This window comes from Spermophilus citellus (genome assembly GCF_964194105.1).
Source record: "Spermophilus citellus genome assembly, chromosome: 10".
In the NCBI taxonomy this organism is placed as follows: Eukaryota; Metazoa; Chordata; class Mammalia; order Rodentia; family Sciuridae; genus Spermophilus; species Spermophilus citellus.
In genome coordinates, this window is record NC_138197.1 from 95057812 (window position 1) to 95346169 (window position 288358).

The 288358-nt window shown below is 35.3% G+C and overlaps 2 protein-coding genes across 15 annotated transcripts; both read right to left on the bottom strand.

Annotated features, from left to right (window-relative positions):
• Window positions 1–25079: 25079 nt before the first annotated feature.
• Window positions 25080–29001, bottom strand: BBS10 (Bardet-Biedl syndrome 10). 2 transcript variants are annotated; one of them, XM_081311392.1, is made up of 2 exons: window positions 28720–29001; window positions 25080–28414 (listed from the first exon to the last, which is right to left on the bottom strand). In XM_081311392.1, the coding sequence occupies exons 1-2, from the start codon at window positions 28902–28904 to the stop codon at window positions 26428–26430; spliced, it is 2172 nt and encodes a 723-aa protein (XP_081167518.1). In that variant the 5' UTR covers window positions 28905–29001; the 3' UTR covers window positions 25080–26427. The 2 variants fall into 2 exon arrangements, with proteins under 2 accessions (XP_081167518.1, XP_081167519.1); XM_081311393.1 differs by having other exon boundaries at window positions 28785–28923.
• Window positions 29002–30788: 1787 nt separating this feature from the next.
• Window positions 30789–207001, bottom strand: OSBPL8 (oxysterol binding protein like 8). 13 transcript variants are annotated; one of them, XM_081309173.1, is made up of 27 exons: window positions 194623–194712; window positions 193949–194107; window positions 193660–193766; window positions 150357–150465; window positions 131040–131078; window positions 124803–124839; window positions 118957–119094; window positions 80251–80321; window positions 72643–72720; window positions 70713–70814; window positions 68135–68338; window positions 66780–66864; window positions 65159–65330; window positions 63024–63261; window positions 62179–62363; window positions 61484–61565; window positions 61095–61193; window positions 58597–58693; window positions 53585–53683; window positions 50941–51038; window positions 48818–48907; window positions 47222–47358; window positions 45184–45369; window positions 44790–44877; window positions 39062–39167; window positions 36794–36896; window positions 30789–34993 (listed from the first exon to the last, which is right to left on the bottom strand). In XM_081309173.1, the coding sequence occupies exons 4-27, from the start codon at window positions 150396–150398 to the stop codon at window positions 34858–34860; spliced, it is 2712 nt and encodes a 903-aa protein (XP_081165299.1). In that variant the 5' UTR covers window positions 150399–150465; window positions 193660–193766; window positions 193949–194107; window positions 194623–194712; the 3' UTR covers window positions 30789–34857. The 13 variants fall into 13 exon arrangements, with proteins under 13 accessions (XP_081165299.1, XP_081165294.1, XP_081165301.1 ...); XM_081309168.1 differs by lacking the exons at window positions 193660–193766; window positions 193949–194107; window positions 194623–194712 and adding exons at window positions 161690–161878; window positions 206617–207001; XM_081309175.1 differs by lacking the exons at window positions 193660–193766; window positions 193949–194107; window positions 194623–194712 and adding exons at window positions 188911–188981; window positions 206617–207001.
• Window positions 207002–288358: the final 81357 nt, after the last annotated feature.

Consider the following 288358-nt stretch of genomic DNA (forward strand, 5'->3'; position numbering starts at 1 on the left):
AGTATTTTGAACATAACTTCTTAATGCAATTTGTATATATATACACACACACAAACACACACGTATATTACATTCATTAAATTATACCATACATACTGCTTTTTAGTGCTTTGTTTTCTTTTCCTATTTGCTTATCTCCCCATTCTCTCTTCTCCCTTCATGTTGTACTCCAGCTATCACTTCAAACCAGATAATTTTGTGAGCTATCTATCAGGTGTCCTTGCACATTTTTGGTTATGCTGATTATAAGTCATATACCAACATGTACATACATAGTCATATATGTTAGGACATTTTGTCCTAACAGGATTTTTTGTCCTACCTAGATGAGATTCCTCTTGGCTCTTGACTTACTCACTACTCCTCCAGGGGAGGGAAAAAGACACATCTAGTTGGTGAGTTTGGGTAGAGAAGTTACACATGCTTAGCTCAGCACTCCTTTTCTTTGTCTTAGTTAAAAGAAAGGAAATGTGGTGGTCAGCTTCACCCCCAGGTAGGCCTATAACAGTGGTGTTGGGAAATGTGGCAAATTCATTCTGATTCAGAGGAGCATTAGCCTGCCTGGTCTAGTTACACATTATCAAGAGTAACTAAGATGCTTGCATATTCTTTAGCCTGATCACCCTGTCTGCCTCCCAGGGGGACTATAGTTATTGAATAAGGTCCCTAAAACCTCTTGATACAGACATCACCAGCTTTAAGCTGCCAGTGGCAGGTAAAGTAGCCGCAGAGATGAACTGAAACTGGACAGCATCCTCACCATCCTCCTCAGTGTGCTCACACTCACATGTCCACATGGCCGAATCTCTCCAGTCTCCACTCTTCCCCACAACCCAGAAGCAGGCCCAGAAAACAGAATAGAAGAGAGATAATATCCATATCACAACAGCTGAGAAGCCCATTAGCGGTAGAGGCTGTGAACAGTATGAGAGACCAAAATGTTAATGATCAGCTTTGATCAATTCATTAATTTAGCCAAAGAGCCCCAAGTGCAAAATTACTTGGACTTAATAAATTTTTTTCAGATCCAGAATAAACTGAGACCCTACAAAGCAACCTTATGGACAAAACCAATGTTCCATGTTCTCTGCCACTGAATAAAGACTCCATTTAACCCCACTTCACAGATATCATGATGAAAACAGAGATGAAATACAGAAAGAGAGATCTCTCCAGTTCATAGTCCCAGAACTTACCAAGGTCTAGAAATGTTCCTGCTCTTGGATCTATGAGATTAATCTACTTAAGCAACTTCAAAGAGACTACTGCTCATAAGGAAAGAAACCAATGAAAATGTTTCAGTCAAGAATATTAAAAGTATTGGAGTGATTTGATGAAAGTAATGTTTTATTAATTAGATTAGGAAAATGAAAGAAGATTAAGAAAATGGGAGAAAAAGCAAATGGGTTATTACAGGTTTATGGGGTGAAGATATTAGTAACTTTACTAAGCCTGGCTTGGCACAGAGAACATGGGCTTTACAGAATCACACAACTTGTATTTGGATCCTGGATATTCCATTTACCAGTTCTGTGGCCTTAAGCAAGCTACTTAAATTTGCTGCTCTTCCCTCATCAGTTTTTCAGTCCTCCATTATTGTGTAACAAATTATCCCTAAGCTTAATTCTCAGAAGCAGTAAACATTTATTCTCTCACATAGTTTCTATGGGTCAGGAATCTGGGAGTAGCTCAGACTCTATCACAAAATTGCAATCAAGATGTTGGCCAGGGCTGCAGTCATGTGAAGACCTGACAGAATGGAGAACCACTTCACTCACTCAATCAATCACTCACTTGGCAAGAGGCTTCAGTTCCTCACCATGTGGCTGCCTGATGTGTCCACATGCAGCTGGCTTCCCCCAGAGGGAGTGGCCTAAGAGAGAGCAAAGAGAAAGCAAAACGTCTTTTATAGTAGTGTCATTTCTGCTGCTTTCTGTTAATCAGAAATGAGCAACAGAATCAGCTAGCATTCAATAGAAGGGGAATTAGGCTCCCCTTTTGGAGGGAAGATTGTAAATAATTTTTGTAATTAGTTCAAGATAATCACACCAGTAAAACAGAAATAACAACATCAACCTATTAAACCCTTGAAAGAATCAAAGGCAAATATCTAGAACAGTGCTGGCTTAGAAGTATCTATTCATTTACCTAGTCTTTATTGAGTACCTACTGCTGTGAAGTATTTTCAGGGTACAACCATGAGCCAAACCTGGAAGAGTCCTTGCTTTCATGAAACTTTCATGAAACTCACAGTTTAATGGAGGAGATAGACATTAATCAAATGACACATAATATATGGAAGGTGCTGTTTTGATATATGTACAATGCTTTATAGAGGTCAGAAAAAGCTTCTCTAAGGAGAGAGGTGATGCCAATGGTGAGATTTCAAGGATGAGTAGGAATTGAGTAGGTGCAGAAGATTGTTCTAGATAAAATTTGTGACACAGGTAGAAGTATGGAAAGGAAAAGGTGACAAAAAGATCAGCAAGTCTGCATGTGAATGTAGGAGAGAAAACAAGGAGCCAGTCCTAGTGCTGCTCATCTGCCTCTAACAATGGAGGGGAAATTTTTTTATATATTTATATATGAAATCAGTGGTTGCCACAGAGTAGAGAAGGGTCATGAAAGAACTTTTTTGGAGGATGGACTGTTATGTATCTTGATTGTGGTGGTTACAAAACTCTACATGTTTGTCTAAACCTATAGAACTATATGCTAGAGAAGGTGAATTTTACTACTATATGTAAATTGTGTCTCAGTAAAATTACTTTTTAAAATATACTTTTGGTATTAGTCAATTTTCTGTTAATGTAACAAAACATCTGAGATAATAAACTTTAAAATAAGAAAAGGATTGTAGCTCACAGTGGTGTTGGAGGTTTCAGTCCATAGGCACTGACCCTGTTGCTTCTTGGCCTGGGGTGAGTTGTTACATCATAGCAGGTACATGTGACAGAGAAAGCTACTTACTTCATGATAGCTAGGAAACAAACAGAGGAATAGGAAAGGATTGGGGTCCCCTTTGATGAGGGTTCATCCCTAATGACCTAAGACCTTCCCATAGTCCTCACCTCTTGAAGGTCCCACCATCTCCTGATAATACCAAGCTGGGGACTAATCTATTAGCATATGGATATTTGGGGTCATTCCATATCCAAACTGTAGCACTTTGCATATAGGCATTTTAATGAAGGGGTATGGATAACAGTTAATTTTTCAATAATAAAGGCTCTTCCATTTCATCTAAACAGGATTAATTTGTTACACATCAAAAAACAAAGAGAATGCAATAATGAAATTCAACCCATCTAGTTGTTTATCTGCTGCTAAAACTCTGCAGTCAATAAACTCTGCAGTGAGGTGTGTGTGTGTGCACACGTGTGCTCATGTGTGTGTGTTGCTGGTGATGGGGAATAAGCCCAGCAAAGTAAAATAAATGTAGTATAGTTTTCCTGTATTAAAAATAACATGCTTTCACAACTGTGTAAAAGCACAAAGGGAAGGAACATTTTCAAAGTATTAAATCAAATTATTTAATGTAAAACCTGGCTTTTTGGGTTGCTCTGTTTTTATTCTGAAAAGATGCTATTCTATAGATACAGTTCTAAAATCAACAATGATGCTTAACAATTGAATTTAAGAGATCATTGTTTTGTTACAAAACCAATTACAGATGTGAAGTAAAGCAGGTTTTCCTGGCTCATAAGCTGATATAATGTCTGTGATATCCTCTTTAGGCAAGACACTGATGCTATTAAGCTTTTGTGAAATTAAAGATTTGAGAATAACAATGGTCCTTCAGCATTGGGCTTAACTTTCAACAGCTGAGCTCATGGAGTTCTCAATATAATTTGTTACTGAAAATGAAATTGATAGTCTTCCATTGTATAAATAAACTTAATAAAATTTATTCATTCATTACAAAGCAATGGGAAAGAAGACTTTACAACTGTACACAACTCTGTGAATGACTCTCACAAACAAAAGAAGCCAGGTACCAAAGTGCACAGTGTATGTTTCCATTTATGTAAAGTATAAAACTGGTTGATGTTGTTACAAGCCAATGTAATAGTCCCCTTGGAGAGAGTGTCTGGGGTTGCTGGCAGCTGGAAGGGCATGACAGGAATTTCTTGATACAGATAATGTGTTTTGTTTTATCTTGTTTTGTTTTGTTTTTTGGTGGGGTGAAGAGTATCGGGGATTGAACTCAGGGGCACTCAACCACTGAGCCACATCCCCAGCCCAATTTTGTATTTTATTTAGAAACAGAGTCTCACTGAGTTGCTTAGTGCCTCACTGTTGCTGAGGGTGGCTTTGAACTTGCAATCCTCTGCCTCAGCCTCCCAAGCTGCTAGGATTACAGGCATGTGCCACCATGCCCAGGATGTTCTATTTCTTGACCCAGGAGCTGGCTACACAAATATATTCAATTTGCATTATTTGTTGAGCTGTACGCTTATGTACACATGTTATAGTTCAATAAGTTTTTTAAAGATAAAAAAGAAACATGGAACAAGTGCCAAAGACCTGTGCCCTAAAATAGAAAATTAGGACATTTGCCCTAACTTTCACCATGATCACAGATTGATCTAATAAAAGGCTGCTACATATCTGATCCCATACTTGTCTTTCTACCTAAAAAGATACCCATTTTTTTAATTCTTTAAAAAAATTAAATTGACAGATAAAATTATACTACATATTTGTCATGTACAACATTATGTAGATACATACATACATACATACTTTTTGGCATGGTTAAATCTAGCCAATTAACATCTGCATTACTTCACATAGTCATCATTTTTGTGGTAAGGTTTTTCTTACATCTACTCCTTTAGCATTTTTCAAGAACCCAAATATTCTTAACTATAGTCACACTGTCATACAAGAGATCTCTTGAACTTATTCCCCCTATCTCACTGAGATTTTGTGTTCTCTGATCAACTTCTCCCAATATCCCTCAAATTACCTGCCCAAACTCCCATTCCAGTCCCTGGTAACCACTATTTTACTTTCCACTTCCAAAACTAGAGACAGTAGAGAAATAGATTGACACTGTAAAAGCTATCTATGCTAAACCCAAAGTCAACTTCATTCTAAATGGAGAAAAAATGGAAGCATTTCCTCTAAAAACTGGAACAAGACAGGGATGCCCTCTTTCACCACTTCTATTCAACATAGTCCTTGAAACTTTAGCCAGAGCAATTAGACAGATGAAAGAAATTAAAGGATACAAATAGGAAAAGAAGAACTCAAATTATCCCTATTTGCTCATGACATGATTCTATACTTAGAGGATTCAAGAAACTCTACCAGAAAACTTCTAGAATTCATTATTGAATTCAGCAAAGTAGCAGGATATAAAATCAATACCCATAAATCAAATGCATTTCTATACATCAGTGATGAATCCTCTGAAAGAGAAACTAGGAAAACTACCCCATTCAAAATGCCTCAAAAAGAAAAACATACTTGGGAATCAATCTAACAAAAGAGGTAAAAGACCTCTACAATGAAAACTACAGAACACTAAAGAAAGAAACTGAAGAAGACTTTAGAAGATGGAAAGATCTTCCACTTCCATTAGATCAAGTTTTTTAGATTCCACAAATGAGTGAGGTCATGTGATATTTGTCTTGATGTCCCTGGCTTATTTCACTTAACAAATGTTGTCTAAGTTCGTCCATATTGTTTCAAATGACAGAATTTCCTAATAGTATTCCAATAGTAGATAGATAATATTCTGATGTGTATTGACACTACTTGTTTTTTTTTTATTTAGCCATCCACTAATGGACACATAGGTTAATTCCATATCTAGACATTGTGAATAATGATGTAATCAACATGATAATGCTGATCTCTCTCCAACATACTGATTTTGTTTTCTTTGGATACATACCCAGCATTGGGAATGATGGATCATTCAGTAGTTCTATTTTTAATTTTTGAGGAACTTCCATACTGTTTTCCATAGTGGCTTACTAATGTACATTCTCACCAACAATGAAGAGTCTTCCCTTTCCTCCACATTCTTGTCAATAGTTTTTAACTTTTTAAAGTAATAGCCATACTAACAAGTGTGAGGTAATATCATGTTGTGGTTTTAATTTTTTTTTTAAAGATAGAGGGGGGGGAGAGAGAGAGAGAGAGAATATTTTTAATATTTATTTTTTAGTTTTCGGCGGACACAACATCTTTGTTTGTATGTGGTGCTGAGAATGGAACCCGGGCCTCTGGCATGCCAGGCGAGCGCGCTACCGCTTGAGCCACATCTCCAGCCCCTGTGGTTTTAATTTGTATTTCCCCGAAGATTAGCAATGTTGAGCATTCTTTCACATATCATTCAGTTATTTGTATGAAAGTTCCCCCTCTTGGAGCAGATGGTTCCAGAAGAGGTTAAAAAACAAGAGGACTTCAAATCAAGCCCAACAATTAGCAAGGTGACACATAGCCCAATCACCTTCATGTTCTTGCTAAGATTTGAGATTTTACTAAATCAAGCTATATGAAAACTGACCCAGACATTAATGTGTGAAAAGTTTGGGCACAGAATTTACAGGGCTTAGAAGTTGGAAGATCTGTTTCCTTGTATTTCTCCTGCTTTCAAGCAAATTAAGCACAATTTTATAAAAGTCCCTTTGCTAGAAGTTATGGGAGACATAAAGATATGTAAGACACATACTTTAACTTCAATAAGTTTGTGATTTATAGAGAGATAACCCCACAATATGAAAAGATTTTAAAATTTTCACAATGTCACATAAGTGTGGAGTGGAGAAGCAGCCATGAAAAATTTTGGTAGTCCAGTGAGAGCTAATGCGGGTGGTAAAGAATGGGATAGTTTAATCCAAAAAAAAAGTGGGGGTGGGATGGACTTGAGTTAGAATTTGAAAGAAGGAATATTAAGGTAAACAGGGAAATATGAGTAGAAATGACACACAGAGAGAGAAACAGTGTAAACAGAGATGTTAAGGATCAATACACAAAGGGGATTTAATTGGGATTGCTTGTGGCTCCAAGCCTAAAAAGAAATATTCAAAGAAACAGACCAGCAATTTAAAATAATTTCTTGGGTCTTCCAAAGGCTATCCACAGAGATCCATCCAATTGGTGTTCCCAAGCATCATTTCTTAAAATAACCCTTTCTACATTCGTTGAGGTATAATATTCCTCACATATTGCAGCTGTAACTAGACCAGAGGTTGGAAAACTTTCTGTAAAGAGTCAGAGAGTAAATATTTTAGTCTTTGCAGGCCAGATGGTCTCTGTTACAATCACTCAACTCTGCAGTTGTAGCACAAAGCATGCATTAACAATATGTAAATGATGGGCATGGCTGTATTTCAATAAAACTTTGCCAATAATAACAGGTGGCAGGGTACTTTGGTTCACAGATCATGGATTGCTTGCCCTTGAACAAGACTCATACAAACCCCACCAAGTTGACCACTCCTCACAACCTAAGTGTGTCTTTTTCTTTTATATCCTTTCCCTTGTCATTCTTCTTCTTTTCTCTCACTACTAAATTGTATTATGATGTCAATTCCTGTTTTGTGTTAAGAATCAGGGTCAATGGGTATAGAAAGACAGAACAAGGATCCCAGATATACTGGGGAGCTATTGACTATTTCTAACCAGTGAGAGTGAGTCAACCCAAGTGATATTTTAAGAAAATTAATCTGGTGGCACAGAGTAGGATGGATTGTATGCGTATCAACAAAAGGACAGAGACTGATTAAGACATCATTGCAAAGAATTTATGCAATAGATGTGAAGTCTAAACTGTAATGTCAGATAAGAATAGAAAGAAGGGATGGGTGTTGGACAAAATGACTCCAGAATTAGCTGGAAATGACAGTGATTTGATGGAGAGGAAGAAGGCAGGAAAGTGGTCAAAGATGGTAAGCAAAATTTCACTGGCACACAGAGGGTAAAACGGAAAATACTTGAATCATTTTGTCTATTTTTTTAGTTTTCCTTGGCCTTTAAAAATTGGTAATATTCATTTCCCCCTCCTTTTCCCTTCTTCTCTTCCCACTCCCCTTCCATTCCCTTCTTACTTCATAAAAATTTCCTGGTTGAGGGTTGGGGATATAGCTCAGTGGTAGAGCATTAGCTTCACATGTACTGGGTCCTGGGTCCAATCCCCAATACTAGAGGTAGGACAAGTGAATAAAAAATATTAAAAGCATAGGTTGGGTGCAGTGGTGCACACCTATAACCCCAGCAACTCTTTCCTGAGGCAGGAGTATCACAAGTTCAAGGTCAGCCTCAGCAACTTAATGAGACTGTCTTAAAATACAATAAAAAGGGCTGTGATGTAGTTTAGTAATAGAATGCCCCTGGGTTCAACCCTCATTATATAAAAAAAGAATTCCTGGGTCCAGGAGAGGTGTAATTTTACTTATAAATATGTTAGACTTGCTGTTTCATATATTTATAGATTCAGACAGAAGAAACAAGACTCCTGGTCCAGAGACAAAGGTTCATATTTCTCACAGCACAGCAAACAGCATGGATGTCAACATGTTGATATCAATTATGCTTGTACCCCAGATCCCATGAGGGTGCCATAGAGGGCCAGTGGATTGCATTATAGAAAAGGGACATACAGCTTAAGGAACATATTATTGTATAGCAAGCAGTGAGCAAGTCTGTTATTTGTCCTGGAAGGAGTCCCTCAAGGTTACTCACTGAAAAAAAAAAAAAACCTGAAAAATGGTCCAGGCAAAGAATGACCAAGGCCTTGCCTTCTTAGCATATTCAATAATAGGCATAGGAGTGTGGGTGACCCATGGAAGATTATCTATTCCAATACTCAGCATGTCCAAAGCTGAGCTCACCAACTTCTTCCTTAAATCTGCTCTTCTGTTTCCAATCTTAGTGAAGGGTACCATTTTCTACCCTAAGCCAAACCAGAAACTGGCAGCTACGTCAGGGTCCTTCCTGTTGCTTACTCCCCTCATCCAGTTACTCACTGTATTTGTGTCTTGTATCTGCCATAACAAACAATTTGATGGTTTATTTTTTTTATTGGTTGTTCACAACATTACAAAGCTCTTGACATATCATATTTCATACATTAGATTGAAGTGGGTTATGAACCCCCAATTTTACCCCAAATGCAGATTGCAGAATCACGTCGGTTACACATCCACAATTTTACATAATGCCCTATTAGTAATTGTTGTATTCTGCTACCTTTCCTATCCCCTACTATCCCCCCTCCCCTCCCCTCCCATCTTCTCTCTCTACCCCATCTACTGTAATTTATTTCTCTCCTTGTTTATTTTCCCATTCCCCTCACAACCTCTTATATGTAATTTTGTATAGCAATGAGGGTCTCCCTTCATTTCCATGCAATTTCCCTTTTCTCTCCCTTTCCCTCCCATCTCATGTCTCGGTTTAATGTTAATCTTTTCTTCCTGCTCTTCCTCCCTGCTCTGTTCATAGTTGCTCTCATTATATGAAAGAAGACATTTGGTATTTGTTTTTTAGGGATTGGCTAGCTTCACTAAGCATAATCTGTTCTAGTGCCATCCATTTCCCTGCAAATTCTATGATTTTGTCATTTTTTATTGCTGCATAGTACTCCATTGTGTATAGATGCCACATTTTTTAATCCATTCATCTATTGAAGGGCATCTGGGTTGGTTCCATAGTCTAGCTATTGTGAATTGTGCTGCTATGAACATCGATGTGGCAGTATCCCTGTAGCATGCTCTTTTAAGGTTTTCAGGGAATAGTCCGAGAAGGGCAATAGCAGGGTCAAATGGTGGTTCCATTCCCAGCTTTCCCAGGAATCTCCAAACTGCTTTCCAAATTGGCCGCACCAATTTGCAGTTCCACCAGCAATGTACAAGTGTACCCTTTTCTCCACATCCTCGCCAGCACTTGTTGTTGTTTGACTTCATAGTGGCTGCCAATCTTACTGGAGTGAGATGGTATCTTAGGGTGGTTTTGATTTGCATTTCTCTGACTGCTAGAGATGGTGAGCATTTTTTCATGTACTTGTTGATTGATTGTATATCCTCCTCTGAGAAGTGTCTGTTCAGGTCCTTGGCCCATTTGTTGATTGGGTTATTTGTTATCTTATTGTCTAATTTTTTGAGTTCTTTGTATACTCTGGATATTAGGACTCTATCTGAAGTGTGAGGAGTAAAAATTTGTTCCCAGGATGTAGGCTCCCTATTTACCTCTCTTATTGTTTCTCTTGCTGAGAAAAAAACTTTTAAGTTTAATTAAGTCCCATTTGTTGATTTTTGTTATTAACTCTTGTGCTATGGGTGTCCTATTAAGGAATTTGGAGCCCGACCCCACAATATGTAGATCGGAGCCAACTTTTTCTTCTATCAGACGCAGAGTCTCTGATTTGATATCAAGCTCCTTGATCCATTTTGAGTTAACTTTTGTGCATGGCAAGAGAAAGGGATTCAGTTTCATTTTGTTGCATATGGATTTCCAGTTTTCCCAACACCATTTGTTGAAGATGCTATCCTTCCTCCATTGCATGCTTTTAGCCCCTTTATCAAATATAAGATAGTTGTAACTTTGTGGATTAGTCTCTGTGTCCTCTATTCTATACCATTGGTCCACCCGCATGTTTTGGTACCAGTACCATGCTGTTTTTGTCACTATTGCTCTGTAATATAGTTTGAAATCTGGTATCGCTATACCGCCTGATTCACACTTCCTGCTTAAAATTGCTTTTGCTATTCTGGGTCTTTTATTTTTCCATATGAATTTCACAATTGCTTTATCTATTTCTACAAGAAATGCCGTTGGGATTTTGATTGGCATTGCGTTAAACCTATAGAGAACTTTTGGTAATATCGCCATTTTGATGATGTTAGTTCTGCCTATCCATGAATAGGGTATATTTTTCCATCTTCTAAGATCTTCTTCTACTTCTCTCTTTAGGGTTCTGTAGTTTTCATTGTATAAATCTTTCACCTCTTTTGTTAGGTTGATTCCCAAGTATTTTATTTTTTTTGAGGATATTGTGAATGGAGTGTTTTTCCTCATTTCCGTTTCAGAAGTTTTGTCGCTGATATACAGAAATGCCTTTGATTTATGCGTGTTGATTTTATATCCTGCCACTTTGCTGAATTCATTTATTAGTTCTAGTAGTTTATTTGTAGACCCTTTTGGGTCTTCTAGGTATAGAATCATGTCATCTGCAAATAGTGATAATTTAAGTTCTTCTTTTCCAATTTTTATGCCTTTAATTTCTTTCGTCTGTCTAATTGCTCTGGCCAGTGTTTCAAGAACTATATTGAATAGAAGTGGAGATAGAGGGTATCCCTGTCTTGTTCCGATTTTAGAGGGAATGCCTTTAATTTTTGTCCATTCAGAATGATGCTAGCCTGAGGCTTAGCATAGATAGCTTTTACAATGTCAAGGTAAGTTCCTGTTATCCCTAGTTTTTCTAATGTTTTGAACATAAAGGGATGCTGTACTTTGTCGAATGCTTTCTCTGCATCTATCGAGATGATCATATGGTTCTTATCTTTAAGTCTATTGATGTGGTGAATAACATTTATTGATTTCCGTATATTGAACCATCCTTGCATCCCAGGGATGAATCCTACTTGATCATGGTGCACAATTTTTTTGATGTGTTTTTGTATTCGATTCGCCAGAATTTTATTGAGGATTTTTGCATCTAGGTTCATTAGAGATATTGGTCTGTAGTTTTCTTTCTTTGAGGTGTCTTTGTCTGGTTTTGGAATCAGGGTGATGTTGGCCTCATAGAATGAATTTGGAAGAGCTCCCTCTTTTTCTATTTCCTGAAATAACTTGAAAAGTATTGGTATTAATTCTTCTTTAAAGGTTTTGTAAAACTCCGCTGTATACCCATCCGGTCCTGGGCTTTTCTTGGTTGGTAGTCTTTTGATGGCTTCTTCAATTTCATCCATTGATATTGGTCTGTTCAAATTGTGTGTATCCTCCTGACTCAGTCTGGGCAAATCATATGACTTAAGAAATTTATCGATGTCTTCACTATCTTCTATTTTATTGGAATATAGGTTTTCAAAATAATTTCTAATTGTCTTCTGTATTTCTGTAGCATCTGTTGTGATATTGCCTTTTTCATCCCGTATGTTAGTAATTTGAGTTCTCTCTCTTCTTCTCTTTGTTAGCATGGCTAAAGGTCTGTCGATCTTATTTATTTTTTCAAAGAACCAACTTTTAGTTTTGTTAATTTTTTCAATAGTTTCTTTTGTTTCAAATTCATTGATTTCCGCTCTGATTTTAATTATTTCTTGCCTTCTGCTACATTTGCTGTTGTTTTGCTCTTCCTTTTCTATGGCTTTGAGATGAAGTGTGAGCTCATTTATTTGTTGGTTTTTTCTTTTTTTGAGGAATGACCCAATTCGATGGTTTAAAGCAACAGAAATTCATTCTCTCATATTCTGAGGGCCACAAGTCTGAAATTATGCTATTGAAGGGTGGGCTCCCTAAAAATACTCTTGAGGAGAATCTGTTTTTTGCCTCTTCCATCTTCTGGTGGCTCTAGGAGTTTCTTAGTTTGTGATCACATTACTGTCATCTCTGTCTCCATGGTCACATCACCTCCTCCTCCTCCTTTTCTGTCAACTCTCCCTTGGCCTCACTCTTATAAGGGCATTTCTCATTGGATTTAGAAACCACATGGTTAATGAAAGATAAGCTCCTCCTCACAAAAGTTCACAATTTAATCACATTGTTTGTCATATAAGATAATGTTGACAGGTTCTGAGGATTAGGATATAGATGTCTTTGGGGGTCACCAGTTGACTACAGCCATCAAATTCTCTAAAAGTTCCAGCATAGTCATTTTATACAATAAATAGAAGTCAAATTTAGGAGTTATCTGCACAGAAGCAATGATTAAAGCTGTGAAAATAGATGAGTCTTAATTCAGGAAGGAGAAAAGAAGGAACTATTATTTATGGAGCTAAGTGTTCTCATACACTTTTTAAAAATAATCACACAATTCCTGTACAGGAGGTGTTTTATCCCTATTTTATACATGATGAAACTCATGTTCACAGAGGGCAAGAAGTTTTCAAAGTTATTCTGGTAATAAGTGACAGAAGGATTCAAATTCAGATTTTTATAAGAAAAAAAACACATAATTTTCTTACTGTCTTACTCACAATCCAGCAGCCTACTTTTGAGGACATGGTGGCCTCTCAATGTATTTGTTGAGTATGTGAGTGAGTGAGTGAGTGAATGAATTTGGTGTTTTTTACAGAAGGTGGGGAATACTAAGTCCTTAATGTTTGGGGCTCAGGTGGCAGGACAGATGGGAACTACCTAGGACCCAGCATATAGAAATAATTCCTGGGGTTCAGCAGCCTCATATAGGTAGACTCTTAGTAAGCTGTGAAAGGAGATTTGGACAAGCATGAAGTACATAGAGTGGGAGGTGGACAGGCAGAGGAACAAAGCAAGATTAGGATGGGGTAAGCAAGGAAACACAAGGTAGATATAAAAGACAGAACCTATGCATCATGGCTAGGACACATAAACAAAAGCACAATTTTCAGAGCTGTGGTTTCTTGGTTATGCCATGGTTATGCCCGAAAAGTAACTGATCCAAAGCTTGAAGCATGCTGCATTAATAGGCAAGTTGACTGTGGTGATTTTATGAGAGTGTAGGAACAATGATGTTCCCACTACTTGCAGGATTGAACTTGAGTACTCTCAGGAGCAATCGAATTAAAAACTGGACAGCAAAAAGTGTACCTGATGTTAAAAACAGTAATGACAATGCTGTTGCTGCTGCTCATGATGACGATGATGAATAAACAGACCATACGACAGGGTGAGAGAGTGAGAGAAACAGAGACAAAGAAAATTTACTGAGTGTCTGTAACATGCACTTATCAAACATGATCTCATTTAAGCAAGCAATAAGCCCTATGAAGGAGATATCAGTGTGACTGTAGGAACCTGGGGCTTGACAAGGTGAAGTAACGGATGTCACACTGTAGCTAGTGAACAGCTATGCCAGATTCAAATCCAGGCTATGTAACCCAAAAGTTCATGTGTTCAACCTTTATATCCTATTAAATATTAATTGTCAATGTTTTTAAAAATCAGCATCTATAGAAAGGAAGCACAGGTTTAAGTCACAAATATCCTCTAAGTCTTTGGGTTGAACCCTTTGCACCCTCACTGTCCCACAGAGATTTCCCCATGCTGAAAACCAATGTGGTACATGGATGACCTACAATCAGTAACCATAGAACTGAATTCCCTTTCTAGTTAGTTCTTTGGATTTGTAGTTCAGTGTCTAGAATTCAAGCCTGGGGAGTAAAAATGCCCATGACAATCACCTGCTTTTCCAGTCAGTTCTCTAAGAGTGGGGTTCTGCAATCTAGTGAGGATCAGCACTGATAAGGGAAATTCATAATCAGCTTCTCATTTTGCCAAAAGAAAGATGATGAAGAAAGAGGAGGCAGAACAGAGGACCTAATATCAGACAGTCCTGGGTTCCAATAACAGCTCAGTGATCTTAGGACAGCTGCACAACCTCCCTTCTTATACAGTGGTGATAGTAGTTATTACTTTTAAAAAAAATTAAAAATATTTTTAGATGTTAATGAACCTTTATTTTATCCATTTATTTTATGGGTGCTGAGAATTGAACCCAGTGCCTCACACATGCTCGGCAAACACTCTGCCACTGAGCCACAAACCCAGTTCACCACAATGAACATCCTCTTCTCACTCCCCTCCCTTCCTTCACTTACACTGCAGCTTTTTAATTTAGTAGCCAGGTGTCTGGAACTAATCTTGGTTGGTGAAACACCCTGGAAGTGCACCTGAGAAATTTGCAATGCAATATGGGCCTCTCAGTGTGATCAGTTGTTTATTGTTTGTTTTGTTGTTGTTGTTATTTATATTTTTTTCCTTTCTGTGATTTTATTTATATTTGGGCTGTTGTTCTTGGATTCTTGTAAAGTTGTATCTGTTGTTCTTCAAGTCAAAAACTTGGAGCTCCTCTGAATTACAGCCAAAATAGAACAGGTTTCCTGTTCAAGATGTCAGAGAGGGTATATGTTGACCTACCCTATTTTCCAATATCCCATTGAAATGACAGAAATAATTTAAAAATAATAAGTGAACAGCACTCGAAATTTACTGGAGACTAGGAAAAGATCTTCAGAGAACCAGTCATGAAAGAAATAGACACAGAAGACAGAGACAGACATAGAGGAGCTAGAAGAGAGAAAGTAGAGGGACTGAGTGAGAAAGCCTAGGAACCCTGAAGAAGCTTTAAGATGGGTCAATATGTATACACCCTACTTTTTACTTTTTGATCAAATCCTTTGTTTTCTTGTTGTTGAGTATCAAGAGTTCTATAAAGAACTCTTGGGTACAAGTCTTTTAATAAGATATGTTCTATAGATACTTTCAGTATGCAGCTTTCTTTGATTTTCTTATCAGTGTCTTTGGCAAAACAGAAGTTTTTAATCTTAATGGAATCTTATTTGTCCATTTAAAAAATTTATTTATTTTTATTTACATATGACAATGGAATGCATTACAATTCATATTACACATTTAGAGCACAATTGTTCATATCTCTGGTTATATACAAAGTATATTCATATCAATTCTTGTCTTCATACATGTACGTTGGATAATGATGTCCATCACATTCCACCATCATTTCTAACTCCATGACCCCTCCCTAACCCTCTCACCCCTCTGCCCTGTCTAAAATTCGTCTATTCCTCCCTTGTTCCCCCTCCCTGCCCCACTATGAATCAGCCTCTATGTATCAGAGAGAATATTCGGCATTTTTTTTTCATGGATTATTCTTTCAATATATCTAAAAACTCATCACCAAACCTAAGGACACATATTTTCTTGTTTTATTTGAGAAGTTTAATAGTATTACATTTTATGTCTATGATCCATATTGAATAATCTTTGTAAAATCTTATATTTACAGAAGAAAAACAAGGAAGAGAAACAGTGGAGAATTTTTGTCCTACAGCCTAATGAGAACATTGAATCATAAATCATTAGGACTTAGTTAAGTACTTTATGTTTCATAAACATTTACCTAAATTAATTATCTAATTAATCTCCAAGGATAACTAAATGACTTCTTTTTAAAACTATCATTATTTATTAGAAATCAGATTAGAAAACTGATGAAGAGATTTTGCATGAGATTACACAGGGGAAATTAAAGTCACTGAGGAACCAAATTCCAATACCTTCAATGTCTCTCAACTAAAAAGCAACAGAATCCAAACTCAGAGCAGCAAGTGGGAGCCACAGTGGTAGAAAAATGGAGTCTAAGTGTATCTCAGAGTGGTAGGTGTGATGGTCATAAAGCAACTAACCCCCTTCAGGCTTCTCTCTCTCTGCTGTGGCCCACAGCACTAGAATTGTGCCACTCCCTTGCTCACTAAACTAATGTAGAGGTCTTGATTGAAATGGAAATTATTTATTCTGGGAATACTGATTGAATTACATATTAAGTTAATTTAAAACAAATTATAATTAAGAATGCTTCTAAATCATGGATCCCTGAACTACTATTACTAATTGGATTTGCTGGTGATATATTAGGGTTGAGAGTACAGGATCTGGAGTCAGATTGTAGGCTTTGGACCTCATTTAATACCTGGATGAGTTTGGGCATATTACTTGTCTCAGTTTCCTTTTCCAGAAAATGGATATCATGGTAGTATCTGCAAGTTAGGATTATTTTGAAGATTAAATAAGTCAATATATGCAAAAGCACACACTGTCAATGCAACTGGTTTCTGTAACTCTGGGGAATGAGGTTCCTTCTGTGGTCTCTGAAGTAGCAGGGACTTTAAGCAATGTGTCTGTGAATAGGTGTCCATGCTGCAGGTGCCAAATACTAAACTAAAATCTAAGTAGAGCGACTAAGAACAGAGTTGATCATTCTAATCAAGACAACTTATATGAAAGTTAACTGGGTGCATATTTAATTACACACATGATTATGATTATGGTGCATGATAATTAAGCATAGTGGTAAGGGGTTCATGTAAATGCCTGTCTTAACTTTTTCATAACTAAGCCAAATTTCATTTTTCCTTTCTACATTGCTAAGTTGCCAGTTTCTGTATCAGTGTCAATATTGATAATTTCCCAATGTTACATCCTGTATAATTATCATATCCCATGAACATACACACATCCAGGTCCACAGACACATATGGATACACATTCATATATACTCACATGTGCACCCACATGGGGACACGTGTGCACACACTAAAAGACAAGAGATAACATGGGTCCAACTCTGAAACAAGGGTTCTCTGTTCCCTTGCTCTACTTACTCCTTATTCAGGGCAGAGGTTTCCTGTGCCCCAATTCCCCCTTTTTTTAGCTCTGGAGTGATGGAGACCTCTAAAGAAGTGACCACTTCACTACCAGCTGAGGTAATTGGAGCTCCCTTCTAAACTGACAATTTTATTTTAAAAATAGTAATGGGGTGGGGTGCAAAAGCATAAATATTTTTATATAACTTTATGTTAATTAGTTACCTTCATAAGTGCCATAATCTTCATAATAACAACAAAAATCCCCTGTGATTTTGGATTTAATATACCATTTTGGCACAATGGTATGTTCTTTACATGCATAATCTCTCTAAATTTTGAGGTGTGTGTTATTCATTTCCTAAATGAGATACTGGGGCATACTGAGGTTAAGTTATTTGCCCAAGGTCACAGAGCAAGTAAGTGGGAAGCTAGGATTCTAATTGTATGGATTTGATTTTAAAGTCCACAATTTAACCTCTTCATTCTTTCAGCAAAGTGTAAATGATGAGCACATATATCCCCTTTCCCTAAATCTTATTATTTTCACCAGTAACTATGTTCATAGGGCAGATATCTTTTGTTTTTTAATAAAGGGGAGATTTTTAAATAAAGGGCTAATGGGGGCTGGATTCTTAAAAAAAGATTCTGCTGCCCAAGAGCAGAAAGGAAAAAAAGAATGAAGTGGCATCAGAGCACTGCCAAGCCAATATTGGGATGAAGCCAAATTTGTAAACAGAGTGACAAAGTTGACCAGAAACTTCAGACAGAAACTCCAGACAGTAGGGCTCTTCTAGCTTTTCAGCAGTTTGTACTGGGGGCTGCTTCCAGAAAGACCTTCCTCCTCAATCGGGTTTGTTCCCTACACCTTAGCCTAAGGTTTCTGCATAGTCCTTCCCTAAGCAGCATCATCTATGGGCAAACTGGAGCCTCTGACCTAGAAAGAGGAAGCAGCAGGGAGGAGGGCCATCCTGCTCGATGATGTCCTGCTGGTCTGGGCTCCTCCCTCTGGTTAGAAGGCTGCTCCTCCTGATGCACTAGCCTTTTCATCTCACTGGGATCAGCCTCTTCTTGACTCTGCCTCTTTGACCAGTGAGCAGTTCAGGAATGGGGGTACATTTCAAATTAGATCAATCAAACCCTTCTCTAGCATTTGGCCAAGTGAATGTGGGGGAAGACTGTAAAGTGTAAGAGACACCAAGAATTTTCCACGGTGGTCTGACACAAGTCCTTGTCCATTGTGGCTGTTCCTTTTCACCTCTACTTGCACCTGGACTTAACTCCTCCTTGTTCCTTCCACTCATCTTGGTAAAATCCAAATTGTCTAAACAGTGACTGCTAGTTGATAGGAATAATTCCTCTCTTTTCTGAGAACCATTTTTGAACAAATACTCTTGAAACTAGATGAATTTCAGCTGACCTTGCCTGCTAAAAGTTATAAAAAAATTCCACACTCCTTCCCAAGTTAGAGTACTCCTTATCTTGCCCAGCATTTTTGAAAAGAGGTTTACACCAATGGTGCTCTTCATGTTTTCAACAGGGGTACGAGTAATAAGAAGTTCAGATGTTAGCAGCAGATCCACAGTCTGGGGGAAAAGTCCTTCTAGGAGAATGAAATTGACATGTGAACAGGTGAAGAGATAAGGACCTGAGATAAATATAGTGATGAGGAGAGGGGAAAGGGTGGGAGGAGAGGGAAAGGAAAGGAGAAAGGAGAAAGAGACAGAGATCCAATAGTGTTTAATTTTCCATTCTGTTTCTCCAAGACTGGCACATCGGTTCTTCCTATTTTTTTTTTGGTTATATAAGTGAACTAATTTTTAATTAATGTAAGATTTGAAAAAAAGAACTATAGCAGTCCCAAAATCTGGCTATTTTACAGCTATATAATGTTTTTAATAACTCCATACTGAAATTAATGTAGAAACTCTTATATTTTGGAATGAGTAAACACCTTGCCCTTTCAAGTGGCTCTGTCAACTTAGTCTCTTCTGGATAAATGGTCAGGATTCTCCCCTCACTAAATGCCACCCCTGATTCTGGAGAACAGAGTGCTAAAGAGTAGTAAAATTTTATAAATATAAAATGAAGATATATTGAAGATTTTTATTTTATACATTATGTAATGAAGAAACCAGTATAAGGCAGGTGTTAGTTCAAAACAGAGAATCCAAAGGAAAACCATGTATATAGGCAATCAGGGAGACTGGATTGATTTTGCTGATAGATTTGTAAAACTAGCCTCTTCCATAGAATAAAAACTGATATACCTTCATTGGACAAAATTCATCTGTACTTCTAAGAACGTGAATCATGTGCATCACTATCAGCCTTCCCCAAGTTAGCTTCAATTTCTATAAATAATGAAATGAAAATTAGTCAAGGACAATGAAAGACACAAATTCCTATAGAATCAGATGACCTTGGGAGGGTCCTTTCTCTAGAAATTCTGCCAAGAATTTAATCTTTGCAGTTTGATCTCTTACACAGGATCTAAGACTGGCTTAAAGAGACATGAGATTTAAATAACAAAATTTGAGAAACTGCCTGCCAAATATGACACTATAAATAGCTATAAAACTAAAAGTATTCTATTCTTGTAGTCCCCCAACCCAACTCATGGTCATTGTTACAATACAATGACCACATAGATTTCTAGTTTTCTCCATAAATTTTAATTATGACAGGCTAGCTAGGCACATTCAGAAATCCCATCATAAGCCCTCAATACCCACCTTGAGATGTATGTGTAGATGGACAGCTATCTCAAAAACTAAGGTTTCTGTTAGGGGGGAAAATGGACTCGCAGATTTAAAAATTAGGCAAAATAGCCAGCTATGGTGGTAGATGCCTGTAATCCCAGAGGCTCAGGAGGCTGAAGTAGGAAGAGCATTCAAAGTCAGCCTCAGTAACTTAGTGAGGTAGTAAGCAAACTAGTGTGATCCTGTTTCAAAATAAAAATAAAATAGGGCCTGGGATGTAGCTCAAGGGTTAAGTGCCCTTAAGTTCAATCCCTGGTACCAATAATAATAATAATAATAATAATAATAATAATAATAATAATAATATAAACAGAACATCCGAATGTGGACCTGTAGCCCAAATCAGGAAACCTAAAAATCATTAAAAAAAAATCTTTAAAAACCAGCATCTCTGTCATTTGGCCCCACCTACCTCTTGGCCATGATGTCACTTACATTTGGATACACCATGCTAATGTGTGTGTGTGTGTGTGTGTTGCTGAGAATTGAACCCAGGGCCTTGTGCATGTGAGGCAAGCACTTTGCCAACTGAACTATTTCCCCAGCCCTCATCCTGACTTTTTATGTCAGAAAGTGACATGCACTCAGTTTCTTAGGTAAGCATTCAAGAAATAAAATTACTCATCAGTCTGGAGGGATGGCTCCTCAAAGCTCATGGAAGATTTCCTTGCTTTTTGAAAAAACGGTCAAATAAAGCAAATTGAACACTTCACAAGCAGATGGGTAAATCATCTTCTTAGCTCCTTTTGTAGCTGTGAAAGAGGTGGAGACAGAAGCTGAATAGTATTTGTAAGACCTAAATGATGATCCAATATGAGAAAATTCTATACTAAGGGTCTATAGACTGAGAGAAATCATATAATTGTGCCCCATTTATTCTGCATGGTCTGGGTTGGTCATCTGGGATTTTCACCATGTTGGTATTGAACCAAGTTGTACAGTACTAGGCTCATTCTGTCATCTATTTCTTTATTCACATAAATACTAAGCAGGAACTATTATCTTAGTTATCCCCAAGTTTTCTAGTCTTATAAAACTATATAACTCTCTCTCTCTCTCTCTCTCTCTCATATATATATATATATATATATATATATATATATATATAGAAAGTATCACATATATATCATATATATAAGTATCACACAAACATAAATAACTACAAATACATATATATATATATATATATGGGGGTGGGTATTGGAGATTGAACCCAGGGGTACTTAACCACTGAACCATATCTCCAGTCCATTTTTTTATTTTGAGACAAGGTCTCACTAAGTTGCAGAATATGGCTTTGAACTCTTGATCCTTCTGCCTCAGCCTCTTGAGCAACTGGGATTATAGGCATGGACCACCACACCTGGTTATACATGTAATATTGAAATAAAAATGGCTCAAGTCCTTATCCAACATTCTGTGGAGTTCAGTACCTTTCCCAATATTTCTGTGAGCCCCAAAGTGCTTCCATTGTTGTAGGTGAGATGGCTTCACATGGTCATTTAGGGATCCATGCTCCTTCCATCTTCTTTCTGAGTCTCCCCACAGGATCTTGTCCTTGACTCTTTGCTATTGAAATGTGGCTGCATCACTATCATATGCTGGTTTTAAGTCCTTTGAGTGTATACTGAAGAGTGAGATAACTGGTCAAATGGTGGTTCTATTTCAAGTTTTCTTAAGAATCTCCATACTGCTTTCTATAGCTCTCTTCTTTCCATTTATTGTCATCTTAGAAGGGGAAAACAGTACCATTTTCCTCTGATTTCCTAACCAATCCAAAAAGAACACGTGTAGCAAACATTCACTGAGATTTGAAATAACATATTATTTCACCATGACAAACAGTACAGGTAATAATTTAAAATAAAACAAGTCTTTTAAAAACCCTTTGGAAAAAGTAAAGCAAATATGGTGGGAAAGGTAAAACAATTCACAATAGCTAAACTGTGGAGACAACCCAGATGCTCCCTTCAGTAGATGGATAAAAAATGTGGCATATATACACATTGGAATTCTACTCAGCAATAAAAGAGAATAAATCATGTCATTTGCAGGTAAATGAATGGCGTTGGAGAAGATAATGCTAAGTGAAGTTAGCCATTCCCCAAAAAACAAATGCCAAATGTTTTCTCTGATATAAGGAGGCTGATTCATAGTGGGATAGGGAGCAGGGGCATGGGAGGAATAGATGAACTCTAGATAGGTCAGAGGGGTGGGAGGGAAATGGAGGGGGCAGATGGTAGCAAGGATGGTAGAATGTAATGGACATCATTATCCAAAGTACATGTATGAAGACACGAATTGGTGTCAACATACTTTATATACAACCAGAGATATGAAAAATTGTGCTGTATATGTGTAATAAGAATTGTAATGCATTCTGCTATCATTTATTTTTGAAAAAAATCAATAAAAACGTGCTATTTTCACCAATAAGTAAAAACCTCCCATTCTAACAAAATATTCAACATTTGACTTTGTGAACAACAACAATAAAAAGTAAATATGGTATACAGAATTAATTATTTTACTACTTTTATTTAAGAAGTTTTATTTATAAAAAGTTTCTGCAATAATAGTTTAAAACACAACATTAAGTCATGTGGCCATATAAGAGTTTTTGTCTTTTGGAATAAAGATAGAACTGCCATAGCATAATCTCCAAAATATAGAGACTAATGACACATAAATTCCACTTTCACACAACAATCTTTAAAGCAGTAGCCTATATGGATGAGATGATTTCACAAAGTCATGTAGTGATCCAAACTCCTTCCAACTTGTTTCTTTGTCTTCCAATAGGGACCTGTCCTTAACTGCCATCAAAGCTGAGCTGCAGATATGTCCCCATTCACAGATAAAACATACTCCTTTTGGGAGAGGATATACAATTTCTGATAAAAGTTCAGGGTCAAGATGCATTATTCCTGGTGGGTGTATCAACTAGCACAGCCCATAGGAAGGCAATTTAGTAATATATATCAGAATAACAATTGCATATGTCTTCTGGCCCAACATTCCCACTTCTTGGAGCTTTCCCCACAAGTAGATACAATTGAACACACATGAAATGACATATATATTATACATTGCAGCAAAAGACTAGAAACAATTTAAATGCTCATTAATAGAGCTAAATAAATGAGGAGTCAGCAAACTACCACCAGAGGGCCAAATCTGGCCCACTGCCTGTTTTCATGGGGCTTTCAAGCTAAGAATAGTTTTGTTTTTTTTAAACATTTTTCAATGATTGAAAAAATAAAATGGAGAATTATATTTGTGACTCATGTACTTTAAAGTCTATCAGTGTCCATAAATAAATGAAGTTTTATTGGAAAAAAAAAGATGCATTATTCCACTTTCCCTTCCTTTTTAATCTGACACATAGATACCATGGCATTTTCTGTATAACATGATTAAATAGGTCTTCTGGCTAAAGCAGCTTAAGGATATTCAAGTTCAATGCCTATTGTTTTGAAGATAAGAGTGGCTCATACTGGATCAGTGAGAAAAAATAAAGTTCATAAAGGTTATTAGGGAAAATGTGTTTGAGGAAAGTGGACTGACACGTAACTTCAAAAAACTAAAAATCTCAGCTGAGAAGTTAATGCATATTTGTTCTTTTCCCTCCTATGGTATACAAGATTGTATTTTCCAAACATAGCTACCTCAATATATCTCAGCTCACATGCTCTTATGTGACATGGACACTCTTCCCATTGAGTGCTAAGGCCCACATTCTCCCTGAACCTCAGCTAACCTTTTTGACTGCTCAGCCAAGAGAATACAATGCAAGTAGTCAGGTTAAGCATGGTGGACTCAGAACTATGAGAGGTAATAGGATGACTCAAACCTACCAAGTTTGGGGGTTATTCATTATGCAGCAGTAGAAAACAGAAAATGATCCTGATTTTAATTTGTCTTCACATTTTTCTTAACCCTAATTCTTCAATTTTATTCAGATTTCACCAGTTCTATCTGTTCTTATTATAGGTCACCTCAAACCATAATTGGTAAAGGACAAAAGTTAAATGTACTCATATTTTTAAAAGTATTCTTACCTAATGCAGTGATGTAAACTTTCTGGTAATATTCTGTAAATAAAAATAACTGATGAGAGCTTTATCACCATTACAGAAGGATTTTTTAAAATGAAAAGAAAAAGGATTCCTTTGTTAGTAGTGTTAGGGTCCATAAACAAGTCAAGATGGCGCCTGGCATTTTGCCAGAGGGAGTGGTTTGAGAAGTTACACCAGCGAGCCATTAAGATGATAGAGATTCCTTAATGACTGATTGCTGTGTCTAGATTATGTCAATTAAGTTAAGCTGTGTGTAATCATTAAGATGATGATTCCTTATTGGTTGACTGCTGTATCTAGTTTATGTTAATTAAGTTAAGCTGTGTATAATCAGTTAAGTGTATATATACCTCTACTGTCCAACAATAAAGCGGCTCCCACTCCTGCTGTATCAACCTTCACAAGTTCCTTGTCACTCGCCCCCCCACCCCGTTATTTTGCCCAGCCAGACTGCAGCATAGTAGATCTCACCAACATTTTCTGTTTCTCTCCCTTTTGCCCATGGAAGTTTATAAACATAATATTATTCATCCAATAAATTGATGAATTCATCTAATAAACAGGTCCTCCTTAACAGACATTTACTGGATAGTTACTATGTGCAAAATATTAGACCAGATACCAATCATATGAAGAGCCAGTTACAGCTTACCAAAGGGCTCCTAAGCTATTGACATTTATAACTATTAAATACCTACCATATGTAAAGCACTGGGCATGTCTGGAATGGTCTTTGAATGCCTTCAATGACTTAAGAGTATTTAAAACAATAAAACAAAGCAAAATGACCTAACAGGCAATTAAAAAATATGCATGAAAAAAATCATGCAGCAGTTTTAACAGATTCATTCATCTACAAACACAATATAAGAAATAGATTATTCTCTCCATAATCACAGAAATGAAACAAATTACATAGCATAAACCTTTGAAAAACACAACTATATTTAATATGAAAGATCAGAAAGATTACAAATACCACATGGTGGGATGCTATGGTTTTTAAATGTATTATTAGTCACCCCTTACTCAACTATAAAGTCTTCTCTTCATTTTTCCTACAATTAATCCCCCCCAAAATAGTGTCACATTATCCATTAACCTTTGATGAAAACTACATGATGGCACAGTTCATTCAGTAGTTAGCATAGCATTTGGCATATAGTAAGCACTTACTAAGAATTTTCTGAATAAATACATCAGAAACATGTACTTAGGGGAACAAATTAACACTGTTCTATTTCACAAGTACTTCTGAATACTCAGAATAAACAAAGCACTGTCTTTTGGGTGTCACAAAGAACTAGTAAAAGGACACTGTATGTATACACAGCTACTTCATAGTACTGTTTTTATTCAAAAGCTTTTACAATAAAATTAAGGATTTGTATATTTGAATTAGGATAACTACAGAATTATTTGTTACTACTTACTCCATGTATACAGCAAATACAAGAAAACCCAAGTTCTTAAGAGGCAGAAGAAAACCACAGTATGGATTTCATATCTTTTTGGTATTAATTATTTTTGTGGTGATGGGGATTAAGTCTAGGGCCTCACCCATGGCAGACAAGGGCTTTACCACTGAGCTACATCTCTAGCCGTAATTTTTAATTACATAAAGAAAACCACATTTTCACTGCATGATTCTATTCCTGGTAACATGTTCAAAGGTGCATGAGTGGTGAAAACCCATGTTTCTCCAAATAAAATAGAAATTAATCAAGTGACACATGAAATTAAACCTAATTTTATTTGTATCCTTTTAAAAGGACAACTGTGACTTTTACTTACTGCTTTACAAATTATGAGTACATAAAATTATTTTAACTGCAGTAAATAACATTTACATGTTTAGTTGTTTACAAAAAATTAAAGTAAGGTAGCATTTGAAGATCCCTTCTAAATTTGAAATTGATTCTATGAAATAAATATAGGAAGGGGAAAGAGAATAGAGAAAAAATCCAGAAGTGAAAACTCTAAAGAAATACACTCATTTAAAAAGAATAATACAGAGCTGAGATACAGAGAAATGTAAGGGGAAAGAGACACATTTAGCTGGAACTCCATTTCTGCCTTAGTTTAGTTCCACAAAGTAATTTAATATTTGCATCTGAATGGTCTGATGACTTTAGTATATTTCTTTAAAAAAACTTATGAAGTTATTCTGTTTTCCTAATAGAGTGAACTGAATGAGAATGAGTAGTTACATGCCTGCTTTACTTTACGCCTTGAGCTGGATTAAAAGTTGATTAACAAAAAAGTCCAATATTAAAGTTCATCTTCTGAATCTTGATCATAAGTTTTCTGAGGCTGCCTCTTGATATTGATCACCAGATCAATGGTTAATATTTTTGTCAAACACTGAAGAACAGAAGTTAGCAACTGGTATTTACCAATTACTGATTCCAAACCCTCCTGACTGCTTACCATGAGTTGATTGGTTTGCAGTGCATGGAGAGTTCTCAAATATATATGTGGGAAGCTGTAATTTATTTTCTTAGCCTTAAAAAGGATTTTTGGAATGCCTAACAGTGCATTAGCAATTAATGTACTAACCATGGCCTCTTCTGATGGCTGGCATGTTTTAGCATAGTTGAGAAGATAGTAATGTAACAAAATCTCAAAATTACCACCCACTGGCAAAACACTACCTGCTGGCACAGATGAGGAATGGTAACTCTGGGAAGTACACAAATCCAATGACTTATATCTCACTGGTAACTTGCTCCCTGTTCTATCAATTTTTGTAACTTGTAAATTTTCATAAGAAATTTCTATTCTAGTGTTTTCAGTTGTAGGATTACCAGTTAAATTATTATCAACTAATAGTTCAGGTTCATAGTCATCAATTATTCTGTTTTTTTCTGGAGACAAACACTTTAGTGTATCATCTATTTGGAAAGTATTTGTTGGTGTCAGTTTTGGTGTTGAACATGGAATATGTGTTTCTAATCCTCTACTTGAAATTACCAAATTTGAATATACATTTAAATATGCCTGAGTTTTTTCCAATTCATCTCCATTCTTTACAACTATATCTTGATATGGCCTTTGTATGGAGTGATTACTAATTTCAGGTAACTGACTACTTTCTCTACTATTTTTGTGAATAAGAGGACTTGATGTGTCATTTTGGTCACTGGCTTGTATTACATAATTTAGATCAAGGTCTTTAAATAACTGCCGAAGCATTTTGAATGCTCCATGTAAAGCACTCTCGTGTTGTTCAACCAAACCCTGCACTGGTCCACAAAGAACTATACAGTGTGGTATAAATGTACATGTGCTAATCAAGCCAAGATGAACATACCTTTTGGATCTAAGAATAAAAGGTTTACAAAATTTCACCAAAGCAGTGTTAGAAATTTCATACCATGAAGAGGCCTCTGGTAATACAAATGGAGAGATACCAATGATCCTTTGGATAAGAGAAACTTCTTCTGATGATAAACACTCCACCACTGATATGCCACTCAGGCCTGCATAATATATAACTAAATCTGGTTGCTTCACACTAGATAGGAGCAATTTTACATTCTGACTATGCAAATGTTTCATTATTGCTTTTGTCCTTTCCATAATCCAAAACTGAGATGTCTGAAATTGTGCTTCTGAACTTAGAATAAATTCTGATCCAGAAGTTGAAAAAAGAGGCTGAATGATTTCTGTTACTATCACCATTCTTATGTCACCATCTACTGGGCAGTAAATAGAAAAATCTCTGTGAAGCAAAAGCCCATCTATGATCCTAGAATCTGAAACAGGAAGGCCAGTGACCCCAACGTTCAGCTCTATAAAACAGTCATCCACTAACTCGAATACTTCAGTCTCACTTGTACAAGTCATACACTTGAAAAAGTAGTCACACATCAACTGTGAAATAAATCTGTGGTTATTTCTTCCCACTCTTCCACAAAAATACGCTTCTAACAATAATTCTAAAGAGCTCCTACACAACGTTCTCTCTTTAGCAGATGAAGAAAAGATGGAAAGAAAGTGTCTACTTAAGTATTGGTCCATAATACAGTCTAATATTTGTGTCTGAAACATTAGCAGAGCTTGGGAAATACATTTCCACTGACAACAATTTTTCCAATGCCTTTCATGGGTCTGAATATTGTCAGAAATCAAAGAATTCTTCTCTTTTTCTGAGATTGCATGAAGTCCTCTGAGTAAATGGCAAAGAAAGATAATGAATGTTTTAGCACCATCTCCTGTTTTTTTGAGATGACTGGAGACACATGTCAATACAATCCTGCAAAAATAAAAAGAAAGAAAATCAGATTTTCAGAACACTGGCTTTGGAATCAAGTTGTAAGTTGTGTTTTCATTGTTATAGACAAAAGAATACTGTCTCTTTGATTAAAAGTTATTTTGTTCTACTCCCAACTCCAGATTCTTGGAAGTTGACAAACACTCCTCTGGGCAGCGCCCAAACCCCGAGCATACGCTGGTCTCAATCGAGTTCATTTTTCTAGGTACACAGCCTTAGGATGGGACATGAGTCAAGGAGACCCTGTGGAGGGCCTAACTTTGGGCAGCAGGGCGGGACGCCCATACCTGGCTATGGGATGCTCTATGTGCAGCGCCCCCAGGAGGCGGCCTCCATCCCGGCTGAGCATTACCTCGCCGGTGGGCTTCGTACACAAAACCTGCCGGCCCTCGGGCCCTACGCAGCGGCTCACGATGGTTTCCAGCACCTCCACCACCTGTAACGCCACCTTCACAGACCCCGCCGCAGCCATAGAGCTTAGGGTCTGAAGGGCATTCCCTGGCCAGCAGGAGGAACAGCGGGTCGGACCAAAGAGCTTGAGGCGCGGCCGGAAACGGAAAAGGCGGGAAGAAAACAGGAAACCAGGCGCTCGAGTCGGAAGCCGCGGCAGGTCGGCTTCTGGGGTGAGCGAATCGGCTGCAGTTCCTCTCGCTAGGCGGAGTTTTGCCTTCCTACTTAGTTGGGTCACCGGAAACCTTCCTTCCGAAATCTACTCGTCAGAAGGGCTGAGTGACGGAGAGAACAGGCGCTGCAAGTTCAACTCCTTTGATTCTCTCGCACTCTCCCGCCATAAACTGCCTGTGCCCTGGCAAAACCTGTGCCTGGAATTCACGCATATTCTGTCCACAGGCATTATTCGCTCTGCTTCCCATTGCGAAGGCTGCTTCGGCATGCAGGACAGATAGGGAGGGCCTGGTTTGGGCCAAGAGTTTTAGGTTTTATGACTTCCCCGGGGCTTTCCACATTTCGTGTCAGGCACAAAACCCAGCCACTAACTACAATTTAACCTTTTTTCAAGTTTTTTACATCGTTTCAACACACATTGGCCTTTTGGATACAATCCAAAGGCAGAACAGTGTACTGTTTTAGATATTAACATAGGGATTTGTTTGGGTTCAGAACTGGGTTTGCTCTGTCATTTACTCAGTTGTGACATTCAGCAAGTAACATCTTGAATCCTTGCTTTTCCCGTCATAAAATGGAGAGACATAAAAGAAAAATAAGGTTTTACGGAGGTGGAGAATGTTTAGAAAGCACTTTGCATAGTTCCTAGCGTAGAGTAAGTGCTCAACAAATACAGTATACCCACAAATTCCCATGTGGGATCACCACTTTTTCTGGCCCAGTATTCCCACAAGAAAGGGTTTGTAAGACACAGAAAATACAATTAGCATAATAGCACAACACTATTAGATTCAAAACGTCAATACTATGAGGAAAATAATCTTGTAGATGTTTCATTGAATATGGAGGAGTTGTTTCCCTCTCCCTTTCATCCTGCGCACAGAATGGAAAACTAAGCATCCTAACCCCACAGTTAATATAGACCAAGACACCAAGCAGCAATTGGATCCTAAAATAGGAGAGAATGGGGAGAGGAGTGGGAGAAAGGGCAGGAAAATCAGAGAGGAAGTCATTATTGATTCATTCTGGACTAGTAGATGATTTGAGAAAATTACTGTTATATAGGCTTAGTTCATGTGCTTAATAGTAAGATTCAAGGCTGGGGTCGTGGCTCAGCAGTAGAGAGCAAGCCTTGCACTTGGGAGGCACTGGGTTTGATCCTCAGCACCACATAAAAACAAACAAAGGGGGCTGGAGATGTGGCTCAAGCGGTAGCTGCTTGCCTGGCACGCCCCGCTGAGTTCGATCCCAAAGGTATTGTGTCCATCTACAACTAAATTTTATATATATATTAAATAGTAAAATTCATTTTTTGTCTCTTCCTGGTTCTAGTCATCAAAAAGGGGTTGGTTATATTACTCAATATAGTTTCAAATAGTGGACTATTTCAAACAAGTATTAAAACCAGAGTCCTATTTAAGTTTACACTATAGACATTGATTTGTGATTTTTTTCCTTACAGTAAGAATATGCTATCACTCAATTTATTGTGTAGTTTTTAGAGTCATTTAACTTTTCTTGAGTCTTCTGTATAAAATCTGGCTAACTTCCATGTAGGGTTGTTAAGAGGATTGAAAAAGAAGGAGTATCAAGTACCAAGTAAAGCATATATTAGGGATTCAATCTTAATTGAATCCTTCATTCATTCCCTGTTCAATTCTTTCCCCATCTCCTGCAACTACTTCCACAAAATAAATTAGAACAAATTTATTCACTACATATTAAAAGTCATTTGACCAGTTTGCTCTTTTTAAAAATTTTATTTAGAATACCTACTTGTAGAAGTTAGCATAATTTTACAGATCATTAGAAAAATTCAATTCTTTTCTCTCAGCAAACATGTATAACAGGTTAGGAATAATAGATTAGAAATGTAATACATTACAAAACGGTAGCCTATGACTATCTGTACATTTACTATGCACCTTAAGGAAAAGAATTTGACAGTGTGCTATACTTACACTGCAGATAACATACTGTTATTCTATCATACAAAACTGACCAGTGGTAGTGCTTAAATTTATAAATGGCCATAAAACAGGATTTTTAACTTAAATGTACATTTACCATGCTAAAAAGTGAAAAAAAAATTAAATTTTGTGGCCTATCAGTTCAAATGTTTCATGGCATTTTTCTTTAAATGAAGAATTTCAATATTGTAATACTAAAATAATTTTTCATGATAAATGCAGAAAGAAATTTTCCCAAATATTTTAGAAAGCATATTCACATTCATTTTTGTCATGGGTTTCTTGTGGCTTTTCTAAATATGTTAATCACATTAATAAGACACTGGTCCTATACAATTTTAACAGTCCATCTTCAGTTAAAAACTGTAACAAAATAGTATGTTAAGAGTAACAAAAAGTAAATTAAATATGTTAAACTCAGACAATAGGTAGAATAAAATGAAGACAAATTACATAATAGTGGCAGGTTATACAATTTAAAGAATCTCTTACACTTAGTCAAATACAACAGATGTTGAATTGTAAACTCACTGATTTTTGTGGGAATTCTCCCATTAGTTCAAATTGGAAAAACTGACATCAATGCTAATATTTTATTTCTATATATTTAACATAATTCAAAACAATCTGTGTCTCATGTATGGCTCATCAGTAGTGTCATCACTGTATTTCAACAAAAGAACAAAACTTCATTGCCCATTAGAAATGATAAGCATTGGAAAAAAATGGAATTTTATACATTTTCTTAAATTTAGACTAAGATATTCTTCAAAAAGTTAAAACTGCCTTCCACAAAATTCTGTGTATATGGCACAAGTTGATACCCCAAACAGTGTGAATTCCATCAAAAAGGCACTGTTTTCTACTCAGAATAATCTGACAAGTCTACTTCAATGATGTCTGAGAATAAGAATATTTTGAAATAGGTAAGTAGACAAACCCTTATAAAAGTACAGTATTACTGTTTAAATATACTTCACCTATATAAAAAGGAAATAAAATGACAGAAAATGACCCTTTTATGACAAGTAAGCCTATAAACACTTTGAATCATATAATAGTTCTGTAACACAAAAATGACAAAAAATATTTTCTTAAAGGCACAAAAGCATGAATATTAAATGAGGATTGTATTTTACAAGGCCAACTTTTCAATGGAATGCAGTTGTCAACTGAGCTGTAACAAAGATTACACTGTACCTTTATAAGTGATACAAAAAAAGTGCTGATATGAAATATAAGTAAAATATCTACTGTAACAACATTTCACATGCCCTGTTTTGTGTCTTTTCCTACCCAACAACATGTCACTAAATGGTAGATAGCTGAAGATATAGTACATTTAACAACTAAAAATGTGTATGTCAATAATTATTATTCATCTAAATTTCATTTGAGAAAATTTTTGATAATAAAACTGGTTATAAAGTCATATATCCTGGAAATCATCATGAGGCTCTCAGACAATTGCAAACTAAATCCATGAATTCATGTGTGAAGAAAGAGTACTCTTAGGTAAAAACATTCAAAGTCAATTACATATTATGGCTAAATACAGAGTAAATTATGGAGTTTAAAGAATTCACATACTAAGTCTAGTATAAGTACTGATCTAAAATTAAGCCACCAATTCCTGAGTTTTGTGTTCAGTTCATAGAAAGGAACTCACAGAACTAAAAGCATAACAGGACAGTTAGATTAGATATATGCTTTTAGTATATAAGAAACAGTCATGAATAACCCTGTTCTTTAATTTTTGACTCCTTGGGTATGAACTCACAATATCTGCCCTAAAGAGAAATTAAAAAAATAAAATAGTTACCTTTCCAGTCTTAGAAGATATACAAATAAAACACTATTTAGACCAAATGAAAATAACATGCAAGTGGATAAGACCCTAAGGCAGGTCACCAACAAAAATTTTTAAGTTTTCAGGTTTAAATGATGAAATGACTTTCATGATCAGCCAATCAATTATATATAATATAAATTAATACTAATTTAAACCTTAAAAAATCGAATTGTACAATATTTACAAAATGTTACATGTTGATGAACAGGCAGTTGAGCATAATATTGGTAATAGAATATGAATATAAAATTATCAACAAATATGAAATATAACCCAAAATCCACTTGTTCTTATAGTCATGAAAATACTGGATACAGGTGCATCTTATTTATGATGTTATCAATTTAAAAATATTTTCATGAGTACATACAGAATACAACATTGTTTTACCAACATTACATGGAAAATAGCTCTTCGCAGAAACCTAATACTTAAGATACCTGGTTATATTGATTAGGGGAAAAAAATAGATTTTATTATTTTTAATTTCCGTAATTTAGCAATCATCCCTTGACTTTATATTTATGCATAACAAAAATTGTAATTTTACTAGTGTCTTTCATCTCTTATTTGTAACCAAACAGTTGTTCGTTTTGATCTTTATTTTCATTTTAATAACCATTTAAAAGTCTACACTTTTAGGATTCTAAGATATATTTTAGGACAACAAGTTCCTAAACTGAACTGCCTTTGCAAAAATTGTTTTTGAGGACTATAAATATTTATGTGAACACACAAAGTCAAAATATTGAACTGAAGAAATATGCAAAGAAACTTAAAAAAAAATTTGCCTGAGCCTGAACAAGGAGGAATCTTAATGAACTATGGTTTTGCCACAGAATGAAGTTACTAAGAACAGGGGTGTGAGGGTAATAATAAACAATTAAACTTAGAAATTGGTATTCTTAGATGCTCAACTTATTGCACATTTTAAGGAAACCAATTTTAATGTACACATTAAAGACCACCATAACAGGCCTTCCTTATTGTCTTTCTTTTTGGCTTTTGAAATAAAATAAAAATTCTAATTTTTTCTATTCTATTTATTCATTGAACACACTAGGTTCTAAATGAAAGCTAGAATGTTTTTCATAAAGAAAAAACATGAATTATCAGCATTTCATATGCCCTATGAACATGTCTAGTATTTGTATCTAGTATTTGCCTGGTCCTATGTTATGGACCAGGTGACTTAAAAAATAAAAAGAAAAGCAATAAATTTTGATCACACTTTTTCAGCAAGTGTGCAAGGTGGTATTACAATTAATAGTAGTTTTATACCAGTGTTTTTATATTGATATACACACAAGTACTATATACCTGTATCTACAAATATTAAATTCTAGGGATTAAAAAATATTGTGTAAACTTAAAAAATTTGCCACCTGTCTCTTTCAATATGTTAATTTTGACCATTCATACTTTTTTTCTTGCTGTTTGTAAGGAGATAATTGAACTGGGTACTTTGGAAATAATTTTAACAGTATTGTGTACTGAATTACTTATGTCTATTATTCCATCATTCCCCAGTCTAATTACTTGATAAAATTTTGTGCCTGTTTAATGAAGAAAATAGATTACTATACATACATTTTTAAGCTTGATAACATTTTTGTTATGAACAATGTTAACATTATATCTCAAAACATACTATAGAACACAAAGACTACTGTCAGGTAAGAGTACATAAGAGACAGCTGTGTATACATGTGATTTAATATACTCACATGTAGACACATTCTCACAAAAGCTAGAAATGTCCTGGCACTTAACATATAGCTCACTATAATAACCAAACAGGATAGCTCTTGTTTCAGGTTAAGGATAAAAGATACGAAAGGTAGACACCTCTACATTTTTCTCCTAGATTTTTTGTCTTAGAAATATTGTGATGTTTAATTAAAGACCAAAGCAACTTGAACACTGGTCCCAGGCCAAATTTGATCTTTCTAGTTCACTGATTCAACTGTAGAGAACTTCTACTTAAACATGAAGTTTATTATGACTTGAAGCAAAATCAGGAGGAAAATGATGATGAAGTATTCTTTTTGTTGCAGAAAATAATCCGCGGCAGGTGTGCTTGAAACTAAATGATTTCGAAGAGCCATAATATTTCTACAAAAAGAAGCAACAATAAATTTTATAAGGATTTTCCAGAAATGTCAGCACAAAACTCAAATTTGGTATTATACAATGACAAAACATTTAATTACATGATCTAAAGTAATTAATTACTACAGAAGGAGGACTTGATGATGCTATGTGAAGACTTTATTAGACTCTGTCTAAATCTAAATTCCATATTGTACCAAACACATAACCTAATGATACATTAAACCTGTCAAGTTTTGATGATATGGAAACATAATCACCTTCTCTGTTTTGATAGTGATTTTAAAACAAAAATTTTGCTAACAGTTGCCTCACTAAGGTTTTTTTTTTTTTATCTTTATTTTAGGGAAACGGGGGTGAGGGCAGGAAAAAATTCCTAAATTCCACAGAAAAAAATAATACACCAGATTTCATAATACTTCCCAAATAAATAACTCTTTATATGCTTTTTGTATGCTAACAAAATAAAATGTTAATTTAGTCATGAAATGTGTTCACAATATCCTCGTACCACCTTAAATGCTTCTGGATAAAAACACCCAATTAGTGAGACACATTTTGTTTATTGGACTTCTGCTATCAAAGTGTTTTACCAGTGTAAAGAATGAAAGAATTGGGGGTAGGAGTTGTAGCCCTGTGGTAGAGTACTTGACTAGTACATGTAAGGCACTCGGTTGGATCCTCAGCACCACATAAAAATAAATAAAATTAAAGATATTGTTTCCATCTATAGCTAAAAAAGATTTTTAAAAAAAGCACAAAAGGAGGCAGAACAAATAGGCTAATTAATTTACAAATATAATTAAGTTAGGAAATGTTAACATTTCATATAAGGGTTAATACCCAAGATGCATAAGGTATGCTCCCTGCTCTAAAGGAGCTCATAGTTCAATGCATGCACTTAGATGCTCAAAAGAATATGTAGAGGGAGCTATACAAGCTGAGCTAAGCGATTTATTAACTCTACAGGGCAGGGTGAGTGATTAGAAAGGGCACAAAAAGGGTGTCATTTGAATTTAATTCTGAAGGATAAAAAGAGATTTTCTTGATGAGCAAGGTAGGAAGAAGAGCAATCTCAGATGTGGACTCAGTGAGGGCAAAGGTCCAAAGATGAGAAAGCACAGTACATTCTGGGAGATGTGAGAAGCTTTGTAGAACTAGAGCATGGGTTAAGTGCAGAGGGTGAGCTGTAGATGAAAATGCTAACTAAACACAAGCCATAAGATCTCCAAGAACAGAGAAAATGTTTTTTATCCAGAGCGTGCATCTAGCACAGAGTTCTGAATACACAAACACAGATGAGATAATTAATATTAAACATTTTAAAAACTGATATAGCATGAATGCATGTTAGCCTTACTGGATCATGGGGTAGAACGTAGAGGAGGAGTCTGCGACTACAAGAGGAACACTCAAAAGATCTCAGGGCAGTGACTGTTTACCAACTGCCACGTAAGTATTTCTATCTTGTAACAAGTGGTGCATTCCAATTAAATATTAGCCATGCACAAAGGAGACTAGAGAAGAAAGCCTTTGATAACTTTCTCAGAAACAATCTAGCATGCTACAGTAGTAAAATGAAGTGATTCCAATTTTATATTCACAGAGTGGGGGGAAAAGAGGGTCCCCTTTTCAGTATTTAATGCTGAAGGAATTTCATAGGTTCAGATACCAGGTAATTAGAGCCCAAAGTTCTATTCTAGCTTAGCAAAGTTATAAAAATATAGTTTGCATCTGATTTCCTATGTAATAGAGTTCTTTATTCTTGTGGACTCAAATGACCAGCCACTGTTCATATATTACCTTTTAATTTCTTCCTGTGTTTGTTTTATAGATTCGATGGAACTTTGAATGTCTCCCAGTTCTATCCCTTTCTTTCTTCGTGTACTTGGTTTTACAGATTGAGCTAAAAGACATTTAGAATGAAGTTGTAATCATAAGTACAATCTATAGTTAAACTTAATGATTCTGACGTAATAAACATTTTCCTAGGCATTAGTTTTGTAGTTTAGACATGAGCATAATAAAACTAATATTCTGCTTTTTGAGGTCTCAAGCACATCATTTTATTAGAGTACAACAACCAAATTTAAAGTAACCACAAATCAAATTTTTCAATAGCATCAGTTTTATTTTTTAACTCATTAAAACTGGCAAAAATAGGGCTGGGGTTGTGGCTCAGTGGTAGGGCACTTGCCTAGCATGTGTGAGGCACTGTGTTTGATTCTCAACACCACATATAAAAGTCCATCGACAACTCAAAAAATATTTAAATAAAAAACTGGCAAAAATAATTCATTCATGTGTATTAATTTTGGGAAGGTATTACTCTTGTGTCCCTTACCCATTTGCCTACATCTGAAGAGTCAGCTTTTTGAGGCCCTTTCCAATATTTTATTGTTAATGTTATCTTCATTGTCCTAGTTACACAAACTTTAACCTCTTTAGTCAGTTTTGATACCTCTTCTACACATATCTGTTGCCAATCAGCAAGCTGTATTTGGTCATTTCCAATTCCTTCTCATACCCATTCCTTCCTTTCCATTTTTGTAAAGATCTTAACCTCTATGTCTCAGCTTTCTCATTTTTCACATAGCAATAATAAGACCTAAACTTCACATGGTTTTTGCAACGTGTATTTATTCAATAAATGCCAGCTAACATATTATAGGTAATATAATGTGGATAAGAGAGCCCATTAAGAAGTCTAAATAGCTGGGTGTGGTGGAGCACGACTGTAATCCCAATGACTTCAGAGGCTGAGGAAGGAGCATTGCTAACCTCAGCAATTTAGTGAGGCCCTCAGCAACTTAAGGAGACCCTGTCTCAAAATTTAAAGAAAGGAGTGGGGATGTAGCTTGGTGGTAAACTTCCCCTGGGTTCAATCCTCAGTGCCAAAAAGGAAAAAAAAAAAAAAAAAAAAGAAGCCAAATGTCTGCAAATACCTCTCCACATGCCCCCCCCCCCACACCACTTATAGGGTAAATAATGACTTTGAGCAGGTTAACCTGTGACTCAGTTTCTTTTCTTATTAACTATGAATAACAAACACTGTAACTAATAGTACCTTTTATTTAGCACAGTGGTACCATGACTCCTGCTTATTCCTCTATTATTTCAGTATGTTGCTCCTATTCCATGCTCCAAGTTTAGTTTGCTATAATCCATTAGAAACCCTAATAGTTCATCAGGGTTTTTGAAGAACCTTCCCTCAATTGAATTAAGCTCCTTTAGACACTCTCACTTACCATCCAATTTCCTGATATGTATTGTTATTTACCTCTAATGTTATTTCTGTTAGTAAAAATAAGCTCTTCAGCTTAGTGTAAATTCATGAGAGATTATTGCTTAAAGTTTAATTTTACCATAATATCTAGGGTATTACCTTGATCCTTTCTTAATTGTATCTTAATGTCATTGAAGACAATTTACACATTGTCTGATTGGAAAAAAATATCAGACAATTTAATCTCATAGTTTATAACTTTTTATAGAGTTGTGTTTTTACTTGTATGTTACTTTTTAAACACTAACTTACTCAAGGAATGAGAAAGTTTTTTGAAGCATAGAATTGAGCTTAAAGCTCAAAAACAATGCTTTCTGAATCCAATTTAGGACACTATCAATAATTTTTAAGAAGCTAACAAGGCCTAGGAGCTACCATTATAGTGTGGTTCTTATTCATTTCCCATGCTTTTGCCTTGTGGCCTCTTCATGCAACTTAGCTATGATCTAGAATAGCTTTTAGACCCTATCCTGCATCTACCAAAACTCTTACATTATCTTCCTGAGTTAATTTTTTTTAAGACTATAAGGTTATTTTTTTAATATTTGTTTTTTAGTTGTAGTTGGACACAATGCCTTTATTTTTATCTACTTATTTTTATGTGGTGCTGAGGATCAAACCCAGGGCCCTGCACGTGCTAGGCAAGAGCTCTACCACGAGCTACAACCCCAGCCCTTCCTGAGTTAATTTGAAAAACTATTTTTGTATATCAACATTATATAATAGTATATATATTTTTTAAAATTATATACTCATAGTGAATAGTATGCAATAAATAGTTTTACCTTCACTACCAGATGAATCTTGGATATCAGGCTCTGGGGAGGAATACCCTTTTGCTACTTTCTTCTGTTGTCTGGTTGGCTTATGTTTCATTTTTGGGACACTAACCTAAAAAAAAAAAATCATGCCATTATGAGAGTTTGCACTGTAATTTGTAAGTAAAGACCATTGCTGAATAACCCTTAAATAACTGTTAAAACTGTTCTTGGGCATGACATTCAAAATAAAGACCAAGAACAGAGTCTAATGAAAATTTAACAAATTTATTTCATTTATGAAATCAAATTATCTTCTTTGCTTTTAACATGAAACAATTTGGTACAAACATTAAAATGTAAAATATACAATAATTAGTTTGAATGTCCTCTCAGAGATATTTTAAGCACACATAAAGAAAAGTGAATTTATAGCTCCCCAACTGCTATAACTAGACCAATAGTATCTGCACTCGAATATTAAATAATAGTGTTTTAAAGTAATACTTATTTTATTCCCATTGTTAGAAATATTTCCAATGGATAATGTTCGATTTTTAATAAAATTTAGATTATTTACTTTTAATAATTTCTGAGTGATACAGAAAAGAAAGCATTTTGTAATAAAAATGATACTAATATTTTCCAGAGTGTATTGAAACTTAATGAAAGTATTTAAGTGCATGCATAACATCTGAAAGTATATCAAACTGTCGACCAGGACAAAATTTTTCTTAGACTAACAAAACTTTAGATTCTCTTTCTCTCTTATTTTCTTTTTATTTTTCCTGTTACAGTGCTAGAAATCAGACCCAGGGCCTCAAGCATGATAGGCAAACAGGCAAGCACTCTAACATTGAGTTACAACCCCAGCTCTTAGACATATTAATAGGTTTATAATTCTGAATATCAGTCCTAAATTAAAAAACCCAAATGCAACAGAGGAAACTAGATTTAGAAAGGCAAGAAATGAATATGTTTAGAAATATAGGAAGCCAGTGGTCATGAGTTTTTAACTCTCTTCTTACTTGTTCATCATTCTAATAACATTATCCCTAATTTATCCAGCCATCTGTTGAAGGGCACTTAGGTTGGCTTTATAGTTTAGCTATTGTGAATTGAACTGCTATAAATATTGATGTGACTGTGTCACTGTATGCTGATTTTAAATCATTTGTATGTATTCTAAGGAGAGGGACAGCTGGATCAAATGGTGGTTCCTTTTCTATGGAATCTCCATATTGCCTTTCAGAGTGGTTATACCAATTTGCAGTCTCACTGGCAATGTATGTGTGTACCCTTTTCCCCACATCCTCACCAATACTTATTGGTACTTGTATTCTTGATAACTACCATTCTGACTGGAGTAAGATGAAATCTCAGTGTAGTTTTAATTTGCATTTCTCTAATTGCTACAGATGTTGAACATGTTTTTCATATATCTGTTGACCATTTGTATTTCCTCTTTTAAGAAATGTCTGTTTAGTTCCTTTGCCCTTTTTAATTTGATACCATCCTATTTATTGATTTTTATTTTACTTTTTGTGCTTTAGGAGTCTTGTTAAGGAAGTCAGTTCCTGAACTGATATGTTGGCGTGTTGGGCCTACATTTTCTTCTAGCAGGTGCAGGGTTTCTGGTCTAAATCCTATGTCTTTGATCCACTTTGAGTTTTGTGCAGGGTGAGAGATAGGGGTTAAATTTCATACTGCTACATTTGGATTTCCAGTTTTCCTAGCACCACTTGTTAAAGGGCTGTTTTTTTCTCCAATGTATATTTTTGGCACCTTTGTTAGAATGAGGTAATTGTATTTGTGTGGGTTTGTCTCTGTGTCTTCTATTCTATTCCACTGGTCTCAATGCCTGCTTTGGTACCAATACCATGCTGTTTGTGTTACTATCACCTGTAGTATAATTTAAGATCAGATATTGTGATACCTCCTTCTTCACTTTTCTTGATAAGGATTGCTTTGGTTATTTTGGGTCTCTTATTTTTTCAAATGAATTTTATGATTGCTTTTTCTATTTATATGAAGAACATCATTGGAATTTTGATGGGAACTGCATTGAATCTGTATACCACTTTTGGTAGTATGGCCATTTTGACAATATTAATTCTACCTATGCAAGAATATAGGAAGTCTTTCCATCTTCTAAGGTATTTATCAAATATTTTGTTTTAGAGTTCTATAATTTTCACTGCAGAATTCCTTCACATATTTTATTAAAGACTGATTCCTAAGTTTTTTTTTTTTTTTTTGAGGTTGCTGTGAATGGGATAGTTTTCCTAACTTCTTTTTCAGCAGATTCATCATTGGAGTATAGGAATGTGACTTACTTATGGTTGTTGATTTTGTGTCCTGCTACTTTGCTGAATTTGCTGTGATGGCGTATACAGGATAAATTTTGCCATTTTTAACAACTGTGTACAATTCATGGGCATTATTTATTATTATTCATTATTTATTATTTATTATTTCACAGTGTTATATAAACATCACCACTATTTCCAAAACATTTTTGTCATCTTCAAGATTCTAACAATTAAACAATAACTAATTTCCTCATTCCTGTTGCTGGTAACTTCTAATCTACTTTCTGTCTCTATGAATTTGCCTACTCAAAAGTAATATATTTGTCCATGTGAATTTGGCTTATTTCATTTAGCTAACATTTTCAAGGTTCATCCATGTTATAGCATATAGCAGAACTTAATTTTTATGTCTGAATAGTATTCCACTGTATGGCAATAGCACAGTTTCTTATACTTTCATCTGTTAATAGACACTTGGATTGTTTCCTTGTTTGGGCTATTGCACATAATCCCGCAATAAACATTACTGTCCAAGTATGTAGAATCCCTGTTTTCAGTTCTTTTGGAGTAGAACTGCTGTGTCATGTGATAATTCTATATTTAGCCTTTGAGGAGTTTTTCACAGTAGCTGCAACATTTTACATTTCCACCAGCAATGTACAAGGATTTCTCCACATCCTCATCAAAACTCACTTCCCATTTTTTGTTATGTTTCTAGTGTGAAATAGTACCTAGTGGTTTTGATTTGCATTTCCTTTATGATTGATGATACTAAATATCTTTTCATGTTTGTTGGCCATATTTATACCTTCTTTGGAAAAATGTCTGATTATGTATTTCTGTTAAGTTAGGAGTTCTTTATATATCCTGGATATTAAACCCTTGTCACAATTCTGTAGGTTGTCTCTTTACTTTCTTCATAACACCCTTCGATGCACACAACTCTTAATTTTTAGGAAATTCAATTTTTTCCTTCTTTTTCTCTTTTCTTTCCTTCTGTTCTCCTTCCTTGCTCTCCCTCATTGGCCTATATGCCATGCCTATACTTATATCAGTACACTGTTGTTTTTTTTTTCCTTCTTTGATTCATAGAGCATTTAAACATGGAGTTTAGTTTCAGCACACTCAAATACAGAAGATATAGGGTTAAGGCTTGGGGAATACATCTCCCAGGGAATAAAGCAATCTCCGAAGGACAATGGTGAATCCATGGCTAATGCAGTACAGCTCTGAATTAATGAGCATGTGGTATTCTATGTCAGTAGCGCCTATTGGCTTGTGTAAAGTGGCAGTAGTAGGAGAAAATGAGAGTAAAATTGCCCCACCAACATCTCAGGAGGACAGTTGCAGAGATGTAGGCAGAAGTTCTCTCTCTCCCCCTCTTGCTCTTTGACATGCCTTCTGCCATGGGATGATGCAATATGAAAGACTTTGCCAGATGAAATCCCCCTTGGTGTTGGACTTGCCAGAATCCAGAAGGTTTCAGGGGTTCAGTCCATGGTTGACCAATTCCAAAGCTCTGGGCCCTGAGTGAGGCAGAACATCATAGTAGAAGAGCATGGCAGAGAAAATCAGTTCAAGACAAGGCAACCAGAAAGCAGGGAACCATTACTACTGTTTTCACTACTGTGAGTTTGTAGTCAATTCTGTAATCCAGACAGTGTGAGTCCTCCAAAATTATTGTTCTTTTTCAAGATTGTTTTGGCTATGAAGGGTCCCTGGAAATTCCATATGAATTTGAGATCAATTTTTCCACTTCTACAAATAAGACTGCCAGAAGACTGATAGGGATTGTGTTGACACTGTAGAGTGCTTTGGGTAATATTGTTATCTTAACATAAACTTTTCCTACCTTAGAAAACAGGGTAACTTTCCAGTTATTCTTTGTTTTTAGCAATGTTTTATTATTTCACTGTACATTTATTCCTAGCAATTTATTCTTTTAAATTCTATTATAAATTGAGTTGCTTTCTTAATTTCCTTTTGGGATCTGTCACTGCAGATATATATAACCACAACTGATATTTGTGTATTGATCTTATACATGCAAATTTGCTCAGTTGTTCATTAGCTCTGGTTGCTTTCCTGTGCTTTATATATATATCATGTTATCTGTTAATAATTTTGTATGACAAGTTGCTTCTCTCTTGTTGCTTCCCAAGTTTCTTTATTTGGCCTGATGGTTTGTGTATAGGTCTGAGTTTGTTCTTGTTGAGTTCCTTGGATTTATAGAGTGACATATTTCATCAAATTTGGAAATTTGGGGGCCTTCTTTCCTCAAATAGCCTTCACCCCATTTTCTTTCTTCTCCTGTGGACTCCCAAAGTGCATGTGAGGACCCACCTGATAGTGTTCCACAAGTCCCTTGGACTCTGTTCACTTTTCTTCATTTTTCTTTCTCCTCCTCAGATATGATAATTTCAATTGTTTTATTTTTACGTTTGCAGATTCTGTCTTGTGCCTGCTCAAATCTGCTGCTGAATTCCTATAGTGAATTTTTCATTTGTTACTGTGCTTTTCAGCTGTAGAATGTTTGCTTCTTTTGCATAATCTCTGTTTATAAAGATGAGTGCCCCACCTGGGTCCTTTAGTATGTACCCTGACAGATTAAAAATACATCTTCACAGTTTATTTTTATGGTCTGCTGTGCTCCCTCTGGAACCAGGGACTCACTCTGGGAATGCAGGGATCCTACAACACTGCTCCTGCACCAAGGAAGGGGTGGGACAAGGGCAAGTAAAATACTATAAAGTTTTCCTGCTGCTTTGAAGTTACACTTTTCTTGATTCAGCATCCCCTTGACTGCTATAAAACTTTGACTTTTCCAGGTTTCTGGTACATTTTTCAGATAGTTTTTGCTTGTTTTTTGATGGTTCTTTGGGATGACATGAGCTTCGAGCTGCCTACTCTGCCATTTTGTTTACCCCATGCTTTACTCAGCTTTTTTGCCACCATGACCAAAAGATCTGACAAGAACAATTTTATAGAAGTAAAAGTTTATTTGGTGCTCATAGTTTCAGAAGTCTTGTCCCGAGATAGTCAACTCCATTGCTCTTGGCCAGAGGTGAGGCAGAACACCAAGGTGGAAGGGTACAGAGGAAGAAAGCAGCTCTAAATATGGCAAACAGGAATCAGAGAGAATTCCACTCATCAGGGACAAAGCACATACCCCCAAAGGCAAACCCCAGTGACCTACCTCCTCCAGCCACACTCTACCTGCCTAGAGTCACCACCCAGTAATCTATTCAAGTGGATTAATGCACTGACTGATTAGGTTAAGGCTCTTATAACCCAATCATTTCACCTCTGAACTTTCTTGCATTTTCTAACAACCTAAATTTAAAATTTTGAAACACAATTTTAAATTTTAAATCTTTAGATACTAAAGATCTCACAAATTTATAATGCTAGCAGATAGGCCTAGTTACTTTTTTATTACATACCATTGGAGTTCGATGTTTCACTTTGGTCTGGATAACACCATCTTTCTCAAATTGTATCATATCATTAAGTGGGTCCCATGGTCGGGTACTAGATAAATGTTAAAAAAAAAAAAAAAAACATTTGCTTAATAACCAAAGAACTTAAGAAAGTTTCTATTCTATGATTAGTTTTTCATTAATTATAACCATGGTTCTAATATTAAAATTTGCCCATTTCTAATCTAATCTTTGGCTTATTTTGTAGGATAACTACTACCATTGAGTTTATAAATAAATGGAATATCAAGTTTAAAATCTCATGCTCATGTATATGGTGACCAATAATAAATAACCTAGAATTAAAGGCAACAAATTATGCTAATATATTTGAAATACACTCTTTTTAATTACTTACTCTGCAAATTTGTAATGCCATTCTCCTATGAGAGGATCAAGTTCAAATAACTTGCAAGTCCATTCTTCATTTTTTGTTTTCCGATCTCTGGCAGATTGTCTTTGAGCTTCTTCCAAAACATACTTCTCTTGAGTAGCTTCTGTTTGGTCTTTGGCATTTATGGCTCGAGTTACTCGCTGCCAGAGCCTAATACAAGTGCAAAAATGATATTTAAAGAAGGCAACAAAAGCAAAATCTATACAGAACAGGTTTGAATCCTGCTGAGATAAAATAATGCTCATGAGTTCCAACTATGACAAAACTTACACTCATATGCTTAGGAATGAGTCAAGATATAAAGTCCAGTGCCCTAAGAAGAGAAACTAATGGGGATGGGGCAGAAGTTTATTAAATTTATTGTATTTGATAATACGCATATGGTAGTTAATGTCATCAACCAAAGACAATAGGAATGTAGTGAAGGTAGGAATCAAAAGAATCTATATTTTTAATAAGTTCCCCAAATGATTCTTACACATTTTGTATAAAATTCACTGGCCTCATAAAGATAACACTGGTGTAGTACAGTGCTTCTCAACTCTAGATGCAGTACTTATCAGAAAACTTAAAATCAGAATCTCTAGGAGTGGGCTGAAGTATTAATATATTTTTACACTTCCTAGATTATTTTAACATGCTGTCAGTGTTGAGAACCACTTATTTAAGAAAAAATACTTTGAAGAAAATAATTTTAGCTATTAAAATTTAGTTTTTTCATTAGTTAAGTGAAAGTGTAAGATCTCTATCCCACCCTGTGAGAAGGCAACATGTTGAAGCTGAAAGACAAAAGCCTAGGAATCAGTCAGACTTGAAGTAAATCCTACATCTGCCATTTCTCAGCTGTTGATCTTAGTTTCCTATTTGTCCAAGTTTTGTTTCTTCACCTATAGCATATGCTGAATTATATTCACACCTCACAAACTGTTATGTCTTGAAAAAACAGCTTTAGATGGAGAACATCCTATGGTTGTAGCTGAAATGGAATTTTTAAGAACTTATATATTCTCCATTTTTTACAACCCTCAATTTTGAGTATAGAAGAGAAAAGTACACATAGACATGAATACCCATGAAAGAAGATGATAAGCATGTAGAACACGTAGTGAGGACTAATATGTATAAGGTACTTGGCAAAGTCTCTTGAATACAATAGCCCTCTTAACACAAAGAAATATAAAGTGCACACATTTTTGATTCAAAAGTGTTAAGTGATCTTACAAGAATTTCATGACCTAAGAACTGGAACTATGACACTAATTTTTGCCCTCTTTTGAAAGGCAAAACAGAATGGAAGAAAAATAGAATCTGACCATTTCTAAGAGATCTACCTGTCTAAATAGATTAAAAAATCATTGGGCTGGGGATGTGGCTCAAGCGGTAGCGCGCTCGCCTGGCATGCGTGCGGCCCGGGTTCGGTCCTCAGCGCCACATACAAACAAAGATGTTGTGTCCGCCGAAAACTAAAAAAATAAATATTAAAATTTTCTCTCTCTTTGAAAAAAAATAGTTGCCAAGTAGGAACTAAGACTCACTAATGGGTTCTATAATTTTATGCAAACAAAAAAATTTTAAAGTGCTGAAGCAGATGAGAAAGGAAACAATAAGAAATTTTAGTTCTGAGCTGCAGTGAAACAAGATCATTTGTATTGTATTTGATATTCACACATATGAAATTATAAAAACTATTTCACTGAAATAAAATATGACAGCAGACAGAGTGAACAGTGACCACAGTATTAAGGGATTAAAATAAACTCTTTGAGGGGCTGTGGTTGTGGCTCAGTAATAGAGCGTTTTCCTGGCACATGTGAGGCACTGGGTTTGATCCTTAGCACCACATAAAAATAAATAAATAAATATATTGTATATACATATATGTTTATATATATATATATATATATATATATATATATATATATATATATATATGAAATAGGAGAAGATGAATAAAAAATACTCTTTGATCTTCATAAAGTTAGCTAAGAAATGGTATACTTACTTTTCTGATTCAAAATCATCCTGCTCTTCAAATTTTACAGTGTGTCTTATTAATCTCCATTGCTTAATGTCAGGTGTTGGATTCCAGAAAACCTCGGAATTATCAGTCTTTTTGTCATTAATAAAAACTTCACTATCCTATATTTAAAGAAATTAAACATTAATGTTAAGAATTTTTATTTAGAATGTTCTGGAATGTCCTCCAAAGGTATTGAAGGCTTGGTGCCTGGCTGGTGGTACTTCCCAATTGGAAGGTGGTAGAAAATTTGGAAGTAGGTAGGCCTAGCTGATAGAAGTAGGTTACTAGGGGCTGTGCCTATGAAGGGTATATTTTTCCTCAGAGCCTTCCTCGCTCTCCTTCCTTGCCTTTGGCTGCTGTGAGGTAAGCAACTTTGCTTTACCATGTCCTCTCTTCCTTTACCACAGGCCTGGAAACAATAGAGCCAAGTGACCATGACTGAAATCTCTGAAACCATGAGCCAAATCAGACCTTTCCTAAGTTGTTTATCTCAGGTATTTTGTCACAAGATGGAAAGCTGACTAACACAGAAATCTGTTAGAGAAGTAGGGTCACTGTTATGACTATTAAAGGCAGTGAACTAATTAATCTGGTGGAGGAAATTTCAAGTAGCATAGCATTCAGGTATTGCTGGATTTTGGCTAGATTAATGGTGAGAACTGGGAGCAAAAGGCCGAGAGGAAAGATTTGGAAAACTTTTACTTTTAGTTAGGCCAGAAAAAAAGTACACGTAAAGTTGCAGCCAAGGAAGGTTGGTTGCTGAAGAGATTACTGCCAATAAAAAGAAATCAAGAGCTAAGGTCATCAGGTGGGGACTGCACATGCACTTTGAAGTTCACATTATGCCACTGTGTGTCTTAGATGCTGGACATATAGCTATAGAATTTAATGTGTGCTCTGCTCTCTCTCTAAGCCCCACATTTTTCCCTTTAGGAATGTTTACCCTGTGACACTGTATTTAGCTTGTTTTTTACTGTTAGAAGGGCTCACAGCTAAGAGTTTGCCTTGACCCTTAGGAGACTTTGGACTTGGACTTGTGAACAATGCTGAAACTGTTAAGACTATGAGAACTCTCAGAGATGAACTAAATGCATTTTGCATTATGAGATAGGAATAAACCTTAGGGGGTCAGGGGCAGAATGTAATAGTTTGAATTTGGAATGTCCTCCAAAGTGTTAAAGGCGTAGTCCTCAGCTATTAGCACTATTGAAGGTAGCTGAAACTTTAGGAGGTGGAGTCTGGTTGGGGCAAGTAAGTCACAAGGTTGTGCCTTTGAAGGGTATATTTTTTCTTTAGTCCCTTTCTCATTACAGGTTGGGATTACAGGCATGTGCCACAAGGCCCAGCTCTTGAGTTACATTCTTAATGCAACACACAGTAAGTTACATATGTGTTAGTTACTTCTACTGATTTAAACATTTTGGAAAGACTAAATTTACATAAAACTAAATATCACTGATAACAGAGCCATATCAAAATATCTGCTTTTAAGCTGAAGCTTTTAATTTTAATATGATTGTTAATTTTTTTTACATGGAATAGAATTTTTTTTTAAGGTTAATATATAAAAATACTTACCCAATGGCCTTCCAAGGTAGCTAGGACTTCTTTTCCCAATTTAAGTTTCCCTGATATTTGATTAACAGAATCATTACTCCCTAGAAATGGCTTTCAAAAGATAAAATGTTGGACATTTTAATTTTAAATTATATTTACATACAATGTAGACAAACAACAAAAAAGTAATTATATATATATATATATATATATATATATATATATATATATATATATAGTTACACACTACTGAAGATTAAATAGTAAAATCCTGACTCAAATTTTAGTTACAAAATTTTAATACAATTTGAATTGTTGCTGTGGAGAATCTGGGTAAAAACAGACTGTGAAATCCATATACATTAAGAAAGATCACACTGACACAACACTGACTCATGTCCTGTGTTCTCTCCAGTGCTAAGTTCTCCCTAACTCTCAAGACTCTGCCCTATTCAACTGGCGATACATTAAGCATAATAACTCAGTAAGCCAAAGAGCTTTAATGACCTATTAAAAAGAAATAACCCCTTTTTTTTAAAAAAAAACCCATAAATACATAACCAAAAAATCCCCCCAAAACTAAAATTAGAAGAAATATACTTTGGGACTGTACTGCTTTGCTAATATCTTTCCTTACAGACAAAATCTTGATGCTCCAACACTCAAAGATGTAATGAATTGCTTAGGACTTCTTTTGTCATAATTTTCAAACATCAGTATCACACACAGGCAAAAATTTTACTAGGGTAAAAAGTCAAAGGGCATTGCATCATATAATACTTCTGAGCTCCTTTTTATTAAAGCAGAGTTGCTGATCAACAAAGGAATAATTCAGCAATAAATATGATTAATAATTTATAGAAATTTTTTATCTGAATATAATATATTGTCCTACAACTAACATTGTGAAAGCTCGTAAATTTTCCCATCACTCTGAGGCAGACCAAATTTTTGAAAGAGCTCCTCAACAATATCTACTATTCTCCCCTCTAGCCTACATGCCCTTCCTCAATGAGACCTTGCCACCCTCCCATTAAGAATCAGGGTCAACATCTCTTCCCCCTGAATTCAGGCAGTCTTATAACTCTTCAACAGAAGATGGTGTTAGTGGTATAATTTGGCTTCTGAGGCCAGGCCATGGAAGGGAAGTGCAGTTTCTGCCTTGCTCACTGGAACACTTGGAATTTGGAAATCCTAAAGTAAGAATTCTGTTTTGAAGCTATTGTGCTGTGAAGAAGCCAAGTCACATGGAAAAACTATGTATACAGGTATCTTGATTGACAGCTCTAGTCCATCAATCATCCCATCCGAAGTATCAGACACAGAAATGATAAGTGTTTAGTTCCAGTTCCCAACATTGAGTCTCACGTATTCTGAAGTATATTCCTGGGACCCCAGGAAGGGGGTTACACTATGTAAAAGAGATAAGTCATCTCTAATATGCCCTGTCCAAATTCATGACTCACTTACCCCATGAGGTTCAGAACATGATTGTTTTTAAGCTGTAGTTTATGGTAATTTGTTGTGCAAAACACTGAACAATACAACTCTGTCTTAAGTGTACAGAGCAAGAATGCAAGCTGATATATAACTTCTGGTATTTGGTAAAGCCATGCTTTACAGAGAAATTTCTATCTAATCACTTAAGTCTTGTCTCCTATATAATTAAAGTTTTACTAATTAAAGACAAAAAAATTATGGCTTTATGTTAATTCAGATCTGCTCTTTTTAATTTAGCCTTACCCTTATACCTCAGATGCACCTCTTTAACCTGACATGAAATGTGTGTGTGCGGTGTGTGTGTTTTTGATCTTTTGTTGTTTTTTTTTTGGGGGGGAGGTGTACCGGGATTGAACTCAGGGGCACTCAACCACTGAGCCACCTCCCCAGCCCTATTTTGTATTTTATTTAGAGACAGGGTTTCACTGAGTTGCTAAGCACCTCACTTTTGCTGAGGCTGGCTTTGAACTCACAATCCTCCTGTCTCAGCCTCACAAACTGCTGGGATTACAGGTATGCGCCATCACATCCAGCTTGAGAATTAATTTAGTTCTTAATTAGGAATTAAACTGTTTTCCTTTGTTCAATATTCATAGCACAGCTTCCCTTTAGTTAGATAATATTGCCTATCATTCTCTACTAACCTTTAGTTTAAATTCAAGTATTGCACTGTATCCAGTCTTTTGACATGTAATATTAACTGTTCCACCAAGCTCCAGTGTCATTGTACCATAAAGAATTCCTAAAGAAAAAAAATTGATAAAATATTGAAGAGAGAGACATACTGGCCTATAATAAGCAACATTCTATAATCTAGTTTCCTTTTAGGAGAAATTTATAATTCAGGTACATTCTGTCCTGCTTAATAGATAACTACAATACAGACAAAGTTTGTTCTGTAGAATATAAATAGATAATAGTTTTAACCACAACATGTACAGAATCTACATCTGTAACTTTGCCTACTCTCTAAAATATATTGGTGATCCCAAAATCAATATCCCCAGTGTTTTTGCAGTTATTTGTAGACATGCATGGGGCAGAAAAATTGGAGTCACCAGATGTGCACATTCTCAGAACTTGATCCAGTTCTCATACTGTTGAAGTATTCTTCTGCAGGATATTTAGTGCCATGTGTTTTAAATTTGTGTTTTTCTGCTAAGGATTTTGCAGTTTAAAGGACCCATGTACAAAGAAGGCTGTGATGTACTTTACAGAGGATATCATGTGTATTAAAGCTTCCTTCAGGCAATAGTTACTGTGCTATTGGCTGTTAGTTCAATGATAATGTTATAATTAAATTAAATATCTTTAAGCAGAAACACATGAAACAAAGTCATGTACTTATTGGCTAATTGAAATATTGTGAAAAGAGGCTTACAAGAACTTAACCTCATATTTCCCCTATAGGGCAATGATTCAGTATTTGTTAACTCAGTGTTTGTGGTGACTTTTATAGAATATTAACTCCTGCAAATATAAGAATCTACTCTGTAAGTGAGGTAAACAACAACAACAACAACAACAACAAAAACCTACAAAATAAGTTCTGTGGCTAAAAACTGGGAAAATGCTAAGTCAATGCGTTACCTATGTATCTGTTAATGCAATAAGCAGTGAAAGCAGCTTTTAAAATGCAAATGCAGAACATTTATTTGTAAGAACAAACTAAGCAATGCTTCTTATATTTATTTGTCCAAGGAACTCTTATTTTATAAAACAATTTGTGAAACTAGCAATTTGGGAAATATAGCTTACAAAAGACACATGGAAAGTCTTACAAAAGTTATCATTATTTCCTATGCTTATCTCAAGGGGTTATAATCTTTCTTTTTCCATGCAATAAAAACTTTGCCATGAAAAAAAAAAAAATTCCCTACTGCTAGTTAGGTACGTCATGGGCAGCTATATGAAATAAATGATGAAAAAATTCTAAAATAGTCATTCTTATTCACAATTGCAGATATTTCATTTCATGTTTAAGATCTATACATGGGCCTGGTGCAGTGGTGTACAATTATAATTCCAGTGCCTTGGGAGGCTGAGGAAGGAGGATCTGCAAGTTCAAGGCCAGCCTCAGTAACTTAAAGAGACACTATCTCAAAATTAAAAAGGACTGGAGATGCAGTTCAGTGGTAAAGCATCCCTGGGTTCAATCTCCAGTACCAATAAATAAATAAATAAATAAACAAACAAACAAAAAATAGAAAAGACAAAGCTCTAAGAATTATCTAAGCCTGTGTTGATCCTGAATAAGATTCTTAACTCAGAGAGTTTCTCTTCTACAAAATGAAGTAACAGTAAAGAATTTCTATGGTTTTGTGAATAAGTTCCAAAAATGAAGGATAATTAACAAAAAAGTTACTTTGAAGAAATGTGTTGGAAGGGATGGTACAGAAAATGTCCAAGCTGAGTATTTAAGCTGATACAATGTAGTAAAAAGTTAAGACCGAAAAGATAGATTGCCTGCATTCAGATCTTGATTTTGCCACATTTTGGCTAGATGATAATAGAGAAACTGACTTCTTTGCATCTCATTTTCCTTATTTATACAACAGGTATTATAATATTTCTACTTTACAGGGCTGCTGAAATGATTAAATGAGTTTATAAATGTGAAGTAACATACAACAGTTAATTGGGTAGTTTGCCTGTTATAAATGATAGTTATTAATTAATATACTATCTGCAGTCTCAATAATGTGAGGAGGGAAGCATAATACATTAACCTTTAAGAAATTACCAAATAGGATGAGAAAAACATCTTAAAGAACTTGGTGTACTGAAAATTAGCAAAATAAATTTTAAACAAGGGTGGTGATATAAGAAGTTTACTTAGAATCACTTTCTAAGGGCTGGGGTTATGGCTCAGGGGTAGAGCACTTGCTTCACATGTGTGAGGCACTGGGTTCTATTCTCAGCACCACATATCAATAAATGAATAAAATAAGGTCTATCAATAACTAAAAAATATTTTAAAAATCACTTCCTAAAAATTTTAAATAATGGGAAGTTTAATCAAATTTCAAAACCTATATATAATTCAAGTGCCCATTATTATAAACCAATATCTTACAACTAATGTATATATCACAAAAGTCCATTATGAGTGAATTTAAGTCACTACAGAAATATTCTACAAGAAACAATAATTTTAAGTATTTGTGAACCAAGGATGCTTTCAAGCAAAATCGGTATGACTCCATCAATCTCAAAACAACAAATGTGGTCACATACATTTACCTACAAAGAAGGTTTAAGAAATATCTAAGTAGGGAAAATATTTACCTTTACAATGAGCATATGGCATTGTCATTACATAATCTTCACCTCTATTCAAGAATGTTAACCGTGCTTCTCCCTCTAATATTGCAGATAATGAGTTTCCTGAAACAAATATTATTTATTAAATTTCAAACAAGTAATTCAACTAATTCAAAATGAACAAAATATATCTGGAACAACTACACATTCTAATGGAATATCTTAAAAAAACCTCTTGATCTCAATGTGTCCAAATAATGTGTATTCATTATCTTACATCTAAAACATTGATTCATATTCTTATTCTTTAAAAATGATAACTTTGAAAGGAATAGTTACTATGTTTGTTATTTTAGAAGGTCATATGAAAAATCTCAAACATGTATAATATTCAATAAAACTACTTCATGTATAGCTTACTTTGTCTCTTTTGAATAAAAATATTTCTTATTGGTAAGTCACATAAAGTCACAAGCTTTAAACACTTATAATCAATATAATAATTCTATGGACAATTTTTTAAAATATGCATAAATCACCAAAATGCAATGGATGATAAAAATGTCATGCTGATTTCTTCCAGTTTTTCTTTCCTCATATGCCCAACTTTATCAGAGTTACTACAGAAGTAAGTAAAGTATACAGTGAGTAACCCATTTGTAAATGTAAAGCTTGACATTTCTGGTGATGGCATGGAGTCATGTAATTATCACCACAATCAACATATAAAACTTACTGTCACCCCAAAAAGTCCCCCTTTGCTTCTTAGCAGTCGATCCTTTCCACCAGCCCCAGGAAATCACTTCTCTGTTTTATATCACTGTAGTTTTATCTATCCTGGAATTTTAATCTTGGAAAGTTCATTTTAATTTTGTTATTGCTTTGTGACCTGTACTTCTAGGTATAATCTTGTGCATGTTTTTTTTTTTTTTTCTCCCTAGAGCAGGGCGCTTCTAACAGTAGCACAACTGACACTGAAGGCTGAATAATTCCTTGTTGTGGAGTCTATTTAATGAACCGTAGGATGTTTAGTAAGTAGCATCCTTGGCCTATATCTACTAAGTCTTTCAATTATGTCCAAAAATGTCTTCAGACATTGTCAAATTTGCAAAATTGCTCCCAAACTGAGGGCCACTGCTTGGGTATTACAAATACTCATCGTTAAAATTTCACAGTCCAGTTATAGTTGCTATTATATCACTTTCTGCAAAGTAGAAAAGTATGCACTGTCTAGGTGCATTCTCCTCCAGATCTTTGTGCTATAATTTTATGTGTTATATCTGCATATGTTAATAAAAGTCAAAAGACAATGCTAATTTTTAGAATAGTAACATGGATCATAAAAAACTGAAATGAAAAAACAGAAATAAAAGGTATTCTTGTATTTACCCAGATATTTACCATTTTTGACAATCTTATGTTCATTCTGAGGATCTGAATTTCTATCTAGTATCTACTTTCAGCCTGAAGAACTTTATTTAGCATCTCTCTCTCTCTCTCTCCCCCTCCCTCCCTTCCTCACTCTCTCTCTCTTTCTCTCTTGTATTTCTTATAGTACAAATCTTCTGGCAACAAAGTTTTTCAGTCTCACTTTATCTAAAAGTGACTTTATTCTTTCCAGGCATGGGGGCGCATGCCTGTAAGCCCAGTGGCTCTGGAGGCTGAAACAGGAGGATTGTGAGTTCAAAGCCAGCCTCAGCAATGGCGAGGCACTTAGCAACTCAGTGAGACCCTTTCTCTAAATAAAATACAAAATAGGGCTGGGGAGGTGGCTCAGTGGGTGAGTGCCCCCGAGTTCAACCCCAGTACTCTTCACCTCTACAAGATTTGCTTTTAATCTTTGGCTTTCAATAATTTAACTATGTTGTGGTTGGCCTTCTTCGTATTTATACTAGTTGATGTTTTTGATCATGTTGAATAAATTAAAATATTTAGTTAAGTTTGGGAAACTTTTGGCCATTTGGTTTTCAACTTTTTTCTACTTTTCATAAGGGATAATTTCTATTGATCAAATTCACTTACTCTTTCCTTTGTCATCTCTATTCTAATGTACAGTTCATTCTATAGCTTTTTAATTTCAGATTTCAGCTCTTAATATTTAGTTTTTGGAATAATTTGTATTTTTCTGCTGAGCTCTCCTGTCCTATATTTCCATTTACTATGAACATGTTTTATATTACCAACTGAGAACACTTATAACTTCTTTAAAATCCTCTGGTGATGTTTCTAACACTATATAGTAGTAATATGAAACAAGTGAAAATAAATAGTATTTGGCTTTTGAGAAAGTTATAATCTTCTTCATTCCATACACATTATATACATAGGAATAAATGCCAGGTAAATTAAACAACAAAAACATAAAAGTATGAGTTTACATAAGTAAATAATTACCTAAGCTCAAGTTAAGAAAGGGTTTTCTAACCATGACATCAAAACGAGAACCATAAAAGAAAAAACTGATCATTTATTGCAAAATATCAAGAAAGATCATTGCTTTTTTCACTTCTTTCAAATTAACTAATTAAAATTATACAGATAAAAATCATTGCATATAAATGACATTTAGTAGTACATACACTGTGGAATGTTTCAGTCTATTTAACATCTATCACACACAGTTATCATTTTTGTGTAAGAACACGATATCTACTCTTGTAGTGTTTTTCAAGAATACAATATATCATCCTTAACTATGACCATACCTACAAGAAAGTTCCTGTACTACTTCTTCCTGTTTGTATTCTTTGCCTGACATCCTAACCACACAGCCCTGCCCCCATAACTATCCCAGCCTCTGGTAACCAGCATTCTATTCTCTATTTCTATATATATTTCTAGGTTAACTTTTTTATGTGTTATGCACCTAATAAAGTGACTTATCAAGTGATATTCTACAGAGGTATCTTTAAGTTTATTTTTAATTTAGACTAAGAAAATGAATTAATTCCTCAATCAATATAACTTCCACAAAAACCTCCTTACAAGGTTTTTGTATGAGCAAGCCAATAGCAAAGAAGAAATAAGGGTTATTTAAAAAAAAGTACCCAATAATGGCTACATTTCTTTCAGATTATAAAGGAACAGATAGCTCTCAAATATAAATTGTATCATAACAGGATTAAGAAAGCCAAGTGTGGAAATAATATCACAAGTGAGCTAGAATCTTGAATTAATAAAAATTGCTGAGTGGTATTTATACACAATAGAATATTACTCAGCCATAAAGAAGAGTGAAATTATGGCATTTGCCAGTATATGAATGGAACTGGAGGCAATCATGCTAAGTGAAATAAGCCAATTCAAAACACCAAAGATCAAATGCTCTCTGATATGTGGCTGCTGACTCACAATAGGAGGGTGGGGAGTATAGGTTCACCAGATTGGACAGGGAAGAATGGAGGGCAGGGAGAGAGAATGGGAATGGGAAAGACAGTAGAATGTTCATATATAAATACATGAGCAATGTAACTCCACATCATGTACAATCACAAGAATGAGAAATTATACTCCATGTTTGTGTAATATGTCAAAATACATTCTACTCTCATGTATAACTAAAAAGAACAAACAAAAAAAATGAGATTGTTTGAAAGAAAATGAAAATTTATTTTTATTTATTTTTTTTGTGAATCCAATATTTTCTCTTTTTATTTTTTAAATTTATTTTAGTTACACATAACAGTACAATGAACTTGACATATCATACATTTGAATCAGATGGGATATAATTTCTCATTTTTCTGAGTATACAGGTTGCAGAATCACATTGGTCATGCAGTCACATATATATACACAGTATAATAATATACACAGTAATAATAATAACAATTATTATTATTATTTCTGAGAGTAAAACACACACAATACTCATAAAAGTCATTTGTATTGTAGCCAGGATAGGGGGTGGGAAGATGGCAAGTGTAGTGGGAAAAGAATAATCTAAACATGAAATGTGTTTAACCTGGGCTGGGAATGTACCTCAGTGGTAGAGCACTTGCCTAGCATGTTTGAGTCCCTGGGATCAATCCCTAGCACCCCCAAAAAGAATACGTTGACTTATTTCTTTAGGAGAAAATAAGCAGTCACCTTCTGAAGTTTAAAAAAAAAAAAAAGGGCAAAAACACCAAACCAAACATTAAAGGAACAAAATATAAAGATATACACAATGTTTCTGATCAAAAATTACTCTTGGGGTGGGGGGTATAGCTCAGTGCCTCTCATGCAAAGGCCTGGGTTCAATCCTCAGCACCATTAAAAAAAAAACAAAAACAAAAACAAAACACTACCTTGAGATTTGCCTAACATGGACTTATCTCTGGTTCTCTATCCTCTTAGGAAACCAGACCTTAGATTTCTGTCTTTATGTTTTATTTATCATTTTTTATATTTATTTTCACTTAGGTTTAAAATTCTTCAGTTGAAACAGAATTCTTTGATCTTTTTCCATACAAAAATGTTTTAAAAACAGCATTTAAAGGTATATATTTCCTACTAGTATATATTATTGACAATGATTTGTCTGAATTGTCAAAATTTTTATATTAAGGTTCCCTATTATGTTCTCCCTCGTACTTGCAAAAAATTTTATTGGTATATTATTTGGCCCAAGGTTAAATATCATTACCAGGTTGACCCTGGACTAAGTAATCTGACCATACTTGAATTTTCTCTATATACTAAAAATCTAAAACAGAAAGATTGATCCCTTGGTTACACTGAAACAAAACAGAACAAAACTTGGTAGAGCTAAAGGCATAAGAAATTCATTATGCATTAGAAGGCTATAATGGGTATTCATTCTATCTTTTCCTAAGTGATGTTTGTGATGAATTTACAGACATGTGTTGAATAGTTATATGAAATGAGCCATACCTCTATTTATGAATGGTCACTATTCAAGTAAAGATGATATTTAAAATGACATATACATTCATTGCTGAAAACAAGTTTGGTTTTTTTTTTTTGTAAACAAAAATCTACCAGAAAATATTACTTCTCTGGAAAGTGTACAGATTGGGATGGGGGGAACTTACCATAAAACTTGGACTTAGCCAGGATACTGCCACTAAGGCAAAATCCATCTTTTCGGTTACTAACATAAAAGGCAGATATTGGTGGATGGTGGGACACCTATTGAAAACAGGAGAAACAAAATGTAATAAAATAAGCATATTATATTACTATTATCAAAGGTTCAAGTCTTATAATAAGTGAGAAGAAACATTTGGTTATTAAAAAAATTAAATATTGGTTGTTATAGTAACTAGCTTTCCCTGTTACCCAAGGAAATCTACCTCCTGGCATTCATACCATAAGGTAGGATTCCCTTATACTGAACCACAGATGGTTTGTATGGAAATGTTAGTATATAATTTCTGACATTAGGTTATAAGTTTCCATTTGGGAGTTTTTCTGGATCTCTCTCTCTCTTTCTCTTTTTCATTAACTCTGAGAAGCCAGTTTTCATGCTGTGAAAAACTCCATGGAGAAGTCCATGTGCTGAAGAACTGAATTCTCTTGCCCGTAGTGAAGGGAGGAACCTGGAAGTGAATCTTCCAGCTCAGTCAAGACTGCAGATGACTGCACAACTGACTAACATCTTTTTTTTTAATTATTTTTTAGTTGTAGTTGGACACAATACCTTTATTTTTTATTTTTATTTTTTTCATGTAGTACTGAGGATTGAACCCAGGGCTCTGCATGTGCTAGGCAAGCACTCTGCCACTGAGCCACAACCCCAGCCCCATGACTCGCATCTTGATTGCAAATGCATGAGAGATCCCGACCCAGAACCACTGAGTTAAGTGGATCTCAGATTCCTGAACTTCATCATATATTACATATCATTTTAACTCATTCATTTTGGACAATAATCTGTGACACTGCAGTGTCTAAATAATATTCTTAGTTATTCTTGGTTATTCTCCATATGAATTACTGACCTGGCTGTAGGAAACTAAAGTTTGACAAACATGTTAATAATTAATGTTTTCAATATACTTATATCTTCTAATTTCTGAAATGAGATAAAGCTAAAATTTAAACTCTTCTCAAACTTCTCAACTTTTGAAGGATTATAGTAAATTAAAATGCAAGGTGGTGTCACCATTATTTTTTAAAAAATTAATATAGACAAGTAGTTTCAACCTGAGGGGTTATCAGAAAGAATCTCTAAGGGAAGAGGAAGACTTCCAAAAGACACAGGGTCTCATCCTCCCTACATTCAGGGAGAGAATTATTATAAGGAGTGATTGTTACTGAGAGAGAAATCATATTACTCAGATTAGTGCAGACAAGGGACAATATGGAAAATCATGAAAACAGATGCACATAATTAAAGTTTAAAAACTAAGAAAATCTGGGACTGGTGATGTGCACCTGTAGTCCAAATTATTTGGGAGGCCAAGGCAAGAGAATCCCTTCAGTATAGGAGCTAGAATCAAGCATAGGCAGCATAGCAATACCCCATTTCAAAATAATAAACATAGACTTGGCTCTATGGCCCCTTCTCTTTGGTGAAGTCTGTCTCTTGTCATTTTTGCAATAAACCTGCTGAGTGCTTGCTAAAAATAAAATAAGAATAAATAAGTAAATAAATAAAATTAAGGTCTGAGTTCTGTCTCCAGCACCAGAAAACAAACTAAAAAACCCCCCAAACTGAAATATTTTCTTACTACTTACTATGTATATAACAAAAAGACTTGGTACCATCCCTAATCAGGGACATAAATATTCTGTAATAAGGTAAACAATACCAGTGTTAAAGTAACGAGCTTAATAACAACAAAAATCACACACACACACGCATAAACACACACAAAAAAATACAGACATTTGAGAAGGGAAAAATCACTGAGAGTTGTAGTTATTGAATAATGAGAAATGATCAGGTCAGAGTTTGTTTAGAAGAAGAATACCTAAGAAGAAATATTGGTGGGAGAAGTAAGTATAAAAATAATGAGGCAAGAAAGTATAAGATAACATTGCCTAGTTGTGAATACATAGGGTTCTAACTACTTGGAAAAGCATTTAATCTGAGATAAATTTAGGAAAAAACTGTAGGACTCTGAACACCACAAAAATTGGTATAATTCTAATTTCAGAACTTAAGAATTCTGCACACTATCAATAAAGTGTTTTGGAAATATAAACTTGGCCAAAATTAATAAATAATAAGTGTTTGTAGAAAGGTAGGGAGTAAAAAATAAAAATTTTTGGTCAAAGGATTCTATGACTGTAACAACAATGCTTAGGAGTATGGTATTTAGTAGCATATAGTACTAAAAAGTTAGATGTTTACTAAGCATTCACTTATTAGAAAGGTTAAACAACCATCATGAGTTTACTGAGATAATATTTTCTTTCTTTCTTTCTTTCTTTCTTTCTTTTTTTTTTTTTTTTTTTGGTGGTGTGTGAGAGGCAAGCACTCTACCAACTGAGCTACATCCCCAACCCTGAGATAATATTTTCTATAAAAATGTCCAAATAACTTCCAGAACAATTTTGTTTCTGTAACATGCATTTCCAATACCTGTTCAGCAATATAAAATGTTTTGCTATTTGTTCTGGGATGAATCCATAGACAACGGAAAGTCTCCCCAAGTATGGGATTGTAAGGTTTCTTCAGTCCCTAGTTTAAAAAAAAAAAAAAAAAAAAAAAAAAAAAACAGAAGTTTTAAATTACAAATAGAAAAGATTCAAAGTAGTTTAAACCAGTCAAAACAGGATTGACAATCATCTGGAAGACATTCTTATAAAATTTCATAGCAAATGAAATCTACCTGAAATAAGACAACTTCAATCAAAATAAAGGTCTAAATAATCGAGCATTTTACTAGTAGTTGCCAATAAATAATCTAAATACTGCACACGGAAAATAAGAAACTAAAAAAGCTAAACAAAGTAAAATATAAATATTACCTTTGGCTTTTTATAGAATCCTGACAAATACCATTTCACTACTTTCTTTAAACGGAAATAAGGATTTTCTTCCAGAGCAGCCCTAAAAAAAACAAGTGTTAAACAGAAAATTTTAAAGGCTAGGTCACAAATTCTCCCTCAAATATATCAGTCAATAACTAAATAAGAGATATGATTGGAAAAAACATAATTCATATTTAATAAACAGCAAGAACAACCATGTAAATTGATTCCTGAGAATCATTTTTCTTAATCTAGTCACTTCCACTACCCCACATTTCTCCCATTCTTTGATAAACTGCCCAGGGGTTCTGTGAGAAATTGGGATAAACACACACACACACACACACACACATTTTGGAATTTCTGCACTGCACAACACCTAGCATTTACAGTATTGAACAGTGGCCAAAGAGCCCCATGAACAATTTTGTTAGAGGTCCTCAGCCCCAATCAGTGAAGGCCCAATGTTCATTTGGTTATCTTTCCATTCAGCTTCCTAAATGGAAATATTAAAGCAAAGTATTAAATATGCTTGTTATTAAAGTTGACTATAGAAGTGGTAGAGAGAGAGAAAAAAGTATATCATTCATTACAGCCTAACTTTGGAAAGGTATAATTAGTGAAAGAAGCATTCTTGAGAATCTCTAAAATCATGAAGCATCTTCTATTTTAAGAAATAAGAATATACTTACTCAGACAGGAAATCTGCATGATAGTAGTAATCTGAAAGTTTATCCAGAAAAGAACGGGGTTCTAAAATAAAAGTAGGCAGAACTACCCTGGACAGGTCCATGCCAGGACGGACCTGTTTCAGCAATGTCCAGATAAGGCTCTTGTTTTCTTCAGACACAGTTTCTGTTTGAGAAGCCTCACCTGCCTTTAACAAAACATATTGAAACATTTATTTCACACACACAGATATATAGACAAGACAACTAATATTAAAAATATGATTTTTTTTCCCAGGACTACTCCAAGCACTCTTAAAAGTTGGAAACAATTCAAATAATAAATAAAGTCTACAGCTATCAAACCTTAAAAAAGGGAGCTGTGAGAGACATCAAAATGAGCAATATATATGGAAGATCCACTCTAAACACTTTATCATATTGTTTTATACTACATTTACTTCTCAGCACTTGCAATAGTTAAGAAAATTACAAACTCATGTTTCCTCGCAATTTAGTTTGCATCTGGAAATGACATCAGGCAGTATCCTACTTCAAATGCAAACCTTAAGAAAATATAATCTTTTTAAGGTACTGGGGATCAAGCCCAGGGCCTCATGTTTACTAGACAACACTACCACTCAGCTGTATATCCAACTCTTATAAACTTTAAATTTAATAGACTATATTGGTATTTGTATAAGTGTGTATGTTTGTTTATAAATCCTGGTATATTTTATATGTATATAACCATAGGCACCATGCAAATATTCTCTTTCAAGCAAATAATATCTACAATATCATTTGGAAACTGCAATGACTTTAGGAAGCCAGAATTTCTCAAAAAAAAAAAAAAAATAGACCTTTACCTCTCCAAGTTCCTCATGGCTCTGTTCTGTGTAGGTGGTCTCCTTTAAAGGCTCAACAGGCTCAGGTTCAATGTATGAGTCATCCTGCCTTTCTGATGTATCTGTGTCACTTTCTTCACTTTTCCCCATCACCTCATTGTCTGACTCATCATGCTCTTGATCATTTTCTTTATCAGATTTGTCAGAGTACATATCTTGGTCCTTAAAATGCTGTCGTTCAATTTCACTATCATTTAACCTTAAGAGAATTATTTAGAAAAAATAAAAAATAAAAATAAAAATAAAAATAAGAGAATTATTTAGGAAGAAGAATAAAAGAAGTTAGGAATACTTAATGTATAAATTAGAATAAAATGTAACACTTATTTTGAATTTACTATGTACTAGTCACTGTTGTATTTTATATAGTTTAGTTCATTTAATCCTCAAAATTACCCTAGGAGATAGGTAATATTATTATTTTACAGATGAGTATATAGAGGCACAAAGAAGTTAACTAAAAATCTAGGGAGATGTTAAAAGATGACACTCTGAGCTTTTTACCTTTCTACTCTTTGGGCTAAAATCTTCCAAAAGCAAGATCTTAGACTACCCCTTGCTAGATTTTTCCCCATAGTTTTGCAAGCATCATCACTTCAAGTAAGCTCCCTGTCACTTCTGGTCTTAAAACTGTCAGAAAAGTTCATCAGGTTATCAAGTGAACTCAAATGAATTATGACTTTTCACCTGTAAAAGTCTATAAAGCTACTCACAATGAGTCTAATAAGAAGAAAAAAATGGAAAAGATTAAGTATTGAATTCTATTTAATATTTGTCTGATAGGCTTAATCTTCCAGGAAGAATAGGAAATGTAAGCTTCAGCTTAAGGAAATCAACCTATTGGCATAAAATTGAAAAATCTGCTGTATTCATCCTATTCTCACTTAAAGTGAACAGGGGTAAATAATCTGTACCAAAGGTGAGAAATCTTCAGAAGAGGTCAACAGGCACCCATTCCTATATTATAGTGGTCCTACTTCACTCCTGTCCTATCTCATTCAGATTCCAGGTTTTGGATTAACTAAACCTCAGACTATGGGTCTGCAGAAAAGGGTGGTTAAAGGTTAGGTAATAGAAGCTTTAAAGTTTTAAAAAGTGTTAGGCAAAAGTGTAGGAAAAAAATGCTCTCCACTCCCTGTGGTCTGAGCTGAACATCAGTCTAACCTTGAGAAAAAGAACCTTAATTCTGATGGGAATGGAATAAAAGCTGCAGAGTAGAAGCTAATGTGTGGGGAGGAAAAGGGAAGAGCTAATGTTTTCCCTCCTAAGCAACAAAAGAAATCAGCACTTGAATAAAGAGTTTATACTGATGCCCAGTTTCCTTGGAGAAATATTTATTAGTATTAACTACAATGAATGGTCCAGGGGCTAAAATCACCAACTGGAAAAAGTTTCAGCTCAAAATGCTTAACAATATGAGAAAATTCCACAAATAATATGTAGAGGAAGTCTTCTGCCATTACAAAAAAAAAAAAAAAAAAAAAAAGCGCTATAGAAGAGCAACAAAACAACAAATTACATGTCATTGTTATGAGGCAGAAAAAGTTTCACAAACGATGTTATTGAAACTGATTGTTAAATAATACATAGAATTATGGCAGGAAAAAAGAGTAAGAAGTAGAATTCTTTTTTGGAGAGGTGGTAACTGGGGATTGAAATCAGGGGTACTCGACTACTGAACCACATCCCCAGCCCTATTTTGTATTTTATTTAGAGACAGGGTTTCACTGAGTTGCTAAACACTTCGATTTTGCTGAGGCTGGCTTTGAAGTCACGATCCTCCTGTCTCAGCCTCACGAACTGCTGGGATTACAGGCATGTGCCACTGAGCCTGGCTAGAATTCATGAGAGGAACCCTATGCCCAAAGTTGAATAGTTAGCATAGCTATAACTGGGGAATACAGAGTATTGGATAGAATAAAGGAAATACATTTCTATACCTGATCCTAGCAGACAAATTTTAAAGGCTTTAGGCCACATCATGAGAAGAAGATAGGCAGATTTTAATCTACATACATTACTAAAATACTAGGATTGCCAAATAATCTAGTGCACACCATGCTCTCTGAAATCAATACAAATTACTATTTACTTACTGGAAGTTGTCACCACTGTGGAGATTGTTTGCACGTAATAACCCATACAATGTCACATGTGTATTATCTGATGAAATGCTAAAGTCATGTTCCTTTCCTTCTCTGATCATTGTGCGTTTAAGAAGACTAGAACATTTCAAAGCCAACTCTAAAGCATCCATCCAGCACCTTCCTAGAAGAACACAAATTTATAAGCAGTACAATTAAATTAAAAGCATCCATCTTATAGTCTCATTACCTTTAAACATACCATAATTTCTTTGAGAAACACTGGAAAAGTTAACATGAACATAAACTTTGCTAAGATTTTCTAATGCAATATCTGTTTTACAAAAGCTTTTTACACAATAAGCATCTATAAACTACTGATAAATGAATAGGACATAACATGAATTAGCAAGAATACCTAGTAAAATGAATAAACTTTATTTTCCAAACCTTAGAACATTAAGATGTAGCATAATTTGAAGGTACCAAGCAAAGTACAAATATATATTGAAGGGGTTATGTTTCAACTAGTAAATAAGCTATCTGAAATAATGTTTTGTCATTAATAGGAGGTCTGCTCGCAGGCTTAACATCCATCATGCTTATATATATGAAAATTTGGGGGGCTGGGGATGTGGATCAAGCAGTAGCACGCTCACCTGGCATGCGCGGGGCGCTGGGTTCGATCCTCAGCACCACATAAAAAAATAAAATAAAATAAAGATGTTGTGTTCGCCGAGAACTAAAAAATAAATATTGAAAAATTCTCTCTCTCTCTCTCTTTAAAAAAAAAGAAAAATTTTAAGTCAGGAAAAAGCCTATATAATGCTATCACTAACTGCCATACTTGTTAAGAGAAAATTAATAGATTTATTTTTTAAATCAGAACTGCATTAGCAGAAAAATGTTTATATATCTTTAAGTGCTCTCCAAATTCAAATATATTTGTTTTAAAATCTGATAGCAATATCTGCTACACAAAACAGTTTCATATCAAAAGTTCAGGTCCATATTTTCATTAAAAATAATCTTCTGGTAAAAATCAGCTTTGAAAGCTTAGAAGATTCCCTATTTCAAGCTAATAAAAACTATGCAACATAAAAGCACAGAGCCATTATCAATTATTAAGCTTTTAAAGTTACCTTGCTTTCATATAAATAAGTTTTGCTCTCCCCATATTTGCTTCATGAATGAGGTATCAAGTTATAAAGTATAAAATAAAGACTATGTACTTTAATATTTTTTTACATAAAATAAAACCAACAGTATATGTGTCTCATAAATGTTACTATTTAGTGATGAAATATAAACAAATGTATCTCCAAAAATGATAAAACTTTATGATTTACCAAGAAGAACACTAAGAAGTCAAAAAGGGATTAATGGGTAAGTGGAGGATGAAGAAGGAAACTAAACTGCTAACACATGGCTCAATTATAAGATGTTTCTTTCCTGTCAGATTTCTGTCTACCAAGTTTACAACACATAAAATATTCTAAGTAACTTATGGTTCCAATATTTGTACTTCAAGTCATACTAAACACAGACTTCCTCCAGGAACAATACAAAGTGATACATAAAAAAGCTCTTAAAAATGAAAACCAAAATCCTGTCCATCAAAAATTATACTTACCATCTGACTCTGAAGTAGCTCGGATGATCAAATAACTGCTAGGTAAGGGCTGAGTTATGGACCCAACTGCTTCACCTTTTGGACCCTTAGTAATAAAATAAATTGTGTATAATAAGAATTAAAAAATCTTAACTTTGTATTATCTATCATTATTTACAATAATCTAAAGCAGGCATAGATTCTAATTTAAAAGCAAACCAGCTTTAATCTCATTCTTCCTGAGAATGCAAAGGTTAAATATTAAGGCAAAATTTTTTTCTCCAAAAAATTCACCTCCTTAACAGAAAACTAAACAAATGATAATTAGCATCGCTTAAATATTATCTCTACATATTGCCTACATATTAAAGAGACCTAAAATTTACCATAATAAACCCAGAGAATTTCCATTCCACAAATACCACTAGGTAAGAAACACTAAATTTCTAGAAGTCTAGCGAAAACAGCTGTAAATATAGTTCACAAGTAAAACAGAATTACCTAAGCCCAGAATGGAACTAACTCTATAATACTAAATTTATTGCTACAATGACTACTGAACTAAAGATTAAAAGTTCAGGTCTTTTTTTGCGTGTGTGGATATTGTCTAACTGAGCGTGCATGCACACACACACACAAACAAAGTGAAGCTACTTGAACTTAGCACTAATCTCAGGTGGTTTTCCTTAAAAGAGAACTTCCAACCCTTATTCAAGGGTAATTGACCTTCTTAGAAAATAAAGATGACTTTATAAAAATTTAAACTAGATCCTTGATTTAGTATGTATTGCATGGCAACTGCTTGTAGAATGCCTTGAAAGTTAATCACCTAAGGCACTTCTACCTCCCTGCTTACTTCTGCTTTTACAGCACATTAGTGACCTCAGTAGTGCTCTTTAGTTATAAAAATGCTGAGTTCCATCCTTAGAGCTGCCTTTCTTAACTAGGACAGCTTCTGCTTCTAGACTTCCCATCTCACATTGACATCACTACAGGAAAAAATCACAAAATAAATGGCAGTTTCCGTTTTAGGAGTTTTTACAATTCTGATGAAGAGGAAAAAGTAAATATAATGCAATGTTATAAAGAGAGTAATTAAAAATTTACCTAAACAGTATAAATTGAATCCCCAAGGACAAGAGAAATAAAATGCAATATAAATTTGGGAAATATTTTCTGGAAAAATTGTTCAAGTTAGATCTTAAAGATAAACAGTCTTTTGGTGCATGTTACATTGTGATTACAGACAGGAAATAATGCTCTCAAAAACAGGAACAACTTTGAGTTCTGGGAAGACAGAAATCAACTGATTGATTTATCATAATTCTACTCAGATTTTCATCTTTACTTTTTACCTTGAAAAGTGCTTACATTACCTTTACTGCCCAAATAGACTGCTCCAATGGATGGAAAAGTTTGAAACAAAAGCCATCTTTTTTTGATGGACGCTCAATGATTTCACAGGCATTCAGAAGGACTGTTCCAACCCACTGACCATTTTTTTGTGTTTTATATATCAGTAGCACCCCAGGTTTCAACACACACCACAACTTGGTCCAGCTCTTTAAAGTACCACGAATCTATAGAAAGATAAGTTCATTTAAGGAATAAATATTTGTTCTTCTTGTCCATAAGATACAAACTGAATAATTGCAAATAGGATTTCAAAGTATCCTTAGCATGTACATTTTTTAATATTTCTTTAAAAAGATACCACATGGCAAGCACTGAATATAGATGTGAAATAATATGGCTCCTACTTGTAAGGACTTTATGGGGAGGAGAGTGCTGGGGATCAAACCCCGGGCCTTGAACATCCTGGGCAAGTATTCTACCACTGATTTAGTGGTAGAATAAGAATTAAGAGATCTTAACTTTGTAAGATCTTTTGAGACAGGATCTTGCTAAGTTGCTAAAGCTGACCTTGAAATTGCAAGCCTCCTGCCTCAGCCTCCGGAACAGCTGGGATTGTAGGCATGTGCCACATGCCCAGCAGCAACTTAAGTTTCAGTAGAAGACTAGTCTTCTAGACAGTTAAAGAAAATGTACCAAGTAGAAGAGTTTCCAGAGTCAGGAGCCATTAAAATATACTAGTACTGGGCTGGGGATGTGGCTCAAGTGGTAGCACGCTCGCCTGGCATGCGTGTGGCCCGGGTTCGATCCTCAGCACCACATACAAAGATGTTGTGTCCGCCAAAAACTAAAAAAAATAAATATTAAAAAAAATTCTCTCTCTCTCTCTCTCTCTCTCTCTCTCTCTTTAAAAAAAAAATATACTAGTACTGCAGTTCTTTTTGTAGCATTTATAAAGCTGTAACTTTATATGAATAAATGGTTATTTTTGCCTTTTCTACCCTTTCCCCCTTATCACTGCATCAATAGTGCTGAAAACATTGCTGGCACATACCAGGAATTCTCTAGTGGATGAATGGTAGGAATGAGAAAGAACCTCTTCCTTGACCCTTAAAGTGTCTTCCAAAATTACTTTGTTTTTAGTGATTACATAAAGCATGATATGTAAATTTCTTGGAGGAAATTTTAAAACACAAATTACATGAATCTTCTCACAAAATGTTCCTTATCCTAAGATTTAATGCTATGTTAATAAGCCTATACTTATTTTCAATCATTCTCTATTTCTAAAATCTATTGAAATTGTTTCTAGGCAACTTACTGAATTCACAATATTGAAAGGAATGTTAAAATTTATAAATTTTAAAAATAGGAATTATCCTCACTTTTATTTACTTTAAAGCATCTGTTCTCTTGAGGTATTTACATAAATTATGAAATAAATGTAGATTTCCTAACCCCCAAATAGATATACTGCAGTAATTCTAAATGAGAAAAATTGAAAAGGGGTAATTTGGAGCCAGGTATAAGAAAAGTGAAAAATTTTAAGAAAAAGGTAGATATACATGTAAAAGAGATGGTAAGACAAAAGAAGCAAAAGGAAAGGAATTACCCTCAGATAAAATTCTCGATGGTAAAGACAATATGTCACAGAGGACAAATTACCAGAATGTAGGTTTTAAAAAGCCAGTAGGGGGTAGGGAGTGAGATCTGGAGTTAAAACATTTCTAAGTAGAGCCAAATTAAACCAGAAGGTGTTTTCAGTGTAAGATTGAAGACAATATTGGTGTTACTTAAATTGTCAGGGAAACTACCATTAGATTGCCAATTTAGTGAGAACTTCCATAATAGGTTTCATAAGGGTTATTAGGTTGGAGGTCTTATCAACTCTTGAGCAAACTGGAAAGCCTTCAAGGATGTGGTGAATCTTAGGTGAATGCTAGGTACTGCTAGGTATAACAAATTTCTGGGAATTAAAATCTTATAAGTTTATTCTTTTTTTTGCTTTTCTTTTGCAGTGCTGGGGATTGAACCCAGGGCCTCATGCATGCTAGATAAGCACTCTACCATTGAGATATCCCCAGCCCTACAAAGAGTAGTTTGAAAGATTCTTACCAGATATCCCTCAGATAAAAATAAGAAGATAGAGTGACTGAGATGAGAGAAAAGGAAATAAAAATAAAAATAACCAGAGGTCAAAAGAATAGCATATGGAAGTAGCAATATGTATGTCTAACTAATACTTTTCAAATGGTAACTTTTATATTAACTTTGCTTCATTTTTTCCTCAATAATGCATATGAAAAGTATACAACAATAATTTGAGTAGTAACCAAATACTTAACATCATACATAACATCACACAAAGGTCTTTTAAAAAGAAATGCTATGCATATTTGATCCTATTGTTAAGAGAGATATTAAAGTTCCTTCTCCCCATTAAGATTGGAACATAAAACCTCTGAGATACACTTAATAATTTGCTCACCAGTGAACAAGGATCACCTAGCAAGTGTCTTTGGGCTTTCAGTACACTCTGGGTTTTTCCATTCTAGTAGGTAAATATACAGCAAGCTGAACTCAAGATGCAAACTCACTGACCTTTAACCAGTCAGCCATAACAATAACAGAAGGATCTGTGATGGTACTGAGCAACTCCTTCGTGGCTCTTTTCTTTTCTTCTCGGTAATTTTTCTTTTGCACCTATTTTATATAAATAATGGAAAAATTAAAAACTCAATGGAAGCATTTTTTTTTCAATTTTTTAGGTCTAGAGAATGTAGTCTATGAACTGCTAAGCCTCATGAGCATAAAAAAGTTATCATGTATTTGGATGGCTGTTTTATATCTGGGAGAAATTTTTAGAAAACCTACATTGCTTAAAACTAGCTTTTCTGATTACTGGTTCAGTTTTCTATGGCTTTAAAAAATAATTTTATCTCTTTTTAATTAAAACATACATGAATACAATCTCATGGCAAAAATTTCAAACAGCACAAAGCTAAACTCCTTATTACATTCCATCTTCTTCCAATCCCCAGAACTAGCCCCAGTTAACCTTCTGGAAAACCATACTTTCAGACTTATTTCTATGTATACAATCTATAGAAATACATAGCCTTTGTAGTTCTTTTTTTAACACATAAAAAATTTCTCCCATTTAATATTTTTTTGGAGACTGCATGACTATCTTATTTTTTTTAATTACTCCATAGGATTCCTAGTAGGAAAAAATAATGAGATAGCTAACATTGATGACAATCTATGAACCAATCAAGGGCTTCTTCACCTGTATTCCAATTACCTCATTTAAACATCACAATAACTTTTTGAAGTAGAACTATTATTAACCTTATTGCACAAATGAAAAAACTGAGGCAGAGAGAGTACCTTGTCCAGGAACATAGGAAATTGTGGAGTCAGGATTCAAACAGAGGCAGACTGCCTCTCAAAGCTATGCTGTGTACTTTTAGGTTATATTGTACCATTTGTTTTTTAATGAATTCTCTTAAGGATAGCAATCTACTTTGCTACTGGTTTTTGTTTATTAGAAACAATGCTGCAATTATTTGCAAATGAAGCCTTGTTTTCTTTCCTAATACTAAAATGTAAGATATAAACAATTAAAAAACCATGGATGAAATTAACGCACTCAGAAGATCAAAGTTTTACCTTCATAATTAAGTTACTTACGAGATAATGTGGAAAAGCAGCAGTAAATAAATAAAGTATTATTGCTTTCTTTACATTTGGATATAGGAAGAGTAATGACAACCTATTGGTGACTACATTTTTCAAAAATTACAATATAAAATCTTCTACCAGAAAAGTTCCATTTAATGGAAAGAGACTACACATGCAGAATAAAATTTTAATAATTTTATACCCCCAAAGCATTAGACTTTTGGTCTTTTTAAATATGTGTATCTAAATTAACAGATTTAATATGAGATTGCAAATGCAAATGTATATAGGACTAGCTAGGTATGGAATACAATAGGTAAAACATACTAACTAAGGACAGGAGACAGTTAAAATCACGTATTCCTTAAACTTCAGCTTCTAAGACCATTGAGTAAGACAGGTCTAACATTACATATTTCTTAAGAGAAATAGGAAATCTGGACTTTAAATTGTTGGCTCAAAATTTTAAAATGTGATTCAGGTCAAACAAAATATCCACTCATGGGTCAAATTTAGCAAATGACCAGGCAGTTAGCAAAATGTAATTTCATGGGTACCAGTGATTCCTAACAGGTGTTTCAGAACACGGTGATATGCCCACTCACCCGTGAAGAGATACCAGGTCCTTAAAGCAGGCTGCTCTGGACAATTATCAAGCAGTCTCATCATCTGACTTCCTTGACCATACAAATAACAACATTTTCTTTGTGTGCCTGTTCAACTGTCCCTTGAGGTATTTTAAATCCTCTTTTAGGAATGCACATGAATATTTCTTAATAGCTTGCTTTCAAAAGCACATACTAAGCATAATATAAGTTATTTTCCAGAAATAATTATGGAAACTAACCTTAAGAGATTCTTTTTTTGTGAGCTTGCTTGAAGTTGAACTGTCCTTTTCTGAGCCATTATAAAGTTTAGATTCAGACTAAAATCACACAGAATTGAAAAGAAGAGAAATAATTAAAACCTTCATTTAATCTACACATGTCATATAGAACTTAAAGTTATGCTTCTCACATTCTTCCCATTTACTGCTATCATAAATAAAAGTAGATTTTCAAATACTGGTTTTCCCTATATAGTATTTGTGTTTTTTTTTTTAAAACATGTCAGGAGCTGCAGGTGGAGCTCAGTGGTAGAGTGCTTGCTTAGCATGTATAAAGAAGCACTGGGTTCGATCCTCAGCACCACATAAAAATAAATAAATAAAATAAAGATATTGTGTCCATCTACAACTAAAAACATATTTTTTAAATGTTAAACCTACAAATACTCAAAAGTAAAAACTTGTAAAAAATTAACCTGCAATGTGAAGCTAAGTAAAGAGCATTTCCAAATTTTTCCATTCTATTATTCAGAGTATTTCTAAGAATACACAAAATTGTGTAATTATTATTAGGATAAACTAAGCCAAAACAATTTTTTTAACAATTAAAGTATTCTAAATAAAAAACATACCATGAATATTTTATCATGATGCTGCATACACTACCCTATAACTAGTCTTCCTCCAATGAGAAGAAATAGTCTTCAGAAATTAGTATTAGACTACGGTAATTCAGACAGTGTTTACACACCAATATTCCTAGGGTCTACTTCTTCCTACCTATCCAGGGACCTAGTGTCTTAAATTTGCTTCCAGACTTTCAGTTGATATTTCACATTCTTATTTAATCTTCATAATAACCTTGAAAAATGAGAATAAGAGGCAGTTTTATCTCTGTTTTATAAGTTATGAAAGGGAGGTTCAGGGAGATTGTTTTTCCAAACTTATCATCATTAACATAGCAGTGATCAGAACTTGGGTCTCCTAATCCAGTACCACTAATCTTTCACCACAGTAGGAAAGCATAAACCTACAAGCTGTGTCTATTAATCATGGGACAACAAAATTAAACATACTCCTTTCATGTCCTCTAATTGTTATTTTTATCTATTGTTCAACATAGGAGAAAGTACTTGATGTTCTTAGCAATATTCATAGAGCAAGGACATTACAAGGGACTTAATCCAAATATGGTCAAATAGGGTCAAATCTGCATCATATCACTAGATAAAATCAAGGATGAAAACTGTTGGATGCAAACTCTCAATTTTAAGACCCATGAAGGCAGACATCATGTTTACTCATTAATGACATCCAGTCACCTGAAGAAATAAATTTTAATCAATAAAATGAAAACAAATGTGACACTTAAAAAATTTAATAAAAATCTGAAATATAAACTAAAAATGTGGAAGTAAATTTAAGACATTCAAACAATCTAGGTTCACTGTATAGGTAGGAAGAAACAGAGTCTAAGAATACTGGTGTTTAAACACTATATAAATTAGAATGATCTAATCTAGGTATTTCTCTCATCTGCTAAAAATGCCAGCTACTTGGTTTTCAAATGTTGAATGGTCAAATCTGCATCATATCACTAGATAAAATCAAGGATGAAAACTGTTGGGTGCAAACTCTCAATTTTAAGATCCATGAAGACAGATACCATGTTTACTGATTAATGACATCCAGTCACCTGAAGAAATAAATTTTAATCAACTAATAAAATGAAAACAAATGTGACACCAAAAATAAAAATTAAATAAAAATGTGAAATATAATATTGGTTATGATTATGGTAGGAGTAACTGATGCATCAAAAGGGAACTACAACTAATTCTAACATAAAAATGGGGGACCAACCTGGCTGAACTTTTGTTAAAATTATTGATTTAAAAACTGGGCTTGAAACATTACATTGCTTATTACCATGATAAGGATGGCATGCATTGTGATACGAAAGAATTGTACAAATTCCTTCAGTTAAGCAGGTCTCTGTCTTCTTATTGGCCTTGGGAACCCAAAGATGGTATGGCTGCTGTCAGAGGAATATGATGGTTTAAAATGTTCATGAAATTTAATTTCCCACAACTTAACAGGAAAATTATGTGTACTGTAAGGTAGTTCTTAAGTAATATTAAATGAAGATTACCTTAAAAGTTAATAAAAGTTAATAGTTGTTTACTATTTACCAAATACTATTTTAAACACTTTTCTATGCACTGTTTTAATATTCAAAAGCAACCCCATGAGATAGTAGTAATATTCCCCCCTTTACTAATAAGTAAACGAAGACCAACGATTGAATTATCTTCCCAGAGTCATCCAGCCACCAATAGACAAACACGAATGTTTACCCTGGACTAACTCCTAGTCTCATGCTCTTGTAATTACACTATATTGATTTCTCACATTTTAAAACTATTCATACAATATCTCAACCAGAATTAAATATAAGATTTATCTTTATGAATAAGAGGAAATGTTTTCCCAACAACTGCAAATGACAAGATCTGACTTGATTATTTCTAAAAGATTCTACTATAACAGGAACAGGCAGGCCAGAAGGATATCACAGGAGCAAGGTAAATCAGAGTACATAGACCTCCAGGAGTCATGCCATATGCACAGTCCACTTCTGACAAAACAATGACCCAGTGACCAAGTTCTATCACCCATACATCATTACCTCATTTTCTGAATCAACACACCTTTAAAAAACCAAAATCTTAAAAAAATCTTTTTAATTTTTTAATTTGTCCTAATTAGTTGCACATGACACTAGAATGCATTTTGACACACTGTACAGAAATGGAGCACAATTTCTCCTTCCTCTAGCTGAACATAGTGTAAAGTCACACAGGTAATGTAATCATACATGTATACAGGGTAATAATATCTGTCTCATTCCATAGTCCTTCCCATCCCCATATCCGCTCTCCTCCCCTCACTCCCTTCTGCACAATCCAAAGTTCCTTCACTGGCTCCGCCCCAGTAGATTAGTATCTACTTATCAAGAAAACATTCGGCCTTTGGTTTTTTGGGTTTGGTTTATTTCGCTCAGCATGATCTTCTCCAACTCCATCCATTTACCTGCAAATGCCACAATTTCATTCTTCTTTAAGGCTGAGTAATATTCCATTGTGTATAATGTACCATATTTTCCTTATCCATTCATTTGTGGAAGGGCATCTAGGTTGAGTCCACAGTTTAGCTATTGTGAATTGAGCTGCTATAAGCACTGTGTCACTGCAGTATGCTGATTATAAACCAAGGAGTGGAATAGCTGGGTCAAATGGTGGTTCTATTCCAGGTTTTCTGAAGAATCTTCATACTGCTTTCCTTAGTGGTTGCACCAATTTCCAGTCCTACCAGCAGTGTATATCTTCCCACATCCTCACCAAAACTTTCTTTAACTTTTTAAAATTTGTTCTAATTAGTTACATATGACAGCAGAATGTATTTCGATTCATTGTACATAAATGGAGTACAACTTTTCATTTTTCTGGTTGTATATGATGAAGAGTCACACCATATGTGCAGTCATACATGTACCTAGGGTAATGATGTCATCTCATTCAACCATCTTTCCTGTCCCCATTTCCCCTCTTCTCCCCCCAACTTTGCCCAATCAAATTTCCTCCATTCTTCCTACACACCCTGTACCATTATAGATCAGCATCCACTTACAAGAGAGAACATTTGGCCTTTGGTTTTGGGAAAATGGCTTATTTTGCTTAGCATGATATTCTCCAAATCCATCCATTTACCTGCAAATGCCATAATTTCATTTTTCTTTAAAGTTGAGTAATATTCCATTGTATATATATACACCAGTTTCTTTATCCATTCATCTATTGAAGGGCATCTAGGTTGGTTCCACAGTTTAGCTATTGTGAATTGAGCTGTTATGAACATTGATGTGGCTGAGTCACTATAATACACTGATTTTAAGTCCTTTGGGTATGGATTGAGGAGTGGGATAACTAGGTCAACTGGTGGTTCCATTTCAAGTTTTCTGAGGCATCTATATACTGCTTTCCATAGTGGTTGCACAAATTTGCAGTCTTACCAGCAAAATATGAGTGTACCTTTCTCCCACATCCTCACCAACACTTCTATTCTTGATAATTGCCATTCTGATTGGAGTGAGATGAAATCTTAAGAGTAGCTTTGATTTGCATTTCTCTAATCGCTAGAGATGAACATTTTTTCATGTTTATCGGTTGACTGTATCACAGAAGAAATACAATCAATAAACCAAAAACCATCTTTTTTGAAACTATTTTACTAAACTAAGCTTCTTTTTCATCATAACCTTTATAAGGAACAACAATGATTAATTACTGTTATTAAAAAGATATTTTAGACTGGAATGATTTTTTTTAATATTCAAGTTAAGATATTTTTTTTGAAGTAAGTAATAGATAACTTATGACACCTCCAGGCAAGTAGATAGATGTTTAGAGACTCAAGTTAAAAAGATCTAGGCTCAGAAACTCCTCATCCTTGTAACAGGATTCCTTTTATCTCACTAGACACTTTAATTATACTGGCTCTTAATTTTCATTGAGATAGACAATTAAAAATTTATTTTAAAATGATACTTTGGGATAATCTGATTAACTGAACTTTTTAAATTCACTCATTCATATGATGAAAAGACCTAGGCAAAGACACATGAGAAAAAGGAATTGCCTTCATTTTAAAAATGTTTTGGGGATGGGGAGGGTATATTTCATTGTGCTTAATGTTCTAATTATGCATTTTAAGAAATAACATTAAAACCCACGTCTTTTGACAGTTTTTATACTTTTTGCATAAGGTTCGTAAAAGCATAAAGTTAAAATTGTTTGTTGATATCAGTTATATAGATCATAGGAAAAACTGTGAAATTTTGCTACCCAAAATTACTTAAGTACAAATAAGAATCTTAAGAATGCCATGAAATAAGGCCCAGTTATGAATGTATAAATTTTACAGTTGTTGCGAAAAACAATAGAGTGAGTTACATGTTAAAATATTTAGGAACAAACTAGCTAATATAGATCTCCAGAATAAACTAAGATTAAATCCAAGTTAGAAGAGAATTAGTAAGTTTCGGCTCTTGAAAAGTGACACGATGAGTATAATTTTATTATACCAAATAGTTACCATGCTAAGAATCTCACTGATTCACTGTAATCCTTTATTCAGACTAAGAAAATGAATTCTTAAACACCAATTATTAACCAGGTACTTTGCCAGGAACTTTCCACATAACAATCTGAAAGGTAGATCCTATCTCCTTTTCATGAAGCCACTCTGGATTCTAGTTTTACCACTTAGAAGTTACTCTGACCTTTGGAGAGGTACTTAATTTCTCTGAGCTCACTTATAAAATTGGGCCAAATGAAACCTGTCTACTAGGATTGTTATGAGTTAAAATGGTATTGCAATAAACTTAACAAAAAGTAACTGTTAATATCATTGTAATGAGCACCTAAAAACTCATAGATAATGGATTAAAGACTGAAACACTCTCTTGATGTGAAAGCAGCACTATCTAGTAGAACTTCCTAAATTATAGATGTTCTATATGTGGTTATTGAGCATGAGAAATATGACCAGATTAACTGAGAAACTGAATTTTGAAATTTATTTTATTTTAATCAAATTTAAAGATCCACATATGACTAAGCTATCTTTTACACAAAGCATAATTCTCTGAGAGAATTATCCTCCTCAGATGTGATAATTTCAATTGTTTATTCTATCTTGTGCCTGCTCAAATCTGTTGCTGAATTCCTGTAGTGAATTTTCATTTGTTACTGTTTGTTTTGTTCTCATCAATACACATTGCTTTCATTAAGATATGCAATGTTCCTATTCGGGTCCCAACCCTACCCTACCCTTCAAAACCTACATATGAGTGACAAATTGGTGGCTATAGTATGTAGGTTTTTGCGTTTAAGTGTTTTAAGTTTCTGAGTAGGAATATCATTATACTTTACATTCACCAATTTAGGAATTAATTGCTTGAAAATAAAGTTTTTAAAAATACTATAAATTCCACTGTATTTCTACTTGTGGCAGTCAAAACACATGATTTCTTCTTTTATTTTCTTTAATTACACAGATCATGTAAAATGACTGAAAGGGCTCAGATGACACTACTCCAAAAAATGGCATCTTGGCATATTGTGTATTTAGCATGAAGGAAACTGAGAAAACTGTAGAAGGCAGAAAATTACTCTCTGACCTCTTTCCTTTTTCCCCTGAAGTAGGCCACAAAAACTTTCTCTAATACTCCTCTGAGACAGATGCTTTCCCTACGATCAGAAGAAAGGATCCAAAGATGTAGAGACCCCAAGAAGAATATGAATAAACAGCCTTGCTGAGTTTCCCCAGTTTGCTGCCACTAGATCATAACCCTCTTTGTCCAATTATAATATGACCATATACTTTTCATCAAAACAAAGCAGAAACACACAGATTTCCCCATTTCTATGGGTCTTTATTTCTGAAGGTTCCGGTATTAAATAGAACTGAGATTAAATAAAGTTTCTTTTCTCTTGTTCATCTGTCTTTTGTTAAAGGGGTCTCAGCCATGAACCTAGCAATGGGTAGGAAAAGAAATCTTCCGTATCTTATCATGGCATTTCTCATGAATATTATATAAACACAATGTAGCGTTAAAACTTCCATCTTAAATACTTTACACACATTGATAGATGGACTTTATGTAATGAATACTTGAAAAGTGTGAATAGTATTCATATAAAATCATACATAAAAAGATATTGTGCAATCCTCTCAATCACTCCCCAAAATAAGGGCTGAAAATATAAGGCAGTAAGTGCAAAACCTGCTGCTGAGAATAGCAGAGAATTCACTGCCTTATGAAATAGTTTCTTACAGTCACTAAGATTTAATTCCACAACATAAAAGCTGTTCCTGCTAATACTAAATTTGATCAGAAAGGGCAATCAAAAGTCAAATTTCTTGACAAATTTTAGAAAATTCAATGAACAGCAAACACACAGGGAAACCATGGCGTCCTTATAGTGTTTCTCAAATTTGAGTATGTACTCTTCAAGAAAAAACTCCCAATAGACCTAAGAATATGTATAAATATCTTAGTTTGAGAAATATTTATTTAGAAAACTATGCCATATTTTAAGAAAATATATTTTTATTGTAAGGTATTAATGTTAAGATTATTAGCCATTAACTGGGGGAAACAGTAACGTGCGTGTGTGTGTATGTGTATGTGTATGTGTGTGTGTGTTCTTTTCATGTAAATAAACTCTGAACACTAAAGAATTTTTTAAAAAAAGACAATATCCCTGATACTATCTCTGAATGGAACCCCGAGTCTCCAGTTTGAGAAGTACTGTTGTACTACACATACCAGAAAAAATATTACTCTGGAGAAAACAATGGTTACCAATCAGCTCTATTTTTCATTAACCAAGAGTGCTTAAATCAGACCCAGTAGAATATTTTTTTTCATACATACTATATGGCTTAGACATACCAAAATAAAAATATCTCATAAAAGTTTAACAGGATTTTAGTTGAAATCCCCTCATCTTAAATATTATAAAAATGTCATAATTATATATTTGGGGATAACAAGATACTTACCTTGCTCTTTGATATAGAAAGTGAAGAGTCATCTTTATTTTGAGAATTATCTTCTTTCCCTCTTTCAAAACCTTTGGGAAAAACAAAGGTCAATATCTCAGTATTACTACTTTTGAACATATATAGTCATTAATATTAAAAATTAAATATACATTTATGTCATTCAATTTCAAGTATACATTATCTTTTATAACATCAGTACAGGAGGCCTAGACTGTACATATAAATTAATTCAGGTTCAGAGAGACGATGAAATATTTCCTAAAACCCTCCAACATTAAACTAAATAGCTCTTCTGTACTCCTAGAGCACTATATATGAAATCAGCCCTCATAGAGCCTTTATTGTAGTGTGCCCATTTCCAACAAAGAATCCTAAACTGAAAGAATAAACCCAACATACTTTTCATCTCTTGTCAAACGATAAAAATATTACAAATAGGTGATAAAAGAAGATTGGAATATAAATCTGGAGTGAGAGATACATATACTTTTTAAAAAATCGAAGCTGAGTACAATAGCATGCACTCCCAGTTTCTTGAGAGTCTGAGGCAAGATGAACATTCCAGCTCAGGAGGGCTCAAATAAGAAATGTTACTACTGAAAATTATATATGACAAGCATAAAAAAAGTACACATTTTAATGAGAATCATTCTATTTTTGAGGACAGGTAATATTAATCCCTCCCTATAATTATTTATTCTAGTTCCAAAGAAGCCTTTATTAAAAAATAAATGTATAATTATAGTACCAGTACTTGAAGCATTTGAAAATTATTTCTAGTATATCAATAATACCACTTATTGTTTCTATTTGATTCATAATAGCTAAGACCATCCATTATTTTTTAATTCACATGTTTTATTAAGTTATTTCTATAGTATGAAAAAGAGCCTTTTCCCCCCTCCTCTGGAAAGAAGGATCACTCAATCCTAATACTAGGGGAAAAAACTTCCATAAATATTACATGAAATTTTAAATGAAAACTCAAAAGAAATTTGAAAATTCAGTATAAGGTAAACCAAAGAGTTACACAATTCAATTAAAATTTTTTGAAGTATTTATTCAAAGCAATAAACAGTTATAAGTATTTTTTTTTAGAGTTTAATGATATTTATTCCCTGGAATGAGTACACAACTTGGCATATACAATGTAGGTGGGGGAAATGCTTCCAGACCAGAATGTTCCTTAATTTCTCTTTAGCTCCAAAGTAATTTTTAATACTAATGACTAACCTAAGTTACTTCCAAGATCTAAACATATGTGCAAGAGAACTCATGTTTTCTTTAAATATATATTGTAAATGAAAAAGATCTCACAGAAACATACTTAATTACTCTAATGTTATTTTAGTTTTACCTGAATCTAGATCAATCCATTTATTAGATTAAGAAAAATGCCTAGTTCATTTATCTATATTCACATATTATTTCTATCATTTATTTATTTTATTTACTTACTTACTTTTTGGTAATAGGAATTGAACCGAGGGGTGCTTTACCACTGAGCTACATTTCCAGTCCTTCCTTCCTTTTCTTTCTTTTTCTTTCTTTTTTTTTTTTTTTTGTGAGGTGTGGGGGGACACAGGATCTTGCTAAATTGCTGGGGCTAACCTAGACCCTGCCCTAGCCTCCCAAATCTCTGGAATTATAGGTATGCACCGCTATGTCCAGCTCACAAATTTTTAATAAATAGGACAGCAAATGAAAACAAAGTTGGAAGTCAGAATAAACTTTTTAAAAGTACAAATATGTCTACAGAAAGTTTCAAGTGTTGGAAAAGGACATCCATAAACCTAGATTATATATTATCTGTCAAACTCAACAAATTAATCTCATTCTAAAAGTCTATATATCTTAGACTTACAAATCACGATTATCTTATAATCAGGTTCTGATGACTTCCAAGTTACTTTAATTATAGAAGAGTAAAGCAAAATGCTTCCTAAAATATCCAAGTTTGGTCAAGTGCCTTGAGTTTCAACTAAAGGTAAAAAACGTAGTTCATCAGTGTAAAATGCAAAGAACATATAAAAATGAAAGTGTTAAAATGAAAATACTGCAAAGCTGTATGTTAAATTTATTTTAGTCAAATTTGTGTTGCTGTGACAACTTAGGGGAGGAAAAATTTATTTTGGCTCATGGTTCAGAGGTTCAGTCCACGGTGGGCTGATTCCATAGCTCTGGGCCCAAGGTGAGGCAAACATGGAGGCAAAAAGGTGTGGTGGGAGAGTGGTGCTCCATTCATAGGAATCAGAGAGACAAAGAAAAGGGGCAGCAGAGAAATAACCCCTTCCAGGCCCACCCCATGCCACACCCCAGTGACTCGCCTCCTCCAGTCACTCCCCATCAGCCTAGAGTTACCACTCAATTAGTCTATTCAAACTAGGATGGACAGATTAGGTTACAGCCTTCACATTCCAACAAATTCCTTTCAATTCTTCCCCTATTAACATAGGAGCTTTCAGGAGAATACTGCCTATTCAAATCATAACAGTTCCCAAGGGAAATTCCAAGAAGCAAAGAGAAAAATATCATACTTGGGACTCTTCCATTAGGCTGAATAAAGCTGGTTTCCTATAAGTGTGTAAAATATCTTTACCTTAAGTCAGTCATGAAAATACATTTATAAGAAGCCAAAGGAGCTCTGTCAAAATATATCTTGAGCTTTTATTTATTTTCTACAATGTGTGAGAATCCAGAATTAGTTTAAAATATATTTTAAGGTATTACTTTACTCCTTTAGAGTAGTTACATTTGTGGACAAAATCCTGAAGTATGTATTATTGAACACTATCAATAATGAAGAACAGTTTAGGATTACAAGTTTTACCAAATTTACTTTTAATGACTTGGGGTGGCAAATTCTTTTCTAAGTATTCTCTCCCTTCCCACAAATGAGACAGAAACAACATTCCTATCAAAATTAAAATTAAAAGAACTAAAGCCATTCTAGTATGGATGAGAATGTGGAGTAACTGGAATCCTACTCATAAATGGCAGGAGTATAAAGTGGCATAAATCACTCTGGAAAACTACCTGACAGTATCTACTAAATGTAAGATCCTTGCTTAGCATCTGGACAGCCATCCTAAGTGAAAACCACCATTTTGAGGAAAAAGTTTTGCTTTCCTGCCCAAGGGTGTTTCTGAGAAAGGCTCCACTCCCTTATACCAACCCAACCCCTAACCGCTGGCTTAGGACCCGCCAGGATCTGATTCCTGAGCCTGCCCTGTAAAAGTCCTGGAACTCAAGCCTGTTTTGCCCCTCTCTCCACTATAGAGAGATGGCCTTTATTTGTCAGCTCTGACAAATAAATTCTCTAGTGTATCTGCCTGGTCTCCATCTCGCTTACCTGTTTCTCGTTCCTCACTTTCCCTTCACTAAAGCTGAGTGTTCATATATTTTAACACATAGAAATTCAAATCCTAGATACAGCCAACAGAAATTAGCATGTATGTCCATCAAGAGAGAAGTACAAGAAGGTTAACAGCTGCTTTTTTTATACTATTCAAAATCTGGAACTGATTCAAATGGTTATTAATAGTAGAATAAATGAATACATTACAGTATGTTCATACAATAAGATACTACACAGTAATGAAAAAGAAAAAAAGACATAACATTGAGTGAAAGAAGCCACTTATCACCATCAAAAAAAAAAAGTACCATATGATTCCATTTACAAGCCTAATTTGTGGCATAGAGAAAGAGATCCACCTTTGCTGCAGGAGCTACTGACTGGAAGGGACATGAGGAAACTTTCCGAGAATCTCTAAGTAATTATACATCTCTATGCACGACTGAAAATTTTAAAAGCACGCACTTAACCATATTTTATGTGGAAATAAAAAAATAAACATGAAATATATACCTTCCCTAATCTTCTAGTTAATTACACTTTCCCTGCTTTGACATCCATTCCCACTTAGTTTATATCCCTTTAACTTATTCTACAACTGGCTAATTTCTGATTAATGTATTATAGTGATCATTATAATAATATTATTAATATAATAATATATTAATATAATAATATCTTAACTATAGTGATCATTAATACCTGGCTAATTTCTGAATAGTTTATTAATAATAAGGACAAGTATAGTGATAATTAACACTATAATATTAATGAAAACAATAAAGTAGCCAATATCCACTTGTGGGAACTCTTATAAGATACTATGCTAGATGCCTTACTTACACTTTTTTCTTATATTCCCTGCAATCCCTTTCGTAGTGTTCGGGATTGAACTCAGAGACTCATGTATGCCAGGCAAGCAATCTACCACTAAACTATATTCCAGCCTCTTTCTTCTAATCTATACCATAACAACACATGAAAAAAAATTAACCATATTATATAGCTGGAAAAAAAAAGTTAAAAACCTAAAGCTCACAGAAATTAAGCAAGCTGACTACTGTCAACAAGTGACAGTAGCAGAGTTGGTTCAACTTAGGTCTAACTTTAAAATTCACGATGTTTCCACAATGTCATGATGCCTCTCAAAACCCAAAGTCACTCTGGAAGGTCCTGCTTATTACGTATGCACAGTCAGCTTTCTCTTCTCTGAGATACACCACACTTCCCACATATTTGTACTCCAGTATTTACTGCATTATATGCTGTATGCCAACTTAAAAAAAGAGAGAGTCTCAATATTATTTATCTTTTCAAACTCAAAAATTTTACCAATTGATAAAAAATTAATAAAAATGAACTCCAGTTTTCTTCCAAAAGTTTTTTAATTGAAAATATAGCACACCTTTAGAAAAATGAATAAGACAAAAATGTATAATTAAACAAATAGAAGGAATACTTTTATAACCACCACCCAAATCAAAAAAAAAAAAAAATACAGAACTGCTAACATCCCATAAGATCTTCCCCAGATCAATTCTTGATCACAGTCCATTCTCCTCAAAAGTATCATGGCTTTCGCAGTTATTTGCTAGCATGTCACAGCAGGTATTTAATTCATTTTCACTGCTAATTGCAAATTGTACTACATAGCTATCCTGCTATTTATCCATTCAACCATTAATAGATGCTAGGGTTGTTGCTAGTTTTTCCCTTTTATGAACAACAGGGCTGAATATTCTTGGAAATGTAACAAGTACACGTATTCATGAGTTTCTTTTTAAGGTTTAAACCTAAAAGCAGAATTTCTGAATTATATACTGGTATATCTTCAATTTTAATGATTTAAAATTATTTAAATGTATAAAAGTTCTCCTTTCTACACATTCATGATAACATCAGTATGCTACAAATTTTTAATATTTTTTGCCAATATGATGGATGTGTAATTTATCGACAATCAATTTCCATGTTCCTGATTATTAATGGTGTTGAACACTTTCTAAAATATTAACTGGCTATTTTAATTTTACAACTGAGAAGATCTATCATACTTTAAAAAAAAAAACACCTGGATGTCTGTTTGTCACTGATTACATGGAATTTTTTAAAAAATATATTATCAATACTGGTCCTTGGCTAACTTTATTTGTTGCAAAAATCTCTCTATGACTTGTCTCCCTATATGCTATATGGTTTCTTTTGCAAAGAGCTCTTAATTTTACTACTGATAAATTCAGCCATCTCTTTCTTTAATGGGTAATGCCTTGGTGTTTTAAGAAATTCTTTCCTAAGTCTGTGTTCAATAAGACATTTTCCAATAATGTAGTTTTGGTTTACATTTAGGTCTATGATTTACCTGGAACTAACCCTTGAGTATGGTGTAATACAGAGGTAAAATTTCACTTTCTTCCCATTTAGATAGCAAATTGACCCTCTCCCATTTATTAAAAACAATGTCTTTTATTCACTGGTCTGCAGTGCTATCTTTTCATGTGTTAAGTATTCTTATGTATGTAGGTTAATTTCTGGTTTCTCTATTCTGTTTCACTGAGAACCTCAAGTACAATATTAACTAGATATGGTGATCATTAGCATTCTTGTCTTGTTCCTAATCAAAAAGGAAACTGATCAGCATTTCACCATTATATTTAATCTTGTTTTCTGTATATTTTCCATATGAATATTGATATATACATGATTTAGGTATATATATTGATACAGAAATTGTAAAAAAGTTCATTCCTTCTAGTTTTCTAAGAGTTTTCAAGACTGAAATTTGAGCTAGTACAATGGTGCACACCTGTAATCCTAACTACTCATGAGGCTGAGTCTCAAAAGAAAGTAAAATAAGGACTAGGGGTATAAATCAGCACTAGATACAATTTGCTCAGCATGTACAAGGCCCTGGGTTCCATTTCCAGTACCAAAAAATAATGATAGTTATTTTTTATATTTTTAAATAAAGAAAGAGTCTTGTTGTATGCACTATAAGAAAAAAAATTCTAATACACAAGGCTTACTTTCCCTTGCTAATGTAATGTAATATTATTCCTAAATAAATTAGAATTCTGCTCTTTTAATTTAGTCACATAATACAAGTACTATGATCAGTGACAAGAGGCCACCTTTTTAAATATCTCAATTAAATCTGGTTCACTAATATTGAGATACAATAAAGCAAATTTTATCAGTCTTGTTAAAATGAGATTTTATATTAGATATCTACAAATGCAGAATGGATATCCACAAAATAAATGCAGAATTGCTACATTAATATTAACTATACTGAACACAGAAACAAGAAAATTGTACAAAAAAATGTCTCTAAGAAGTCAAGCTATACTAAAAAAAAAAAGAATTTACAGTAAAAAAATCTGCATTTGTTTATAGTTGATTTCTTTGCTCAAAGTTTATTTATTCTAATTCTTAGGTACTATTCTAGAGACTGGCACAATGAGCATATCTAGAAATAACAGCTGAGATTAATGAAGGCTAAACCAATATATTTCTTGAGGAAGAAGTAAGAGATGGAAAGAAAAATATGAAAACTAAAATACAAAAAAGCAAAAAGCGCTGTGCTCAATTTGATAAGACAAATTTATCTTTAAATTTCACTAATGTAGAAACACCCTCTTTTCTTTCTCTACTGACCTCAGATAAAAAGAAAGGCATGTAAAAACTTTCAACAACAATGAAATCTGAGAAGAATTTTTCTTTTACTTTTAACTAACTAAATGCATAACAAAAAATCACTTTTCTGAAGTACTTAATTTCAATCTGCTTACCTGATAAAGTAAAGAGCTATGTTAAAGAGCTTTCAATCACAGTTATTTTATAGATAATATGGAATCATTCCTATCAATCTTATTTTCTCTATTTTAAGAACTAGGGGGTTGGGGTCTATATAACTCAGTGATAGAGCGCTTGCCTAGCACATGTGAGGCCCTGGATTCCATCCTCAACACCACATAAAGATAAATAAATAAAACGAAGGTATTGTTCCACCTACAACTACAAAAAAAATTTTTTTAACAAAAAATGTACAAAGAATTAGGAAAAAACATTTTGCCTTCTATTAAAACAAAGTAAACCCATTAAATTGATCTTAATTATATTCTTTGACAAGAAAAACTGATAATTCTTAATTATCTAATTAAATAAACATCAAACTTTGAAAAAGCAAAGTTTTATGTTGTCTATCAATGTCATATGATTATTTCTCGATACTTAAGTAGATATGTAGCATGAAGGTCAGCAAACAAGGAGTCCTAGCAAGCTTGTTGGCTTAAAAATACAATCAAGAAGACAGGGACAAATACAGAACTGAACTAAGCCTCAGTGTAAAAAAGGCAGTATTTAACAAATTTAAGAATTTCAATACCTTAAGTTTTTAAGTCCATTTCTAAATAAAGGCGAATTCTAAATTTTACTCCATTTGAGAACATAAGAATGAAGTATGATAGTAACCATGTTACACTAAGAAGATTCAATAGGGATTATGAATGCTGCTTAAAGATTATGCTACTTACTACAGTTCAGTACTATGGTTTCTAATTCTTTTGGAAAACACTGTTAGAAAAGAAAATGAAATCAATGAATTTACAATAATTTATTTAAATGCCAGGTGAACACTGTATTAGATGTTTCACTATCTCAAAAGAATGTATACACTACCTATGGGCATAAATATTCACAAAAGGCCAAGAATAAAGACTAATGTGAAAACATGAAATTTAATTCAAATTTAAAAATGTGTATCAGAAAAAAGACATAAAATGGTTAAGAAGGCATGGTTTTAGCCAATATTTCTATGAATATTAAAAATATTTTCATTTTAAAAGAAAAATATCTTAAAAGAGTAGATATAGTTATGTAGCAGTTTAAAAATCTGAAATAAAAACATAAGATTATTTACATTTAAAATTAAATGGAAATACTATTTACAATAAATATTTTTCAAATAAAAGATTTATGTCTACATCTCACTGATCAATTATTTAATGTCTAAACATAGCCGTCATATACCTCATAAATATTACCCAAAATTAATATTACCCTAAAAATAGGAATATTTTCTTTAAAAACTAGTAAGACACAAAAACGTCTAACAACACGAATAATATATTTTGGAAATTGTACTTGGGTAAAATTTCCCTTTAATCAAGGAATTGAAATAAAAGATTAAAGTAATAAAGAAGTAAGATTAAAGCTTATCCTAAACATCAATTATAGTTACTATATTGCAAAAAAAGAATGGTCAAACGTCAATGTTAAATATCATTTAACATACGTCAGTGCAATTTGTTTATTTATAGAATTTTGCATTTATCTCAAATTCAAAAATGTTTTTATCTTATCAAAGGGTCATAATATTTGCTTCTGTAATTAAAGCAAAAAAATATGCTATAAACACTCAAGATGCCTACTTTACTGAATCATCAGTTCTCAAGTTTTAACTGAAGAGACTGACTATAGGAGAAAATATGGAAAAGCAAAGCCACATAGAAGCAATTACTGAAACCTGATCTTGTGCTATAGAATTGTTTTGTTTAAATCAAACAGCTTTAAGATATTAAAATGCCTGGTTCATTTCAATGAAAAGTCTGCAAGAAATTAAGACAAGAATGCAAGATTAAACAAACAAACCTGGCAACGAAGGAGAAAGTTCATTGTATCCTCCAAATGAAGCATTCCGGACAAGCTTTCGGCCATCAATTCGAGGAGGAAATAAAACGGGTGAAACCCCAGTACATGAAGAAAATCTACGTTGTTGTGAGTTCTCTTCTTTCATGGTTTAGAAGGTCTACTTAATGTATACGTGCTCAACCAGAAGGCTAATTAGATCAATATGGCAAAGACAGGCTTTTCTCTCACATTCAAATATAGCAAAACCCACCAGCACAAACAAAGGACACACACATTTAACAGCAAAGGAGAAGGACTAGAGACTGTCAAATCAGCAATAAACAGAGAATGAGACGACAGGAAAGGCATTAAGCCATGCTGCTGATTTTTTAAAAAATAAACCGATTTTTAAGTAGGTTATTCCACTAATGTTTTACCTTTTTATCAAAAGAGTAACGCCCTGCACTAAATTGCTGCTTTAGAAAAACAAAGCAAGATCAATACTCAGTGATTCAGGATGAAGTAATAAAGACAGTTTCTCTTCTTTTCTCAAAAAGACAAGTCTTTTATCCCTTCTATTATGTTTTTGTAGTATCCAGCCACACTTCCCTCCTCTTCAGACTCTTTCCTTTCCAGTTTTTGCTTACTTCAAAAATGGATATCAACATAACACTTTTTATTTTTCCCAAAGCCTCTAGATTTATATCTAATCCACTGTATGCCTCAGCCATGATTAAGAATTCATAAGGAAAGATATTCTTTCAAGAACAATTTTTATGAATTCCAGCAGCTTAAAGCAGAGAATAAACATGTAAGTTTTACCTCTGGCAGGGACATATGAATCACTGAGACAGTGTTAATGCAAACCAATCAACACAGAAGATTAAAAATGACACCATAATAATGCTGTATGCTCCAATACTTGCTCCCTTGAAACAGACCAGGGCTGCCTACAGTTCCTCTTTAATTAATTATATTCAAATTTTTCAAAATATACAGTCTACCAAAGAGGTTTTTTTTTTTTCCATTTAAAACGCTCAATTAAAAGAGGAACACCTTTATCATCACAGTAACAAATGGAAATACCTTTCTTTACCACAGTTAAAACTAATTAGAAAATAAACACATTTTTAAAAAATTAATTGATGTCCACTCTGGCATCATTTATTATTACCTATTTCAAAACAAACAAACAAAAACACTGATTAGTAATGACACCTCCTCGCCCAAAGTCATTAAATCTAATACTTTCCTATTTCCACGATACCCTATACTCTCTAATGATAAAGACTATATGCTGGGGCTGGGGATGTGGCCCAAGCGGTAGCGCGCTCGCCTGGCATGCGTGCGGCCTGGGTTCGATCCTCAGCACCACATACCAACAAAGATGTTGTGTCCACCGAGAACTAAAAAATAAAATATTAAAAAAAAATTATCTCTCTCTCTCTCCTCACTCTCTCTTTAAAAAAAAAAAAAAGACTATATGCTGAAGTTTCAAGTTTCACTTGATTCTAAAAATTCCAAGGAAATCTTTTCTAATTTTATTAAAATCCATTTACCTTATCCTACCTTATTTTTAATTTTAAAAGCTTCAGACAATTGTTCTCTTTATATGTTTTGAATTTATTTTTCAGATCATAATTCTTACTTTCAAACTAGAAATCCACCCACTTAGCTGGAAAACAATGTATTCAGTTACAACTTACTCATTTATTTTTGTAGGGACTTAACCAGAAAAATCTCACTTTCTTCCATACTGTGCATTTACTTCAAGTCTGGTTCTCTACTCATACTCCACTTAATATGATCTCAAATAATCTAAGACTATTTCTCTTTACTATAATGGACTAAAGTAAATAAACAACAACTACTCAATTTTTTTTGTGCTATGATACTTTTTTTCTTGACCAAAGTATTTAAAAAACAAATTGAAAATTAAATTCATGGTTAATACCCATAAATGAGAAAGGTTTGAGTTTTGTTTTTGCTTTTTCCATGTCATAAAATATAAATTACATCATAGAAATAATCATAATTAATATACACAGTGGTGTTTGCCTTTCAAGGAATAAGGTGTATAACAACATAAAAGGCCTTATTGAATAATGGCTGAATGGGATTTGAAATTAAACTGTCAATATTCAATTCTAGCTGGATGCATTATAGCTATTTATTTATTTCTCTCAATCTGTTTCCTTGTTTAAAATGCTAATAACATTACCTATAGTTTAGGAGTATTATGATGATTAAGTCAAAGAATACACATAAAGTGTATTCAGAAATGCTCCAAGTTAAAATGGCAAAATGAAGATATTCTACTAATGTGTTCTCTCCTAATGTTAATGCCATAGGAAAGGAATATAACATAATGGGTATATAGCACAAAAGTATTTACCCAGAAAAAGAATACACCAGCAACACAAATAGACACTGAAGACCTGATTAACAAATAGTCATGGTCTTGTGGTTACCAGAATACCAAATTACAAACTAGTGGTGACAAAAATTGAGAACCAATCCTATTTGTCCCAAATAATCCTTCTGCACATAATTCATAGCATCAAGTTCCTTTGGATCTTAAGTCAGATTATTGGTGTGAACAATAATACTTTAGAAGTCCAAAAATATAAGCAATGCCTTCAAAATCTGAAGAAGAATAACTTCTAACTTAGAATTCCCAACCCAATGAAGCCATCAATTACATTCCTAGGATAAAATAAAGATATTTCAGATACCTCCAAAATCAAAATTTTACTTTCCATGTATATTTTTTAAAAATTTACTAGAACACTCTTCTCACATAGGATTCTAAAGTAGGATTAAGCCTAATGTACTAAGACATTCATTGTTCAAGATGAATTAACTATCTCCCATGTATCTATGATATGTGATGTCTTCAACCATATTCACTCTTGTTGGAAGAAAAGCGAAAATATTTACTTAAACAATTTCCTATAGGGCTTACTTCTGTCACAGGACTCCAGATGAGATAGAGCCTATCAAAAAATGACAGTAAATCAAAAATGCAGGGGATATAGCAATAGGACACCCAATATAAAAAAAAAAAAAATCTGTTATCACCAAAAACTCCCTGCCACTGCACAATGTTTTTCACACAAACTGCTTGGGTCAGCTTTGCCCAGGTTCTTCTCTGACCTTGGCTTGTCTGACTGTATGCAGAGTTTCTTTTCTTCTCTTTCCCCTTGTCCTTGTGTTTGGATCAGCTGGGAATACTTCCAATACAATGAAGTGTCCTACTTTTCACCTATTCCTCATAAGACACTGAACTTAAAAGCAGAAAATACCCCTTCTAACCATATCCTTGCCATACCTACACCACAACTAATGATAAACCCTGTGTTTCCCAGAACTCATTAGTAATGATCTTGCTCAACCATTTCAACAAAGGTTTTCTTAAACTCTCAAAGAAAAAGCTACTCTAGAACTCAGAGATTACATTCTGCTTACCTTCGGGCAGTATTATTCCCTTTTCCTCACTCAACTAGGTTTGTACTTTTTACAGTTAAATTAAATAAGTATACTTTGAACTCCTACATAATGAATTACAACTTTAGTTTGTAAATGAATGGAAACCTAACCAGGAATCTAATTTTTCTAACAGCCAGATCTCAGACAAGATGATAAAAGCAGCTAAGCTTCAATCAATCACAAGTGAATGAACTGATCAGATTATGGTCAAATAAGGAAAAAATCTAGCTGTAACCAATGAAGCTATTTTGTGCTTTACTTCCAAGTTGTGTTTTTAACATTCACTGCCCTTTTTATAGTGCAGAGATCTCTGAATCTCCTGGTTCTGAGTGCTGCACAATGTATAAATTATTCTTGCTCAAATAAGCTGTTAAATTTGCTAGTTTTTCTCTGAACGCTACTCTGTTTTTCAAAATAAATACAAATAGTTTAAACATGCATATATAATAACATTATTAGAAAAAAAGGCAAGAAAATTCACACAAAAGTGAGAAATGTGGCTACACTGGGCAATCAGGAGACATAATAGAATGGGGAATAGTAGATACCTATGAGGACTTCTAAAGTACTAGCAATGATCTCTTCCTAACCTGAGGAGTGTGGGGGTATATAAGTATTGGTTTTATTATTTTATATACCACAAATATATTTTATGCACTCTTCAATATGTATAAAACATTTCACTTCACAGTATATACAGATGTAAATTTCTTTTTCTTAAAACAAAATTGTTAAATAGTTGCCTGATGCATAGAAAACACTCAACATGTACATGATATTACTATGTCTAGGTTCTTAATTCAATAGTTCAAAGAAAGAAGGCAGGCAGGAAAAACAAAATATTACTAAATAACATGACATAATAAGCAGGATTTATTTTGCCATCTCCATTAGCCACCTGTTTCCACCTCCTTTCTTCCATTCCTCATGTAAACCTAACTCAAACCAATTATCTGTACTCTTCTCTAAGATGGGATTACTGGCTTTTCGTCATCTGAAAATTCAAAGAACTTTTATCTTTCCTTCTTTGTCTGAATGATAGTTAAGTAAATGTGATTTAAGTCAAAGAGGAATCCATATTTATAAAATTTTCACAAAGCTTCCATTAATATTCGTTAGTTAAAGACTTAAAAATATTTGATAAACTCAAAATATTTGGTGAAACTACTTGGTAAACTCAAAAAGCATCACTTTCATATAACCAGTGAAAATAACATTATAAGTTAGGAAAGTTCTCGGTCCTAAGTCTTTTTCAATTATTATCTACTACCTGTCCCGCCTATATGCCATATCATTATCAGGTTAAAATTATAAGTGTGTGTATACACACACACACACACAAATCTGTTTATGTATATATACATATATATATTGTATCAAAACAATATAAAATGTCTTAAAAATGTAAAATGCAATGAAGTAGTAAATTACATTCTTGAATAGCTAATTTAATTCAAAGAAAACTATATTATGGTGATCATGATACAAAGATTCAGGATAAAGAGAGAGAAATACTGAATCTTAAAGGAAATACCCATAGGCCACTGAGATGTAAAAAGCATAGTTGTAAATCTTGAGCAACATGCCCTTGTAAAATGAGAAAAATTCATAAGCCCAGGGAAAACTGGTGTGAAATTGCTCAGTTCCACCCTTGATTCCACCTCCAGTCTGGTTCCTGATACAGTCCTCCTATGAATATTGGACCCCAAGCCCAAGTCAGGTTTTTCTCGTACTCACTCTTGAGACAGCTCTCATTCTCACTTGAATGTGTATCTGCCTTCCTAAATAAACCTCTGGCATCTGCCTTTGTCTGGGTTCTGCTGTGATTCTTTTCCTTCACCTATGCCAAGAACCCCGCTGGTCCCAAGTGGAGTTCCCCTTATCTTCTGGGAACTTTTTGAACCCTTCTCCAAAGACAGCTCTTCTCCCAAGACAATCACAAGACAGTTAACATAATTGTTGGACATTAATTCCACAAAGGAAATACATATACTATTTTCTTCAATATGAAAAAACACTATTGTTTTTAAATTTAAAAAAAATTATTTTTAAAGGTACTATTAATTCAAAAACAAAATCTAAACTTGTTACTCAAGAACCAATGATGTATCTTTTAACATTTTATTTATCTTGTGATTTCAAATTAATTTTAGAATTACTTATAATCACTACAGATTAGTATTAATTTTAATGTCAGACTAAGGGCCAAACTATGCTCAAAGCCTGACTTAAGTTTTTTGGAAACCTATAGTATAATCATATTTGGTATGCCATGCTTGCTGGATTCAACCACTGTAAAATTTATAACAAAGTTTCACAGTATACTACCTATGCATGAAAAAAGTGAAAGTTAAAAAAGAGGTGTGGTGCAAGATCATCACAGTGGGATTCAAAATTATGTATTGTACTTATGTTAGAAGCAGATTTTTTATCTGTGAATAAACATATTTGTTTAAGTATTTTTCAAAAGGTAAGTCATCCCATTAGTAAATTGAAAAATCAATTTGATAGGTCACAAATATTGTGTTTTTAAAATATAATAGAAAAGATATAGATATAAAGTAAGTTTTCATGAATTATTTCTTTTTTAGGTTTTTTAAGATAATCATGGATTTGTTAAAGGTACTAATATGAAATATAGTATAGAATAATAGTCAAGATTGGAAAATTGATGGTCAAGATTGTTTAACTCATGTTACAGTTTAGATATGCAGTATCCCCTGAAAGTACATGTGAGAGACCATGCAAGAAAGTTTAGAGGTGAAATAATTGTGTTACAAGAGCCTTAACCTAATCAGTACATTAATCCACTTGAGTGGATTAACTGGGTGTTAACTATATACAGGTAGGGTGTGACTGAAGGAGTAGATAACTAGTTGTATACCTTTGGTTTGTCCCTGGCTGCACTCACATGCATGTTCTCTGTGTGTCTGCCTGTCTCTCTCTCCCCCCACCCCCCCAACCTTCCTCCCTCCCTCCTCTTTCTCTTTCTTCCCCCCCCTCAGGGCCCAGAGCAATGAAGCTAGCCATCTATGGCCCGAGATCTCTGTAAGTATAAACACTAAATAAACTTTTCCTTCTCTAAAGTTGTTCAGCAAGTCTTTTGGTCACAGTGATGAAAAAGCTGACTCAAACAATACATGTTGAAAATGCCTACTAAACAATAAGTTTCTTTTGAATTCCCTGATATTTAAAAAAATTATAAAATTTTATTTCTACTATGCTACTGATGAGAACAACTACATATATTATCTCTGGTCTACTAGCTACTTCCATATTAAAATGGTAGACATTTGCACAGAGGAAAATACGATGAAAAGTCATATTTAAAAGATACTCTAGACTCTGCTATAGACCCAGAAAAGGCATCTATCCCTTAATTTCTCTTGCTAGATAGCTAAAGTTAGGCATCTCTTAGAGAAAAGGCATCTCTTTTAGAGTAGGTAGCATTCTTGTCCACATATCTGTATTCATTATAAGAAGTATAAGCCAGTACATTATTCTGGATGATAAGTTCATTATAATTTCATTTATCTATACATAAAGTAATTTATTCAATAAAAATGAGTATCTACTATGTGCTAGTAACATAATTAGGAACTATGTTACACAAAAATGAGAGCTATGAACATACTAGTCCTTAGTTTCTGCTCTCATTGCATTTCTAATATATGTGAGTACATGCTTATTAAAAGTTAAATGAAACTTAAGAGATTCTATTCCCATAAAGTAAACATTAAATGAGGTGCTAAAGGTTTCTAAAACTGTTCACAAAAAAATCTACTTAACTGAAAATGTGCTAAACAAATGGAACCTATAAATGTAACCAGCAAAATACTGTCTCACAATTATATAGTAAATAATATCATTTCATAAGTCTTTTCACATGTGTTCTCAGTAGATTCAAACAACAATGTGATATACAAAAGGAGTAGTATTCTGGTTAATAAGGCTGACAGACACATGGTCAAGATCATATAGTAAATGAGTAAGAGTCAAAAGTAAAACTCCAGCCATAGAAATAATCTTTACTTTCCCTCTCCTTTCTTTTTTTTAAATATTTTTTAGTGTTGATGGACCTTTATTTTATTCATTTATTTATATGTGGTGCTGAGAATTGAACCCAGTGCCTCACACATGTGAGGCAAGCACTCTACCACTGAGCCACCACCCCAGCACCTTTCCCTCTCCTTTCTAAGCCAGACAACATGATGCATTTTGTTTGGTAAGGTGAGACTTAAAGATAAAGGATTTAAAAAGAGGGTACCTGCTTGTGACTTAGTTCTAGCCTCACTAGGCAATCCTGTCTTCCCAGGAATGCAACAGGAAAGACCTGCTTGTGACCTGGTTCTAGCCTCTCCAGGCAGTTCTGTCTTCCCAAGGATACACTTGGAAGAACCTAAGCCCACTGGCACTCTTGGTAAGAGGTTCACTGATCTTAGACCCAACTGCAGATCCTGAAACTATCCTGTGAACCACCTCCAGTCCCCCTCTACCACAGTCAGTCTACCTAGTCACTCACCTGGAGATTCAGAAGGAACTAAACCCATCTTACCCCTGGCAAAATATCAACCAACTGCAGAACCAACCGAAACCCTGGAAGCAGTCCTGTGACATGCCTCCAGTCTGGCTCAATCACAGTTCCAGTGGCAGTCTTGCCTAACAGGAAATTGGTAGGAATCATGCCCACCTGTGTCCCAGGTAACAGGCCTGCCAAATGCAGACTTAACTGTGGATCCATCAGCAGCTAAATGACTTAGCTCCAAACTTGTTTGATCACATGGCAGGGACAGTCCCACAAGTCAAGGAAAATGGCAAGAGAAAGTCTTTACCTGACAAATCCAGCCTATAAATACAGCAAGATAAATTTGCTCCTTCAAATGGAGACACCAATATGAATCTACACGGGTCACAAAGAATCAGAGAAACATGACAACACAAAGGAAACAAACAAAACTATAGGAACTAATCCTGAAGAAGTGATACACATGAACTGTTTGGCAAGGAATTCAAAATGATCTTCTTAAACTCAATGAACTGCATAAAAACACAGATAGAAAACCTAACAAAATCTGAAAAATAATACATGAACAAAATGAGAATTTTTTAAAAGACAAAACATTAAAAAGACTCAGAAATTCTAGAGCTAAAGAATATAATAACTGAAATGAAAAATTCAAGAGAGCCTCAACAACAGATCCGATAATACAGTGAACTTATAAACAGGTCATCTGAAATCAGCCAGAGAGAAGAATAACAATAATAAAATAATGAAAAAGAGTGAAGAAAGCATAGAGGACTTCTGGATAATCATAAGGCTTATGAGAGGCTCAGAAAGTGCTCTGAAAGAGAAATAGGAAGAAAGGCTTTGTAAAAAGAGTAGAAAACTTTCCATTCTGAAGAATGGATATCCATAGTCCAAAGAACTCTAACTACACTAAATATAAAGAAAGCTTCATTGAGACACAATGTATTAGGTTATTAAGAGTTAAAGAAATTTTGAAAGCAGTAAGAGAAAGCAACTTGTCATACACAATGGGGCTTCTATATGAATTATAAGCAGATTTTTCAACAGAAATTTGCAGACCAGTAGAAAGTACAGTGCTATGTTCAAAATACTAAAGGAAAATCTGCCAACCAAAACTGTGCTGTAAGAATGAAGAAAAGAAAAATACTTTCACAGAAAAACAAACATGGGAGTTCATCATCATTATATCTGCCTTATAAGACTTGCTAAAAGGAGTTGTTCAAGTTAAAATAAAAATACACACCAAAACAGCATGAAAGCATATGAAAATATCAATCTGAATGGTAAAAGCAAATATTAAGACAAAAATTTATATATATCATTTTATACTATAATGATAGTATATAAATAATTTTTAAAACTAGTATGCACATTAGAAGAGAATTCAAACAATTATAATCATATAAATTTGTTAATAAAAAATATCGAAAGAAGTAAAATCAGGCATCAATTACGTACAGTATGGCAGAGAATGAAGTGCGGAATACCTGCAACCAACTTGATACAGAGACTGTTTTGTTTATGTGAACTCAACAGTAGTCACAAAAATAATGTTCAATACACATATAACAGATAAAAGAATCATGAAATTATGGCATTTGCTGCCAAATGGATAGAATTGGAGAACATCATTCTAAGTGAAATAAGCCAGTCAAAGGTTAAATGTCTTCTTTCATGTGCCAAAGCTAGAGTAAAATAAGGGGGAAAGGGGGGTGGGGGCAATTTCAATGAAAATATAAGGGAGATCAGTGGAGGAGAGGAAGGGATTGGAGTGGGAGGAAAGATGGATGGGAAAAAACAGGAAGCACAGAATGAATATGACCAAACTATGTTATATTCATATATAAATAAATATACCAAAGTGAATTCCACATTTATGTATATCACCAACAGAAAAAAACTAAAAATAAATAGAAGACCAGTAGAGTAGAAGAAGGCTAAAAGGGGGAGGGAGAAGGGAAAGAGGAAATTCCACAAACTGAAATGCGGCAAATTATATTCAATGCATGTATGATAATGTCAAAATGAACCCACTATTATGCATAACTATAATTTAGTAAAAACATTTTAAAAATAAATAAAATTAAAATTAACAATAAAAGAATCAAACCACATCACCTAAAAAAAAAAAAATCAAACCACAGAGAAATCCAAGATGAGAGGAATAACGGAAATACAAAACACATAGACATCAATCAAGAAAAATGGCAAGAACAAGTAGAATAGGTCTTTACTCACCAATAATTACTTTAAAGGTAAATGGACCAAACTCCCTAATCAAAAGAAACAGTGGCTGAATGGGTTAAAAACAAGACCCAACTATATGCTGCCTACAAGAAACTCACTTTAAACTTAAAAGCATGCATAGGCTCAAAGTGAAGGGGTGGAGAAAGATAGTCTATGCAAACAGTAACCAAAAGAGAACAACAGTGAGTACACTTGAGGCAAAGAATGTCATTATATAATTATAAAATGGTCAATTCAAAAGGAAAAGAGAAAAATTATACATATCTATGTACCCGACATCAAAGCACATAAATATACAAAGTAAAGAAAGGCAAATCAAAAGAGAGAACAGGTAGTACAATAATATTAGGAAACTTCAATTTGTTACTATCTGTAGTGGACAGGTCATCCAGACAGAACATCAAAAGGAAACAGCAAAATTAAACATTATTGACCTAAGAGACCTAACCAACATCTGCAGAATTTTCTACCCAATAGTGGAAAAAATATGCATTATTCCCAAATGTACACAGAACATTCTTCAGAATGGATCATACATTGGGTAACAAAAAGAGTTCTAAAAATTTAAGAGCAAAATCATATCAGGAATATTTTGTGACCTCAAAGGAATAAAGCCAGTAAAACCTGGAAAATCCAAAGTATGTATAAACTAAATAGCATACTCCTGAATCAATGATCAAAGAAAACTTAAAGGGGAATTTAAGAAACACAAAAACACAACCTACCAAAACTTGTGGGATTTAGTAAAAGCCAATAGTATGAGAGATGTTAGTAATTTTAAAAATCTAGATAAATGGCACATCTTTATACCTCAAGAAACTAGGAAAAAAACAAAATTCAGAATTAGCAAGAGCAAGGAAATAATAACTAAAGCACAAATAAATGAAGTACAGAATAGTAAAACAACAGACAGAAATCAAAACCATGAGTTCAGATTATTTTAAAGTAAAATTTAATAAAAGCTCAGTTTAAAGAGAAAGGACTCAAAAATCCAAAATGAATGGAGACATTTTATTTCTCATGCCTCAGAAATAAAAGGTATAAGGGATCATTATGAACAATTATAACCAAGAAACTATATAATCTAGAAGAAAAAGACAAAATCTTAGAAATATACACCTACCAAACTGAGTCAAGAAGAAATTCAAAGTCTAAACAGACCAATACATAAGGAGGCTGAATCAGTAATCAAATGCCTCCCAAGAAGAAAGGGGAGAACAGATGGCTTCCCAGATGAATTCTACCAGAAATTCCAAGAAAAATTAGTATCAATCTTTATTAAATTCTTCCAAAAATCAGAAGAAGGAATAGTTTCTAACACTTGTTATGAGGCAAGCATCACCCTAATACCAAAGCCAGACAAAGACTCTATACACTCTACAGGCCAACATCATGTTGAACGCAGATGCAAAAATCCTTAATACTTTTGAACTGAACTCAACAGCATATTAAAAGGATCATTCAACATAATCAGGTGGGTTTTTCCATGGGAAGTAAAGATGGTTCAACATATACAAATCAGCAGATATGATATACCACATTAATAAAGTTAAATATAGAAACCACATAATCATCCAAATAAGTGAAGAAGCATTGATAAAACACAACATTCATTCATGATAAACACTCAACAAAATAGGTGCTGGAAGAACTTACCTCAACAAAGACATATATAAAATTTCCACTGGTAACATCATAAATGATGAAGAAAAAACTGAAAGCATTTTCTCTAAAATTCAGTACAAGGTAACAATACCCACTCTCACCATTCCAATTCAACACAGTACCGAAGTCCTAGCAGGAACAATTGGACAAGAAAAAGAAATAAAAGGCATCCAAATTGTAAAGAAAGAAATACAATTATCTGTTTGCAGATGACAAGATCATATATGTAGAAAAATCAAGACTCAATAACTACTACCACCACAACAAAAAACTTTGTTAGAACTAAAAAATTCATAAAGTTGCAGGATATAAAAATCAGTAGTGTTTCTCTACATAAACAATGAACTATACAAAAAGAAATCAGAAAAATCACTCCATATACAACAGCAATAAAAAGAAAAAATATTTAACAATATTTTTTATTTAAATAAATTTTTATTTAAATTTAAATATTTTTTATTTAAATCCCAAAGGTGTTCTTTAAAGAAATACAAAAAGAATCAAAAAATTCATATGAAATCACAAAAAGTCAGAATAGTCACAGTAGACATTTAATAATTAAAAAATAAGAACAGTCACAGTAATTATGAACAAGAATAACAAAGAGCAAAGCTGGGGGTACCACAGTTCCTTATTTCAAAGGCACAAGAATCCCAAGTTCAAGGCCTGCCTGGGCAACTTAGCAAGACTATCTTAAATTAAAAAATAATAAAAGAGCTGAGCCTGTAGCATAATTATGGAGAGGCCCTGGGTTCAATTCCTAGTACCATCAATTTTTTTTTAAAAAAGGTACAGTAACAAAAGCAATATGGTATCAGCATAAAGACAGACATATAGACCATTGGAACAGAACAGAGAGCCCAGAAAAAAATCCACACATTTAAGGTCAACTGATCTTCAATAAGGGTGCCAATAACACATAAAGAGGATATTCTCATCAATAAATAGTGGTTGGAAAACGGACAACCAACATGCAGAAGATTAAAACTGTACCCTTACCTCATACCATCTGCAGAATTCAACTCAAAATAAAGACCTAAATGTAAGAGTCAAAACCATAAGATTACTACAAGAAGACAGGGGAAAAGCTCTTGATATTGGTCATAGACTTTTCAGATATGACATTAAAAGTACAGTCAACAAAAGAGGTAATATTATATCCAACTAAAAAGCTTCTGCATAACAAAGGAAACAATCAAAAGAGTATAAGGGCAACTGAAAGAATGGAAAAAATATTTACAAAATATGTATCTGATAAAGGAATTTAATACCCATATAATTTAATAATAATTTAATACCCATATATAATCTAATATATTATATAAGGAACTCAACAGAAAATTAATTAATAACCTGATTTTAAAATATGCAAAGGACCAAAACAGGAACTTCTCAAAAAGAAAGATATACAAATGGCCAAGAAGTACATGAAAACAATGTCCAACATCACTAATTGTCAGGGAAATGCAAATCAAAACCACTACCTGTTAGAATAGCTATAAATCTAAGCTATTTGTCTAAGTTTATATATTATCTAAGACAAGAGAGAACTTTAGGCTAGAATGTGTACAATAGAGGACCCTTGCACACAGCTGATAGGAATGCAAATTACTAAAGCCATTATTGGAAATCCCTTGAAAAATTAAAAATAGAACAACAATATGATCCAGGAATCTCACTTCTGGGTATAGATCCAAAAGAAAACAAATCCATAGTTTGAACAGATATTTTCACTCCCATGTTCACTACAACATTATTTACAATAGCCAAGACACAGAAACAACTAAAATGTCTACTGAGAGAAAGTGGATAAGAAAACTGTGGTACACGTGTATACTACATTATTATTCAGTACAAGAAAAGGATGAACATAGAGGACATCATGCAAAACAAAATAAGCCTGACAGAGAAAGACAAATACTGCCTAATCTTTCTTATATGTAGAATCTACAACAATTGAATTCAAGAAGCATAGAGTTAGAAGTGTCTAGAGGTTGATGAGTTGAGGAAACAGTCATCAAAGTGTAAAAAGTTTAAATCTTACAAAATGAATAAGTTCTGGAGATCTACATAGAGCATGACAATTGTAGTTAACAATACTACATTGTACACTTGCAATTTTCTGTGAGGAGATATCTTATATGTTCTCATCATACATAGCACACAAACCAAAAAAAAAAAAAAAAACCTAAAAGGTAACTTTCAGGTGACATAAATGTTAACTGACTTGATTTGGTGGTAATTTCACAATTGGAGATGTACATCAAAACATCAAGTTGTACAACAATATCTATATAATTTCTATTTGTCAATTATACCACAGTAAAGCCGAAAAAATATTAAAAAGTAAAGAGATTATTCCAGGCAGCAATAAGGTATGTACTGAGAAGGGAGATAATGAGCAACACCTCAAGGATAATGAAGAAAGGGGAGCCTAAAAAACCTAACCACCAATTGGCTCAAAGCATGGTTTGTAAATAAGGAACTCAAACACAAAACTTATATAAACATCTGTGTTTCAAGATGGAGTACTTGAAATCTGTGCAAATACTGTATTAGGAAAAATGAGAAAACTGCTACTCTTTCCAGGAACTATTTCTCAAAAACACAAAATAAGAAAATCCCATTCTTCATAGTACCCATTCAAATGCACCAAAGAAAACTTACAGCCTTTTTTCTCCAAGTATGGAAATAAAGTTGTAAGACAATTTTGCTTATACTAGGATTTCAAGTATCTACTGATCTCTCCATTCCCTTTCCCAGTTGATACCAATGCTTGCATCTTTTTACTTATCCACCAGAGAATCCATTCAACCTTAGGCGCTTTAGAGTTTGGAGAATACAAATTAGCAGGTGCCACACTCCAGAAATTTCCTGATAATGAGTCTAACAAAGATTTCACAGTTGTAACCACATATCCAACTAACTTCACATCATCACTTCACCTGAAGCACAACGATTTTTTTCGTCTTGACTATACCCACAATCCCCTCAAGTGGTAAATTATATAAACCTGTAGTTCCTAGATTAATCAGATAAAAAATTGTTACACTGTTATCAGAGTTTTCAGTTTGATAAAAACATAACATTTTTTTAAAAATCTGTTAACACAATCTTCTTAAGGGACATTACACCTATATACTTGCCACCAACTTAAGAAAAAGAATTTGAAGTAGCTCTGAAGCTGCCATTTACATGTGTGCATGCTTAAATCTGTTTCTAAGTCTCTGTTGTCCTTCCTTTGTCTATTTCATTAGCAATGTTTGCTGAGTTATTTACTAAAGCAGTAGAGTAAGTACTAAATAATTGATAAAAGAAAGTCTTTACCCCAACCCTTGCCTGTCTGCTTCTTCAAGTGTGTCTTAACTCTTCTTTGCCCTTTGCTTTCCCTAGAGATTTAAGGATGTTCTTATCAAATAATTTGAAACAATATCCTGTTGACATCAGGATTCAAAATACACTGAATCTAAAAAATCAATTTGAGAAGTGACATCCAAATAATATTAAATTTTCCTATTATAAAAATGATCTTTCCCTTTTTATTTAGAATACATAATCTTAGTGTTATACTTTCCTACTAAACATATTTCACATCTCGTTAGATTGATTGCTGTGTACCTCATTTTCTGTTACTTTAAGTAGTAGTTTTTAAATATATTTTTAGTGGTAGCTGGACATAATACCTTTATTTTATTTATTTTTATATGGTGCTGAGGATCGAACCCAGGGTCTCACACATGCCATATGAGCACTCTACCGTTGAGCCACAACCACAACCTCTAAATAGTAGTTTTTGAATTTCATTTTCTAGCCATCTGTCATTGGTACACACTTACATATGCACTTAACATATATATGATAACATCTTCATAATTTTGAGAATTTTTCTGACAATTGGAAAGGTCTATATAAACAATTATACTGGCTACAAAAAAGAAAAACATTTCTATTTTTACTTTTATTTTCTTACCATGTTTACTGGATAAATTTTAAGCACAATGTTGAAAAGACATGTACATACTACAAACCTTTTAAACTTTCCTGATTCTAACTTCACAAGGTTAAAAAAGTTCTTTTCTATTTTTAGTTTGCTTAGAGTTTTTATCATGAAAGGACATTAAAAGCTTCAAATACATTTTCTTTATTAGTAGGATGATGACATGGCTTCTCTTTTATTTGCTAAAGTGTTAAGTGAAAATTACAGATATTCTAATAGCAAACCCAACCCTGCATTCCTGGAATAATGCCCACATGGTACAATGTTTATCTTGCCAGATTCAGTTTGGTAACAATTTGTTAGATTTTTCTGCATCTAGGTTCATGACTAATAATGTCTTATAATTTTTCTCTCTTGCAATGCCCTTATCTGTTTTTCACATGCAAACTTCATTTGGGGAACATTTCTTTCTCTATTTCATTAATTTTAAGATGTCATCACCCACTGGCTACATTCCTGACTTCAGAGAAGTCATAAACTACAAAAAGTGTACAACAATAACCAAGAGAGATTATAAACACCATCAATTAAAGATCCAATTCAACTTCAGAGAAATAAAATGTGTGTGTGTTGGGAGGAGTTATTTTTAGAATTAAGAAAATACACCATTAATGTTAAGATTGGAATGTTTTCCTTAAATGTTTGGTAAAACTTGTTTGTAAACCTAACCAGCCCTCATATTATCTCTGTAAATGTAATTATATTACTAATTAGATAACTTTAAAGACCTAAATATCACCAGATTTTCTATTCATGAGTCAGTTTGGGGATGTAATCTCTTTTAAGACTTTGTTCATTTCATCGAACTTTTTCAAATTCATTGGCTTAAAGCAGTTTAAAATATCTTTTAAAACATCCACTTGTATTTTTTTGTTGTGTTCCCCTTTTCATTCCTGATGTTTCCTTTTTGCCCCTTAATCTTAACAAAAGTTTGATAATTTTATTAGCTTTGTAACAACAAATGTCATCCTTTCTGATAACTCTTACCTATTTTGTTTAAATAAATTATTCTCTTATATTTATTATTTCCTTCCATCTACTTTGTTATTCTATTATTCTATGTTAAGTACTTAATTCATCACTTTTTATTCTTCCTATCAAATACAAGCACCGAGACTATTAATTTTAAATCTAAAAATTAATTCTAAAAATTAATTAAATCTAAAAATTAATTCCCTACTTGGGAATTGTGGGGCTGCCTTAATCAGCGGTTTGTTGTCTTTCATAAATTCTGAAAGGGTCCTGGAACTGTCCCTTTTCATATTGTCTCTCATCAAGTCACATTCTATAACTGACAATTATAGTTTATGCAAACTTCATACATCTGGAGAGCAGGAGTTGGTGTGGGAATCTCTGATGGGGGCTTGTTACCTCATGTTTGTTATTAACTTTTCCACATACTTTTCAGCACTGAGTGTTGTCAGTGTTCTGACTCTTAGTCATTCTAATAGAGATGGTATCTTCTTGTTTTAATTGTTAACTGATTTTAATTGGGAGCTCATACTGAATTCTTTTGAGGCCCGGATTTAAAATATTCTCTTCTAAAAAAGGATTTGTGTTGATTCTTCTAATTATCTGTTCAGACTAAACGCAAGATCATCTTTAACTAAACTTGGGGTTGTTTATATACTACAATATAGTTTGAATTCTGTCCCTAAGTCCAAATTGATGTGAGCTTATGCTTATATTTCTCAAGGAGGGCCTGGGGTTATGGCTCAGAGGTAGAGTGCTTATATGAGGCAATGGGTCCAATCCCCAGCACCACATAATAAAAATATTGTGTCCACCTATAACTAAAAAAATAAGATTTCTCAAAGAAGATTTCCCTCTCCCCTCATTCTCTGCCCAGAATCAAGGCCAAGATAGGCAAGTACTTCACAGCCATCCTCAGTGGCATATTTTCTAATTAATTAAGAATGCTGTCCTTTAGGACTTCCAATTTCATGAGACAAGCCTCTTCAACTCATATTTCTATCATGAATGGACTAGTCTTTTACTCCTTTCTCTTGTTAAAACCCAAGCTATCAGACCTTTGAGAATTAGCAAACACCAGTCAGGACAACAGCTGGCTCTAGAACTCACTATCTCTAGGGACACAGTTTCTCAAAAAATTCCACTCCTTCTACTAACTCCTTTAGTTTTAAGTCACATCTGACCTGCCAGTAAGATAAAGTTTTAAAACATTTTTCATCCAGTATATTGATGTTCTTACTATGAAGCTTTTCTCTGAATATCGACTCAGCCATTTACTGGAACTGAAGATTCACTTGTAGATTTTCAGGTTTCCTTATAAAGTTTCCCAACTTCTTTTCCCTACACTACCAAATTACAAATTTAACACATGACGGCAGGGGCTAAAAATATCATTGGTTTGTTTTTGCTCTCTGGTACAAAACCTTGTATCAAGCAGGCTAAAAAAAAATCAGCTTGTTCAAGGAGATGCCTAGAAAACCCTGTCTTCCACAACAAGGGATATTTGTTCATCTGTCATGAACATTCTTCCTTCACCAGAAAAGAGATGAATTTTGCTGAAATTTCACTGTTTCATTCTGAAATTAAACTTACATATGTTCCATGTACAACCACCAAAGGAAGTAAGAACAAAAATCTATGAAGCTACTGTTTATCTTCTCTCAGAAATTATGCAAATGTTACTTGGCAAATTATATGATATTGACTTTGTTATATATTAATTAAAAATACAGAAAGTCTGCCTCTATATTCCTCAAATAAGAAAAGGAAAATTTTGGCAAACAACTCTATAGATAAAACTCTATCACTCTTGTAAGAAAGAGATCTCAATCTCTCAGACTTTCAAAACAAAAGAAGTTAAATCCCAACAGAAACAAGCTAAGAAACTAGTCCAGTTAATATCTGGTAGAAATTTTTCAGGAAAAACAAATGTACTGTATTGTTATTTATGTTCATCTTTCTGTTATGCTACAGAAGCAATTCATAAAGCCTGGCAAGAATGAGGCATACTCCCCTTATTATTGTGCAAATGCTTTTACACTTTTCAGCAAATGCTTTCAAAATATTTTAGTTTCCCCTGTAAAAGCCTAGAAACAGTTCAACACACATACTGTAACATTTTACAAGAGAGCTTTTAAAAATATTTTATTCTTATTAATTTTTGCAAACTATTACATTCTTTCATTATTTAATATGCTTTCATAGTTACAGGACCCAACTACCAAACACAAGGAATTTCAAAACAACTGTGTCTCAAGAAATAACTTCAGAAATCAAATGCTTTAAAGACTGATAATTTCAGAAGAAAATTATCCAAACCTCTATTCTACTGCTAACATAGGCTATGGCTGCAAACCAAAAGCACAGCATTTAATTTAAGGTAAAATAATAATAATAATGATGATGATGATGATGATGATGATGTTGTTGTTAGTGGGGGTTGGGTAAGAAAAAATGCAAATCCTCTTTTGGCAAAACAATTTTCTTGAAATATAATACAGAGATTAAAAAACATATTTGTTATGTGTGTACAGTCCCAAATATGTTCAGAATTGTCTTACCAAGAAAGGACGAATTGCTTCGATTCATGGAAGAAAGTGGCTTCTAGGTCTCCTTTTGTATGTGAACCACTTAAATGAAGGCATACTGGGTTAGTCATCTGAGATTATACCAGCAGTGTCTTAATGCTGTCACCCTGGGGAATCTGATACAACATCTTCATGTTAGTAAACTCAGCTTCAGAAACAATCTCCCTTTACTTTGAAGTTTTCTATTAAGTTGTGGATACAGACAGACTCGTCATTTTTAACACTGCCAGAGCACCGAAGTGAAGGGATTTTGCAGGCTTAATAGAACTTTTTAAAGGATAAGAGAAACACTACTAAAATGGTCTGAGTTAAGATAAAACTGTTGAAGCAGACAAAACATTTTGTTTTGAAAGTTTCAGAATTTATTTAAACATTTCTAATTCTTAAATGGACTTAAGTTATAGCAAAGCAACATCATATATTCTCTCATAAAGCACTACAACTGAAAGATGGTTTCATAAAAATAAAAGCATAGAAAAATGGCTTTGTACAACCACGAATGAAAGGTTTTACAAGTTATAGTATGTTATCAAGCCTGATAAGAATCTCAAACATGATACACAGGGAAGAGTATCCATTCATGAGATGAGTTATAACTTAGTCTCTAGGCCTCTTTGGCATTATCCTTATTTAAAAGTAGAAGAGGAAAGGGAGAAAACAAGCCTAATTAATCTATGACTGTCTTTCTCTCTTAATAAACAACTGAAATATACTACGCTCAAACAAGTCAGTATAAAACAATCCCATCCTATCTGAGACCATGACAGTACTTAAATTCAAACTATTATGAAGTAAAACAATACTTTGTCCTTGAACAACGACAACAACAACAACAACAAAAAATCTGGGAAACACCCAATTTGTAAAATAATCAAAGTCAGAGTCTCCCTGCTCTTCCAAAAAAAAAAAAAAAAAAAATCTAAAAATTATGGGAGGAAACTATACTGCTATACTGAAGAACACTTAAATTGTTTTTTTTTCTAAGTGATGACGGCCTACATTAAATTGGTATGAGTCAATATGCATAAAGGAGATAAAGCCAGGAAAATAAGAAAAAGGAGAATGGACAAAATTTTTGAATTAATGGTAAATAGTCACTGATTTGGGTAAGCATGTAATTTAAGGCATTTAACTCCCTTTGCAAATCTACTTGTTGGGGAGATCATGTATCCCTACTATAATAATCATAAAAAGGAGTATATCACGAAATCCCAAAAGCAATGATATGGGAATTTTGTAAATTAGGATAATAGGATCATCTAAAGAAAGAAAAGAGTCTAACAGTATATATTGGAATGAGCAGTGTCTGGATAAGCAGTATCTGAAAGGAGTAGAAGAAGACTCCACAGTGAAAGACCAGGATAAATAAAAACACAGTGTCTGAGGAACAGTGAAGGAAACCACCCAGTTGGATTCATGGGGGTGAGGGGGTAATGAAACTGGGAGAGTACAATAAAACCAGGCATATGAAGAGGCCCAACTACCAGATTATTGAAGTTGCAACTTATGATCTCAATTGCTGCTGTCCGAATGTCACTACATCTGATACACTTGGACAACTGTATAAACATACATTAGGGAGCCTCACCCTAGAGATTCTAAAAGGATGGAGTAGAGTCTGTATCTAAGCAAAGCTCCCAAGTGATTCTCAGACACAGCTAGACTGTTGCCTGAGGCAACAGTAAGCCATTACCTTAAGGGAGAGACAAATGTAGACATCTAGCTAGTTTTTCAGTTGCAAGCTTGAATAACAAAAAGTGTTATTTTTGTTTATAATTTTCTATTTCTCTTTATTCATGTTATTCCCTCAGATATCTCCTTCAGAAGATCCATGTATTCTCTGGCCATATATATCTATAAAAACTTCTCTCTCATCATAATCTCACCTTAATATTAAAAATATTTTTTGTTTAGTTTTTTTTTTTTTTTACAAGAAAGATGAACCTCGTATACTGGAGGGCAAGGTCCTCATAGAAGTTAGAAGGTTGTGATACCAAGTAATGTAGGTATAAAATGACAAAGGCCTAATCTATGACCATGATAGTAAGAATAAAAACAAAAGGAAAAAATCAGTTATGAGAGCTGGGGTTGTGGCTCAGTGGAAGAGTGCTCACATAGCATGTGGGAGGCCCTGGGTTCGATCCATAGCACCATATAAAAATAAATAAATAAAACAAAGGTATTGTGTCCAACTACAACTAAAAAATAAATATTTTTTAAAAATCAGTCTTGACACCATAAGACTTCTAGAAGAAATTACAGAAAATATTCTTTATAACTTTAGAGTAGACAAAGACAGAAGGAGGTTGAATCATAGGAGAAAATAATAAATTGGGCCTCACCTAAATTAAAAACATGTGCTCTGTGAAAAGAAAATCATTAAGACTGTGAAAAAATATACCAAGACTAGAAAAAAATGCAATACACACAGCTATCAAAAAATGACACTAAGCCAAACACAGTGGCGCATACCTATAATCCCAGCGGCTCAGGAAGCTAAGGCAGGAGGATTGTGAATTCAAAGCCAGCCTGAGCAACAGCAAGGCACTAAGCAACTCAGTGAGACCTTGTCTCTAAATAAAATACAAAATAGGGATGGGGATGTGGCTTAGTGGCCAAGTGCCCCTGAGTTCAATCCCTGGCACCCCCACCAAAAAAAAAAAAAAAAAAAAAAGACGCTAAGATATTAAAGGTGTAAAACTCAATAATACTAAAGTCAATTTTTAAATGAGCAAAACAAAGATTATTTCACAAAAGAAGATACAATGGTAGCCAATGAACGTATGAAAACATGCTCAACACCCTTAGTATTCAGAGAAATGTAAATAAAACTGTAAAGTGATACTGCTACACATCTATTAGAAGGGCTAAAATTAAAAATATCAAGGATATAGAGCAACTGGACTATTCACGCTGCTAACATGAATGTAAAAATGGTATAACTACTTTGAAATACAGTTTGGCCATTTCTTATTAAGTAAAATATATACACTTACGATATGATCTAGCAATTGCACTCCAAGGTACTACCCAAAAGAAACGAAACAGTATCTCCAAACAAAGCATTCTAAACAAGGTTATTCAGACAGATTTGAAGATGTTCAGAAGAAGCCAGGAGGTAGGAGTAGTCCACATCCACCACCCTGTCTTCTGTGACCCTAGTCTAGATCCCAAACAATACAAATGTACTTGGGGTCCAAGGCATCAACATATGTGTCTATGCAGCAGTTAGCTGAAATGTGGCTGGAGAAAAATAATCTAAGTTATAGAAAAAGCAGCAATAATAATGGCTCTGCATGGAGAGCCTGACGTCCAGCTCTGTTAGAAAAGACATTTTTAATTATCTAATTTACTTTTCAAGATATTTTTGTCTACCACGCGGCCTGCGCAGTGGTTTCATTAATGAGGTTCTGGCATTCAGTTAGTTAGAAGAGATCAAAATAAAACACACAGACAGTACCTTATTTTAATGCTAGGTCCAAGACGGCTCGCCTCCGTTTCCCTGCCTCCAGCCGCCCAGCAGGGCAGCGAGGATTACTCTGGGCTAGCAGGAGAGAGAGAGAGAGAGCGAACACGCCGGGGAGTAGCCTTTTATTTGGGGGGACAAGAGATTCAGGGGAGAATTCCATCCAATGAAGGTTGAGGGGGGGCTGCACTCCAAGGTCAGGGTCAGTGATTGGGTCTCCAGGGTCAGTGGTTACGCACACCCCCACACGGATGGGCTCTCTCATCAGGAAAGGGTCGGGATAACTCCGACACAGCCAGAGTGCCTCAGGCCCTTAACGGGAGTCACCCAATCACGTGTCAGAATGGCTCCCCACATTTTTGTATGATCTGTTTTTGAAGTCTATTCAAGGATATATTTTTCAAGTGGTTTTCTCACAGAGGACTCCTTTAAGATTGAGCTTTTTGAACAAAAATCTGATCAATCTTTGCCTCTGAACACATCTTGCTGAACATTAAGTAGCAGACCTCCTTAATTCTGACTTGAAATGTCCCTCATGAACAAAACCTTTAATTTTTTTTTAAACATCTCCTTTCCAGGCCTCTTCTCTATAGTCCTATGGCAGAAAACATGAACATTCCTATGTAGTATTATTATAACAAAACAAAACAACAACAACAACAAAAAAAAAACTTTTTTTTTCCTGTTCTGTTCTATTGTGACTGTTAATCTTGCACAGAGTCTACCTTTTGTCTTTTTCTTAACAAGTTGGTTTTTTTTTTAAGCCATCTCAAGGGCTGTGGTTGTAGCTCAGTGGTAGAGTACTTGCCTAACATGTGTGAGGCACCGGGTTTGACCCTTAACACCAAATATAAATAAGTGAAAAATAAAGATCCACTGACAACTTTAAAAAAAAAAAAGCCATCTTAAGTTCCAGTTGTAAAATAAATAAGTGTGATAATATCTGTATCATCTTTATCTTTAGCAAAGCTTTCCAAAGTTGATTATTGTTCCCACGTTGTACTCTACCCACAGGGGTCAAGGGGAATGAGGCCAGCAAAGCCAGAGCTGGGGTGGTTCCTGTCATTCCTTGACCTAAACAGACCTAGCACCACATTATAAGAAGCATTTGGTGTTTTCTCTCTTGCTGATTCTTCTCTTTGGAAGGTAAAATATTAATATTTATAATGATAAAGAAGAATTACAATAAACATTCTAATGTATGCAAGCTAAACAAACAAAAACACCCTAATGCAAACATTGGAGGAAGTGTATTTGGTTCATTCACTTCATCCTATCTGTATTGTGGAGATGATTACTTCATTCTTTAATTACTGTTTATTTTATCCTTGGCATCTGAATACTTTTAACTTATTTAATACCTATTGTTTTGAGTTCTGCCATTTCTTTGAGTACCTGTTAGTATTAGTATTATATATGTACAACAGGAGTGTGGTTAGTATGTTTTATTTGCAGTAAACCGATCTCTAAAGGTTTCCTTTTGAAGACACTTTTCCCCCTCAATTTTTACATTCCCAAGTGTTCTTGAACAATTTTGGTATTCACACGTTTTGGAGACAAAAGTAAAATGACTCTGTCATTACACCATGATCTGTTTGTTTTTAACTCACAGATCAAATGTGCTTTAATATATTTTTTTTTCATTTAGATTTCAAACAGTCGATAGGCTTGCCATTTTAATACATATCATAGGAGATCTGCTTATTTGTAAATAGCCTATGGCTCATTTGGAAAAACAAATCAGTGGACAATATTTTTCTATGGTATTTTTGAAAAGCATTTTGTCTCATTATTCTTCTTTTAGCTGAAGAATTGTATTACATTTGGAGAGTTAAAACTCTTAAACACACAAAAAAAGCATTCTATACATAATAGGATTATATCAAAACACACAGGAGACAAAGTTTGGAATAATTAAGTCTCAAAAAATATAGACTAAGTTGACTAAAACTTAGAAACAAACTCTAGTTATATCTAGGTTCAAATTCCAGCTCTGACAGGTGTATTAAGAATTGTAATACAAAAATATTAGTTAATTAATTAATTAATTAACTTTTAAAAAAAGAAAATTGGAAAAAAAAAACTCTAGCTCTGTTATATACTAATGTGTGTAAACTTGGGCAAGGAAATGACCCTTACCAATTGCTTGGTTTCCTCATTTGTAAAACAGGGAAAATAATTATTTATATACCATGAGGTTTTTATAAGAATTCCATGAACTAATATGAAAAAGCATTTAGAGACATGAGGAGCTTTATGTTAGTAATTATTAATATCAATGTATTTGGAACAATTTCTTCTAAGAAGTTGAAATATTACTCACTTGTTTATCTCCTCCAGCTGTTTATTTTCATCATTACCAAGAGTTAACAGGTATATCCTATTTTGAACAAACCTCTGACACCCAAAAAATGTTATATGGAATTTCAGTAGATAAAACGACTAGGGAAATCTGAATATGAACTGGGCATTAGGAAATAATTATACCTTACCCAGGAACATTTAGGTACAAATATAAATTAGGCATTAGGAAATTATTATTGTGAATTTTGTTACATGTAATAAAGGCTATTTGGTTACAAAAGATTATTTAAGAGGGCAGTATCATGAGGTCTGTAACTTGCTCTAAATATTCCACTTCACCCCAAATAAATGAAACAAACACAACAATAGGTTAATAAATTTTTAGAAATAGTCATGACAGATATAAATGAAGACAGGTTTAATTATTAATTAACCATTTTGTTGCTTCCCTAAGTCCCAAGTTTAAAGAATTCTTCTCAACATTCTATGATACAGATACATATATCAGATGAACCCTGTCTATTACAGTCAAAATTCTGGTTCTGGGAATGAGGAAAAACCAGGTCAGTTGCATTCTTTTAGGATTTATCTTAATAAAGCTTTTTTATATCAGAGCATGTACATATCCATTGTCATGCCTTCAAAAAAGCATTATGGCAATAGATATGCTAACTGTCCAAAACTATATTCAACAATAAATGTTAACATTGTGATTATTTTTATTTTCATCTTGTTAAATAACATTTTTATAGTTTCCAAAAGTGTTTCCATCTAACACATGATTAAACATTTTTCACTGAAATAAAGGTAACAACTACCATCTGAGTATCCCTTATCTGGAGTGCTTGAAACCTCAGAGTGTTTTGGACTTCAGATTTTTTGGATTTTGCAATATTTGCATATGATAAGATATCTTGGGGATGGATCAGAGTTCAAATACAAAATTCAATTGTTTCATATATACTTTATACACAACTTCAAACAATATTTTTACTATGCCTTTGTTTTGATTGTGACCCATTCATGAGGTCAGAAATGGGATTTTCCACTTACAGTGTCCTGACAGTGCTCAAAAAGTTTCAAATTTTAAAGCATTTTAGACTTCAGATTCTGTGGATTTAGGGGTGCTGGATCTGTACTTAATAGTCAATATTCACTTAAAAAACAGTCACACAAGCCTAATCTCAAAATATGATTTCTGAAGTTACAATGTTAAATCAGAATAATTACACATCAGTATAATATGATAGTTAACTCTAAATTTAATTTTAAAAATACATTATAATCAAGTACAAAAGTTCCTCCTCCAACCACAGTAGATACATTCTAAGATTGCCCCACTGGATGCCTCAAAAAACCATACATACTCACATCACACATAAAATGTTTTTTCCTGTATATACATATCTAATAAAGTTTAATTTATAAACTAAGTACAATAAGAGATAACAACAATAGAATAAATAGCACCATTATAACAATATGTAGTAATAAAAGCTATGTGAATGTGGTTTCTTTCCCTGCTTCTCTCTCAACTGTCATAGGGTGGGTACTATACTCAGCATGGAAATACTAGACAAAGGGATGATTCACCTTCCTGATGGGACACAGCAGGATGTCATGAGATTTCATCTTACTACTCAGAATGAAATGCAACTTAAACTTATGAATTATTCATTTCTGGAACTTTCCATTTAATAATTTCACTCTATATTTGAGAGCAGAAAGTGAAAATACAGATAAGGAAGGCACATATTAACTTTAAAACACCAAATTCAAGTTCTTAGTTTTAAAAGGAATTCTCCCACTGCAACTACCAATCACACCACAGAAGAGTTCAGAACATGTGATTAAATAAACTTTAGCTGATATCAGAATCTACACAAAACCAATCAACTATGAATAAAAAAGTCTGATCCATGAACCTATGGGAATCTCCAAGACCCTTTTAGAGGTCTGCAAGGTAAAAACTAGTTTCATAATACTTTTTCATTATGACACTAGAGATGGGAACTTTTGATCTAATGACAGTAGAAGTGAAATTGGACCAAAGAGTAGGAACATACAGGAAAGGTTTTAATTAGGAAAAGTGTATATGAGCTTCACATCAAAGGGAACAGCCCTAATTGACAGAAAATTCAGGCTGGCCCCCCAATAAAAAAAGGGTAAACTAACCTTTTATCAAGCACCTGAGGTAGGCTAGCTTCTGGTATTTTTCTACTCATCATGAGTATGGGAATTTCTTCCTTCTCAAAGATCCTTCATGGGGCGGGGGTTGTGGCTCAGTGGTAGAGCACTTGCCTTGCACATGTGAGGCACTGAGTTCAATCCTCAACATCATATAAAAAAATTTTTTTAAGTATTTAAAAAAAAAAAGATTCTGCATGACATCCAGGTGTCATCTTACACCAGGTCTCCATAGTCAATTTAATTGAGAATATGAGGGAAATCAATATGAAGATTCCTGAAAAGACTAGGAATGAAAAACCTATGACTAAACTATACCATTCCTCAGTATTCATCCTAAAGAATTAAAGTCATCATACTACACTCTAGTGATATAGCCACATCCATGTTTATAGCAGCCCAGTTCACAATAGCCAATGGGAACCAATGGAACCAATTCACATTTCTGTCAATAGATTAATGGATTAAGAAAATGATATTTATACACAATGGGGTTTTTACTCAGCCATAAAGAATGAAATGTCATTTACAGGAAAACAGAACTTGAGAATATATTAAACAAAATAAGTCAAATTCAGAAGGTCAAAGGTCATATTTTTCTATGTGGAAGCTACAGAAAAAAAGAGAAAGAAGAGGGGATCTTATGAAAATTGAAGAAAGATCAGTAGAAGGGAGCAAAGAAATGAGGGGGAGAGAAAAGGGGAGGGAAAAAGGAAATACTAGGGAATGATACTGGCCAACTTATATTGTATGGATGTACAAATGTGTCATAATAAATCCCACCATTATATACAACTATAATTTTAAAAATATGAAAAAAATAGGACGGTGGCAAAAGGCATACCCATATATTTTCAAGAGGGACAATAGGGAAAGATTTTAGGAGATACACATGTAATAACAGGTAATAAGTTATGGATAAAGGCCTGAGAGTTTATCTACCCTTTTGTTCCTATGTTAGGTATAACTATTGGCACCTTGGCACACATCAAGGCAGAGAAACTAAATGGAGTAGTAGTCACTGAATTCTTGTGGTCATGCACTCACATGGAAAGAATGTGTCTCACAAATGTCCTTGAAGCAGTAAAAATTATTGAGAAATATGCATAAAGCACTTCTTTGTGATATATCTTTAAATTTTCCAATACTGGGAAAATCTGCATAATTCAATGAATAAATGTTTTCCAAAGGATATGATGTTACAAAACCATGCATGAGTAAACAGCCATTCAATATCCAAGACAGATCAATGGATTTTCATTTTACAGAATATGGAAAGTATACTATGTTGCAACCAACATTTAAGAAACTACTATTTGTCGAGTTTTGGTGTACTATCAACGAAAAGCATTTATAATTACACATAAAAGTTACATTTATATGTGATGCCAAAATTTTTATACCTTTATCAAATAATCATATTCCTACAGATTGACTGCAGAAGCAGACAGGAATATATAGGTCTTTCATTAAGCCAGACATCAAAGAGATCCACAATAATTATCAAACCATAGAGAGCCATAATATTTTTTAAAAAATATGTTATTCATGATCCAGAAATTTCCTTACTTGTTATATATCCAAAGGAAAGGAAATTGGTAGGTGAAGCAATATTTCTACTTCTGTTTACTACAGCACTATTCATAATAGCCATGATATGGAATCAACCTGTATGTCTATGATTGGACAAAGAAAATATGATTTATGCATACACAATGTAATATTATTCAGTCATAAAAAGACTGAAATCCTGTCATTTGCAGCAAAATGAATGGAACTGGAGGATATTATATTAAATGAAGTCAGTGAGGCACAAAAAGACAAATACCACACTTTTCACTTGTATATGGAAGCTAAAAAGACTGACCTCACAGAAGTAGAGTGTAAAATAGTGGTTACCAGTGGCTGGGGGATGAGGAGATGATGGTGAATGGTTACAGAGGTCAACTGGATAGGAGGAATAACTATGATTGATAAAAACTGTAAGCTTCAAAATAGCTAGTAGTGATGATTTTGAATGTTCCAAACAAAGAAGTGTTTTAAGAAATGGGAAGCAAACTGTTATTCATATTAACATGTAATGGGTTTATTACTTAAGTGCATTAATAATAAGCATTTAAAACTTCTTAAATCTTTAAGACTATTATAAATGACTCAAACAAAACCTCTATAAAACCAAATAATTAAAAAGAAAAAATTATAATAGACCCAAAATGTGAATCTCCCTTATTCCCTCAACCAACTAAATAAAAACCCCAAACCACAACTTCTTACCCTGGCTGTGAGGACTTGCCGGACTAAGAGATGGCTGATGCAAATCTTTAGTTGGTGTTGGATAAGTTTCTTTCCCTTGGCGTTGACTCATCTTTCCTGGTGTCAGAAGTTGAGATTCGTCACTGTTTGCTACAACAGCTCAAGAAAAGAAGAGAAATATAATCAGCCCTAAAGTTACAGACTTATATATCGTTCATAACATGGAATAAGATTATGACTGAAATAGTCTTAGCAATTATATTCATTTTACCAAATTAATGCTTAACTAAATTCACAAAACCATTTTGTTTTTCTGTTGTATCAATCCAAGAGAAATTGACAGGTATGCAAGAGTCAAAAATACAAATTATAGACATTGTAAAAATGAAAATGCATATCCAACTAATAATAAGTGGCATCCCCAAATTTTTCTGTGTATCTTTCATGGTACTATTAGTTATATTTGCAATTAGAACAATAAGCAAAAGCAAAGTTATTTCACATAAGAAACACAAATGGTCAACAAGCATATGAAAATATATTCAATCTAATCAGTAACCAGAAAGAATGAAATTATTAGTATCAAATAATATTTCACAGTCACAGACTTTCTATTTTAATTTCTAATTTTTATGGAAAGTAGGCATGAGTCCTATTTTAAAGATGGGGAAACTTAATGTACAGAGACTGCCTTACATAAGACTAGTTATTAAATAATAGAGGCAAAATTCTAACTCAGGACCACTTGGTTCTGAAACTCTGTCTTTTAAAAACCTGTTGACTCAATAATCCATTTAAATAGTGTTTTGAGGGTACTCCTCACCCATCTGGCCAAGATACCATTACCAGAGAGCAATAAGAAAAGATGAAAAAGAAGAGAAGTGGAACAAAGAAAATACTCAGTGAAGGAATAGGGCAATTTTAAGTCCACAGGGCCCTAGGATCTCCACATTCTTTCATTTTATGTTTCTGTGCTTTTAGAATATTTAGTTTCATCTTAATTAGGGCCTGGTGCAGAGGTGCATGCCTGTAATCCCAGAGACTCAAAAGGCTGAAGCAGGAGGATTGCAAGTTGGAGGCCAGCAATGGCAACTTAGCAGGACTCTGTCTCAAAATAAAAAATAAAAAGGATTGGGGATATCTTTCAATGGCACAGCACCCCTGGGTTCAATCCCCAGTACCAAAAAGAAAAAGGTGGTGATTTGGTCCTCACTCTAGGTTTAAATTTTCAACTTAATCAGAATTTCACATTCATATTATCACTGATTTTTTTTTTCTTTTTTGTGTGGTTCTGGGGATTGAACCCAGGGCCTTGTGCATGCAAGGCAGGCAATCTACCAACTGAGCTATATCCCCCAGTCTTTATCACTGATATTTTAAATCAAATTGCTTTAACATACTTTCCATTATGCCAAAGTTTTCCAAATTATATTTTAGCTCCTTTCTTCAAAGTAAAAATACAAAACAATTTTCATCCCAGTACAGATATAAAACAATATTTTACCAAGTCAATAAAAAAACTGCAGACTGATGACTCCTAAGTTTATAACTCCAGCTATGCTGTCTTCCCCCTAAACAAAAACTCACATGTACAACTGCCTGTCTTATAATCATCTCTGTAATTTAAAAGGCATCTCAAATTTATCTGGAGCAAAATTCTTAATTCTCTTTATCCTCTAAACTTGCCTCTCCTCCATCTCAGGTAGTGGCATTACTACTCTTCTCCCCTCACTTTCTCTCACGCTTCATATTCAGTTATCTGTGAAATCTTCACTCTATCTTCAAAATTTATCTGGAATCCTGCTACTTCTCCCAACTTCTCACAATTACCACTCTAATCCCAGCCACCAGTACCTTCTTACTGCCCACAACAGCAGATTCCTACCAGCTTACTAATTTGCTTCTTGTTAGTAGAGTTCATTTTCTACACGAAAGCCCAAGTAATCTTTTTCATATTGTCAATTTGATTTGTATCATATGAAAATATCATTAGTTTTCATCATACTTACAATAAAATCCATGGCTTTAAGAGTCAACAGAGTCTGAGACTTGCTTATCTTTCCAATCCGACTCTCCCCTACTCTCCTCTCACTCACTAGGCTTCTGCTCTAATCGCTTTCTAGGTATTACCCAAAAATGTCATCTTGCCAGTCTTGGGACCATTATATCTTTCTTATATCTACCTGGAATACTCCCACCCCAGATCTTCACTTTATTAGTTCCTCTCATTTGCTGACTGTACTCAAGTGTTATCTCTTCAGAAAATCCCTTTAGTTTCCCCAAGGTGTTTTCACATAAAGAAATTCTTAATTTTTTCTACCACCCCACAGTTTTAGTCTATCACCTTATCTAAATGATTTTCATTGTAATTCTTATCACTGCCTGACATATCATTTGTTTATTGTCTGCATTTCTACACTAGACCCTAAATTCCATGAAAGCAGAGAGTTTTGTCTACCTTATTTTCCTGAATATTCTCGTACCCATTATTCTTCTTGGCACAATAAAAGTATTGCTTCCTGATATACTAAAAGAGTCCAATGAAACTTTATTGAATCAACAAATTAACTTTATGTTTTTATGAAACTCCATTATCATAAGGCATAGAATGGTTCTTTAAGTTACAAAAACCAAGATCTGTTTGATTTTTAAAGAAAATTACTGAAATTCCGCTGGGTTCATCCCAGTACAGATATAAAACTAATGATATTTTCACATGATACAAATCAAATTGACAATATGAAATACATAATGGTAAACAAAACATACAACTTAGTCATCACTTCTGGAGACAGAGGGAAGAAGCAGCAGAAAGAAACCTGTAAGATATTTTTAAGTTTCTAGTTCTTAGGTTGAGCTGTAGATTTACTATATGACTGTTATTTGATTATGCTTTAACCCTTATATATGACACACATATTCTTTTGAATGTATCAAATAGTACATTTAAGGATAATTAAAAATATAAGAAAAACCACTAAAGGAATTAAATATGCCTTAGTATTCCATTAGTAAGACAAGGTATCTATGTCTTAAATAACTTCACTGTACAAAAAAAGAAAGGGTTTTAGAAATGCAAATTTAGTTCTATTCACTCCTTTATAATGCATATATAATTGAGATGGTATGTGTGATTTTGATAACCTTGAAGTGAAAGAGTACATGAAAATATTAGTGTACAGAGTGTACTTTATAACAGAAAGCCCACCTTACTATTTGTTTTCTCTCAGTCCAGTTCACAAGCATTAGTAACCGAGGCTCTGCATAACATAAGTCACTAGAATATTTGCTTACATTATTTGCACAATAATAGATTATTTGAATAGAATCTTAAGAATGGCAGTGACTTTGTTTTTTGTCTGGGTCCTTGCACGTAATTGATGAATACTTGCTAACATTACTAAAAAAATATTTGTCAAATGAATCACTGCAGGATTCCATGCAGTTTCTGATGCAACTGACTCAGCTACTAAACATAACACTGCAGGGCCCTCTGCTGGTTCTACTTAGAATGGAAGTAAAGAAATCTACCTTGTATTCACATTATTTTACTCATCTTTAGTAGACAATATACTGGACTAATTAACATACAAGCTACACATTCTAGGGAAAATAACACCTTTACTTTACAAATTCAACTCATCGATATAAAAGTTTGAAGAATCTTACAAGCTTCAAAAATCTTGCTTTTGCCCATAATCTAAATGCAAGCTAAAATAAGATCATTTATTCATTTATTTATTTTTTGCCATACTGAGAACTGAACCCATGGGCACTCTCTACCACTAAACTACATATCCAGATAACCAGACCTTTTGTTTTTGTTTTAAACAGGGCCTCCCTAAAGTATCTGGGCCTCAACCTTGTGATCCTCTTGCCTCTGACTCCCAATTGCTGGGATTATAGGCATGCACCATTGCACCCAGCTAAGATAAAGTAGCTGTTTGAAATAATAAATAATCTGTATGTAAAACTTAAGACTTCCCTTGAGATGTGTTCTATCTTCTACTTGTAAAATCTCTACTATCCTCAAAATACGGTTGTAGGATAAATAGTAAAAAATTGAGTGCTGGGGTTGCGGCTCAGTGGTAGAGTGCTTACCTAGCACATGTGAAGCACTGGGTTCAAACCTCAGCACCACATAAAAATTAAATAAAGATATTATGTCCACCTACAACTAAAAATAAATATTAAAAATAATAATAAAACATTGAGAATTATTGCAATTAAGAATGAAAAAAAATTAGTATTATTATTTTAAATCACTTATTTTTAGAACAAAAATTACATACCTACACTAATCAGTATGAGGGAGAAATAGAAACTGATCTAGACCAAAGAAGTTTATAGCCAAAAGAAACCACTGCCATTACCTTACTCCCTCCCTTCTTTTGTTCAATGAAGAAAATGAGTCCAGAGCAGTGAAATAACTTGCAATAGGTAGATAACTACTTGGAGATAAAGACTAAAACTTCCTAAATCAATATAATTTTCTATATTGATCTTCAATAAAATTAAAATGTTTGTCTAAGTAATGATGTAGTAAAATTAATTATTCGATTATATATTGACTTCACCAAATTAAGAGTTTTATTCTGATATTTGAGTAACAGTAGAAGAAAGATGTGGCGCACTAGCAACTAATTCTAGCTTTTGGGATTTTTTTCCTCTTGATGCTGGGGTATGAATCCAAGGGTGCTCTACTACTGAACTACATCCCCAGCCCTTTTTATTTTTTAATTTTGAGACTCAATAACCCAAGTTGACTTCAAATTTGTGATCCTCCCGTCTTAGTCTCTTGAATAGCTGGAATTACATGTGTGCACCACCACACACAACTAGTTTCTTAGATATTTAAACTCTATTCAGGTTCTTCATCTGTAAAATAAATGTTTTTTTATATTATCTATGAAGCTCCTATATCTCAATAATTCTATGATTTTTTAATATAAAAATTGTCCCTGTCATTCTCCAGTTAGACTATAAAAATCTTTACAGGGGCAGGCAGTATGTTTTATTCATTGTATATATCCCAGAGCTAGCAGTGTCTATCCCCAGCCACTGCCCCCCACACTCCAAATCTCAGTAAAATTTGTTGAGATGAAGCTAAGCAAGGTGATGCATACCTATAATCCCAGCAGGTACACATCTATAATTTCAGTGACTGGGGAGTGTGAGTCAGGAGGATCACAAATTTGAGGCCAGTCAGGGCACCTTAGCAAGGGCCTCAACAACTTAGCAAGACCCTATCTCAAATAAAAAATAAAAAAGATCTGGGTATGTATCTCAGTGGTAAAGCACTCCTGGGTTCAATCTCCAGTACAAAAACAAACAAACAAACAAAAAACTGTTAAGATTAATTGGTTATAATCTTAAAGGGTGTACCTTCTAAATGCCTAAGGTGAAACTTGTTTCACTTGTAAAATTTTCCAAGTATAAAAAATTTCATATCCAAATTATCTAACAAAAATTCTGACAAAATAAAATAGTATTTCTCATTTTGACACAGCAATAAATTACTTGTGTCACCTCTAGCTTAAAGCAGTCTGTTATATGTCTTGTGAAAATTATAGAAAGGAATATTATAAATAAGAGGTACTAAATCATGAATTAGACAACTGTTTAAGTAAATAGTGCATCTCCAGATAATCAAGGTGCAAATATACAAACACTGTCTATCGATTTCAGATGAACAATGGGAACAGACGGGCCATGACTGACCACTTCTATTCTTCACTTTGTATTTCAATGCCTAGAAAGAAAAGCTTAAGGCTTAATAAGCCAAAATTGAAATGTCATTTGCCTTTAATAAATGCACATCAAAATATTATGTCCCCAAACATGATATTCAAACTTTAGCTACTTACTTGATGGCCCAAGGATATCTTTGCTATCACCAAGAAGCTTTTAATGCAGAGTAATTGAGCAGCAAATAAATAGAGTCCAAACCAGGAAGAAGCAAAATGCATCAGGATGGAAGCAGCAGTGAAACAAAAGGACAAGGAAAATAGCATTAGTTTATAAGTAGAAAGCACATGCACACCAAACCTAATAATTATAAGAAATTTTCTTTTCCATACCAAAAAAAAATTGGCTTAGGCATTACCAAATATTTGTTTTTAATTTTGGAAAATGAAGGTAGGAGAGAAAAACAAATCACCAAGCATTTCATTTTGAAAATCAATGACAATTCAAGATATGGATTAGATGTAGTAAAAATCACTACTTAGAAATATAACGGAGAGCCAAAAGTCTTTCGTTTCTAAAACATAAGGTGGTTCAAAAATATAACACTCATGCACTATAAAATATTAGTTCTGCATGCCATTCAATGCATTGGACACTACACAGAGTTTAGTCTGTTTCTTCTGCAAAAAAAGAAAGGAGCATTTACTGAGTACTTATATGCCAAGCAAGTTGAAAAGAACTTCTACAAAGACATTAACAAACTAGAACAAACTTTTTCTCAAATGCCAAAATAACCCAAACAGAAATATTCATTAGAAAGATAAATTTTATTAAATCAGACAAACTTTAGAACCCACTAAATATCAAGCATATTATCTCGTCTTTTAGGAAATCAGAAGCCTTAATTCTTGAATGAATTTACCAACAACTAACAGAAACAGGAAAAAGACTGCTAATCTGTCTAGTACTTTATCATGCAACATTACTCGAAACGTTGCTTACGGACAGGTGTTTGGGTCAGGCTTGGTAGAAAGAATTTTCAGTTCTCCCTCACTTCAGATACCAAATATAGTAACATTAAAACTAACTAACGTGGACTGGGGTTGTGGCTCAACGGTAGAGAGCTCGCCAAGCACATGCAAGGCCCTGGGTTTGATCCTCAGAACCACATGAAAATAAATAAATAAAATAGAGGTATTGTGTCTAACTACAACTAAAAAATAAAAAAAAAAAAAAAGAAAACTAAAGTGACAACAAAAACAAAAAATTCCCACTAATGACACTGTTCCTTGGTCTGATTTAAAGAGAGTAAGGGAAGGTTAACTGACTGTGACAAAAGAAGGTAGCTATTTACTTGGGGCTTATGTCATCTCCTTGGAGAAAATCTTATTACTTCCTTAAAGTGATGGCATAATGCTTGAAATCGTATTCTAATGCCTTAAAGACATTTGTTCTATTTGCCTTTCTGCAGCTGCCCATTTAAGCTCATTCTTCTGTGATTTATTTCACAGAAAATTCAAAGAATGCAGATTTTTTTTGAGATTTCATGTCTTTTTATTATTATTTTTGTTATTTTAGTAAGAATGCAGATTTTTTTTAAAAAATATTTTTAGTTGTAGATGGACACAATACTTTTATTTTATTTATTTTTATGTGGCAATGAGGATCAAAATCAGTGCCCCACATGTGTAAGGCAAGCACTCTACCACTGAGCTGTGCCTAGAATACAGTTTTATGGAGAATGAACTAATTGTGCTCAAGTCCTTCTGATGGCTACATTACCACAACTAGCAAGCTTGGGGAAAGAGATTAAAGTATTTGTGAGGCAATCTCTGAAACAACCCCCAGCGATCCTCATATCTTGGTACATAATTCCCTCTATTTGAGGGTGTGCTTGACCTACTAAAATCATTTCCAACACAAGGGAATATGGCAGAAGTGATGGAATAGCTCCTCCAAGATTATAGACTGGTAAAATGACTATGACTTCCATCTTGTTCACAGTCTTTTGCTCTAAGATAAATCACTCTGGGAAAGGCCAGCTACCACTTCAGGAGGTAATCTTGTAAGAGGACTACTATGCAAAGGAGCTAAGGCCTGCCAACAAACCACTACGTAAACTTAGAAGAGAATCTCCAGCTTCCACCTCTTACCACTCTAGATTGTTTTTTGTTTGTTTGTTTTGGTACTGGGGATTGTACCCAGGGGCACTTAACCACATCCCTAGCCCTTTTTGTTTAGAGACTGGATCTTCCCAAATTGCTCAGGAACTCTTTAGTTGCTGAGACTAGCTTTGAACTTGCCACATTCTTGCCTCAGCCTCCGGAGACGCTGGGATTACAGGCATGCACCAAGGCCTCCAGCTTCCAGAGTTTTCAGTAGAGATTGCAGCAGTATCTCCTTCCCCATATCTTGACTGCAACCACATGACAGACTGAGTCAGAGACATCTAGCTAATAAGCTACTCCTGACCCACAGAATTTGAGGTAATAAATGCATGATGTTTTACACCACTTAATTTTGGAATCATTTGTTTTACACCAATAAATAATATTGGAAAACTGAAAGAAGTTAGGAAGCTGACACAACTGTGGTAAACTTAAAGACTTCACAGACACCTTCTAAAAATGTCTTCATGTATTGACATGAATAAATTCCTAGAAACCAGTGCTTCTAATCATATATATACATAGTTGGGAATATTTAATCTCACAAAACCAGTCATGCTTGAAGGTTCTAAAGCTGATCTTGTATTTGGGGTAAAAGATTAATAAGCTCATTTTTGTTGTACAGTTCTGTTACATTCTCAAATTTAGTTAACAGCACTATTTCAACTTCTGTATGGCTGTATTCTTTGCCTGTTTACTCCCAAGAAAATACCCTCTAGCATATACAGCAACTTTTCAGTATTGGTTCCAAAAACCTCTAATAATACTTAATTTTCAACATTATACCTTCAAGATGGCTGTGTCATATACATATGATTTTACTGGATTACTCCTAATTTTTTCAGTTTGGGCACCAAAAAGTGATTGAAATAAACACTGTCTATTCCAATCATACTTACCATATTTACCAAGTAACTACTATAAATTTATATCATTTAGGCACTGAAGAATACAGAAGTTAACAGAATAGACAAAATCTTGTCCCTGAGGTACTTATGTTTTAGTGGGGAAGATGAACTAGAATATAATAAACAAGTAAAAAGTCATAGTATATTATATTCTATGAAAACTAAGGAGAAAAATAAAGAGAGATAGGAGGCATAAAGAAAACTAGGGGAAAGAGTTAAATTTTTAGATTGGGTAGCTTAAGAATGCTCTGCTATAGAGTGAACTTGATAAAATAAAGAAACTTGCCAAAAAGACATATGAAGGAAAAGTATTCTAGGCAAATAGAAAAGCAAGTGTCATGGATTGAGATGGAAGTCCACTGAATTCAAGGAAGATTTAAAAAGCCATTGAGGCTGGAATGCAATGAGAAAGAGTATTAGGAGATGAGGTTAGAGAGGTAAATGGATGACAAACTATGCAGGATTCTGTAGGACCTTGTTAGGGCTTGTTTTTATTTTAAATAACATTTGATAATTTTGAGGAAAGTATTGATACAGTATGATTATGTTTCAATAGGATTATACTGTGTTAAGAATAGACTACAGAAACAAGGTTAGGAGGTTACTACAATGAGCTAGGGGAGAGAGAAAGGAGATTTGAAACAAGATGGTAGCAATGACGATGATGAGAGGTTGTTGAGTTCTCAACATTTTAAAGGTACAGCAGCAGGATTTCCAAATAGGCCAAGTGTGAGTTAAGAGAAAATAAAGAATCAAGAAGATGCCAAGTGTTGGGAACTGAGCACCTAGAAGGATGGAAATGCCATTACCTGAGATGGAAAAGACAGTGAGAACAGCTAGGTTTTAGGAAGAAGTATCAGCAGCTCAGTTTGAAATGTTTGTGAGACATCAAGGTGGAAATGTCAAGTAAACAGTTGGAAAGACAGGCTTGTACTGAGAAAGATTCAGGCTGGTAAGATAAAAAGGATAAATTATGATACATGTCAGAGTTAGGTTATACATCAGAATGCATTAATCACTGGAGATTGAAAACTAGCATAGGATAAAAGAACAGGCACCAGAAAACCATATTATAATAGACAAGAAAACTAAGAATCAAGCTGAAATTCTCCAAAAGCAAAACTGAAACTACAACATCATCAACACCATCATTATCATCAAAGCATGGCTTCAGAAACCCTTCCCTGAAAGATATGAATATAGAGGTACTAAACTGGGTCCAAGTTAAATCATTCTTCCAGAGCTGTTTGAAAAGTGATGGTAGGAAGAAACAGGAAGAAACAGAATATAAGTTACCATCATGATTATATAAGCACATGATTATAAGCAAATGATTATACATAATTTTTGCCAAGTAATTTACATCACTGAAGTCTTCTACACATGACTAAACGGTACATTACTAACTTCTTATTCTTACTGTTTTCAGGATATAGTCTACTCTGTACAGTATCATTTTGTGTACCACATGAATAAAGATGATATGAAATTACTGATATGGAAACATTCTACACAAGTACCTTGTACAATATTTTTTTTTTAAATAAGAAGCTAAACATTCTTTTTGGATCTTGCTAAAGTACCAAATTATTCATAGCATCTTAAAGAATCATGAAATTTCTTTTCAATTTGTTCAGAAAAAAAACACATTAACATAGGATAAAATATTCTGTTTGAGTAACTTAATCAGATTGATCATTATTCCATAGATAATGTCCACCCAGTCATCCAGTCATCTCAATATTTTTATATACATAAATTTTCCATTTTTGCAAAAGTATGTGCTGGCTGGGAATATAGCTCAGTTGGTAGTATGCTTGCCTCACATGCACAAGGCCCTGGGTTCAATCCCCAGAACCGCACACACACACACATAAAGTATATGCTGAAAATAGTCAAATTATAGTTATATGCCTAGAACTTTTACTTATTATTAGACAACATACTACCAAAGTACTTTAATTAGAATCATAAAATATTTATAGCTATTATCTAAATCTTTATTGATTAGGCTATAAATCACAGGAAAATAGTGTTGTAGAAAAAAGAGACCTTATTTTATTGCACATCTAAGTATTTGCCAACCTTATCCATATTTAGCATAAAACATGCACTCTTTAAAAAATGCAAAGGAAGAGGCAGAAGTTAATCAAGCCCTTCATCCTGAGAAACACTTCAGTCTCAATTAAATCAGGAAATAATTCTCATGAGATCTGTAGTTTTTATTGCATTTCTTCTGGCATGGAATTTCTCTCTATTAATACACTTATTGCCTTAAATCATTTGATGTGCTTAAGGGAAAGCACAAAGCAAATCAAGCATTGATGTAACTGGTGGCACCTCTTTCCCTGATAAAATTGACAAAAGTTATTCTCTTGGTAACAATCCTGCTACAGCTGTTTCCCAGAAACCACAATTTGGAAAGATAATACAGAACATATCAAGGGCACTCACTCTATTTAGTGTCAACTTTGGTTCTTAAAATAAGAAAATTCAGTGAAGGATATATAATGCAGCTCAGATCTGCTTGTTCTTAGAACAGGAGTCATCACTCTATACTTAGCTCAAATTTTTTGTATTCTTGTAATCGTCTGCAAAATACTCAAGTGTACATTTTATCCTTCAGTTTTAAACGAGAGATTTTAAAGGAATATTTTTCTGGGTACTACAGCTTGTCACTGTTGGGAGGAGAATATGATCTGATCTGCTAAGCAGTGATTTTAAAATAACCTAATCCACACTTTTGATGAAGTAGTTCTACTTCCAGGATCACTAAGGTCATCATTCAAAATGTTCAAAAAAATGTGTCCAAACATATGTTGATCATAACACTATTTGTAGTAATCTAAAAAAGTAATCTATTTTAAACAGGTATTAAATAATAATACTTTCATACAATGAAATACTATGTAGTCATTAATTTTTTTACTGACTAAAAATATCCACTGTGTATTAGTTTTTAGAACTAAGCTATAAAGAGTGTTGTATGAGATGATTCCACTTTTATAAAATCTCATGTGTAAGACATACACAAACTCATGAAAGATACCACCAAAATATTAACAGTGGCTACATTCAGGAGGTAAGGTTTTACTTAATATATCTTTCTATATTGTTTAAATATAGTATGTTAGGATGCATTATTTTTATAATCAAAAAAAGAATAAACCTATTTACATTTTGGAAAAATAAAAATATAATCTGATATTTTCCATCTATTTGCTATTTCTCGGGATGACATAATCATCTATGATTAAGTACAGTGGAAAGTATCCAACTTGAAATACGGGAAAAATACAAAAATGTTCACATTCTAAACACAGCATCATATATTACTCACTGTCTCTTGAACTTCAGCAACTTCTGAATATGGCAAGATCTAAAAAAAAAACAAATTTTCTCAGGAGTGATTTAATCTCATATACCTGAATATGGATATAAAGAGCACCCACAGTCTATCAAATGAATTCAGTAGTGAAATGATATTTCAAGAGTTGGCATTTGAGGAGCTAGGGTTGTGGCTCAGTGATAGAGCGCTTGCCTAGCAGTGTGAGGCACTAGGTTCAATCCCCAACACCACATAAAAAAATTAAATTAAATAAAGGTATTGTGTCCATCTATAACTAAATTTAAAAAAAAAAAGAGTTGGCATTTGAAAACAGGAAGAGGTTTGCAAAAATACTTTTACACTGGAAATTGAACCCTTAATTTTTTTTTTTTTTTTCCTTCCAAGGCCTAAGCAATCTGCCAATCTGTGAAGTCCTCTCTAGAAGGTTCTGGGAGGGTTTTCACAGTTTTCATTCTCCTTGTATGCATTTAATTCTAACAGTCTTTTCACCATGCAAGCCCTCTCTTCCTTTCATTTCTAAAATAGTCCACTATTCTGGTCTCTTCTATTTTCCTGCTTCCTTTGCCCTCTCATTCAAAAAGTGAATGGCCATAGCTAGTGCTAGCCTTAACCACTTTTTCTCCTCTACATGCTCTTTTTCTGTAGGTTCCATTCACAATCAAGGTTCACTTACTATCTTTTTTCAGATAATTTTTAAATTTCTTCTTCAGACTTATCTCCAAAACATTTCTAACTCTATTACTGCAATTTAACTTCTAGTTCTAAAATTCTGTTAACAAAGTAAGTCAGGGCTTTAAACCTGTTGTAGAAAGCATTTTATGTCAAAAACAGCATTCAAAATTTGTCCATCTTCGTTTCAACCAGATCTAAACCCTAAGTCAACCAAAACAATTTTTCTCCCAACATCTGACCAAGCCATTAAGTTCTGATCATTTTTAGTTCTACAATGTCTGTCTCACTCCCAGTCATTTTATTTCCCATGACTACCAGCTAGGTCAGACCCATGCTACTTCATTTCTCAACTTTTGCTTCTTCCTTTCAGTAAGTGTATCTTTGCATATTTCAGTTTCACCCATTCATTCATTTACTGTGTTAGGAATCAGGATAAAAAAAATAACACAGACATGGTTCCTATTACCAAGAAGATCACCATAAAGTAAAGGCAGTGTATAATTTATTTGACACTGAAATAAGTTATTTCTAGTCTACTCAAAATTCTCATGCTCATTATTAGCAAGTCACTTAATTTTTGTGACATTTATTTTTGTCCTATGTGAATACATTAATTATTAAACCTTACAACTTTCTATAATTGTTGTGAGATTTGATTTTTATATGAGTGTACTTATAGATTGAAAAAAAAAAACATGAAAAAGATGAAGAAAGGCTCCAGAAAGGAGCGATTAATTTACCAAACTAATTTACTAAATGGTCACTTTGGTCACTTTGAGTTGCTTTTCTACTCAAAATCATTAGATATCTTGTTCTTTAAAAACTAAGCTTAAATGCATACAATTAAAATATTATAAAATTCAATCAAATTATTAACTTCACAGAAATATTTTGATTCCTTAAGAGATAGCCTTGCAACTTCACATAATTAAAACTCCACTTAACTAAATTCTCTGGTAAAACTAATTGTAGATAGTGACCTGCAGTTTTCTTCTTACTTTCTTTTTGGTTCTCTGTTCAGTAGTTTCACAATTTTTCTGCCAATGTACAAGCTGAAATTATCTTTTCCCCAACTCTAACATCTTTTTTTTTTTTTTTTTTTTTTGTACAAGAACTGAACCCTGGAGTGCTTAACCACCAAGCGATATCTCCAGCCATTTTTTATATTTTATTTAGAGACAAGGTCTTACTAAGTTGCTGAGGCTGGCTTTGAACTCACAACCCTCCTGCCTCAGCCTCCTGAGCTGCTGGGATCCAACTTCTTAATGTGAGTTCTCCGACAATGAATAATTAGATACCACATACTCTTTTCTCTATTGCAATCATAAATAGAAAACATAAATAAATAGAGCTTTCTGCAACCATGGGATATTATATATCTGCCATGTCCAGATCACTTCTAGCTACTAGCAACATGTGTTACTGAATTCTTAAAATGTGGCTGGTAAGATCAAGGAATTACTGGGGATATAGCTCAATTAGTAGAGAGCTTGCCTCGCATGCACAAGGCCCTGGGTTTGATCCCCAGCACCACCCCAAAAAAAAAAAAAAAAAAAACAGATTTTTTAAGGGTAGATTCCAACATGGCGGCAGGCGCAGAGAGATCAAGTCTCTGACCTCTTCAGCTGTGCGGGCATAGGGAGTCGTAAACAATCTAAATTCTGTTTGCTCAGGATCACTAGGCAATGCTGAACTGACGTGGATCTGGGGCGATCAGTCTGGGCCTCTCAGAACACACACTGAGCCCAGATCGGCTGAATTCAAGCTCCCGTTCGCTGCTTCCAGCAGACAAACAGCTGTGACTCAGCACTAATGCATCCGGCTGAAACAACTGGTCGGCCCTTCTGTTCCTATGGAGGTAAATGCCAACCGAGCCTTCATAGGTAGTGGCCATAGGTTTGAAATGGGGCTTGGGAGAGACAGTAAGGACCCACCTGTTGCATTGGTCACCCGGCAAAGGGAAACGAACTATCGCCATTTGCAAGAGATACCACCATGGCAGAGAACTGACGTCACCAGACTGCAGCGGAGGAGATAACTTCATTGAAACCTGCGGGTACAGGTGTGTAATTGCCTAGCCTTCCCTCTCCACACATTCGGGAAACCTTAAGGGCCCCTCCCAGCTCTCCCGTAAGGGCCCCTTCCAGCACTCGCGTGAGCGCGATAGCCAGACCAAGGGAATCAGACGTAGCGCGGGACCCGTGGCACAGAACTCCCGGCTACCGCTCTCACCAGTGCTGACAACTGAGGTCTCTTGCACCAGCTACTGGGCGCGTGGCTACTGGAGGGCAAGTAAAATTCGCTGAGGATTCTCAGCCCCAAGCTCTACAAACTTAGGGTCTGAGGGAATGGCAAACAGGGAGAGTGTGCCCAGTCGTCCATGAAAACAGGGCTCCCGGGAGCAGCAGACCTGGTGTGTAGCCAGTATTGTGGTGAGCGGCACCCGTGAGAGGGGCCTGGCTAGAGGAAAAGTGGGGAAGTGACTAGACACAAGAGGAGGCCCTAGGCACTCAGGATTGGAGACTCGCCCAGTCTGGGAGGAGGAGCTGCTCCACAGTGATTGGTTCCCGCGTAATGACAGGAGAAACTTGACCTGGTGGGCACAGCGCCACCTACTGGAAGAGAAGTTAATCAAACTCTAAGACTGCATTTATTAGTTTTTTTTTTCTCTTTTTTTTGATTTGGGTTTTTTCTTTCATTTTCATTTTTCTTTCTTGTTGTTTTTTAAATTTTTTTTTAAATTTTTTTCTTCTAATTTTAATGTTAATTTTTTTATTATTATTTTTTTTATTTTTTTTTCTCTTTTTAATTTCCTATTTTTTTCTTCTTTTGTCTTTTCATTTCTTTTCAATTTTCTTATTCCCCCTTCCTTGAATTGTACCTGCTTACTCTCATTCTCTTTAGTGACTTCTTCCCTTCCCTTCCAATACCTTTCCTCCCAAGCTTCAAATAAATTTATAGGAGTAAACAGTAACTCAGCAGTCAAACAGAACAAGAAGTAACATGAGAAGCTTCAAAAAGCAAGGAAGAAAAGGAGTACAAACAATGCAGGACAGCCTAAATATTCAGGAGGACCTAGAGTCATCAGAAAAATGGTCATATAAAGAACTCAAGGAACACCTTAGACAGATGGAATGGAACCTTAAAGAGGATACGAGACAGCAAATTCAAGCAGCGAAAGAACACATTGAGAATGAATTACATAAACAGATAAAAGAAGTTGTTAAGCATCTTTATCAGGAGATAGAGATTATAAAAAATAATCAAACAATAATTCTAGAAATGAAGGAAACGATAAACCAAATTAAAAACTCAATTGAGAGTATCACTAACAGAGTGGAGCAAGTAGAAGCCAGAACGTCAGATAATGAAGACAAAATATATCATCTTGAAAACAGTCTAGCCAACTCAGAAAGGCTGGTAAAAAATCACGAGAAAAACATCCAAGAGTTATGGGATAACATAAAAAAACCAAACTTACGAGTCATCGGGATAGAAGAAGGTACAGAGATTCAAACCAAGGGAATGAGTAACCTGCTGAATGAAATAATTACAGAAAACTTTCCAGAAATAAAAAAGGAAACAGATATACAAATTGAAGATGCATACAGGACACCGAGCACACAAAATCACAATAGACCAACGCCAAGACACATTGTTATGAAGATATCCAATATACAGAACAAAGAGAAAATATTAAAAGCTACAAGAGAAAGGAGGCAGATTACATTCAGGGGTAAACCAATAAGGTTAACAATGGATTTTTCATCACAGACGATGAAAGTGAGAAGATCCTGGAACAACGTATTTCAAACACTGAAAGACAATGGATGCCAACCAAGAATTCTGTATCCAGCAAAATTAAGCTTCAGGTATGACAACGAAATAAAAATCTTTCATGATAAACAAAAGTTAAAAGAATTTGCAGCCAGAAAACCAGCATTGCGAAGCATTTTGAGCAAAACACTACACGAGGAAGAAATGAAAAACAATAACCAAAACCATCAGTGGGAAGTGCCTCGGTAAAGACAGAGGGCGAAGGGAAAGATAATCATGGAGAAACAAACTAAATTTTTTAAAAAAAGGATAAATAATCAAACATGGCTGGAAGTACAAACCATATATCAATAGTAACTCTAAACATTAATGGCTTAAACTCTCCAATAAAGCGACATAGGCTGGTATCATGGACTAAAAAAACAAATCGAACAATATGCCGCCTCCAGGAGACACATCTGATTGGAAAAGACATACACAGGCTGAAGGTGAAAGGATGGGAAAAAATATACCACAAACACGGTCCTCGTAAGCAAGCAGGGGTGGCCATCCTCATATCGAATAAAATCGACTTCAAGACTAAGTTAATCAAAAGGGATAAGGAAGGACATTATATACTGGTAAAAGAAACCATTCACCAACAAGACATAACAATTATCAATATTTATGCACCAAATAATGGTGCTGCGACATTCATAAAACAAATTCTCCTCAAGTTCAAGAATCAAATAGACCACAACACAATAATTATGGGTGACTTCAACACACCTCTCTCACCATTGGACAGATCCTCCAAACAAAAGTTGAATAAAGAAACTATAGAACTCAATACCACAATCAATAACCTAGACTTAACTGACATATGTAGAATATACCAACCATCATCAAATGGTTATACTTTTTTCTCAGCAGCACATGGATCCTTCTCAAAAATAGACCATATATTATGCCATAGGGCAACCCTCAGTAAATATAAAGGGGTGGAGATAATACCATGCATTTTATCTGATCATAATGGAATGAAACTGGAAATCAATGATAAAAGAAGGAAGGAAAAATCCTACATCATATGGAAAATGAACAATATGTTACTGAATGATCAATGGGTTACAGAAGACATAAAGGAGGAAATCAAAAAATTCTTAGAGATAAATGAAAATACAGACACAACATATCGAAATCTATGGGACACAATGAAAGCAGTTTTAAGAGGGAAATTCATCGCCTGGTGGTCATTCCTCAAAAAAAGAAAAAACCAACAAATAAATGAGCTCACACTTCATCTCAAAGCCCTAGAAAAGGAAGAGCAAAATAACAGCAAATGTAGCAGAAGGCAAGAAAGAAGTAAAATCAGAGCAGAAATCAATGAAACTGAAAGAAAACAAACTACTGAAAAAATTAACAAAACTAAAAGTTGGCTCTTCGAAAAAATAAATAAGATCAACAGACCTTTAGCCACGCTAACGAAGAGAAGAAGAGAGAGAACTCAAATTACTAACATACGGGATGAAAAAGGCAATATCACAACAGATGCTACAGAAATACAGAAGACAATTAGAAATAATTTTGAAAACCTATATTCCAATAAAATAGAAGATAGTGAAGACATCGTAAATTTCTTAAGTCATATGATTTGCCCAGACTGAGTCAGGAGGATACACACAATTTGAACAGACCAATATCAATGGATGAAATAGAAGAAGCAATCAAAAGACTACCAACGAAGAAAAGCCCAGGACCGGATGGGTATACAGCGGAGTTTTACAAAACCTTTAAAGAAGAATTAATACCAATACTTTTCAAGTTATTTCAGGAAACAGAAAAAGAGGGAGCTCTTCCAAATTCATTCTATGAGGCCAACATCACCCTGATTCCGAAACCAGACAAAGACACCTCAACGAAAGAAAACTACAGACCAATATCTCTAATGAACCTAGATGCAAAAATCCTCAATAAAATTCTGGCGAATCGAATACAAAAACACATCAAAAAATTGTGCACCATGATCAAGTAGGATTCATCCCTGGGATGCAAGGATGGTTCAATATACGGAAATCAATAAATGTTATTCACCACATCAACAGACTTAAAGATAAGAACCATATGATCATCTCGATAGACGCAGAGAAAGCATTCGACAAAGTACAGCAACCCTTTATGTTCAAAACATTAGAAAAACTAGGGACAACAGGAACTTACCTTGACATTGTAAAAGCTATCTATGCTAAGCCTCAGGCTAGCATCATTCTGAATGGACAAAAGTTGAAGGCATTCTCTCTAATTTAGTCCTTGAAATACTAGCCAGAGCAAGTAGACAGACGAAAGAAATTTAAGACATAAAAATACGAAAAGAAGAACTTAAATTATCACTATTTGCGGATGACATGATTCTATACCTAGAAGACCCAAAAGGATCTACAAAGAAACTACTAGAACTAATAAATGAATTCAGCAAAGTGGCAGGATATAAAATCAACATGCATAAATCAAAGGCATTTCTGTATATCAGCGACAAAACTTCTGAAACAGAAATGAGGAAAAACACTCCATTCACAATATCCTCAAAAAAAATAAAATACTTGGGAATCAACCTAACAAAAGAGGTGAAAGATTTATACAATGAAAACTACAGAACCCTAAAGAGAGAAGTAGAAGAAGATCTTAGAAGATGGAAAAATATACCCTGTTCATGGATAGGCAGAACTAACATTATCAAAATGGCGATATTACCAAAAGTTCTCTATAGGTTTAATGCAATGCCAATCAAAATCCCAAGGGCATTTCTTATAGAAATAGATAAAGCAATCATGAAATTCATATGGAAAAATAAAAGACCCAGAATAGCAAAAGCAATCTAAGCAGGAAGTGTGAATCAGGCGGTATTGCAATACCAGACTTCAAACTATATTACAGAGCAATAGTGACAAAAACAGCATGGTACTGGTACCAAAACAGGCAGGTGGACCAATGGTATAGAATAGAGGACACAGAGACTAATCCACAAAGTTACAACTATCTTATATTTGATAAAGGGGCTAAAAGCATGCAATGGAGGAAGGATAGCATCTTCAACAAATGGTGTTGGGAAAACTGGAAATCCATATGCAACAAAATGAAACTGAATCCCTTTCTCTCGCCATGCACAAAAGTTAACTCAAAATGGATCAAGGAGCTTGATATCAAATCAGAGACTCTGCATCTGATAGAAGAAAAAGTTGGCTCCGATCTACATATTGTGGGGTCGGGCTCCAAATTCCTTAATAGGACACCCATAGCACAAGAGTTAATAACAAGAATCAACAAATGGGACTTACTTAAGCTAAAAAGTTTTTTCTCAGCAAGAGAAACAATAAGAGAGGTAAATAGGGAGCCTACATCATGGGAACAAATTTTTACTCCTCACACTTCAGATAGAACCCTAATATCCAGAGTATACAAAGAACTCAAAAAATTAGACAATAAGATAACAAATAACCCAATCAACAAATGGGCCAAGGACCTGAACAGACACTTCTCAGAGGAGGATATACAATCAATCAACAAGTACATGAAAAAATGCTCTCCATCTCTAGCAGTCAGAGAAATGCAAATCAAAACCACCCTAAGATACCATCTCACTCCAGTAAGATTGGCAGCCACTATGAAGTCAAACAACAACAAGTGCTGGCGAGGATGTGGAGAAAAGGGTATACTTGTACATTGTTGGTGGGACTGCAAATTGGTGCGGCCAATTTGGAAATCAGTATGGAGATTCCTGGGAAAGGTGGGAATGGAACCACCATTTGACCCTGCTATTGCCCTTCTCGGACTATTCCCTGAAGACCTTAAAAGAGCATGCTACAGGGATACTGCCACATCGATGTTCATAGCAGCACAATTCACAATAGCTAGACTGTGGAACCAACCCAGATGCCCTTCAATAGATGAATGGATAAAAAAAATGTGGCATCTATACACAATGGAGTACTACGCAGCAATAAAAAATGACAAAATCATAGAATTTGCAGGGAAATGGATGGCACTAGAGCAGATTATGCTTAGTGAAGCTAGGCAATCCCTAAAAAACAAATACCAAATATCTTCTTTGATATAATGAGAGCAACTATGAACAGAGTAGGGAGGAAGAGCAGGAAGAAAGATTAACTTTAAACAGAGACATGAGATGGGAGGGAAAGGGAGAGAAAAGGGAAATTGCATGGAAATGAAGGGAGACCCTCATGGCTATACAAAATTACATATAAGAGGTTGTGAGGGGAATGGGAAAATTAACAAGGAGAGAAATGAATTACAGTAGATGGGGTAGAGAGAGAAGATGTGAGGGAAGGGGAGGGGGGATAGTAGGGGATAGGAAAGGTAGCAGAATACAACAGTCACTAATATGGCAGTATGTAAAAATGTGGATGTGTAACCGACGTGATTCTGCAATCTGCATTTGGGGTAAAATTGGGAGTTCATAACCCACTTCAATCTAATGTATGAAATATGATATGTCAAGAGCTTTGTAATGTTGTGAACAACCAATAAAAAAATAAAATTAAAAAAAAATAAATAAATAAAAAGAAAGTCATTTAAAACAAATAAAAAAAAACAGGAAAGGAATTTAAATTTAATGTTATTTAACTTAGTCACATGTAGTAAGTAGCCACCTTTTGAAACAACTCAGGTCTAGCACAACCTGACCTTTCCCCAGTTCAGTCTAAATCATCATTCTCTTTGCCACTGTTGACCGTTTATTTTCTCAAGTTTCTGCCCTTCCTTTGTTTTCAAGCTATTTTCTCTCCTTTTTCCCTCTGTCTGCTTGGATCCCTTCACCTAATATTTGCTTTAGACTGTTATTCCCCAAGGATGCATCCTAGAATCTCTTCCCTATTCAACATGCTCTTCCCAGATGATTCAATTGAATAGATTTTTTGAAGTGCTCAATTCACCTCTTACTACCTAAAATTGGTTTCCCACTTCAACCTCTACTGAGCTACACCCTTCTCAGGGTCTTCCCAACTATCCTCCTGGTGAACTCATCCTTCTTATCTCAAATAAAAAGCATCACATCCTTTGTAAGGGTTTTCCTGACCTACTCCAGGAATGAAAAACAGATATTCCACCTGTGTTTTCAACACATCCTTCTCTTAGCAGGAAGGACTGAAGAAGAGAGCCCACAGAGCTCCAAGTGTTCCTAGTAAAACTGAATATGTACCTCCATCTTCCTAACTGAGGAGGTGGAAGGGCCCTTCACTCACATTTGCCCTAACCCAACACAGAAAGCCTAACCTCCCTAGTCTGTCCAACAGACAGACACGAAAGCTCTACACTTTGACTTTATCTCTGCTTAGAAAACATTCCATAGAGCCGGGCAGAATGGTGCACAACTATAATTCCAGCGGCTTGGGGAGGCAGGAGGATCACAAGTTCAAAGCCAGCATCAGCAAAAGCAAGGCACTAAGCAACTCAGGGAGACCCTGTCTGTAAATAAAATATTAAATAGGGCTGGGGATGTGCTCAGTGGTTAAGTGGCCCTGAGTTCAATTCTAGTATCCCACCCCACCTCACCCCCCAAAAAAAATTCTGTAGGACTGTGCTCAAAAGCTATAGCACCTAAAAGGGAAATTGCATGGAAATGGAGGGAGACCCTCATTGCTATACAAAATTACATATAAGAGGTTGTGAGGGGAATGGGAAAATAAACAAGGAGAGAAATGAATTACAGTAGATGGGGTAGAGAGAGAAGAAGGGAGGGGAGGGGAGGGGGGATAGTAGGGGATAGGAAAGGTAGCAGAATACAACAATTACTAATAGGGCATTATGTAAAATTGTGGATGTGTAACCGACGTGATTCTGCAATCTGCATTTGGGGTAAACTTGGGGGTTCATAACCCACTTCAATCTAATGTATGAAATATGATATGTCAAGAGCTTTGTAATGTTGTGAACAACCAATAAAAAAATAAATTAAAAAAAAAAAAGCTATAGCACCAGATGACTTTCATATTCCCAGAAAATAACACCATCCCTGTTCTGTTACTCTTTATCCTTTCTACCCTGCTTCACTTGTCATCACATCAGTAATCACCTAACACAGTATATATGTTTTTGTTTTTATCCACTCAAATATTAATTCCAATGGAGTGAGAATTTTGCCGGTTTTGTTCACTGATGAACCCCTTAAAACCAGAAGAGAACCTGGCACTTTATAGACATTCTCAACAATGTTAAATTAATAAATACATCAGTGGGGAAAAAAGACTTAATAATCCTGATACCTAATGAAGAATTTCTTATATATAGTTTGAGTTCCTCTGCTTGTTTATCATTTAAATTCTCAAAAAACAAGTCTTGCTCATCTTTGTATCTATAGACTTAATATGGTGCATCTTTACAAACCTAACATTTTGCATGACTAATATGATATACATAGAACTAATATGGATTAAAACAGTGAATCTGAGTTATTAGCTTAACTATCACCATTTACTAAGTGGCCTTGAATAAATACTGAATTTAGTTTTTTAAATTTACTTATGAGGTCCATTACGGTACCAAAATGCTGTTATTACTAACGATTCAAAATAGAAAGTTGACTCAATCCTAAGAATCTTTAGTAGTAATCCATAGCATACGCATATTTACTTCCACTATTAGTCCTTGGCCATCATACGAACTAATTACATTGCTTGTAATTCTCTCAACTTTTAAAAAATAACACAGTCCTTCATAAAATAAGAATGTTAATTTTTGGAGTCTGAGTTATATTTCCTCTGGTACTAGTGGTCTCTTGCCATGATTAAACCAGCCTCTTCCTCAAGACCTTCATACACAAGAGAAGCTCAGCTTAATCAATATGAATATGATTTTCACTTGTAACTAATGGCATTCATGTAGTGAGACTGCTGGAAACATCTGTGGCTATGAAAAAAAGAAAAAGCTGTCCAATAAAGAATTAAACCTGAACTTTGACTTCATGTCCAAAGATCAAATAAACTTTCCCTCCTCTAAAACATTTTCCTCTAAATATGACCCATAGTTGCCTGAGAAGGTTTATAAAATAACAGCACAACAAAAAAAACATATTATCACATCAGAGTCATACCAGCTAAGATCTAAAGATTAACTGTATGAGAAATTCAGGTACATGAACATTTCATGTATAATCTTTAATCTGTGACATGTTTAAATCAATTTGATTTTCAATCTGAGGAACTTATCTTCCTTGGAATTTTGTTTTCCTTGATTCCTTGCATTCTTTACACAGGTACATGAACTTATATTCTAAAATGAGTCAGGACTATGAAAAAAAGAATAAAGTTAACTGTGCACTAAAGAATTAAACCTATCTTTCTGGACTTTGACTTCATGTCCAAAGGTCAAATAAACTTTTCCTCCTCTAAAACATTTTCCTCTAAATATGACCCATAGTTGCCTGAGACGGTTTATAAAATAACAGCACAACAAAAACCATATTATCACATCAGAGTCATACCAGGTAAGGTCTAAGAACTGCCTAAAAAATACCCTCTTTTTGTAAGATCATATTCTAATAATTCACTGTTAAGTAGACCATACCGAATTCTATCAAGTCACAGGCAAGACTGCTAATAATATTAAGGAAATATTAGCCTCAATGACCCATGTTATCATTCAGATACTAGGTGTCCCCCAAAAAAATTCATGTGTGAAACAATACAAAAAAGTTTAGAGGTGAAATGATTGGGCTATGTTTTAACTCAATCAGTATGTTAATCAGTATGACTTAATCAGTATATTAATCCCCTGATAGAGATTAACTGGTGGGTATAGTATAATATAGGCAGACAGGGTATGGCTGGAGGAAGTGGGTCACTGGGGCATGCCTTTGGCTTACACATTTTGTTCTTAGAGAGAGGGGAAGTCTCTCTGCTTCCCAGTTCTATGTTCTGAGCTGCTTTCCTCTACCATGATGTTCTCCCTCACCTTGGGCCTAGAATAATGGAGCTGACTGTCTTTGAACTGAGACATTGAAAACTGTGAGCCCCAAATTAACTTTTCCTCCTCTAAAACTGGTCTTTTATCAGGTCTTTTTATCAGGTCTTTTGGTCCCAGCAGCAAAAAAGGTGACTAAAACAACCCATAAATCTACCACACATAAGAATGCAGTTTAAGTCTTCGTGTCTTGGCAACTACATGGTGCCTAAAAGCCAAAATATCATCCCCTGATAGAAAAGTCAAAATTAGTTACAGAAGAACAAAGCTTTGGATTAAATAAAATAGATCATGTATCACATATTTTCAAAGTATACATTATATTAGATAATGAATATCAAAACTTTAAAATGATGCCTAAAAGGCTAGGCATAATATAGATCAGTTTGTGACAAAAATATTAGCCTTTTCACATGGCAGTAACAAAATCAAGAGTATTTTTATTTAAACCCTACCACTGTCCACTCCCTGGGAGAACTTAATCAAATTCAGAGTCTCAGTTTATTCATTTCTAAAAAACAGAGAATATCTATGTTTCAGTATTATAGAGACATTAAATGAGAAAATGTGTGAGACACTAAGCCTAGGGCACAGCACACAGTAAATGTGCAAACTTTTCTTTTCTCTTCACATAAATACAGTAACCCAAATACAGAAAGCATAGACTGTTGCTCTACTACTCTAGATATTATCAAGTCTTGATTCTTACTTGGATCAGAACTTTTTTTAACATAGGAAATAAGTTTATTATTGATCATCTCAACCTAAAACCACTACACCTGGTCTGACCATGAAAAAAACATCAGAAAAATACGTGACGACAAGCATTGTACAAAATACCTAACCAGTACCCTTCAAAACTGTCAAGGCTGAGTTGGGGAATATAGCTCAGGCTATGCTCTAGGTTCAATCCCTATACCACAACAGAACAAAAACTATCAAGGTTTAGTAAAAACAAGTCTGACAAACTGTCATAACCAAGAATATCCTGTGGGCTGGGGTTTTGGCACTGTGGTACAGCACTTGCCTAGCATGCGTGAGGCACCATAAATTAATTAATTAATTAATTAATTAATAATAATAAATAATAAGGTCCATCAACAATTAAAAAAAACTAAAATTAAAAAAAAGAAGACCCTAACATGACCCTAACATGTATTAAAGGTAATAGAGCATCCTGGATCAAACCCTGGAATGGAGAAAGGAGATTAGGTAAAACTAAGGAAATCTGAATCAAGTTTGAATTACAGTTAATATAAAATGAGTTCATTATTGTATCAAATGTACTACAACAATATGAGCTAATAATAGGAGAAAGTGGGTATGAGGTATATGGGAACCCTTTACTATCTTTACAATTTTTCAGTAGAACTAAAACTGTTCTAAAATAAAGCTTATTTTAAAAATAAAAACACCCCTTAGGAGAAAAAATAAACTAAGAATTTAAGAATTTACAAGGACACAATCCAACCAAATCATGACATCACCACAACTCATGTATTTTCTGGAAAACTGTATTTTACACTTATAAGAGAAATTTTTGAAAGGAAATGATATAAAATACCAAGGTATTACTATGATAATACTTTCGGCCTCACAGATTTCTCTGAAAGAGTTTTTGGAAGTCTATGAGTCCCAGAAACATACTTTAAGAAGATTCCCAAGCAACTGGAAATATAAGATTTCTGGTTAGGAATTCTGCTAATACACTGTGTAAACCACTGGCCATTTCTCTTATTTTTTCAAAACTAACTTTTTCTCCAGCTAAGCTCCCCAAATTTACTGAAGAGTCCCATTATATACCTGCCAGATTTTTATATTGTATTTTTCAAGCTTCTAATAAGAACAATGGAAGTTGGAGATAGAAAAGAAAGAGGAGGAGGGAAAAGAAGAAGAAAATAGAATCTTTAGTGCCTATTTGGAAAGTTCAATTACAAATAATGCAGTACTACTAACTTTCAGAAGTTAAGGAAGATACATGCAAAATACAACATAAAGTATACCCATCAAATTGTTTTCATCTTTTTAAAATGTCACCTTTAGTAGAAGTTTCAACAAAGTTGTAAAATGGCAGAAAGAATAACAGTCTAGAAAACAAAATACTTAACAAAATGTAGGTTGGTTGGTTTGCTTTCTTGCTTAAATAGCAGTCACAGTTATTCTCTTAAGTCCTCATTTTTTCTAAGCCAGTTAGGATACTAATTTACATACCTATTGAATTAAAAGATCTAGGCAATGAATATATGTGATTGCTTTTATAACAGGAAGACAATCAACATTATATGCTACCTGATAACTATACACAATTCCATCTATAAAGTATTCTTGCCTAGAAAAATCTGAATTTGAATGTGGCCAAACCTCTACTATCCTACTCTAATTTGCAAGAAATATAGGGAACCAAGGAATATATTAAATAATAACCATAAAAGGAAAGCCAATATTATAGGAAACTCTAAAGAACAAATAACTTTGTTTCTCAATAAATTGAAAAGGAATATTTAAAACACATGAAAGGGAGACTTAAAAGGTTCATAAAGACCTAAGTGACATATCAACCAAGACAAATGACAATATACTATAAAGAGAATATTTGAGATAATCAGGGAAGTTTAATTTTTAGGGATAATGATGTATTTATGGTTGAATTTTTGAAGAAAAGTACTTGTATTTTAGAGCTATATGTCAAAATACTTTTGAATAAAATCATATCTAAGATTTGCTAAAAAAAAAAATTATGATTTGGGAGAATGAGAACATAGATGAAACAAAACTGACCTGAGTTGAAAACTGTTGAAGATGGGTGACAGGTATATGAGGTTACATTATAATAGACCACCTATTTTCTTAATTCAGTATAATTAAAATTAATTGATATTTTCCATAACAAAAAGTTCAAGAAAATTAGTCTCTATTCAATTAACTGACCATGTGATTTAATATAAAACGTTAGCAAGCAGCTATTAGTAAGATGAAGTTATTTTAATATGAGAGAATGAGTATGTAGGTAATAAATTGGTGACTAAAATTTTTGCATTTTATTATTTTACTTGAGGAAGATATCTTAAACTTAAGAATTCTCATAACTTATGACTTCAATCAAGCTGGCAACTCTCAAGACGAGATGCCATACAAAACTTTGAATTATCCAGCAATATGACCCGATTCCAATAGAGTGGGTTGCTCCAGAGGTTAGTACTGACTCTTGTAAGCAGAAAAATAGTCTCCCAAAGATATCCACATCCTAATCCTTAGAATCGTGAATGTTACCTTATCTGGAAAAAGGGACTTTGCAGATGTGATTAAATTAAGGAGCTCCAAATAGAGCGGCTGTATGATTATCTGAGTGCACTATCTCAGTGGGCCCAATGTAATTACAAGGGTCCTTATAAAAGGGAGGTCAAAGGGTCAAAGAAAGAAGTAGGAAATGTGAAAACAAAAGCCAGAAGCTAGAGTGATATATGAAGGGGCCATTAGCCAAGGAATGAAATCAACCTCTAAACACTGATAAAAGCAAGGAGACATTCTCTCTCAAAGCCTTTAGAAGGAACACAATCCTGCCAACCCCCTTCTTTTAGACTTCTGAATTCAAGTACTGTTAAGATAATAAATTTGTGTTGCTTTAAACTACAATAGCAATAGGAAACTAGTATAATGACCAATGGTAAAATTTAAAAGAGGATTAGTAATTAGCATATAGATAATTTATAATTGGACTTGAATGAATGTCTTAAAGATCAATTATTAAATAAATCAATTATTAAATAAATATATGCTAAAATAATGACGAAGCTAAACTAATAGTATTTATAAAAAGAAAACAAAAATAGCAACAGAATTCCATTAAATTACATGTACACACATACAAGCTCCACAATTTTGCCCAATGTTATAGCCAGATTCCTTAGAATATGATTTAAAGTTTTTAGTAAACACTAATAATATATCAATCTTACTTTATAATCACTAAATCTGAGTAATCATCAATAACCTAGTATATATATAAAATCAAAGTTTCAAGAGATTGGATCATCTAAGCTCATTAGTAAGATGCTCATTGATGAAGTTCTAGGAATTGCTGAACTAAATCATCTTTGCAGTTCATTACACTTTAAAAAACCTTGGATTCAAAGCACTCAGTTGCAATTAGGATCTTAAATATTCCCTCAATTCAGTCCTTTATAAAATACTACTTTCATTAAAAACTTTCATTAAAAAGTTTCATTAAAAACTTTCATTCTTTTCTGGAGTCATTTGTATAATAAATTTTTAATACAATAAAAAATTTGTCTTCTAATAGACTTTATAATATACAGCTCCCCTGTATCAAGATATTTAATTTAGTCACTTGCTAACTTTCCTCTGGTAACAACTTTTCTTAAGATAAGGAATATATTTAATACAAAGCACCATCTATATTCTTGTCAAGAAAAATCTGAATTCAAATCTGAGAAAGCTTCTAACATCCAAGTGATTCTATTCTGAAAGACAGGCATATAGTCATCATCTCAGTGGTATATTATTCAGTACAGACTGACTTCAATTTTGCCACTTAAGTTGTGATAAGATCCTTGAGCCTAGTTCTCTATCTCTGAAAGTGGGGATAAACAAATATCTGCCTTTAATGGCTATTATGAAGACAGTCTAATAAATAATACTCTTAGAAAATGCCAACTTCTTATTAATAATGACTTTTTTCTTTTTTTGAGTGCTGGGGATCAAACATAGGACCTCACACATGATAGGCAAGCACTCTATCTCTGAGCTGCACCCCCAGTCCTATTATTGACATTTTTATTATCAGTAGCAGATCAAACTATTTTAGCTAAAGAAAGTCCATCTGCTTTAAAAAAGATGATGTTTATAATAAAAAAATATACATCATGTTCTAAAGAAAAGGTTTATTCTTAACTCTTTTCTGAAATCACAGTAAAAATGAAATAACCTACCATCAGTTTTCCATTTATAGTTACTCTGAAAATAATCATCATAAGTTATCTTCACTCCCATTTTATTCTCTACTAACAAATGATTACTTTAAAGTTTAACTTTTCTTTTGATCACTTAAGCATCCAAAAAACATCTGAACCAGAAATTCCAAAAAGGTTGGGAACAATACAAGTCAGCAAACCTGCATTTTGCTATTACTCATTAAACTGTTTGTACACTGGAGCCTGAACAAAGCACATCCACTACATCAAAATCTATAAACACCTCAGTATATTAACTCTCATCTCCCTAGCAAACTGAAAGACAGAAAGTTAGCCTCTGCCTTACTCCAACAACATAGATTTATCAAAGAACCTGTCACCTAACAAATTAATAAAGCTACCAGTTGACTACTGAGAAGCACTTTACTCTAGGTAACAAAAATATTTCTAATAGTCTATAAATCAATATTTAATGGAATCACTCAAAATTCACAAGATAATTGAAAACAAAATTATTCTGTAGTCAAATCATTTTGTACAATGACCAATCGATTAATCTATCCTAATGGTATATTTTTAAAAATTTATAGGTAATATGTACTTATCCACTACCCCTGCTTATTTTAATTTCAGAATATAATTCAATCATGATCACAAATAGCAATGTTTATTAAACTTTCATCTTTTTGTAGAAAAAAAAATACACATGGTGGGCTGGGATTGTGGCTCAGTGGCAGAGCATTTGCCTTGCACATATAAGGCACTGGGTTCAATACTCAGCACTACATTAAAAAATAATAAATATTGGTCTGAAGTTTTCTTTTTTTTGATGTATCTTTGTCAGGTTTTGGAGTCAGGGTGATGTTGGCCTCATAGAAGATTTGGAAGTGCTACCTCTTTTTCTATTTCCTGAATTAAATTGAAGAGTATTGGTATTAGTTCTTTTTTAAAGGTCTTATAGAACTCGGCTGTGTATCCATCTGGTCCTGGGCTTTTCTTGGTTGGTAGACTTCTGATGGTGTCTTTTATTTCGTTGCTTGAAATTGATCTGTTTAAATTGTGTATATCCTCCTGATTCAATTTGTGCAAATCATATGAGTCTATTTGCAGGTAAATGGATGAAGTTGGAGAAGATAATGATAAGTGAAGTTAGCCAGTCCCAAAAAAACAAATGCCAAATGTTCTCTCTGATATGAAGAGGCTGATTCATGTTGGGTAGGGAGGGGGAACAAGGGAAGAACTCTAGATGAACTCTACATAGGGCAGAGGAGTGGAAGGAGAAGAGAGGGAGCACAGGGTTAGAAATTATGGTGGAATGAGATGGACACATTATCCAAAGTACATATGTTAAGACATGAATTGGTATGAATATACTTTGCATACAACCAGAGATATGAACAAATTGTGTTCTATATAATATGAATTGTAATGCGTCATATATAATGCATATGTAATGCATCACCATCATATGTAAATTAAAAATTAAATAAATGAAATAAAGGTATTGTGTCAATCTACAACTGAAAAAATATTTTGAAAAAATATATACATGGCAATTGCCTTAATTCTTATTTTAACTGTTTCATTCAATCTGCTTGCTCACAGCTCCATGTAACTTGAAATTAGAGGTATTTTATTTCCTAAACTGCTAACTTTCTCTTGATTTCACTAAAGACAAAAAATATTTTGAAGAAAATAACACAAACTATTATATCAGTATGGGCTGCATTCTGCACTACATGGCTGGGAAGGTAGGGAAAATAGGAGATGGAGCAGAAATATCAGAGAACTGAACACACTACATTCCAACAAGCTTTAAACTATCTTTAATTCTCATATCAACAGAGGGATTAAACCATTACTTTTAAAATACTTTTTAAAAGTTTTTTTTAAATACATTTTAAGAACAAAATCAAGGCTTACATGAAATGCTTTACAGCCGCAGGTATACTTATGCTATATTTGAACTACTCACCGAAGTTCGGTCAGGTTCTCCATCTGTCAAACCTGCCTCCATAATGGAAGAAGATAGATTTATGCTTCTCTTTCCATTAATCTTTAGCCATTCTATAAGTCTGGAAATCCTAGAAGAAAATCACATGGATTAGGAGAGATATGAAACTATTAAGTAGAATATAAACTATTAAGTACACAAAATGGGAGAAATTATTTAAGGCTGCTAATGGGAAATTTCTTGACAACAACAACAACAAAAAAGGATATGTACTTGAAGAATGGTAAAGGTTCAGAGAAAAATGACAGAAAAAAAAGCAGTCCAAGTGAACAGGAAAAACTAAGAAGAATGTCAAACCAATGAAACTGTCTAAAACTTGAAAAGATACTTAAATCATTTCATTTGACTCTACTTGTAATCAAATAAAATTAATTTTTCACGATTACATTGGTGAAAACTAAAAAGTATGCTAAAATCCAACATGGAAGATATTCTCATACACTATTGTGATGAGAATATGAATCAGAATGACGTTTTTGGAGGATAACTGTTTGAGTTTGATTTTGATTTTGGAGGAAAGAATGAAGAAACTCATGTTTATTAAGCATACATGCTGTGCCAGGTACCACATTCAATGCTCCCACTCATCCCATTAATAAAATTTCCCTGGGAAGTAGGTATTTTTATAATGTTTTATTATGTGTTATAATTACACATAATAGTGGGGTTCTCTGTGACTTATCTATATATGCACATAATAATTTGCTCCATTTCATTCCCAACACTTCCCCTTTTCTTCTGCTCTCTCCCCTTGATTCCTCCTCTTCTTTTCTACTGGTCCTCTGTATATTTTTGGAGGAAAATTTAAAATACCTATGCTTTCCTCCAGTAATTTCAATAGAAATTTTCCCTCAGATAAATAAATGTACAGAGATTTCTAAACACATTCAACAAAGTAATAGATGAGAAAAAGATAGAAACAATCTTATTGTCGATTGTTAGGAACTTCCTTAAGTTATATTACAGAAATAAAATGGAATAGCGGTTTAAAAAAAAAAAAGGTAGATGTGTATATACCAAACTATAAAGAAGACTATGACATGTTAGGTGGAAAAAGCAAATAACAACATAACATATAAAAGACTTTTTGTTTTCACATTTTTCTGTGTTTACCATGCATACATATTCCTTTTATACTTATTTTTATTTCCAAAAGTCTTAGAAGTCTCTCTTTCCAAGTCTTTTTTTTCTTTTCAACTTTTTAACAAAATTCCTAGCTTGAATACCTGTAGTAACTATATGGATGCAAACACCTCCAATAACCTCTCCATAATTACTCCTTTAAAACACCTAACAAAAGCCATGCCATCTAATCAGTAGACTTTCAGTCATTTGTCAAGAGTTCCAAGAGCAGTTTCTGCAAATGTGAAAAGCTGCAGCCCTTTGGAGGGATGGCACTAGGTTGCTTTGATAGAACCAGTAAGATTGGGCTGGGGTTGTAGCTCAGTGGTAGAGCACTTGCCTAGCATATGTGAGGCACTAGGTTCAATTCTCAGCACCACGTACAAATAAATAAATTAAATAAAGGTCCATTGACAACTAAAAGAAAAAATTAAAAAACAAAGATTAGCCCAAGAGACTACTCTTTCAGTTTCAGAAATTTTAAGGAGGGCTTTCCTCATTGTATCTATTCCAATACATTGTAATTATTTGTTCTCATGAACCAATTCTCTTAAGGAGAGAGACTGCATTTTATTAATTTATCCAATTTTAATTCCAGGTAGATGTTTAATAACTTTTATTGCACTGAGCCAATACTATCAACTCAATTATCTAGATGAGCAAATAAAATACGAAACAGCAGATAATCGAACTTTATGTTTATGGGATACACACTGAAATTAGCATTGAATAGTGAGAGACACATTATAGAAATTTGCAGTATTAAAAACAAAAAGAAAACCTCCTCAGGAAGTTTCTACTTCAAAAACTGTTACCAATTTTCTCATCCTATTTCCTTTTAGCAATTCATTCATCTCTAGGTATTATACTTAGAATACATCAATGAGCAAAATGAACAAAAAACAAAATACTACTCTCATAGAAATTATATTCTAGGAGAGGAAGACAAAGAATATACAAATTAGTAAATTATATAATATATGAGAAAATAGTAAGTGCAGTCAGGTGCTGTAGTGCACAGCTGTAATTCCAGCTACTCAGGAGACAGAGACAGGAGGATCAAGTTTGGGGCCAGCCTAGACATGTTATTGAAATCTCTCAAAATAAAATAAGCTGGGCACTGTGGCACACACCTATAATCCTAGTAGCTTGGGAGGTTGAGACAGGAGAATTGCAAGTTCAAAGCCAGCCTCAGGAAAAATAAGGCGCTAACAACTCAGTTGAAACTCTGTCTCTAAATAAAATACAAAATAGGGCTGGGGATGTGGCTCAGTGATCAAGTGCCCCTTAGTTCAATCCCCAGTACTCCAAAACAAACAAACAAACATACACACACACACACACACACACACACACACACACACACACATAAATACCAAAAGTGGCTGGTAGTGTAGCTCAGTAACAGAGCACTTGTCTATGCCTAATATATGTAAGGTCCTGGGTTAAATCTAGCATGACAAAAAAAGAAGGAAGAAAGAGGTGGAGGAAGAAAAGTAAAGAAGGGGTGTGGGGAGCAGGCTAAAACAAACCAGAGATTAAAGGATTATAATTTTAAATAGAAATAATGGTCATGGTGGATCATTGAAAAGGTGACCTCTGATCAAAGACTTGAAATAAGGGAATTTTTTTCAGAGGGAATAAAAATAATCAGAGGGAATTGCCAGTGCAGAAGCACTAAGGTGCGAGTATAACTTGTAAGTTTGAGGAATATCAAGGGAGAAATGTAACCAGAACATTGTAAGCTAAGAGAAGAGCAGAAGATGTGTTGACAGTAACTACAATGGGAGAAGAGTAGAAATTGGAAGTTCAGCTGAAACGCTATTGCACTACTCCAAAAAAAACACAATGTATTAACAGCATGAAGATGAGTGCAATAAAGATACTGAAGAGTAGTAGAATTCTTCATGTATTTTGAAGATTTTATGAAAGATAGACTCAGAGTATGAAAGAAAAAGGAATTGAGAATGAACATGAATTTTGGTTTCAATGACTAGAAGGACTAACTGTCATAAAATGGCATAGGGAAGGCTGCTTTTTCTTTAAAGGGCTAAGGCTGAGGACATGGATTAGAAATTTAGTTTAGGGAGTAAGTTTGAAACATCTATTCCACATTCAACTGGATATTTTGAGCAAACAGTTGGATATAAGGGTTGGGAGCTCAGGAAAAAAGTGTCTAAACTAGAGATAAAAATTTGGGAGTTGTTATATTGAGATAAAAATTTGGGAGTTGGCATTTAAAGCCATAGACTAGATTAGATCATGTGGAGAATGGATAGCAAAGGATGGATTTCAGAACTTCTTAGGTTTATGTATCTCACCTTAACATTTAACCCATTTTTGAATTTATCAAAAAAAAATTCAGTTAAACAGATTAGATATAAATGGAAATAAATTAGTATACAAATACTAAAAAAGACATTTGAAGAAAGTACTATGGGAGCTCAGAGAAAAGCAAAATGCTTAGGGGAAATGCACTGTATGGAAGTTCACCACTACCAAGGAACTGATATTTTAGAATACAGAACTGTAACCAACATTTAATACCAAAACATAAGTCTGGCAATGTATCTCTATTCTCGAGTGCTTTGTGGAATCATTCATAAAAAGCAAAGTGCACCTATCCTACTGTATTAAACAAGAAAAAAATGGTTATTACTCTTTCATACACACTGTGGTATTTATTACTTTTCCATCCACACTGCAGCATTTAGAATAGGGAGAATTTTAAGTATCAAACTACAGAGATTTTATCAATGGGTGTTTCATCTTGATTAATCCTATTGGTTCTCAAAGATTTCTTTTCAATTCAAAGTTCTCTCTCCACTTCGGGGAAGTTTTCTTCAGTTTCTTTGGTCACTTATTTCTTCCTTTCCATGTTCTCTTCTTTCTTGCTGGAATTTTTATTAAGCATATGTTGGGCCTCCATGTTTCTGGGTTTCAGTTTGATATTTCCCGATCTCATTTATTTGTATTTTTGTGTACTACATCCTAAAGCAACTTTATTTCCTAGATCACCAACTTGTCCAATTACCAACTTGAGACCATTCCATTTCTCAGTCCACCCACTGACTTTTAACTTTTTTCTTAAACTAAAACTCTGAATTCCCTGTTTAAACATTAGTCTGTCTATTCTTGTTTCATGTTTGCAGTATTCTTTTGAGACTTAGTACATAGTCAGATTTTCTTTTAAGTAGCTACTGCTCAGTGCTCTTCTGTCCAGGAAATCCCATTTCCTCTGAAGTCATTTTCCTTCCCTTGTCTTGACTCTTCCCCTTTATGCTGTTTTCCACAAGTGTCTAGTGATCCTTAGTGTCCATTCATATTTACAAATGAATAATCTGCAGATAAGCCTACCAGGTGTTTCTCTAGCAAGATTGTACCCTTTTATTTTTAGGTATCAATGGGAAAGGACTGTTGGATTATTATAAATGAATTAATTTCTCCTTGGTCATCTTTCATTTTAATGTTTTTTTAATAAATATTCAGGCTTTGATACTTTTAAGCGTGTGTACCTGATGTAAAGACAGTCAGCTGGGTGCAGTGCCACACACTTGTAATCACAGAGGCTCAGGAGGTTGAGGCAGAAGGATCTCAAGTTCAAAGTAGTCTCAACAACTTATTGAAGCCCTAAGCAACTTGATGAGACTCTGTCTCAAAATAAACAATAAAAAGGGGTAGGGATGTGTCTCAGTGGTTAAGCACCCCTGGGTTCAATTCCTGGTACCCAAAAAAGACTTTTAGTCATGTACATTTCAGTGGTATGCTCCCCATGTTCCACAATACATGACTAAGCAGGAAATATTTTTGTTAGGTATTTTTCATTTATTAAGGGGAAACAGATATAGTACATCCATGTAGCACATAGGTGAGCAAACTGTTTTTATAAAGGGCCAGATAGTAAACAGGTTTTACTTTAGACTGCAGGCCTCAGGATCTCTACTGCAACTACTTACCTCTGCTGTTGTAGCATGAAAGTAGCCATAGCTAACATGTAAACAAATGAGCCTGAGAAACTATATTTATTAAAACAGTAGTAAAGCACATTTTGGTCATCCTGTTGTAATGTTTCAGATTAGAATTGTAGGTGTAAGCTATATCTGCTGGCATTTTAAAGGAATCTTTTGGTGAGTCTAACACTTGCCATCACACTTTTTCTCCTATTTAGTTCCGTTATGTATATGCCTGAACCCTAAAGTAAGCTTCTTCTTTTACTCACAATATGTCTATTTTCTTTATTGTTTTCCTGAAGCAGCATGTCCCTGTACTTTTTGATCTTAGCTTCTGAATTCTTCTCCATAGGACTATCTTCTTATTATTATTGCCTTTGAACGATTTTTTCCCCCGAATTTTTTGTTCTCTTAAAGTCTAGCCAGGCTACATAAGGAATTGGGCACACAAAATCACTTTTATTGTACCTTTGTGACTCAGGATATAAGAAGTACAGTTAGGACAAGATCATATTTTGATTCTCCAGTAACAGGAGAGAATCTCATACAATATCACTCCCCATAACTTGCAGAAATGGTAGCATATATTAAGAATGATTTATTTTTATATGAAAAATATATGATGTTGACAGAATACAAATAATATAGCAGAGTAAAGTCTCAGAATGAAGAGGGAAGTGTTGAGAGCACATTTAATTTTTAAAGACATGAATGTATTATATTCTTAGTGGTGGACATGTGATAAAAGTCCAATAAAATGTTAGGCACCGAATGCCAGACAGATGTTTCTCAAATGATTTTTTTAAGCAAGGGTTTGATTTTACAGTAAAATCATAAGAGGAGATACGATTTGCTGTAATTATAAGCACATTATATTTTAAACAGATCATTCTCAAAAGTTTTACATGAAGAAAATAGTATTGAAACCACATATATAAGGAATTCAGTATATAAAGCAAAAGTCACAAAATATGAGGCAATTGGCTCTGATTTGGATTTTTAAAAAAAGGTTTAGGGCTGGAAAGTTAGCATTATGGTAGAGTATTTGCCTAGCAAGAGCAAGGTCAGGATCTGATTCCAAATAGTTGGGAAGGAAAACGACTTTTTTAAGTATTTAATTTTTTTTTAACTTGACTTTTTTATTATTTGTAAAATTCAAATATATTTGTTGATCATGTATATCTATTTTATGGATTGTGTTTTAATAACTATTTTATTATATTTTATACACATATACACATTCAAGTTTATATAAAGTATAAACACAACCATATCACACACGGCTGAAGCTTTTTTTTTTTTATTGGTTGTTCAAAACATTACAAAACTCTTGACATATCATATTTCATACATTAGATTCAAGTTGGTTATGAACTCCCAATTTTACCCCATATACAGATTGCAGAATCACATCGGTTACACATCCACATTTTTACATAATGCCCTATTAGTAACTGTTGTATTCTGCTACCTTTCCTATACTCTACTATCCCCCCTCCCCTCCCCTCCCATCTTCTCTCTCTACCCCATCTACTGTAATTCATTTCTCTCCTTGTTTAATTTTCCCGATCCCCTCACAACCTCTTATGTGTAATTTTGTATAACAGTGAGGGTCTCCCTCCATTACCTTGCAATTTCCCTTTTCTCTCCCTTTCCCTCCCACCTCATGTCTCTGTTTAATGTTGATCTTTTCTTCCTGCTATTCCTCCCTGCTCTGTTCTTAGTTGTTCTCATTATATCAAGGAAGACATTTGGTATTAGTTTTTTAGGGATTGGCTAGCCTCACTAAGCATAATCTGCTCTAGTGCCATCCATTTCCCTGCAAATTCCATGATTTTGTCATTTTTTACTGCTGCGTAGTACTCCATTGTGTATAGATGCCACATTTTTTTTATCCATTCATCTATTGAAGGGCATCTGGGTTGGTTCCACAGTCTAGCAATTGTGAATTGTGCTGCTATGAACATCGATATGGCAGTATCCCTGTAGTACGCTCTTTTAAGATCTTCAGGGAATAGTCCAAGAAGGGCAATAGCAGGGTCAAATGGTGGTTCCATTCCCACCTTTCCCAGGAATCTCCATACTGATTTCCAAATTGGCAACACCAATTTGCAGTCCCACCAGCAATGTACAAGAGTACCCTTTTCCCCACATCCTGGCCAGCACTTGTTGTTGTTTGACTTCATAATGGCTGCCAATCTTACTGGAGTGAGATGGTATCTTAGGGTGGTTTTGATTTGCATTTCTCTGACTGCTAGAGATGGTGAGCATTTTTTCATGTACTTGTTGATTGATTGTATGTCCTCCTCTGAGAAATGTCTGTTCAGGTCTTTGGCCCATTTATTGATTGGGTTATTTGTTTTCTTATTGTTTAATTTTTTGAGTTCTTTGTATACTCTGGATATTAGGGCTCTATCTGAAGTGTGAGGAGTAAAAATTTGTTCCCATGATGTAGGCTACCTATTTACCTCTCTTATTTTTTCTCTTGCTGAGAAAAAACTTTTCAGTTTAAGTAAGTCCCATTTGTTGATTCTTGTTATTAACTCTTGTGCTATGGGTGTCCTATTAAGGAATTTGGAGCCCGACCCCACAATATGTAGATCGGAGCCAACTTTTTCTTCTATCAGATGCAGAGTCTCTGATTTGATATCTAGCTCCTTGATCCACTTTGAGTTAACTTTTGTGCATGGCGAGAGGAGGGGATTCAGTTTCATTTTGTTGCATATGGATTTCCAGTTTTCCCAGCACCATTTGTTGAAGATGCTATCCTTCCTCCATTGCATGCTTTTAGCTCCTTTATCAAATATAAGATAGTTGTAGCTTTGTGGATTAGTCTCTGTGTCCTCTATTCTGTACCATTGGTCCACCCGCCTGTTTTGGTACCAGTACCATGCTGTCTTTGTTCCTATTGCTCTGTAATATAGTTTGAAATCTGGTATCGCTATACCGCCTGATTCACGCTTCCTGCTTAGAATTGCTTTTGCTATTCTGGGTGTGCGTGGTTTATTTTTCCCCAACCTTTCACCTTCAGCCTGTGTATGTCTTTTCCAATCAGATTTGTCTCCTGAAGACAGCATATTGTTGGATTTGTTTTTTTAATACATGTTACCAGCCTATGTCGCTTTATTGGAGAGTTTAAGCCATAAACGTTTAGAGTTACTATTGATATATGGTTTGTACTTCCAGCCATGTTTGATTATTTATCTTCTTTTAGTTTGTTTCTCCAAGGTTATCTTTCCCCCCACCCTCTGACTTTATAGAGGCACTTCCCACTGATGGATTTGGTTATTGTTTTTCATTTCTTCCTCGTGTAGTGTTTTGCTCAAGATGCTTTGCAATGCTGGTTTTCTGGCTGCAAATTCTTTTAGCTTTTGTTTATCATGAAAGATTTTTATTTCGTTGCCGTACCTGAAGCTTAATTTTGCTGGATACAGAATTCTTGGTTGGCATCCATTGTCTTTCATTGTTTAAAATACGTTGTTCCAGGATCTTCTCGCTTTCAGTGTCTGTTATGAAAAATCCGTTGTTAACCTTATTGGTTTACCCCTGAATGTGATCTGCCTCCTTTCTCTTGTAGCTTTTAATATTTTCTCTTTGTTCTGTATATTGGATATCTTCATAACAATGTGTCTTGGCGTTGGTCTGCTGTGATTTTGTGTGCTCGGTGTCCTGTATGCATCTACAATTTGTATATCTGTTTCCTTTTTTATTTCTGGAAAGGTTTCTATAATTATTTCATTCAGCGGGTTACTCATTCCCCTGGTTTGAATCTCTGTACCTTCCTCTATCCCGATGACTCGTAGATTTGGCTTTTTTATGTTATCCCATATCTCTTGGATGTTTTTCTCGTGATTTTTAACCAGCCTTTCTGAGTTGGCTAGGCTCTTTTCAAGATGATATATTTTGTCTTCATTATCTGACGTTCTGTCTTCTACTTGCTCCATTCTGTTAGTGATACTCTCAATTGAGTTTTTAATTTGGTTTATCGTTTCCTTCATTTCTAGAATTATTGTTTGATTTTTTTTCTATATTCTCTATCTCCTGATAAAGATGCTTTACTTCTTCTTTTATCTGTTTATGTAATTCATTTTCAATGTGTTCTTTCACTGTTTGGATTTGCTGTCTCGTATCTAAGGTTCCATTCCATCTGTCTAAGGTATTCCTTGAGTTCTTTATGTGACCATTTTTCTGCTGACTCTAGGTCCTCCTGAATATTCAGGCTGTCCTTCATTGTTTGTAGTCCTTTTCTTCCTTGCTTTTTTATGCTGGTCATGTTACTTCTTGTTCTGTTTGACTGCTGAGTTACTGTTTACTCTTATAAATTTATTTGATGCTTGGGAGGAAAGGTATTAGAAGGGCAGGGAAGAAGTCACTAAAGAGAATGAGAGGAGGCAGGTAGAATTCAAGGAAGGGGGAATAAGAAAATTGAAAAGAAATTAAAAGACAAAAGAAACACAAACAAACAAACAAACAAAAATTAGAAAATAAAGAAGGAAAAGAAAAAAAATTTTTACCAAAATAATAATGATAATAAAAAAATGAAAATTAAAATTAAAAAAATAATAATAAAATAAAAAAAATTTAAAACAAAAAATTGAAAATATTAAAAAAGTTAAAGAACAACAACAAAAATTGAAAAAGAAAGAAAAAGGGGAAAAAAAAGGAAAAGAGAAAAAAATGACAATAAAAATAATAATAAATGTAGTCCTAGAGTTCGATTAACCTCTCTTCCAGTAGGTGGAGCTGTGCCCACTGGGTCAAGCTTCTCCTCTCAATAGGTGGAAACCAATCACTGTGCAGCAGCTCCTCCTCCCAGACTGGGCGGGTCTCCAATCCTGAGTGCCTAGGGCCTTCTCTTGTGGTTCCTCAAGCCAGGCCGTGCTCACCTGTGAAGCTCACCACAATACTGGCTACACGCCAGGTCTGCTGTTCCTGGGAGCCCTGTTTTCATGAACGCCTGGGCTCCCTCTCCCTGTTTGCCTCCCTCAGACCCTAAGTTTGTAGAGCTTGGGGCTGAGAACCCCCAGCAAATTTGCTTGCCCTCCGGTAGCCACGCCCCCGGTAGCTGGTGCAAGAGACCTCAGCTGTCAGCACTGGTGGGATAGCCGGGAGTTCCGCGCCGCGAGTCCTGCACCACTCCTGATTCCCTCGGTCTGGCTATCGCGCTCACAGGAGAGCTGGGAGGGGCCCTTAAGGTTACCCCCGCTGTGTGGAGATGACTAGGGGATTACACACCTGTCTCGCTGGTTTCAATGCAGTTATCTCCTCCTCCCGTGACGTCAGTTCTCTGCCAAGGTGGTATCCCATGCAAATGGTGACCCTTCGTTCCCTATGCCGGGTGACCAATGCAACGGGTGGGTCCTGACTGTCTCTCCCAATCCCCATTTCAGTCCTGTGGCCACTGCCTATGAAGGCTCAGTTGGCTTTTACCTCTAAGTTCAGGGCCGACAAGTTATTTCAGCGGGATCGTTAGTGCTGAGTCACGAGAAGCAGGCGAACCGGAACTTGAATGCAGCTGATCTGTGCTCAGTGTGTTTTCTGAGGGGCCCAGACTATACGTCCCAGATCCACCTTAGCTCAGCATTGCCTAGTGATCCTGAGCAAACAGCCTTTAGATAATTTACAGCTCCCTGTGCCCGCGCAGTTCAAGAGGTCAGAGACTTGATGTCTCCGTGCCTGCCATCTTGTTAGACCTCCTCAATGATATTCATGTTACCCTTACAGTTTCGTGGCATAAGCAAGATCTTGGGGTTATACAAACTGCTGCTTCTGTTTCCAGTCCAGATTTCTAGAAATGAAACCCTGCTGCCGTCGCCTCCACCTCTGGGCCGCGCTCACGGGCGCCGCGCTTGTCCGTGACCTTAGCAGCGCCGCCGCGGCCTCCGCCGCTCCTCGGCCCGGTGCCCGGCTCCCAGAGCAGGCTCTGCCCAAAGGTGCAGCAGCGAACAGGCAACCGAGGCGCTCAAAGCCGTGGTCCAGCCTTTGGAGGACAGGGCTCGGCACGTAGCCCAGTTCCAGCCTCTAGATGCGGCTGCTGTACAATGTAGACAGAGCCATCAAGACAGCAAGCAGAAAGCAAATGGCAGCTCCCGTGGAGTGGATTTTCGGCCCCGAAACTACAGCCCAGCCAACAATCCCAATCCACTAACTCTCTCTGTATAGAAAATATTCAAAAAAAAAAAAAGGCGGGCACACTGAGCTTTCTTTGCCTCAGGTACTTACAATCCATTGCTGATTACACATTCAGCTTCTCTGCCGGGAGCGAAGTCGTTTTTTTTAAGTATTTTAAAAATGAAAAACTGTATGGGCTGGGGATGTGGCTCAAGCGGTAGCACGCTCGCCTGGCATGCGTGTGGCCCAGGTTCGATCCTCAGCACCATATACAAACAAAGATGTTGTGTCCTCTGAAAACTAAAAAAATAAATAAATATTTAAACTCTCACTCTCTTTCTCTCTCTCTCTAAAAAAAAATGAAAAATGAAAAACTGTATATAATAATATGGATTTAGGACTTGTCTTGAAATTATGGAAGACCTGGCAACATTGAGCAGTAACTAGAGATTAGCAGAAACCTTCCACTTTACAAGGGGCAGGTATTCTCCAGTTTGCACCCACCTCTCACAATGTATTTGTATCTGTACCTTCATTGCTGCACTCATTTTTGCTACTTGTGTGAATCCTGTAAGTAGATTCTGATTACTGACTTAAAGTACCTGTAACAGAATCCTTTTTAAAAGAAATGTTCAATAGTATACACAAATGCTTTGAATTTAGCAACTCTATATGATCCCATTTTAATTTATTCTGTTACCATCCTTTCTGTGGCTATGTTTTCTACCTATGCTTCTGAGCTCATCTAATAAGTCTTTACTCTTATAGTAAGGATTTATGCTGTCAGTTCTTCCATTTCCATATGCTTGAACTTTCCTAGTAATAGGCCCTTTCTCACTTCATATGGTCTTTGTCATATATTCTCCTCTCCCACCCTGCCACCTTCTTCTTTTTGTACCTTACAAATTTAAAAATATAAAAAATCATTTCTAGATTTTAAGTTATAGTTTGCTGACCTTCCCATCCTCTGACATGTCTTAAAGCTACCCTCTTATGACTTTTTGCTTGCACTGGAAGATTTCTCAACAGTGTTCGTGCATTCATGTACTTCCCCTGCCTTCACACCTACATGTTATACTGGTTCTCTCTCCAAATTAAAAGCATAGATCTGATCATGTCAATTTAATGTCAGGAAACTTAAGTTGTTCTCATTAAAGAATTTAAAATCTTCCCTTGGTGTTTGACGGTAATGATGATTTTGCTTATACTTGCCTTTCTCAGTTATTTCTTGCTTTTCCCGACCCTTTGTCTCAGCCAGTTCATTATTCTACATACATGCTAGTGCTTTCATATTCTGATATTTCTCCCACTTTCTTCCTTCTTGAGAATTGAGAATGTTTCCTTTCCATAACAAAATCTAACCCACCCTATGAAGGCCAGGTCACATATTACCTTCTTCATAAAGCCTTCCTTTACTTCCCCTAACTGGAAGTATTTTCTTTTCTTGAACTGCTTAAGTTCATAAGTCACATGTTATTATCTACTTTAAATTATTTAAATTTGTCTATATAACAGTTTATGTACCTATCTTCCCTATAAGTTTATTAATTGTAACATCCGTTTTATGCTTTTTATAATACTTTTATAACCTCTTGCCCTGAATGATTAACACCCACGGACTTGAAAGCACAAGTCTTTTTTCAAGGACTATATAGCTAGAGATTTTAAAAATTACCTAAAAGGATGGATGTTAGGAACAGAAGCCTGCACTTTAAATGGTGATCATCAAAGATCAGATACAATCAGAAGACATGTTTTATTTAATCTTCACAAAGTTTGGCTAATGTTTGGACTTACTAACCAGTTCACCAACTATTGTTTACTTAGTCACTTCAAAAGTGGTTCTTTATTGGTCAGGTCCCTATAGATTTTTGAGTTTTTTACCTCAACTTTGGTAATTAACTTGCTGTAAAACAGATGATTTGTGACTACAAATGCTTCTTGATTTAAAATGGGATAAGGTACCAATAAACCCTTAAGTTGCAAATACCCTAATCTGAAAATGCATTTAATACCCCTTACCTACTGAACATTACAGCTTAACCTAGCCTACCTTAAACAAGCTTGGAACACTTCTATTAGCATACAAGTGGGCAAAGCCTATTTCATAATAAATTACTGAATAGCTTGTATAATTTATTGAATACTTACTGAAAGTGAAAAACAGAATTGTTATTTTACTATAACTTCACATTACCGTAAAGTAAAAAAAAAAAAAATAATCATTAAGTAGAACTATCATTAAATTGGGGACTGTCTATTTCTGGAATAATTATGTGTTGGACACATATACATAAGCATGAGTTTTGTATGCCTTATTAATATTCTCTTGGGTTCATTCCAATTTATGATTAAAATAAATGCAGTACCCTGCCTAACCTTCATTGTCTGGAAATATATATTCCTTTCCAATAAAATTTTCACTTAAGGAACCTTTTTTTATTTTTACTTTTTAGGTTGGGCATGTCAGCAAACTACAGCACATAATTTAAGAATGATTTTTATTTTTGTAAAAGACTATAAAGAAGGAAAAGGAGAAGGGGGGCTATGGGAGAAAAAAGCACGTTATGACAGAGACTATGTGGTCCACAAAGCCTGAAATACTTTCTAACTGGTCATAGATAAGGAGGATATCTATGTCCCATGGGAATGCTCACCAAAGGGTGATCCTGGTAGCATAAGATTTTAATGATAAAATGGATAAAATGGCTCATTCTATGATACCAGGCAGCCTTTCTCCAGTCACTATTGCTATTACCCAATGAGTTCATAAACAGAGTAGCCACGGTGGTAGGACTGGAGCTTGGGCTCAGCAACATGGCTTTCCATTCAACAAGGCTGACCTGGTTATAGCCACTGCTAAGGACCCAATTGGCCAACAGCAGAAACCACCAACAAGTACCCAATATGGCACCATTGACCAGGGTAATTATAAAATTACCTGTTTGTAACAGATAAAATTGAACTGTTTCCATCAGGGAAGGAGCAGCATTTTGTTCCCACTATAATAGATATTGTGGATACAGATCTGCCATCCCTGCATTCAATGTTTCTGTCAAAACTACCATCTGGGGACTTAGAAACTCCTACCCACTATCATGGTATTCCACATAGCATTGCTTCTGAATAAGGAACTCCTTTCACAGCAAATGAAGCACAACAATGAGTCCATGCTTATGGAATTCACTGGTCTTACAGCATTCTCTACTGTCTTGAAGCAACTGACTTGATAAAAGAGAGGACTGGCCCTTTGAAGATTCAATTATAGAACCAGCTAGATAGCAATATCTTGCTGGGACATGGTTCTCCAGGAAGCCATATATGCTCTGAACAAACATCTAATAAAAGGTATTGTTTCTTTCATAGTCAGAATCTATAGCTCTAGGAATCAGAGGGAAAAAATGGGAGTGACAAGCATCACCATTACCCCTACTACTAGAAAAATTTTTGCTTCTTATCTCAACAACTTAATGCTCAGCTATTCTACAGGTCTTAGTTTCAAGGAAAGGCATGCTTCCACCAAGAGACACAACGATCCCACTGAACTGTAGTTTGAAACTATCACCGAGCCACTTTAGGGTCCCTATGCCTCCAAATCAACAAGGAGAAAAAGAGTTACTGTGGTGGCTAAAGTGACTGGTCCCAATTACTCAGGGAAATTAGACTGCTACTCCACAATGGAGGTAAGGAAGGATATTCTAAATTTAGGAGATTCCTTAGGGATCTCTGAGTACTACCACACACTGTGATTAAAATCAATGGAAAACTACACCAACCCAATCCAGGTAAGACTACTAATCACCCAAATTCTTCCAAAATGGTGGTTTATGTCTCTGCATCAGATCTAAAACCAGTCAGAAGTCAGAAGAGGTAACTGTTGAGGATGAAGGGAATACAGTATGTACTAGAAGAAGGTAGTTACAAACACCTGATACAACTACATGAATAGTTACAGAAATGAGACCTGTAATTTCTAATTTTGTTATGAATGTTTGTATATGAATGTATCAATTATATTTTATTTCTTCCCTCTCCTATTCCCTTATAAGATGTACTGACTTTATATCTTAGTATTTTTGAGGTACTATTAACTCTATATCATAGTAGATTTACACAAAGAATGAATATGACCCAAAAATTTTACATCTGCTTTTGCAAAAAGGTTTAGTACATTATTGACAGAATAGTTGTATCATATTATGTAGAAGTATGACCTTGTTATTGTCTTTATTTGGATATTAAGTAGTATATTAATTTATTAGGGCTTCCTTAACAAAGTGCCACCAATGGGATGCTTCAACAATGCAATATATCTGTATATAGATAAGATACAGAGAGTTAAGATAACTTCCTCATTTGTCTGGAGGCTAGAAGTTCAAGATCAATGCACTGGCAGGTTTGATTTCTTCTGAGGCCTCTCTCTGGTTTGTTGGTGGCCTTCTTTTCTCTATGTCTTCACATGGTCTTTCCTCTGGACACAGCTATACAAATTACTCTGCTTATAAGGACATCAGAAATATTGAATTAGAGAATACCCTAAAGATCTCATTTTAACTTTAACTCTTCAAAAGGCCCTGTGTCCAAAAACAGTCACATTCTGAGGTACAGCAGATTATAACATCACTATGAATTTGGAGAGAGAGGGAAGGATAGCGTGGTTTAAGGAGATATATACAGATGCCAAGTTGGCAAGGGATGAACCATGATGGTTAGTTTTATATGTCAACTTGGTTAAGCTGGATTACCAAATGTTTGGTCAAACACCAGTCTAGATATTGTCGTGAAGGTATTTTTTAGACATGACTAACACTTAAATCAGCACAGAGTAAAACAAGTTAACTTCATAATGTCAAGGGACTCATCCAATCAGCCAAAGACTTTTTTAAAAAGAAAATTTAGGTCCTCTAAAGAAGGAATTCTATCCCCAGAGTGCCTTTGGACTCAAAACTCCAATACCAATTCTTCCCTGGGCTTACAGCCTGACAGCCTGTCCTATAAATTCCATACTTGCCAATCCCCCTAACTACATAAGTAAATCCCTTAATATCAGGCAATTGATCAATCTCTTCCCCTGCAGGCACATGCACACAGACTGTCTGACTGTGTTTTCTAGAGAACCCTGAGTAGTTTCATGCAAGTATGTATTCATATCTTATATATATACAGACACATTTGTTTCATCATTCATTCTCAGTACCTTCTGTGCTCTCCTTTATATCACAGAAGATAAAAAGCACTAGATGAGAATTATATTTGTCATATATTTGCCTCTGGCTAATGCAATGTACTACACAATATTTAGAAGGTGAGAGAGGGAAAAAAAACAACAACAACAAACTTTTCTTCTGATGGCAGTGAACAGACACATGGATTTTGATAGACATGAGGTTTTCACAGTGATCAACAAATGTTCTCCTGTCAGGTAGCCAGGTGAAACAACCAAGCAGCTATAACATTCAGCAGAGATAAACCTGAAGGAATAGTCTATTTCCATATCTCCAACTTTGTCAATAAATTACTAATTTCTTTTTGCTTGAAGTATCTGCAATAGTTTGTTTTCCTCCACTAACTGGATCTGATCATTTTTTAACAATTAAAGTATATTGTTAATATATATATACACATATATATGGTATACTTGGACAGCAATCAGTGCCAATTATAAAAATTAGGCAGGGAGGAATTACATTACATGGGCAGGAATAAGGGAGAATTTTAGATGATAGCATTGCCTAGAAAGGCCTTTAGGTCTCATTGAAAGGATGCTGAAACAAGAACTCAGAACATGAAGAGGTGAACCACACAAATGTCCAGGCAGAACTCTAATCAGCAAACACAAAGACATGGGGTAGAAGAATATGGAGTGTTTGAAAAATAGTCAAGAGACTGCCTTGGTAACTAGAACAAGGAAGAGAATGATGAGCAAAAGAGGACAGAAAGATAACTTAAGTTCCAAATCACAGAAAGTTTGGTAAGACAAGGACTTGGACTTTTACTCTGAATGAGATGGGAAGCTACTGCTGAAAGGGAAAATTAAGAAATGAAAGGATCTTATTTATGCAGGTTCTCTCTGGATGCTAGTTGAGAATAGATTATAAATTAGAAGGCTACTGCCATAATCCAGGAAAGAAAGAGACAATGGTAGCTTGCAGCAGAATAGTAGCAGATGTGGTAAACAATGTCAAATTCTTTATAAACTTTGACTATAGAGTCAAATTGATTTATTGGTGAGCCAGAAAGGAACTCAGCAAGATTTTTGCCCTAAAAAGGAGTAAGGAAAAATATTAAAGATCTTCCCTTTCATGTACCTGCAGTGACCTTTGAATGTTCCTGACAGAACATCTAAAGAATAATGACTTCTCTGTTGATTTGGCTCACTTAGGGGAACTCAGTTATTTTACTTATCTCAAGGTGAACATCCTCCCTTCTGCAATGTGGCCAGTCCTCTGGGGAATGAAGTGCAGCACTAAGTCATTCAGGCTGCTATAACAGTACATTGTTTGTTCCAATTTGTATTTAAGGAGTCCCACTGGAAGAAAGACTTTGGGTTCTCACCCATGGAGAGTGCTCTGCCCAGGATTTCCCATGGAGACTCTGAAAAGTTGCCCCAGGACTCCCAAGCTATAAGACTTCAGGAGTTGGTGTTTCCCTGATCTGGTGATGTATTCTCTTTATGTCCAGATTCCCTCTCTCTCCCTCCCTCCCGACCCTCTCCCCTTTTTCTCTCCACTCCCCTTCCTCCTTCCTTCTCCCTCATCCTCCTTTGCCCCACCCTTCTCTTTCCCTCTCCTATCTCTTCTTTCACTTTTGCTTTCACAATATTGCAAAAATAAACATTACTGTGTCTAAAGAGAGTGTCTTCATTGCCTATCAGATCCAGCCTGCCAAATTCAGCAGCTGCACCTGGGCAACTGAAAAAAATGAAGTTGCCATTAACAGATACGCAGTATATCATGATATACTATGTAAAGACAGAATTACTATTTTAAAAGCAAAGACGACATACAGGAAATAAAATTTATAACATGACTCACCAAAGAAAGGCAGCAAGAAGAGGAAAGGGAGTAAGACAAGTACCTTAAATTCCTCACCTTTGATAAAAGGGAATTAAGAAACACTGCTAACAAGGAGGAAGAGGGTGGTTGGGAGCTTAAAGTTTGAGTGCACTAATCACTCCATATTTCAGAGGTGAAAAGTCAAAATGATAATGATAAAAGTTTAAATGATAATAAATCTGGAAAAATGAAATGTGTTTTTTAAAGTTAAAATAGTAATTAAAAATAAATTTGATGGCAGTAGGGTTTAAGGAATAGGCTTAAGAAAAACCAAAGTAGTCTCCTCTGCCATTTTAAGCTTTTTAAGGAGTATATTGCTACTATAACCACAAAAAAAAAAATAAAGGTGCAATAACTTTTCTGTAAAACAGTACTGTATACAACAACCCTGAAGACTCATTTTTCAAAATTGCCAAGCTAAAGCTAGGCTTGTATCTTAATTTAAACATTAATTAGTAGCTGAATTCAAAGTTTAAGAAACGCTATGTTCTCTCTTTTGTTATCAGTGTTCTAGACACTATGTGAAGAATTGGTGCCTCATTGTCTACACTTTCCCCAGCAAAGTTCCTACAGAAAGTAATTTTTATAAAAAGACTTTTCTAGTTTGGGAATAAACTGTATGTCAGTTACAGAAAAAAAGAAAAAGGAGCACCTAATAAGCAAGGCTGATAGTTTTACCACATAGCCATTTAATCATAACCACATTATGAGGCCATTTGGAATGATGGTTGACTCTGAAGGCAGCAAACTATATTGTGGATTCCTATTTACAGGATAGCCCTCAGTTTTGTGTTAAGTACATACATAGCAAAAATGAAGATTCTCAAAAGCAAAAGTGCTGATCATGGAATACAACATACTTTATTTAAAAGCATATTATCGTTTTATCACTAAAAAATTATACCATTATCTTCTTACTTATTAGTGAGACAGACTACAAATATGAACTTGGTTTAGCTAGCTTGAACTAATCCACTATATCTAAATCCTAAAAGAAAGCTTAATGAGAAATTAATCACATAAATTTGACAGTTTGCAAATATTAAGCTAGCACCAACATCCTGTTCATAAGCATTATGATGGGGGAAAAAGTAAGTGAATTATTTGATTAACCTACTCAAAGAACTTCATCACAATTACTGTGAAATAGTATAGCACATATGCTTTGGGGAGTATAATATTCTGACATCTATAAATTATGTTACTCTATTCTATTAATATTGATAATAAGGGAAATAAAAATAGAAAAACAATAATAATGTAGATGATAATGCAGGAAGCAGGCAAAAAGCTGGGCAATGATAGACAAGGAAGAAGCTGGCTTAGAAGTGTGCAGTGCAGGGCTGGGGTTCTAGATCAGCAGTAGAGCACTTGCCTAGCATGTGGGAGGCATTGGGCTTGATCCTCAATACCACATAAAAATAAACAAATAAAATAAAGGTAAGTGTCCATTTACTGCTAAAAATACTTAAAGAAGAAGCAGCAGCAGCAGCAGCATGCAGTGCAAGTTATCCGAAAACACTGTGTACAACTTTTCCAAGATGGATGAGGAAAACATGCAACCAGGGACATGCAACCAGGGAGACAAGATATAGAGTGAACTAGTCACAGCTCTCAGAGAGAAAGGGAAACAGTGTAGCAAATTACCTGATGATATAAGATGCAAGGAGATAAGGGGAGGCAAATATATTTTTTTCCCTATCTTGATTACGACTGAGTATGTACTTTGCTAGTTTTACTCCCCAAATATACTGTTTCCTCAAAAACAATAAAATAAAAACGCATCTTATTTCGAAACCACTAAATACATACACATTACTGTGCATCCAGGTACATTTACTTCATAAGTTCATTATAATCTGGTTTCCATTCCTATAATGACACATTAAAAAGCCCTAGAAGTTACTTAAATTCTGAACTAGAAAGATGTCCAAATACTTTTTATAACTCCAGATTTCACAAACACATTAAATACTTAAAATAGATGTAGTGTTTTATACACACACACTCTCACAAAACATTCATTCAAGTGACAATGGCTATTTTAAAAAAGCACAAAGGAAAATGTACTCTAGAATTTCTTGATCTGTTGCTTTATAAATACACACTCCTCATACAGAGCCTAGTCAAAACTATGTTGTCAGCACTTTGCCCAGAGGAAAACAGACGTCAGCTTAAGTTCGATGAAAAATAAGAAATCACTATGGCCAAAATTCTCACAAAATACAAATGACTTAACATTAACTCTGAACCAATGGCTTGTATACACAATTCATAAAATGTGTGGGTCACGAATCTCAATACCTATTGTTGCTTCACTGTCATTTATACATTCCTTTATAGGACTCAAAACACATTCAGTAAGTATTACTTAACTCTGGTGATATAGGAGATACTGTCTCAAATCTGGACATACAGAAAACCATTAAACATCAATCCTGTCCTCAGGCAACTTGGAGAATAGCTAAGACAACGGCACATAGGGATTTTAAATCCACAATTCTAAGTGAGTATAGTGAGGGTTAAAAAAAAATACTCTTGCAAAGCCCCTCTATATTGACTAAAAACAAATTATCAAAAGTAGAATATAGAAATAACCTTAGTAGGATTAATTAATGGTGAACCTTTCATAAATCTTTATAGGCTTAACTCATGTAATCTATTTTAACCTTTGGACTTTTCTTTTCCTTCTCCCCGGCACTGCCCCCCACCCCCACACCCCCCCCCCCCCGGTGGTGGTAAGGTGAGGAAGGAGGTAATATTGTTTGATATCTGTTTATTTGGTTTTAGACTTAGCACAAGCAAAATTAGTTCACATCATTGCCCAGTAGATACATACTGCCCTGAAAAGATAACGTAATCTCAGATAAATTACTACAGAGTATATAACTTCAAAAAATCCAAAATATTTGTAGAAAGGGTGTAGATTAGAGAGGTAATTTCCAAGTTTGAAAATAAATATATTTTGGTTAGATACAGAGAAGAAAGTATTTATGAATGGTAGAACATAACTTGAAGTAATATCTACCTGAAGTCAAGGAAACCTGCACCACCAAGACCCTCTTACTACACATTCACACTTCCCTTCTTAAAACCTCAAAAAAAAAAAAGAAAGAAAGAAAGAAAGAAAAGAATCATTCCAAGTAAAACACAGAGCTCACTTATTTTAAAAGGAAATGTCAAAAGAGTACTTGAAATGATGACCAATCCAGTAACAGCAGAACTCCGGCATACAGACTGTGATCTTTTAAATGCAGTTTTTCATTAAAAGACACCAGAGAATCTTAGAGAAATAGCACATTTCAGGTCCAAGACAACAAAGGAATAAAACAGGCTAGGTTATCTTGGATAACTCAGGTGCCAGACTGAAGGGGCTCCCACTAGCCAAGGATTGGGGGAAGGGGTGTAAAGCAAGGTATAAAGCAGCTGATCAACTAACCTATAAATTTCACTACACTCAACAACTACAGAATACATGTTGCTTTCAAATACACAGATTTCCAAATCTGATCATATGCTGGACCAAAAAGAAAGTCTCAGATAAATTTCAATTTTTTCTTTAAGGAGAATGGATGGTCTCAAAATTAAGATGGGATGCAAGAGGGTTTCTGAATACTATCAGTGTTTCATTTCTTGACCCGGTGGTTGATTATACAAGGTCAACTGCCAGGCTCTTCAACAGTATACTGAACTCTACACTAATGTATCATACATAAATCTAAAAGTCTCATCTTCACAATAAAAAATGTAATCATTCTAAGGAAAAAATTTAAAGAATTAGTGCTGAAAGTGTAGCTCTATGGTAGAGTACTTGTCTGACATAAACAAGGTCCTGGGTTCAATGGTGGGTTCAATTTTGAGTTCAGTTAGAACTCAAAATCTAAATTTATAATAAAAATCACTTTTTAGGAAGAACATTGATTGGCCTACTAAATCTAACACAATATACTATAATATGCAAGATGATAGCTGAAGCTGGCCTCAAATTTGCAATCCTCCTGCCTCCGTCTCCTGAGTTGCTGGGATGACACCACACCCAGCTAGATCTTAACATTCTTCTATTACAGTAAATTGATATTGTGATTTCATCTTTTGGATACATGTAGAACCACTTTTTTAACTATGATCACTTCATAATACAGCTATTTAGCAATTTTGTTTGAGTAGAAGATAACTTGAGTCTTTCATGTTCAATCATACTATATAATTGAAAGTGAGATGACAAAATAAAAACAGACAACAGAAAAGAATTAAAGCCTAAAGGACGATAGAAGAATAATTTTTAATATTCTTTTTAGCATGTTTATAGATAATTATAATTTTTTTATCTTGCAGTACTAGGAACTAAATGCAGAACCTTGCATACATTAGGCAAGTACTTCAGCACTGAATATACACCAGGCCCACAAATAAATATAATTTTAGAATTTCAAATAGTAGCACCCCCTTTATCCATGGTTTCAATTTCCAAGGTTTCAGGTACCCTCAATCAACTGTGGTCTAAAAACATAAATGGAAAAATAGAAATAAACAATTCTTAAATTTTATATTGTGTGGTACTCTGAATAGTGTGATGAAATCTCACACTGCTCACCCAGGACATAAATCATTCCTTTACCCAGAATCCCCACAGTATATAAGCTACCTATCCAATAGTCTCTTAGATATCTCAGTTATCAGATTCACTATCATGATATCAAAGTGCTTTATGTTCAAGCAACCATTTTTTACATTATTCAAAATTTGTTTTGTTTTATAATTAGATGATGTTATTCATCTCTTACTGTGCCTAATTTAGAAATTAAATTTTATCATAGGTATGTATTTATAGGAAAAAACATAGTATATGTTGGGTTTGGTATTATCCACGATTTCAGGAATCCCCTGGGGGTCTTGGAATATATCCCCCAAGGATGAGGGTGGATATTATATATATACAATAAACAGCCTATATTTGCTAAACTATGACAAATTACAAATATTTGGCTCTAAGAATCTAAATAATCCAGTTGATATATAAGCAACCTATTTAATAAAAACCACACAAGAAATAAGACTTGTAGTTTCCCCTCTCACCTGCCTCCCACATCTCCTCCTATAAAATATCGCTAAGACCAGGCCCTGTCAAAACTTTGAACAAAAGACTACAAGAAGTCAGGTACAGTGGCACATGCCTGTACTCCCAGGGGCTTTGGAGGCTGAGACAGAAGGATCAAGAGTTCAAAGCCAGCCTCAGCAAAAGCATGGCGCTAAGCAACTCAGCGAGGTCCTGTCTCTAAATGAATACAAAATAGGGTTGGGGATGTGGCTCAGTCTTTGAATGCCCCTGAATTCAATCCCTGGTGCACACACACACACACACATACAAAAAAAAAAAAAAGACAATGAGGCTCAAAATATGGATGATTTGTTATAAACTTATCTGGCATAGATACTTTAAATGTTTTTAAACAAATGAATAAACTTGAAAATATATACTAATTAGCAGACTAGTTCTAAAAAAGGAAAAGAGAAAGTAGACTCCATTTCCCCTCTAGTGCAATGCTGTTTCTTCTTCAGTGTACCCAAAATGCTTCTAGTACAGAACTGATCACACAGTATTTCTAAACACTGGTTTATAAATCTGCCTCCTCTGTTAGATCCAAAGCCCCATGATGACAGTTTACAATAACTGAGTGCCTGACAGGCATCAAGCACTATCCTAGCTCTAGAGAATCAAAGTGCATAAAAACACATGATCTCATTAACTTTACATGAGGTCATAGGCAGCTTCTCACAGGACGTGATGTTTAAGTTGAGATCAAAACAATATGAGTGGCAGTTAGCTAAGCAAAGACTGGTAAGAAATGTAGCCTAAGCAGAAAATACAAATGAACCATAGGCAGGTCACTCATATATTCTTCTGTATTTCTAGTAGTGTTTCACACTGCATGGCAGATATATTCCATCAGTGACAATGGGATGACAGGGGACAAAGTGTGAGAAGAGGGAAATATACAAAAAAATTAAGTCAATATAAGAGCAGCTCTATTTTATTCAAGTTTGTTTATTTGGGGTTTGACAACTCACTTTTAAATTTACCACTTAGAGCTTTTTTAAAAAGTGAAAAATAATCCCAATGGGGGTCCATTCAGTAGCTACTTCCATTGGTCACTATCAACTAGTATAGAAGAGAAGCAATTACAACAGGTAAAATGTTGATGTTCCTCTGCTCTCGAACAAGAAAGCTCTCAAAAGAATAATGGCTGGGCATAGTGCCGCACACCTGAAAACTCAGCTCAGGAGGCTGAGGCTGGAGGATCACAAGTTCAAAGCCAGCCTCAGGAATTTAGCAAGGCCCTAAGCAACTTAGCAAGAATGTCTCATAATCAAAAAATAAAAAGGGTTAGAGATGTGGCTTAGTGGTTAAGCACCCATGGGTTGAGTCTGATACCAAAAAAAAAAAAATTAATATATTGGATAAAAGAGTAAAACATGTCTGTCAATTGCCTTACTTCTCTGCCATTTTCTTCCTAAAACCATTTCTTGTACAACAGAATCCAAATGTTCATTAAAGCCACTAAATCAGCACTTAGCATAGTGTGAAAGATAATATCCTTAACATTCCCAACAAAAACCTTGGGTTTTCACAGTAGTCAAAACTCAATTTCTAATTATGCAAACATGTTGTAACTATAAAGGGATGTAAATAACAAGACTAATATTTCTCCCTACAAAAAGAAGTGCATTTAAAAATGTGGTAGGAAGGAAGAGAAATTGAAAACCTTGTGCACTATATAAGTGGAATGTAAATATAAATGTACATAGCCACTGTGGAAAACAGTACAGCAGTTCCTCAAAATATTAAAAATAGAATTACCATATTCTACCTCTTGGGTAAAAACCCAAAAGACTTGAAAGCAGAGTCTCAAAGAGAGATTTGTACACTCAGATTCACAGCAGCATGATTCACAGTAAGTAAAATGTGAAAGCAACCCATCATCAGGTGAATGGATAAGCAAAGTATACCTACAATAGAATATTATTGTGTTAAAAAGGAAGGAAATTCTGACATGCTATAACCTATCTACATATGAACCTTGTGGACAAAATAAGCTTGTCATTAAAAAACGAGTACTATGGGGAGGTGGGGAGGCATGAGAAAACTGGAGGAACTTTGATTGGGCAAAGGAGAGGGAGGATAGGGAAGGTGCATGGGGGCAAGAAATATGGTGGACTTTCCTGATGGACAACATTACCTTAGGTACATGTATGACTGCACATATGATGTGACACTAAATTGTGTACAACCATAGAAATGTAAAGTTGTGCTGCAATTGTGTACAATGAATCAAAATGCATTCTGCTGCCATATATACCTAATTAAAATAAATTAATTAATTTAAAAGAAAACAAGTACTAGATGATTCCACCTACAAAAAGATAAAAAGTATAATAGTGGTTGCCAGGAATTTGAGGGAGAGGTGAGTAGGAAGTTATTGCTTAGTGGGTACAGAGTTTCAGTTTTGCAAGATAAGAAGAGTTTTGAAGAAGGAAGGTGCTAATTATTGTTCAACAACATGGGTGTGTAGTTGGCCCTCCATATCTACAGGTCCCACATCCACAGTTTCAACCAAATGTAGATTGAAATTTTGGGGGGGAAAGCAAGTATAGACATTTTCTCTTATTCTTTGAACAACAGAGTACAATAATTATTTATATAGCATGTACATTATGTTAGGTTTTTCAGGTCATCTAGAGATGATTTAAATCATATAGGAGGATGTGCATTAGTCATATGTAAATACCATGCCATTTTATATAAAGGACTTGAGCATCTGGGGGTTCTACAACCAATCTCCTGGAGATACCAATGGACAACTGGTCTTAATACCACAGAACTGCACAATTAAAAACTATTATGATGGTAAATTTTATGTTATACGCATTTTGCCAATATTAAAAACCTAAAAATAAAGTGTAAATTTTTCCTATTTAGAAATACTATAATTAAAGATCAGATTCAACACACACCAATTTGTCTCAAAGAAAACAAATTAGTCTGGTTCCATTTTAAAAGAAATTAATTATAGCAATAATTAATTTAATATAATAACATGACCCCTTTCCATGAAGTAGTTATTCATAATGCATCATTTAATTTTTTAAAATATTTTTTAGTTGTAGATGGACACAATATCTTTGTTGTATTTATTTATTTATTTTTAATGTGGTGCTGAGGATCAAATCCAGTGCCTCACACATGTTAGGCAAGCGCTCTACTATTGAACTCTGTATCATTTAATCTTAATGATCTTTTCTCTCACTTGTGAGAAAATAAATCTGTCCTTCCTGTTAATAGGGTTAAATCTCAAGTCTTTCAGGTAAATTTGACTACAACTTTGCTACTTAAGGACTGCCTATTAATTAAGTAGTTCTAGAATTCAAAATTTTAATGAAAAAAGGATGTTTACATAAAATCCAACAATAAAATGTGATATGGTGAAAGTACACAGACAAGGTCCTAAGTCAATAGTATATTTAGGACCTTAAATAATATGCATTATATAAACAATTGATTCCCCCATGCTATGACTGAATAGTTGTGTCCTCCCCAAAGTTCGTATGTTAAAACCTTAATCCTTGATGTGATATCTCAAGATGGGGCCTTTGAGACATAATTGGATTTTAAAGACCAAGCACTCTGATAGGATTAATGCTCTTAAAAAAGAAGATACACAGGGAGCTTGATGCTTCTCTAAGTTTCTACCATGTGAAGAAACAGCTAGAAGACCACTGTCTTAAAACCAGGAAGTAGGCCCTCACAGGAGCTTGACATGCTAGTGTCCTAATCTTAGATTTTCTAGCCTCCAGAACTGTAAGAAACAAATTCCTATGTTTAACTACCCGATCTATGGCGCTGTGTGCAGCAGCCCAAAGAGACCAAGATATTCCCACACTCATTCACTCTCAAGAAAAAGAAAGTTTGAAATAGTGTGTTTTAAAGACCAATATATTATACCTCTTTGTTCAATTCAAAAACAAAGTAACATTTACAAATATTGTAAATCATCTTACTGGAAAAACATGACAATTCGACTTAAAAAGGTTATGATGAATATAAAGCAATATGGAAGAGAGACTATGCTAGGATATTATCTTTTTTTAAGAAAACAAAATAAAATATCTAGATATTATGGTGAATTACAACCATTTAAAATATACATATAAACAACAAGGACAGATGAAATGGGGAAAAATGGCATTGGGGAGAAATAAAATTAGGGAAGAATGAAAATGTCCATAAACATCAAGTCATAACCTGAAATTAAAAACTGGCTATGAACCCAGACAACATCGAATAAAGTAGGCACAAAATAATATAAATAATCTTTCAAAGATTATAAATATTTGTTAAAAGTTATTAATTCAACTCTGCTGATCTTTTAGCATCCTATAACTACTGATGTCACAACTACAAATTTAATGTGGAAAACCAAATAAGCACATTTAAATACAAAAAAATATAAAAGGTCAGGGCTTCGCTAACTGCCTTCTATGTATCTTTGCTAACTGCTTTCTATACATCATACTAATCTTTACATACATCCTGAAAAGTGGGTGTAATATTTGGAAAGTGGTGTTTAAAAAAAAAAAAAAACAGAGAACAACCAGATAGTATAGGCCTCCTTATAGAAGTATATATCACTGTGAAATATTCTCAGTAAAAGTAAATAAAAAATAAAACACATTTATATCAATCCTCTAGAACTGATTACAATTTTAAATGATACCATGGGGATACAATCTGAAAACCGACAAGGTAAACTACAAAGCAATCAGACTTCAATAAATAAAACTTCAAAGGAATATGATGTAGGAGAAATATCTGGATTAAAAGATACTCATAAGAAATAGTGAAACCATTGTAGTAGATGGACCTTATTTGAATCCTGATAGAAATAAACTGTATTAAAAAAAATCTCAATTAGTATTATTTGAACACTGGATGGATATGTGATGTTAAGAATTTTTTCTGAATATTTTACAAGTGTGATATCTTTTCAGGTTTATGACAACATCCTATGCTCTTAACAACTGAGAGCTGATTTACTTGAACTTTAAAATGTTTTAAAATGAAAAACTTATGAGCACAACAAAATTAACTGCAGTTCAATTAAGACAAATATTTTACTTCAAAATTTTGGCAAGGGTGGGGAGAATGAAAATGAAATATTTGTTTAGTGCATGAAGAAATACCTGTCTTTGAAGAAGCATAAGAAATAAAAGAAAAATTGGCCAGATATAACACATTTTAAACATTTATAAAAATAAAAATAAAGAGAAAACAACTATAAGGGCAAAAATTGTAATGTAGAAAGAATCTATGACAGCATATAAGATCTGAAGACCACATTCATTCATTTAACATTTCTGAACACCTACTATGTGCTAACCACTGTTCTAGAAACTTAAGAACAATTAGAATAGTGGTTATTATTGTACCACTGACCAGAGGTGGGATGGCAGAGACCACCGTGGAGCTTGAAATCATCTGTATCTTGCCCTGAGCAGTAGTTTTTTGTGTATACACATGTAAAAATTCATTGACCTATAAGAGTTATGCACTTTAGAGTATACAAATTGTACAACTATTTTTTTAAATACCACTGTGTTGACACTGTTGTAAACTGTTTTTATATATACTGTTTCATTTTAATTCAAAAATCTTTGAAAAAAATTGCTGGCATAACTGAAGAGTAGTATTACATGTCTCTTTATGATGACCAATATTTTAAATAGTCCAAGAGGAGAAAATGTATTAAGAACATTCCCGGGGGGATGGGGGAGGTGAGGTTGTGGCTCAGTGGTAGAGTGCCTGCCTAGCACATGTGAGACACTGGGTTCAATCCACAGCACCACATAAAAAAAATAAATTTACATATTATAAAAAAAAAAAGAACACTCCCATTAACACACAAATACTCAACTAAATCAGTAGGATCTACTCATCAATATACAACACAAAAGAAATAACTGAACTTTTTTCAAGTGTTTATTGTTCCATCAGTCACATAATTATTCTGCAAGATATCAACTATTTCCCCCCTTCTTGTGTGTGTGTGTGTACATCACGGTTTGAACCCAGGGGCACTGAGCCACATCTCCAGCCCTTTTTACTTTTTATTTTGAAACTGGGTCTAGATAAATTGCTGAGGCTGTCTTTGCACTTGGGATTCTCCTGCCTCAGCCTCACAAGCCGCTAGGATTACAGACATGTACTACTGTGCCCAGCAACTGTTTCTCCCTCTATCAGTGTTTCTCTGTAGTACCAATTTCAAAATGTTTTCCATGTACCACTAGTATATAGTTACTTGTTTTTACTCCTTCTCTATTTTAACTTTAGCTTAATTAATAAAATACACACATTTCCTTGTTTAAGTCAAAAGTTTCATTTTTTACCACCCCCACCCCCAAGTTTCATTTTTCTAATATAATAATTCTAAAAAATAAAAAATGTTCATCAACGTACACCACCATACCAAATATTAGAAGATCCTGCCACAAAACTGTACCATGCCATGAAATGTCCATTCCCAAGGCATTTTACTTTCCCCTATCCTGATGTAGCATGATAAGATATAAATGATATTACACACTTGCTATCATTTAGTCAGGTCCACACCTCTATACTATTTTATATTTCTGAATCTAAATTTCCTAAGTAAAATTATGAGACTAAGATGACAGTTACTGAGATTTCCCTAAAACTCTAATATTCTACAATCTAAGAGCCTGTTTTAACTCTTGTCTAAATATTGCTGGCATCAATTACCACAATGCAAAAGAAAATAAGTTGTAAAATATCACCTCAACTTTAAAGTCCATACTAGGACCTGTCTTTTGAGTAATATATTATCCAGGGGGTTAGGGGAATGTAAGGTAACTTAACAATAACACAGCAAATCAATAAAGTATATTGCAGCTTCTTTCAAATTCAGTGCAAATGTTTATATCTTGCATGATCAGCATAAATACCTCCTAAAGAAAAACTGCTTCTTATATGGAATCAAAATAGTATTTATATATAATATTTATATCTTAAATATTTTATCACAACTAGAATGCAAACATATTTTCAATCTTTTGATGGAAAGGCATTTTCATTGAGTATGGATCTGCTGATTAGAGTTTCACATCATTTTCCTTGCTTAAACCACATGGTCTGAGATCTCTGCTATTATTTCCTTAGAGTGAAACAAAACTTCTAAAACACTTGCAAAGTCAGCAGTTTAGAAAATCCTAAATTTCCACCATTACTTTTCCTGTCTTTTCTAGTTATCTATCTTATTCATACTGAATTCCAAGAAGTAATATAAACAGACTTAAGTGAATGCTTGAAGACAGCAGGGGATTGCAGTAAAATAGAAAACATTTTACAATGGAAAACAAGCATGCTTTCTCTTTCCTCCACAGGAAGATACTGTCTCTCTCTATCAGACTATTTACTATACAAACATCCTTGAAAATAAAGTCTAGAACAAGTAGACAATTCTTTACTTGCAAGATAAGCAGAAATACAAGAGATTAATAGAGAATTGTCTTCTAAAAGTCTATTCATCCTGTTCTGTTTCACTCCTACCCAATAGTACACCCTGTAACATTTCACCTGGTACTATTTAAGTGTTGTTAAAAACAGATCAAATCACCAGTGATTCACAGGACATTCCTAAGGAGACTTCACTTTTACAAATGTCTGAGAATTATGATAAGCAGAATCTCTTCTACCTGGTTTTAAACAATTTGAAGAAACTCTTTGTACATAAACCATACATCATAAAGTCTCATTTTTATTCCTGAATGCTTTTTGCACTGTAGTTAACCATCAAACAAAAGCTTCAGAATTATGAAATGAATCAAGAGGCTGCTTTAGAAAGGTACATCCTAAAGTAATAGATACTTGTCAAATCAACCTGGAAAGCCACAATAGAGAGTGTAAGAGAAACATCCCCCACATGCTATTCTTTAAGTCACCTCAGCCAATAAAAGTCCCATATAGGCCTAAAAATTGATAGTAACTTTAAATTTCACTACATATTCTCTTCTCTCCAACCTTCTTGAGTTATGCCACAATCTTATACCAGAACCACAAAAAAGGCCAAGTCTAAAAAGTTAATAATGTGGTCTTCTCTCTGAAAAAGCAGTATGAAGTTATTATATCACTACTTCATTTCAATCTTAGTTGTTTTTTGTAAATAATGCCAGGCAAGGCATGGTGGCATATCCTTGTAATCCCAGCAATGTAGAAGGCTGAGACAGAAGGATCACTAACTTGAGGCAAGCCTCGGAAAAACTCAGCAATTCAGCAAAACCCTGCCTCAAAATAAAAAATAAATAAAAGGACAGAGGAACATAGTTCATTGAATAAGCACCCCTGGATTCAATCCTCAGTACCAAAAAAATAAATAAAAATCAATAATGCCTGAGCTCAAATATCATCAGGAAATTCATATTTAATAAATATCTTAAAAGATTCCAAGTTGTTTCTTGTTTCCACCTAGGACAAAAATTTTTTTAAGCATTTACAAACTACAATCAAAAACTAGATATTAAGGAGCATACCATAAGAAACACTAAAAATAATGGTAAATCTTCGACAAGTGAAAATTAAAAATTTTAAATTTGAATACCTAATTTTACCCTCTTAAGGATCTACTTCTAAAACAAATCAATTTGTAGCAGATATGTAGAAATCTAATAAACTCAGAGTATATGTGAAATTGGAAAAACCAGCTCAAACTGTCTGATGCCGTTTGTTCTTGCCTTAGAATAGCAGTGTCATTCCAGCTCTTTATTACTTACCTACCACTACATTAAAAAGGAAATATAATCTGTTAAAAAAATTTAAGACATCATGCATTTGGTTCTGTTAAAATAGCAGTTCCACATCTAAACTTTGTACATCACATAAAGAATCTCTGTGAAGATAAGAAATGAAGAAGCTGGTGGGGGAAAGGCATAACTGAGGCTCAGGGTGAAAACAGGCTCTTTACTCAGAGGCTACTATGTATGTCTAAAGCATAGCAGTGAAGAAGAATGGTCCTAGATGAGGCTGTGGAGACTGTCAAATAATGAGTTTGAGTTTTACTCAGTGTGAAAGAGAAAGCCAACAAAGGTTCTACTCAAGGCAGGAACATGATAAATTTACATTCTAAGAGACGATAAGATCTTCAAAAGCATCACCTCATGTAGTCATTAGGATAGCACTATAAGGCAAGTAATTTTTCATTGTAGCCTCATTTTCAAAATGAGGACACTGAGGTTCTAAGAAGTAAAGTAACTTGCTGGCCCAATTCACAATAGCTAAACTGTGGAACCAATCTAGATGCCCTCAATAGATGAATGCATAAAGAAACTATGGTATATCTACACAATGGAATATAACTCAGCATTAAAAGAAAATAAAATTGTGACATTTGCAGGTAAATGGATGGAGTTGGAGAATATCATGCTAAGAGAAGTAAGCCAGTCCCCAAAAAACCAAAGGCTGAATGTTTTCTCTGATGAGTGGATACTGATCCATAATGGGTGCAGGATGGGGGATAGGATGAGTGGAGGAACTCTGGATTGGGCAAAGGGGAGGTAGGGGAGGGAAAGGTGAAGCCAGTAGGAAAGATGGTGGAATGAGACAGACATCATTACCTCACACTGTGTACAACAAGAGATATGAAGAGTTGTGCTCCATTTGTGTACAATGAATTGAAATGCAGTAAATTGAGGTAACATTCTAATTTATCTGATATTTGCTCCAATTAAGCAAGGTACTATCAGTAAAGGAAGAAAAATGTATTTAAGAAAACACAAGGCTGGGTGGGAAAGTTACTATAAATTACCTATTTTAAGCAGAACTATTCAATGTTGTTAAAAACAATTATAGCAATTAGATACTCTCACTTTTACTTGTTAATAGGTAACTCCCTTCATCACACAATAATAAATCTAGAACAGAAGATAAATTATCTATAAAATATGTAAGGGGCTGAACTGAGAAACCTCTCTCCCTAACCAGTCCCTTTATGTTAAAGCTGTCCAAATTGAGCAAAAAGGATAAAAGATAATCTACCTATATCCAATAGATACAAACAATGTACGTATTTCTGACAATATTTACACCCTATCCTATAAAAAATATACCTGAGAAATAGTGTAGGATTCAACAAAATCATTTTTATATTGAAAAATAAAATCAGGAGATTGTGGTAAAGCAGACATCAAATTTTCCATACATCCTTTATTCATTTGCAAGTTTATAATTTATTTCTTTAATGGTACATGCAATCCTCTACTTGATTCCAAATCTTAAGCATCACCAGGTCTTTAGCATATGGATATATTTAGATATAAAATAGCTTTCTCATTTTTAAAGGTCACAATTAAAATAGTAAAATAAACAAAAAAATAGAATCACTGTACTAGAAATATAACAAGATTGGGTCAATATTCTCTTGTATTACAATGTTCTGTTTTCTTCCCTTCATTAAATTATTACTTGTTTTTAAAAATCAGAAAACTAAAATGTTTCACTTCTTAGAGGGTTTTTTTAACCTTTAAAATTATCAATTTTTTATAAAATTCACAAAGGGAAAGCTTTTAGTTTATATTCCAGTCACTTCCAGTTATTCTGACTAATTAGATTCCTGTAAGTCATATTATAGGATAGTAACATGGGTATAAACAATAAATTGTTATACTGAATGTTTTAAAGGATGTATTTAATTTTTTTAAGTCATTAAATTAACAGTGACACGGATCTTCATTAGTAATTTCATCATCCATCAGATCTCAAGGGCTAGGCCTGGGGCTGTAGCTCAGCACTTTCCTAGCATGCACTGGATTGGATCCTCAGCACCACATAAAAATAAACAAATAAAATAAAGGCATTCTATCCATTGAAAAAAATCTCAAGGGCTAGAAAATTCTGAATTGACAGTATTAAATAAATCCTTCTGTAATATTCTTTTCCCTAGATTTCTAAAATAGATATTCCAGTTTTTTCTTCCACTTTTCTGGTCAGTGCTTTACAGCCTCCTATCCCCTCTGTGCCATCCAAAGATGTTTCCCCATAGGTCATCTTCTCCTCTCTTCTCACTGGACATCAATGGCTACAACTGCCATCACAGGTTGATTATTCCTAGTCCTATGTCTGTTTAGCCTCATAAACCCAACAGCCTCCTGAGCAGTTCTACATTGGAAGTCCTTCTCAAACATACCACTTGTCCCAAAAGAAACTTTCATTTTCTTTATCCTAAATGGTGCTTCTTCATCTATATTCTCCACAGCCCAATTAGCCTTCTGGACTCTTAACACTTTTCTTACTGCTACTCTTTACTTCAAGCCCCACCATTTAAAACTTGGCAAAAAAACAAAAAAAGTAAATAGCTTTCTTGTTTTGTACCATCTCTTATCTTTCAGAAATATATATAAATCTTTTTTTAAAAAGAGAGCGTGAGAGAGGAGAGAGAGAGAGAGAGTGAGAGAGAATGAGAGAATTTTTAATATTTATTTTTCAATTATCGGCGGACACAACATCTTTGTTTGTATGTGGTGCTGAGGCTCGAACCCCGGTCGCACGCATGCCAGGCGAGCGCGCTACCACTTGAGCCACATCCCCAGCCCATATATATAAATCTTATGTGGCTCCCTTCTCAAAATTATTCAAAGGCTCCTCCTCATACCATAGTTATTCCATTAAGCCTTTCCATGATCTGACACATCCAGCCACTTTGTGCTCTTATCCCCAGACATGATAAACTATTTGAAGCCCTCTCTTACTTCTAGTACTCAGCTCCTATTCCACTGTCTATGCCATAAAAATATTCTCCACTCTTCGTTTTCCTTATATCTACTTCTTATTCAAGATTTTGCTCAAGTATTCCCCATTCTGGTAAAAAGATGACTTCTCCAGAATGAGACAGATTCTCCTTCCCTAGGTTCCAATAAGTACTTGATCCTAAAGTTTTTCACAAATCACAATTGTCTGGAGTTTTTACTATTCAGGAGGGTGGGGAGGAAGTCTAGATTCTCCTTTATATTTTTAGCATATGTCCTTCAATAAACTTTTTGTAACAGCCCTGTAATTTCCATAAACAACAAAGCCTATTAGTTCTTACTGGATTTTGAAACGTTGGCATCTTATGTAATACCTGGCCAAAGCAGGCACTGAAAAAAGAATTCATTAAATGGATAAAGGAAAAAGGAAAAATTTTCCTTAAAAGTAATTAAGTCTATATATTCAAATAATTTATTCAATTAAGAATATTAGTGAAAGACTGATAGAAAGCAACTATAGTGTAAAGCAGAATAGGCTTCATGGACACTTAATAAATGCCATATCATATCAGGCCAAATGTATAAAGGCTGCAAGATCTGAGTTCAACCAAAAAGAAAAAAATAGTTAATATTGTGTTATGAGATTAAAGAAATATCACATGCACTTAAAAACTACAGCAGTCACAGATTTCTGTTTTAACCTATCCAAATCTACCTCCCCTTTCTCTGATAACATGCACCTTGAACTTTGAGGAAAGCATCCCTCTTCCAACTTATGCAATCTTGATACCACAATCTCGCCTATCCAAAAAAAAAAAAAAAAAAAAATCAAAAAACCCAAGTTGGCCAACCATTCCCTTTCTATCTTACCCTGAGAAATCTGATTAATGAGCAGAGTGATCACTTAAATCAAAAATAATCAGAAAAGAATTTTCTTAATAGAGTCTCCTTTATGGAGGCTGTCTATTCTTTCTGCTCTCTAGATCCTGGAGCTGCTCAAATATCTCTTCTTTCTAAAATTCACTTTTTCAGGGCTGGGGTTATGGCACAGTGGCAGAGCGCTTGCCTGGTACATGTGAGGCACTGGGTTTGATCCTTGGCACCACATAAAAAAAAAGGTATGTGTCTATCTACAACTAAAAAAAAAACTTTTTTAAATTCACTTTTTCAAGTTTGAAGAGTTGTAAATTATTTTGTTAGTCAAAGCTTCCTATTGCTTTTTCTAAAGAACTCTAAATAAATATAGATACTATTTCAGTCATTTTAAATCAAAATAGGCTATCTTTGAATAAGGAAACAAAATGAAAGTTAGTTTCAAAGTATTTTAAAATGAACTTATAAAAGCAAAATCATTGTCAAACCTAGAACATAAAATACCCTAAATGCTATCACAAGAAAAAATACAATACCATAATATTCACTTATGTTTGCTAATGGGGTGTTTTAGCCATTAAATAAAATCTATCATATAAATGTCACATGCATTTTTTAAGATCAGGTTTTCATTAGAATCATAAGGAGAGAAAAAAAATCATCCTTAATAAGCAATGTAATCTCTACCTCAGTTTTATTTTGGATCCTATAGTACAAGGTATTTTCTTCTTCTGGAGCTCCCACTTCAGTTCTTCTTACCCACTATCAAATGAAGAATTTGTGGTCAACTACACAATTAGTACGAAGAGGAAAGACATTTCTAAAAATATCTATTTGAGCAGCTGACTGACATTTCCATTTGTCTGACCAGTATTACAATCTACTCAGTTCTTATGAAGCAAATACAGGAGTGGACACAAATAAGTGATGACACACCCTCCAAAGATACTTGACCACAATCAACCAACATCAACAACTTTAAAAGGGTAGACTCAGGTGTTCAGAAATGACACAATTAACTTCATCTCTACCTCATCACCTATGTGTTGTCTAAAGTTCTAAGTTGTATCAAGTGCAAAGCTTAGAAATGTTTTTCAAAGGGTAATGTAATTTCAGTAGGAATAAAAAATATATCAAATTTTTATTATAGACCAGACCTTATTATTCACCAGAGCAAATTATTTAAAATGCACATACAAGATTCATCAACATTTCCAATACATGGGAAGTAAAGAATTAGGACAAAAAAATAAGCAGAAGAAAAGTTCCTAGCTTCTCCTTAGGAAAACACACAATATAACTAGGAGGATCAAAAATACACAGGAAAAAACAGCCATAATATGCATCGCTTTTCTCCTATTATTTTTACTATAAATTAAAGTGGTTTAAGAAAAGAAGAAAGAGAAGAGCATCCAGGTGCTATTTGGAAATCAAGAATTCTATTAATCCAAGATGGGTTGTTTTGTTTTAACTTTCACTTATACTTAGTCAGCAACTTAATTAAATGCAATTTGTATCTAACATTTTTCTTCCATTAAACATATTCCCACTAAGTACACACTATAGCAATAGCCATTAGGGTTCCTCAAACGTTTATGCAAGGCTTGGATGTTTCTGTCAAAGACAGGAAATGGAGTGGGGGAAAGGTGACTTTAAAGTAAATAAAAAGGTTACAGTTTCATTTCCTGTCAAATATCAGGTTTCTACTTCTGGTACACAATTTCATTGTTGCAGCTCCAGTTGAGGATCTGCTAAAAAATAATCAGTTAACTATGCCATAATAAAAATTGCATACTACCAATGATGGTGCAGCGAAAGAATACCAACTGCTGACAATCCCTTCTGACCAGCTAAAAGTATTTTGTTTCTTCCTTAATACAAACAATAGCTGCCCTGGAAAATAACAAGCAAAGTCCCTGTTGGTGGTAATGCCTACGTAAGCAGAAACTAAAAAAATACTAATAAACCTAAATAGTAAACCTAAATCCAGAAAATAAAAATCAATAACATAAACACAATATAAATAAAAAAGCAATGTGGCCAACTAGGTAAATACAAAGACTTTTTTTTTTCTATTTTTAAAATACTATTAGGTTGGAAGGATTTACTCCATCTCCAAAACTTATAAAAATAATCAAAAAGGTGTAGTATTGACATATCACATACATCCATACCAATGGAACAGAAAAGAAAGTTCAGAAATGGACCCATACACATGTGATCAATTCACATCCAACAAAAGTGCAAAGATACCAAAATGGCAAAGAAAAATATTTCAATAAAAACTAGATATTTTGTGGGGCTGGGTATATAGCTCAGTTGGTAGAGTGCTTGCCTCATATGCACAAGGTCCTGGGTTCAATCCCCAGCACAACAACAACAACAACAACAAAAACCTAGACATAAAAACTTGGCTCTTGCATTAAACTCAAAAATTAACTCAAAATGAACCACAGACCCAAATACAAAAGCCAACACTATAAAACTTCTAGAAAAGAGATCCACCGAGATACCAGCACACTAGCTTCATACAAGAGGTTCGAAGCATAGAAGTTAACTAGTGAGATCAAAATAAACACACAAAACTCAATTTACCTTTTTCTTTGACCAGGTCTGAGATGGCCCTCCCTCTGGCTCCTGGGTGGGGCAGCGAGGCTTACTCAGGACTAGCAGGAGAGAGAGAGAGAACAAGCCAGGGAGTGGCCTTTTATTGGGGAACAAGAAATTCAGGGGAAAATTCCATTCAATGAAGGTCGAGGGGGACAGCATTCCAAGGTCAGGGTCAGTCACACCCCCACACTGATGGGCTCTCGCACCTAGAGAGGGTGGGGATTAGTTCCAACATAGTTTAGCCAGAACACCTCACACCCAATCAGGGAGGTGCCCAATCACGTGCGAGAATGGCTTCCCACAAAGAGACAAAAATCAAGACAGAAAAAGGACCAATCTTGAAAATAATACTGAGCAAAGGTAAGACAACAATACGTACTCTATGATTTCACCTGTACAACTTCTTAAACAAACAAAAATGATTTTCAGTGCCAGAACCCAGACCAGTTATTATCTAGGGGAGGGGTGAGAGAGGAACAGATTAAGTACAAAGAGGCATTTAGGAATTTAGGGGACAATGGAAATGTTCTACATCTAAATTGTAGTAGGTGCATGAGAGTGTACATTTGTCAAAATGCAACTGAATACTTTAAATGGGTACATTTTATTTTATGTAAATTATACCTGAATAAAGTAGTTTGGGTTGATTGTGTGTGCACATATATGTCATAAGAAATATTAGTGGGTTGAAGGGTGGAAAGCATGAATGACTGCAGAATAGAGAAAGACAGAATGATATACCATAAGAAGGTATTTTAAAATTGGAAGAAAGTTCAAATTTTAATAGCTAAACCTAAAATTATAACTGAGGAAATTTATTAATTTCATTTATACAATTGAAATAACTCATAGGACATCTATGAAAATTAGATGAGACAGTTAATCTTTTTTTAATATTTATTTTTTTAGGTATAGATGGACACAACACAATGCCTTTATTTTTTTTTATGTGGTGCTGAGAATGCCTTTATTTTTTTTTTATGTGGTGCTGAGGATCGAACTCAGGTCCTGCCTGTGTTAGGTGAGCACTCTACTGCTGAGCCACAATACCAGCCCCTGAGACAGTTAATCTTAACACTATATGGATGTTTGTACATGACAGCCATATATCTCACGTTAGTTGAATCTGTATCTATCAGTGTTAAATCTTAAGGTAAAGCAAAGAATATAAGTAACAGTTACATGGAGTAAATTATGAAAGAATTTCTATAGGAAATCATATAGATGCAAATTTTGAAGCAAAAAAAAAAAAAGGAAAGAAAGGAGAATGCTGCAGGTGGAGGGAATGGCAATATACAGAAGAATGGAGGCAGAGAGGAGCAAGTCCTGTGTAGGAGACAGCAAAATTAGCCTGTGGCAACTAATCCATATGTGGCAGTAACAAAAAAAAAAATCCGGGTAATCTTTCCATCTGATGCAAGTATTTGTTTAAGTTTTACAGTAGGATCCAGAATTGTAACTTTATCCAGAAGATATCTTAATACTAAGCTAAAGATATATTAAACTGTTTAAAATGGGGCAGGGGGGAGTTCTTTCTGTTGGAAAAAAAAAATGTGAATGCTTAGAATCACCAGCTTCAGTCTCTTGGAGGTTGATCAGAAAACACATTAAAATATAATAAGTAAACAACATATGGACTGGCTGTGCAACTGTCACTGTACTCCTAAATTAAGAAAGCCTTTACATTTTTCAAAATCTAAATTCTGTGATAGTTATTTCTGAAAACAAGATACAAAAAAATCTCCCCAGATAACTATTCAGCTACAAGAATTATCTCAGAGCTTACTTAAAAGGCATCAGAATGCTAAATTTTTGTTTCAAGAGACCTAATGTGACCCAAATCAGAATTCTTGGGCTTTTCCAATTTTGAAATGTTTTTACATTTATAAATTTAAAAATATTTGATGAATGAATACAAGATTAGCATGCTCAAGGTACTTAACTAAATCTTTATTAAGATTTTTACATATGTGACAGGATAATTCCTTTCCGTATTTTATATATAGAACAGAAAAATGTTCTTTTCAATGTCTTACTGTGGCGAAAAGATAGCTAGAAATAACTTAGCTAATTTAGTTCTCAGGGTGAGAGTGATGTATAGAAATGTATGGGTATGAGATACATGACAAATGAAATAGTAAAGGTAATTAATACTGACCTTTAAACAGTAGCAGCAATGGAACTATGCTGAGAACAACAAACTATAAGATTGCTTTTTTTTTGAGAAAGGATATCATGTAGTGATAGCCAGCTAACAAATGAGGTTTTAACTGATCCATCTACATCAGTTAGAGACCTTGACTTTGCAGAGCTCATAAAAGCTAAAGCATTACCTTATCGACTTTTTCTTTCTTGGGCCCATCTATTACACACGTAGTTGGTGAAATATTTATAAACACACACAGAAAAAAATTATTGATGTGCTACATTGTTTAGAACCATTAATGATTTTTTAAAATTTTTCTTCTCATAGTAATGGTTTAAGCAGCTTTTCTTTTTTTTAATATTTATTTTTTGGTGTAGATGGGCACAACACGATGCATTTTATTTTTATGTGGTGCTGAGGATTGAACCCAGGTCCCGTCCGTGCTAGGCGAGCGCTCTACAGCTGAGCCACAATCCCAGCCCCTATAATATTTTTCAAAGCATTTATTATTCTAAGAAACAAAAATAGTTCTTAAATAAGTTCAGTAAGATCTGCCAATGTTATGGTTTAGACATGAGATGTCTCCAAAAGCTCATGCATGAGACAATGCAAGTAGTTTAGAGGTAAAATGATTGGGTTATGAACCTTAACCCAATTGTGCACTAATCCCCTGACAGAGATTAACTGGGTGGCAACTTCAGGCAGGTAGAGTGTGGCTAGAGGAAGAGGGTCATTGGAGGCATGCCTTTGGGGTTTATATTTTGTCCGTGGTGAGGAGAGTAGGCTTTCTTTCTGCTTTCTGATTCCATGTCCTGAGCCAATCCATTCCAAAATGGCTCTGAATGAACTACTTTGTACCTGGGATTGACCCTGAAATCACATTAAATGTAGTTTTCCTGAGACCAGCTGTGGTGATATACACTTGCAATCCTAGTAAGCCAGGAGGCTGAGACAGGAGGATCAACAGTTAGAAGCCAGCCTAAGGAACTTCGCAAGACTTTGTCTCAAAATTTTTTTCTTTTTTTTTTTAATACTTATTTTTTAGGTGTAGATGGACACAACACAATGCCTTCATGGGAGTGCAGCTCTTTCTTTGATTAAAAAAAAAAAAAAAAAAAAAAAAAAAAAAAAAGCCTTCATTTTTATGTGGTACTGAGGATCGAACCTGGGTCCCCCCCTTGCTAGGCAAGTGCTAGTCCAGTGCTCTACGGCTGAGCCACAATCCCAGCATTCAAAATTTTTTAAATTTTTTTTTTAATTTTTTAAAATTTTAAAAAAGGAGTGGGGATGTAGCTCAATGGTACAATGCTCCCGGAATTCAATCCTCAGTACCACAAGGAAGAAAAAAAAAAGTCTTCCCATAAGAATAGTATAATCTTAATTTGTTAAGAGTTATAAATGAATTTGAAGGCATTTTCCTTTATATACATAATAGTACCAGTGAATAAATGTATTTGAATTGAATAAGAATATTTGTAATGTTAAGACCCTTGGAAGCCATTAGAGAATTTCAGTCCTTTGTTAAAATTTCTCTAATGGCTTCCAAGGGTCTTAACATTAAAATCAAAACTCTTAACATGGTCTCAGGCCTCAGGTGATCTAGTTCCTATTTCCTGTACCACACTGCTAACTCTCAATTTTTTTTTTTATTTTACACATTTTTTTCCCCAGTCACAGTGAACTCTTTCAGTTGCTAGCAAAGGCCAAGTTCCTTGCTGTTCTAGAATCTTTAAACAAGATGTTCTGCCAGAAATATTCTTTTTCCCCCTCAGCTTTGTCACCTTCTTTGACTTTCCTCCTCTCTGGGTCAGCAAATTTTTATATCATCCTATGTTTCTTCCTCTTAGCACTTTCTACAATAGGTTACACAATAAGTTGTGCAATTAGTAGTTTATTGTCTGTTCCCTCCCCCTCCCCACATACAAACTAAGTCAGAGAACATATCTATTTCGTTCTTACTGAATTGCCAGCCCCTTGCACAGTAACCTGCACTCAAATCTGTTAAATTAGTGGTCTTACAATATTAAATTGTTTTGAAACTTCAAAGGGAAAGTAGTATTTTTAAAAAGAACTAGGAGCATTTTTTGGTATCCTTTAACTATTACTAATAAGGATACTTCATTAAACTTTATCTTCTGGAAGTTCAAAAAAAACAGAAAACTAATGCCTTCAAAAGACACAATGAAATCTTCACATCACAAGTTCATCTGCAATAGGATAAATAGGTATATTATTGTTTGTTATCTATACCAAGTACAGCATTCATATCCAAAAGCTATTCAGTTACATAAAATACAAAAAAGATAAATTTTAGAAACAATTTAACTTAGATCTAAGCATGAATTAAAGAATACACTCCAATGGGATAGCTTCCTGGAATTAAACCTAGCCACAGATAATCACAAACTATATAAATACTAATTTAACCAATAATTAAATAAGTTAAAGTAATTTTTGCAAAAAGTTTATACATAAGCCTGCATCAAAGAGTACAATTACATGGGGTAGCTGATGGCCATTAAACTGAGCCATAGAGAACCAGAAATTAATGAATATTAATAAAATCAATAATTACATATCAGGCAAACCTCTGCAAATACTGTTCTATAGATTCTGATCTTCTTCAAAATGGAAAGAAAACTCATTCACCAACTTCTTTCTCCAAAGTGCAATGCTAAATCAGCACACCACCAACCTAAATGGGAAACAGAACTAATAAAAATAACAATCCTAGGATGTAACTTTAACTAATATAGCAGAATTTATATCCAAATAAAGGTCACTGCTATTCAAAGTATCTGCTTTTAGAGACTACTTTAAGTTGTCATTGCACAAAACAATTTTGGAATGCCTCTTTTTAATCACTTCCTTACCTACCTTATAAACGATACAAGAATAGGTTTCATCCCTCTGATCACTGCTTATTTTTAAAATGACACTCTTCCTTTTGTTCTCTAATTGAGGTATGAGACTTGGTTCAGAATGACTTCTTGCTTTTCCAAATATCAAATCCATTCTCAAAAGACAGAATTTGCACTACAGTATGTAGGTTAAGAGAATACAGTTAAAGGCACTAAAGAAATGCCAAAGAATAGTTCTGAAAATATATTTTGAATAATGACATTACTGAAATAAATTCAAGATAACTTTGAACACACTAATCATCTTTTAGACACATAAGTTTTGGTATATCTATTTAAAAACTGGTTATATTTCTATTCAAGGCAAAATTCATAGCAGACCTGATATCTGACTTCTAGTCTTCCTGACTTATTATAAGCTACAGGTGAAAAATGGAATAAGTTTTAATAAAATTTGGTGGTCAACTATTAACAATATGTCTGGGGAAACAGTATGGTATATTAAAAAGAACATATCTATAGAATGAATTAGGGCAAGGTTCAACTTCTCACTTAGCTCCTTAGTAGCTACATGACTGAGCATGTTACTTAAAAATGAAGTTTGTCAAACTGGTATAACTTCATCTGTAGAATATAATAATACCATCTATTTCAGAGCTATTATAAGGATTATATTGTATAATATATTACCTGATTAGAATTCTAGACTCTCAAATCATCCAGGACTTCTCAAAAGAATCTTAAAGACTTATCTGTTCCAAACTCTCCATCTTACTAAGACCCAGAGAGACAGAGTGGTTTGCCAAGGTCATACATTTACTTAGTAGGAAAGATAATACTTCTGGCAGGTTTCTTATTTTCCCATTGCATCTGTTTACTCAATCAGCTGGTGTTTTTAATGCTCGGTTCCACAGCCTTATGACAGAGGTCTCGAAGAGTAACTCAAGTCCTCTTTTAATTTTTTATTGGTGCATTATAATTATACATAATAGCAGGATTATGCCAGATTCATAATTTGATCAATCTCATTCCCAAGAAAGTTCCCTTTTTCTCCCTTCCTCCTTTCCCTGCTCGTCTTAGTCTACTCTACTGATCTCCCTTCTACTGTTATTATTATCATTATTATTATTATTTTCAATTAGTGCATAATTATATGTATGGAGAGAAAGCATGCACATGCAGGATTCATTGCAGCATATTCATACATGGACTTAGTGTAATTTGGTAGATTTTGTTTTCCAGTACTTCCCCCATCCCTCTCCTACTACCTGCTCCCTCTTGAATCCCTTCTTCTACTATTTTGGTCTCCCTTCTATTTTTATGAGATCCCTTATAACTCAAGTCCTTATAGGGAGAGTGTTTACAATTATGATATTGGCAAATATATATTAATAATTTAGTCCTACGTATTGTCTGTTTTTAAAGTTCTATATTTTAAATTATGCCTAAAATTCACCGGATTCTACATAAATTTTTGGTTTTTTCCTGGAAGATTATTTCTTTTTATTTTTCCCCCAGTATTAGGACTGAACTAGGGGTCCTTTGCCACTGAGCTACATCCCCAGCCCTATTTGTTTACTTATTTATTTATTTAGAAACAAGGTCTCACTAAATTGCTAATGCTGGACTTGAACTTGGGACCCTATTGTCGCAGCCTCCTCAGTAGCTGAGATTATAGGCCTATGCCACCATGCCTGGCTGAAAGGTTATTTCTTTTGTTTCTTCCCCACATTTTTTATTGGTGCATTATAGTTGTACATAATGGTGAAACTTGTTATATATTCTTACATGTACACAATATAACAATATAAGTTGGCCAATATCATTCTCCAGTATTTCTATTTTCCCTCCCTCTACCCTTATCCCCTTCTTCTTTTCTGCTGATCTCCCTTAGATTTTCATGAGATTTCCTCTCCCTGAAAGGTTATTTCTAAAGAAAATATGAACCTTGTTTTTAATTATTGTGCTAGAAAAATAAATGTGTTTCTCATTTATTAAGTATGACAACTGGTTATAATAAACCAGAAGAGTTATCCAGTTTCTCACAAGTAAAAATTAATACTCATACTTTGGCTGAGAGTTCATTATTAAGGATCAAAAAGTTTGAAACACAAGATCTAAAGTTAATTCAAGGGCTGGGGATTAAGCTCAGTGACAGAAAGCCCTGGGGGTTCAATCTCTAGCACTCTCCCACCCCTCCAAAAAAAAGTCTTTAAAGTTAATCCAAGACAGTCTTATGAAGTTTTATTACTGATATTCAATCCCAAAAGCAATTTCTTCATATCTAGTAAAGACTAAGAATGGCTTTCTAATTTGGGCATGAAAGAAAAATGAGTATCTGAGAACCTAATTCTGCCCTAAATGTTCTTGGGTTTTAAATTCTAGGTATAAATTACTACAACCAAAGTACTCACCATTTTTAATTTATAATATAAGTAATTACACTTCTGTGTGCCAATTCAAAAAGGATCTATGAGGACACAATTTTTAATACTTAAGAATAATTATCAAATGAGAAACAATGAAGATAACTCTTATATTAAAAGTCTACTTCTAACAGAAAACTCTAATCAACATAACAGAGGAAATTCTTAGTGAATATTTTAGAAGGCATTTTTTTCTGCATTTAATTAAAATCACATTTGTTTTATAGTCACAAAATGCATCACTGATTAATTTCAGACAAAGAGTTTGAAGAGGCTAATTACTACCATCATGAATTATGAAAACCCTCAAAATAACCAAACAAAAAATACCTTGCTAGTTAACATGCTAAATATGTTAAGCAATCAACCTCTTAAATTAATCTCTGTTTTTATAGAGTAATATTTCCTCAGTAATGACAGGTTTGTGGGGGGTTTTTTTAATTCAGATATCCTAATCATAAATTCTTGGGAAAATAAATAGCCACAATTTCCCAAATAAGCCTTTGAAAATATTTGAAATATTATCTATATAATGCTAAAAAGATTCCATTTTTAATAGCATCATTGAGATATCACTGACACATAAAAAGTAGATATATTTAAAATATACAAGTTTATATTTGAAAAGGTACCAAAATTATAAAAATAGAAACAATAAAGGATTCAGTCAATAGAGAAGAAAATTAATCATGACAACAGACATTTGAAATGGTAAATGATCAGAACACATGAAAAAGTAAAGCAAGAGACATATAACCCACATTTAATCCAATCTCTGGATTCTAAAATCAAGAGTTTGACAGAACATATTATAGAGAAAGTTCATAAAAATCATCAGAAATCAGTCCATGGCATTAGGGAATATTTACAGCTTTGACTTCCTTTACACAATGAGCAAATAAATGGCAAAAGAGCTGCCTTATATTCTAAGCTACTTTAAGTTTGGAAGGAGTATTTACTATGTAGGTTCTATAATACCTTACATAATCAGACCAAATCTTGGGGTTTAAGCCTTCTAATCGCAAACTGATTAGAATTTCAACTTCAGTGAAATCAACATTTTTAAAAATCTGGATTGTAAAAAACTCTGATTGCAGGAGAAATTCTAACTCCAATCATAAAAGACACACATTCCAATGGTCAAAACCACAACTGTAGAAAAAAGAACTTCAAAGTCTCACAATCAAAAAATTGAACAGGACTGAGGGGCAAATGCAGCAATATCATAGAAGATGAGAAAATTCTTTTTCATTTACTTCTCTGCCTCCCATGTGAAAAAATAATAATAATACCTCAACTGACTGGATATTTGAGAAACAGAAGTTCTAAATAATCAAAATGTCACCAGGGTCAATCATTTAAAGCTCTAATGCCAATCTCTGGAGCAAAGTTACTATTTCACACATAATTCTAAATGGTCTGAATTTTCAAATAGTAAATGAGAAACAGCAAGAGAATCATAGTGACATGTTCAAGTTAGATGATAAGAGGAAACAGAAAAACTAAGCAAACAAAAATTCAAAGAAGTTCAAGTTTTAGGACCAATTGTCTCAGACACAAACAGCGATATAAAACAACAATGAAAGGACATCACTTATTTTAATACTGTATCTTGACCAAAACTTCTACGGATAAATCTGCATTCAAAATAGGTTTTGTATCTCCTGTTTAAGAAGCAGAAATGGACTTCTAAAAAAAAAATGGTGGACTAAATATAAATTTTCCCCAGTTACTCCAGATACTAGACTTGAGATAAAAACAATTCATAAAAACAGAAATAAAACCATAAGATCAAAGAAATTAAAATTGGGGATAGGTGTAGACAGGGAATTCACTTCTGAAAAATGAAAGTATATATGAAAGTTGACATATCTAACAAGCAGAAAAAGCCACAGCCTTGCTATATCCTTTAAGAGTGATACAGAAATGATGGAAATCAATGTATCTAACAAGATCCCAAAGAAGCATGATTGCTGAGTAAAGCATATAGCAGAGGGTAAAAATAAATACTAGAGCTAAAAATAGAAGAACTGTTACTTGATTGTATAAAGGACAACTGTTATCTTCCATCCCTATCTCCAAGCAGAACCTAAATAACTGACATTTACCCTCCACACACATACCCCAGGCAAATCCTTTCTAAGTGAGTGACTGTCTAGGGACTAAGTGGGAATGCTGGCACGAAGTAAACCCTTCTCATCTGGCATTTAAAGAACCCATATCCTGGCAGCAAGCTCACCTCCCTCTTCCCCTAAAATAAGGCCTGCCAAGGGATGGACCCTATTCTGTACTGCCCTGCCCCCTAAGTACTCTAGCCAGAATTCCTACTCAAAGGAAAAATCTAGTACAGAAAGCAGTCCAAGGAAAAGCGTAGGAGGGAGGGAGACCCAGAACAGGAACCCAATCCTATTGAATGGTGAAGCAAGAATCACCAAGCATTATCAAGAAAAGTAAACTTGAAAAAAAAAAAAAATGGTTACAAAAACAAACAAGAAAACTGACCAGAGGAGAAAGGAGGGTAATTAAGGAGACAAAAGATGTATTTTAAAAATCTACTTTACACATTCTGAGACTCAAGATGGTATTACAACATTGTATAAGAATGCAGAAAAAGAGAACAAGAAAATTTGTTGACTGCCCTCCAAAAAATCAGCCAAAAGAAAACAGAGGGGAAAAAAAAATTCCCAGAACACAGAGCAAAAAGAACCACAAAATGTAAAGACAAGTAGGCTCAATCTAAGAGAAAAAAATATTTATCTAATGAAGAACCAACAAGCAAACAAGAAAATGAAGAAAGGACAATACCAAGGACATTACAGAGGAGAAACTTCGTAGAGTTTGAAAAAGAATTTAATTCAGGGGAACTGAATGTCCATAACAAATAAAACAAAAATAATCTCTACACCTAATTACAATTTAAAGAAAAAAAGATGATACTAAGAATTTATAGACAGAATAAAGAACCAATCACCTTAAAAGGATAGTAAACCAGATTGACATATATGATTTCTATCAGCGTCTGGATACTCAAGAGCAATCTTTTGGAGTTCTAAAGGTAAATTATTTGTAACCAACAATATTGTATCCAGCCTAACTATCAATCAAATATAAGAATAAAAATAAAGACATTTTTGCACAGAAGAGCATTGTAAAGTCTGTCTTTCATACACACCTTTTTCAGAAGTTACTTATGCATGTACTCCGTGGAATAGAAAAAGGAAAAAGAAAAGATATATAATAGAATGTTATATATAAAAGAATATAATGAAAGGAAGTCAGAGAAAGAGACCTAAAAGGTAGCAGTACAAACTGAGCCTAGGTTACAGACAACTCCAGATAGAACACACAGTACAATAGGTAATATGTAGGTCTGGGGTGTGGGAAAGCAGCCAGGACTTTAACACAGGCATATAGAATAAGAAAGAAGGTAATTAGAAAAGCCAAGAAAAACAGGAAGTCCTATCCAAATACTTTTTAATTCAGTGGTAAGATTTTGGTCATATCCAAATAAAATTTGCTGAACCTTGATATTATCAGCATTTTTCTTCTGGTAGCACAGGGGCTGCTTAATAAAATCTGTAGATAAGGAATTATAATCTGAGCATACTACCTGGCCCAGCATTGAAAAATATGTACATAGTCCAATAAAGTATCAACCACATTGGGTTGCTTTAGGTTTTTTGTTTTGGTTTGGTTTGTGTGTTGGTACCAGGGATTGAACCTAGGGACACTTAACAACTGAGCCACAGCCTCAGCCTATTTTGAGTCTCATTAAATTGCTTAGGTCCTTGCTAAATTGCTGAGACTGGCTTGCAACTTGGGATCCTCCTATCTCAACCTCCTGAGCTGCTGGGATTACAGGAATGCACCACCATACTCAACCATTTCATCATTTAGAAACAACGTATGGGTTGGGAATTGAGGAGAAAACATGTTACAAAGACAATAAAAGGTATAGCCACAAATTTAGGAGGAGGAGAGGAAAAAAGGAGGGAAAACATGAAAAATTCAGATAATGTTTAAAGTTCGGAAATATAAGTACGGTCAACAATCAATTTAAACTAGGATGTTTTATAAAAGCAGCATTACTTCCTTTATTGTATATACATCAACAACCTTCATGAACCCTATCATTCCTCTAAAAGAGAAAAAAGTTCTTTAAAGATAATTGAGGTTTTCTTCAATTTCTTTCAGATTCACTCAGTCTTGAGGCCAAGGATGGGACTATTCGATGTACAGGAACTGACAAAATACAGCCTAAAATACTAAATACAAATTGAGAAACACTCATTCCTATGATAGTGTCTGAACATACAAAAAAGCTTTCACAAGCACAGGGAGTGTTGTGACTGGTCTAAACAGATTCATGGACTGCCCTCTGGATCCTCACAGGCCTCTGAGGTTTAGCTATAAGCCCTCAAAGATTCTATGACATATGCCAATGAGTATACTTTATCCACTAGATCTTCTCGCTTGGCCATAATCACCTCAGCTCCTATTAGTATGGATATTCTTAGAACCTCAACTACCTCCTCTATTCAACCACGACTTATAGTTAAGACAACATTAGATTCTTAACAAATAAACCCCAAGTTTTTAGTAGCTTCACAATTAAATTTACATTCTATTGTAGGTGTTCCTATTTGTTGCATAGCTTTCTTCTAAACAGTAATTTGGAGATTCTAGATCCTTCCAATCTACCATCAGGTAAAAGCTCCAGACTCCGCATCCGGCCTCAGACTGGAAAAGATGAAGAAAGAAGACATTTCTCTGCCGCTTCAACCCTGGAGTAACTATCATTTTCACTCACATGGCACTAGTGAAACTCAGTTGCGAACAAGAAGGTGCACAGATTTTGATGTGCATGAGCTATACCTGCCATTCCCACTATTTCTCCTGCATGGTCTCACCCCCAAAATGGGAACCTCAAAACAGGCTTGCTGGCCTTTACTGCTAACTTCTATTTCCTTCACTACGAGTATCTGAGAACCCCCAGATCTTCTTTCATACCACATTAGAACCATGAGAAACTCACAGGGTTCCATTTCTGGTCCCCTCTCAGATTAAATACACAACTATCTTCCCTTGCAGCCACCCCTGTCAGTGTAAGGATAGGTACAGGGTGATAAATGGTTAAATGGCTTATAGCTTTTGACCTCAAGCAATCTGACTCAAAGACTATGCTGTTCTGCCTCTCTAGATTTCTAAAATAATAGGTGATAACAGAGTCCTTCCATTACTATCAATACATTTTTATAAAGCATTCACATCTTACGAAACAGCCTAAGAAGGATTACAAACTGCATACTATGATGGCACAGCACTATTTTTCTTTAATTCTAAATACTCATGTTAAATGTTATTATGGTCATAATACACAAAAATTAAATAGTAAACAAGCCTAATCTCTAAGAAGTCCTTCACCCTACTCCCCACTTGAACAAAGTACCTATTCCTTCTTATCAACAGCCCCACACCTCATTACTACTGCCCAATAACAATATTACTTAGACTGAACTGCTCTCTTTCCAGATCTGGTAGGCTCCCATTCCACCAACACATACCTACAAAAACTTCATAATTTTCACAGGGATCTAATCCTTCTTTGTAAGAAGCTATGCAACCTGAAAAACTACTGCTCTTATGTAGACATTTGGCACCTACACCCACCCACCCCCCCAAAAAAAACCAGGTTTTTTTAATGGTGGTCATTTCAATGAGATAGATTTCAATTATATAGATTCATGTACCTCAAATATGACTACATAAAAACCATCCATATCAATTCTGCAAAGCAGTCTTATTCTTTACAAAAAAAATTTAACAAAGCATCCTAAAACACTATGCTCTTTTTATTTCTGGTTAGTCCAACAGTTACTCCCAGTGAGAAAACAGCAGGTTTGCTATATTTGCTTTATTCCAAGTATTTTTATGGTTTTTAAAAAGAATGTCTATAATCCCAGCAGCTTGGGAGGCTGAGGTAGGAGGATCTCAAATTCAAAGCCAGCCTCAACAAAAACAAGGCACTAAACATCTCTGTGAGACCCTCTCTCTAAATAAAATACAAAATAGGGCTGAGGATGTGGCTCAGTGGTCAAGTGCCCCTAAGTTCAAACTACAATACCCCAAAAAAATGATATCCATCAAATAAAAGTGAAATGAAAAAAAAACTATATATTTCATCAGAAGTATATTTTTAATCAAATCACACAGAAAAAAAAAACAGATTTAGAAAGATCATAAGGTCAAGACCTGTCACAAGGAACAACTGCAAATGAACTATTCAAGGCAGTATAATAATGGTTGTTAAAAAGGTTCCAAAGCCAGCAGTCCAGTTAAACTTCAAGTTTAAATTCTTTGGTAGGCTCTACTACCTACCACTTCTCAGTGCTTCCGGTTTAAGAAAGAAGAAGAAAATAGCCTGACATTTGGGGTCCTTGTGAGGATTAAATACGATGGCATGTGTCAAGTACTTTTAGAGTAGTACCTGATATATAGTTAGAAGTCAACACACAAAAGTTATTATCATCATGACCAAACATTCCTCTAAGATTCCAAGACTCTCCCTTTGAACCTATCAATTTTTAACAGTCTTAAATTAAAAAGCTCCTCATTTTTATTTCAAAAAAAGTGAAGCTTTAAAACCATTTCCCTTTTTATTCAGTCCTTTGTGAATACAGAAGACTTTGTGTAACTGGCTTCTCTATCATTTGAAGACTCAAAACTCTTCCTACTCTTTTTATAATAAACTTTCCTTCCAAATATTATCCAAAGAACAGGTTGCTCCACAGATCAGGAACAATACAAAGAGTTCACAAAATATATTGAAATTTTTAGATTCATAAAAGAACAGCTACTGGAGCAAAAAAAATTAGATAAGAAGTGATACAGGGGGCTGGGGATGTGGCTCAAGCGGTAGCGTGCTCGCCTGGCATGCGCGCGGCCCAGGTTCAATCCTCAGCACCACATACAAAGACATTGTGTCCCCCGAAAACTAAAAAAAAATAATTAAAAAATTCTCTCTCTCTCTCTCTCTCTCTCCCCCCCCGCCCCCTCTTTAAAAAAAAAAAAAAGAAGTGATACAGAAGTCAATTGTTCTGCTTTTAAAATACTGAATACTATAATAAAACACAGAAGGTAGAAATATTTATGGTTCACTCTCACTCCTATCAATAAAACCAGAGATACTAAGAGCTAAAGTTTTCTTAATACCTGGAAAACTTGTTTCTTCATGACAATAAATAGAAGGCATAATAAGCAGACAATTTCTTCAAAGACAAATTCTGTAGGAAAGAAAAAACTAAAGGGACAGATTTCCCATTCCCTTTGACACCAGGCTATCTTCAGATACACAGCCTACACCAAGACCCAATAAAAAAGTTTCCCAGGTTAAATGACGTTTTCCCCTGTTCCCAAGCTAACCTCAACTCACTGGTCTACATCTAGTTTACACTACATTATCACATATTCCTTTTGTTCTTCAATCATGTATCAGGAATTTTTTTTCATTCTACAACTATTGAGCACTTGAAGATAAAAGAGTGAACAAAACAGTCAAGGTTTTTAACTATCATGTGAGAGCTTACATTGTCTGGAACTTTAACAAAGGGGAAACTAACAGGGTTTAAGAGTATGATGTTCCAGAACAAGGATTTCTTTCTTACTAGCTCTCTCCCTTGCAAGCTTGGCAACACTTTTTAAGAAGAAAAAATCCTTTTATCATGTCTTCCAGATGAGACCTTCAACTTTATGACTCTGCAAGGGGATATAAATGGTGAGGAATAAAGTGGGAGGAAAGAAGATCTGAATTCTCTTAGGAGACTCCCACATACTGACATGAAATATGCACGTATTAGTCCACACATCTATTCCTATGTCCTATCCACAAGGAAACTATACATACCTCTGTCACAACTGCTCCAATCAAAAAACACTTCTATTGATTTCCTTGTGCTCAGCCACCTTCATTAAAAGAAGTACACTTCTCAGAGGTGTTTTTATTTAGGTTGTTCTTACGTCTTATTTTTAAGTCATACTCATAAGAATAAGGTAATATCTATATCTTCTACTTTTGAATTTCATGATTTTCCAAATGACTGATATAAATGTCTTCAACTTTGGATATAAAATAAATATTAAACTATAAAACTTCAAGTATTGCAATTAGGGCAAAAATGTTCCCAAATGATGGTACAAAATTACATGTAAGTATCAATTCTTTGTCTTTCATGTTTCAATTCGAGTAACCTGCTCTTTTTTTTTTTTAAGAAAAGAAAATGGACCTTTATTTTTCACCATACCCCTAAGTAAATGAAAAATGGATTAAAAACAAATGTAACACTGAAAACTGTAAAGTTACTAGAGCATGGGGAAAAGCTCTTAATAACGTGCTCTTGGTAGATTATTTATAAAACAAACCAAATTGAAATGTACTAAGCACTTGATAATTAAAATTCTGCAATTCATCCTTTTAACAAAAGGCCTTTTTGTAATGCACATTCTATAAATTCAAAAATTTTATCATTTGTCTTAAATCAAAGCAAATTGAAACATAATTTCATTATATATAATTGGATAACTATCCCCAAAGTATATTTTAAGACTAAATTTAAAAATGAATCCAGGAACTAAATAAGGTTTTGCCAAATGTCTTTGTGCTGTGTTATAAAAAATACATACTTCATTGCTTCTAAAATGCAGTAACACTCTAACTGAAAAAACAGAGCAGCATCTTCCCACAGATAAACCAATAACTATTATAATTCAATGAAAGAAATAAACCATGACGGTTTTTTAATTAAAAGTATTTCTAAACACCTGTGTTGAACATTGTGGCTCCAACTGTTCACATGGAATTTGACCGCAACAACTTAATCTCCATAATTAAAGATCTAAAAGGTAGCTCTTATGTTTCATCTATTCTCTTTGAACTGGCATATTATAGTCATTCCATACATAATTGCTATCAAAAGAAAAAACAGAGTAACATATTTGATATTAGTTGTACTTTTAATAGAGGATATTTTAACTTGCATGAACTTTTCATTCTCCAACCTGTTTTATAAAATTAGCATAATCTCAATAATCTCACAGAAAAACAGGTTCTAGCAAGCTTGAAAACTGAGCAGACACACAATCAAGTTTAAATGATAGTATATGGAATGGAGACAAACTAATGAGCAAATCACCTGTTCCTGAATAATTCTTGCTCTCTCTGGAACCCTAAGTGTCACACTCACACACACACACACACACACACACACACACACACACACACGATTATCTGAAAAGACCGAAAGTGGTACTAAGTGGGGGCTATGTTTCACGTGAATTAAAAATTCAGCCCTACACAGGATATTTTAATACTACTCAGAAGTCAAGTGTATGCAGCAGCAGAAAGGCGAAAACTTCATTAAATTATTCAAAGCAAATAAGCTTATATTATCAGATAAGTTTTCCCATATGTTTAGGGAGGAGCCCAAGTTACTTATTACTTCAGAGAGCATTCAGATAAAATGAAATTAGGTTATGTTCCGCAACACAGATGTCTCTCATAAAGTAAAGTATTAAATGTCTTTTGTGAATGGAAAATCTGCATATACTGTTGCTTAGCCTCAGCTGGTCTTGAGTGGGTGGCTGAATGAACCAAATGCACGCTCCCCGTGAAGTTCCTAGATCCTGATTCCACTCTGGAGAAAATTGAGAATCAAATATTAAATTGAAAAGTACAGCAAAGGCTTCACCTTTCCTCCTACGTTACAAGAAGGCCACAGGAACTGAGGTTTAGAGAACAGCATAGTGTCACTGTGCAAGGGCGGGTGCGGTCTGCGGTGCGCGGCACAGCCTCTGGGGCTGTCACCGGAAAACCTGAGCCTCGCCTTAACCGCGCGGAGCGACAAAGCGCCAGCTCTCAGGGGCGCGGGGGCTTCCGGAAAGACCGAGCCAAGCGCCTGTCAAACTTCGGGAGGAGTAGACACCCGGGCGATCAAAATGCTCCAAGTGCCCCCTACCCCGTTCCTCTGCCGCGGCTTAGTAAGCCTGCAGACGCACCTACTGTGGGCCCCAAAACACTCAACCCCCGCCCGCCTTTCCGATTCTCCACTCCAAAAAGGACAAAGGAGCCGAAGAGGAACTCCTCTGCTCCAGGTGGCCAGGAGTCCCCGACGGCGCGAGCTCAGAACGTGGGAATGAGGGAGCGCAGTCGCCCAGAGGGGGGCTAGCCCGCCGCCCCCGGACTCGGGACCCGCGCGACACTCACCGGTGCGTAGCCGCTGGAGAGGCGGCACGCAGGGTGCCGGTTCCTCCCGCGTCGAGGCAGCACCGGGGTCTGGGGCCCTACACGCGTCTGGCCGGACCCCAACTTATTTCGGTAGGGGTCGCCGGCGGCTACTGCGGCGCGGGCAGGATGGAGGGCGCTGCCTGTGTAGCTGCCGCGGGGGCACGGCCCACGAGCGGGAGGGACCTCGGCCCCGCGGTCCACCAACCAGGGCGGGCCTCCTGCTTCCCTCCTTCTGCCCGCTATCGGCGGCGGCTACTGCCACTGCCAAGGCTAACGCGACAGCCGCTCCGGCTGCCGCTACCACCGCCGCCCTGCTGGGAGCGCGTCGCGGCCTAATGTTGTCATCCGCCGCGTCGCCGCCTTTCTGGGCACCCAGAGCCGCCACGATCCTTCACATTCTAGTGCCCTCCCCCTCCCTGCCCCGCCCCCGGCTCGCGGGCTCCGGCCACACCCCCTTCCCGTCACGTGACTGCGCGCGGAGGCGGCCAGTAGAGTTTCTTCCCCAGTAGGGCGGGCGCTGACCGAGCGGTGGCATCTGACAACACCTTGATGTGCCAGAGTGTCGTCGCAGCCAAATCGCTTCCGCACCCCCCCAGGGCGGCCCGGGGACTCGGGACACCGTCGTGGGCCCGCGCCTGCGGGCCAGCGGAGGCGAGGCCTTCTAAACTGAACCTCCCGGGCCCTTCCCACCCTGCAGATACTGCACCGCAGAACTTCCTGGTCAGGACCCCACCTCTCCAGCCCTGGGCTTGGAAAGTTGCATCCCAACAGGCAAAAAGAGGGCATCATGGTGTATAGTATCTGGCTCGAAAAGCTTTCAGTGGCTGCTTGTTCCTGTTTCTAGTAGCACGTTAATTGTGGCATTTAATTTACTGTTTTCCTCATTAGAGGTTTTTATTTTTGGTTAGACGGTGGTGTGTTTCAATCACGCTGGGATAAAAATAGCCTAGCAAAGTAATTTTTGATCTTAGTCATGTTCAGGATCCTTCATGCCAGTTTTACAGTGTGTGAGATTGGTGGAGGTTTAAACAGGGATTTTAACAATTCCTTTTCATTTTTAAAATAATGCCTAATTCTTTATTTTTGTACCTGCACTCTTGGACTTAACCTTTTACCTTCCTTTTTACCCATGACCCCAGGAGTCCACTCTCCCTCCCTCCCACACTTTTGCCGAGAAGGAAAAGGTAAAATGCTAGTCGTCAAAAGGAATCCCAATATATTAATAAAAGTGGAAGAATCATACTTAGACTCATTTAACATGGCAAATCAGGGAGCCTTCTGCAATAATTAAACTCATAGTTACTTCTTTTCCCTTCTAGCCCAGAACTAAGTGTTTTTTCCCTAAAACCATTCTCATTACGTTTTCCTGATAGGGAGTCAGATGGCATATTTTGAAATGAGTAAACCATACAAACCTTAATTTATAGTAGTTCTTAAAAAACTATAGATTTTAAAACTCACCATTATTTTATGTTATCCAAGAAAGAAAAAAAAATGCTGCCAGTTAAACTATGCCATGCCACTGATCTTTGAGACACATCTTGAATTCAGAGATGTTAATGTGAAAAACAATGAGCCTTAGAATCCCTGAGATATTGTAATGAACTGATGTTCCAAAGAGGAAAAGATTCTATCAGGTTCTGTTCTAAAATCTGAGATTGAACTTGTACTTCTGATAAACATGAGGGAAGTTTATGGCTCTGTGAAGCTAGTAACTTTGGAGTTTCTCAACAAATTGAAACCTGACTCATTTTCTGGAGCAGTTTCTCTCAAACTGTGACTGAAAAAAAAATTTTATTTTTTAATGCAGTAGACAAGAATGGAATAGTTTAAAAGATCAGAGTGCATTACTAGCTAATAAGGGCAGGATGTGCTTGGCAAAACTCCTATTCGAGGAGGGAAGGGCAAGAGAGTGTTCCATGCTGTGATTTAAACTATTTCTTGTTGTAAATTGCAGTCAATAAATATTTGGGAAAGATTGTTGCTAGAGCATAGATAACATGCAAAATATACCATAGACTCTATTTCCATGGTGCTTTTCTTTTACTTTGAGAACTGAGACTAAAGATTAGAAAAAGGAGGTGAATTGTTTTGCTTAATCCTTTCCTACCTCAGCCCTAATATCCTATATTGGCTTTTAAATTTTTTTGTTATTTGTTGGAGTCAAAAGCATTGAACTAGAAACAAGGAAGCCTCCATTATAGACATAGCTAATTAGATATGTGACTAGATAAATTGCTCTCTGCATTTCAAGTTCTGATAAAAGTAGGGAATTAGACTACATACTCTTTTAAGAAATGATACTCAACCTTTTTTTCCCCCAGCAGATGATATCCACATAGGAAACAGCCATAGTATAACAAGGAATATGCCGATTTTTAACAGACTAACTCATTTCAGCTTCACTCAAAAAAAATTAAAATACAAGTGACTGAAAATAAAAATATTACTGGAAAGCAAATGTAAGTATATATTTGTATATATTTCATCATCTTCTAAACTTTAAGGCTAGTGATTTTTGTCAGGAATAGCTAATAATTTTCACATGTTACAAATGTTAACAACACAATAATGTATCAATATAATACAGTTGAAAAAATCTCTAATTTGCAGATCCTTTGAAATCTAATTTCTGTGATTCCAAGTGTTATCATTCCATCTGACATTTTCAGTGTATTAACAACATCGAGCTAAATAAAATATTCTCCAAAGAATAATTATATTTATTTGGGAGTAGAAAAAAGCATTATAGTGGAAATAGAAGACCATTGTAATGGTAATACACATGCCATAATAAAGGTCACATTTAAATAGATGAGGCAAGGGGAAGATTTTAAAGACAAAGCTGAGAATTATGTAAGATATTTTGAAACAATAATTCTTGGCCCTGATGATTAGTAACAAGAGTGGCATCATTCTGAGGTTAAACTGACAGTTGCTGGGTAGATGTCCTTGTAAAAGTACTGCTTATAAAAGGTCAGAGTGGCCTCTGAACAAGCTTTTGGTTCTGGCATAGTCTTTTGTGATGGTTGTTATCAGGGCATCATATATAAGAATCCTTCCTTCATAATCTCCTAGATTTATTTATTTGTGTTAGGGTTGACACAAGCAACTCCATTTTGATTTTGGCAGCATACACAATTCTTTTACAACGCCATCAACAAAAACTAATACATGAGTCTGCATTGTAACTGATAAATGTGGGATAATTCCATTTGCTGTTAAGAGATAAACTACAAGGCTATTTAAGTGATTTTAAGAATAACATTTTAAAATAAAACTTTTCATTATAAATGTCCAATTTTAACTCTAATGGGAACTCATCTCTTTTGCTACTGCCTAATTAATTATACATTTCTAAGAATGAGTTCTTTTTTTCCAAATCAGTTTAAGCACTAATAGTCATGATAATCTTTCCCACGGAATATATTTCACCCTGACCTAGAATGAGGAGACTCTGCTTGAAGTTCTTTTGTTTATCCCTGTAGACTATCCAGTTAGACACATATGTTGCCAAATGTTGCTAGTCAGGATTCTAGACTAAAATCCACATTTTCTGGGAGAAAATTGAGATAGAGTACAACCTCAAACAACATTTACAGAACTTTGAAGACTGCAGTAGATAGTAATATTCTTGCTGATCATATGACTTGCCAACGATTTTTGAGTAGATGTGACACATACTAAATCAAAGAAATTTTAAATTTGAATGCAACATTCAGATCAGTCTTTTGTATCTTCTGCCTCCTGCCATGAGAAAGGTGTGTTCCATATAAAATCTCAGAATAAGAAAATGTAAGAGCCTTAATCTGAGCACCTTGGGAGGCTGAGGCAAGAAGATCACAAGTTCAAGGCCAGACTCAGCAGTTTAGCAAGGTCCTAAGCAACTTAGTGAGATCTTGCCTCAAAAGAAAAAAAGGGGGGGGGGGGGGCAGGGACTGGAGCTATAGTTTAGAGGTAAAGTTTCCCTGGGTTCAATCCCTAGAATCAAAAGAATAAGAAAATATAAAACTGATTCACCCTGAAGCAGCACTAACACACAGCTACTGACATGAAACAAGAATAAAACAAAAAAAAATTGTTGTAAATCACATAGATCAATGACATTGTATGTTATATGTAGCATAATCTCATACCAATAAATTAGAGGTTCAGAAGTTAAGTGTACTATAGAACAATAATAAACATCTACTTAATAAAAATAATAGATATCTACAAACTAGTCAATCAGATAGTTGATATAAATCCACCTAAATTTACATTAAAAGTATATTTGTAAAATCTACAGATTTGCATGCAAAAATGCTGTCATATAGATTTTAAGTATTTGTGTTCAGTAGTACTTGTCTAAAAGAACTGTCTCAAGGAAAATTTGGATAATAGAATATAAAGAATATAGGCTTCTCTTCTGGCAATATCATGAATGAGGTACCTTAATTAGTGGTCACACTGAAAACAAAAATCCTGAAAAAAAAACATTTTTAAGAAATCATCTTAAATAATTAAATGACAATGAGGCAAGAGATTATTAAGTCAAAAACCTAAATGAAGGCAGAAACTCAGAGAGTTCAGAAGAGCCTACAGCTAACCTTTTACCTGAAGAGTTGCTAAATCCAGTTAATGTGAGCTTTGGTTTTCATGGCCTAATGAGAGACAAACCCATGACCTGCATTACACACACTCAGGAAAATCTGCTGCATTTTCAAGGACTGTTCATTTGGTGTGAGTATCTACTAGAAATAAACCTGACCCTACTAATGTACATACTCTTCTCCCAGAGCCTGCAAAAGAAAATAATAAATCTTGGTACCTGCTCGACAGAGGAAAAGCAGAATCATACTTTAGAATTTGAAGCCACAATCCAATTCTCACACAAATGTTACTTGATTTCATAGACCTGGATAATAAAAACCTCAAGCTGATCATTTAATGTAATGATTTTTTACCGATAGTGCTCTTCAACACCTGGCTAAAGCAAATGCCAATTCTCTCTGGTGGAACCCATATTCATCTTAGGCCTTATACATTCCTTATTCATCACAGGAATGACTATAAATAAAATTCTGAGGAAAATGGCCAGCTCATATTTTTAAAATAACAAGCACAAAAGAGAATCGGACACTATTATTGAGAAATACTGCTAATATAAGACAACAGAAACAGATTCTGGAGGACTTCAGATACTGGATTTATCAGGTGCAGACTATAAAATAATATTTAATATGAACAAAAGAATAAAAGACAAGCTTAAAATTATGTACAAAGAACGAGAAACTATAAAGAATGAGGATATTTCAGGAAAAACATAGAATTTGAAGCATTAAACATTAAATGACATTTTAAAAAATCAGTGGACAAGTTTCATAAGTCTACTCGACACAGCAGAAGTATAGTTAATGAGATGGAAGATAGAGATAAGGTGACCCAAATGTAACAGGAAAAAAAAACTTCTTTATAAATGTGTATAAGAAATATTAAAGAGACTTTAAGTGACATGGAAGACACTAGGATAAGGTTTAAAATAAATCTAATTATAGCTTTAGGAGAAAAAGAGACAATGAGGCAGAGGCAATACTTGACAAGATAATGGTTTAGAACTTTACAGAACCGATGAAAGACTCATACAGATTTAGGAAACCCTTCAAATCCTAAACATGTTAAAGAATAATAAACCCAACTTATATACATCATAACAAAGATGCAGAATGCCAAATACAAAGAGAAAACCTTAAAATTAGTAGAGAAAACATAGGTTTTCTTCCGTGTTAGGTAACTGACCTCATTAGCAGCCATAGAAACAAGATGTCTAGAGTAATGCCTTCTGTTGGCTAAAAGAAAATGATTGTCAGCCTAAAATTCTATGGTTGTTGCAAAGCTCTTTCAAGAATGAGGTCAAAGTTAAAGTACTTTAATGCAGGCAAAGGCAAAGTTTGCAACGAATAGATTTTCATTAAAGAAAAGACTAAAGAAATTTCCAGACAGGAAACAATTCCCAGTGAAAGATCTGAGCATTAATAAGAGCACTGGAAGTGGTAAATATTTGCACAAGTCCAAAAATTCAATTGAATACTGTACAAAATAGTATTAACTTAAAATTAGTTAATATTTTTAAAAGAAAAAATAATTTTATTCATATGACTAACATTAGGAATAAGTCTAGCCAATTTCTCATTTTATACCTGCTGTTAAACAAACCCCATCAGGGTAAGTATTTGACCTTCTATACTATTATCTTCATCTGGAATATGCCTTTAAAAGCAAAAGCAGTGTATATCTCCATTTATTTTTTTATTCTTTCCTCATCCATATAGGCAAAAAGCATACTGATATTTTATTTGCTTATTTTTGTATGCAGTGCTAAGGTCGAACCCAGTGCCTCACGTGTGCTCTGCCACTGAGCCATAGCCACAGTTCTACACTAATATTTTATTGGTATTTTCTTTTTAAATAAGTGTACTGGTGCAGAATTTTAAACATTTTTCTTCATAATGACTTCCTTGTTTCAAATTTGTATAATGTACCAATGAAGATAATTTTTATATAGTCATAAATTAGCATATATTTATGAGATCATGATTTAGAATAATAAAAAAGCAGAATTATATACCATTCTCACAAAACTATGAAGCTATTAATGATTCCTACCATAGAAGGCTAAAAGTGAAGGTTCATCATAACAAATTATATAATTATGTATTCACAGGTTAAGGACAATTAGTCTTATTGAAAAGCTCTACCTACTCTTTCCACCCACATTGCCTATTCAAAATTAGGTGTGTGCTGTGATTTTTAACAGCCTCTCTAGAAATAGCTGAAAATTTGTGCTCTAGGTATAAGGATTGACTTCTCAGTTTTAATTCAACTCAGAGGACATCCTAAAGTCAAAATAAATTCTACAGAGAATAAAAACCCATCTCTTTGGGATAAGTACATGGACTGTACATTCCCAATTGTGTGTTTTTTATTTCAACTTCAGGCGAGTTTATAAAACACACTTTATCACAATTATGGGACCCATCATAATTCCTTAGCTATCCAAAGCTATAATGCAAAGGAATTGTGCTTTCCTTAAACCAAAACATTACTTTTTTCCTACACAAATATATGAGAATATTCAAAACATATTCCTTTAATACTTTGATAAAACTGAATTGATAAATCACTGGAAATGTCCAAGTGACTTTTGTTTGTATCTTTTAACACACACACACACACATACACACACACACACACACACACACACACACACAAATTTAAGTGTCACTGGTATTCCAGTTAGCTACTAAATTACTAGCTAATTATTAGATTATTTCAGTTAACTTTATACAACCTGTATTTATACAAAACTGTGAACTTCCTGGGAGGTCACAGTATTTCAATTTGTGTAAACCAGGTTGTACATTAATTTTTTAAATTTAATAAGTTATATATTTTTACTGGGTCCTAGCCCATCTGTTTACAAAAAATATATGTATCTCAAGCATTTGTATGTTGTTCCACCTTTGTACTAAATAAATGCGAAGACAGCAAAAGCCTCACTGTATACACTTAATGTTTCAAAACTGTAATTTCTGCTGTTTTCTGCTAGGAGTTATAATACTTGTTTGCAACATTCATAAGTAGCAGCCATCTACGTGCCCCTCCTAGCCCCTCCTGAACACAGGTATCCCAAAAGTAACAAGGTGGAAAAAGAAAGCATATACCCTGTGTTCAATAAAGTTTGTTTATTCACTCATCTATCCCGTTCTTGGGTCTATTCATATTCTCACCTGGTTATTTTCAGTCAATTCCTATGGAAGTCTTACTTTTGCCTGATATTCTCACATACACCACTGAGACCAGATTTCTAATCCCCTCTCCTAATCATTTCTTTTAACCCTTAATCCCTATAAAACCTTCCTGAAAATTGACTGTGGTCGATAACACCTTTACTTAAAACTCCATCTCTGAATGTCAACTCCTTTGCAGAGATGGGCATAGACTCCACCTCTGGTGATCTCATGTTTTTGCTTACTTCCCACTAACTTCACTTTGCAGTCACCCAGAAGTCTGACTGGACATCATTTGCATCCTAGCCACCATCACCCCCTTTCCAGGAATTAATAAAGTACACCAGATGAGTATAATTATCTAAACTAAGAGCAGTGAAAATTCTGGAGGAAAACAGACAAATAAAGGCAAGGGTGGGGGGGACACTGTTGTAGATTAAAATGGATTTATCAGACCTATCAATTAAATGCAATGTATGGACCTTTTTTAGATTTGATTTAAGCAAATAACTTATAAAAAGACCTTAAAATAATCAAGAAAATTTTAATACTGACTGGACATTAGCTGATATTAAGAAATTATTTTGTCTCAAGGGTAATAATAATACATGATTCTGTTTTGTTTTAATGTCTCATTTCTTAAAGACAGCAAGCCCTTCCTTTAGTGGAAAAAATAATTTTCTTTACCTATAGATGAGAGTCATGGGAATGTACTCTGTAACTGGCATATGAAATTTTATACCCTTATTCAATATAAAAATAATTTCCTCCTTATCACATCTTTAATCTTTGAATAAACTATTTGAATCAAAAGCAACCCATAATACTTACCTGGTATTTGCTCCAAACCTCTATTAAACCACTGAAAGGCCTAACATGGTGACTTGTAGTACATAAATCTCTGATTGAACATGCTAACATGTTCAAATTTATATAAAGCAATCTCCAAATACAGAGCACTCTAGAGATTCTAAGAAGCAGATGTACTGATCTCCTTGGCCTTCACATGATTCAGCTACAAATAGATTTGAACAGATTCCAAATGCACTACTGTCAAATTCATAAGAAGTAGCAAAAAATGTCAAGTGAAAGTTTAGACTTCTCCTTGAATAGCAATGACTGTTGTTTGAAGGAAAAAAAAATCGAAAGAATTCTGTTAATGTTTTATTTCTTCAGTGCTAATATTTGACAAGAACTAAGTGCATTCATTCCACGCATAGATGTTCTTTGTGGGTTAAGTGATAACTTGGAAACTAGTTAGTAAGAATATTAGGTCCAAAGAAAATTTGAAAATAACTTCAACCAGTGTTATAAAGTTCATTAATATGAATTTTATATTTTATAATGTAATAGTGTAGAGAGTTGATCTCCAACACAAAAGATCAGAGACAGATCTCAGTTATAATCCCAGTCCTGTCATTTACTAGCTATGTGACCTCATCTAGCCATCTTCTTCATCTATAAAATGGAGTTTAAAAAAAATACCTACTTCATAGTGTTATAAAAACTAAAGAACTCAAGAGATAGAAACTATTATGATTACCATCTTTTGGGAATGCAATATTCTGCACATTTTCACCTCACTCAAGTGGAAGAAAATTATAAACAGATCATATACTCCATCAACCCTTCACTGATACCAAGCCTTTTGCAACAACTGGCCTAAGGATTATAGAGGATGCCTAAACAGGCGTAATCTCAGGCAGATATTTTTAATATATAAGCAGATATATTTAATTATTTATACAACCCCTAATATGTAAATATCAGGATTTCTCATGTGCTATGAAATGAAATCCACTTCCTCAACAATCAGGAGAGAGCAATTACAGGGTTGTTTTTCTTCAAAGAAATTTCTAGCTAGACTTGCTCTTACAATACATGGGGTCAACACTCTTGCCAAATTTATTTCGTAGTATAATAAATCACAGTAAAACAGAGCTTACGTTTATGAACAATGCAGTAATATATACATTTCCTTATTAATTCTTGTGCTTCTTTCTTTACAGGTACACTTAGCAACCCAGAATATCTTATCTATGATTTAGGGAGGACAGTCCTGGGGTTGAATCCAGAAACATTCTACCTCTAAGCTACATCCCCAGGACTGTTTGTTTGTTTGTTTGTTTGTTTTAAACAGGGCCTGGCAAAATTGCTCAGGCCAACCTCAAACTTGCAATCCTCCTGACTCAGCCTCCTGAGTAGCTGGGATTACAGGCATGTACTACTTACTATATTTGGCTTATCTCTGATTTTAAAATGGCTATTTGAAACCTTTTTTGTTGTTGTTGTTGTTGTTGTTGAAGCAAATAAACTTGATGTAAAGACCTGAAGAATTCAAGATAACATTTATGGGTAGATTATAGGTAATAAAGTAGAGTTTTATATAGTATATTTTATACTATTTGACACAGCATTTGTTATCTGTTCTTTGTAGATATACATGATAGTATTGTGTATTTTGACATATACATATATGGAATATAACTTATTCTAATTAGTATCTCATTCTTACAGTTGTGCATGATGTGGAGTTACATTGGTTGTATATTCATATATGAATATAGGGTTAGGGTAAGGATTAGTTTTATTCAGTTATAAAGAATAACAAAATATCATTTTCAGGAAAATGGATGGAACAGCCAAGCATATTGTTAAACAAGATAAGCCAGACTGAGAAAGTCAAGGATTGTGTTTTCTCTCATATGTGGAAACTAGAGAGAAAAAGGGGGAAAAATGGATCTCTTGAAAACAGAAGAAGGACCAGTAGGGGATAAGGAGAGAACAAAGGGAGTACTAGGGAGTGAAATTGATATAAGTATGTTATCACGTGCTGATTAACAAAAAGGAAACATAATATGGCAAAATCTGCTCTAAAATCCTGGTAGAGCACTGCTTTTATGAGAATTATGTTCGTAAAAAGAAATGTGTTACCTATATAATCACCTTTAGTTGCAAGGGAGACACAACACTTTTAAAACTGTTTATATTGTCATCCAAAACCAAATTGGAGTTGGCTGGAAATATAGCTTTAGCATGTACCAAGTCCTGAGTTCAATCCCTAGTACAATTTTAAAAAAAAAGGATTGAATTTCTGTTTGAAAAGAAGAAGCAGAAAATGGGTAATGATGGGCTAGGATTTTATCTCAGTGGTCAACAATAGAAAGAAAGAAAATTAAGTCTGAGGCCTGCTCTAGAAGTCAATGCTGGGCCCTTACCCATGTGGTTTTAGTTTATTACAAATAATGGGGAACAGAAGAACATAATCCATTGTTGGTGGGTAAATTTGAAAAAAAGATGTCAAGAAATGGGTTGAGTCTTATTTTCTTCTCCCCAAATTACCATTTAGACAAAATACTCCTATTTGGGGAAGATGGTAGAAAGAAAGATGGAAGCTACGCTTCTCTATAGTTCTCAAAGGAATGTATTCCTCTGTTGTTATTATTGTTTTGTACTGGGAATTGAACCCAGGGATGCTTAACACTGAGCCACATCCCCAGTCCTTTATTTTTAAATTTTTTTTATTTATTTCTTACATATATGACAAAGTGGAATGCATTACATTCATAATTATCCATTCTCAGCACAATTTTTTGTAACTCTGTATATAAAGTATGTTCATGCCAAATTATGTCATTATACATGAGCTCTCTTTTTTTGCATTACAATTCTTAATACACCTTTTATCACAATTTATCATATCTCTGTTTGTATATAAGGTATGTTGACATAGCAAGGACGGTGGAAGGAGACAGTCATCATTATACAAAATACATGTATGAAGATGTGAATTTGGTGTCAACATACCCCAGCCCTTTTTTAATTTTCATTTTGAGACAGGGTCTCACTGAGTTGCTTAGAGCCTTGCTAAATTGCTAATGCTGGCTTTGAACTCATAATCTTCCTTTCTCAGCCTCCTGAGCCACTGGGATTACAATTGTACACCACCATGCCCAGAGAACATACTCTTTTTTTACGAAGTAGGAAAACTAAGGCAAAGATGGCTCTCCTTAACATTGAGAAGTAAATCTTTGCTGTGTTCTGAATGTTTATTCTGATTCTGCCTGTCTTTCTTATAAGACCCCAATTCTTTGGTGGTGAGTCATATCCCACTTGGACTTAAGAAGTATTGAAAACCCTGGTTGTGGCTGCACATTAAATTTATAATGTTCAAGCAGTTTTATTGGTAAGATATTGGTTTTCTTTTTATCTCTTTCTTTCTAGCTTTCTATCAACTGGTTCTGAATTGAGAGAAGAGTTAAGACAAAAACAGCTGTCACTGCCTACGCCCCATTAATGATAGAAAAATACTAAATTTTTGTGCCCAACTCTATCCAAAAGTGTTTCATGAGAACCTAAGTCTAGCAAAATAAATGGAAAAAGAAATCTTGCCAGTCTGACAATAAAAGAATAAAAGATCCCAGTAAAGAATGATCGTAAATATCAGAGGGTCAACACACACACACACACACACACTCAAAATATGCAAAAAGGAATTTGTTCATTTATTCATGAATTCCTACTGTATGTGAGGTAGTATTCCAAAGAGAAGATTATAGAGTTGGAGTATTTTAAATAAAAGTTACTCAGTACTCTAATTTGACTGTTTGACTTTTGAATTATTATAATGATCAAAGGCAGAGTAATATATTGTTCAGAGTTGATAGATTTCAATCAGTATTATAACATTTGAGTTCTTACTACTTCTCAGGCAAGCAGTTTTTATAAAATAAAGGATAGAGTCTTCAAAACAACTTTATGAGACAATACATCAGGGAAGTCTAGGTTATGTTACAATTGAAAAAATAAGCAGTTTAACTGAATAGATTAATTTCTTATTCTCAAAAAGTTGGCTCTCTATGCAGGCAACTCTCCAGGCAACTGTCCCATAGGTCATGACATGATAATCAAGGCTGCTTCAACCTTGTGGTACTACACTTTTAACATTAATTATTTTCCAGATTGCCACAGTAGGGGAAGAACAATAGGAAATTTCATACCAGCCTTTCACTGCCTTATCCTGAAAGCAATACATATCAATTCTTAATAATGCACTGTCTGAGTCACATGGCTCCATCTAATTGCAGGATCTCTGAGAAATGCAGTAAACCAACTGTACACACAGTAGAGGGAAAGAATGGAATGCTGTTTAACAATAGTAAAATATACCATAAAGAGCAATTATTACTGTTCTCTTCGTATAGGTGAGGAAATGGAAACTTAAAAGTTAAAGAATTCATCCAAGGCTACATACAAGATAAGAAGGGGAGCCTTTAGATAAACTCGGGCAGTATGACTCCAGAGTTTGTGCTTAATCTCTATCCTACAAGACTTCCCAGCACCAAGTAGAACCCTGGCGGTACATAGCTACCAATAGGGATGTTTAAATAAACTCATATAAACTTAATTCAATTCAAATAATTTGCTGAACATTTTTTTGTGCCAGTATTGCAGTTGTATCTGGAGGAGAGTTGCATTATTTAACCATCTAGCTCTCTTCCAATTTTGAGACTGTGATATAAACAAATAGGACAACTGTAATGGTTAATTTTAAATGTCAACTAGGCAATGCATGATGCTCAGTTATTTAGTTAAACATTGCTGGGGCTGGAGCTGTAGCTCAGTGGTAGAGTGCTTGCCTGGCATGTGTAAGGCACTGGGTTCAATCCTCAGCACCACATAAAAATAAATAAATTAAACAAAGATATTTTTTAAAAAAACATTCTGGATGCTTATGTGAAGGTGTTTTTGGATGAGATTAACATTAAATCAGTGGGCTTTGAATAAAACAAAGTACTCTTCAAAATGTGGGTAGGTCTCATTCAGTAGGTTAAAGGTGTTGATAGATGGAAGATTGACCTCCCCAGAGCAAGAAGTAATTCTGCCAATATCTTGCTTTTGGACTTGAACTGAAACTCTTCCCTAAGTCTCCATAGCATTCTTTAAAATAAAGACATACACGTCTAAGCTTAAAACTTAGCCTCCATAGAGAAGGTTAGAAAATGATGCAGATGCTCTTTGAATTATGATAGTTATATTCCAACAAAACTATCAAATTAAAAATACCTTAAGTTGAAAATGCACAATACTTTCAGTGGTCAGTAACCCTACTAACCATTGTCACTTGGCAACACAGAGTACTAAAGCCTTTGGTTGCTTACTCTTACTTTATGCCTGCTTCCCAGCAACACAAAGGAGTATCATACCACAAATCACTAGCCCAGGAAAAGATCAAACTTCAAAATTTTAAGTACAGTTCTTATTGAATAGTACCAGTTTTGCACCACTGTAAAGTTAAAAAATCATTAAGTTGAACTATTTTAATTGGAATATCATCTGTATAGGTTAAGAACAAGCCCTAAAAGCCAGGCATGGTGGTGCAGGCTTAGAATTCCAGCAACTTGGGAGGCTGAAACAGGAGGATTGCAAGTTTGAGATCAACTTTATCAACTTAGCAAGACCCTGTGTCAAAATAAAATTTAAAAGGGAGTGTGGATGTAACTCAGTTGTAGCTCACTTGATGCGTGAGGCCCTGGGATTTAATCACCAGCAACACACACACACACACACACACACACACACACACACACACACGCAAACAATGCAGTCCCTATTTATTTTGATCACAGAATGTTGAGTGGAAAAGAGTGGAATCCTATAACAAACTATAGAAAAAGCACATGTTTATTATTTTTCTATAATATAAGAAATATTTAAAATTAATTGTAAAATATATAAGACACTGGGAAAATAAAATAATCTGCCACATGTTAACCTCAGAATGTGGTTTTATAATCTGTATACTTTGAAGAGTGTTTCAATTATTTTCACAAATTCAGTTATTTTCACATTGTAAGAATGTGTTGCTAGGTTTTAATTATCATTTCAGAAGGAATTCACCTCTCCTACACAGCATAATGCTAACTGACAAACACAATTTTAAGTTGTTTTCCTGTACAAGATACTGTTTTTGAAGTATTTAAGTGCCCCCTGCTGGCCACACAATTACAGAATTCCTAAAAGAAAAATTCCCTAGATTGCATTTGCTTATGATAGTGATAAACTTTGGAAGAGATACATTCAACTTTTTCTTCAAATGGATTATTTTTCTTTTTATATGTACTTTTAGTTGTTAATGGGCATTATTTTATTCATTTATATGTGGTGCTGAGAATCAAACCCTCACACATGCTGGGCAAATGCTTTACCACTGAACCACAATCCTAGCCCCATCGAATAAATTCTTAATGGGTGTCTGGTGCTTCAATTGAGATGTGTAAGTTAATCCAAAGTTCTTTTTATAATATACATGTCATACTTTATGTCTCTTCAAATCCTTTTATGAAACCATGCATAAATAATTTACCAAATTAAGAGGGGGAAAAAACACTTGTTCAGGAATCTTAAAAACCATATATTTATCCTGTGTCTGCTCCCATCTCTGTGACCAATCCTGGACAAGACACTTTTTACCTTTTCTTCATATTTTATTCTTTGTCCATATAATAAAGTATAATCGACATAAAACAGACTGCACATAAAGTATATAATTTGGCAAATTTTGATATATGCATGCAACTGTGAAACCAACGCTACAATCAAGATATAGTGAATATTTTTATCTCTCAAAAAATCTATACATGCCATTTTGTAATCCTTTCCCTGCCCCTCTCAAGACCCTTCCGTCCTCAAGTACCCACTAATCTGCTGTCTGTCACTGTGAAATAGTTTGCATTTTCCTAGAAAAGAAAATAATTTTCAAGTTCATTAGAGATCAAAATGAAATATAGAAACACTTAAATGCTTTTTAAATGTTAAGAACAACAACAACAACATTGAGTTTCCCAAGACTAGTAGAGTGTTTGCCTTACATCCATGAGACCCTGGGTTCAATCCCCAGGACTGGGGAGAAAAAAAAAATGAGTTTCGTTATCTTGAAACCTGAGGTAGCAATGTGATACAATAGTTAAAGCCTTAAGCTTTTGAATCATCAGCCATGAGCCTGGACCTTGGCTCTGTTAATTATTGGCATGATTTTGAGCCACTTACTCAACATTCAAACTGGGGTTAGTAGTTTCCCCATACTTAGGGAAATAGATAATAATAGCATCTGTCCTCATAAGGAGGTTGTGAAATTGCATATAAGCACTTAGCTCATGACTGGGCCTGTACAAGCAAAGTACTCAACCAATGGTAGACATTTCACAGAGCACCACCCACAAGTCTGAGAAAAGGAAATAAAAACCCTGACCATACAGCTTCTGTTAATTTTAAGGCAATCATTTTAAATGTTACATGAGGACTTTTGTAGATCAGTTTTGAAACATAGTATCCAGCTGACTCTGACTCAAGTCCTTAAGTACCTCATTTGGGCTTCTTTTCTCATAACTCCTTTCCCTAACTGTCACTATATCCCTTTCTTTAGAATCCCATCCCCCAAACATTATGACCTGATAGTCATCTCATTTCACCTTTGTGATTTGACCAATAGTGGCCAAAGGAGAGTGGAATGATAGTAATTCAACCAGAATAGAGTGAATGATAATTGCCAATTAAGGTGGCAGGTACCATGGAAATAGAGATAAATAAAGAAACTGGTGTTTTTTGTAATAAACATTTTTTAATGGTTCTCTCCTTTATATTAAGTATTGCTGTTACTCTTTTTGAACTGTCACATTCTGTCAAGTTCATACCTAATAAAGTTCTCTCCCTACAACAGAAACTACTTTAGCTCCACTTGCCGGCCTATCCCATACTAGCCAATCTGGAACTGATTCTAACTGTATGGAGGCGAGAGTTAAGATGCTATAAATTGAAAACATATAAGGAAAGTATATTTGGCATGCTTTCTGCATCATTAAAGAAAGCCCTGAGGAATACCTGGGGAAGAGGGTAATTCTTCTGTGGGAATGAGAATCTCTGGCCTACCATGTCTCTTATCTTGTAACATACCACTTAACACACATGGATTCACTCCTATCTTTGTTTGGTTCCCTCTCAGAAATCAGAGTCTGAGACAATACCTTATGTGTACATAGTTGATTTTGGGAAAAGATCCAAGTGAATTGGAATGCAGACTGGTAAAACCAGAGCAGAAAAAGAAAGTAATTAAAAGAGAATTTTATCACTCTGGGCCTTGCTGTAAACAATGTGGGCTCGTTTTGTTAGACCTTAGAATAGCTATCTAGAATTCACCAAGAATTCTGTGCCTAAATGAAGAAGAGGGGAAAAATGTATTCATTAGTTTCCTTCTTCCATTGGTCAATGTGACAGATCTTAAGATAACCCCCAATGATCCCTGCTTTCTGGTATTAATGATTTTCATTAAGTTCTTCCTCTCTGAGTCTGGGGGGGAATCTGAATTGTTTGCAAACAGAAGAATATAGTGAAGGTGTCAAGGTATTCCTCCCATGATTACATTACAGTCTATGGTAAATGTGATGTGATATCACTCTCATGGTTACATTCTCCCTCCCTTCCTCCTTCCCTCCCTCGCTCCCTCCCTCCCTCTGTCTCTCTCTTATTTACTAGCCTTGAGGAAGCAAGTTGTATATGTCAAAATACATTCTACTGTCGTGTTTAACTAAAAAGAACAAAATTTTTTAAATGAGATTTAAAAAAAAAAAAAAGAAGCAAGTTGCTCTGTTGTGAACTGCCTGTGATGGTCAGACGGCAAGGAACTCACACAGCCTCGGGAAGCTGAGAGCAGTTTCTGACTGACAGTGAGCCAAAAAACTCCTGAGGCTCTCATTACTTGTATTACCAAATTCTCTGATAAAAATAATATGGGGGGCTGGGGATGTGGCTCAAGCGGTAGCGCGCTCGCCTGGCACGCGTGCGGCCCGGGTTCGATCCTCAGCACCACATACCAACAGAGATGTTGTGTCCGCCGAGAACTAAGAAAAAATAAATATTAAAAATTCTCTCTCTCTCTCTGTCCCCCTCTCTCTCACTCTCTCTTTAAAAAAAAAATAATAATAATATGGCACTGTACTTTATAATGTCAAACCCTCCCCTCCACATAAACTGTTTTCCATTTTCCTTAGGATTGGTTTTTCATTTCTCTCACTATACTTTAGTCAAGCACAGCTAGTTTGGAGAACTATAAACCATTTGAACTAATGTACAGATAGTCATTCATCAAATTGAAGCAGGCCCACAAGTTTAACTCAAGTTATATGAAGGAAATTATTTTAGTCAAGGGACTAAATTTGGGATATTTACATAAGAGTTCATTCCTAAAACCTTCTAAACATGACCCAGTCTCTCCTTAAGATTTCTCCCCATCACCAAATTCATGGAACCATATACATAGCTCTCTCCATTTTCTGTAACCATCCCATATTTCTTCCTTTTTTTCCTTTTTCCTTTTTCCTTTTTTTTTTTTTTTTTTTTTTTTTTTTGTACCAGAGGTTAAACTCAGAGGCACTTAACCACTGAGTCACACCCCTGGCCCTTTTGTTTTGTTTTGTTTTGAAACAGCTTGTGCTAAATTGCTTAGGGCCTCACTAAGTTACTGCAGCTGGATTGTATTTGCATTAACACCTAATAACCCACCACTACACTTAACCCCCACTACAACTAGCCTGGGAGTTCCATGCCATTGATTCCAGGCTGCAGGCATCAGTATGGACATCAGAACTCTGACCAAAAGAAATTCAAGTTTGGATTGAACATCATTAAGCCAAGGGATACAAATAATCTTAACTTCATTCGACTCTCAGATTCTTTGGTCCTTTTACTCTACATAGCATTGAACAATTTCTGGATCAAGAAAGTTTAGCCACTCGCCCAGGGAGCTACCTATTCCTAGGGCTTTTTCCTGATGGACCCAAGAAAGCTGTTCAGAGCAACATTTCTTAAAGTTTTGGTCTCAAGATCTGTTGACAATCTTAAAAGTTATGAAGTATTTCAAGTGGTTTTTATTTATGTGGCTTACATCTGTTAATGTTCATCATAATAGAAATTGAAAGAAATTTTTAAATTTTTTAATTAATTCCTTTAAAATAGTAATAAACCCATTATATTTTAACAGAACACATATTTCATGAAAACTAGTTGTATTTTCCAAAATATTTTACTGATAAGAATGTTTTTGAATTTTTGCAAATCTCTTTAATGACTAGCTAGATAAAAGACAGCTTGATTCTTGTATCTCTTTCTGTATTCAATCTGTTGTGATGTATTGATTTGGTTGATATAAGTGTAGAAAATCCAGCCTTATGTGTATACGTAACTGGAAGAGAAAGGAGTACTGTTTTCAAAAAAGGTAATTGTGATTATTCTTTTTTTATATTGCCACCAAAACTATATAGGTGATAGTTTTCTAAAAGAATCAATATGGAATTTGAATCATACACATGTACATATTGTACATTGTTACATTAAAATTCATTGGTATATCTGGAACTTCCAATGGACCCTTTACCCTTGTGTTGTTTTGTAGCATCATACTTTTGGTCATTTGGAAAATAGAACTTCATTGATGTTTCCCAATTGCTGACATATTTCATTTTGAAGTATCAAAAAATCACTTTAATATTAGGACTGATTTTATCAGAAAAGTCTTTAAGAATTAAGAAGTTGTCTCATCTCAGAGTTGTAAGTTTTCAAAAATTCTAACTTTGCTTGAAAGTTCCAATCTTATCATTGGTGACAAATGTTGTCGGTAGTTTTCCTTGAAGTTATAGTCCTCCTACCACTGTATCCCCAGTCCTGTTTATTTTTAATTTATTTTTTTGAGACAGGGTCTCACTAAATTTTTGAGGCTGGCCTTGCAATCCCCCTGCCTCTGTCACTGAGATTACAAGTGTGTGCTAACACACCAAGCTATTACTTTATTCATTTTTTAGAAAATATCTGCCAAATAACCAAGTCTGAGTAACTATAGATTTTGTCTAATTGCCATTCTTCTAAGGATGTATGGTGTTCCACAGAGGAAGTGGCCTGTTTGACTCACCAATCACACAAGTCTTTTTTCTTTGAGACAGAGTTTGTACTTTGGTATGCATTAGAAATACATTCTGCATTCTATATCACAGAATTTTAAAAAGATATAATCAAGAGTTGAGATTTAATAAAATTAATAATTATTATTTTTTCAAGAATATTCTTAAATGAATCTTTTTCTTTCTCATCTTCTCACTCTCACTTCGTTCTTGATGAATATGTAGCAGTGAAAACTGAAGTGACTATTGGTATAGTTTAGTACTACTACCTTGATTTCTATTAAGGCACCAGGAACTTTACCCTCTATTATCTTTGTCTTATTATATAAATGTCAACATAGTGAGAAAGGCAGACAATATCAATTTATTATTACAAGAATAGTCTTGATCTTGCAGACACTTGAAAAGGTCTTGAAGTTTCCCTGGGGTCTGCAAACCACATTTTGAGAACCACTGGTTAGAGAAAACTAAAGTCTTGAGTGATAGTAGTCACCCATTTTTCACCCATTTTTCCCTTTGGGGGGAAAATTGTGCTATTATAAGCAATCCTAATATAACTACTTTCTTATTGACTTTCTGTTTGCTGATATTATGACCGATCACATTCTGTCCTTGGTTCTACTCAGTTCCCCATCTTTAATCATTCATTCTTCTTGCCAAAGTAAAGATTACTTGCCTCTCATTTATCTACGTGATCAAATCTCACACTAAGCTAAAGATTCTGTTTTAAATCTTGCTACCAAAGTAGTCCTTTTTTTTTTTTTTTTTTTTTTTTTTTTTTTTTGGTACGAGGGATTGAACTCAGGGGCCCTCGACCACTGAACCACATCCCCAGCTCTATTTTGTATTTTATTTAGAGACAAGATCTCACTGAGTTGCTTGGCACCTCGCTTTTGCTGAGGCTGGCTTTGAAGTCATCATCCTCCTGCCTCAGCCTCCAGAGAAGCTGGGATTACAGGCATGTGCTACCTACCATGCCTGGCCCAAACTAGCCCATCTGGTAGAATTTTTTTTTTTATTCATCATTCTTTTATTCATGCAGTAATTTTAATTTATTTATTTTAAAAAAACATTTTCTGTAAATCTGCTGTCATTTCGAGAAGGCATTTGCCTTTGGTCTTAAATGGTGACATTATTTGGACAGGTGAAATGTATAAGTTATAAAGAACATAAGAAGTATTATCAGATTTACAGAATTCACAAAGGTAAAAAAAGCAGGGAGATTGCTTAGGGAAAGGCAAAGAGAATGCATATTGTAGATTTAGACAAGATCAGAAAGGTAGTACAAGGTCATCTCTTGGAAGATGCTCAATGCTTTAAGTTTATTTGGTGAGCAATGGAGAGCTACTGTAGACATTTGAGTAGAGACAGAAATAATGGGTGGGATGGAACAGGCTCAGTCAGTTTTCTTAAGATTTATTTGCAACTATACAGAGAATTTGATGGAGAGAAAGAAAACTCAGGACAAGAAAACCAGAAGTCCAGATCTAGGGTGTGGCCATAGAAATGCAGAAAAATAAATTTTGAGAATGATGACTAAGATCAGTATGTGACAGTAAAGGGGAAAGTTGTTGGAAGGAAATGATTACAGTTGCAAGCATGGGTTATTGGGAGAATGGTGATACTATTAAAAGAAATCAGGAAGTCAGAAAAAGGAACAGTGTGTGTTAATCAGGAGGATGAGTTCAAGAATAGAGGACATAGAGCCAAACCCATATAGATTCAGATCCTTGACAAAGGTGCCAGAAACAGACATTGGAGAAAAGGCAGTCTTTTTAACAAGTAGCTTAGGGAAAACTGGTTATCCATATGTAACAGAATGAAACTAGATCAGCATCTCTTACCCTGCACTAAAGGCAACTCAAAATGGATCAATCTAGGAATTAGACCAGAAATCTTGCAACCACTGGAAGAAAACACTGCAATGTGTAGACTTAGGTAACGACTTTCTCATTATCCCCCAAAAGCTCAGGAAATAGTACCAAGAATTAAGAAATGGGGTGGCATCAAATTAAAAAGCTTCTGCACAGCAAAGGGAACAAGAAGGTAAAGAAACAGCCTACAGAATGGGAGAAAAATCTTTGCTAGCTGCTCTTCTGGCAGAGGATTAATATCGAGAATATATAAAGAACTCAAAAAACTTGACACCGAAAATAAATAACCTAATTAGTAAATGGGCAGATGAACTAAGCAGACACTTTAAAAAAAGAAATATAAATGTCCTGTAAATATATGAAAAAGATGTTCAACATCTTTGATAATTAAGGAAATGCAAATCAAAACTACACTGAGATTTCATCTCACTCCAGTTATAATGGCAGCCTTCAAGAGCATAAAGAATAATAAACACTAGAAAGGATGTGGAGAAAGGGGAACACTTTTATACTGTTGATGGGACTGTGGATTTGTATAATAACTGTAGAAATCAGTATGGAGTTCCCCAAAAGACTAGGACTGGAACCACCATATGACCCAAATATACCGCCCCTAGGTATTTATTCTAAAGAATTAAAGTCACCATTCTATAAGGATACATGCATACCTATGTTTATAGCAGCACAATTCACAATAGCCAAACTATGAAATCAGCCTAGGTGTCTCATCAGTGGACGAATGGATAAAGAAAATGGGGTATATATACACAATGGAGTTTTATGAAGCCATAAGGAATGAAATTATGTTATTTGCAGGAAAATGGATGAAACTTGAGGGCATTATATTAAATGAAATAAGCTAAACTCTGAAAGTCAAGAGTTGTATATTTTCTCTCATATGTGAAAGCTAGAGAAGAAGGAGGAAAAGAAGGGAGGCTGAATCTCCTGAAAATCTAATGGAGAGCAGTGGAGGAAAGGGATGAGAGGGAGGGTGGAGAGGAGGGAAAAGGGAAATACCAGGGAATGATGTTTGCCAAATTATATTGTTATATTGTGTGCATGTACAGATATGTGACAATGAATCTCACCATTATGTGTAATTATAAAACACCAATAAAAATATGGGAAAAAGAGAATGAGTTTAGTTCTTTACATCTTAGGCACATAAACATCTTTACTCAAAGCAGAGCTATTCTAAAATCATATAACATTTACAAGAACTACAACCTAATAGAAGAATATGGTTATAGCTGCACGGGCTTTTATAAGCTCTTTGCAATACAAATGTAAAGAGAAAATGAAAAGTGAAGTTGGTATTTTAATTTCCTGTCGAGTTTATTTTTACACAAATCTAGCAGAGATGTATAGCTTTTCTTGATCTGTATATCACAAAGATAGCTCTTACAAAGTAATATATATTTTTTGATTAACTGTATTATCACTTATGCTTACTTTTATATATTTCATGTCAATCCTCACATCAGTTCCTAGACATTATCTGGATTTTCACAAGAGAAATTGAGGTGCTAAGAGGGTAAGCAATTTTCCCAAGATCAAGCAGGAAGGGATGGAATGACATTTGAATGCAGGTTCTGTAAAGTTTCAAAATCCTTCTATTTTTTTAAAATATTTTTTTAGTTGTAGGTAGACACAGTACCTTTATTTTATTTACTTTTATGTGGTGCTGAGGATTAAATGCAATGCCTTACACATGCGAAATGAGCACTCTACTACTGAGCCACAACCCCAGCCCCTCTATTTTTTTCTCTCTTTATTGCTTTCCACAGAATGAAAAAGAAATGGTCCTCTTAGCACAGTCTTTATTATATGATCATATCCAGGGATCCATCTCAGACCAGCTGGAAATGTTAGGAAAGGCTGCTCTCAGGGGTTCTTCTTTTGGGGACAACTACTTTCCCTGAGGACTGAAAATTCCTACACCTTACCTGAGAGTGAGAAATTAATAAATAAAATTCATTTAATTGAAAAAAACCCTATAAAAAGATCCAGTATAACAGTTTTTAAATGTAGCTATAGTAAAGACATTAAAAAATAATTTTAAAAGGACTGGGGTTGTAGCTCAGTGGTAGAGTGCTTGCCTACCACGTGTGAGGCACTGGGTTCAATCCCCAGCACCACATAAAAATGAATAAATAAATAAAATAAAGGTATTGTGTTCATCTACAACTAAAAATGTATTTTAAAAATAATAAAACACTAGGCAAGGCCCTTTGAAACCACTTTAAATTTAGACAAACAGCAGAGAATATTTTTAATATCAAATCTGAGAACCTAAGTGTGGCACTCTAGGTAAACATGAGGGAAAACAGAGGCTGACGAGTCTTGGAGGTTCACATTTCTGTTGGATGTTCCAGAACAAAGGAAAGACACATGGGTGCTACATGCTTTGGGTATCCTGCCTGGTACTTGGTGAATGCTTCACACATGCAAGTTCCTATCCTCTTCTTCTACATTTTAACAAAAAATGTTTCCCTACATCTCATTTCATTTCCTTTCAATATGAAAAGAAAACCCCGAGGAATAATATATTATCCCCACTGTACCTAGCCTTGACTCATTGAAGCTGAATATACCAGGATAATTCTGCAGCTTGGTCTGTCCAACCTGAATGTTCTGGGTTGTGCTCTCCCTGGAGGAACTGATTATCTATTCTTCTGACTATTGAACTTGAAGGCAGAGAAAGGTCTCTTAGGTAGGCGGGGACTTCCTGCTTAGAAGTTCAAACTGAACCTGGACCCCACAGAAGAAAAAGTTCATATCACTACTTGTGTAATACGGTTAAACTTCCCTTATGCAGTAGCCAAGGACCCTTCTCTTAATCCCTTTTTATTTAAGGTTGTGTGGGTGACATCTTACAAAACAAAGATGTACGAAATGTATAATTTGACAAGATTTATCAAAGAAAGCCTCCTAGAAAATCTCAGACATGAGGTAAGCTTTATAAAAGCCAGAAAAGCTCTAAAGTTTTGTTAGATATGAAGAAAAGCAAAAGCATGGTTGATCATGTCATACAAAGGAGATCAGTCGGCTAGCACTGTGAAGGAAAGCGGCAAGGAAATCAGGCTAAGTGGATCTTCAAAGTTCAGATGATGGAGGATGTTGACCAAAAAGATTATAAATTTTGACTATGACCTATTTAAGAAACATTTGCTTATTAAAAAGGGAAAAAAATATTTACAAGTAAATCCACATCACTTTTGTCAAGCCCTGTTTTTAAACCTTTATTTCAGGTTCCTCCTTCTATGAAAAGGAGAAAAGGATTAAAAACTCAGCAGAACCACAGGCCTCATATTCCCTAAAGTAGAGTAGTGAACACAGCCCCCCAAACTGTGCAGGTATTCCCCTCAACCAGCATCTCACAGGTCAAAAGGAGAATGCTGTATGTATTAAGCTGTTAAAGCTGTTGTAATAAAATGCCATAGACTGAATGGCTTAAACAATAGAAATTTATTTGCTCACCAGTCTGGACGCTGGAACTCTGAGATCAAGGTGCCAGCATGATTGGTTTCTGGAGAGGGCTGTCTTGCTGGATTGCAAGAGGCTGCCTTCTCCCCTACATATGTGCTCACATAACTTTCCCTTTGTTCAGACACAGGGTCAGAGGGCGCTCTTAGGTGTCATTTCTTGTTAATGGCACTAATTCCATTCTGAGGACTTTAGATCTAACCCTAGTTACTTCCCCAAAGCCTTTTCTCACATTGAAAGTTAGGACTTGAACATATGAATGGAGAGGTGGGACACAAATATTCAGTGCATAACACTATGTCTTGAGATAGTTGAATAAATACTTTCAATCTCCTTCATATAATCATCTATTAAAAAATAAATAATAAAAAAGGACAGTGTGGTGATACAGTTTTGTAATCCCAGCCACTTGGAAGGTTGCAGCAATAAGATCACAAGTTCAGGGGTTCTTTTCAGCAGTTTAGACAGGGTCAACTTAGACCCTGTCTCAAAAGAAAAAAAAATGTAATTTTGAAAAAGAAATGGGGATGTAGGTCAGTGGTAAAAGCACCCTTGGTTTTAATCCCCACTATACATAAGTAAATAAAACAAAAATTAAAATTAAAAACAAAATGACATTCTGGGTAAGCCAAAATACCTGTGAAACAAACTTAAATAGACCTGTATTAGATTCAATATCTACATATCACATCTAATATCTACATTGCTTGTTTCTTCAACAGAAAATCATTAATTATCCAGACATGACCACTGACCTCATGGAACTTGTAGTCTCCTGGGGAACACAGGCATTAAATAAATAATTACATTTATTTTTACTTCTGTATCTTTTAAAATAAACTTCTTTTGTGCAAATATCACCTAAGCACTTACCTTACAAAAAAATTAACAAATATCTTTTTGAGGTCTTATGCTAGATGTAGGAGATACAAAAACGACTTTTCTCAAGTCAAAATTTGATCCACTTGACTGTAAATGTATTACTTTAGTAAAACCTCCCATTTTTACCCTTTTGTCCCTTTGTCTCCTTTGCTCCGAGTGTGATCCAACCTGAACCTACTTTCTGTTTAGCAACCATCCCTGCCTCTCATTCCACTTGCACCAATTATAGCATATCCTCTCCTTTTACCAGGAAGGCTATCAAAGCAACCTGTGAGTCCTCCCACTGAAGAGAATTTCCCCACCATGTTGTGCCTTAGCTGACATGAAACAGGCATACTCATTCCTGTTTCAGACAGCAGAGTGCTGTGTTTTCAGAAAGCAGAGACCTGCAAGCTTATGGACCCCACAAGGTCTGAAAATCCTGTTTTAGAATATGGCACAGTAGAGAACTGAACATAAAGGTTCTGATTCAATGGCTTTAGGTCTGGGATTTTTCCTTTTGTGTTAATAAGAGATTTGGATTTAAAAAAAAATAAATTGCCTCACATTTATATTTTAAGTCCCTTTAAGGCAATGCAACTGGATGCAAGGATGAACTGATTATATTGCCCTCAAATACATCAGAGGGACTATTTCTTCGTAGCCAAACAGACTGCGTAGGTTGCAAGGCATGTATTTCTTGATGTTTGTATAGAGTTTTTAGATCTCTGGTTCTAATTTTGGAGCTGTATAGGCACTTATAAGCTGACATAGTATTACAAGAAACCCAAATGCCAGGATTGGTAATGATTCTTTTGTAACCCCAACAATATGAAAAAACTTCCATTGTTTAATGGTTTTAATAATAAATTACCTAAAACTTCACCCTGGGCTCCTTGATCTGTAAGAATGGAAAAGTAAAAAACTCAAATAACATTTCCTAAAATGTCTACTTGTTCCCCAAATTGGAAAATGTGCACTTAAATAGTTAATTGGGCTTTGTAATAGGTGTTACAGGGAACACTTTTTACCTTAATTGGCCAAATCAAGAGAGAAAAGATAGGCACATATGCTGATAAACCATATTCAGAGGTGGGGGAACTCCAATTCTAAGTGTTTGTTGATTTTGTAGTATGAATATTCCTATTCTAACCAATAACACACTACCAACCTAACGCCAATGAATGTAGATTTGGAAAGAGATGTGTACCCTTGACTGTCATGAGCCTGTGTGAGCCCGTCTCCAGCACCCACTGGCTATAACCCAGGGGGAAGAAATATTAACATATTTTTCTCCTAGGAATGCAGAAGATTACATCTTCTATTTTCTACTTGAAGCTACTTGTGTAGCTTATAGAAAATCCTGAATCAGGAATTACATTTATTTTTTAATTGTTTGGTTTCAATACTTTATAAAACTTAAGTTTCCTTTGATAAAAATCTTTCGTAAGCTGCATGCTTTGATATGATTTAAGAATAAACATGGCAATAAATTATCCCTAATGAGAAATATAGATAAAAATGTAAACATTTGTCAGTAAGGCAATAATATTAAAGAGATTTGTGTTAGCCAGGCTCAGTGGTACTCTCCTGTAATCCCAGTGGCTCAGGAGGCTGAGACAGGAGGAGTTCAAAGCCACCCTCAGTAACTTAGTGAGGCCTAAGCAACTTAGTAAGGCCCTGTCTCAAAATAAAAAAATAAAAAGGTCTGAGGATGTGGTTTGATGGTTCTGAGCCCCTAAATTCTTAATGCCTGGTACAAAAAAAAAAAAAGAAAAGAAAAGAAAAGAAAAAGATTTGTGTTATACTCAATTTGGCAGTAAGGTTATCTTCCATTTATAGTGTTCTCCATGTGTCCACCAGATGGCAGACAATTCACAGCAACATTACAGATGAGCAAATGCTGAATAAATAATCTTTGGAATGTTTTAAATCACTTCTGATTAAACAACAAATGCAGAAGCACATTTGCAACTTTGTATTACACTCTGACTTTCCCCCCTCCAGCCCACATCTCTCTTTGTGGGTATAAGGGGCTGTATCTTAATACTCTTTCCAACATTTTCATTCATGGTGTCATTTGAATTTGAACATGGTTAAAGGTGAACTTTTGATCTTTGCCTTCCCTTCAATTCTGCTTCTCTTTCAGGCTTCCCTTCTAGATGCTCATCCCAGAAAATGGGAAATCATCCTTGATCATTTCATTTTTCTTATCTTCCATGTCTAATCTAAGATCAGATCCTGATTCTGATGGGTAATCTTTTCAGAGGATACCTGTAAAAGCCTCCCAACTCAGTTCTCTTTTTCTGGCATCCACAGAGTAAAAACAACATTGTTTTTAAAATGTAATTTAAAATATGTTATGTTGTCTAATCACTTCCATGGTTTCCCTTTTATTTAGGATAAAATCTAGTCTCTTTAAAGTGGCCCTGCTTGATCTGACCTCTTTGTACCTGGGGAAACTCATCTTCTGCCACCCTTGCTTACTCATTCCAGCTGAGTGATCATATCAATTTCTCAAATGTACTCTGTCGCGACCCCCTTGCCCGCAAGGAAGACGCAACACCGGGAATCTTCTTCCAGTCGTTTATTCAGGTTCTCGAGATCTCTCCCACTCTACTCTCTTCTTCATCTTCTTCCCCGAATGCTCCTACCAGCCTTAATAAAGCATCTCAAGCCCCAATGCGAAGCTGCCACGTGGAGCTTTCTCATAGGGTGTTAGAAAACCACGCACCAACTCTCCCAATTAAGGAGTTGTTTGTCACAAACCACAGTCGAGCCAGCGCCATCTTGTAATGGCGACCGCAGTCCGCAGAAACGGCTCACTACAGTTCCCCCTTTTGTTTTCTAAAAACAATACAGGCGAGAGTAGAGGTCCTATCCCACTGTGCAGAAGTGGCTGCATAGTATGGCTCAGCCCCAAGGAGGGCCCTTCCCCAGATCTGAGACCATATCAGCCGACGCTCTTCTCGTGGGACGGGGCGTGGACGCGTCTAACCCGCATGCAATAGGACATGCTCTCCTTGAGGTCCACTTCAAGGATCACTCAAGTGCAGTGCCTTGCCTCGCATCCTGTATCGTGATGGACGAAGGGGGATAGCCGAGGCTGAACTGTGGCTGTTTAGAAACACAACGACAAACAAGTTGGTAACACCCTACAAGAAAGGCACGGGTAATCTGTGCAAGCCAGACTTGAGGTGAAATGCCATTACTCATACTAAGCCTTCAACCAGGAACCTTATCAGACCCAAGCAGGTCAGGACGTTCCCACATGACCGTTGTTGGCTGAATATGAAAACAGACACCACAAATCTTTCAAGGCCTTGTGAGCTCCTTCAAGGTCTTGTGAGCTGGCCTCTTTGACATGCACAAAAATCAGGGCTGGATCCAACCCCTGGGGGCCGGGGGGAATCCGTGCCAGCAGTTCCCCCCCTTTTGTTTGTTGCACGTCAAAGGGAATCAAGTAGCCCCTGTCTTAGGTCGTTCACTGCCCCTACACTGCTTACCCGTCTTTGGGGAGGCCCCATTCCCCTGTCTTAGGTTGCAGTGCAAGCGTGAAAGTTGCCCGTCTCTGGGTACTACAAGATCAGCTTGTTGTTGCCAAGGCGTTCAGTGGTATCTATTCAGCCAGTCATTATTGGGTCTTTAATTGGTTCCGGTTCAACAAGGCATAGAGTAAAAATAAAGAAGAAAAAGGGGGCAAAAGGAGGAAGGCATGAAGCAGGGATCATTGTAGAAAAATCATCTTCGAATTGGTCGGAGACAAACTTCAGCAAGATCATCCTTGGTCTGCAGGCGTTGATAATGGATCTGTATTGGCTTAGAAGTCAGAATGTTAATTTGGTCTTTAATAAATTGTGTCATTCTCTTACCTAGGCAGGGGCCTACAGCAGCTATAAGGAGGAGACCGAAAAGCGGTCCCATTACAGTGGATATCAAAGGAGTTAACCATGGGGTATTTTTAAACCACTGTTCAAACCATCCTTGTTGTGCTTCAAACTCCTTTTGTCTTTTAGCCAATCTTTCCGTGACCTTTTCCATAGTTTCACGGATTACCCCAGTATGATCTGCATAAAAACAACACTGTTCCTTTAAGGCTACACATAGTCCTCCTTCCCTTAGGAACAATAAATCTAGTCCCCTCTTATTTTGTAACACAACTTCTGAGAGGGAGGTGAGGGACTTTTCCAAAGCAGTAATTGACTTGGCCATGGCTGTTAAATCTTATAGCTGGGTAGAGAATAACATTTAAGATCTACAGTGGTATTAGAGGATAATTTAGACAGTATTACTACCCCTTCATAATAGGGCGGCCTGGAGGTCAAGCATAGCCAGCAATCTTGGGTCCTATTAGGACTAGTGGCATTGAGAGCGAAAAAGGCTCCTTGGATCAAATCAAAAAGACGATCTCCAGTTCCAGGGTGTATAGGCCCAGGGGCACAATCAAAGGTTTGATAGCCCACAGTTATTGTTTGACCGCTGGGGGAAGATATTACTGCTGGGGCTATAGGCTGTTTGGGTCCAGATGGGGCCTTTTGATCTCCGAGCACCTGATTGGGTCCTATTAAACTTCCAGTAGGCTGTTCTGTGGTCAATTTAAGCCGAAAAAGCAGGCCAGGATTGTACTGTCCGGGGGTGTAAATACGCAGCCCCCAGAGATATCCTTAAGTCCAATCTGGCTGTTGTTTTCCATTGGAAGTAAACTGAATAGTAATATCTGATTCTCCCTCTATTGTTTGCCAGAAGTGGGTAACATCAGTTTGCCAGACATCATTGGTGTGTAAGCCTCTAGGATTAACACTTAGACTAGGGGAATGAATGAATGGAGCACACACTGGGCATAAGGAAACAATTTGTAGAGTCTGATCACGTGAGCACCCCGTACGGAAGCGTAAGGATTGTGCATTTAGATGGAATTTAGCATGGAGCTAAAGAGCTGATCCGTTTGTAATTGTTCCATGATAGTAAATTGTCTGCCAATATAAGGGGCTGCTTCAATAACTGAGGCTAAATTAGCAACATAGAGACTATCAGTATACACATTAAGTGGGATGGAATTGTATAGTTTAAGGGCCATAATTAGAGCCTCAACTTCTGATATTTGGGCAGACAGTCTAGGAACAGGGTGTCGAATTACTTGAGATCCATCAAAAAACAACAGCAAACCCCCCTCTTGCTCCGTCTGTATAAACAGTCTGAGCTCCCGGGATAGATTCCCCTTTAATAATTTTAGGAGAAATAATAGGACATTTTTTGAGGTCTTCTAGAAGTTTATGTCGGGGAAAGTGATTATTAATTTGACCTTTGAAATTACAAGGGAAGAGACACCAAAGATCATGTTCTTGTTGGAAATTTAAAATCATATCCTGGGTATAAGGTTGAATGAGAATGTCAAAAGTCTTTCCAAACAGTGCATCACCCAAATATTTGGCCTTCCAGATCAGATTCATCACCAGTTCATAAAAGGGAGTTATTACCCGAGAGTTAGAAGCAGGTAAATGGACCCAATAGATGGGACCTATTTGTCAAAACACTGTAGTAGGAGTTAATTTTGATGGCAGGATTATAAATGATAGGGGCATAGAGTAGTTTATCTGGGTAACCTGCATATCTTGTAGGGCCTTCTCTATCAGTCTTAATGATTGTAGAGCCTCAGGTGTGGGATTCTCTTGTAGGGCCTTCTCTATCAGTCTTAATGATTGTAGAGCCTCAGGTGTGGGATTCTCTTGTAGGGCCTTCTCTATCAGTCTTAATGATTGTAGAGCCTCAGGTGTGGGATTCCTGACTGAGCTGGGGGAAGGGTCTCCTTGGAGGAGATCATACAGAGGCTTAAGTTCCTGGAAAGAGAGGAGTTGGCACTGTTGTCAAAGTCATAAACATACCTCTTAAGAGAGGGGGAAAGGGAGAAACCTTTAGCAACTTGACGTTTCTCCCAAGAATGATCCTGACAAGGCGTAAATGTTGGGGGGAAACCAAGATTAGGGGTACAGTAAGGAGAGGCCTTAAAATGAGTGGCATTATAAAGACTATTAGAAGAAGGAGGCACTGGGATTAGTACTTCGGAGATAATAGCCAAGGTAGTTATGTTTAAAGCAGAGCTATTTACGGGGGTTCCTGAGCCTGATTGTTCCCCTGAGGCTACTTAGCTCAATACAGCACTGAGAATGCTCCCTGAGACCTGACTGGACCGCAATGGGTCCTTCCAGTTAATCAAATTCTTGGTCTTAAGGCTAATACAATGAGCGTTCCCGAAGCCAAAACAAGAAACTCCTGTGAGATTAACTTGAGATTGATTAAAAATGCTTTCCACCTGAGTTAGTGTGAAGGCGGCATCCACTCCATAAGTGCGCACAGACTCCGCCAGGGTCTTCAATTTATCATCTTATGAGTTTAACATAGAAACCTGTGGAATCAAATTTTGTCTGAAAAAGATATCTTCCGTTAGCATTTACAGGTAGGCATTTTTTTAAAAATACAGTTTCTGAGTAGCTCCGGTAGAAATCTGAAACGCAGCAGTACAGGTTAGTGGCTGGAAGGCGGGACTAGAAGTCCTGTCTGAGTGACTGTGGAAGAACCAATCGGTAGCCCCCAAGAGTGTGGGAGGTGGGACCAGGAAGTCGCTCTTCCGCCAGGCAGCCCATGGTTACCATGGTGATGCAAGCAACACGGAGTCCGCCGCTCACCCTCGGGGCAAAAGTTCCCCAAGATTTCCTAGCCGACCGCACCTTGCCTGATTTTGTTTGCATTTTTCCCCGCCTGGCCAAGCTCTTACTGCGGCAGCAGCCTGCTCTGTTTCTGGACCATCCCCGCACACTCCGGCTTCCGGGCCGGGGCGGGCTCCTGTTCCCTTTTCCCGGCTGCAGTGGGCGTCCCTGGGCATAGATCCCAGGGTCATAATTAATTTGCTGCTGCGGCACCCATGGCACAGCAACAGAAGGAACACAGAAAACGAAAGACACAGACGACAAAAAAAAAACACAGAAAACAAAAGTGAAAGTACACATTGCAGCTGCAATAAAATATGAGGCCTACGGGGTCCCGCTCTCGGGGACGAGGGGTCCACTCAGGGACGAGGGGTCCACTCAGGGACGAGGGGTCCACTCACGGGACGAGGGGTCCACTCACGGGACGAGGGGTCCACTCACGGGACGAGGGGTCCACTCACGGGACGATTGGTGCACCACTCCTGACGACTGAAAGCTCCGATTTTCCCGGGTTTCGGCACCATTTGTCGCGACCCCCTTGCCCGCAAGGAAGACGCAACACCGGGAATCTTCTTCCAGTCGTTTATTCAGGTTCTCGAGATCTCTCCCACTCTACTCTCTTCTTCATCTTCTTCCCCGAATGCTCCTACCAGCCTTAATAAAGCATCTCAAGCCCCAATGCGAAGCTGCCACGTGGAGCTTTCTCATAGGGTGTTAGAAAACCACGCACCAACTCTCCCAATTAAGGAGTTGTTTGTCACAAACCACAGTCGAGCCAGCGCCATCTTGTAATGGCGACCGCAGTCCGCAGAAACGGCTCACTACAGTACTCAGCATCTAGCATAATGATTGGCTCAAACACAAACTCCTTCCCATACTATTGCCCTCACAAAGGATTTGTAAAGTTAAATCACACATGAAAAACTGGACTTAGAAAACTTTTGATCACAAAAAAACTTCTACTATTGACTTTTTTTTCTTTAAAGCTATTTTACTATCGACTTTATTTATTATAGCAGGTTTCAGAATGAACCAGTCAATGTGAGCGGGAAAAAGGGCAAAGCAATAAACTGTATTATAACACTGTACACAGCTGCTTGGCTCTGAAGTGTGCTGAGGATGTTCTCAACAGAAAATAAGTTGTGACTTTTAGAGTCCGCAGTGTCATAATCAGCATGGTACCTACCACAAGAACCTACTTGTCTACCTGAGGAATATTAAAAGCACATCTCATATCAAAATATTAAAAGTCCCTTCAGAGCAATTTTGAAGAGAACTTTAAGATGCTGGTTAGATCTGAAGACAAATGCTTCTGACTAGAACATAATGAGTTCTCATAAAGAACTGAGGCACTCAGCAGAGTCACTGTCACCAAAGAGGAACAAGAGAATTATCATGGAACAGAGCCAGAACCCAAGTGGCAGGACATGGGGGGCACAGGAACCAGGGAACTCACTGCCTAGAACCAAGATTGTCCCATAGAAAAATCCACCTGGTGACTTTTCAAAGCTCCTTGGAGCCTGTCTGGGAAAGCAACCAAAATTCAGTCTCAAAGTCCCCTGTCTCCCAAACATTAGCATGTGTACTCCATTTCACTTCAATTCTTGCTCACGTAACACTTTTTCAAAGAGACTTCCTGGATCACTGGCTCTGCTTAAACTAGCACCCCTTACATTTTCCCTTTGTCCTGCTTTTATTTTCCTTTCTGCTGCTTATCACCACTTGATAGAATTTTCTGTATTTGTTTATTGACCAGCTCTCTTACTAGATTGTAGTCTCTGGAGGGGCAGAGAATTTGTCTGTTCTGTTAATCGTATATGCCAAAGCAATAACAAGGAATAAATGGATATTTTATTGATGAAATATTTGCTTGGGTAATAAAAAAAAATTCCCACTCTCTATATTCTGGTAGAAATTCTAAACTCCCCCAGATATGGAAAATATAGGCAACTATTTACTTAATGTTTTCTAATTGGATTTTATTTCTTATTTTTAAAATCAAGAAAATAGATCACTATGGCAAAATAGCTTAAAAATAGACCGCTGGTTTTAAAAAAATCAAACATGCATATTCAAGCCTTTAATTTAAAAGTGTTTATTTTCTCTTGGTTCCCTCCTTTGGTTTTTCTCACAAAATAAGATAAGGTCATTGCTCCACAGTTCTTGGTTTTCTCCCCGCCCCATTCACACTTTTCACTTTTTAGTGGAGAGTTCATGTCAGTCAGAATTATATATTAGCATTTCATCCTGTTCCTTCCAAATGAATTAATTGGAATGAGAACATGAATTTATTTGAGTGGAGCTGTCAACGCTGCCTAGAAAACACCATCACACATTAGTACCAATAATAAGCCTGAAATGTACTGATGCAAGCACATTATACTTCCAATACAATAAGGTGACTTTATCTAGGAAAGGTATAAATGCAATCATTTGGAATAGGATAATTTTTTGAGAATTTACTTATGAATGGGAGGGGAATCTGGAGAATATCTGATGTTTCCAGACCTCTATTTTCCTGAGATCTGTGTTCCTTCTTCATTTTCTGGGACTTTGGGGTTCACTTCCCCAAGCCATATGAAGATGTTCTTCCAAAAGAGGATACTTATTCCCTTTATTAAGGATAGACATTCATGCTAGGGACCAAGATAGGTCAGTGAGACTCTTTCCCTGGAGTATTGAAAATAGGTCCAAAGATTTCAACTTTTTTTGAGCACAAGAGATATAACCCAAGGAGAAAGTTGCTGGTGGTCAATATTTTCTGTTCCACGGCCTGGAAAACAGAGACACACAGTGTGTAGGAACTGAAGAATGGAGACTTGGAGGGTAGTCTTAAGTAGTTCAAGTGGGTCTCTATCACTTGCCATCTAAGGTTCTCATAAACTTGCTTTTCTTGAGTAAAACTGGCAACTCTCTCTTTCTCTCTGTCTCTCTGTCCTTCTCTCCTTCTCTCTCTTTCTCTCTCTGTGGTGCTCCTAGAATAGAACCCAGGGCACTTCACCACCAAGCTACATTTCCAGCCCTTTTAATTTTTTAGATTTTGAGACAGGGTCTCACTTAGTTTCTCAGTCTGGCCTTGTGATCTTCTTGCCTCAGGCTCTCTAGTGACTAGGATGACAAGCGGGGCCTCACCAGCCAGGCAAGATCTCTACTTTCTAAAAGGCAATTAAATGTTTGCAAGGTTTCTTTGTTAAATCAGAAGAAGAGTTTTAGAATGAACTTTCCCCTTCTTTATGCACAATGAATAGCACATTCATGACACTCTTGGTTTTCTTATGTAAACAGATAGATGAGAGCTTTTTGTCTCATGAGCTGGAATCAGTCAGAATTGCAACTACTTTCCATTCCAAACCCATTCTTATTGTCATTACCCAATTTATTGTTATTAACTGATCCCTAATACAAGAAAAGTATTTGAAACACATGGGTCTTTATTTCCTATTATTTTCCAAATAATAGTTAAAAGATGAGGGTTTTCATTTCTGTAGGGTAGGCTTGCTGCTTATCAGGCTCTTTAGAGGCTGAGGTGAAGCATGAGTGAAACTTGAAGAAAAAATAATTTGATTTTGTGGTCTCTTAGGGAAGCAGAAAACTCTCTACAAAATCATACTGAGAAGAAAGCAAACTCATTTTTTTGGGTGCAGGTTCAAATAATCATCTTATCTGGTATGTTTAAATGGTATCTTCTGGATTTTATAGATGTGCCTGGTTCTAGGGGTTTTTGTTTGGTAGGTAGTCCAGGACTCGGCAATACTAGTGAGGAAGTGGGCCATCTGGTGAACGGGAAACTTGTGTCTTTGATGAAACTGGTATAGGGTATTCTTTAAATGAAGTCTCCCTAGGACTCCTTAGAGGGTCATTTTTCTGTTACTATTTCAAAAAGAATGGGTCTTGCCTTGTCTTTACTCTTGATCTGTGTTATCTTATAACTCATAATATCCATCCAGGCCATTAAGGTCAAAGCTATTATAATAAACATGGGAAAATCTTTATACACATATTACACACACCAAGGTAATCTGCTTCTCTAATTTCCTTGTTTGGTTGGTTTTTTTCCCAGTCCTATAAAGTCTCTCCTACTTCTCACTTCTATGGAAGTGAGTATTTTCTCCCTTGTTTTCTAGGTTAACTTTTGAGTTCAGAATGAAGTTCATTTTGTCAAAGCTTATGACATCCTGTATATTCATCCTTTCAGTTTCTTGCCCATTGAAGCTTCTTTTAACTGGTCACTCTTCCACTTGGGCATGTAAACTCTGGGCAATTCCCTTGATTTTTTGGGGTGGGGAGGGTTAAAAAAAAAGGGGGAAAACCATGTCCCCTGTGGTTGTATACTTAGAGGGCAAGGAAAGCAGAATTCAAAACTAGGCAATTGTTTTTAGAGCTGGAATCCTAATTATTGTAGTACATATATATTAAAAATGAACATGCAATAGGGATGAGGCATAGAATCAGGATAGAAAAGAGATTCCAATGCAGTTTTCCCAAACACTATTTGAAGGCTTCTCTTGAGAGCTGGTGGAGTAATACAGTCAGGCTGGCTTTAAAAAAATGGGTAGGGTAGATATAGATTATGTTTCATCACTGTCTTAGGTTTGGCATTAATCATGGTATACCATTGAATCTTACTATCAATTCCAAATCTTTATTCTGTATTTTTACAGAGTTCTGGGTTCTCATGTAAATAGAATTCTTAGATAATCTGTTTTTTCACAGTTCCCAAAGTAGGGCATGAAGATTCTTATGTCCTCCCCCACCAATATGGCACACACACCCAGGCACACACGCAAACACACACACACGTGCACAGGCACAGGTATACGTGTGCGCGCACACACAAATCCCTTCTCTATGTGACAACTTCTGGAATTAGCTCTTCAAAAATTATCAGGGTGCAAACTCTTGTTTTCAGTTCTTTTCCTCCCAGGTCTGCCTAATCTCTTCTCACTTCTTCCAGTAATGCCAGTGTTAACCCTTTTACTTAAAACTGCTTTGTAACAAACCATCCCACTTATTGGTGTAAAAGTACAACAATGATTTTATTATATCTTATGTATTTTATGGACCAGTCTCAGGGACTCTGTGCTGGTGAAGTCAGACAGGGATTAAAGATAAAACAGCAGATTGTCAGAGAATGGGGAGAACTAAAGCAGCTGGGGCTGGATAGGCATCTCTCTCTCTCTCTCTCTCTCTCTCTCTCTCTCTCTCTCTCTCTCTCTGTGTCTCTCTCCCCCTCTCTCCCTCATTCCCCTGCCTCAGTGTTTCTCCATGAGTTAGTTTGATTATTTTCACATCATGACAGCCTCAGGATGTTTAGGGTCTTGTATGGCAGTTCAGTTTTACAAAGTGTTCCAGCCAAAAAGACAGAAACTGCATCACCTTTTAATGACCAGCCTCAGAAGTCAGGAGTTATTTATATTGCATCCTACTGGTTACAAGCAAGCCATAAGCCTGCCCAGATCTGAGCTACTGATGCGACAAAGCTCTAGGAGGATCGGATAATGTTTGCTTTCAACTATCACAGATATTTTTTTAAAACTTAAGAATAAAAATAATCTATTACTACCATTCTAGATCTTCTTTAGAGCCTATGGGCAATGGTTTTAGTTCACTTTTATAGGCTTTGTAGTGTTATTTGGATTTGTTTCAGGTTTAGGCCACCTGGAGACCAGTCTTGGACTTGTGTCATGGTCTAGTTCATTATAAGATTTCTTAGTTTGCTATTTAGGGTCAGATTCATGTATGTGTGGTTTGGAGGTTAGCCTAGGAGATTGTATAATTTTATAGGATCATTTTCTTTATCTCTAATATATGACTCCCACTCTTGGGACTACAGATACTTTGTGTCATAATAAAAAGTTCCCTTGAAATTTTAGGCATCAGCTTGACTACTTTTGCTCTTACAGTATTGCTAGGGGGCTGGTGCAAAAGAGTATGAAACAAAGAGAAAAAACAAGGAAAATTTCTCTAAGTCTCTCTGATCCAAAAGGTCTTCCTTCCTGGTTCTTGGACCAAGATATAGGACTCCTCCAGGAACCATTTCTGTCTGTACTAACTATGCAGTCCTGGATTCTAGACTGCCTTCAAGTTCTGGATAGAAGACCATAGGGGTGTCTCACCTGATGTCTTGCCCTGTTGTGACAGGGACAGTGGGGTAGGTTGCAAAAAGGCCAAATAAAGTGCTCAGAAATGGCATGCAAAACCATTTATTTAAACCAATGATTTATTAGGGAAAAAGGACAAGAGATTAAGAGGAGTTCAGTGGTGACAGACTGAACAGATAACTCAGCGTCTCTCTCCCTCAAGGTGTTTCACCAATCAGTGCACCTTCTCCCTCACGACATTTTGTCCAGTGGTGGTTGACGGAATGAATGACATATCTTTTCCACAGAGCCTTCAGTTCTGCACTCATCCCCTCTCAGAGAGGGATTTTATATGTTATACTACAGAAGCACTAACATTATCAGCATTAGCTTCTTGATTTTCTTAGTTTGCTTGTATGACCAGCATCCTAAGAAGTAAGCATCTGTCCTGATGTACATGCAGTAAATACTTTACACAGATAACACCAACCTGCCCTGCTTTCCAGAATGCGAGAGAGAAAGCCAATGTCTTTCAAGATAATAGGTATTTGGACTTTCCATCCCAGGCTTGCTCTCGTTACTCCCTTACCTTGGCTAGGCTTTTGAAAATAAAAAGGGAAAATTCAGGAACTTGGTGTTTTATGTCCCCCTTTTCCTTAAGGATGGTACAGGAAGACAACAGAAAACTCAGCACCAGCTTGGTTCTTGGTCCCCCAGTCTGCCATGACTATATGCTTTCCAAGAAGTCTCAGGTAACTGCTCTGTGCATCTGCCCAGAGTTTCTAGCTACTTCTGGGGGGCGGGGGGAAGAGGGTAAAGTGTGCTTTTTCTTCCTTAACACTCTGTTGAACAGTTAATGTCTGCTTTTTTCCTCCAGGGCTTTCTTTTCCTTCCCAATATCATTTGAATTGGTTCTATCTGCTCCAGCATCCATGTTTGTGGAATCAAGTGAAATGCCTCTTCATAATTCATTATGTTGGTCCTGTGCTTCACACGAATGCTTCCACATTGCTGCCAACGAGACCTGTTTTCACTTATATTAATAAGGGTTATTTGATGTAGTTCTCACTAGTAAAATAATAAGCAACAGCAAACACTCTCCTTTTAATCTTTAAACCAAACCAAATACCTCAAAAGATTCTTAGATCTAAAAAGAATTAGTGTTCCTTGGTCTTATTCAAAAAACATATAGTAATGAGATGACCTCCATTAAAAAGAAAAAGATATTGGATCTTCTGGATCTGGAGAGTCCTTGCTATGTGTATGTGTTTGACATGAGTTTAGTTATTTTGATGAAATATAGTTATTGTTCACCTTTCCATCTCTGCTTTGTTTTACATCTCAAAATCTGTCTCTCACTATTTATGTGTCTCATTGTTCTTTGAATTCACCCTTCTTAGTCCTGTTGCGATCCCAGGACATTCTACCACTCAATTGGTATGAGAGTGATGATGGAATCATAGGTCCAAAAGGAACCTTCAAAGTCCCCTAATTCAAAACTCTATCTGATGTATTGGCCAATTACTCTTTTTTAAAAAATCTCTATTATTTACATTGTTGTTCTTTTAAAATTTCAGTCCATTAAAAAAAAACATGAATTCAAACAAGTTTTGCATTTCACTTTATTTTTTTAACTTTTTAATTTTTTATTTGTTTTAATTAGTTATAAATGACAGTAGGATACATTTATGCACTTTGATATATTATACATAGATGGGATATAATTTCTCATTTTTCTGAGTGTGCATGTTATAGAATCACATTGGTCATGCAGTCATATATATACACAAAGTAATAATGTCTGTTTTGTTCTACTATCTTTCCTAACCCCAGATCCCCTCCCCTTACTTCCTTTCATTTTCTCTACCTAATCTAAGGTAACACTATTCTTCTCTAGTGCCTCCCCCCCACACTTATTGTGAATTAGCATTCACATATTAGAGAAAACATTCCGCCTTTGTTTTCGGGGGATTGGCTTATTTCACTTAGCATGATACTCTCCAACTTCATCCATTTACTGGTAAATGCCATAATTTCATTTTTCTTTAAAGCTGAGTAATATTCCATTAAATATATATACATTTTTTTTTGTCCATTCATCTATTGAAGGATACCTAGGTTGGTTCCATAGTTTAGCTCTTGTGAATGGAGCTGCTAAACATTGACGTGGTTGCATTACATTACTGTAGTATGATGATTTTAAGCCCTTTGGGTTCACTTTATTTTTAACAATGATAAATACTTTTGACAAAACTGCCCAAAACACTGAATAATACAGTTATGTTTAAGGAGTTGATGATGTAGGTGGTTGGATGAGTGACACATATCACAAAGAAACGGATGAGCACAGTTCCACACTATAAATAAATGCTGGAACCTCTTCTGGGTGGTATGCTTTCTTCTACAGACAGCTTTCCCTTGAGCATGGTTCAGTTGGAGAGAGAGAATGGAGATGGATAGGAGAAGGATGCTTCAGGGACCATGAGATCTAGACTCAGAATGGAAGGAAGAAAAACAGAAGGTGGGAGATCCAACATGGCGGTGGGCGCGGAGAGATCAAGTCTCTGACTTCTTCAGCTGCGTGGGCATAGGGAGTCTTAAACCGTCTAAATGCTGTTTGCTCAGGATCATTAGGCAATGCTGAGCTGACGTGGATCTGGGGTGAACAGTCTGTGCCTCAGAACACACACTGAGCCCGGATCGGCTAAATTCAAGCTCCCTTTTGCCTGCGTCTCGCAGACAAACCGCTATGACTCAGCACTAAACAATCCCACTGAAACAACTGGTTGGCCCTTCTGAACCTGCGGAGGTTAATACCAACCAAGCCTTCATAGGCAGTGGCCACAGGATTGAGACGGGGCTTGGGAGAGCCAGTCAGGACACACCCATTGCATTGGTCACCCACCAAAGGGAACAAACTGTCACCATTTGCATGGGATACCACCATGGCAGAGAACTGATGTCACCAGAATGCAGCGGAGGAGATAACTTCATTGAAACCAGCGGCGGCAGGTGTGTAACCCCCTAGCCTTCCCTCTCCACACAGCGGGGAAACCTCAAGGGCCCTCCCAGCTCTCCCGTGAGCACGAGAGTCAGACTGAGGGAATCAGGAGTGGCTGGGGACCCGCCTTGCGGGACCCCCGACTACCGCTCCCACCAGTGCTGACAACTGAGGTCTCTTGCACCAGCTACCAGGGGCGTGGCTACCGGAGGGCAAGCAAAATACGCTGAGGGTTCTCAGCCCCAAGCTCCACAAACTTAGGGTCTGAGGGAAGGGCAAACAGGGAGAGTGTGCCCAGTCGTTTAAGAAAATAAGGATCCTGGGAGCAGCAGACCTGGCGTGTAGCCAGTATTGTGGTGAGCATCACCGGTGAGCGGGGCCTGGCTGGAGGAAAAGTGAGGAAGTGACTAGACACAAGAAAAGGCCCTAGGCACTCAGGATTGGAGATCCGCCCAGTCGGGGAGGAGGAGCTGCTGCACAGTGATTGGTTCCTGCGTATTGAGAGGAGAAGCTTGGCCCCGTGAGCACAGCTCCACCTACTGGAAGACAAGTTAATCAAACTCTAAGACTGCATTTATTAAATTTTTTTCTTTAATTTAAGTTTTTTTTAATTTTTTTGATTATTTTTTAAAATTTTTTTCTTTTCTATATTTTTCTTTTGTCTTTTCATTTCTTTTCAATTTCCTTATTCCCCCTTCCTTGAATTCTACCTGTTTACTCTCATTCTCTTTAGTGACTTCTTCCCTTCCCTTCTAATACCTTTCCTCCCAAGCATCAAATAAATTTATAGGAGTAAACAGTAACTCAGCAGTCAAACAGAACAAGAAGTAACATGAGCAGCTTCAAAAAGCAAGGAAGAAAAGGAGTACAAACAATGCAGGACAGCCTAAATATTCAGGAGGACCTAGAGGCATCAGAAAAATGGTCAAATAAAGAACTCAAGGAATACCTTAGACAGATGGAATGGAATCCTAAAGAGGACATGAGACAGCAAATTCAAACAATGAAAGAACACATTGAAAATGAATTACATAAACAGATAAAAGAAGCAAATAAGCATCTTTATCAGGAGATAGAGATTATAAAAATAATCAAACAATAATTCTAGATATGAAGGAAACGATAAACCAAATTAAAAACTCAAATGAGAGTATCACTAACAGAGTGGAGCAAGTAGAAGCCAGAACATCAGATAATGAAGACAAAATATATCATCTTGAAAAGAGTCTAGCCAACTCAGAAAGGCTGGTAAAAAATCACGAGAAAAACATCCAAGAGATATGGGATAACATAAAAAAACCAAACTTAAGAGTCATTAGGATAGAGGAAGATATAGAGGTTCAAACCAAGGGAATGAGTAACCTGCTGAATGAAATAATTATAGAAAACTTTCCAGAAATAAAAAATGAAACAGATGTACAAATTGTAGATGCATACAGGAGACCGAGCATACAAAATCACAGTAGACAACGCCAAGACACATTGGTATGAAGATATCCAATATACAGAACAAAGAGAAAATATTAAAAGCTACAAGAGAAAGGAGGCAGATTACATTCAGGGGTAAACCAATAAGGTTAACAATGGATTTTTCATCACAGACGCTGAAAGCGAGAAGATCCTGGAACAACATATTTCAAACACTGAAAGACAATGGATGCCAACCAAGAATTTTGTATCCAGCAAAATTAAGCTTCAGGTAAGACAACAAAATAAAAATCTTTCATGATAAACCAAAGTTATAAGAATTTGCAGCCAGAAAACCAGCATTGCAAAGTATCTTGAGCAAAACACTACACAAGGAAGAAATGAAAAACAATAACCAAAACCATCAGTGGGAAGTGCCTCGCTAAAGACAGAGGGCGAGGGGAAAGATAATCATGGAGAAACAAACTAAATTTTTTTAAAAAAGGATAAACAATCAAACATGGATGGAAGTACAAACCATATATCAATAGTAACTCTGAATGTTAATGGCTTAAACTCTCCAATAAAGCGACATAGGCTGGTATCATGGATTAAAAAAACAAATCCAACAATATGCTGCCTCCAGGAGACACATCTGATTGGAAAAGACATACACAGGCTGAAGGTGAAAGGATGGGAAAAAATATACCACGCACACGGTCCTCGTAAGCAAGCAGGGGTGGCCATCCTCATATCGAATAAAATCGACTTCAAGACTAAGTTAATCAAAAGGGATAAGGAAGGACATTATATACTGTTAAAAGGAACCATTGACCAACAAGACATAACAGTTATCAATATTTATGCACCAAATAAGGGTGCTGCGACATTCATAAAACAAATTCTCCTCAAGTTCAAGAATCAAATAGACCACAACACAGTAATTATGGGTGACTTCAACACACCTCTCTCACCATTGGACAGATCCTCCAAACAAAAGTTGAATAAAGAAACTATAGAATTCAATATCACAATCAATAACCTAGACTTAACTGACATATAGAATATATCAACCATCATCAAGTGGATATACTTTTTTCTCAGCAGCACATGGATCCTTCTCAAAAATAGACCATATATTATGCCATAGGGCAACCCTCAGTAAATATAAAGGGGTGGAGATAATACCATGCATTTTATCTGATCATAATGGAATGAAACTGGAAATCAATGATAAAAGAAGGAAGGAAAAATCCTACATCACATGGAAAATGAACAATATGTTACTGAATGATCAATGGGTTACAGAAGACATAAAGGAGGAAATCAAAAAATTCTTAGAGATAAATGAAAATACAGACACAACATATCGGAATCTATGGGACACAATGAAAGCAGTTTTAAGAGGGAAATTCATCGCTTGGAGGTCATTCCTCAAAAAAAGAAAAAACCAACAAATAAATGAGCTCACACTTCATCTCAAAGCCCTAGAAAAGGAAGAGCAAAACAACAGCAAATGTAGCAGAAGGCAAGAAATAATTAAAATCAGAGCGGAAATCAATGAAATTGAAACAAAAGAAACTATTGAAAAAATTGACAAAACTAAAAGTTGGTTCTTTGAAAAAATAAATAAGATCGACAGTCCTTTAGCCATGCTAATGAAGAGAAGAAGAGAGAGAACTCAAATTACTAACATACGGGATGAAAAAGGCAATATCGCAACAGATGCTACAGAAATACAGAAGACAATTAGAAATTATTTTGAAACCCTATATTCCAATAAAACAGAAGATAGTGAAGACATCAATAATTTTCTTTTTTTTTTTTTAAAGAGAGAGTGAGAGAGGGGAGAGAGAGAGAGAATTTTTAATATTTATTTTTTAGTTCTCGGCAGACACAACATCTTTGTTGGTATGTGGTGCTGAGGATCGAACCCGGGCCGCACGCATGCCAGGCGAGCGCGCTACCGCTTGAGCCACATCCCCAGCCCTCGATAATTTTCTTAAGTCATATGATTTGCCCAGACTGAGTCAGGAGGATACACACAATTTGTACAGACCAATATCAATGGATGAAATAGAAGAAGCAATCAAAAGACTACCAACCAAGAAAAGCCCAGGACTCGATGGATATACAGCGGAGTTTTACAAAACCTTTAAAGAAGAATTAATACCAATACTTTTCAAGTTATTTCAGGAAATAGAAAAAGAGGGAGCTCTTCCAAATTCATTCTATGAGGCCAACATCACCCTGATTCCGAAACCAGACAAAGACACCTCAAAGAAAGAAAACTACAGACCAATATCTCTGATGAACCTAGATGCAAAAATCCTCAATAAAATTCTGGCAAATCGGATACAAAAACACATCAAAAAAATTGTGCACCATGATCAAGTAGGATTCATCCCTGGGATGCAAGGATGGTTCAATATACGGAAATCAATAAATGTTAATCACCACATCAATAGATTTAAAGATAAGAACCATATGATCATCTCGATAGACACAGAAAAAGCATTCGATAAAGTACAGCATCCCTTTATGTTCAAAACATTAGAAAAACTAGGGATAACAGGAACTTACCTCAACATTGTAAAAGCTATCTATGCTAAGCCTCAGGCTAGCGTCATTCTGAATGGAGAAAAATTGAAGGCATTCCCTCTAATATCTGGAACAAGACAGGGATGCCCTCTATCACCACTTCTATTCAATATAGTTCTCGAAACACTGGCCAGAGCAATTAGACAGAGGAAAGAAATTAAAGACATAAAAATAGGAAAAGAAGAACTTAAATTATCACTATTTGCGGATGACATGATTCTATACCTAGAAGACCCAAAAGGGTCTACAAAAAAACTACTAGAACTAATAAATGAATTCAGCAAAGTGGCAGGATATAAAATCAACATGCATAAATCAAGGACATTTCTGTATATCAGCGACAAAACTTCTGAAATGTAAGTGAGGAAAAACACCCCATTCACAATATCCTCAAAAAAAAAAATAGAATACTTGGGAATCAACCTAACAAAAGAGGTGAAAGATTTATACAATGAAAACTACATACCCTAAAGAGAGAAATAGAAGAAGATCTTAGAAGATGGAAAAATATACCCTGTTCATGGATAGGCAGAACTAACATCATCAAAATGGTGATATTACCAAAAGTTCTCTATAGGTTTAATGCAATGCCAATCAAAATCCCAATGGCATTTCTTGTAGAAATAGATAAAGCAATCATGAAATTCATATGGAAAAATAAAAGACCCAGAATAGCAAAAGCAATTCTAAGCAGGAAGTGTGAGTCAGGCCATATAGCAATACCAGATTTCAAACTATATTACAGAGCAATAGTAACAAAAACAGCATGGTACTGGTACCAAAACAGGCAGGTGGACCAATGGTACAGAATAGAGGACACAGAGACTAATCCACAAAGTTACAACTATCTTATATTTGATAAAGGGGCTAAAAGCATGCAATGGAGGAAGGATAGCATCTTCAACAAATGTTGCTGGGAAAACTGGAAATTCATATGCAACAAAATGAAACTGAATCCCCTTCTCTCACCATGCACAAAAGTTAACTCAAAATGGATCAAGGAGCTTGATATCAAATCAGAGACTCTGCATCTGATAGAAGAAAAAGTTGGCTCCGATCTACATATTGTGGGGTCGGGCTCCAAATTCCTTAATAGGACACCCATAGCACAAGAGTTAATAACAAGAATCAACAAATGGGACTTACTTAAACTAAAAAGTTTTTTCTCAGCAAGAGAAACAATAAGAGAGGTAAATAGGGAGCCTACATCCTGGGAACAAATTTTTACCCCTCACACTTCAGATAGAGCCCTAATATCCAGAGTATACAAAGAACTCAAAAAATTAAACAATAAGATAACATTAACCCAATCAACAAATGGGCCAAGGACCTGAACAGACACATCTCAGAGGAGGACATACAATCAATCAACAAGTACATGAAAAAATGCTCACCATCTCTAGCAGTCAGAAATGCAAATCAAAACCACCCTAAGATACCATCTCACTCCAGTAAGATTGGCAGCCATTATGAAGTCAAACAACAACAAGTGATTACGAGGATGTGGGAAAATGGTACACTTGTACATTGCTGGTGGGACTGCAAATTGGTGCTGCCAATTTGGAAAGCAGTATGGAGATTCCTGGGAAAGCTGAGAATGGAACCACCATTTGACCCAGCTATTGCCCTTCTTGGACTATTCCCTGAAGACCTTAAAAGAGCGTACTATAGGGATACTGCTACATCGATGTTCATAGCAGCACAATTCACAATAGCTAGACTGTGGAACCAACCTAGATGCCCTTCAATAGATGAATGGATTAAAAATGTGGCATTTATACACAATGGAGTTACTCTGCACTAAAAAATGACAGAATCATGGAATTTGCAGGGAAATGGATGGCACTAGAGCAGATTATGCTAAGTGAAGCTAGCCAATCCCTAAAAATCAAATGCCAAATGTCATCTTTGATATAAGGAGAGCAACTAAGAACAGAATAGGGAGGAAGAGCATGAGAAGAAGATCACCATTAAACAGGGTCGAGAGGAGAGGGGGGAAAGGGAGAGAGAAGGGAAATTGCATGGAAATGGAAGGAGACCCTCATTGTTATACAAAATTACATATAAGAGGAAGTGAGGGGAAAGGGGAAAAAAACAAGAGAGAGAAATGAATTACAGTAGAGGGGGTAGAGAGAGAAGATGGGAGGAGAGGGGAGGGGAGGGGAGGGGGGATAGTAGAGGATAGGAAGGGCAGCAGAATACAACAGACACTAGTATGGCAATATGTAAAAAAGTGGATGTGGAACCGATGTGAATCTGCAATATGTATTCGGGGTAAAAATCGGAGTTCATAATCTGCTTGAATCAAATGTATGAAATATGATATGTCAAGAGCTTTTTAATGTTTTGAACAACTAATAATTTTAAAAAAAGAAAAAAAATAAAGGCCTAAAAAAAAGAAAGAAAGAAAGAAAAACAGAAGGTGAAGAAATGGAGTAACTGGCACCAAAGGGTATACTGCTATGAAAGGGGAAGAGAGGTAGCGTCCCAACAACCAATTTCTACCTTTTCAGAAAACTGAGAAACAGATTTGGAAGACGTGCAAGGAACACGGGCTGAGGATTAGGAATTAGAAAGCACTAAACTGTAGGCTGGATGGTGATTAAATGTTCCCACTCAGCCATTGGATTGACCTTTTTTTTTTTTTTTTTTTTTAAGTCCCAGGTCTTCTTCCCACTAACTGTGTGACTTCAGAAATACTCTCACCTCTCAGACTCTGTTTCCTCACCTGCCTCCCTCCTGTGCTCATTGTGAAGATGATTAAACAACATGTTTGTAAAGTTGTCAGTGCAGCAGCTGGCAAAAGGTAAGTGTTAAGTTTTCAGTAAGTGGTAGTTGTTCTTATTATTAAATAGTTATTTAAGAATAGTTATATCTTCCCAGTGGCTCAGGAGGCTGAGGCAGGAGAATCTCGAGTTCAGAGCCAGCCTCAGCAACTTAGCAAGGTCCTAAGCAACTTCTAGAGAACCTGTCTCCAACTAACAAACAGAAAAGGGATGGGAATGTGACTCAGTGGCCAAGCGCCCCTGGATTGTATCCCTCGTACAAAAAAAAAAAAAAAAAACAACCAGTTATATCTTATTATTAACAATATTTTTAAAATGCCAGTTTTATCTTGGTGGTAGTAGTAGTTCTTATTTTCATGTCCTTGGAAGAAGCCTTGAGGTAAAGTGAAGATGGATTGTCTTTTCCTCAGCTCCACAGAAATTCATTAGGGAAATGTTTCCCAACTTGAGAACTTTTGTCTTTGTTTTTATTAATTAGCATTCAGATAACTTAATGTTCCAAATGGTCTTGTCAAGAATGTGTTTCTAATTTTAATAACATTACTGTCAGAAGGTAGGTGCTACAGCAAAACAGGAATGAGAAGAATATATTTTAAAGAGCCTATTAAGGAGATAAATAATTTGAGTTACCCCAATTATGGATCTGAACACTGAACCAAAACCATGGGCTAATGATGGTATAGTCTATACTCCGTACAGCCTAAATGGGTACCATTAGATTCCCTCATATGTTGTAAATGGTCTTTGCTTCCAGCAGATGCCTGGGATTATTTTGCTTCCACACTTGAATTTAACAACATCAACTGGTCTTTTGAAATCTTTGTGAGGCATTATACACAAGTCCATAATTTCATAAGGAAATTGAATATTTGGATTTAGAAATGCATTGTCCATAGAAAACTAGATTCGAACACTGATTCACTTCTGAACTGAAGTCTACTGACTGAAGTTGAAAGTGAATTTTTTTAAAATAAAAAGACAGTTAAAAAAAACCAACCTGATTCTATGTTGATTTTTAAATAAAACAGGAAAATAAAGTTTCAGTCTTCTGCTCTGCTACTCTCTGACTGTATGACTAACTACATCATTTTAATTCTCCATCCTTCAATTTCTTCATCTGTCAGATGAAAGCATAGAAAAGATTGTGGTAGAGCATGTTTTTAAATTTTTTAAAAAATGTCCTTCCCCTTCCTATATCCACTAAAAGAAACTGAAGAAACTAAGTAGAAAAGGAAACTGTTTACAGAGTTCTAACTAGGAAAGATTCTAACCTTTTCCACATTACCCACAAAGAATATCACCCAAGAAAGTCATCATCCAGAAAGAACATCACTTGAAGAGAAGCTAGGTTCCGATGCAGGATTCTTTTACATCTGAATATAGTGAAAACTGGAGATGAGATTGAGGCACCTAAGATTAATTCACTACTTTCTGAAATTTATTGATATTTCCCTTATGGATAGTTTTTCTTATGTACAATGTAGTGGTGGTACACATATTTTGTATAGAGGTACCCTTATCTAGAGATGCCAGGAAATATATAAAATTGTACTGCAAATTAGAATGTTTTGTCGTATATTAGTCTCATGGGCATCTCTCCCCCATATATAAATGATATATATTAAGTGTTTATTGTATAAAGTTGACATTTTAAAACCATAAATGAAATGAGATATTGAACAGAATCCTACTAGAAGAAATAAAATTATAGGGAAGTGCGGAGTTGGACAGTTCCCCATGATGGTCAACAGGTGGCACTAGAGTAGCTTGGATGCCAAATAGAACAAAGAGAGGAAATAAAAGTCAAAAGGAACAAGCCACCTTTGAGTGAAAATGCAGGGAGGCACCAGGGCTGTTTATATTTGAATATGTCTCATCTGTTTTTTTAAATTATTCTTTGCTTAAAGTAAGGGACACTTCCAGGTACAAGTATAAGTTATACTGAATCACTCTGCCTTGGACTCCTCCCTAAAAAATAAATATTATAATAATGCCCACCTTATAGGGTTATTATGAACAATAGTGAGTTAATGCAAACGCACGAAAACGCAACAATGCAGATTGCAGAGTAAGCACTCAATAAATATCAGTCATCATGACTCTGCACAATGCTCATGAAGCACAAGTAGCAGAAATGGACTAGATATTAATGGATGGGATGTTCACAGACCAATGTTTATAATTCAGAGACTACCTAGTATTAAAACATTCATAAAACAGATCAGTATAGGAATAATTATTTACATTGATAATGTAACACTTTGTTTTTAATAAGTATATAACCTCAGGAGTTTATTGCATCTCTGAATCTCATTTAGAGTTTATGTATATTTCACTGAGTCTTTCCAGGGATGAGTTGGTTAGATAAACTTAAAACAGTAATAAATATTGAAAAACTAAGCAAACTTATTTTGGTTTATTCCTCTGCTAAGAAGTGTCAGTATAAATCATGTTCAGCTCTGCCCAAACACAGGTAATAAAGGCTTACCGTTTTATGAGCTCCATTCCGTCATTACCTAGAAGTCCATTAAAGATGAGCAGAATGTTAAAAAAAGAAAAAGAAAAAGAGGCTGGAATTAGTTTTGCTGATCTAAATTTAATATTTAGTGGGCCAGAGGAGAGCTCTTGAGTACTCTTGCAGCCATCAAGCTGAACTCACTCTTCCTAACTTTTGACTCTGCAAGTTTGAACTTGCAATAGGATTTCCACTTATCTTGAAGGTTTTTCATGCCAATTTTTTTTTTCCTGAGAATGAGGCTCTGCCCTGGGCCCCAGCTAAAGCCTTGACAATCTGCATGTCTATTACCCTATTATCCTGATATCTGAAGAAGCCCACTGTCCCTCAGGCACTGAATGATATTCTGCTTCAAAACACAGATTTTCTGAAACAATCATCAGTTCCTGTGTACTACAGTAGTCAGAGGGACAGTAATTGTCATATTATTTTTGGGAAGTAAACCCCAAACCAGATTGATTCTGCATCCTTCACACCACTTTAAACTTACTACTGGTGCCACTGTAACCAGGAATTGAAAGTTCCATCACTAGGCTCCACTACAATTCGCGAGACAAAGGTTGGTGAAGAAAAACAGGCTTACTCAAGCTAACCTTGAGGAATATAGAGATTTTTTCTGTTTCCAAGCTCCATTTTGGGAGCAGGGGGCAGGACTCAGGGGCACGAATAGCTTTTACAAAAGAAGAGGGGTGTACAATGAGACAAAAGGCAGGAAATATACATATGTAGATTCAGTTAGGCCCTGCTAATCAAAAATTCCTTACAGTTGTTTCCCTGGCTACTGACTAGGCCAGAGGGTTCCTGCTCAGTTTCCACTCTCAGCAGGAGAACACTCCACATTGCAGAGAAGCAGTTATCAGGAAGTCACTTTGAATTTTAAAATTGCTCTCTTTCGCTACTAATTTTGGGGGAGCAGGCCAAGGACCTTTCCCTTGCCCATGACCATTTCCACCTCCCTTTCATTTTCTACTAGTTCAGAAAATCTCATTCATGCCTAATAGGAAGGGAAGATTGAAATGGAATAGAGAAAAGCAGATATTAGAAAGAAAAGGAGTGAATGTTTTTGGCTCTGGAAATATAAATGCATAGAACAAGGAAAATAAAGTGACTCTGAAATCTTAACAGAAGAAAAGAAATATAATTTAATATAGTGGCAATATGGAAATAAAATTGGAATTTTGCTCTCTGAATCCTGCCTTTTCTAATTTACAGGTTATAGACTTTGTGCAAGCTTCAACTCTCTGAGTCTGTTTCCTCATCTACACAATGTAGCTATAACAATGTCCATTTTGCAGGGGTTGTTGTAAATGCCACATTTATGGATGGTGCCTGTCCTGCCCACGTCAATCCTTAGATTAGAAGTGGAAAAGTAATATTCTGTGGGTTGAATGTGCCTCAAAGCTATGTTTTGTTTGGCTTTGTGTCAGGGGGTCCCCAAGACCATTCCAGTTTCCATGATTCACTAGGAGGATTTGTAGGACTCCATATAGTAATACAGGGCCAGGGGCCCTGCGGGGGTCTAGGACTGGATTCTATTTCCCACATAGAAATAAGAGGAAACACCATAAAAAAAGAAAAATGAATTGCAAATTTGACCCAAACTGGGAAGGCAGATAATCTGCCTCAGTTCATTCTATAGAAATGTTGTTATAATTTATAGGAACAAAAGCCAGGAAGTATACATTTGTAGATTTAGCCAGGCTGTGCTAGCCAGAGATGTAATAATTGTGGTTTCATGCATACCTACCCTGGCTGTAGGGGTTGGGGGGGTAGCTCCTCAGTTAATAATTTTAGCATGAAGAAGCTGGGATGAAGATATATAGGTTACCAATAAATGAAAGAAAGAAAAAAAACTATTTGGGGGCTTTTTATACAAAGGGGCCCCAATGAATGTAAACTCATGGTTATGATTTATCAGAGGAAAAGGATACAAAGCCAAACCAGCAAAGGAAAAGGCACCTGAGGCAAAAACCAGGGTAAATCAGATGCAAACTTCCAAGAGTTCACTCCCAGAGTCATACAGGATGTGATCAGTTGCCCCAGCAATGAGTTGTGATAGTTTGTGTGAAATATTGCAAACCAGGAAGCTCATTAGAGACTCAGTGTCCAGAATTTTATTGAGGACTAGGCACTTAGGTGGGCTCTGTCAGGAACCTTCCCACATTCTAGATTCCCAGAAGGAAGGCAGGAGGTCAGTATAAACCATAATGTTTGTACAAAGAGCTTTGGCACAAGAAGACACTCTTTTTTGGGGGGTGGGGCGGTACTGGGGATTGAACTCAGGGGCACTCCACCACTGAGCCACATCCCCAGCCCTAGTTTGTATTTTATTTAGAGACAGGGTCTCACTGAGTTGCTTAATGCCTCACTTTTTTGCTGAGGCTGGCTTTGAACTCGCAATTCTTCTGCCTCAGCTTCCCAAACCACTGGGATTACAGGTGTGCGCCACCATGCCTGGTAAAGTGACACTCTTAGCAATTCTGGGAATAGTAGAACCCATCCTGGAATCTAGCCTCCTAGATGCCAGCTGGGCAAGCAAGCCTTTCTAAGGATGAACATTATAACTGCTAAGTTAAGTCTTTTCTGCATGGACCTATGCAGGGATTTCCCTTTGAAGGTTTTTTTTAAAGTTTTATTTATTTATTTATTTATTTATTGCTTACTTGCCATCCTGTAAAAATTTAGAGTTTTTACTCAGGATTTCTAGCTTTTTGTGAAAAATAAAAATCAGATATTGTGGCAACAACAGATTTGTTTTCCCACATAGTAACAATTGATAGCTCACTTAGATGAGCCTTCAGTTTCCCTTAGACTCCCCGTCTCCAGTCTCTACCACTCCCAGTAATCTTTCCCATTTTGGGTGCCAACTGATATCATTATGCATGTTTGGCCTTAAGTTGCTTGAACCAAGAGGGGCTGGTTGGCCAGAGACAAGGGAAAGGTGCAGGCAAGTGGTACACTATTGAGTACTGATAATGGAAACAGTGCTGATTCATGAATTCCTGGTACCCAGAAATGCCATGAATTCAGAACTCCTCTCTGGAACTCTTTGTTACAGTTACTTGTGAGTATTCTTGCACTGATATGACAATAATTTTATTGCTGAATACAATAACTCTGCTTTATTTAGTTGAATTGGTCTTCGTGGCTATTCACCTAAAGATCACTGACTGTAATAGTGAATATAAATTAGTCATGGCATATACCGTCAATCAGTACTTTGTAAACTGGAATCATTGTTATTATCATTCTAACAAGGCTTGGTTGTATGACTAAAATATGTCAACAGAAAGATACATCTTATTCAAAGGAAACAGATCCAATAAACATCAAGTAGTTCCATATATCAATGTATCCACTTACTTAGTAACTCAACTATTATGTGACAAGAAAATACTGGATAACAAAATAAAATTTGATCTTTACATTCCTAGCTTCTAGAAAAGTGCCAGGCATGGAATTGGAGTGGAAAAAAAATGTTTCCTGACTTTATAAATTTCACCTGTAAGGATAACTAGAAACCCAAGGACAGAGGTAATGAAAGTCAGGCTACAGCAAGGATATACTAGTGATTTGATTGTAGAAGTATGTTGCATGTACCTAACCACATGGATGATCTAGATGCTGCTTTTCCAAATCCAATTATAAAACCAGCACAGCTGCAAGTTAAGGAAGAGGAACTACAATCATGGCACTGTCTGTTGAAAGTTTCATTCTACTTAAAGAATTTGAAATATTCTTTACTTACCTCCCTGATAACTTCAGTTCTTAGAAGACTGAGGAAGCAATGAGACTTGACTTTTGCTAATAAGGAAAAAGCTGGCTGGGAAGAAATAGAAGCTACAAGAACATTAAGAAAAAGAGACAGTGACAAATTAGAGTTAGACATTGGGAGTAAAGTTTGATTTTGTAAGTATTCTTTTAGTTGTAAAAGGCAGAAATCCTGTTCAAATTGGCTCAGCCATGGTTGGATCCAGGTTCTCAAATGAAGTCATTGGGAACTGGTATTTCTCTATATCTTGGTACTATTTGCTTTCTTATGTATTGGCTTCATTCTCAAGACAAGATCACCTCTCTTAGTGGCAAAATAATTTCCAATAGCTCTGACCTTATATCATACTGAATAGGTAGGATAGTCACATAGTAAGACATAGGCAGGCAATTAGGGAATGGGCCCCAAATGGATTGTTCTGTGGAAATATTCCACACAATCCAATCACCAAAACCCTTTGGCCCAGAAAAGTGAGAAAAGGGAAGGTATTATGGACCTAAGCAGAAGCTACAGAGAATTTTCAAACTCAACAACTAAAAGGGCACAACAAACCAGAACGTCAGTGGCCCAATCGATGACAAGTCACCTTTCATAAAACTAATTATTATAAAATTGGAAGCCATGTAGATAAAAACTCCTAAACATGTAGATAAGAACTCCTAGGCCCAAACCCTTCCTAGGCCCTCTATCAGGACCCCTTCCGCTCAGTAAGAACTGTTTCTTTTCACTTGAATAAATCTTACTCCTTCTCACTTTCGTTTTAATTTTTTTTTTTTTTACAGTTGTAGATGGACAGCATGCCTTTATTTGTTTAGTTTTTTATGCGGTGCTAAGGATCAGACCCAGTGCCTCACATGTGCTAGGCAAGCCCTCTGCCACTGAGCTACAGCCCCAGCCTCCCTTTCTCACTTTCTATTTTATGTGAATTTCATTCTTTGAGTTTACAAGACAAGAACCCAGAAAGGAGTGGCTGGTGTCTGCTGCTAAGTAGTAACAGGTGTGGCCTGCTGTGAAGCTTTGAAAGAGCTCGCTCTGTTGCAATAATAACAGCAGAAAAATCTGACTTGAATACAAAGTTAGTACCCTCATTAGAAAGAGAGCACCCATTTCTCAATAGTTTCAACAGAAGTCTTGGATTTGATAATCATTAGACAGGCTTGTACAGTACCACCCCTAGACCAATTATGTGACCTGGGTGATGGTGGGAGTAGGAATATACCAGGTCCAAAGTTTAGGAAGTGAAGTCAGCAATAATCAAACCATAGAGACAGAGAAGGAAGAAATAATTCCACGAGGAAAAATTGAAGTGCTACGACAAGATTTAGAGATGCTAGAGATTCATTTATTCACTCATCAGATATTTGCTGAGTTCCTACTATATGTAGTCCTGTTCTAGATTCTCAGTATCTAATAGTGAATAATATAGAAAAACATCCTTGATTTATTGCTTTGTTCTAGTTGAGGGTGGAGAATAAATATTTACATTAACATTTAATATTTCAAATGGTGATATGCACAATGATGGAAAATGTCCCAGGGAAGGGACTAGAGATTGCTAGGGAGGAGGGAGGCTGGAATTTTATTTAAGGTTATTGAATTATTGGAGAACACCTTGCTGAGAAGGATACATTTGAGATAAAGTAGTTCAGGGAATGAGCCATGTGGATGTCTCAGATAAGAAGGTGAGGGGCTGGAATTGTAGCTCAGTGTAGAGCCTGCCTAGCACGTGAGAGGCACTGGGTTTGATCCTCAGCACCACATAAAAATAAATAAAGGCACATCCAGATAAAACTAAAAATTTTCAAAAATAATTGGTAAGAGAACAGCAGTGTATAAATGGTTTTGTACCTTGCAGAATGAAACAGGGAAGAACAGGAGATGTGGTCAGTGATTGTAAAATCTCTCATATTGACTTTAATTTTATTTTGAGATTAGAAAACATTGGAAGATCGAGCAAGGAAGAGACATGATCTAGCTAAAAGTACATTGAAGGGAGGAAAAAGACATATGTAAGAGATTAGTGCAATAATCCAGACTAGAGATGTTAATAGTTTTGACCAAAATGATCAGATTTGGTTAAAAAATGATCAGATTCTGGTTATATTTTGAAGACAGTTACCATCATATTCTAATTGGGTAAAAGTATAACTCTAAAGTTTTGGGCAAAAAAGACTGGAAGGATAGAGTTGTCACTAATTGACATGTAAAAAACTGGAAGAAATACTTTCGAAAGGAGGTTGGGGTTTTGGCTCAGTGGTGGAGCATTCGCCTAGTGTGTGCAGGGCCCTGGGTTGGATCCTCAGCACCACATAGAAATAAATAAAATAAAGGTATTGTGTCCAACTACAATTAAAAAATAAATATTTAAAAAAGTAGTTTTGTAGGGGAATAAGAGAGCAATTTTAGACCTGTTAAATTTGAGATTCCTGTTACAACTAAAAATGGAGATGTTGATAGGCAACCGAATATGAATTTGAAATGTAAGCAAGTGTCCTTGGCTTTAAATATATGATATTTAAAGCAGTGAAACTGGATGAAATCACTAAAGGAGATAGTTGAAGATAAGAGTTCCAAGAATGAGATTGGATCCTGAGAAGAAGTAGTAACCAGTGTCAGGGAGGCATTCTAAGAGGATGAGATATCTTGGAAGCAAAGGCAGTCAAGGTCAAATGAAGTGAGATCAATTGAAAATAAGAACTTGTCAGGACCTAGGTGACAAGAAAGCCCCCAAAGGAAAGTCGACCTCAACTGAGGTAATAAGAATCCTTGACTGTCTCAGAAAGGAATTTAAGGATTGGTCAAAGGGAGGCACAGGTTGATTTTATTGAGAGAAAACAAAAAGTATACACTCTAATAAATACACACACAGGGTAGAAGGTGGGTGCTGCAGAGCAACATGTTAGCTATTCCATATCAGAGCATATTTATATATGTAAAATCTGTAGTATAGAGACATGATCTGAGAGGTTATTTTAGTCTTCCTTAGTGTTGGAGATTGAATACATTAATCATACTTACAAGGGGTTCTATTCTTTTTGTTTTTGAAAAAAAAAATCCCTAATAATTTCCCCATCAGAGGATTTCATCAATCCACTTTGTGAACTTCAACAATACCACCCTGGATTAACACTGAGGGTTTGATCAAAAGTATGACACATGGATGAAGAAGTCATATCCTAAAAATATAAATCACAAAATCATCTATCTACTTGTTGAGCAAAGGTGTTCTTGGACCTGTTTTTCATTTAGGTCCAGGTCAGGAAAGAAGTTATTTATAAACCCGTGGATAAGGTTCACCTATTGACTCAGTAGTGCAGCTTGTGACAAAGTATGTGAAAGTGGAGTTTAAATCTGGATTTTAGCCAGGTGCAGTGGCATACACCTGTAATCTCAGTGACTCAGGAGGCTGAGGCAGAAGGATGGCAAGTTCAAGGCCAGCCTGGGCATCTTTGCAAGACCCTGTTCTCCAAATTAAAAAATAAAAAAGAGTTAGAGAAGTAGCTCAGTGGTAAAGCACTCCCAGGTTCAATCCTCAATACCTCTAAATAAATACATCCCCACCCCCCCACACACACATACATCCAGATTTTTAATCCACATGAAAGTGGATTTTAAATCATGGCCACTCCTGTTTTTTCCATGTCTCCTTTCTACCTATCCCTGTGTCTTCTATCCTACCTCAAACTGACCTTTGCATTTAACTCTGTGGAGGCCTTAACATGAGCAATTTAAGTGGTGGACAGTAAAGAAAGCCCCATTGGAGTCCGTTCCGGAAAGAAAATAAAGGAACTCGAAGATTGAAAATTTTACACAATAACACACATTCTATTTATATGTGTTTTGAAAAAAAAAGGGGGAGCAGAGAAATGGGGTAATAGCTAGGAAAGCTAGCTGGCTAGTTAGTTGGGTCAAGAGAAATATTTTTTCTGATGGGAGAAATTTGTAGATAGATTGATCCAACAGAGAGGGGAGGGGAGATTTTGATTCAGAAGAGTGAAGGCAGAACGGAACAATGTTCTTGAGGAGACATGCAAAAACAACAGATGTCTACTTCAAAAACATATGGGAAATTTTAGAAACCCCGGATTTCCCAAGAGTCCAGAGTAAAGATAACTATCCAATGGCTAACATCACTAAAAAGGGAAAACAGATTCAGAAGAATGAGAAAGCCTAAGAAGTGGAATTCTCCTGGTGGAGAATTCATTCCAAGGAAAAAGAGAGTAGGCCTGCTAAGTTTGAACTAATAACTGGTCAGAGGGTAGAGTTAGCAGTAAGCATGGCATCCTACTCTCACATTTAGCCTCTGGTCCAGCCTCCACAAGCCCATAATAAGATGTGAAGGAGAGGGAAATACAAGAATTAAAATTTCTGTCCCAGTTAACTATGTAAGATATTAGACTCAAAAAAACAATCCTATCGTATTACTCATCTGCTGATGCGAACACAAAAAGGAGAAATGCCTTGATCTCACTTAGGAACGGCATGGCCTAAGTTTTTTAAGTGCTTTGAAATATGTCCAAAAACTACTGCCCGCTACCCACCACTTCAATACCCAGGACTGCACTGGAGAACAGCCCTGTGTGGCTGGTAGCAAGAGGTGGTAACCAGTTCTAAGAGTGGGAGGGATTTTAATAGTTAATAGCTTCAGGATTCCTTAGTGTGGAAACTCCACTGTGATGGTGGACACTAGCAGCAGTGGCAGTGGTCAGACACTGTCAAATGACTCCTTGGAAAACATAGATCTGGATCACAGACATACCAAAGGGCCCAGAGTAGGAGGGAATCATGGCACACAGAGGTGGTAGCTGTTATGACCTATTTATGCAGAACAGCTGCATCATACCACCTGAGAGAGTGTTCTAGAGACAACATATGGAGACTTTGAGGGTAGCCAGAAGTACTACCATAGAGCATACCATTTATTGCTGTTAACATGGTTCTACTTTATCCTTAGGTTGGTGTGACTAGAGAAACATGGGTTATACAAAATTCCAATCATTAATGAGGAAGAAAATACTAAAGAAACACCTGTGGTTGGAGAGAATGGGCTCTATCAAGATATACACGGATGACAGAAAGTAGAATGCACAACAAGGAAGCAGAGCATCCTCTGTGGTTAAGGATAACAAAACAATTGCAGGGTTTTGTTTGTTTTGTTTTGTTTTTAAACCATGTTTAGAGCAAGAATATGATGTAATGCTGACAGATGGCAAAGAAAGTGTAACTACTTAACTATTGTTTTGCTTCCTCTGCTCTTCTCCTACGCCTAGCCTTGCTGGGATCGAACCTGTGGCTTTACACAAGACAGACAAGTGCTTTACCACTAAGCCATGTCCCTGGCCCTCTTCTTCTTCTTAAATAAATAAAATGGCCTTCAGAGTGAAAGGTGGAAAACATAACTAAGCAGGAATTGGTCTGAACTATGTAATTTTGAGAGATCTTCATTAATTCCACTTTTTTCTATTTTCTGAAATCTTTAGAGTTAGGGCTACTCTTTCAGTTAAAAAAGACATTGTTTTATTGAAAAACAAGGAATATTTGACATAGGCAAAATATTTATTAAGAGTTCAACCCAAAACATTAGATGTTTCTAAATCCACAAATCCAGCGGGACTGATGTGCTCATGGGAAAACAGCTGTAGGCTTTAAGCACAATGAAGAATAAGAAAGTTTCCCAAAAAAGTATATCTAATGACTTTTACAACTGTGTAAATCAGTTTTATATGTCTAATCTAGCTAGCATTATCTGCTAGGTGCTGGCATTGTGCTAGATTAGAGATCAGCAAACTCTTAATCCCCAGGGCAAATTCAAACTGATGCCTATTTTTAAAATTTACTTATTTATTTATTCTAATTTGTATATAGGACAGCAGAATACATTTCAATTCATAGTACACATATAGAGCACAATTTTTCATGTCTGGTTGTACACAAACTAGAGTCACACAATTCATGTCTTCATACATGTACTTAGGGTAATTATGTCCATCTCATTCGGCTGCCTTTCCCATACCACTGCCCCCTACCTTCCCCTCCCTCCCCTTTGACCTATCTAAAGTTTCCTCCCATGCTCCCCCCACCCTGTCCCTATTATGGATCAGCATCCTCATATCAAAGAAAACATTTGGCATTTGTTTTTTTTTAGGATTGGCTTACTTCACTTAGCATAATATTCTCCACTCCATCCATTTACCTGCAAATGCCATGATTTTATTCTCTTTTAATACTAAGTAATATTCCATCGTGTATATATACCACATTTTCTTTATCCATTCATCTACTGAAGGATATCTAGATTGGTTCCACAATTAAGCTTTTGTGAATTGTGCTGCCAAAAACATTGATGTGGATACATCACTTATAGTATGCTGTTTTTAAGTCCTTTGGGTATAAACCAAGGAGTGGAATAGCTGGATCAAATAGTGGTTCCATTCCAAGTTTTCCAAGGAATCTCCATACTGTTTTCCATAGTGGTTGCACCAATTTGCAGTCCACCAGCCACGTATGAGTGTGCCTTTTCCCCTTGCATCCTCGTCCACGCTTATTGTTTGTATTCTTGATAGCTGCCATTCTGACTGGAGTTAGATGAAATCTCAGTGTAGTTTTGATTTGCATTTCTCTAATTGCTAAATATGTTGAGCATTTTTTCAAATATTTGTTGATTGATTGTATATTCTCTTCTGAGAAGTGTCTGTTTCTTGGCCCATTTATTGATTGGGTTATTTGGTTTTTTTTAGTGTTAAAATTTTTGAGTGCTTTATATATCCTAGACATTAGTGCTCTATATGATGTGCATGTGATAAAAATATGCTCCCATTTTGTGGGCTCTCTATTCACCTCACTAATTGTTTTGTTTTTTTTAATGAGAAGATGCTTTTTAGTTTGAATCCATCCCATTTATTGATTCTTGGTTTTAATTCCTGCACTATAGGAGTCTTATTAGGAAATTGGGGCCTAATCTGACATGATGGAGATTTGGGCCTACTTTTTCTTCTATTAGGCTCAGGGTCTCTGGTTTAATTCCTAGGTCCTTGATCCACTTTGAGTTGAGTTTTGTGCATGGTGAGAGATAGGGGCTTAATTTCATTTTGTTGCATATGGATTTCTAGTTTTTCCAGCACCATTTGTTGAAGAGGCTATCTTTTCTCCAATATATGTTTTTGGTGCCTTTGTCTAATATGAGATAACTGTAATTATGTGGGTTTTTCTCTGTATACTCTATTATGTACCATTGGTCTACAGCTCTATTTTGGTACCAATAATATGCCATTTTTGTTACTATTGCTCTGTAGTATAGTTTAAGGTCTGGTATAGTAATGCCACCAGCTTCTCTCTTCTTGCTAAGGATTGCTTTGGCTATTCTGAGACTCTTATTTTTCCACACGAATTTCATGATTGTCTTTTCTATTTCTAAGAGGAATGTCATTGGGATTTTGTTTGGGATTGCATTGAATCTGTTTAGTGCTTTTGGTAGTATGGTCATTTTAACAATATTAATTCTGTCTATCCAAGAACAAGGTAGACCTTTCCATCTTCTTTTTTTTTTTTTTTTTTTTTTTTTGAGGCAACAGCAAAAAGGTATACATTTTATTTTATTTTTTTTTTCACATTTTTTTTATTGGTTGTTCACAACATTACAAAGCTCTTGACATATCATATTTCAAACATTAGATTGAAGTGGGTTATGAACTCCCAATTTTACCCCAAATGCAGAATGCAGAATCACGTCGGTTACACATCCACAATTTTACATAATGCCCTATTAGTAATTGTTGTATTCTGCTACCTTTCCTATCCCCTACTATCCCCCCTCCCCTCCCCTCCCTTCTTCTCTCTCTACCCCATCTACTGTAATTCATTTCTCTCCTTGTTTATTTTCCCATTCCCCTCACAACCTCTTATATGTAATTTTGTATAGCAATGAGGGTCTCCCTTCATTTCCATGCAATTTCCCTTTTCTCTCTCTTTCCCTCCCATCTCATGTCTCTGTTTAAAGTTAATCTTTTCTTCCTGCTCTTCCTCCCTACTCTGTCCATAGTTACCTTTCCATCTTCTAAGGTCTTCTTTAATTTCTTTCTTTAGCATTCTGTAGTTTTCATTGTAGAATTCTTTCACCTCTTTCATTAAGTTGATTCCCAAGTTTTTTTTGTTTTGTTTTGTTTTTGAGGCTATTGTAAATGGAATGGGTTTTTTTTTTTTAGTTTCTCTTTCAGAGGATTTGTCACTGATGTACAGAAATGCCTTTGATTTATGGGTGTTGATTTTATATTCTGCTACTTTGCTGAATTCATTTATCAGTTCTAGAAGTTTTCTGGTGGAATTTTTTTAGATCTTCTAGGTATAGAATCATGTTGTCAGCAAATTTGAGTTCTTCTTTTCCTATCCGTATTCCTTTAATTTCTTTCATCTGTCGAATTGCTCTGGCTAGAGTTTTAAGAACTATGTTAAATAGAAGAGGTAAAAGAGGGCATCCCTGTCTTATTCCAATTTTTAGAGGAAATGCTTTCAATTTTTCTCTATTTAGAATGATGTTGGCCTGGTGCTTAACATAGGTAGATTCTACAATATATATGTTCCTGATATTACTAGTTTTTCTAGTGTTTTGAACATGAAGCTGTGTTATATTTTGTGCAATGCTTTTTCTGCATCTATTGAGATGATCATATGCTTCTTATCTTGAAGACTATTGATGTGATGAATTACATTAATTGATTTCTGTATGTTGAACCAAACTTGCATCCCTGGGATGAACCCCAATTGATCTTGGTGCACTACCTTTTTGATATGTTTTTGCATTTGATTTGCCAGAATTCTATTTAGAATGTTTGCATCTATGTTCATTAGAAATATTGGTCTGAAGTTTTCTTTCTTTGTTGTGTCTTTGTCTGGTTTTGGAATCCGTGATATTGGCCTCATAGAATGAATTTGGAAGTGTTGCCTCTTTTTTCTATTTCATGAAATAGTTTGAAGAGTATTGGTATTAGTTCTTCTTTAAAGGTTTTGTGGAACTCAGCTGTGTATCCATTGGGTCCTGGGCTTTTCTTGGTTGGTAGGCTTCTGATGATGTCTTCTATTTCATTGCTTGAAATTGATCTGTTTAACTTGTGTATATCATCCTGATTTAGTTTTAGCAAATAATATGACTCTAGGAATTTGTCAATGCTTTTGATATTTTGTATTTTATTGGAGTGCAAATTTTCAAAATAATTTCTAATTATCTTCTGCATTTATGTAGTGTTGAACATGCTATTTCATTTTTCATCATGGATGTTAGTGAGTTTTTTCTCTCCTCTTTGTTAGCATAGCTAAGTGTTTTTCAATTGTATTTATTTTTCAAAGAACCATCTTTTTGTCTTGTCAACTTTTTAAATTGTTTCTTTTTTTCAATTTCATTAATTTCAGCTCTGATTTTAATTATTTCCTGCTGTCTACTGCTTTTGGTGTTGATTTGTTCTTCTTTTTCTATGGTTTTGAGATGTAATGTTAGGTCATTCATTTGTTGACTTTTTCTTCTTTTAAGGAATGAACTCCATGCAATGAACTTTCCTCTTGGTACTACCTTCATAGTGTCCACAGATTTCAATATGTTGTATCTGTGTTCTCATTTACCTCTAAGAACTTTTTAATCTCCTCTTTGATGTCTCTTGCAACCCATTGTTCATTCAATAGTATATTATTTAGTCTCCAGGTGTTGGAGTAGCTTTTATTTTTTGTGTTATCATTGATTTCTAATTTCATTCCATTGTGGTCTGATAGAATGCAGGGTAGTATCTCTACTTTTTTATATTTGCTAAAAGTTGCTGTGTGGCATAATATATGGTCTATTTTAGAGAAGGATCCATGTGCTGCTGAGAAGAAAGTGTATTCACTTGTTAATGGATGAAATAATCTATATGTGTCAGTTAAGTCTAAGTTTGATTTTGCTTTTTATTTGGTAACTGCATACTGTCCTGATCTACAATGGTTAAATGAGAAATAGTTAGAATGATAGGCAGACATTTTTAATACTCAAAGATAATCAGTATTCATTAAAGACCATTCAAAGTAGGGCTGGGGATGTGGCTAAAGTGGTAGCGTGCTCGCCTAGCATGCATGAGGCACTGGGTTCAATTCTCAGCACCACGTAAAAACAAAATAAAGATATTGTGTCCACCTAGAACTTATATATATATATATATATATATATATATATATATATATATATATATATATATTTTTTTAAAGACCATTCAAAGTAAATCCACTTAAGCTACAATATTACAGACTTATTATTCAAAGTCCAGAGACCAACAGCATCAACATTCCTGGGAGCCTGCTAGAAAATTCAGAAGCTAGGCTCCCCACCCTGACTTAATTGGATCAGAATGGGCATTTTAACAAGATTTCAAGGTGATCTCTATTCACATTAACGTTTGAGAAGCTTGGTTACAGGTAACAACTTTAAAATGTTTGGGAGTTAATTTTTTTTTAAAAGAGAGTGAGTGAGAGAGAGAGAGAGAGAGAGAGAGAGAGAGAGAGAGAGAGAATTTTTAATATTTATTTTTTAGTTCTTGGCAGACACAACATCTTTGTTGGTATGTGGTGGTGAGGATCGAACCTGGGCCACACGCATGCCAGGCGAGCGCGAGACTGCTTGAGCCACATCCCCAGCCCCTGGGAGTTAATTTTTAAAAAGATACTTTGGCTGTTTCTTTTGGACAAAATTGTATCACAGTATGAAATGACACCCTTCACCATTTTCCCTTCAACTTTTGTAATGCTATCATAACTTTTGTGACAAAAGACATTTGAGGGCTTTATTATTTTCCAGAGGGTTTCTTTTACATCTTTGGTAGTCACACCATTCTCTTCTGAAGTGGCCATCATCTTCCCTGTTTCTCTTACTAGATGCTCCAGGGTCTAATACCTCACTTGTCAACAGCTTTTTATGACCCAGTAATTTTCCAACATTATGTTCACTGACTTCATGAAACATAACTGTTTTTAAAAACTCAAAATCCATTTTAGAGTCAATGGTCAGCACCTTTGTGCATGTTTACTTCCAATATTCTGGGAACAGCTTCCTGGAGCATGTTGACAGGATGGGTGGGGATGGAAGCCAATCAACTGGAGGGCGTTTGGGTGGGTGCTGATTTCAAATTTGGTCTGGTCATTAGTGAGTGTGTCTCTATTATGATAACTATTTGCTTTCTTTGGTAACATAACTGGACAGTCAGGCTAATGAAAACCCAGATAGCAATGACCTGAATGTGAAGGGTGATTATCTCTGGGCAGTTAAAACTTCTGGCAATTTTTATTTCCTTTTTGGCACTTATCTGTGTTTTCTAAACTTTCTAGAACGAATGCATGTTATTTCTATAGGGAAAAAAATTCTTGCTAATTAACAATTTTGTAAATTGAGGTGTAATTTACATTCAGTAAAATGCAGGGAGATCATAAGTGTTCAGTTTGAAGAGCTTTGACAGTTGTATACACCTGTGTAACCACTGCTCCAAACAAAATATGAAATGTTTCCATCACCGGAAAGATTTCTTTGTATCCTTTTAAGTCAGAAAGTACCCAAAGATAGCTCTCCTCCTGTATTGTACACAAGGCCTTTAGGCTTTCTCACCTCTAGAGTTGTTTCAGTGTGCTACCATAGAACAGCACATCATATCCAGATTGTAGCCAATGTGCATTTTCATTGGCCTTAAGCATAGACTGTAGGTAGACAAAGATAGTCAATGCTGCATTCGGCATTTCTTTCCATATACTTCCCTTGTATGTTTCTATTCATATTGTGAATAGTTAAATGAGAAAAAGGTTTTCCTGCCATAATTTCCCCTACCTCACGCTCTTCCTGTTTCTCTTTTTCCTTCCTACTGTGAAACACTTATCATGCAGCCAACAGAGGATTCTATTAAAATGAAAACTTTGTCCTTGCCAAGGTCAGACAAGAGGCTCCAGAGAGCAAGAGTTTGCAACCCCACTTCTTACCCTTCCCCTCTGCCTGCCACCTGCATCTCAAATGTCTATCTTATTGCTCTGGTTTATGGTCATATAAAAATAACATGCTGATTAAAATAATTAAGGGATCGGGGTGTAAGTCAGTGGTGGAGCGCTTGCCTAACATATGCAAGACTCCAGGTTTGATCTCCAGCACTGAAAAATGTAAATAAAATAGATTAAAATACAAAGAACTTTCATAAAGGTTATCTTTTGTTAGCCTTCCCTGTAAAATTCATTCATTCATTCATTCATTCATTCATTTTTTTCATTCATTCTCTCACCCACACTCTCATTCCTTTGTTCATTCACACATAGCACATATTTATATTTATAGATACTATTTGCCAGGCAAAATACTAGGGTCTAAGTAATAATGGCAAAAAGGAATAGTCTCTCACAAAGGTTATTGTGTAGGAAGCAGATGTGTAAACATCAATTATAATTCAGAATGTACTAATTCATGTATGTATGAGTTTATTGAACCCAGTTTAATCATAATAATGAAAAGTGAAGCAATCTAACTAGCAATAGGAAGGTGACAGATTATTGCACAGCTGCTTCACTGAAATGTTTTGTGGCTGTTGAAAGTTATTTTTTGGGAGATATATCTGGGGATATATTAATAATGTACGTTAAATGTTTTGAGAGGAAGAGAAAGAGGGGAGAAATAGAATACCAACTACAAGAAATATGTTCAGAAATTAAAAGGGCTTATCTCTGTGAGGAGGAATTTTTCTCCTTTATATGTTCCTTTATTTTCCTACTTTTCTATGACAAATATGTGTTACTTTTATAATCAGATAAAAATTATACATGAAAAATATAATAATATTGTTTTAAGTATGCCAACACACCAGTCAATGATGGTTGGCATACTTATAACTGATGGTAATATTTAACTTCAGATACACCTGTGTCAACCCTAACACACACACACACACACACACACACACACACACACACACACACAGAAAGGAAGGGAGGAAGAAAGGAAGGAAGAGAGAGAGAGAGAGGGAGGGGGAGGGAGGGAGGGAGAAAATGGGAGGTTGTAAAGGAAGGGTTCTTATGCAGGACTATTTGATGGCGACTATCACAAAAGATTACCAGGATCACCACCTTTCACAAAGGCTCCATTCCTCAGGGCCTGAGACAAGGCAGAACAGCATGGAGGAAGAGTATGGTGGAGGAAAGCAGTTCAGGACATGGCACCAGGAAGGAGAGGAGAGGAGAGGAGAGGAGAGGAGGGAGGGAGGGAGGGAGGGAGGGAGAGAGAGAGAGAGAGAGAGAGAGAGAGAGAGAGAAAGAGAGAAGGATAGAGGGAGGGAGGGGATGAGAGGGAGGGAGGGGGAGAGAGGGGGAGGGAGGAGAGAGGCTGAGTTCCCCTCAACAAGGAGAAAATATATACCCCATACCTTCAGGTACCCACCTCCTCCAGCCACACCCTACCTGCCTATGGTTACCACCTAGTTGGTCTAGGCTCTCATAACCCAATTATTTCCCCTCCAAACCTCACATTTTCTCACACTTGAGCTTTTGGGGGACTGAACCGGGGTTGCTCTACCACCAAGCTACATTATGCCTTTTTATTTTTTTATTTTGAGACCAGTCTCCCTAAATTGTTGAGTTTGGCCTTGAATGTTAAGGAATCCTACTGCCTCAGCCTCCAGAGCCACAGGAATTATAGCCACTGTGCCAGGCTGCTTTTGTGTTTTTTTGTTTGTTTAATTTTAGTATTTACTTACATTCGCCAGTTTCTAGTGGGGCTCTCCATTTCTCTGGCCTTATGCTTTCACATGGAGTGACGTCAGTTATAATAACTTTGCGCCGTTCTTTCCATCCTTTGTTCCATTCTCCAAGGAGTGACTTACCTAGGTAGTAAGAATGCCCACCTCATCCTCTCTCTCTTGGATGCACCTGCCTGGGAAAGGTGCCTTCAGTTGAGCTCTTCTTCCATTCAATGAATGTACAGGGGTAGAGACAGCTCTGTGCAAGAGGCCAGTGAAGGAAGGACTGAGCCCACTTAGCTCATAGTTGAATATTAGGAATCTCCATGCTCCAATCCAGCTTTTTTTAAAAAATTATTTGTTTTAATTAGTTATCCATGACAGTAAAATGAATTTATGCACTTTGATACATAGATGGGATATAATTTCTCATTTTTCTGAGTGTTCATGTTGCAGAATCATATTGGTCATGTAGTCACGTATATACATACAGTAATAATGTCTGTTTCATTCTACTACCTTTCTTATCCCCACACCCCTTTCCTTCCCCTCCCATGTTTGACAGCAAACTATTAATTAACTCTAAGCTCACTGTTGAGGACTAGCATCTTTTTATTTCACTGCAGAAGACTTTTCTCCAGTCCTACAGAAGCTATTAGTTGTACAAGTAGAATCAGAAGAGCAGGGGAAACTAGGCATGGTGGCCCACTCCAGTAAATCTCAGCAACTCAAAGGCCGAGATAGGAGGATCACAAGTTCAAGGCCAGTCTCAGAAACTTAGCAAGACCCAGTCTCAAAATTGAAAAAAAAAAAAAAAAAAAGAACTGGGGAAGTAGCTCATTGGAAAATCACCCCTGGGCTCAATAGTTCAATTCCCTAGTACAAAAACTAAGGAGGAGGAGGAGGAGGAAAGTAAGGGGGGCCGCTGTTAATAAACACAATCTTTAACCAATGGGACAATCTCCCTGCCTTCCAGTGGGGCCATTTTAAGTTGTGTTTCACACAGTTTCTCAGAAGGTTCTCAGTGGGACTGAGCTCACTGACACATTCTTTACTGGCTTTTTACCCTTCTCTGTTTCTTTTTCCTACATCCTCACTATACTTCCTAGGATCACTGATACAGGTCTTGAAATCAGGATGGGTCCTTGTCCACCTGTTTTGAAGATTAAACACCCAAGAAATACCAAGAGAAGAAAGTAAATTTTATTTAAGAAACAGAACACACACACACACACACACACACACACACACACACACACAGGGGGAGCCGGGGGGAGAGGGAGAGGGAGAAAGAGAGCTCCAGAAAGAAAGGGGCCCAGAGTTGGTGCCTGTGGCAGTGGGGTGTCTTGTCTCTTTATAGATTTTAGGTTTCCTTTCTTCTCATGCCTATGTGACCAAAAGGCAGGAGGAGAGCCGTCCAGGAAGTGATCGCTTGTATTGGAAAGGTAATCCTTGCCCTCCCCTGGAGGCTGTTAGCAACCTGGTGATAGGGAAGTGCTATCTACCTTTTCCTTTTCTTTGATAATCAGCTCCCTGTCCTTTGCCCTGATCTCCTTCTTCACTATACTTCCTAAGATCTCTTCGCCCAAATCTTGGTGCACCCAAGGTGCTCAATAAAAAAGCTGATATTTTGATCTTCATCTGTCTGACTCTTACATCCATCTCTCAATAATTGTGAACAACCTCCTGTTAAGAAAGATAAGACCCAACCATCCTCTCCCCACCCCACTCAGGGAAGCTTTTTTAATCTCCATGCTTCAAAGACAGTCATATAGCTTGTTTTAGATTAAAATTAGTGTTAGATAATTACATTATTATAACCATAAATGTGAATCTTATCTCATCCACTTATGTATGGCATTGTACTCTCTTCCTGGAATATGTTCTGTCTAAGAAACCTCTCTGAAATAGCCAATCACATCTGATAGTCTATCAATCCCATTTTTCCTTGCTGACATAGCTTCTTTCTCAGGCTCCTGTAAAATCTGCTAATCAGGTTCTATACTTTTGCACCATCATGGTGTATCTTTGGCCTTTTTCTGGTGTTGGGTCCCCTTTCCCTCTTTCTTTGTTTACTCTTATTTCAGTGGAGGCCAATAACTCCCAAGATCTTTCTGAGAATAAAATATGGGAGGCAAATTATTTGAGACCTGGGTTATCTGAAAAATATTTATTTTTGCTCTCTATGTAGAGTATGGACAGGTGCAGAATTTGACTTAGAAATCACCTTGTGTTAGAATTTTGAACTTTTAATTGTCTTTTGGTTTCCAGTGGTTGTGACCAGGAATTTTCTAATCCCATTCTGATTCCTGATCCTTTGTTTTTCCCTTTCAAAGAACTTTTCATACCTCCATATATATTTAAAAATCCTTGGTCTTCTGGTATCTCATGATGTCTTTTCTTGGTTTAGTCTTTTTGCAGGACTGTCTTTTCATTCTGAGAAACTGGCTTGTACTTCTCTCATTTTCTTCTGTCATTTGTTCTTTTTAGGAACTTCACTTGACCATTATCTTCAAGCTTTCTTTTGGTTTTTAATTTCTACTATATTATTTTTAATGTTTAAGAGCCTTTTATTGTTCTCTAAATATTCCTTTTAAATTATTCTGGTTTTTTTCCTCATAAATACCTTACTTTTTATCTCTGAGAATATTATTATAGTTTTTTGCTTTAATTTTTCTACTTCCTGAATTACCTCAGAATTGTCTCGGAAGTTGTTTGGTCTGGGTCTTTCATGTTTAAAGCTCTCCTCAAAAAACCTAGTGATCCTCGGGCTGGGATTGTGGCTCAGCGGTAGAGCGCTCGCCTAGCACGGGCGGGACCCGGGTTCGATCCCCAGCACCACATAAAAATAAAGGCATTGTGTTGTGTCCATCTACACCTAAAAAAATAAATATTAAAAAAAATCTAGTGATCCTTGGTTCTGCCTGAGTGCAAGTCACTAAAATGTTGATGGGAAGCCCTGTTTGCACGTTTGGGGCTTATTTGTATGTTTGCATGTTGGTGGACTTCACTGTGTAGTAACTAGGCAGTAATCTATAGTTTCATGGGGACACCTAATTGTCCGTTTATGAATGTGTTTTCTCCTGAACAGCCAGCTATCTTAGAGGTGGTCTCCTGTCTTTTGCCTGGGAGATATCCACCTGGCTTCCAGAACTCCGAGAGTCAAAAGGGAAAGAGGGATCCTACTGTTCTGTATGTGCACTTACACTCAAATCTCTCCAAGTGTGACCCCTCAGCCTGGTCCTCAGCTGTGCCTAGTGTCCCTAAGATCACCTCAGGAACATATGCTGCTAGAGATTCTGCCTCTTCTGATGGAGTTGTGATAAATGCATTTGGTATAAATCTTTGATTTTTGTCTATAACTAGCTTCTTAAAATGCATTTTTAGAAACCATATTATTAGATTTTAAAAACTTGAGGACATGGACCTTTAAAAGACTTTTATAAAATTTGTTGAATAATTTTGTTTGAAAGATTTGAACTCACCCTTGATACAGGAGAGGACCTTTGTTACCACACTATTACAAACATTTGTGCACTCTCAGATTTTATTTTTATTTCTTTATTTACTTATTTTTCTGGTTCTGGGAATTGAACCTGGCACTGTAAGCATGACAGGCAAGCACTCCACCACTGTGCTACACCGCCAGCTCTTGGTCGTTAACTTACAGGTGAATAATAGAGATTTAAAATTTTAAAAATTGTAATGATTACATTGAACACTTCTTTTTTTTTTTAATGAGATAGACTCAAACTAAAAAGTTTCTTCTCAGAAAAACAAATAATCTGTGAGGTGAATAGAGAGCCTACATCTTGAAGGGCAAATTTTTACCCCTCATGCATCAGCAGAGCACTAATCTATAATCTAGGGTATATAAAGAACTAAAAAATCTAAGCACCAGAAAAAAAAAAAAAACCTCAGTCAATAAATGGGCCAAGGACCTGAACAGACACTTCTCAGAAGAGGATATACAGTCAATCAACAAGTATATGAAAAAATGTTCATCATCTCTAGCAATTAGAGAAATGCAAATCAAAACTACTCTAAGATATCATCTCACTCCAATCAGAATGGCAGCAATTATGAAGACAAACAACAATAAGTGTTGGCGAGGATGTGGGGAAAAAGGCACACTTGTACATTGCTGGTGGGACTACAAATTGGTGCAGCCAATATGGAAAACAGTATGGAGAGTCCTTGAACACTTCTTTTGTATGTTTAATAACCATCTGTATGTTTTGTTTCAGGAAATAGCTTTCATGGTTTTTTTACAGGTAAGAAATTTAAATTAACCAGAACAAAAACTAAAATGCTTCTTTAACTCATAGGAAAGATTTTCTCTTAATCTTAATTATTTAACGATTTACAAATGGAAATAAAAGTGATACAGGAACATATAATACAAAAAATACTTCAGTTTAAACATTCTAAGATGTCTCTTTTTTCTTTAGAAAAGTTCAGTATTTATAATCTATATTCTTTTTAAATAACAGAATATTTTCCCATAAAATGTTTCTTACTATAATAATTCCTACCAACTACCCTATAAAATGTCTAGACTTCTGCACTTATAATAGAGTTAATAGGTGAAGCCCGGTGTGTATTGATAAAATAATACTTTAGCAAGATTAGCCATAGGCAGCTTAAAACTTGAGCTGACAAAAATTACCTAAGTAGGGGCTGGGGATGTGGCTCAAGTGGTAGCGCGTTCGCCTAGCATGTGTGAGGCACTGGGTTCTATTCTCAGCACCACATAAATGTAAAATAAAGATACTGTGTCCACCTAAAAAAAACTAAAAAATAAATACAAAAAAATTATCTAAGTAACTTCTGGCAATTCCATCAATGGCTATTTTTTTGAGTTGTGAAGACGTACCCATAGGATCAAGAAACATTAAAAGGGGGCTGGGGATGTGGCTCAAGCGGTAGCGCGCTCGCCTGGCATGCGTGCGGCCCGGGTTTGATCCTCAGCACCACATACCAACAAAGATGTTGTGTCCGCCGAGAACTAAAAAATAAATATTAAAAAAAAAATTCGCTCACTTTCTCTTTAAAAAAAAAAAAAGAAACATTAAAAGGATTTTCCTAAAAACAAAATCCCTAAGGAACATTGTTCACAGGTGAATCCCCCTTTCAGGATCAGTAAACAATCTGAAGCTACCTACTGGGTCTCTGTGTGCTCCCAGTGACTGGCCCTGATGCTCTCTTACCTTGGAAGATCCTAGGGGTGGATGTTGTAGGGTTCATCTTAGTCATCACCATGATAGTTACCCCAGTGACTTCAAACCAGCTCAGCCAGATCCCATTGAAAGGTAACAGGTAGTGGCTGCATTTATAAACTGACTTCCCCAGAATCCATTCTGTTCTTGATAAAAATAACTTCTTGCACTAACCAGCACATGCAGAGTTCTCAATAAATATTAGCAACACTTAAATTGAATTTCAAGGCACAGAGAATATAAGAAAAAGTATCTTGGGGTATCTGTTTTACAGGTGCCTAGAAGACTTTAATAGGAAGCTATCAAACAAGTGTATTTTAGCAGTATTTGCCAGAGGCCCATCTGGATTGTTGAGAAAGGCATCTGGAGCAATGAAAATAGATGCTCAGTTTAGAACTTGAGCTTTAGATTCCGACAGACTTGGATCCAGTTCTATCACTTACAAGGGACAGTTACTTAATACCCCTGGGCTTACTTTGTTCATCCACAGAAAATGGGAGCCATACATAGTACTTACCTCGTAGAGATCTTGGAAGGGTCAAAGAGAGAATGCATATGAATGTGTAACACACTGCCTTGCAAGGTGTGGGCTGTCAATACCTCAGTTCAGCCTTAGCTCATCATGTCTAGCAGATTATCTCCATTTATGAAGATTGGCAGATGATAATTCAGAAATGCAGTTTTGTAAATACCGAGAAAGAGGGTGGGGAATGTGAAGGATCCAGGTGACTTTTCAAGAGAAATTCCAGAAATAGATATTTTGTTTGTTTCTTTGAGCATAGCAAGTCATAAATCTCAGCTTGTGAATCACCACCTCGGAGTACCCAGTGGGATAGAGAAACCGGCTTAGCAGTCGTCAAAGTGGCAGTTTAAAAAGCCTCCTCGAGAGTGGGTGGTTCTCGTTTTTTCCTTGGAGTACATTGTTATGACCAGCCATGAAGGAAAATTCTCAGATTAAAAAATAATAATTTAGTGGTATTTTTTTAAAGGCAGCAAAAGCAGAACGAGTTGGTTCTGAACCAAACTGACAAGGATGGATGCTGAAAAATCTCATTTTATTTTGAAAATTTCGTACTTCCTTTTAAAGAGCCTTCCTTGTTGTGCCCCTCAGACGTGAGGAGACAAGGAAGAGATGGCAGCAGAAAAAAAGGGGAGAAACCTCCAAGTGAAATCGTAAGCTTGTTTTAAATGACAACAGTTAGTTTTGTGGTCAGGCTTACATAAAGCAGACATATTTGTTGCTGATCTCCCTCACAGAGAGTCAGGCAGGAGCAGGAGCCCTGTCTAGATCTTTTTGCTTTGGCTCAGGGTTATTTGTTTTTGACTCATCCAACAGCCGTGACAACCCAGATGAAGGCGTAAGAATCAAGAAGTGAGAAAATCTTTCTTGCTTAGCTACTAACCTAAATGTGGATTAGGATGACTGTCAGAGATCTTTAATACAGAACATTCATGGGCTACACAGTGATGAACAAAACAACAGGTCTAATCTGAATTTATATGGCCATCCAAACTCTGGTTTTACTACAACAGTTCCATTTTAGTTTTAAATAATGACCATCTTTTTGGAGAGAGCAACCTTTCATACACCAATAACAAATTACTAGTACCATGCCAGAGTGCAGCATATCATGGTGCTTACTATGGTGAACTCTGGGGTCAGATCACCTGGGTTCAAGTTCAGTTTGTAGTTGTATAACTTTGGGAATGCTATATAATATCTTAGTGCCTCTGTTTTCTCATCTGTAAAATAGGAATGATAATAATAAAATAATAAAGTTTTCATGATGATGAAAATTAGGTAATACATGTAAAACACTTAGAATCATTATTTTTGATCATCTGACATATGCACTTATACACATTATCTTTAAGTTCTAATAGCAACCAGTAAATATTATTAACTCAGTATTACAGATAGGAACTTTGAGGCCAGGCAGACTTTGATTTGATTTCAACCTCTTAGATATTTGTCTCTGTTAAGATTTTATAGTATGATCCTGAACTGATAATCAGGAGAAAATGGCTGCCTCGTAAGCTTAGTGTGTCCGAGTCCACGAGTGTACATCACCTTGCACCGTGGCTGGCAGGTATTACCAGGACTGATGGCTGCTTTGTCCACCTTGAGGAAGCATTGATCCCATTGTAATTTATGTAAATGAAAATCCAATTTTCTCTCTAATACAAAGTCTCCTAATTCGGTAATATTTAGCTTCTTTTGAATACTTTCAGTGATTAAAAAAACATGACTTCACTAAGTGGGCAATTATTTTTGAGAATAATTAATTGTCAGAGAGTTCTTCATTGTGATGAGCTAAGATCTGCCTTCTTATAACCTGGACCCACTGAGATTAATTCTGTTCTTTTGAATGGCAGAGAATGAACCTAATATAAAGTCCTTGTACTTCTTATGAGGGTGAGGTGAGTTGGGAGTTGGTGAGGGAGAGGCATGGGCCAAGAATATCAATGGATATACTTTAAGGGCTGGTGAACTTAGATGGAAAGAAATAACATCTTTATTTTTACTTACCTCTAACTAAATTTTGTTTTCCTTCAATTATTAAATGGAGACCCAAACCACAACAATATTAACCATTCCTATGACTTTATCAATAACGGAAATCATAGATGTTTTTGTATAGCATTGCAGTTGTCTCAGAAATCTTGAAATATCATTTATACTCAGTACAACCTTTTAATTTCAGAGGTTATTATTACATATTGTTTGCATGAATAAAAACCACACATGTTGCTGTATCACAAACTTATTTTAAAAACATTTCAATAATTGCATTTTAATATAATTGGTTTCTTTGTAATCCTCTGCATTTGTACACTATTTCAAGGGTCCATTAGCTTCACTGGACCATCAAAGCAATCCATGACATAAAAGCTTTTAGAAACCTTGGTCTAATTCCTTGTTTATGGGCCAGGCCTTTGAATATTTGGAAATAGCTCTAAGTGTTCCTAAATTTTCTCTTATCTAGACTAGAAGTTCCTGGTGTCTTATTTCAGCACATAACTTGTCATCATGAAGCTGTAGGCTGGGAGGGTCCAGAACAACCTATAAGATCCTCCGGCTGGAGAGATGGAGCAGGCATCACAGGCCCAGGGCCAGCTGCTCATGAAGGTGGCAATACCACTCTGCAGTGAGGGTGGTGGAGAGAAGACCAACAACAAAAGATGGTATTTCAAAAGAGTAGTCCCTGTGTATGGGTGAGTATGGGGGTGGAGTTGACAGTAACACCAATTAGCAAAGGAGTACCAGCTCATGGACAGAGCTTTGAAGGGGAGCAGAAATCACGTGTGTCACGCATTGTGATAGGAAATTTACAGACATTGATTTTACCCTCACAGCAAACCAGTGTGGTGGATTTTATTTTTCCTATTCTCTAAGTGCCAAAGTTCAGAAAAGATTAAATTTGCTTATTCTTGTTCACCCAGATGCCCAGAAAATCAGGCTGAGAGGTAGAAAGCATTTGGAAAATGCAGTAAGCCAGTGAGCACGCTCTAGGGCATGGTGAGAGGACTCCAGTCATTTGGTGGCAGGTGTAGGAGGAGTGGGGCTGACTAGAGTCAAGCAAGACCTTGTTCCAAAGTGACTTAGGGAATTAGGGAAGGTACCAAAAGCACTCTGCGACAGCAAATAAAGCAGAAACCACATATCAGAACTGATACCCCAAATGGCGAATGAGTCTCTACCGAGGCAACTTTGCTCATGTGGTTCCTTCTGACTAATTCCAAAGAGTTTTCCCCTATGATACCCAGCCCTACCTCTTCCTCCTTTTTTTTCTGTATCTTTATTTTGTTTATTTACTTTTTATATGTAAATTTTTAATTTATATATGACAGCAGAATGCATTACAATTCTTATTACATAAATAGAGCACAATTTTTCATATCTCTGGTTGTATACATAGTATATTCACACCAATCCGTGTATTCATACATGTACTTTGGATAGTAATGATCATCACATTCCACCCCCATTAATTACCCCATGCCCCCTCCCTTCCCCTCCAACCCCTCTGCCCTATCTAGAGTTCATCTATTTCTCTTCCTCCTTTAAACAGACCAAATACCTGTCAACTGATCACCAGTCTCCAGGAACCTCATCTGATTTGTAACACCCCTTCTTGTCTTTCAGTTACACAATTCCTGTTATCAACCTGGTATAATTAAACAAAGCCATACCTAATCAAAGCATCCATCTTCAACTAAGATTTGGCAGCTTAACTGCAGATTCACAATTAAATGGCTTTAGCAAGAGTGTTCAATGAGTATATGTTGTCTTTACCCATTTCAAGAAAATATGTCTTTACCCATTTCAAGAAAAATACTGACTTTTAATCTAAAGTAGTTAATAAATTTTTCATCTTGTACTTTTCTCTCATATATTAGGAAGCCCATTTATGCATGTTATTGTTCTAAAAACATTCTTATTTTTATAAACAAGATTTATTGGATGTGCATTAAAACAACTGAAATGGTAAGTAAAAGATGATGGTATATAAAGGAAGCATGTACACAACAATGCAATTAACAGATGGTACTCCAGGAGATAAATCAGTGAACAAAATATGCTCCCTGCCTTCAAAGAACTTTTCACTTAATATAGAGACACATAATGTAGAAATGCTTGTGGAGATTTAAACAGTGTTACAATAGCAATATTGTCTATCCAGTTAGAAGTTTTTGGAGCCAGGAATTGTCTTTTTCTTTCCTCTCCCTCTCCCTTTCCCTTCTTTCCTCCTTCCTTTTAATAGGTCTTTAAATTATTCATAGCATCTAGCATACATGCTTCCCATAAGAATTTTTTCTTTTTTTCTTTTGGCATCGGAGATTAAATCCAGGGACACTTTTTCATTGAGCGACATCTCCAGCCCTTTTTATTTTTTATTTATGAGACAGAGTCTGACAAAGTTGCCAGGCTGGTCTCAAATTTTTGGATCTCTGCCTCTGTCTCCTGAGTCACAGGGATCAGAGGTATGAGCCACAATGCCCAGCCCCATAAGAGAGATCAAAAAAATTTCAAGTGAATGTGTTGCATTCAAGTATTCTTATTAAACATTTAAAGATTGTAGCCTTTAATAATGAGGTAGGGGCTGGGGATGTGGCTCAAGTGGTAGCGCGATCGCCTCGCATGTGTGCGGCCCGGGTTCGATCCTCAGCACCACATACCAACAAAGATGTTGTGTCCGCCGAGAACTAAAAAATAAATATTAAAAAAAATTCTCTCTCTCTCTCTCTCTCTCTCTCTCTCTCTCTCTCTCTCTCTCTCCTCTCTCACTCTCTCTTAAAAAAAAACCTACAAGACTTTCTCATTGAGGCATTAAATAAACATTTCCTTAAAAAAAAAAATAATAATAATGAGGCAGTCTTTGGTGTGTGTCTAGGTGAACACTGTATGAGTAATTCTCTTTGCAAACCACAAATTGAGTATTTTTTTATTCAAATTAAAAGATTATCCTTTTAATTTGATTATCCTTTTAATAATCTCTTGGATTTACAGATAGTCTGGATATTTTAAGTTGGGTTGGTTTCTCTGAACTTAGTGTCTTTGTTTGTAAATGGCATTGCTGGGACTGATGTTCTCCAAGGTCTCCAACACTTCTGGCATTTCTATACTTCCCAGACACCATCAGGAGAGGCCTACTTTGCTTATGATACATATATTCTTTCATAATCACAAGACCTGTGGAAGGGGAATTTCAAGATATTTTCAGAAACCTATTTTAAACGGTTTAGCATTAAGAAAATTGTAGGTGTAGGGGCTGGGATTTGTGGCTCAGTGGTAGAGCGCTCGCCTACCACGCATGAGGCACTGGGTTTGATCCTCAGCACCACATAAATATAAAATAAAGATATTGTGTTCACCTAAAACTAAAAGATAAATATTTAAAAAAAGAAAATTGTAGGTATATGTATGTATCATTGGTCAGACCAAAGTCTCTGAAAAGGCCCACATGAAATAAAAGCCTTCTATATCTTTATTAGCTAATTATACTGGTAAAAATCTTTTTATATAATTATCTTGCCTTTTATTGAATAAAAATGATTCTCCTGTCTTTATTAGCATATAAACTTTCAACCCCATAAATGAAAATTGCTTCTGTGTGTATTTGGACATGGAAAGAGATCCTTAATATTGAAACAGCCATGGCTTTTATTTTGGGAATATTTAAATACACGTTGTTAAAATCTAAATTATGAATATTTTGAAAACTGAAGTTTCTTTCTTAAAAATTCATTTCATTGGTATCAAATGCTAAGAATAATAGAATATGCACTGCACAATTAAAGAAATTTCTTCTTGAGGTTCACAGAGCTTTGTAAGTGTGAAATAATACGTCAAAAGCGTTAACTGTGGTTATTTATGATAATTCTCTAAGGGAAGGTAAAAGAATGAACTCTAAAACATTTTCTTTTTTAAAATTAAAGTTCTTCAATTATTGATATTGAGAAGTTTGATTAAGTGCCATGTGTTTAAGTCTTAACCTTTCTCGTAATGCAGTTAAATCCAAGAGAAAGATATAGATAGGCAAAAGCAAGGTAGCCCAGCTGAGATGTGTAATAGTCAAGAGGGATTTATAAGAGCAAGGCCAGCTAGAGAGGAAATGCCCAAGCAGCCCAAGCCTTCCTCATTCCCACTCTCAAGCTCCTTCTGAACTTCCTCTCCAGGAGTCAGGACTATGTTGATCCATGAAAATTACTTTATATGTATTTGCAATGGAAAGAGATCCTTAGCTGTGGCTTTCATCTTCAGAATACCAGTTGCTTACCTGTGCCTGTTCAAGGGGTATTTGAAGCTGTAAAATAAATCAATCTAATGATAACAAGGAAATGAAAGTTACTGAAGTGTGACTGTGTCTTAGACATTATAAAAATATAATGAGCTACAACTCTGCAGTAGAACAATTTTTTAAGATGTGCCCACAAGAAAAAGAACCAAAAAAAGAAACATTACTCAAATAATATTAATATTCAATCATCATAAGAAGAAATAATAACTCTAAAATATTGGTGTGACATTAGATATTCAAAAAGATGCTTGCAAAATCAATGTATCAAACTTTCTCAAAATTTGGAGTACTTGTAACAACTACATGTATCATCAATTAAAGTAGATTAAAAATAACACCAGAAACACCCCCCACCCCCCTAGGTCAGTGCTCACTGCTGAGCGTGCTATAATTATGTAACCTAAATGAGCTACAGCTTGAGCTAATAATACCATACTGAGTACTAGAAAGCTGTAATTATGCAACAACATAATGTGCACTTGGCAAGATTTTTAGTATTAGGGAATCTACTGTCAAATAGCATCTGGCAGAGTTAAAAGTCGAAGTTGGGGGTTAGAATAATTGGTCTAGACTGAACTAATTCAGGACATTGTGGTTCCTGCAAACAAATCATATGTCTGTTAGATAACCAAAACCAGTGATAATGAATATATCTAGAAATAGCTTAAAGCCTTAAATCTCTTATCACCTTACTTTAAAACACCAAGATGGAACACCTGCAACATACCTATGCACCGCACTGTGCAAAAGATTTTTAAAAAATGAAAAATCGAAAAAGGAAAGGAAGAGAGAATACCTCACTGCCATTGCTCATAGTGGCACATGTAATTGTTACATAGAATTTTTGATATCATAGTGATACATATATTCTCTAATGAATTAACTCCATTGACAACCCTGCTGTCTTTAATGATGACCTTATGTTAAATAACTACTCTGATGTTTTGTTTAAAAATATTTTCATTGTATTTTATGTTTTCCCCATAGGTTAACAGGATCACTTTCATAAAGCTATTTTTGTTTTAAATTCCTGTCTCTTTGCTAAACCATTGCATTTAAATTATGTCCTGTCTACCCTGAGGGCAGCTAAGATTATTCCAGTGTCATGTGATAAATACAGAGAGTTCTGTTCCTTTCAATAAGGTTTAATCTTGGTGTCTCGGTTGTATAACGTGGCTCTGAA

Coding starts and splice junctions, on each gene's coding strand:
- BBS10 (XM_081311392.1), bottom strand. CDS start 28,904: ATGGCTGCGGCGGGGTCTGTGAAGGTGGCGTTACAGGTGGTGGAGGTG. Junction 28,415..28,719: donor ATAGAGCATCCCATAGCCAG/GTATGGGCGTCC, acceptor TTATTTTTGCAG/GATTGTATTGACATGTGTCT.
- OSBPL8 (XM_081309168.1), bottom strand. CDS start 161,847: ATGGTGCTGAGGATCGAACCTGGGCCACACGCATGCCAGGCGAGCGTG. Junction 61,194..61,483: donor GATTCTATAAAAAGCCAAAG/GTAATATTTATA, acceptor TTTTTAAACTAG/GGACTGAAGAAACCTTACAA. Junction 48,908..50,940: donor TACTTGAATTTAAACTAAAG/GTTAGTAGAGAA, acceptor ATCTTTTGAAAG/CCATTTCTAGGGAGTAATGA.